The sequence below is a fragment of the Aptenodytes patagonicus genome, chromosome 1 (assembly GCF_965638725.1).
Source record: "Aptenodytes patagonicus chromosome 1, bAptPat1.pri.cur, whole genome shotgun sequence".
Taxonomy (NCBI): domain Eukaryota; kingdom Metazoa; phylum Chordata; class Aves; order Sphenisciformes; family Spheniscidae; genus Aptenodytes; species Aptenodytes patagonicus.
This window is the reverse complement of record NC_134949.1, coordinates 197,733,135-198,018,343: the sequence shown is the minus strand read 5'-3', so window position 1 is coordinate 198,018,343 and position 285,209 is coordinate 197,733,135. Positions and strand designations below refer to the sequence as shown.

The 285,209-nt window shown below is 42.2% G+C and overlaps 11 protein-coding genes across 27 annotated transcripts; 6 read left to right on the top strand and 5 right to left on the bottom strand.

Annotated features, from left to right (window-relative positions):
* Nucleotides 1–7,190: 7,190 nt before the first annotated feature.
* Nucleotides 7,191–29,586, bottom strand: MRPS31 (mitochondrial ribosomal protein S31). Its single transcript, XM_076364191.1, has 7 exons — nt 29,445–29,586; nt 26,884–27,165; nt 26,058–26,216; nt 20,169–20,315; nt 17,093–17,166; nt 12,700–12,843; nt 7,191–7,541 (listed from the first exon to the last, which is right to left on the bottom strand). Exons 1-7 carry the CDS (start codon nt 29,573–29,575, stop codon nt 7,330–7,332), a joined length of 1,149 nt encoding a protein of 382 aa, XP_076220306.1. The 5' UTR covers nt 29,576–29,586; the 3' UTR covers nt 7,191–7,329.
* A 6,969-nt stretch (nt 29,587–36,555) lies between these two features.
* Nucleotides 36,556–53,158, top strand: SLC25A15 (solute carrier family 25 member 15). Of its 6 annotated transcripts, none has more exons than XM_076364185.1 (9): nt 36,556–36,647; nt 37,309–37,423; nt 38,820–38,905; nt 39,212–39,338; nt 43,196–43,454; nt 48,042–48,179; nt 48,511–48,680; nt 49,700–49,858; nt 50,771–53,158. In XM_076364185.1, exons 4-9 carry the CDS (start codon nt 39,284–39,286, stop codon nt 50,893–50,895), a joined length of 906 nt encoding a protein of 301 aa, XP_076220300.1. In that variant the 5' UTR covers nt 36,556–36,647; nt 37,309–37,423; nt 38,820–38,905; nt 39,212–39,283; the 3' UTR covers nt 50,896–53,158. The 6 variants fall into 6 exon arrangements, with proteins under 6 accessions (XP_076220300.1, XP_076220304.1, XP_076220302.1 ...); XM_076364189.1 differs by lacking the exon at nt 36,556–36,647 and adding an exon at nt 36,673–36,740; XM_076364187.1 differs by lacking the exon at nt 36,556–36,647 and adding an exon at nt 36,709–36,766.
* A 3,147-nt stretch (nt 53,159–56,305) lies between these two features.
* LOC143174084 (phosphatidylinositol 3,4,5-trisphosphate 3-phosphatase TPTE2-like) lies at nt 56,306–76,519 on the bottom strand. Of its 5 annotated transcripts, none has more exons than XM_076364181.1 (19): nt 76,462–76,519; nt 75,573–75,662; nt 73,438–73,515; nt 71,064–71,111; nt 70,187–70,348; nt 69,632–69,751; nt 66,778–66,877; nt 65,878–65,941; nt 65,274–65,338; nt 64,634–64,694; nt 63,651–63,732; nt 63,480–63,568; nt 62,124–62,185; nt 61,090–61,170; nt 59,849–59,954; nt 59,100–59,197; nt 58,643–58,738; nt 58,081–58,151; nt 56,306–56,559 (listed from the first exon to the last, which is right to left on the bottom strand). In XM_076364181.1, the coding sequence occupies exons 2-19, from the start codon at nt 75,620–75,622 to the stop codon at nt 56,457–56,459; spliced, it is 1,536 nt and encodes a 511-aa protein (XP_076220296.1). In that variant the 5' UTR covers nt 75,623–75,662; nt 76,462–76,519; the 3' UTR covers nt 56,306–56,456. The 5 variants fall into 5 exon arrangements, with proteins under 5 accessions (XP_076220296.1, XP_076220295.1, XP_076220294.1 ...); XM_076364180.1 differs by lacking the exon at nt 76,462–76,519 and adding an exon at nt 76,313–76,363; XM_076364179.1 differs by lacking the exon at nt 76,462–76,519 and adding an exon at nt 75,926–76,139.
* A 10,424-nt stretch (nt 76,520–86,943) lies between these two features.
* LOC143174083 (fibrinogen-like protein 1) lies at nt 86,944–97,851 on the top strand. Of its 3 annotated transcripts, XM_076364178.1 has the most exons (9): nt 86,944–86,967; nt 87,259–87,316; nt 88,645–88,729; nt 90,074–90,284; nt 91,401–91,560; nt 93,766–93,863; nt 93,948–94,036; nt 95,451–95,641; nt 96,701–97,851. In XM_076364178.1, the coding sequence occupies exons 3-9, from the start codon at nt 88,655–88,657 to the stop codon at nt 96,888–96,890; spliced, it is 1,014 nt and encodes a 337-aa protein (XP_076220293.1). In that variant the 5' UTR covers nt 86,944–86,967; nt 87,259–87,316; nt 88,645–88,654; the 3' UTR covers nt 96,891–97,851. The 3 variants fall into 3 exon arrangements, with proteins under 3 accessions (XP_076220293.1, XP_076220291.1, XP_076220292.1); XM_076364176.1 differs by lacking the exon at nt 86,944–86,967 and having other exon boundaries at nt 87,209–87,316; XM_076364177.1 differs by lacking the exons at nt 86,944–86,967; nt 87,259–87,316 and adding an exon at nt 88,072–88,149.
* A 233-nt stretch (nt 97,852–98,084) lies between these two features.
* Nucleotides 98,085–122,237, bottom strand: THSD1 (thrombospondin type 1 domain containing 1). Its single transcript, XM_076364175.1, has 4 exons — nt 122,135–122,237; nt 115,772–116,734; nt 107,351–107,509; nt 98,085–103,112 (listed from the first exon to the last, which is right to left on the bottom strand). Exons 1-4 carry the CDS (start codon nt 122,190–122,192, stop codon nt 101,737–101,739), a joined length of 2,556 nt encoding a protein of 851 aa, XP_076220290.1. The 5' UTR covers nt 122,193–122,237; the 3' UTR covers nt 98,085–101,736.
* Nucleotides 122,238–138,405: 16,168 nt separating this feature from the next.
* Nucleotides 138,406–159,026, bottom strand: VPS36 (vacuolar protein sorting 36 homolog). The gene is made up of 14 exons (XM_076364173.1): nt 158,916–159,026; nt 157,597–157,665; nt 153,938–154,008; nt 152,505–152,619; nt 150,949–151,038; nt 149,465–149,551; nt 146,126–146,158; nt 145,938–146,015; nt 145,389–145,523; nt 144,378–144,443; nt 143,739–143,803; nt 143,214–143,298; nt 140,649–140,725; nt 138,406–140,565 (listed from the first exon to the last, which is right to left on the bottom strand). The coding sequence occupies exons 1-14, from the start codon at nt 159,009–159,011 to the stop codon at nt 140,472–140,474; spliced, it is 1,161 nt and encodes a 386-aa protein (XP_076220288.1). The 5' UTR covers nt 159,012–159,026; the 3' UTR covers nt 138,406–140,471.
* Nucleotides 159,027–159,365: 339 nt separating this feature from the next.
* On the top strand, nt 159,366–172,375 carry CKAP2 (cytoskeleton associated protein 2). Its single transcript, XM_076353201.1, has 9 exons — nt 159,366–159,455; nt 162,093–162,180; nt 164,236–164,311; nt 166,095–166,915; nt 167,944–168,130; nt 168,706–168,873; nt 169,426–169,498; nt 170,215–170,602; nt 171,481–172,375. Exons 1-9 carry the CDS (start codon nt 159,395–159,397, stop codon nt 171,716–171,718), a joined length of 2,100 nt encoding a protein of 699 aa, XP_076209316.1. The 5' UTR covers nt 159,366–159,394; the 3' UTR covers nt 171,719–172,375.
* Nucleotides 172,376–173,646: 1,271 nt separating this feature from the next.
* Nucleotides 173,647–187,430, top strand: NEK3 (NIMA related kinase 3). Of its 2 annotated transcripts, XM_076364170.1 has the most exons (16): nt 173,683–173,750; nt 174,911–175,139; nt 175,946–176,039; nt 176,256–176,353; nt 177,378–177,461; nt 178,120–178,187; nt 178,307–178,393; nt 179,464–179,518; nt 181,432–181,632; nt 181,987–182,056; nt 182,719–182,765; nt 183,670–183,769; nt 184,152–184,298; nt 185,365–185,499; nt 186,165–186,291; nt 187,271–187,430. In XM_076364170.1, exons 2-16 carry the CDS (start codon nt 175,023–175,025, stop codon nt 187,335–187,337), a joined length of 1,497 nt encoding a protein of 498 aa, XP_076220285.1. In that variant the 5' UTR covers nt 173,683–173,750; nt 174,911–175,022; the 3' UTR covers nt 187,338–187,430. The 2 variants fall into 2 exon arrangements, with proteins under 2 accessions (XP_076220286.1, XP_076220285.1); XM_076364171.1 differs by lacking the exon at nt 174,911–175,139 and having other exon boundaries at nt 173,647–173,750.
* Nucleotides 187,431–188,603: 1,173 nt separating this feature from the next.
* Nucleotides 188,604–217,209, top strand: NEK5 (NIMA related kinase 5). The gene is made up of 23 exons (XM_076364169.1): nt 188,604–188,638; nt 190,238–190,378; nt 192,180–192,276; nt 193,334–193,431; nt 195,393–195,476; nt 195,584–195,654; nt 197,980–198,066; nt 199,172–199,226; nt 200,742–200,942; nt 201,034–201,115; nt 202,756–202,889; nt 206,360–206,559; nt 207,812–207,878; nt 208,221–208,340; nt 209,595–209,678; nt 209,783–209,887; nt 211,163–211,243; nt 212,085–212,153; nt 212,959–213,082; nt 213,278–213,430; nt 214,499–214,636; nt 216,212–216,326; nt 216,739–217,209. The coding sequence occupies exons 2-23, from the start codon at nt 190,262–190,264 to the stop codon at nt 216,989–216,991; spliced, it is 2,535 nt and encodes an 844-aa protein (XP_076220284.1). The 5' UTR covers nt 188,604–188,638; nt 190,238–190,261; the 3' UTR covers nt 216,992–217,209.
* Nucleotides 217,210–218,504: 1,295 nt separating this feature from the next.
* Nucleotides 218,505–223,982, bottom strand: ALG11 (ALG11 alpha-1,2-mannosyltransferase). Its single transcript, XM_076364172.1, has 4 exons — nt 223,910–223,982; nt 222,611–222,844; nt 220,957–221,888; nt 218,505–218,826 (listed from the first exon to the last, which is right to left on the bottom strand). Exons 1-4 carry the CDS (start codon nt 223,945–223,947, stop codon nt 218,555–218,557), a joined length of 1,476 nt encoding a protein of 491 aa, XP_076220287.1. The 5' UTR covers nt 223,948–223,982; the 3' UTR covers nt 218,505–218,554.
* A 286-nt stretch (nt 223,983–224,268) lies between these two features.
* Nucleotides 224,269–270,601, top strand: ATP7B (ATPase copper transporting beta). Of its 5 annotated transcripts, XM_076364167.1 has the most exons (22): nt 224,269–224,541; nt 225,746–225,976; nt 245,205–246,432; nt 248,001–248,237; nt 249,395–249,558; nt 250,448–250,609; nt 252,095–252,171; nt 252,538–252,712; nt 253,292–253,525; nt 254,079–254,170; nt 254,307–254,434; nt 255,566–255,720; nt 255,932–256,066; nt 256,816–257,010; nt 258,552–258,734; nt 260,307–260,505; nt 261,850–261,996; nt 263,333–263,475; nt 265,633–265,836; nt 265,947–266,064; nt 266,845–266,947; nt 268,418–270,601. In XM_076364167.1, exons 2-22 carry the CDS (start codon nt 225,914–225,916, stop codon nt 268,680–268,682), a joined length of 4,407 nt encoding a protein of 1,468 aa, XP_076220282.1. In that variant the 5' UTR covers nt 224,269–224,541; nt 225,746–225,913; the 3' UTR covers nt 268,683–270,601. The 5 variants fall into 5 exon arrangements, with proteins under 5 accessions (XP_076220282.1, XP_076220279.1, XP_076220280.1 ...); XM_076364164.1 differs by lacking the exons at nt 224,269–224,541; nt 225,746–225,976 and adding an exon at nt 237,999–238,426; XM_076364168.1 differs by lacking the exons at nt 224,269–224,541; nt 225,746–225,976 and adding an exon at nt 243,165–243,211.
* The last annotated feature ends 14,608 nt before the right edge of the window (nt 270,602–285,209 follow it).

The window sequence follows — 285,209 nt, the reverse complement described above, 5'->3', positions numbered from 1 at the left end:
GTCTTTAAAAATTATTAGATAGGGAAAGGAGCCTGGCTTCATTTGTTAAGAATTTTCACACTTGCAAACGCCCCTCAAATTAGGGTCTTTTCCCTATGGAGGGGGAGAACACACGCTGAGCATCCTCCGCAGCAGCCCTCGCCGCAGGGAAGCTTGCCAGTCACTTTTAAAACAGAAGGCGCTTCCTAAGAAGCAGGAGACGTTTCAGGTCTGGGAGAGGAGGAAGTAGAAAATTAACAGCGGGTGGGACCACTGGCTTCTGCAGAGCGCTGGATGCCCCTCTCCTCCCTGCTGCATCCCGGCAGGACCCACAGCAGAGCAGGGCAGCCCACCTGCGTCAGCCCCACCAGCCGGGGGGGGGGCCTTGAGCGGCTTTAGTCAGCCTTCATCCCTCTCCGCCGCTCTGGTTAGTAAATCACGCAGCTTGCAATGACAGGGGAACCAATTTAACTGCAGCCCTGAATTCAGGCACCCAACCTTTCACGCGCCTGGCAGCTGCTTCTGATTTTGGAGCAATCGGAAACTTGAATTTACACTCTCACGATACCGGCACGATCCGGGTCTGAATATTGCCGCTCAGCATCACTGCCAATCTGATATAGCACTGCCACACTCAGGCCTGTATATCTTGTGACTGTCCTAAAACCACCCTTTTCAAAAAATTGCAATATTAAGTTCTTTCAGGAAAGAGGGGAAAAAAAACCCCAACTTCCTAATAATTTCATTAGAACAATGTTTCCCAGGGTTTTAAACTCAATGATCACAGGGTCTTTTTGAGCAAAACACAGCTGCTGATCACATTGAGAGCAACGCTGCTGAAATGTTCATTTTCAGCTTAAAATTGGGCTAAACTTGAAGTATTCCTTATATTTTATTTTCCCCCTTTTTCTGTTATAGCTTATGGGTTTATAAATCCAGCTTTATAAAACAATTTTGCATTTGCTGCTATGTTATGGCTATCATATCTAATATATATATAATGGAATAAACCCTGGTCTAAGAGACTGGGAGGTTTTTAGGAGCAGCTGTTGGTATGTGCCTCCAGTTCCATTTTTCCCCTCGGAAAGCACTAAACAAGCATCCCCTCACCAGGGAGGCTTAGGGTGAGTTCACAGTAAAGTCATCTTATATCCAAAATGGCAATTTGCTTGAGCAATCCCATTGATTTCAGGGGGTAATCGCTAACCTGAGGAACCAGCTCACAGCTTTGCCCTTAAATCCGGGCGGCTGTTTTGTTTGCACCTTTTCCCTTATCCAACATGGCTGCAGTGTACTGAGCATCAGGATTCATTCCATTTAAAAATCAGCTCTAAAGATAAGATTATCCCTTATCTTTGAAAATTGCCTGGCTTTGCAGAGCATCCCCTGTCCTGGGCAGCCCCGGAGCACATCCCAGCTGCTGGCCCGCACCAGTGGCAAGCACGCGGGCAGAGTCCGGCCCTTGAACAGGCAAAACCCCTTTGCCAGCAGAAAAATAAGAATAACTCTCCAGTGCAGCCGCCAGTCAAGTGGAGCCCAGCGGCTGCCGTGGCGTGGAGGGCAGGAAAACACGAGTACCTCCTCGGGAACCCCTTGACCCCAGAAAGTCCTCTCGGCTCTCCCCAGGGTGAGCTGGTACATAACGCACTGAGGGGAGAGGGAGTTTGCATCCCCATCTCTAGCTGATCTGCACAATGCAAACGCTGGGGAGCGGCTGGGATCCTCTCAGACAAATTTAGGTGGGCAAATGCTTGCCCATAAGGAAAATGGGGTGCTGCTTTTCCCTCCCGGCTGTGAGGCAGGCCTGGGAACGGGGCTGAGCACCGCACTGGTCTTGATCTCCCTCCCTGCCTCCCCACTTCCCCAGTGAAATCTGAAACATGGCTATTTCTGCCACTGCTGACAAATACCGTCACCTTTCGCTCCCTCCCCTCCCTCGCGGGTGACAGGGTGCAGTGCCCGGGACCATAAATGAATCATCACTCAGCAGCTCCCGCGGCTTTCGAGCATGGTAGTGGGAGCAGGGCCACCCACATCAGGCCAGCGCCGTGGGGTGAGGGGACCACAGCCCCAGCTGCAAGGGGAGGTGGGGAGGGGTCTGCATTGCAATTTGGCTTTTATTGGGAAAATGGGAATAAATACCAGGGGCTGCAAGGGAGAAGAGAGGGAAGCTGGCTCTGAAACATCCCTATGGCTGCTGGCCACGCTGCCTCTTTTCCTCGCCGTGGCCGCAGCAGCCGGGAGCTGGCAGCCCAGGGGAACCTCAACTGGCCCAGCAATGCCCAGGGCAGCGTAGTCCCAGGAGAGGCTGGGCAGAGCAGGGCCATGGAGAAGCCCAGCCTGGCTGGGGAAACTCCCTCCCGCACAGGGCCAGACCTGGGCTTGGGTTGGCATCTCCACCACCACTGCCCACTGCCAGCGCTTCAGAGAATCTTTTTCCATGGAGAAACTCCTCTGTTGCTGACATCCATCTGAATTCACCTCGACAGGCGTTAAAAAGTTTCTCTGACAGGCAGGGACTGCTATGCAAAAGAGCTAAAAGGTGAAGGGGAAGTCCCTTGGGTTGGACGCTATGTCCTGGTTTCTTTGCAGGGTCACAGCTCATTACTCAACGTTGCAAGACCACTTTTTGTATATGAAGAAACAAAGCAAGCTTTGGATATCGCATGCTAGCAGTTAAGCTTCTCCAACACATGACTTGACCCAATCACCCTCAGATCCTTCCTGCCACCCAGGCTGGCCCTTCTAGTTTTTCTTCAGGCTTCCAGCTTTTCTTTGAGTAAAATATAGAGCACTTTATTGCACAAGTGCAATATTGCATATTACGCATACGCAACTCGTCCCCAAGGGAGTAAGGGCACCTTGATATGAGCAAAGCGTTACCCTTTTTCGCCAGGAGCTCTGCTCCCATTCAGGGTGTCACTCGCACCCCTCCCTGGACGCCAGCGCTCGCCACGTCGCTCCTCCATGGGTGACGCATTCCAGAGCACAATCAAACCTATTGTGCAGCTCTAAAACAGTTTTTGCTTTAATCTGCCGGGGGGAACAGCACAAGGATTTTATATCTAATCCAATAAATCTACACTGACATCTTGTGGAGATCATGAGACCAGAATGCTGCAGCCACTCAGCAGGGTGGGATTTACACCCGTACTGTGTCCTGCTGGACACCATTGCAGCGGCAGCCGGACTTCCCAAAGCATCCGCAGGTGTGTCTGCGGTGAAAGCCAGGCCCTGCAATCTCAAAAGTCATAGTTCTCTGTTCACGAACATCGTTTTGCTAAGCGATCCTCACAAACCCAACTAAAATGAGACTATTTACTTTTAAATCCTCACTGAAAGCAATACCATGGCCCCTCCTGCATAAATGCTGCAACGCTTCAGGCTTCTCGTCAAAGCACAAGCTTCCGATGAGGAGCTATTTTAATGCTGGAATCTTATTATCTCTGTAAGCGCTGGAAGAAAATGGACCTGAGTAGCACTCTGAGACTCCTTTAATGTTCCTCTTCATCTGAAAATACATGGTTTAAGCAAAAAGTGCCTGCAGTTTGGGAACATGCGCAAGATTTTCCTCCCTATTCACCCCATTAATTTTAGCTCCTCTGCTGGGTCAGAAGGGTTAAATTAAGCCACTGCCATCTTTCTTTCAGTGCCTGGGTAAGTGTTCAAGGAGTACAACCCCCCTGTTAGGCACAGGCCACATCAATGCCACGGCATAATTGCTTGGTAGGGGTTAACACCAAGAGCTGAAATCCCAGCACAGATAATCTTGCAACCAAAACCATACAATCATTCCTCCAGCTTCTTCCCAATACCACACTGGGGAGCAAATGCTCACGCTTGCTCCATAGCAGGGGAAAAAGTGCTTCATCAAGTCTGATTTCTAGCAAACCATTCGTATCAAATAGGTTTGAGAAGACCAAGGGTGCCATCAGATGTCAGAGACAAGGTTTGGGCTGGCGTACAACCCAAGGGGCTGGCATTTACGCCTCAGTGAGACCCCCTGCATTAACTCAATACATTATTCAGCCCTTCATGGGGTTTTCACCCTACTCACTCTTATCCTTCCCTTTGGGCAAGGGACCATCCCCGAGAAGTTTGTTTTTTTTCCAGCCCAATTTCTGACCTGTCCAGGGGGACACACGGAGCTGGGTTCAAACTGGCTTGTGAGCAAGTGCTTTGGATTTAATTTAACTTCAATAATCAGTTCAACCATTGGCGGGGCAGGGCAAGATCGGCCCTTGGGAAGCAGAAATAAAGAAGTTACAGGGACAGAGCCAGGCAGGTAATAAATGTTATGCCTTGAACTTCTCCATTACACCTTTACAAACCATATGGGCCCCTTTCATTCCCCCTTTTCTTCCCTCGTTCTGCCAACACAGAGTTGCTGCCCTCTGCCAGGTCTTCTACCTGCGCCAGTGCCTCCGTCTCCTCTGAGATGGCCAGAGACCCTCTGGAACTGCTGCGGTAGCACCAGACGGGTAGAAAATGGAGACTACCCAGGTGTGATGGAAAGGGAGGGAAAAGGAGCTTGGACTTCTTCACGGTGTAGCAGCCAACCTGGGGAAGCCATGACCATCATTCACAGTGCTGTCAACAGCTACCAACAGCGAGTCTCTACACCTTTGCATGCAATTTTGCAGCAGCTCAGCCACCTCCACTCAACAAGACGTTCTCCTTTAGCTATGTACCCATTGTAGTCACCCCAGAGGAAAAACTGTCACCTAAAAATCACGCATGGACAACATTCCCCGCAATTACGGCTCCAGGTCAGTCTGCTCCATCTTCTCGCTCTTCTCAGGCCAACATCAACTGCCCCAGCCCCCCTCAAAGCCAGACAACTTTCCAATGCGGGTGTCATGGAGGTATAGCATTAGCAGCGCATTAACGAGACCTCAGCTTCATGCACAAAGAAGGAAATGTAAGACCATAGAACAAAACAAACGCTATTTTGCCTTGGACAGATCCCAATGCTGAGTCCATTAAGTTACACGTAAAACCACCTAACCAGTTACAAGAGGGGGAAAACCAACCATCATTAAGAAAAGCCTGAACAACTCCAGCATGGGAATCACCAGCTGCAGCACTGGCTCCGCTCTGAACAACAGCGGACAGCTTTTATCCTTTGGGCTGCAAAAGAAAAGGGGTGATTTTTATGCTTCTAAGTGACTAATCTGTAAGCAATGCTTTAAATTCCTGCAAGTCTACTCCTTTAGGACTACCAAGAAGTATACACCCCAAAAACCACACACCCGTAAAAGCCCTGCCACTTGGGCTCTCTTAATGCGCCTTGAGCAGTCCCAGTAAGCATCTGTACGTATGTGCAGCTAGGTCTGATTATTCAAATCCTGTGGCCTAGTATTAACTCTCAAATCTATATTTAAGCACCTAAGTAGGAATTACTACAGCTTTCCAAAGATCCTAAGCACCAAGAGCTCTTGTTAAGAGCTTGTCGAAGTACTGACCTCCTAATGAATCTGTTTAAACGGTAACATTCACCTCGCTCCCAGTGCTGTGAAATTCAGTACTTTCATACGCAGCTAATGCTCCCGAACCTCTTCCAGTAAGAGCCGAGCTTGTGAGTGTCCTGTCTCTCGTATCAAAACACAGGTTAGATGCAAATACACAGCTATTTCTAAAAGCCCACAGTGAATTCAAAGTCACTGTACCCTGTTTTAGAAAAGGCTTGAAATACAGCAGAACGCAGGCTGTGCATCATAGTTTGGTAGAAATCCGGGAAAGAATGGTATTTTTGAAGTAAAACATATCTGGGCATTGAACCAAAAAACAAAACTATCCTAGTACTAAATGAAGATACTTTGATATAATTCTCACTGTCTCCATTCCAAAACCAGGAAGCCTCTGAAAATTTCTGCAGAATTTGAACCTTGCTGTTCTTACAGCTAGAAAGTCAAAAAGCTGCTTTTCCCTTCCACAGGCCGAGTCTTGCCCTTTTGCTAGACAGGCAAACTCACATGCTGCAGATGAGCAGAACACAGCAACAATATTCCAAATCACAGAAAAAGGCCAGCTCTTTATTTTTTATTTGCTGTCTTGTAATTCTGACTTAAAAAATCAGTTTGCTTACGAAGCCAGTGTTTTACCTTCATTCCATAACTTCCTCCTTCCTGCTCGAGTTACAAGGAAATGTAAGATAGGAGCATGTTTATAGGGCCAATGGCTGCTAAAGCGGTTGGAGTTAACGCGAGAGAACAAGGAAGAACACAATACGTGAGGCTGGAAATGCTCTGGAAAGTTAAGCAGCAAGGCGTAATCCAGGATTCTGAATGACCGAGTAATTCTGGATGAAAATGTAACAAAAGATAACTGAAGTAAAATATATTGCAACTGCTTAATAGATACGAAGGACCATACACATTTAATTAGAATAAAGGATCACCTAGAAATACGAAGTTACTTCACCACCGTCAGAGGACTAGACAGAAAACAGCAGTGGCATCATGCGACAGCCATCTGTAAGCGACAGCTCTCCTTGCCAGCAACGTCAAGTCCCCTTTCTAGCCCTGCAGACGCAGGAGACAAGGCCTCAGCTCCAAACATTGTAGTAATCATAAAACTGCTTGCTCTAATGAAACAGAACTTTATGGATTACTTGACAACCAGTCCCACTTTTAAACAACAAATACTGGCGGGAAGTTGGTCAAAAGCTTCAGAATGGATATATGGATGGCAGGAGAGACTTCTCATATTATTTTATATAACTCACCAGTATTATGTTGTGCACACACCTCAGGAATACAATAGCCTTTCACTGAGCAGATGAACTAACAAGCATTCAACTCAAATGACTTAGTCATTAACCAAAAATTTTAAAACGAACTGATAATTAGTGAAAGGAGGATACAAAGGATTAATACCATCCAAATACCAGTGCATTTAATGAATTAGCAAAATTAACAGCTTTTCAAAATTAAGAGTTGTATCAGGAGTTTTTAAAAATGAAAGCATTGCAAGTTTTCCAGAACGGGAAAGACAATCAAACCTGTCAAGATACACACCAAGTGTGAAGGGTGTAGGAAGTGGAATTAGACCTAATATTTTGTATGGTCAAAAGATTAGTTTTAAATTTAAAAGACAACAATTTTCATAAACTAAATTTTAAATGCACATTCTACAAAAGCCGTACTTTTCAGTTCCTTCTTTTGTTGTCAAAAAATAACTACATATACGTAGACATACACACATGAAAGTATGACCTTTCAGTTTATTATTTAAAATACAACTTTCAGGTCACATGATTACTATGCACTGACAGTATTTCCATTATAAGAAATCATCAAATTTTGATGTAATGATTCTTCATTTCAAGGTTAAGCACTTTCCCAAGTCTCAAATCTCTTGAAGAAGTTCCTTCTTTTCCTCAAAATACTTCTGAAACCACTCAATATGTTCAATCTTCTGTTTAACACTGAGGTATGGGTTTTTTGAAAGCCCACAGATGACTAGTTCCATGAAGTGGCGAATAGGTCCTTGCTTGGGAAAGTCTTCGAGGTGTTTCTCCAGAAAGATATGTTCATGAAATTCAGCATCATCCTCCATCCCTAACAGAAGGGACAAAAAAATGACAAAGTTATTATCAGAATAGAACAGCAAATTTATCAAAGTAAAAAAGGATATAGTTTGCAAATAATCTCAAATTAGTAAAATTAATGGTTCTGTGCCTTTTAATTCTTTTGCACAGTTAAGCCAACCACACAGAAGTGGAAGAAACTGCAGAATTTTAAGACATTAATTTCTCCCTCCACACAAAAAATGTCAGCATATATCATACTCCTGTCTACCATATTACTCCCATTTTGTGCTCTCACTTATAAGAATATCTAATATTTAAATCAACTTTCTGGCTGGTAATCTTGCTGAAAGCTGATGCCAGGGCAGGAGTGGGGGGGAATAATTAAAAAAAATAAATCGATCTTCTTGCTAAAAACCTTTGTTTAATACATGAAAATTTTGATTCATCATGGGTACCACCTCTTAGATTGGGGACACTTTCTTAACAAATTCTTTAAGAAAACACTGATTGCCTAAATTCTGCAGAGGATTAAAGAATACAAGCTAGTCTTGAACAAATGAGGCAACCTCATAAACTATGTAATACTGAACAGCTAACACACACTTGCATGTTCATTCCAAGTCATGGTTTTAACATCCTATTGCTGCCAAATGGGCACAGAAAATTGTTTTTCTAATACTTTCTGAATCTGGGAGTGTATGCCGACGTAAAAATGTCGCGTATCTCACCAGCTGCTACTTTTAAGTTGTAACCAGCACAAAAGACTGTACATCTCTAATCAAGCACAGCTCAGATCCCATGGTAAATTTTTGTTCTCTGTCCTGGGGATTTCCTTTGCTGTTGTTCATACTATAATGCTAGCGTACACAAGACAAAGACTCAGACCATAAATTCCTACATACAGAAAAAAGAGTGCTTTCGCAGTTCCCAATTCTGAGATAAAACCCCCAAGGCAAATTGGGATTTGCAATTGAAAGATTTTTTCTTCCGTTAGGGATAGATGAAAATTTTTATTTGATCCGAATTTGCTATAGATTTGTAAATGACATTTGCACCTTTAAGTAAAAATCTATTACTAGAGAAAAATATTGCATAGGAACATTTCCAGGCGACAAAAATGGGAAGTCTACACCACAGACATAAGCGCACGTGTTTTTCTATACTAGCTAGGATATGATATATATTATTTGACAACGTTCAATCAGGAGGATTAAAATTGAGGTAATTAAGCCATGTCAGTCCTAGGCCTCCTCCTGTGTTAGTGCTTCTACAGTTTCAGAAGAAATAATGCACATCTCTGGGATGGAGAAGTCTCTCAGCTTGCATTCGTTAAGTTTGCGTTCTTTCTTTCCTGTTTTAAACTTTAGGTACTGCAATATCTGAAGGAGCTGGGAAATACCTCTGTTTTTCCCCACAGATTTTTCCCACAAATTTGTGAGTGTACCAATACCAGCTACATGCCACATTTATCTCCCTTGTCCTTGAAAAAGAAAGCATGCTTCCTTCTTCAGAAGCCCTCTTCTTTTTCCTTTACGTTACAAGGAAAAAAAGTCATGTCAGCTTCAGAAGGTATATTTCTGCTGTGCTTGGAAACCAATGTCCACTTACAGAAGCACAGAGATGATCCTTTCACCATGCCACCCACGCTGACTTTCCCCCACCGAGGGAAGGTGGACTCTCGCTGTACCTGGATGCTGCTGGTTGCTTTCACGAGCTAACATCCTTTCCAGATTTCCATACTTTTGCTGGTCACAAAAATCCAAGGGAACTAAACCAACGAAACCACTACTGAAAGACTCTGAATAATGCTGACAGTAAAATTTGGCCTTCTGGATGCTCTTATTTTGGGGATAGATACAGGGTATCAGGAGAGATTATGTCTAATTAATAATTTCACCAATTTTCATCTCTAACCCAAAAGAAATTAAACCATTTATAGTCTCACAAAAACGCAGGTCAGAAGGAAATATTACATCATGTATTTTGATCTCCCATTTGTCAGAGACACGATATATGGTTTGGGGATGAAGTGTTAAGTTCAAACATTTCAGTTAGACCACATATTTCAGTCCTCAAAAAAGTACAGTGTGCATCACAAAAAGAGACCACAATTGCCCAAAGCATCAGAGGCTGAGACCTCTGGTGGGAACTGATTAGATGAGATATGCTCACATGACTCCCCCCACCCCCAGCAAGCCATAACTCCTGCTGCATGGGAAGAACAAGCCTGTCCCTCAGCCTCTCTTGCACTGTCCTCAGAAACCTAATTTGAAAGAACATGCATGCTGGGATTCTGAAGTAGAGGATTTTCTTTATCAACCTCAAAGCAAGAAGTCACCCACTCTCAATATCCTATTTCCAATCCCCTGCGTACTACAAAACAGAAAGTCTGGGGAATTTCTCTAGCTAAAACACTAACCCTTCCAAGACATGACCAGCCTTGCCTTAAAGACAACATCTCAAATGCAGGTGTCCAACCTTACAGGGAGTGGTGCTGGCATGCTATAAAGATGACCAAGTATGCTGATCTAGTGAAAGATGTCCCTGCCCGTTGCAGGGGGTTTGGACTAGATGGCCTTTAAAGGTCCCTTTCCAACACAAACCATTCTATGATTCTAGGATTTTTAGAATGAGACAAATCATGCTCTTACAGTAGGTCCCTAGAATAGACCCAGAATTAGTAAAGCAAACCCCCAAAATGGCTGTGCAACACTTGCCACCTCTCTTGGCAAACTGATCCAATGCTTCTCTGCTGGGAACAGCATCTCAGCAAAACAGCCAGAACAGGACTTGGTGAACTTTTGCCTACAGAAGCCATCAGTGGCAACTGAGGCATTAATTTTCCAAGACTTCCATTAAGCCTATCACTTCTGCTGTAACAATCTCTGGCCCACTCAGAAGCATTTGCTCCTCAGAATGAGGTGCTAAAGCAAAGTAGCATCAATAATCTGCACTGTCTTTTTTAACGACTGCACTCCCTCCTCAGGATTTGAGTCATCAAGGCATAAATGCACAGAAATAATTTTAAAAAGGGGCAGAAATCAACGTTTTTCCCAACTTTTTGCCATGGCAAGTCATGGAGCAGAACTAAAGCTACTAGAAGCAGAAGAGGCAAGCAGAAACGAGGAGGAGCAAGAATGATGTTACGCAAGCTATACTAATGGTTTGCTAATCTGGTAAAAATTAATCAGAGGTCGGAGAGATGGAAAGAAAAAAAAGGTAGTTTTCTGCCTAACAGTGACTTCAACTGCATCAGATAAGGGAAAGGACATGCAGGCAGGAGCAGACAGCAGGGCAGCGGAGGGGCGGGGAAGACTGCTACTGGCCACTGCAGCAAGTCAGTATGTCTAGCCACATCTTCAGATGTTCGCACCAAGGCCAGAGAAGTTTTAAAAATCATGACCTTGCCCTGATGCCTCAAAGCACAGCGCCTTGGTAAAGCACTCTAACGAGATCACCGGAGATGCTCTGGAGCCAAGAAAAACAGTTATAAGCCATCTTCTTTCTTTTTTATCTTTCATTTAAAACTTTAAAGGCTTTCATAATGCTAAAAGTTGAATATACATGCTTCCTCAATAGAAAATTTAGTTACACTTATGTTTTTAAAGCCACATGCTTGTGGCATAAAAGAAAAATCACACATTTCTTGATACAGAACAAGCTGAGGTAGTGTCCTCCTATTGAGGGAGATGACTGTTACAAAACTGCAAAATTAACAGCAGGAAGGGGCATCTTTCTTTTGCAGAGCCACTGAAATTACAGTACATTGATATAACTGGAGCAAGGTTCTCAAGCTTTTAATTGTGCTTTGACATACCTGATCTGACTAACAGCCTGTGGCTGGCAGTTTGATAGGATGGAATTTACTGACTTGATATTTCAACCAGAGAGGTGACAGATTTTGGAACACTCCACTGGAATTTTCCACATGACTAGTCTTTGTGGACAAATCAATAAAGATTCTTGTTTAAGTATATGTAAAGACTCTTTGTCCATTTGCCACCCCATCCCAGACAGCACGGTTCCAGCCGCATTGCTACAACAGAAAAACCATTGGCCGCCAAAGACGCCTGGTCCACTTATGGCTCCAGACAGCAGGGTTCCAGCCACATTACAACAACAGAAAAACCATTGGCCACAGTGGTTTAAGCTTGCAAAAACATGACTAGAGTATACTCGGATTTCTACATGATGGAACAGATCAATTCTGGGAGCAGTGATTAAATTCTGTGAAGAAACTGCCAAAATAGGATGAGAATGAACATTAAGAAACAATGAACCACATTATGCAATTTGCAACTCAGTATAGGACAGATTTTCAAAGGCTCCCAGCTTCACATACTAACCTGTTTTGCTTTCAGTGACTGAATCATTCTAAAGTAGTTCTGTTTGATGTCTTTAAAGTCTTTTTTAAAAAAAAAAAAACACAGCCAAGCTCTCCCTGAAGTTATGAAGTCCCCTTTCCTAAAGTGTACACTTGCTTTGTGTAGCTGTTCTTCCCTTCCGTAACATTCACTCTCTCTCTGCTGGCTTAACTTCACACAGAGCTTTTTTTTTTTCTTTTAAATGGTAATAAAAGTAAATACCGTGAACAAAGATGTCTAGTTAAGATAGATGTCCAGAGTGAGTGAATATTGTGACTGTTTATTCTTATGAGATGGATAGAACAAAGGGGGCAAACAACTGTTTAACACTCGGCTGGCGCAGATATAGAACTAGCGGATAGCTGATTAGGATCCGGCTAGCCACTTGGTCTGAGAGCCACACCAAAGAACAGAATCAGCATTATAAAACACACACAGCAGTTTTAAAATTCCCCATCCTCTGCTAGAAGCATCTTTAAAGAAGTTGCATAGTAAAAGGTATTATGTAATAGATTTGAATGGCCTTTTGGTGTTGAAAGCATCAGGGCTGAGTGAGAAAGGGAGGGAGGGAGTTCTCCCCTTTTTGGCAGCAGCCAGTCCTCAGATCAGCTAAACCACCTGCAGGACTTCACCTGAAGAGTGCCAGAATGAGTTCATCTGAAGCATCTCTGATTTGGGACAGTTGGAAAGTTATATTTGTTTACTATCAAATGCATGACTCATAGCTGAAACACTATGTTAAAACAGTCAAAGGTCATAACATGCTCCAATTCTCAAAACAGATAAATACAGACAGATAATAAAAGTTAACAGTGCATGTACCAGCTTCATTGTCAATTGGGAACTCCCACAGTATTCCTTCTTTTGTCCACTGGATCATCTCCTCAAAACCGTTTCGGGGAGGTTGTGCAGTTATTGCTGCAATCTCCTTTGCAAATTCCAGATCCCAAATTGTTGGTGAAGATACTAAAAAAGAAATTTTGTAAAGATCTGTCAGCATGCCAAAGACTTCTCACAAGCTAAAACAAAGTCCTTTAACATTAACCTTTACAGAGACTATTACTTTCAGCTGTGGAAATTTTTTTACCTCAGATGCCAGCATCAGCTTTCTCAAATGACAATTCTCTGTTGAAATGAAAGTCCATTAAATTCTCAAATGTCTGGTGAAAATGTATTCTGAACTCCTAGGGGACAATTTATTTTTAAGCCTTTCACACAGAGCAGGAATTTAATTTTTCCACAATCTTTTTTTCCTTTTTGTCTTTCACAAATTGTACGTACGACAAACTCTGAACTTGACTGGTGCACTCTGCTAAAGGATCTTGCTTACTACAGGAGTTTTCAGGTACTTCACAAATACACTCTCCTTCAGGAAGACGACTCAATCTACAAATGACAGCAATTCCTTCCCCAACACTCGTAAGTGTCCCAGTTTTTGTCTCTCGGGCTTGAGAAATCCTGATTTCCTATTCTTCGCCCAAAGTCAAACAGTCCCTTTAGGGATGCATCTTTCCTGATGCATATAATTATTACTTTTTTTTTTTTTTTTTTTTTAAATCATAGTGTGCTCATATGGCAGCAGAGTTACACTTAAGGAGTTCCTGCCCCTCCACCCAGGAGAACTGGTCATAAGCCCAGACTGAACCGCATCGCTGAAGTGAAGGGAACAAGCTGTTACCACAGGACAGGGAGGAACCGCTGGGAGTGCCTTGGGCTGCTGTCTCATGAGCTGGCCTAAGTCGTGCTCCCTTTTGTTTTCTTGTCTCCCCCTGTTACCAATTCACCCTAAGCTCCTTGGAACAGGGATCTTGATGTGAATACAAATGTTACAGTCCATTTGAAGTGGATCATGGCCAATCAGCTATTATTTTACTACTCATAAGTGTAAGAGTTTGAAACTAAGATAGAATTTCATCTTTGGCTCAGTAGCTTACAACTCAACTGGATTTAAAAAAAAAACACCTCCCCCCTCCTTTAAGAAAAAACAAAATGAAAGGGCAAACGGTATTTTTACATACTGAAAAGTGTTTTCATTTTTTGTGTTAAATGAGCAGATACTTTTTCAAATTATTTCTTACTTAGCAGGGAAATTTCCAGTACTATATTCCCTAGCTGCCTACTTTGATTTGAGGGGCTGAAGGCATAAATAAAATACAGATAAAGGACACCATGAGAAACCATAGCAGAATGAAATTATTGTTCACATCTTAAAGAATACCTTCTAATAATGCATTACTAATAAATCTTCTAATAGAAAAGAGCAGAAACTCATTTTTTCAAGCTTGCAGTAAAGGTGATAAACATTATATTTTCACCCCTGTGAAACAGAAATACTGATATTTTATGTTAAGAGTTACTGATATTTTATGTTAACAGTTATGAATATTCTTTTCAGGATGCCAATTTACTTTCCAGTTAACATGCGGGTTTTCAAAATAAATATTCAATACATAACACAGAACTTGCTTTTCTGTCACGTATAAACAATATTTTAACTCATTATCTCCACTAATATGAGCCAAGAAAGTGAAAGCAAATGAATCAAGGTATCAAGTATCACACTGGTATTTCCTGAGATTAACGCAAAAAAATTTTTTGTCATCAGGCTTAGTCAGTAAGCCAAGTAATAAACTTCCTGGCTTAGAATATATTGTAGATTTCCTCAAGGCTACCTGGAATCAAACAAGGAAACACCACATAAAAAGCTGAAAGAAGCTTACTTCTTAATATCTAATTACAAATCCAATAAAGTCCACTTGCTCTCTTACACAATTAGTGCACATTCCAGTTTTGTGTTAAAAAAAAGCGTATCTAAACTTTTTATCTAGGGTGACTATTATGTGCCATTGCATCTGCATTGTGCTCATGCAAAAAAGAAAGGTTAAATTCTCACCATTTTACCTGAGTAAATTTCATTCAACTCAAACACCAGGTACTTGAACATCACATTTGTCAAGATAGCTAAAACAAATGCTGCATCATTCATTATGTTTTTATATGTAAAATGGACTGATTTTAAGGAAATTGGCAGTCTTAAAAAACAGCAAATTGAATTCCATTCTAATAAGCAACTTTCATAGACCACCACAGAGGTGGCTGCAATCAGAAAGCTCACAGCTGCTTTAAAATATGTAAATAGCACTATCTGACATTTTACTAAACAAATTCAGTAAACAAATTAATTTCTCCCTGCAGTTTCAAGTGTAAAAAAAAAAAAAGGAGAAAACTACTCAGCTAGAATCTGGCAAAAACTAACAGTCCTACTCTTGAAACGGAAACAAATATGTATCATTTTCTAAGATATCAGAGAGAAATACTATTTCTTCTGCAGCTGCTGGCTTTATATATAGTTCTAAGTCACTACACTGGAATAAAGTCTTTTTTCCAAAGGGCCTCAGAATAGCTTAGGAAAATCAGCGTATTAAAGATCAGTGCTAACAACGCAGTTTCATTGTTCAGAAAGAAAAGTGAGGGAGGGAGTTCTTTACGTGACTTGCCCATATTCACATGCTCTTAGCTTTAAAGCACACTGGGTTTCGGCTAAGTCTTCATGCATGAAAACTATCCCCCTTACGAGGCATTAAGGCTGTTTCTGCAGAGCTGTGCCATTCAGTGAATATGAAGGTGGGTCATACCTGTTTTGCTGTTTTTTTGGTTTTATCTTACGTGACTTTTGGCGTGTATGTTCAGTGGATTAAGGAATTGGCTGGATGGTCACATCCAGAGAGTAGTGGTCAACGGCTCGATGTCTGGGTGGAGATCAGTGACAAGTGGTGTCCCTCAGGGATCCGTGCTGGAACCAGCACTGTTTAGTATCTTCATCGCGACACAGACAGTGGGATCGAGTGCACCCTCAGCAAGTTTGCAGATGGCACCAAGCTGAGTGGTGCGGCTGACACACCTGAGGGACAGGATGCCATCCAGAGGGACCTGGACAAGCTGGAGAAGTGGGCCCATGTGAATGTCATAAGGTTCAACAAGGCCAAGTGCAAGGTCTTGCACCTGGCTCAGGGCAACCCCCGGTATCAATAAAGGCTGGGGGATGAAGGGATTGAGAGCAGCCCTGTAGAGAAGGACTTGGGGGTACTGGTGGATGAAAAATTAGACTCTGCTCTGGTGAGACCCCACCTGGAACACTGCATCCAGCTCTGGCATCCTCAGTACAAGAAAGACACAGACCTCTTGGAGCGGGTCCAGAGGACGGGCCACGAAAATGATCAGGGGGATCGAACACCTCTCCCATGAAGAAAGGCTGAGAGAGTTGGGGTTGTTCAGCCTGGAGAAGAGAAGACTCCGGGGAGACCTTACTGCAGCCTTTCAATACTTAAAGGGGGCTTATAAGAAAGATGGGGACAAACTTTTTAATAGGGCCTCTAGCGACAGGACAAGGGGGAACGGTTTTAAACTAGAAGAGGGTAGATTTAGACTAGATATAAGGAAGAAATGTTTTTACGCTGAGGGTGGTGAAACACTGGCACAGGTTGCCCAGAGAGGTGGTGGATGCCCCATCCCTGGAAACATTCAAGGTCAGGTTGGACGGGGCTCTGAGCAACCTGCTTTAGTTGAAGATGTCCCTGCTCACTGCAGGGGGGTTGGACTAGATGACCTTTAAAGGCCCCTTCCAACTCAAACCATTCTATAATTCCATACGTATATGAAGAGTAGGTAAAGCAAGGTGTCATTTGTCAGCCACTTACAGGATCTTTCAAGCTACGTATACAACACTAAACAAGAGAAGGTCACAAAGCAATTGAAAGCGTGGTCTTGGGTTTTTTCTACCCTGCTTATGCTTAGCCACCTGTAAAGCATGCTTGTTTCCCTGGGATCACAGCCTTGCATTTCTTTGCCATAAAATGAATGCAGCAAGTTTGCAACAACCAAATAAGCTACTGGAGCCAACATACCCGTTCTCCAGGCTGGATTTACACTCACAGAAGTAAGACTGGCCTTAGTGACAAAAAGCCAGTTTTACCCTTCAAGTTCAGTACCAGAACGTCCTGATTAGTACAGAAAACATTAATCTATTACACTGCATGGAAGTTTTGCTTACTAAAAATCAGTTACATTAAAGTATTCATTTTTTTATAGGTCTGAAAGCAGGAAGTTAACAGGTCATAAGTCTCCTTCACAACAGTGAATCTCTTGATATTCTAAAAATTCAGAACCCGGCTTCACTGGGTTCTGTAATGTTTTTCATTATTGAATTTCCACTAACCTGTTTTCAGTGCATTTTCTGTTTCTGTAGAAGCCTTAGTGAATATATTAAGCCTCCTTCCTACTTTGAGACTTCTATAAACAAAAAAGAAAAACGATATTTAGTATTTCGCAACAGTTCACAGCATTGCCAGATAACAAATTTAAAAGCACAGAGTATTCTCATGAACTAACATCTCTGGAGGAAAAAAAAATGAGAGTGACTCTCACTAAATCCTCAGGCTTTTAACCAGAGAAAGTGTTTGTGACTATTACTCATCTGTAACAGAGCTTCCCAAAACACTTCCATGTGAAAGAATGAGCATAAATCAAACATTATATTTGCAGTCACTTTTTATTGAAATATTTAGGAATCTGAACAAAGCTAAACAGTATCAAACCACAGTACTCAAGCAATTTTACGAAGTTGCAACTAAAAAGTGAATCTGGTGATTTGGGTTTTTTCCCTGTAAAAAATATTGCACAATTCAGGAAGAGAAAAGGCAACAGCTAAATCAAACAATTCCTGCTTTATGACATAAATAGCCTCTTTGGAAGATTGCACAGCCACCTTCTCTGCCATATGGCAAACACTCGAAGTATATCTGTATGATATATTTTAAATAGCATCACCCTGATGCTCTCTCTTTTGAATATAGAAATATTTCACTCTGACCATCTATTTTTAATCATATTTATCTTTAGCATAAGCCTACACTAAAAAAAAAAAAAAAATCCGAGAGTTCAACAAGTAATCAAAACAAATTTTCTTATAAATGGAAACAAAGGAAAACCAATGACTTTACTGTAGAACACACTAAACTTTAGAACAAATGATTCTTTTAATCATACAATCTTCCAAGTTTCCACTGAAATTCTAATAGTTCCTACATCATGTTATTACGTATTCACTGTTACCCTGGCAGTACTTGCCCTTCCTGACCTTAAAATTTCACCTCTCTGGATTTACCTGATGGCCATCTTACTCTGGATTTAGTTGATGGCCACAGCTACTTCTGCAAACCTGCTCTTGTCACATTTTACTGATGTAACTACCCTGGATCTATTTCAGCACAGAGCAATCTAATTACAGAGCCTTAAAAGAATGTTGATTTAGGATTGTATTTTCCTATCTGTGCGTAACTCCCAAAAACACTGGCCGAAGATACAAGCGTGACTTGGAAGAACATTTATTTTAAAATGACTAGTTCAAATTACTATAAAGCAACATCACTCATTTCATTGAAATCTACTAACTCGATTTGAACTCAGATATTCTTCCTAACCCATTCTTTTCATATTATCAATAGATAAGTACAGTTTCATCACACAAAGAGGGCGAGACAGCTTCTCAAGATATCATAAATTTAATGTTCTCATTAATTTTAGTGTTCTCAAACATAAGTGAAATTCACTTTACTTTGCACGATGTTAATAAATGAAAGTTTAGCAAAGATATAAAATAACATACACTGTACAAGCACATAATAGCTCGGGTTTTACTTCTAGATCCTATTATTTCTATTCTTTTGAATTTTGAAAAACTTTTAATCCAACACCTTAAATAAAGTATTTCTCATAGTCAGTCAAGAATCATAGCCTAATAACAAAATTACTTTCATGTGACTACCAACTCTCTCTGATAATTATCCCCAGATTAAAAATATCTATAGAGCTATTCAGCAACTGATAATGAAGTCAGTTCCATTGCTCCTCAAACTGGCAACTTATAGCTAAATGAAAATCCCAGGACAGAAATATCTAAGTCAGGAGGGCTTGGTCTAGAACCTTGTTCCACTTCTTCCTTTCAACTTCCATCACAAGAAGCCCCTCTTGCACTTTCAACAAGCTTTGCATCAGGAAAAGAAAACATTGCTCGCTGGCCTTATAACATTGAAGAGGCTCAAGAGATACTTCCCTAACACACCTTAACACAGTTTGGTAGTTCGAGAACAAGGAAGTTACTCAGAAACATTTCAGCAAGCAGGCTAAGTTCTTCTAATGACTGGCTATAGCCACTTCTTCGAGGTTTTTGCATGATCTACATGGCTCAATGCATATGTTACAATTTATTCCTTATGGGAAGTCACAACTCTCTGTTTAGGATATACTGAAACAGATGTCTTGGCCAAAAAGCGCAGAATATTGTACATCTACTCACCCATAAATTTGTGCTTTTTCTTTTCTTAGTTATCCAAATTCTGCCTTCAGCATTATCTATCTAAGCACAAATGAATTCCTCAACTTCCAGCCCCTAACCCCAAGAAAAGGGGATTAATTTGCAAATTAAATTAATGATTAGAGAAGTTAATCTTAGTAAAAACAGAACTGCTAGAGAAAGAATATGCTGACAGGAAGGCGATGATGAGCTGCCACGGGAAAACCAAAGACCGCAGGCAAGAAAGCATAGCTTACAGGAGTTAAAAAAAAAAAAAAATTAGAGCACTCCTTAGTTCATTAAGAAATAGACTGGCCACATAACCAGTAGCAAGATAAATTTAAGGAGTACCCTGAAATCATCATGTAAATTATAAAGTTCATTTCATAGACAATTATAACACCACAGACAGAGAAATCAATTATAGAATGACTTATCAGTTGCAACAAGGTGGTAAAAAAATAAAAAAAACTTTAAAATCTCTTTAAAACCGCAACAGAATGGATGAAACTTTTCTAAACATAGAACATCTATCAAAGTTTTCCATTAGATGAAAGTAAGCCTTCAAAGCCTCCATTTCCCCAAAAGTTAAGAAAGTGATATAAAATTGTATTATGCGTGAGAATAATTTAAACTAGTTAAAACAAACACAATTACATTTCAGCACCAGGTATTTTTAGTTATCTAAAATTTAATATTAAAAAGTGCACATTATTTGATTAGCTGGTTAACATTAAGTGATATGTTCTCACAGAAGTTTATTTCAATGCTAACAGAACTTTTTTTGAAAAATACTTCAGTAATTTCTTTAAGCTCTGAAGTATCATGGTAACATGAATATGTACAACTAAATCTAAAATATTATCCATCATAATTTTTTTTTTTTTTTTTTTTTTTTTTAACAACACACTCCTGTTGGAAGGGAACACAACAAAAATACCTTCTGGAGTCAAAAGACTGAGGTGACAATCTTTCAGGCTTGATTCTTTGACCATCCTCATCCAACTCCAAGGAAATGCGATTGGATATCCTCACACCTCTCTGAGCTGGGGACTGCCTTTTAATTGCCATTTCTGAAATAACGTTGCTGAAATTAAAAACGTGAATGTAAAAACTCAACAAATCGACAAAGTAAGGAAGTTTGTCACATATATTAACCAGAAACTCTACTCTCAATTGTTTTTATAAGCCTCTATAAGACAGAATTATACATTCCTCACAGAATACACCCATTAAGTCATCAAACATTCAAGTCTTACTTTTTAAACCATCTCAGTTGTTACATTCTATATAGATTAAATGACAAGTGCTATTTTAGCCTACTAAATCTACAGTGAATGCTTTCTTTGAAATTATCTAGTTTCCAACTAAAAGAAAAGTTTCATATATCTGCATACCAACATTCACAGAGTGGGCTAGGTATGTTTTGCTTAAGTAAATGAGGAATTTCTCTGGATGCAAGGAATACGCTGAAATAGGGAGGTAATAATCACCAGTTTTTTGGACAGGAAACACCACCACCCAGGGACAAAACTGTGCTGCTGCAGACCAAAAGGAAGCTTGCCTTCACACATCAGCTGACATGGGTCAATCATGCCACCCTAATAAGTAGGTCACCTTTCCTGATCCACTGCAATCTGTTGCATTGCATAATCATATTACAGCATTAACAGACCACATCTTCCTTCATAATTCTGTAATCAAAATCATACGTGAAGAACAAATGCTCTGATCTCCTCCGGCGCAGTTTGCAGCTCATTCTGAGCTCAAAGGAAAAAACACACCACCTTTCTGCCTCCGCCGATTAATCCCCTTAACCGGTAAGTCTATTGGTTGGTAAAGACCAAGCTGATAATTATTCCTCACAGCTATCCTCTCCTCCCAACCGCTTCCAGTAACACGCAGTCATCCAAAATTGCAGCGCTCAAGTTTTAAGAGAAAAACATGGTCTCAAAAAACCAAAAACAGGCCAAGTCAAAAATACTGCATATCCATTTTATGAAAATCTGAATAAAGTCCAAACTATGTTTCTGGTAGGTTAAGTCAAAAGAGATTTTATTAACAAGAAAGAAACACTTGTGGAAAATTGTAAAAGCTAATTGCCACAGCAACACAGCAGGATTTTCTCTTCGGTCTTAGAATGTGGTTGAGAATGGCAGAACAAGAATAGCGTAGCGCTTCAAGTACCTACTCTGAAAGAAAGGCATCTGAAAATAAGTTTTAAATCATTTCATTTTAATCTTAAAGAAAAAACAATCTCAGATTAGTTGCGTATCTCACACTAGAAATTACTCTATGAAGTGCCTAGTGGCATTAGTGAGCTGGAGTTGGGCCAGAGGCTTGACACACTTCTGAGAGTCACGGGGACATAATTCCTAAGGTCAGTCACACACGGCCCAGCCCGACTGCTTGGTTTGGCTGCGACCTACAAGGCTGGAGTGTTCCCATGCCACAGGGGGATCAGGCTTCCTCAGAGAAGCTCTTCTCACAGCCGACCTTGATTTATTTGTGGTTTTGCACAGTAGGTCTGGACAGACTATGCTACCAAGCTATCAGAACATGCAGTCAATGGTATCATATTCTCACTGTAAAGTCCTAATGTCACCCCATCGTTGGTATACGAACATTTCTGACAGCAACATTCATCACTCCATCATTAAAAGTGCCCCTGTATTAACTAAAAATAAAACTACAAAGATGTTTTTAATGTCTTTTGTAATGAAAAACATCAGATTACAAATTCATACGCCAACCCCAGTGTACCTACAGTGGTTAGATATTACATATTACCTCATGTCACAACATGAGGTTAAAAAAATAAGCTCCTAGATACTTCTGCCTTCCAGAGATGGGAAGAGGTAGAGCTTTTGTAACAAGCACAGATTCTCTCTCCTTCCTGATCACCAATCAATAATTGCAACACTAAAACCGGAGACCCAAGGAGCTTTGGCTATACTTCAGCCTAAGCTCTGAACTACTTTACTTCTTCTTCACCCAAAACAGGAGCTGAAATTTCAACTTGTAGTGCCACTGATTCTATTTTGGTATAGTGCTGTTGTAATTTCCATTGAGTGAAACTTCATCCCACACTGAGAAAAATAAATTCCTGTATCATTAATATTTTCCCCTCCTAGTGAACACGCTGTCCTCACGCTGTCTACAAAACAAGGTGATGAGACGACTGCATACAACAGTGACCTCTGGAGGCCATGCCACAATCCCGGAAAAAAAATTAGTACGAACCAAAAGATCCGGACAACGTACAATTTATTTTATATCCCCAAAAAATTGGGATAGTGCTACTGAGATTTATGGGGGTAAGTTGAGCATTATATGGCTCTACTGCTTGTGAAGGTATCTCATTTTTAAATAGTTTTAAATAACGGAGGAATATATTGGCTTTTAAAATGTGTCAGTGTATTGAATGCAAAACCTTTATGGAAAAAATGAAAAGTTAAACTGCCCATATTCTCTTGCTGTCAAATAAAAATCAACACAAAATAATCACGTATGAATAAAAGAAATCGCTTTCTAATATATTAAAAGCATTTTAGTGCCTTCTGCTGGACTTTTTAAAACCAACAGTTTTAACACTGATCAGAAAGCCGAAAGTACCAAATTCATCTCAGAGTCTAACTGTGAAAGGTTACTATTAGCCAAGTTTTCAGTCATGAAAATCAGCAGGAGCTGCTGGTCTTTCTAGAAAACTCATCCTTTGATAGAGTTTCAAACTGTTACCTAACTATTAAGGAAAAAAACGGAACTTTTACTGTTTAATACCTTCATCAATGACACAGACAGTGGGATCGAGTGCACCCTCAGCAAGTTTGCAGATGACACCAAGCTGAGTGGTGCGGTCAACACGCCAGAGGGACGGATGCCATCCAGAGGGACCTGGACAAGCTGGAGAAGTGGGCCCGTGTGAACCTCATGAGGTTTAACAAGGCCAAGTGCAAGGTCCTGCACCTGGGTCGGGGCAACCCCCAGTGTCAATACAGGCTGGGGGATGAAGGGATTGAGAGCAGCCCTGCTGAGAAGGACTTGGGGGTACTGGTGGATGAAAAGCTGGACATGAGCCGGCAACGTGCATTCGCAGCCCAGAAAGCCAACTGGCTTCATAAAAAGAAGCGTGGCCAGCAGGTCGAGGGAGGAGATTCTTCCTCCCCCTCTACTCTGCTCTGGTGAGACCCCACCTGGAGTACTGCATCCAGCTCTGGAGCCCTCAGCACATGAAAGACATGGACCTGTTGGAACGGGTCCAGAAAAGGGCCACAAAAATGATCAGGGGGATGGAACACCTCTTCTGTGAAGAAAGGCTGAGAGAGTTGGGGTTTAAGAAAGATAAGGACAAACTTTTTAGTAGGGCCTGTTGAGATAGGACAAGGGGGAATGGTTTTAAACTAAAAGAGGGTAGATTTAGACTAGACATAAGGAAGAAATTTTTCACAAGGAGGGTGGCGAAACACTGGAACAGGTTGCCCAGAGAGCTGGTAGATACCCCATCCCTGGAAACATTCAGGGTCAGGCTGGACGGGGCTCTGAGCAACGTGATCGAGTTGAAGATGTCCCTGCTCACTGCACCTTTAAAGATCCCTTCCAACTCAAACTATTTTATGATTCTATGATTCTTTTCAGCATATAATAAAACACATTAATATATATTCCCAAGTAGAAGCAAGCTAGTTCACAAAGCTGCCTCAGGGAGTAGAACTTGCCAACTCAAATCAGAGCAAGCCAGCTATGACACTCCTAGTCAACCAAAAAGGCTGGTTTTGGTTGAGCAAAACGCATTTTTCTAACCATAGTGATTCATCCACAAGCACGTTATAAAATATTGTAACAGCACATCTTAACCCACCAATCAACTATATAGAGGCACTATACAGTTGCAGGGACTTCAGCTTTTAAATTTCTGAAGAATTTAAACTCTCTTTCAACAGAAAAAAGCCTTTTTTGCTTAGACTACAACTTCCTTAGATGCCTTCCTTCTTCCACAGCAGCCACTGCTGGGTAAGTGCTTCAGGGAAAGTGCAATGGGTGGTAAGGAGAGTGAGCCCTTGTTGCCAGTAGGCAGACCAACCACATTTAGAGAAGAGTATGTATACCTTAAGGAACAGATGCAGGCCCGTATGAGGTTAGCCACTGCACGTATTAGCTCAGTCAGTATCAGTACAGTCCTCCAACATCTTACCAGGAACTGAAATAGGTTCCAATTACATTTAAGTTGGCCACCCACAACTGATGCCATCATTAAGACATTTGTGTGCTCTGCTCTTCTAAACACCCCAGTGACAGATATGGAACAACCTAAATGGTAATTAATAGTTTAATGAACATATTCTTTATATAAAATATTCCTTATTTATTCTCCTTATGTTAGTAAGTGTCTCTTAGGTTTTTGGTAATACTGCACACAAAAACAAAAAAAAAGTAGAAACACATCGATTTTACATAAAACAGCCAGACCTCTAACCTTTAAAGCTATTCATTTTGGCTCCAAAAGCCTATGGGGAGATAAGCTTCTGTCAAGTTCTCGAGGTCTCCTATATTCAGCTGAGAGGACATTATGAAAACAGAGCATACGCACAGCCTCTGGAGATGCTTGCGTGTACTACCTAAAACCATACTTCCTCCTCAAATAGCACAGACTTCACATGTTTGGAGAGAATTTCATTCTGCTCTCCACAACCACCATTAGCGCTCTTGGTAGAGAGAATCATGAATACAGGCTAAAAGGGAAACTTGCACAGTTTCTCTCTTTTCTCTTTACAACCTCTGAAGAACACGCATTTTGTTTAACAAAGTTATTTGCTGAGCATTGTGCTTCCCAATCTATTTGCAACCATCTAACTCGACTTATTTGCAAGCATCTGTCACATTCTTCCTTAGTTTCCACTCACGTAAAGGGCAGACATCAGCCACAAACATCACTAGTTTGTTGGCTACTCTGTTTGCAGCTCATTGATAAACATACCAAGCAGATCCTCTACTGATCCTTAGAGCAACCTACAAATAATAATTCATGGGTCAAACTTAAATCCTGGTTTGGGACAAGTTCATTTTCACAGAATAAATTAAAACTAAGATGATAAGCAGCTTGCAGTTCACACCACAAACAGCCATAAATAAAGGTTTCACTTCCTATTTTGCTGAAGATCCAATTTTCTGTTTAGTTGAGCATTTCACCTGGATTTAATGCCTTATTTTCTGAGTAGTTATCGGAGTACTAGCTGGAAAAAAGAGAACAAAAAAAAAAAAATCTGTCTTTAGCCATCATCCAAAAGAGCGGTATGCACAGCTGTTTCAGTTTCCAAACAAATGTTTCTCATCTATTTGAAAGCCACACTGGAAACAGAGTTAAGCCAAGAGATGAGTTTCTTGGGTTGACTGGAAAGTTTTGAAAGGAAGGGTGGGGCTATAAATAGAGCTGCTCTCATTCAGTTCTGCAGAGCTGTCATGAAAATTCACCAGTCCAGACAGAATGTCTGAAACGTTTACAAATCCATCCATTGTGTGAGAATTTCAGAAGCTTGGGAAAAAAAAACACAAACCCAAACCTGTTGTTTTGCTAGCCTGTCCAAGAAAGTAATGATCCTGGGCAGGAAAACAATTCCATTTCTGCAAAACCATTTTAGAACGAGATGGCAAAATTTAGGGAGTTTGGTAAAACCAGACCAATGATGTTCCCATTATTCATTAATTCCAAGCATGACTTGTCCAAATTTATCTTTTAGGGCCATCTTTCCAAGACAGAACCCAGTCACCTTCAAGATGACATTGCAAAATCAGAATTTCGAACATTACTGAGAGTAACATTCAATATACAAACCGTATATTAATAGTTCCCCCCTTTTTCTGTTTATCTGTGGTTTCTTCGTGTCGTCTTAGTTGTGCAATTAGTTCTGATTCTGTCTGTTTCTTGTTGAGTGGTAGGAAAGATGCAACTGCAGAAGCAGCCTCCACCAGTTCTGGACTTAAAGGCTTGCCTCTGTAAAAGACAACAGATACGGAAATATGAAAAAATAAAAGCCTTAATATATTTAAATTGTAATTTCTGTACTGTCATTTTATATCTTAATAACTCAGAAGTTACAGTTACACATTAACCCAAATGGGGGTGCCGGTGGCCAGAAGGAAGGCTAGGTTTGCCCTGTGTCGCACTAATTATCAGCTGTTAAATGACACTGACAAGCTGTTGTACTCAAGTGGCCAAAGACCACAGGCAGCACAGACCTGCAGGAGCATAAACACAACACGGTGGGGAGCTGTCCGCAAGTCTCAACAATCATGATGCCATTCTTAATTTTAGACTTGGCTGCTTTTTTTTTTCCTGTTTCCTCAGCTTTATTGTATTTTAATTAATATTCCCCCCCCCCTCATTAAAATAACTTCCCACAGGCAGCTGCTAGTGCTACCTTTCAAGAGTCACAGTGCAGAAAAAGGTAACATATTGTAGAAAGCACACAACATCATTTATCCAGATTCTCCCCTGTGATTTACTGCAGTCTACATCTACACTACATTCCCTTACAAGACTCTCTTCCGTACTTGGAAATGGCATTTGATGCTTTATTTTGTCCTAGATAATGAAAAAATTTTGAAAAAAAAAAAAAAAAAAGAAGAAAACAGGCTAAGAAAAGTTTGTTATACTTTACCGCTGGGTGTCTTCTGCAGTTTTCTGAAGTATGCTACCTTTACCGTCTGGGCCCTCCAGCTTGTTTGTGGCTTGCTTTTTGATCTCACGTGTTTTTAACTGTTGGAGTTTCTTCCTGTAGCTCACTTCTACCTTCATATTACCAATAATGTCTAACAACTTCTGCTTTGGTGTTTCTGCTGTACTCTTTGATGCCACTTCAGTGGTGCTGTCTTTGGAAGCGGTAGATTCATCTTTCTCAGTAGAAAGCACGCTGCTTGTGCTGAAGAGTTTCTGTATTTTGCTAGATGATATACAAAGTTTAAAAAAATAAATACATAAAAAGTCAGAAGTTTCAAATAGGGTCCAAGGCTGAATTTTGTAAGCCTGCAAAAAACCCCACATCAGTTACAACTGTCTAGGCCTAACTGAGTGCAAACTGAGTATGTTAAGTACATGTCAAACGTGCACCTTTTGTCTTTTGAGAAGGGCTAGGGCACTATTTAAAACCCTTGATTATATATGGTTTCTTCATCACAAAAATAATGTAAACAACTTTACTTCCTCCACAAATAAGTTGTGTTTAATCTAGGAACTTAAAAATTTTAAAGTATCCCTGCATTAGGTAGCAGACTGAGAGTTTGAATCTACTGGTACTTAAATTTGTTAGTACTATAGAAAACTCTGTAAACTCTTAAAATGAGGCGACAAAGAGATCACTCCTAGCCACCTGAAAAAAGATCGTACACACACATTTAGCTTCATATTGTTTTATACTTGTGGCACTACTATGGATCACATTCCCCTACCCTACGTCCTGCAATATAGCAGCCAAGCAGCCTTATGAGGAAATGGATCCTGCTGCAAGATAACCCAGTAACAAACAAAAAAGTTATTTTGGTTATTTTTCCATCTGGAACAGCTCCTCTACCTAGTTTACCACATCACTGCAAAGAAGCTAAAAATGGCACGGTGCAGGCGAGGATGTGAAGCCAGGGACAGCAGAGAGCTGCTTAGGATATTGCTGCAACACAGACACAAATGCATTCTCTGGAAAAACTATCATAAAATTCAAAGAACGGTTCTCTTTAACATTCTAAAATGGAATGTTTAAATCTTTAAATTCTCAACTACTTTTTTTGTTTAAAAACCACCTTCAAGTCACTAAAATAAAGAAAAAAACCTTACAATTAAATATTTATTTTGGTTCAAAATAAAATACTTCAACAGATCTGAAAGAATTTTGAAATACTTTCCCCCCCTCACACACACCTCTCTGGCTAAAAAAGAAAATTCTGCTAGTATCAGCAGGCACCACATTATTACTTAAGTCACTCTGCACTTAATAAATTGCCAGCATCAAATTGTCAGCATTAAACCCTAAATTTCGATGTTGAAAAGCAGCAGGAAAATTTAAGGGAAGCTTCAGAACCACATTACTGAGAAGATGGTAGGAGTCCTACTGTTTTACACAGAGCTGTTCTCCACAGATCTTTTTCAAACACGTTTTTCATTAATTCAGGCTGCATGCTCCTTAAAACTATATATCCATTCAGAGATCTTTGCTCACAGCGTCAGAAAAACACAGCAAGACTGCAAGCCTTAAACATTTAAAGCCAGTAGTACATTGCATCTTGCATTACTGTATTTCACCTACCATCACGTTTGTCTTCTGCTCAGAAGCCTAGCCTCAGAAAGCAAACACAGCTAACAAAAGAAACCAAGCTGCTTTATACATGAGACTATCACAGTATCGGTGCTTGTTCAAAAATATTGAGGAGCTTTGAAATAAAAAAATAAACGCACAACTGACTTTTCATTAAAAGCAGTTAAAATCTTCTAATAAATAAAAACGAACTTCCAAATACTACTTTTAGCCAGTGCTTTGGGCACGTACCTCTGCCAACAGGCAGCACCGCTCTGCTGATAACACACACGGTAAAAACATGCTCGGGTCACATATGTGTATCCTTCACGCCACTCAAAGATGAGGAGGACAGCAAGGAAAGCAACACGAGAAACACAACCCAAACCACTCCCCTCTACTTGATTTCACTTTCCCAATGACTTCTGCCCACTGGTGTCAACAGCACACAGCCCCAGCAAGACAGACGGACTCGGGCTTGGCCTGCTTGCTGCCCGAGCGGGTTTAAACCCCGAGGCACCCGGGAACAGCACAGCTGAAGCCAGGACGGCGGGCGGGCCGGCCGGCCGCAGCAGGGCACAGCGCGGCACCCCACCCGCCCGGTCCAGGCGCCACGGTCACGGGAGAAAGCCGCTAAACACGAGGTCCCCGTTTAACGCAAAGGCGAAGAGCTGCAACCTGCTCTCAGGGCACAGGGCCGCGGCGAGGCAACCCCGGCCCACGGCGGGGCGGGCCGGCCCCACCTGCGGCGAACGGGAGCAGCTTTCCCCGGGGACCTGGGAGCGGAGCAAACCCCGTCGCTCAAAAAGCCGCGGCCTGGGGCGGCGCTGCCGCGGAAACCGCCCGGCCCCCACGGCAAAGCTCGCTTCCCCCCCCCCCCCACCCCGCCGCCGGGCGCCCCCTCCCCCGGGTGAATGATTTACGGGAGGCGACGGTACCTGTGAGTCCTCCCCTCCAGCCGCGCTACCCCCGCTGCCTCCCGGCCGCTCGCTGGCCCGGCGAGGAGCCGTGCAGCGAGGCGACAGGAGCCCCCGACCGCGCCGCCCCACCCACGGACGCGGCTCCACATCGCGACCGCGGCGTTGCGACCCGCGGCGGTCCGTCCCTCTGCGCGGTCCCCCCGGCGCTGCCGGCCGGGAACAGGAGCTGCGCCGAGCGTTCCGCGCACCAGCCTTCCGCCCGCCTCACTCGGCTCCGGCTGGGAACAGGGTGCCTGGTCCTCTGCCAAAACCATCCCAATCATAGCCAGTTTCTTACAGATTTTCACTTTGGTGCCAGGAGTTGCAGGCACGTAAACCAAGTCTTGGGCTGGCTCTTGTGAAGCACTTAATGGTTGCAGAAGACCAGATACCCACAAGGGTTTCAGTTAGGGCCACAAAGCACTTACCTCTTAATGATTTTGTAGAGGAAACAAAAATATCTGTGTTTATTAAGTTCACGTGTCTAGTCAGATGGTTCTCATTATTTCCATCATTGCATACTCACTAAATTAGCTCTGCATTAAGGATGCCAATCCTGCCCCAGTGGGAGGATGGCTCAACCATGCCAGTTTCCTAAGCATTAAGTACATATTTCTTGATATCTAAGAAATAGATTTAATAGATTCCACAGATTTAAGTTCCAAAACAAGTCTTTCTTTTGACTTGTCAGAAGGACAGATGAGGACAAACGAAACAGGTAGCAGCGTCCAGAACTGTGCTGCCATGGTATCTGAAGACCAAAGTTACCCCTCCGAAGGACAGACTAACTTGTATTTCAGAGCATAAATTGTTTTAAGAAATTTTAAAGTAACTTCCTTTACAGCCAGCTAATTCAAGCGCCTCTCACCTTTCTCTAAAGCTTGTGGTACTGAAAACATTAAATATAAAACACCGGGCCTCGAGTTTCAGCCCATACGGTGCTTTTGGTGGGCAGCTGGTTCCACATCAGTGTTTTGGCACCCAGCTCCTGTTACTGCCTCACTTCTTGCCATTTTCAGAGGGACAGCAGGTGCCCAAGGTGTGTGGAGCCCCTCTCTGCGTCCGGCAAGGCTGCCGTGCTTTTTCGCTTGTGCTTTCCCTCCAGCTGGGTGGCAGACATCAACCATGGCTCAGAGGTATTGTGTAGGAAGCACAAGCCGGCAAAGGAAGGGAAAAAGGAGACAACCTTCTTTTTCTGGACAAAATCTGCCCACAGCTACAGAATAACTGGGCTTACAAATACCAAAGAGATGAAATCTGGTGGTTTTCCAGTCTCTGCTCCAGGATATGCCCATGATAGCTTTGGGGTGTCCAGCCTGGGGACAGACACATACAGTGGATCTGCCTTGAGGCCTTTAGCTGTTGCTGAGGAAAATGGCTTCCTGCTGTGAACACAAATACTAATGAGAACCCTGATCATAGAATCATTAAGGTTGGAAAAAACCTTTCAGATCATCAAGTCCAACCGTCAACCCAACACCACCATGCCCACTAAACCATGTCCCTAAGTGCCACATCTACTTTTAAATACCTCCAGGGATGGGGACTCAACCACTTCCCTGGGCAGCCTGGTCCAATGTTTAACCACTCTTCCAGTAAAGAAATTTTTCCTCACATCCAATCTAAACCTCCCCTGGCGCAACTTGAGGCCATTTCCTCTTGTCCTATCGCTTGTTTCTTGGGAGAAGAGACCAACACCCACCTCGCTACAACCTCCTTCCAGGTAGTTGTAGAGAGCGATGAGGTCTCCCCTCAGCCTCCTTTTCTCCAGGCTAAACAACCCCAGTTCCCTCAGCCGCTCCTCATAAGACTTGTTCTCCAGACCCCTCACCAGCCTCGTTGCCCTTCTCTGGACACGCTCCAGCACCTCAACGTCCTTCTTGTAGTGAGGGGCCCAAAACTGAACACAGTAGTCGAGGTGCGGCCTCACCAGTGCCGAGTACAGGGGCACGATCACTTCCCTACTCCTGCTGGCCACACTATTGCTGATACAGGCCAGGATGCCATTGGCCTTCTTGGCCGCCTGGGCACACTGCTGGATCATGTTCAGCCGGCTGTCAACCAGCACCCCCAGGTCCTTTTCCACTGGGCAGCTTTCCAGCCACTCTTCCCCAAGCCTGTAGCGCTGCATGGGGTTGTTGTGGCCGAAGTGCAGGACCCGGCACTTGGCCTTGTTGAATCTCATACAGCTGGCCTCAGCCCATCGATCCAGCCTGTCCAGGTCCCTCTGCAGAGCCTTCCTACCCTCGAGCAGATCAACACTCCCGCCCAACTTGGTGTCGTCTGCAAACTTACTGAGGGTGCACTCGATCCCCTCATCCAGATCATCGATAAAGATATTGAACAAGACCGGCCCCAGTACTGAGCCCTGGGGAACACCGCTCGTGACCGGCCGCCAACTGGATGTAACTCCATTCACCACAACTCTCTGGGCCCGGCCGTCCAGCCAGTTTTTGACCCAGCGCAGAGTACACCTGTCTAAGCCGTGAGCCGCCAGCTTCTCTAGGAGAATGCTGTGGGAGACAGTGTCAAAGGCCTTACTGAAGTCCAGGTAGACCACATCCACAGCCTTCCCCTCAACTGATCTAGCTGAGAAGGATCAGAGGAACTTCACATGTACCAGAAATGGAAGGAAAATAGTGGGTCTGGCTCAAATCAGTCTGAAACCAAACTGAAAACAAAAATCCAATGAACTGGGAACTGCTGCTGTTGGCCAGTTTCCTCAAACTCTGTCTGGCTTTTGGCAATACTTGCTTGTCCGTGTACTTTTTGTCCTCCAAGATTTTTTTTCCTATTGTACATGATAGCAATTTCCAAGTGATTTTTTTACCTTTGATATACAAATGCCTCATATTTCCCACACACAGATCTTTCAATCTAGGTAACTTCACTAACAAATTACTTTTACTCCTGAAAATCCACTCTTTTGCATCACAACCCTCTTTTCTTGTGAGCTGCTGCCTGGTAGTATCACATTGCCCTGGCTGAGGCAATGTACCAAGATAATTCCCAGAGTTTGGTTGATATTCAGCAACTAACTCTCCATAACTCCATTGCATGCCTGAACCATTAGTCATTAAAAAAATGGATGGAAGTCTTACAAAAATGCCCGAGAAAACATACCATTTTCAGCTCTGCGTGTTGGTCTTTTGGGTTGCTGTTTTTGCACGAGATTTTAAGGGCAAGTATTTGCAGTTGGCTAATAAACAGGCAGAAAAGGCTCATGGTGCACCGTAACTCCACAGCAACTGCTAGTTATCAAGAATATTAAGCAAACAAGAAAAATGATTTATTGTGCAGTCAAAGTATAGAAAACAGAACCTGGAAGTACAATTCTTACACTGCAAAGAAATATTCCTCCAAAGACCTATCTCTGCAGGTGGTTTACTCTGCTGTGAATCAGACCATATCAACACAATCCTTGAGCACAGCTGAACACCTCTGATGTTTTCACTCCTGTTGGAATTGGTAGTCACAGTAATGTTTGTGTCATCAAATCTGCTCCAAATTATTTTGGTGGTCTTCAGCTGCCTTTTCACACAGCAATGCATCCTGCGCTGCCCAGCTCCACTGCTTACCTGCACGTTCTCCATTGTTTTAGAGTCACAGCGAGCAAATACCAAGTGATAAAATGGTGGCTGCAGCTAGTCTCCTCTCTCCCTCAGTGATCCCTATAGTGAGAACATGAGCTTTTCCCCCCCCTCAGACTTGCACTATCCCTCATCGCTGTGCTTCCAGATAGATTTGTAGTAAGGTCTTCAATTTCCATGCTTACTAGGAAGATGCCATAGTCCAGGAAGTTCTGGAGTTCCCAAGGTGGTTGGACTGTCTACGCTGGTAATTAATTTGGTGCAACAGAAACGGACCAGCAGAGTGAAATGTCTAGTGCTGAGGCTCCTCATCTCTGTCTTGGGGAGTCTATTTTGATGTTTCACAACATCCTTGTGAAACGTGGTTCAAAGCTGTCCCCCAAACCTTCACTTCATTGGCTGCAACCTACTCTGGAAAGGCCAACACTGTCCTCTCGCTTGCAGTTGACAGTAGTACATCAGTACCCAAATCACTGTGACCTGTGTAAGGCCTTACATGCAGAAGCCATCTTTTCCTCCATGTACAACCCCCATGTGGTACTGTACTGCTTGACCCACCTCTCTAAACAGCTGGACAGCATCCACTGCAAGGTTTTGATGGTCTTGTTTCTGCAGCTCTGGCTGCTATTCTGGGATGATACTTGCGAAGAACTGATGTTCATCCTCCTGCACAATGAGGATTTCCCTGAGAATTAGGAAAGGCAAAATGACTTTCAGGGAGCAAATGGTTTGCCTGTGGTTGGCTGGAGATGGTGGGCTCAGGAGACAGGCTTGGACTGATGGTATCCTGCAGGATGGAAAGGAACACACATTGCAAGGAAACCCTTTCCTCTCCTGCATCAGACAAGTTTCCATGGCATCCCCCTCACAGCTTTTCAGCTCCCAGAAGTCACCCATCCCTCCAGTGCCGAAACACTCTGCTCAAGAGTGATTGTGCCCCTCTCGTCACACAGTGGGCCATCACGTCCAAAGCCAATCACCCATACCCCAAGCCAGACCCCCTCAGTCCCAGAAAACACTTCCATGTTCCTGCAAAGCACTTGCAAGCCAAGCTGCCTGCACACATGTTCCATTTCTGTCCTGCCTAAACCCTTTGAGTGGACGCTTGAAGTTAAGCTCCAGACAAATTGTCCATTGGGACCTCCATGCCAGCACAGTGCAGGGGCAAAAAGTATGGTTTGGCTTAGTAAACATGGGTGCAGGTAGCAGAAGTAGCCATGTGGTGGCAATACGCTCATTGTAGTGCTGCATTTCATGGCTATAAAATCTCCCAGGCAACTTTTCAAGTATTCTCACCATTTCCACCTTTTGTACAGGATCCAAACAAGAGCAGACCAGGCTTGGCGGTCTGCCCGAGGAACGTGGTTCTGAACAAGCATTCTGAAATACTCAAGGCCTGTTGTTTCAGCTGGCAAACGGCAACAGCAGGCAGCATGTGATTTAATGGCATATTAGTTGCAAGCTTCATTACATTATGGGTTAGATATTTTTCACCAATTGAATGTTCCAACAGCGCTGAAGTCCTGCTAAACAAGAAGTCAGCACACAGGTCAACTTTCTTTGTGACTGAACAGTAATTTCCAAGTATTTCAGATCATTTGAGATGCACAACTAACTCACCATCACTAACTGGTTACCACAGACTCAGCAATTATTTCTACATTAAAGCAATAAAGTAATTTACAATTTGATGTATTGTTTCTAAAACCATTTATAACCTAGCCTGCTCTTCCTTAACAATTGCCATATTTTGAAGAATAGCCCCAAACCATTTAAAAGGAATGTTTCAAGAAAATAACCACATAGAAAAATCAGCTGTATCTGAAGCCTACAATTAATTAAAAGTGACAGAAAAAAACGTACATTTAACTTTCTGGTATTTATAATGTGTTTTCCTTGGTTTGGGCTTTGAAAGTAGGAACGATCAGTTTTATTTTGGGGAAAACACCACGGATCTAAGCTCAACTATGTAGGTCTGCATGTCTCAATCCATGCAAACATGTGCAGCTCAGCAGGGATTGCAGGCGTACAGCACTTCCCAGAAACACTGCCTGGTCTGGCAGAGTATCTCGAGTATTACCGATCACTGATATACATTATAGATAATGCTAATTTACCTTTCCATAGGTTGTACAGTGTCCTACTGCTTTTACCTGGGCATTGCTTCTGAAGAGCCTTATTGCAAGTACGTCTATTGATTCCTAATCCAAAGAAGAAAAAAAAGAAAAAAAGGAGTTTTGCACAGTTTCAGCTGAGGAAAGTGTCATTAACCCTCAGCACGGTGGTTTAAGCCACCATATTCCACTTCATATTGCCGAAAAGTTAGAACCACAAAAGTGACGTCTCAGGAGAAGTCACTTGTTGATCTGCAGCAAATTGCTTACAGATTGCTTACAATTGCAATGTCTGTCCATGTCCAATTTGTAGCACATTAATGTGCTACAGGTCCCTGTCTTTTATGTGCAAGTAAAGGTAGAGTTTTTAGCAGACATCTGAACAGGAAGACCTCTTACTTTGTATCTCCACAATTATTTGACTATTCAACTAAAGAGGCAGAAGAAAATCCTTTTTATTTTAGTCAGTATCCAAGATGTCAGGTATAACTTTATACCTTTAGATGTAAGATTTTAGACTGCTGTATCTTTATTTTTTAAGTATAAAATAGCTCCAAACCTGCATGGCTTAGTCCTCTAACATGTATGTGAAACTTAATGGGGAATTTTGTATTTTAGGGAAGGGGGAGCAGTCATTTTTGTTTGACATAACCGTTATTCAGGCATGTAGTACAAAAAGATGGTCACAGGTAAATTTTCCTTCTCCTGCATTGCTCAAATGACATTGAAAAAATGTGTCAAATACTGCAAACTAGCAGGAGGCGAGAAAAAAAGCTCTAGTCAGGCTGTGGCTGCCGGATAAATACCTGTGTCGGGAGTTACAGCAGCTCTGCTGTGGTTCCCCCGTAGGCACACAGTGTTGTTATTTCAGCGTACTTAATTCCTAAATAAATCCTTCTTTAAAAACAAAAAACCACACACCCAACCAAAACAAAAAGATACTGTGGTCGTAATTCATAAATTCAGCTAACTCCTGCTCAGTAAGCTTATACACAGCCCACCAATCACAGGTTTTTTTGGGGAAAAAATGAGGATGATGTGCTATTCGACCCGAGCAGCAGCAGCCCGACTCTTGCCCTCACAGCCACCACCATCCACACCCACCCGCGGGCCCTGCCACGCAGCGAGCCCGAGCGCCGGGCAAGGGCCTCAGGGCCGCCTCGGCCAGGGGCTCCGCCACCCCCGCCCCGCCGGCGGTGTCACACGGCGCCCGCGGCCCCTGCCAGGCCGCAGGGTTCCGGAGGGGGCGCGGGGCGGTGGCGGTGCTGAGGCCGGTATTTGCGGGGACCCCAAAACGCTGTCGCCGACCCACCGCCCCGCAGCCATGCCGGCCGCTGGGCGTTTCCCTGCCCGCCCGGAACAGCCTCCCGCCCACCCACTACCTCCCCGGCCCGCGTCTTCCCCGCGGCCGCGGGGGGGCCGCGCCGCCTCCCTCGGCCGCGTATAAAGGGGTAGCGGCGGTAGGGCGGCGTGCTGTGGTGAGTGAGGGCGGGCGCGGGTCGGACCGGGCTGGGCCGGCCGTGGCTCGGCGGGATCCCCGGGCGGGAGCCGGTCTGGCGGGCGGGCCCGGGGTGCGCGGTGGCCTCGGGGCTCAGCGGTGCGCGGCGCCTCGAGAAGCTGCGGGCTGCGTGCAGCCGCCCGGGAGAGGCGTCGGGCCGGGGGTGGTGCGGGGTTAGGCGGCCTCCTGCCCCGGCAGGCCTCTGCCATCTCCCCGCGCCGCCCCGCCAAACGCAGGCCGGGGCTTTGCTGCTCAAAAGGGGTGGGCGTTTTGGGAACGCGGTTACCGCGATTGCAGCCTGAGTCTTCCTCTCCTAAGGAAAGCGGCCCTTTGGCTTTGCCCACCCTGGAGCTGGCGGTCTGGCCAGTAAAGAGTCCCTCTCTGCGCCAGCCATGAGCACGTGTGACAGCCTGCCGCGGTTAGCCCTGGAGTTGCTCGGCTCCTGCTGGGGTGCCGGCCTGCTGTGACCTTGGGAAGCCGAGTTATGGCTTGCCTTTGCAGGCTCTTGCAAGGAGCAGTGCTACCTTCTGGGTGTATTTACTTAGTGTTTGGAGAATGCATCAGCAGAGAATAACATCTGGGGCTGCAGGTGGAGGACTCTGTGGGACCTGTTACGCTAACTGATGCTTCTGTGTTTCCAGGTTTGAGGCTTGGATCCGCTTTGGAAGTAACAGAGTTGTTGTTGCATTGCTATATCTACAAGCAGTTTTTAATGTGCTACTGTTATTACAAATAGGAAAAAAAATAGGAGGGAAGGTAAGTACGTACATAATACCAGTGTAGTTTTTACTAAGTCTTAAATCTTCTGAAAGTGGCAATGTGCTCTTATGGATCGGGAAACTAAACTTCCTTGGCTCTTAAAATTCCATATTTTTATAGGCATCTCTGTTTTTCCTTCTGCTGCCAAGCTTTCAGTGGGTATCTGTAGGTGATTTGGCACGTGCTCCCTCTGGGGACTGGCACAAGTCGATAAGCAAGCAGTGTACGTTTTACTGAAGGCAGGCAATTGTTGCTCTCTAGTAATTCCCTTCATTCAGAGGCTGTCTCATTGATTTGTTGTTCGTTTCTTCCTCTAAATGAGAATCAAAACTGCGGAGTGCTGTGTGAATGCTAATGAGGTGTATAGGATAATGAAGTGTAACTTGGTCTTGGAGCCTCTGTTTTGAAATAACACCTAGCATACTATGCTGTCAGTAGTGAAACAGTTCAAATCTGTAACCACAATTCGGAAATAGCATGTATTAGTGTCATTTATTACAAGAGTAGTGACTATTTTCTTTAAACCTATTACGTTCAGATTCCTGCAACACATTTTAAACAGATTGGACACGTGAAGTTACTGAGTGACAGTATTTGGCCTACTGGCTTTTTTAAACTTCAGGAATAATAAATCTGTTTAGAGGCAGGCTTTCTTAACGCCTTGTTTGTATGCAAGTATCTGTGCTTGTAATGTAGAAGTTGTATAAAGGATGTGGTTCATACAGCGTGGGGTTTTTTTAATTATTCTTTCATTGTAGCCTGCTGGAAATTGTTTCCCATTCACATTACTCCAAAGTATATTTTGGGAGACAACGGGCTTCAAAAGAAGCATTACAGTAGGTAGAAGAGTGAAAACTGTTCTGTTTACTCGTGTAGTCTACTCGAAGATAAGCTTAACAGTCAATGAAGGGCTGATTCATGTGTGTATTTGTGTGTTTTTTAAGACTCATGCAACTTTTTTGACAGCACAGCCAGCCAAGCGTCTAGCTCAGCAACACGGTTCTGAAACAGTGGGAGATCTTTGGCTCAGTGATCTTACTCCGAATAAGCAAGCTTGTTTTAACTGCTTGCCCAGTGACATTATCTTGCTGCAAACTTAAGAACTAAATTCATTTGAATGTTGTATTTGAAAGTGTCACCTTTGTATTTCTGCTTTCCAGCTGCCTTCCTGAGAGATGAGGTGTAATCCTTATTTATAATATGCTGGTGCGTGGGGGACTTGCACTGGGAACATGACAACCAGACACAATTCTAGATGTTCATATGGATTCCTCTTCTACTCATGTCTTCTGAGAGCCACGTAGAAATACCTAATGTGCCTGTATCATCATGAATATAGTTTTCTTAGCTGCTGTTTGCCGTAAGGAGAGCAATTCTCTGTTTTGCTTTATAGGTGGGGAGCTGAGACAGGGGAGAAATATTCCTGGCAGCTAGCCTTAGACATGTGATGGAGACTATGCTTCTATAATCAATAGAAAGGTAATGCTCAACACTGTTTCCTGGAGGTACTCTTTGCTTTCATTTGAGAGATCCAGGGAGACTAGAAGCTGGAAAGCCCAGGTAATCTGAAGCTAGGCAGTGATACTCCAGAGGACTTGCCTAATGCAGTGAAACTAGTCAGTCAAAATACAAATATGCTACCTCTCGGTCCTGGGGACAAGCATTTTCTGTGTCTAAATGGTTTAGAACAAGCTAAATGGAAGAGTGGAAGTGAAAGCATTCATGTGATGCATTTGCCTGTCAGTTGTTGTAAATCGCATATGGTTCATCTTTCTCTTCCCTCAGGAGACAAGTATCTCTACACCTCCAGGAAACAGGAGACTTCACTCTGAAGTGACTGATAAACAAGTGTGAAGCATGAGGATCAACCCTGCTATTCAGGCTGCTATCGACCTCACAGCAGGAGCTGCAGGTAATGCTGGAGAGAACTTAATTGCACAAAACTTCTAAGGGACAGTTTTAATAGCTTTGACAAATGTAAAAGCAGTTTCCCGTTGCTATAAAAAGCCTCACCTTCTGTATTTTAAGAATATGGAGGTGAAGCAGCTGACCTCAGCCAGTGTTGTAACTGCATTGCTCCTCCCTGGTGAAACCCCTGCCAAACAGTGAAGGTGTAACCTTTATTTTAGACTAATAATTTTCCAGAAGGAGGTTTAAATTTCAGTGTTAGTTCTCATGCTTACATGAGTTTAAGAATCAGCCACAAGTAGAGTTTTGGAATGAATTCAAACAACGTGTGAGTGATTGAGGTGCTGCTTTTGTCACAGGAACCCTCTCTAATTGAAATGGGCAAGAGGCTATCTGAAGGGTTATTGGCTCAGACAACATCCCGGTGTGAATCTTTAAAAGCTGGGAAGCTCAGTAGTAGGACTGATGATGAATTCGCTTAACTAACTTCCACTTTGGTCTAGTCTGTGCTATAAAGTTTTGCTGGACCAGTTGTGACAGTCACAAATGTGGAAACAGTTGCATTGTCTCGCTGACATTACCATGTTGGTAATATCCGTGGCTGAGGGATGAATCGGTTTTTAAGTCTACCAGGGAGAAGGGGACTTTTTGAGATTTCTAAGCTGGCAATGTTTATACAGAAAAGGTGGAAGGAAAGATTTGTCTAATGTACTGTTATAACCAGTTTAAACAATTTTGGTTTTTTTCCCTGTACAATAGCTATTGCCGTCAGTCCTTTTATGACGGTGTTAATGCTCTGAATATGACAGTATTAATGGTGTTAAGTGCATTCAGGGGTAGTTATTTGAGGTCATGTGTCAGAGTGGAGTTAACCTTAGCGCCGTGAGAAAGCAAGGGGTGACAGATAATGTGAGTCCAATGTGGCCCCTTCGTAAAGCATTTCATCTGCCATCACATTTTGTCCAGTGAATACCTGCTTTGTTAGCCTTTGCAAAATATGTTATTGACTAGACAACACCCTCTTTCCCTGCAAGGGAAGAGAAGTGTTTCTGCTATTATTCCTTCATTGCCTTAGAAAAAATATGGTTCTCTTAGTCTGTTCGTTCTCCCTGGTTTTTGGGTCCTCAGTAAAGAACAGCTATTATATCTGCTCTATTTCCCAAAGTAGCAACTTAATATCTGTGCCACTCTTGATGTCTTTGCGGGTGTTCTCAGGTGCTTAAATGGGAGGTGTGATTGCTCTCCTTCCTGGTACTTCAGCTCAGGAATGCTGCTGTTAACATCCAGGGCAGTGGAGCACTCTGGCTTAGGAAGTTGACACACCAGGCTTCAACTCAGAAAGACATCTTGGCTACTACAAGAGCTGGAAACTAGTATTAGCTTAGAAATCCGTTGCTTGGTGATAGCCTGAATGTGGGCATGGAACAGTTAACAGGGCCATGCCCTTGAGGTTTGCCTGTTTTTTTGGCAGTAGAGCTTAGAGGATCTTGGAACTAATTATGCCACTTTCTCTGGTATAGTTCTCCTTCCTTCAGATAAGATGAAGGAATTCAGACCTTTTTCAACATGACTTCAGTAATCCTAAATCATTGTTCTTGTTCTTTTTCTTTGTTACTTCTGTTGTAATAAATAGTTTTACTGTTCCTCTAGTATTTATATTCCATATTCTTTCCACATACTTGCTTTCTATTGCCTGTGTTCATTGGTAGTGCTTGTTTCTGTGTTACATATGTCTCTGCACCCTTTAGAAAGTGTATTTAACTAGGCAAACAGCTAGTTCCTCCAGCAAATGCGTAACCTGGTTTTACCTTCCTCTCTAGATACAGTCTTGACTAGCTGATAAGTAGTGACATATTGGGGCAAGTAAATTCTGAACAAGAACAAATAAGTAATTTAGCTGCCTGTGGGTCATAGTCCTTTGCCTAGGATCTGAGCAACCTCTCATCACTTCTTTGATTACGTAGGACTCTCTTCCCCACTGTTCACATGTTATTATTAGGACCACATTTGTCTAAACGTTCAAGCAGGATTGACTTTTTTGTTTTTCTGGTTTGTTCTGGTTTTGTTGTTGTTTTTTAGACTCTACTGCTGGCTGGAAGAATTATTTTTTTCTTTAATATTTTAGATATTAACTGGGACTCTTGGTCTTTACCTTGAGGCTTACAAAGTTCATTGCTGTAGTTTACTGGGCTTCTTGTGCCACCTCCAGTGACAGTGTAGGGAGAGCCCTTTCTCTTTTTGGAACAGCCGTTCACAGTCAACTCCCAATTTTTCAGCTTTGCATTCCCAAGACCATTCCTGGTTTTCTTGGGCTTCTTCCAACAGCCATTGTTTTACTACATGTGGATGTTTTAGGTCTACCTTTACACAGGAACCTGGCATTTGTCTTGTAGATTAATATCTACCTGACTTGCCTGCAAGTAGCATTGGCTGAGCCTTTCTAGCTCTGGTTTTCATCTGAGGCTTACATGGATGTTACTGCTCTGAGCCAGCTACTTCTCTCCTTGGTTATCCCTCCTAGAGCAAGAAGCTCTTCATGTTTCCTTGCATGATTTGCTCTGAAGCTTTTAATGATCCATCTGGTTGAGAAGGAGGTCTTATGGGAGCTAGGACCTTGAGTTCCTCTTAAAAGACCTGCAAGTACCTCTTTGCAGAGGAGCAACAACAATGTAACACAAATGTGTTTCCAAGGAGTAAAATCGATTGAAAATCACCCTGGTTAAACAAACACTTGCTTACTCTCCTACTTACCACCTAAAAGAAAAATAGCGAATCTTAATTGGATTCACACATTTGTTTCTATTTCAGTTTCTTTACATTATCTATATTTACAGATAACTATTTCAGTTTCATAGCTGAAAAAACATCTTGTTAACTTGCTCTCTTTAAGGTATATGCATGTCAACTGTGCTTTGGTTAAGGATGAGCTTCCATTTTAGGATGGTTCTTCTCTCTTGCTAAAAAAGCAAAACTGTGAAGTTTATATAAAGTACACCTATCATATGCTTCCTGTTAGGTATTGGCTTCTAGTAGATTGCTGTCAGTGTACGCTGGTATTTCTTACTGAAAAAGTGTAATGTTAGCTCTTTCCGCAGACTACTGAATTGAGTTAGATCTTGTGGAGGAACACTGCACTGTGGGCAAAGTGGTTATTGATGACATTCATGGAGATAACTCACAAGTTTTCAGGGTATTGACCTTGCAGTTCAATTTGGAAAAGATAACACATTGAGAAACTTTGCCCTTTTGCCCTTTTTCAGCTTATCCTGGATGCTTTCTTCCAGTATGTGGGAATAAATGTAAATAAGAATCATCTGGAGTTTTGAAGTAAAGAGCTTGAGTCTTTTGTTATCAATTTATCATGCATCATCAGTTTTAGCACTCTCTCAGCAGTGTTTCTCTTGTCCTGGGGGAATCTTTGTCTCACTTGATTACAAATCTTTCAGTTTTTTGTTATTGCTGGAACATAAAATCAGATGGCTTCTGAACCACTACATTAATGAGCAAAGGAAAATGTTGCTTAACTCGTTAACACAAGTGACTTGATTGCAGAACAATACCTCTAATTCAGTACCCATTTATGCAAGTGAACTGATTCATTTAGATGCTTGCTTTTAGTAAGGTAATCTTTAACAAGAATCAAGCTATTACTGCTGTTATGCATGATTTTTTTTCTTCAGGTAACTAAATTCACCACTGACAATTGATGCCATTGTGCTAAAATCAGTGCAGTTGTCTTTTCCTGCGGAGAATTCATTCATCTTTGCTTTCTGTGTGATTTTCCTAATAGTGCTGTTTGTGTATAGGTGTTTCAGTTGTGATAACCTTTAACCACCCTCTTAACTTCCACTGCTTGCTTAGGTGGGACAGCATGCGTGGTGACTGGCCAGCCCTTTGACACCGCAAAGGTGAAGATGCAGACGTTCCCTGACATGTACAAAGGAATTGTTGACTGTTTTGTGAAAACCTATAAGCAAGTGGGGTTTCGAGGCTTCTACAAGGGAACCACACCAGCGCTTGTAGCCAATATCGCGGAGAACTCAGTTCTCTTCATGTGCTATGGATTTTGCCAACAAATTGTGAGAAGAATTGTTGGAGTAGACAGGAAAACAAAGCTCAGGTTAGTAATAGAAATCTGTTTCATCTTTTAAAATAGTCATGTGACTGCTACTTGCAAATACTGTATTGTCAGGGTGCAACTGATGTCCCAGGTCCTCCTCTGCCGGTATGCAGTGTAGTAAGTTTTGGAATATAGACCTTTGTGCTAGGATATGGTGTCTAACTACAACAGAGCCATCTACTTGTCACTGCAGCTGGCTGGTTTAGATAATCACAACTTAATTAGAATATTCAAGACCTGGAACATCTTACCAAAGGGAATGAGCATTGCAACATCTGAAAGTTGGTATTCCCTTGATCTCTAGGTTGTTCTGATTTTGCAGGGGAGGTAATGGTTCCTCTTACCGGGAGGCATACTTAGGGGAAAGGACACTTTTCTAGTATTGCCTTGCTTTTTAAATTTAAGTTTCAAAAGCTTGAATGTAACTGAGGGTCTAATTTTGTGCAGTGTGTGGTCTACAGTACTGGCAATAAGTGGTTGCCTCCTTAATGAGAAAGAAGAAAGTGTTAGTATTTACTCTGAGTCCTCTGCCAGGCTGCGTTCTTAGTTCAGAGGATTTCTTGAGCCTGGTGTGATCCAGTCAGTGACTTTGGATCTCTTTTGGAGCACTTGTCCAGTCTCCCTCAAATTCTTACAAGTTCCTTGCATCTGCAGTACACTTTGGCAGGGAGTTCTGCAGGTGATAATCATTAATTATGTAACTGGAAGGGGCAGTTGGTCCTTAGCCACTGCCTCTATGCCACTTGGGGTTTTGTAGATCTCTATCCAGTGCTCCATGCCCCTTTTCCCCACCTGAGTCTTTTCCTAGGTGGAAGGATCCCAGCCCTCCTAGTCAGTGAGCGCTTGGAAGCTGTTCCTTTAACTGTCCTTGTTGCCTTTCTCTGAAACTCTTGTAATTCTAATGCATCTGGGTTTGAGCTCATGAGACCAGAGTGGTGCAGAGTATTCAGGGTGTGAACAAGTTGTGGATTTATGCACCAGTGTAACGATCATAATCTCTTTCTAGCTAGGATGGCTTTTCTCCAGGTGTGTCACTTTAAAGCTTTCAGTGGTCCAGCTGTCTCAGTGTGCCTTACTGTTACGCATTTCTCAAGGTATGTCTTCTGTGCAGCACTGAGAGTAGCTGCACCTTCTCCATCCTTGTGCTGCCCCACAGTGTATAAAAGACTTCTCATACTGTCCTAACTCCATTCATTCAAAGAGTTATGCAAGGTTAACCACATTCAGCTTTTTATTAACAGCTTCATTTTGCCTCTGTCACATCTGTCTCCAAATGGAAGTAGCTGAGGAGGCCATGATTCTGCATTTGAGATCTCTGACATGACATGGGTAGCTACCGAAGTGCAAGACAAGTATCTAAAAGTGGCATTACGTGAGAGGTTCTCCTGTCACATGTTAAGATGTGCTGTATCTTAAGACTGAGGCCTGCTATGAGGGAATATGAAGTGATGAAGAAACTTACATTAATTGCTGTCTACTGGCATTCTCTTTCACTGTTTTCTGGCAGTTGAGACCTCTCAGCTGGGACAGAATTGTTTCCACCTTTTTTATTACTTTCTTAGATCAGGGATTTTCTGCTTGCTCAGCTTACAGATCCCTTATCTTTTTCTACCCACTAAAATGTAGGAGGTAGGCCTACCAACAGCATGCTTTGCTTCTTAACCATCTTTTGTGATCCTCCTGAGAGGTAGACCATGGACTTGCAGAAGTCCTAGGATCATCTCAAGTGACTGAGACAGTATGTTTAGGGTGTATGTAGGGGAGGTAGTGCAGGAAACTTTCAAACAGTATACATAGGTGTACTACTCCTCATCTTTGGAGTAGGATACAGAATGGAATGTAATTTGAATATGTAGCAATAGCAAGGGCCTCTGACTTCTTACCCTTCTCTCCTTGGTCAGGTACTGGTACTTTTCAGATCGAGGATGGCTGTTTAATTCATGGTTGATTGAAGAGCAAATAGTGTGACTGCATGACTGTACTAGGACAAAACACTAAAGGATTTAAGTTTACTTGAAAGTGGTGGGTTTTTTTTTTCCCTTGGTGCTGCTCTGTTGGTCTCTTCATCTGGATCATTGTGGGGGCATCTTACGAGGTGCATGTATGAGAGAATTGTATTGACATGGTCTGCAGTGGTGCCCTGAGTACATGTGGTCTGTCCAGGACGTGTCTACCCGTTCTTATTGTGGAAGAGTCGAGCAGCCTTTGTAATGTGCTGTAGAGGAGGGAAGAAACCCTGATGAGGTGGCTATCCTCCAGACATGACAAGTGAAGAACTGTAATTACCTTCATAGCCTCTGCTGTTTAAAAACTGTCATACTGTCTTAGCCTGAAGAAGAAAATGCATGAAGTCACAAACTGAGGTGAACCTTACCATTTTTCTTACCCATATCTAAGCAATTTCTTGTCACTTTTTCATTATTTTATAGTGTTTGAGATTTCTCAAAACCAGCTATAATAGTTTGGTTTTGCTTTAAGTTACCTTTTCAGTAATACTTTTAAATGGCTTGGCAATAAACTTGCCTAGCTTGCCTGTGTGTAGGTCAGTGTGTGAAGCCTTGCAAAACAGTTACAAGGACAGTTACAAAACACCACTTTTTTCGGTTAAAGGAATACACGTCACTGCATGAGTCAAAAAGAAAACAAATGGAGGGAGAAATGCTAAATTCCATTTATCTTTTAACAGCCATTTAGTCCAACCAAACTGACTTCATTCTGTGCTAAAGTCTGAACTGAGACAACCAAATGGAAAGAGAAGTGCTAAATTCAATTTGTCTTTAAGTGCTCATTTAGTCCAACCAAACTGATTTTGTTCTGTGCCAAAGTCTAAACTGAGAGAACTATTATCCTCGTTCACCTCAGTTTGACTTTCTCAGTACGTGACTAGTCATCTTCAGCAGGTTATTTTCTTTGAAAAACAAGATAAATGCCTTTTATAGAGGAAGCAGCAGTGTAAGAGGAGAGGATTCTTGCTCCTGTGCTGTGTGATCAAAACTCTCCGACCCAGAAAAAATACTGAATTAGGCATTTTGAGTTGAGAGGGAACTTGAATGGGATTCAAGGCTTATCACTTCTGCAGTGAGGTTCACTATATTAAAGACCAAACCCTAAACAGTGGGTGTAGTTGCATTTTTGTATGTAGAATTAAACATCAACAGGCAAAAGTAGAAAAGATCTGAATTATGGCTAAATCTAGTCCTTTATGTACATGTGTCAGAATTCTTTTAAAGTCTGATAGCATCTGGGTTTTTTTCTCCCCTGAAGGAGAAGGGATCCTGTGCATCCTTCAGTGCATAGCTTTAAGGCACCTCTTCCACATTTTGTTATCCTAATGTGTAACCTTATTGCCTTACTCTAGCTCATAGCTTAAGGACTGCAGGGCTCAGCCATATACTGTATTTTTAACTCTGCCTTGCTCTGTTTTGAGCTTTATTGGGTTGTATCTCAGATCCTGTTAAGCCAAGCTTTGTGTGCTGCAAGAGGGTTGTGCAATCAGTGTTGCCATTTATTTACTGCATATTATTCAGTTGCTGCTCTGCAGCCAGTTGCTGATTTCTTCCACTTTTGACAGTTCTTGTCACTGCCATACCTGAATATGTTACAAGTTTAGTTCCGTGATGCTTCTGTAAGGTGAAAAGTTATAGCTTTAATCTCTGATACTATAGGTGTATAAAACTGCTGGGCACAGGGCAAACATCTCCCTTGTATGGAAAGAATTTCTGTGCAGCAGTGAGGTCAATCTCTGCTGTGCTGACTTCCCAGGCTCTGAAAGAAGAGAGAAGCTCCACTTGTTCTGTGCTATTGTGCAGCTCCTGTCCAACACAGCAGTGTCTGTAGGAGCCCGTTTAAAGTGTATCATAAAGCAGTACGATCCTGGAGTACCAGCCTTTTGAGTCCTGGCAGTTTAGCAGCCCAGACTTTGCAATATGTGTAATACCACTGCAAAGTACGTCCCAGTTTTGGAATACTGTGAGTCAATGCAGATTACAGCGCTGTCCTGTTCAGTGGCGTGGTTTATGTTTGTGTGCGCTCTCTGATTCACATGGTTGTATTCCTGGCAGCACATCAATAGAAAGATTATAGTCATCCATTGTGCCTTGATTTCAGATTTCTAGCATCTTTCACTGAAAACCTGTATTAATACTGGTAAGGTGAATTTGAGAACACTGACATCTGTATGAGGTGATTATTGCTCCTATTCTCTTTGAGGAAGTAACTAGTACCCAAAAGTTGCCCAGTAAAACAAGTCTATGGCAATTTTTATAAAAGCCAAGAAGAGGAAGATTTGACAGTGTTTATTCTGCTGCAATAACTAAAGTATAGCAAGAAGGGTAAAGGTTGCAATATATCTTCTCAGCTGTCAAAAGGATGTATTTGAGTTGTATATGAAGATGGGATGAGCTAGGTTTTTCATCTCCCTAGTTCAAGTAACTGCCCTTTTCCTTTGAGACTCTTTCCCCCAAGACTGTCCATCAGTTTTTCTTGATGATATTTAGAGTACAGGTTCAGGAAGCTGTTTGCTGGTGCAGTGGCTCCACTGCACTGCAGGTCAGTGCCCAAATACCTTCTGCAGTTTCTCTCTTGCAGTGATCTGCAGAACGCTGCTGCGGGCTCCTTCGCCTCTGCCTTTGCCACCCTTGTCCTCTGCCCAACAGAGCTGGTGAAGTGCCGGCTGCAGGCCATGCATGAAATGCAGTTGTCAGGAAAGATAATCCAGGGACACAAGTAAGTATACACCCTGCCCAGTATCTCTGAAACCCTTCTGTATGTATTTATTATTTTTAATTCTCTATTGGCTCAGCGTCACATTTATAGTGCACTGTTGACCAGAGACAAGTTGTGGCTGGGAGGGTCGCAGCCTGGAGATCTTCCAGGCACTAGTAAAGCTGGGGGCCAGTGAAGGGCTCCTGGCAGAACCTTGTTCTAAGTCTTACGTGAGTCCTGTTGTCTACACAACGGATCTAACCCTTAATTGTAGCTGCAGTTGCTTATTGTTCTGTAACCTTCTTATTATCTGGCTATTAAGCATCACTAACTGGATCAACCTCTCTATCAGTACAGTTTGGTCAGTAGTGAAGGGTGTTATTCAAAAGGATGGTCCCCTTGGATTTTACCGTGGCCTGTCAAGCACTTTGCTGCGGGAAGTCCCAGGCTATTTCTTTTTCTTTGGAGGATATGAACTGAGCCGGACGTTCTTTGCCTCTGGGAGATCAAAAGATGAATTAGGTACGGTGCCCCTTTTTCCAGGTGAATTGTAGCGTGCTGTTGTGGGGGACATAAGGGAGGAAGATATACTAATAATGCATAGCAGTTGTAAAATATGTGTAAAATGAAGGAAACCGGACATACAGAATAGAGGTCTGCATTTTGTGTATATATAATAATGAATTATTGAAGTGACCACTTTCCAATGGAGCAGGATGTATTGTAGATGGTGAATAAACACAGTGAGCTAACAGTAATATTACAAAACTACTTAAATATCTGACTCCACAGTGTAATGCAACTCTGAACTATTTCATTTCAGCGGCCGTTTAGAGCAATTTTGATGTCTTTAGCTGTATTCTCTTGAACCGTATGTTCAAGTGTATGCTAAAATGTATGCTGACCATTAGTTGTCATCACAATGATAGTAAGAGAACACTGATATCGAAAATTAGACATAAAAAATGAGGAGATGCCAGAATAAAGATTGCTTGTCTCCTGTTGAAAGACTGCACAGTCATACTTTGTCTTGCTGTGAGGTAGGATTTCAACTGCATGCATTCTGGTCTTTGTTGCAAAATGTTTATAAACATCTGATCTGAAACACAACATGAGGTTGCATCATGAAAAATGACTGATCACAAAGTAAATTCACTGTATCAAATAAATCCCTACAGGTGATTAGTGACCCTATGTGATGTTACTCTAAACAATTTCGCAATTAGCATCGGAAGGTGATTATGAGTGTGAAAGCAGTGGAGTTAATTTAGTTAATACAGTCAAAACAGAATTGTGAGTTGTGCTTTTTTAGCGTGGCCAATAATCTAAGGGCCACTCCTTATAACCTTTGAGCTTCTGGTTAGACTTGCAACTTAGCAGTGGCTTAAAATTAACTTAAAGGTTTGTGGGGGAGCAGAAACTGCTCTTCTGTCTTAAGTAGGTTCTTCTGTGTTCTCTTTGACTTTTGTAGTTGAAATAATGTGATATTTGTGTTGGTGAATATTTTGTGGTGTGTGTAAAAGCTTATTTCTTAACTTTAGGTCCCATTCCTTTGCTACTAAGCGGAGGTTTTGGAGGCAGCTGTCTGTGGATTGCTGTGTATCCTGTGGACTGTGTCAAATCTAGAATTCAGGTTCTTTCAATGGCTGGAAAACAGACAGGCTTTATGGGAACATTTGTAACTGTTGTGAGAACTGAAGGTGAGTATACAGCACATCAACTGAATCTGTAGGGCTGCAGATTGAAATCTATACTCTCCAACACCAAAGATTGCTTAAGAAATCTAGTCCACTGATAATGTGTTAGAGACAGACAGTAACTGTTTCTAACAAACAAATATTGATGCTTCGTGTAGTCTGGAAAGCTTGGAATCAGAAATTGAGACCTACTGTATCTGCCATGCCTTTTGGTTCAGGAGACAATTCACTTAAAGCTAACAAATGCTCAGTATCCATTAAAAGCAGATAAAGGAATGAGCTCCATTACCCATGACCAAACTTATACATGAAAATTGAAGTACAGAATTCAGTACAGAATTTTTCTTCACTTCTAGAAGTTAATATATGGCTGACTGAGGGCTGTTTGATAAATCAGTCCTATCTAGCCTGGCAAATTTGGGGCATCTACCTCAGTGTCTCATCTCTGGAAAAGGCCTGCACCAGGCACTTCAGAAGATGGTGTAAGAATGTACATGGCAGCAGATAGGAATCCCAGCCCTGTTACTAGGGAAGATACTCATCAGAGCAGGAGTCTGTCTTGGGGCACAGCTCCAGCATAGCCTGCTGTTCTTTCTGTCCCCTTGCCAGCTGTGGTACAGCTGCTGTGAGCTGTATCCTCAGGTGACCAAGGTAGCCTTCTGAAGACCCTGTCATGCCTGAGATAAGCTTCTAACATAAGCACTTAAATGGCTAAACTCATGTTACAACTCTAGATGCTCCTTCTATATCAATATCCGGTAATACCGCTACACCAGTGAGTTCAGCTCTTTGTGTGTGCATGCCCCTCTAAACAGAAGCATTACTTCAGTATCCTTTGAAGGTAAAAGCACAGTGGTTGATGCAGCTAGATAGGCATTTTAATAAATTGCTAACTGGCTCTGATTTCATTTCCAGGTGTGCTTGCCTTGTATTCTGGACTAAAGCCAACTATGATCCGAGCATTCCTGGCCAATGGGGCACTGTTCCTTGCCTATGAGTACAGCCGCAAACTTATGATGAAACAAATAGATTCTTACTGATACTTTCTAGCAGATGGAGAACAAAAGGTTGTTTAAGGATCATTTATTTAAATGATCAAAAACCTGTAGATCACATCACGGTCTGAGCAGGGCCAAATCAGTGACCTAATTTTAGGAACTCAACTCCAGTTTAGGATTTGTAATCTTTTAAATTCAGGTGATTTTTATAGAGATGTGTACATGCTGCTTGAATTAGACCAGCAGAACTATCTCCATCTTGCAGATTCTGCACTAGGTACATTGCATGTAATAAATGTATTTTCCTGACCTGTAATGGTGCTAAAAAGAGTTATGTTGACCTGTTGGGTTTAATGTAACATGCAGCAGTAGGCTGTGATTTGTTTAAGGCAAAGCACTGTTTTAACATCTGTGCTGTGGTGGTTAACTTTCCCAGTTGTTGCTGGCAAGTGTCTGACTCAAAATAACCAGTCCTGTCTAATCTGTGAGTATGACTGACTTATACATATCCCTCAGGTAGACCGCTGTCCTTCTCCAGCTCCCTTCTGCTCACTTTCCAAGGTCATGGCAATTGGTGTCTGACTTGTGTACTCTGTCCCAGTGAACGGGCTTGTAAAAGTCAGAAGTGTTCACCCTCTCCTCATATGACTTAGAGCTGAGATATCTCTCTGCATTTGAGATAAAAACATATAGCTACTGGGTTTAAGGAGTCCATGCAGCATTTGTAACAAGTGGGTGGCAGCACTTTATTATTTTCTAAATCCTTCCAAGAAGCGCTGGAATATACTAAGCACCACTGAATGAAACACTTAATGTAAGGGAGACTGCTGGAAATAGCTGCTGGCTCAGAGCACAGAATTGTAACTTTGTGCAGGCTCCTGTTTGGGTCACCTTGCTATGAATGAGTCCATGTGTTTGAAGGACAGGAAGCTGAAGAGGAGCAGAAAGCCAGAACTGAGTTCTTAAAGACAGCTGACACCATGGTCTCTGTGGTGTAGCACGCACTTACTTGGGCTGGAGTCCTGCCACTTGCTGTGTCTCTTTAGCTGAGTGGAAAGAGCTCATATGACTGGATCGTTCATATCACCTTTGGGCATGCCTGCTTGGTCATGTTACTTGATTAAACATGCAGTTAGTCAGTATTTTCTAAAATGATGCAGTAACACCTATTTCTAGATGCCACTTTTATTCTTGAAGTAGGATGTTCTTTATGCCTTGTAAGAAGCAGCTACTGCCTATCCTGGGAGAAGGCAAAGCAGGTCTCGGAGCAACACAATTCATGACTCAGGCCTGGAGTTGTACAGAGGGATGTTGTCTGCATGCTGTGACAGCCCACCCTGGGAGGCACAGGCAAGTTGCCCTCTGGGGTTAGCAGAGCTCTTTTACCCACCAACATCATCAGAGCTACATAGTGATTGGCAGCTTGTCACAGCAGCCACAACTTGCAAGTGACTGACACCAGTCACAGCTGGAACAGCTCAGTTTTGCATGTTAGAGCTTCCATTTTGGACCCCAGAAATGGGAAAAAGCTTTAGGCATAGGTGAAAACATCTCAATACCTGCTGCCTCTTGTGGTGTAGCCAGCATGCACTTAAACTGGCTATTCCACTGCACTGTTACAGTCTCTTTCTTTGATGAAAGGTGGTTGCTGCAGTTCCACAAGCTCTTCTTGCTTCCCCCAGCCTTCACACACAGCAGGAATTGTTCCTCTTCCTTTTATACACCGATGAGAAAAAGCAGTTACAAGCAGGGCATGGCTGAAGAATCTTCAGTGTCTGTGGCACCAATTTGCCTTGATTGACCAGTACACTAGGGGCAGTAATACTGTGCATCATCAGTACTTTAAAAGGAATTTATGCCAAATGTTTAAATAATTCAGGTACAGGGGTGAGGCTTTAAGAGTTGTTAGACTTCCCCTTCTTTTCAAAGTTGTCTACCCAAGAGAAATAGTATATTTGTATGTGTTTCTAATAGTTATGAAAAGGTGAGGACTGACTCCACATCAGTGGAATACTTCAATCTATTTCTTAGATTTGTCTTTGCTTTCATTTTTTAAAGCTGATGGTTACAGTTTTTAATACAAAAATTGAAGCTTCAAGAGAAGCAGGATATTTAGAACTGAACCTACAGCAAGAAGCTGGTGGCTGAAATAGACATGCATTTTGAGAGTTTACCTTTTGAAGTTTATGTAAGCAGTAATTTTTCCATTCACAGCTGCTTAAGCTGTACAAATGTGTCAGTTGTTCAGCTCAGAACTTTTTATGTTGGTACAGAAATTCACAGGAATAAAGTTTGATTTGATTAACTGAGTTCCTGACTATTTTTTATGCAACAACACTTACCAAGCTTGTCTAGCTGAGGAGCAAAGAGAGGGTAAAGTTGGTGTCATCACCCCTCCAGAATTAAAGGAAAAGGCTTTTTGCAATTAACGAAATCTATAGAGCCCTCAAAACTGAAGGGGAAGTACTAGCTATAACAAGACACTGTGGAACAACTGCAGATTTACATAATCTCCTGTGGAAAATAAAGCCCATAGTTTAGTCCTTGGCCTGGTGCTTTGTTAGTACCAAAGTCAGTTCTAATACTAGGGTTCAACTCAAGTTCCAAGATTGTTGATTATCACAATACATGCTATAAGGGTAAGTTTCCTGCCAGAATAATGCCAGGAGTCTAGCATAGGTCACCTAAATTCCACGTGTGGAAGGGATGAGTGTCCACTACCCTGAAGCCAGAGAAGGTCACTGCTGCAGGGAGGTTAGGAACTATTGTTGCCGTCTTCTGAGCAGTGGTGCTTGGATCTCTGAGGAGAGATGCAGTATCTCCCTCATACAGCTATTTTGTTACTCGTTCCTGCTTATACAATAGTTTTTACTTAACTGCATGCTTCTGCTAGAAAACTCTGACTCTTGCTGTTACAGCCTTTGCTGCTGCTACATGAGGAGATTAGCTTACTTCATAAGCAGGAAGAAGGTTCACCTTCTTTGCCCTGCAAGCAATTAGAAAGGGCATCCTAGGACAGTGATATCCAATTGCCAGAGCTAAGCCAAGAGGAACTTTGTCATCAGCCACTTCTAGCTGCAATAAAATGCCATCCTATTCCAGCTCTTAGTACATTCAGTGCAGACATAGAGGCCTTAACTGCCTTCTTGCTCCATCGCCCTCTAGTGATACAGCTCTGGTCTCACTCCTGCATGAGTAGGTGTTTCTTCCTTTTCTCAAGCCAGAGATGCAGGGGTTGCATTAACTTTAAACTTAGTAAACTGCCCCTCAAGGTAACATGCAATAAACACATGCAGCCTCTGAAGCGACACTACAGTTCGGGGAACAGCATTGCAGAAGTTGAACATGAGCCAGCACACTCTTGCAGCAAAGGCTGGGCTGCAATAGCAGGCTCTGGAGCCAGCAAATCAGACAGTTCTGACTCTCTGCTCATACCTCTCACAGCTGTCAGAGCAGATCTGGAATACCACATCCAATTTTGTTTGTACAAGAAAGGCAGTGACATACTGGAGCAAGTCAAGCAGAAGGCAACGAGGATGGATGGTGGAGAGAACTGGGTTTGTTCACCCATAACAGAAAGCTGAAGAGAAGTCTTAGCGCTGTCTGCAGTTACTTTGTTCACAGGAGGGGAGAGAACCAGGCTCTTCTGAGACATACAGGGGCAGGGCAAGAGTCAACAGCCACAACTTGGAACATAAGAAATTCCAACTGGGAAAGAAAAGTAGTTAGAAGATTAAGTGAAATCCCTATCCTTGGATATCTATAGAACTGAAGTAGGTTGTGTGAGCCTGATCCTGTTTTGCACAGGAGCTTGGACTACATTACCTCCAGCTACTTCTACTCACAATATCTAAGTGACCCAGGCTCACACTATCCTGCACCTCGAACTGCAAACAATTGGTGGAACACTTTGTCATTGAAGACAGGTTTCAACCTCGACACTTGAAGTACAGTGCTGTAGTAGCAGCTTCCAACTCCATGGAAGTTTTGGACAGCCCAGCTCCTAAATACCAAGTAATTACACAGCAATAGCAAAACTTGAGTTCACACATGTACTTCATAGTATGCCACCACCCTAAGTAAGCACCTGGAAGGTATGAATTGTTCTGCCTACTCCATTAGCTTTCCATAGCTGATAACTAGCTATGTCACTTCCCTTCTGCTTTTGGTTCCTAACACTAAAAAGACTAAAGCAACAGAACCAAGAAGCTAACCTCAACACATTTCACATCAAGGAAGGCCTGAACAGTCTCCACAGAAGAGCTGTACTGCCAAGAACAGTTGGAAGCAGAATAAGCATTGTCTATGCATTACAGGTCTTAGTCTAGCTCAAGAGGGATCAGTGAGCATTTGCACAGATCAAACCCATCACATGCAGGTATGTCATGATTTAAACCCAGCCAGCAACTAAGCACCACACAGCTGCTCGCTCACTCCCGCCTTGGTGGGATGGGGGAGAGAATCACAAGAGTAAAAGTGAGAAGACTCAGGGGTTGAGGTAAGAACAGTTTAATAGGTAGAGCAAAGCAAAACAAGGAATTCATTCACTGCTTCCCATCAGCAGGCAGGTGTTCAGCCATCTCCAGGAAAGCAGGGCTCCATCACATAGAATGGTAACTTGGGAAGACAAACGCCATCACTCCGAACGTCCCCCCCTTCCTTCTTCTTCCCCCAGCTTTATATGTGAGCATGATGTCATATGGTATGGAATATCCCTTTGGTCAGTTGGGGTCAGCTGTCCCAGCTGTGTCCCCTCCTAACTTCTTGTGCACCCCCAGCCTGCTCACTGGTGGGGTGGTGTGAGGAGCAGAAAAGGCCTTGACACTGTGTAAGCACTGCTCAGCAGTAACGAAAACATCCCTGTGTTATCAACACTGTTTCCAGCACAAATCCAAAACATGGCCCCATACTAGCTACTGTGAAGAAAATTAACTCTATCCCAGCCAAAACCAGCACAAGGTATTAAGGCAAGCATGGCTAGCTGATCTCAGGCCATTGGCATGCTCATGAGCTGATGTGCCATCTCAGCCCTTTGTGGGGAGGTACAGTGGCAGAGAAGCACCTGTGCAGTCAGCTCCCAGGCCAGGTGTTGCTCAAAACCCTACATCATGGATTTCTGATGAACAGTGGTTTGATACCAAGACTTCTGCTCAAGAATATTAGTCTGCCTTTGCCAGATTACTATTCTTCCCTCCAAATTCTACTGACCTGTAGAAAACCCTGATGCTGAGGGAAGGTATGTCAGATTTTCCCAGCAGTCTCCTGCAGACTGCTGGTCTCCACCCACCATCAGGTTAACGCTCCTCCTTAAAGACAGACAATTGTCTTAGATTAATAAAGTAAGGATTACCTGTATGTAGAGACATTAAGCTCCAAAGGATCCAACAGCTCATTAACATGACAGTCAGCTGACACTAAGTAACTCTTCAGAGTATCATTGCTCTGCACAACAGAACTTCATGTAAGTTTATTTGAGAAGTGGTATCTACACAGAAATACATTAAGTACATCAAAATGAGACTGCTTCACTTTGTACTGAAGCAGCAAGACATTCTCCAGGAAAAGAGATTAATTTTACGTGTTTCCCTTCTTTCAGCTTTCCCTTATGGTTCAATAAAGTTCACCTCCACAGCAAATGTCTCAGTATAGACTTTCCACATTTTAGACTTGTGAGGGTTATCCAGCTCATTCCTGGGAAGGTAGAGTCTGAAAGACAAAATTCAGTAGCATATCTTACATCTCAAGACATGCTTTTCATTTCAGCCAGCCAAGAGAACTTCAAGCTCAGCCCTGGAATATTAAATAAAGCCCCAGATCTTGAATTCAGACAGCCAGCCATGCCTGCACAGGGCTTTAGATCTGAAGTAGTCTGAGAAACATACAGTCAACCTGATGGGTTTGTGGGTTGTTTATTTGTTTGTGGGTTTTTTTTTTCCCCTAGAGCCCTACCATGCAAGACTTAGAGTAAAATTAGTGTTACCTTCAGCTCAAGGCCTCCTGATGGGATGCAAGTGGCAGGAATTTAATAACTGACCTTCCTAATGGCAAGGATTTGATTCAGTACTCAGTCAAGCTCATCAGGCATGTTCTCCACTTTTAATGCTTACCAAATTCACATTTAGGTATCACTTAATAGCACTTGCACATCAGCTGTGGCTGAATTAAGAGGTACAGAGATAGGAGCACTGCCTTAGCAGCTGTTTCATTTCTGATCAGACCTAGTCCACCTGAGGTCTACCAGAATTCTCTGGGCAGAAAGGGAGATAGTCTCTAAGTTCTGTTTAAGAGAAGGTCTGGTGGGGCATCCTCCCTAGCCCTGGAGGAAACAGCACTTGGGTGAAACTTTTGAGTGGCACTGTTGCAGGGCTATCAGACAGCAGGCATACATTTCTCCTGGCACTGGTTTGGTCTAACTAGATGTCTGCACCTAGACTGCAAGGTGAATTGCTGGCTCAGCATATTAAGTTCAGAGTTATGAACATAGACTCATGCCTACCTCTCCACATGCTCTGATGGGATCAATTAAAAAAATTGTTTCCCTCCCTTTCCAGTCATGGAAAGAACAGTAATTATCTCATACATCAAGTTCACTGTTCCAAACTTGACAGGTTTAGACGCAGGTAGACAGAAGAGAAGGATCTCCTGTCTCTGCATTTCTACATCACTCCCCTAGCAAGACAGACAAGCCCAACTTTTGCTGTCTGGCATTCCACCAGGAATTCTAGTCTCAACAAGAACAAACCACCGTAATTCCTAACTTTAACAAAAGCATGAGAAGCAGTAAGTTAAAGAGCCTTTCTTTGGGATCCCAAGCATCAGTACCTCTAACTCTGGTCTTGATGTTTGCCTGCTAAGCTGCTGAATGAGTTCCAGCCTCTCAGTCAGCCATGCTACAGAGGGTGGCAGAGTTGCCTTAGGTTTGAATAGTTAGCATTACCCTTTTTGAATTTAAGTTCATTAACAACACTTAGAGTGCTGAGGAAAGAGTCCCAACAGATTAAGTTAGTTAAGATAAAGAGCTCACATCTGTTTAAAACACTTGGCACAGCACAAGCAAGCATGTGCCAACTGCCTGCCTGCAAGTTACAACTGAGAGTCAGAAACCAGTACCCACACAGAAGCTAAGATCAGCCAGCTATCTCAGCTTTCAGTACCATGTTTAGGAACTTTCAACTCTGTTCAGACACCAGAAGTTAGGATCTGAAGGCAGTCACTATGATCACTTACCTGTTATTTTCAATAAAGGAAGTGTTGAACCAGAAGAAGAATGGGCAGTCATCATAGCCTTTTGGGAGATCCTAAACACAAAAGACCTTGTTTAAGGCCTCCATTAGACAATAGGACTCATTTTTTGCAGAGCAAGAGCACCCACCTCAGTAGTTTGGTTTACAAAGCTACAGTACCAGAGTCAATACACTTGAAGAGCCCAGTATCACATCCAGATCACTATTTTCACTGAAGTTATTTCAGGACTAGGTCACTCAAACTTAATACAATGAAGTAAGAGACCCATGTTAGAAGCAGCAGGTACTCAACTAAGATGTCCTGGTTGTACTGTATGAACAGCCAGATGCCTCCCCCGCCTGCACAGGCTGATGTAGCAACACTTGCTGCATCGCTCACTGCAGAGGTGGAATAACAGCTGCTACAGTGGGGCCACCCTACATGGCAGGAGTCACTGGGGAGGAATGCAGATTCCGCCCCACGCAGCACAGCCAGCACCCAGCTGCTGTTTGTACTGCAGCCTCTCCTCATACTCAAGTAAGGGACTTCATGCTGTTATACTTACAGAATGCGACTCAAATCTGACTTTCACATCACCACTTACAACAGGGCTGTCTTCCAAGCCAATGACTACAGAGTCACTTTCAGAATCAAAGAAGAGCTGGATAACAGAATAAAGTATTACTTTTCATAAAAGTTACTGCAGAGAGACAAGAGACCAATTCATGACAATACCTAGCTACAAATACAGTAGTAGTGCTAGAATAATAGCCAACAATTTAAGCTACTCAGGTCAGAGCGAGCTGTTGCATTTAATTGACTTCTAGGGAAATCTTTCACTATCTTACCACTACTTTTCCTGTAATTTAGCAAAGCTTAGCTTTTTCATTGTCTCAGAATTCACAGCATCCATTTAAGTAGTTTTATGTCCAGCGTTCAAGTTTTACAGAAAGATGCTTTTGACTTATAAGTCAGCTTTCAGCTTCTGTGACTCAACTGACACGATTTCATAGTACTCTCACCTTGCAGTTTCCTTGACTGGCACATACACATTCTAGTACAACTTGCTTCCTCACTATTATCTGCACCTTCATATCAGTTCCATTGCCTTTCCCAACTCCTAGGAAGAAAGAGTTGCATTATACCATAGTACATACATTAGCTGGAAACACAAGTGGTCATGAAAACCAAGTGCAATCCTATGCAAGAGTGCTTTCTCTCCAGAATGCCTTGCTATAGACTTTAGAGAACTCAAATCCAAAAGGTAGCTCAAGATTCAGTGGTTGAAAGCTGTATTTTGAAGTAGCTGTGAGTCCTACTAGTGGAGCAGGAAGAGGCTGATGTAGAGTCTAGTTCCACAGACTGAAGAACAGCAGTTTGAAGTCCCCTTGAACAAGTAGTGCTGAACTTCCAGCCTTTTATCAAAATTACCAGTACATATGTACAGGTGTGTATATCAAGGTGAGAAACATTAGGGGATCTAGTTCCATGTGTAGAGTTAATCTCACTTGACAAGTGATTCCCCTCCCAAAACAGAGCAGGTTGTATGTGAGCCACCATTTGACCAGACACCCAGAAAATGACAGAACACATGGGGCAACTGCACTCCAAAATGCTCTTCACTGTATTTTTAACTGTGCCATTTGAATTCTCAAATCCCAGTAAGTCTACATTCTTATCATGGGCTTAGCAAGAGAGACAGTAGAGATCAGCTGCCTGTACTAGAAAACCATTACCAGATAGCGGAATGCCCAAATTCAAGAGTTCTTACCATGAATAGAGTGGATTTTGAGGTTTTTTATTTTGAGTTGTCTCTCTGGTGGGAGTTTCAAGTTATACTTGTTTTTCAGGATCTCATAATACCCAACATACCTACTCTGTAATGCAAAAAACCCAGACACATTATGCAGTTTCTGTACCCCACACAGACTAATTCTAGGCAGAAGTAGGATTAAACAGATCTCTACACCAAGTTCTTAGCTCTAAGTCCACAGCTAAGAAGAAAGTAGCCATTTGTTCTCCTTCCCCTCCCCATTTCAAACATTCCTCTAGACAAATTCAATATCTACATTTTTAAGCAGTATTTAAGCTTCATGTTCTAAGATGAATTATGTACTTTTGAGTTCAGCAAGAAGGTGTGGAGCTTTTATATTGTAGCTTTAAGGGACAGAATGTTTAATGTGCAAGACACTCATTTTACAGAAGCACATTCTGAAGGACAGCTGTACTTCCATTCTATTTTATACCAGCAACTAAAGTACCTCTGTGTCCTGGTTTTGGCAGGGACAGAGTTAATTTCCTTCCTAGAAGCTGGTACAACGACTGAGTTTAAACCACGACACTCTGTCACCAGCTTCATCTCACACTTCTGAATCTCACAGTACACAGTGAATCAAAGTGAGCAAAGCCTCCAACTGTGGTCTGAGGCAGTAACTTTAGTATTTCCTTGTGAATGCAGTCTCTAGAGGATGCATTCCTCCACCCAACCATATCAGTGCCATAGCCCTCCCCAGGCCAGGCCGCAGGCTTCAGTACATCCTTGATAAACAGCCCAGTTGTCTTACGTGGTCATGCTCCTGTGAGGGTGGGCAAACACTGCAACAGGTTACCCAGAGAGGTTGTGGAGTCTGCATCTGTGGAGATATTCTAGACTTGACTGGACACAGCCCTAGGCAACCTGCTCTAGGTCACCCTGCTTGAACAGTGGGGTTGGACTGAAAGCTCTCAATCTCAACAATTGTGTTATCTTCAATACCATAATTCAGATTTGATGGTAGTACACAGAGAAAGGCATAAGGAATGTGCTCAGACAAAGGGGAGGGGGGGGAAGATGCAGTGCAACCCTACCAGTTGCTAGTCTTCCAACCCTTAAAGAAAGAATACAGAAAGTTCAGGAGTTAAGCATTAGTAGGAACCTGCATCTCTGAAACACGGCAGGGGAGGTGGGGTAGCATAAGCACTCACAAGGCTAATGTTGGTTTGGCTATTGTTACTGGACCTGCTCAAGCTTACCTGGGATGGAGTTTCAACTCCTTGAAACTTGGTACTTGTGCTTCTATCAGTTCTTCTCTCCCCAAAGTAGTCCAAACTTTCCTACATAGGAAGATAATTTCAAGGGTTAAGATATTCATCCCCCCACCATTCCCCTTCCTGAGAAGTGGAGAGTAAACTAGAATTACACTAGTCAATTCCAATAAGGGAATGCAAGTGAAAATATGCAATAGTTGTTTTGGTACCTTCTAAAGGAGGCTTTTAACTAGAATAAGGAAGTACTAATTAGGAATTCAGATACATTAAGTCCGTCATCCATGAGTGCACTAATAAACCTCACTGAATGAGGAGAGCAATATGCTTTTCAAGCAATTGCTTTAGAACCATCTATATTTCTCAAGTGGTCTGTGGCAGACCAAACTGAACATTAGTTTGGATTGTCACAAACCAAACTCGGAAAAACAAGTGATTAAATGGTTACACACTCTGGCCAGACTACCCTGGCTCTTCTACAGCCCAGGTCTCCAGATTAATATACCAGACCTGGGATACTAAAGCAGCACGTGCATCTGTCCTGGCTGGGACTTGCTGATCTTTCTCCCTTTCCCCAGAAGGGCTTCTTGCTGTAATGCTGGCAGTCAAGACAAGACAATTCTTCATGCCTCACACTACTTGGAGGGAGGTTGGGGAAAAAATTGCACTTAAAAACAGTGACACTATCTTTAGTAGAGCATACTCAGAAGCCATCTACAATTTAAGGAAGTTGTTGCTCAAGATCCTAGGTCTATTATGCCTCCAAAGAGAAAAGTGCTTCAAAGTTGGTATCCTATTAAATTCTACTTTACCAGTTCTTCCTGATCAAGAATAGTCTTCATCAGAAAGGAATTTACATAGTAGCAAGATTTGCAAGAACTTTTTTGTAAAACAGGTTGTTCGCAGTATCCTTTTTCCACTATAGACTTTTTGCAGAGTATTAGTGTGTTTCACCAATTAAGTAAGTTCTAAAGGGGCATTTTGAATACTAGAAAAATCAAAAAATAAACACCAGTTTTTACCTTTGCACTCTCAAACTGGTCACTGTCAATGAGCCAGGTACAGACCATTGTTCCAGTCCTGCCTGTATTAGCAGTAAGAGACAGGTTGAACTACAGGAATTCAAAGGTATTTGGGATTATTTTTGTGAAGATGAAGTTATAATTTGAAATAGATAACAGGAGATAAGTGACACTAGAGTAGTCAAGTGCCTGTATTTCTGGGAAGAATGAGTTAAATACAAGATACTGCAGTTTGTTAGCTTGTTCCTTGAAAGGAGTTCCCACATTTCTTCATAGTATTCCTAGAGATACTTAGGAAGCTGGCCAGCATCTGCATACTCCATTTAGCAGAGGATAGATTCAAGTACACACTACTAGATTAGGTTAAAGCATTGGCAAGTGCCAGTCTATAAGCTTCAAGAGTTGCTCCTCTGCTCCAACTTTTTTCCCCCCAACCCCTACTAAGAAGGCATCAAGACTGCTAGCACAAAGACTCCAATATAGTCTCAGTTTTGAATTTAAAATCTCAAAGGTCAAGTCACCCCTCCCTACACTTGTTCAAGCTGGTTTTGGCCTGCAGGTAGTTTCAGTGTTCAGCTTTGCAAAACCTTTTAAGCTATGGTTCCAAGTGGGGGAAAAGCCTTCTTTATGTTAAGTAACCACCTGGTTTAAGCCAAGTATTCACAGTAGTAACAGCAGGTGGCTAAAGATGTGGCAGATGTTTGCAGGGAAATTTCGCTTATTTGCACAGCTATCTATGCACTTCAACAGCTCCCACATTACTACAGGTTGCAGATAGCACCCGCAGGTCAGCTCATGTGCGGTAGCTTTGACTAGCCTGTTCCCATAGACTACATTGTACTCTATCACATAATACCTTGTGTATCTTGATTTAAGATCCAGCAGTACCTACAACATTCCACTCCACCACCACAAGAAATTAAAAAGCTTGAGGTATATTACAGTGTAGGATATTTAGTGTGGGTGACTGGCTGCCAGGGAGCCAAAGCAGCAGCTTAACACTTTTGATAGTAGCAGTTTCAGTAGCTCCCTATCCCCAGCCTCTCCTGGGAGACTGCTGTCCCAGCAGTCAGGACAGCAGGAAGCTATTGAAGACCATTTTAAGAGATCAGATGCCAGCTTAGATTCAGATGCCAGCTTAGATTAAGAACCTATCGGGCTACCTAGAAATGGGGTTGCGTAATACTAAACACAGCACTACACTGTTGCTAGTCATCACCGTCTGCAGAATTTGTTTAAAGTTACACTTTAAACCCATCTTATTCTATGGTTTAAGGCCATACTTATATCAAAGAAGCCATAATAAGAATAACATGTAATCTGTGGCATACACAGATTACACATGAGAAGTCCTACCTTTGCCTCCTTTACAGTGAATTGCTATGATGTTCTTTTCATCTTGACTCATCCATTCACGGACACTGGCAGTGAATTTCAGCATGTCCCTAGATAAGAGGAAAATTAGTGGATCAAAGCAAATGCCCACATAGAACTATCATGTTGTATGTATTTCTTGACAAGACTTACTGTAGCGCTGGGACATTGTGGTCATCAATAAAGATCCTTTCCACCCTGTAGTGGAAGTACTTGGGGTCATAGCCTTTTTCACCTACAAGGAAAGATCTGGAGTTACACCAGGAAAGGGAATAGACTTGCAACAAAGAAAGTGGCTCGTGACACACAACCGCTGGTCTGAGCGTACACTAGCATTTAAAGTACAGTAGTAAAAATAGATCAAAGTGGAAAAACTATAAGGTAATTTGGCTAAAAGCATGCTTGCTTAGCTTCTAGTTTCACACATCTCACTTTTAAGTGAGAATTCATCTCCAGGCCCAGATGGCCATTCCTTTCCATAGGGGTTATTTAGGGATCTGAAAGTTATGTTCCAACGTACTGTCAGGGTCAAGCACAGCAACCACCACCTACAGAGTGGTAAGGAGCTGCTAACACCACACTCATCTGTGACCCCTCATCTACCCCTCTGCTGGCTAGAGGACAGTTTCAATTTTTCAGGACTTCAGTATCAATGCTTCTATATCACACCTTGTCTGCTTCCAGCTCTGATGCTCTACTATGAAAGCAGAAACCACAGAATAGTTGTTCCTGAAGTGTTTTTCATTGTTTTAGCCACCTCTAAACAGAAGAGCTTTTAACTATTCATTCACCTCATTCTTCTAAGCCTTCATTAGAAAAAATCCTCCAACATAACCCAAGTTATAGCCCAGGTTTAGTTTTCCATCTCTTTAGTAAGATTTTTGGAACACTGAAGCAATTGTTCAGCATGAGCAAGGAAGTCTAAACTGCAAGGCATCCAGTATCTCCTTTGCAAGCTTTGGTACAATATATTAGATGCTCAAAGTCAATAGCCACATTCAGGACAGAAGGTAGTCAGAGACAGCTGTGTACTTTTGACAGACTTTAAATTCTTGGAGATTAGTATTGCCATCATACCTTGAAAAGATTTTCTGTTTAGCAGCATTTCAATACACTCATCAGCTAAACATACTTACTGCAGAGATTGTAGACTTTATAGTGGTCTGCATGTTTGGTGTCCAAAAATCTTGCAACTTCCTAAAGCAATAACAAGATACCAATTCAGAGTAGTTAGTGCTCTACTCCTTATTTCCACTACCACCCCACATCCAAGTGGTGTCAGCAACTGCATTCATAGACAGCCCTTGGACAGCAGGCCTTTCCAGCCCAATAGTTCAGGTTCTTGTCTGGAATAAAAGTACTACCGCAATTATCTTCCCTGCCCTATATATTTATGTTTCCACAATATCAGGTGGCATAGCTCTAAAGGGCATTAATACAGACTTTTTAAACATCTTTATTTAGATGAGTATACAGTTCTCATCGCTCATACTATTACTAGCCTGGGACAGAACCGACTTGGTTCTCTGAAGCGTTCCCAAGGAACAGGAGCATCAGAGCACCAGTGTGTGCACACTACGAGATACACCCCACTAGGCTTAGCTAAGAGACTACAAACACAAGCAGTGCAGCACAGACCACCATTTAGTCATTCCAATCAGCCAAGACAGCAGGACTAGGACTGACTTGACAATCTAGTCCACATGTGACTTAGTGGGAACCTAGAAGTAAAACAGCATTCAGAAATACTGAACTTAGTAGATGAGAGATTTTTACCTCTATAGGGTTCCTATAGAAAGACTGCTTCCCAGAAGATGGAAATGACATTGCAATAATGCGATCTGTGGAAGAGACAGCAATCAGAACAGGGGAAATCCTCCCCACATGTAGCAACTACATGATGGAGAGCAAAATCATTATGAAACAGCTTATTTCTACCTTAATTATAAGAACCGCCTACCCATTTCTGAAAGGTTTTCTTCTGCATTTAATATAGCTAGAGCATGAGAATAATGCTTCCTGAAGCATCAGCTATCATTAAGTGTCAGTTTCCATAGAATCACAGGCAAAAATACTATGAGTTAGTCAATAGTTTCTCAGCTCTGGTTCCCTAGGCCTCATGAGAATTTCTATCATTACATACATGTGATGTATGTACAGCATGTACAACCTCTCTCCTAGAAGGCTAATCCCCAAGAACAGTGTCAGAATCAGGAATCCTTATTTCAAAATCCCACAGAAAAGGAGTAGGCCTAGTTTGACTTCATACTTAAGTTTCATTAGTCTAAAACACTGCCTGTATTTCACGTCAAGCACTTAACAGAATAACTAGTGTTAGCAGGATGTAACATGCTGCAAAGTGTCATTTGCATCTACAAACCAGTAACATAAGTGAGATCCAGATCAAAGCCATCTTTCATATAACGCCTTTTGTTTTCAGAGACCTGCCAAAAAAAAGTAGAGTTAGTCTTCCAAAGGAATGCCAAAGATCAACAAGTGTTGCCTATTACTAGGAAAAAACAGCCATCTAGACTCTGAAGTTAAGTCATGAGTAGCAGAGCCTCATTTTGGTATAGCAAACTTCACAGCATTAGCCAAGAATAACGTTTATTGTGTTAGTTTTTAGGTAGAAGCCCCATACAGAATTTTTACCCTGAAGTATCAAAGTTTATTCTAGTGGAAAGAACACTGCAGATTCTTTGCTGACTGCAGCATGAATCTGTCATTGCTATTGAAGTGTTTGGGGGCTGACAGAAGGAAGAAAGTTAAGGGCAGCATAACCAAGACTGCTTATTCCTGAGCACGAGGACATACTTGAAGCTTCAAGTACCACTTTAGTGCCCCTGATGAAAATAAGAGGCATTTACAATGGATAGGGCTTCAACAGCTAGGTTGTTTTGTCTTCACCTGGAATAAGCAGCAGAAGCATTAAAATTCCTATCTTCCTCCATGTGAGGGAAAACGGTCTATGTACCACACAAACTAGAAATTATCAATTGAAACACATGGTGGTGTTGCAATCCCTTTGATATGCTGGCCTTACAGGTCAAGTTGCTGCTTACTGAAGCAAAGTTAAGAATTATTAGCTATACTGAAGTTGGAGGCAAAGCTCCAGTACACTGTCAGGGACACTGAACAGACATGCTGCTTAGGCAACATTATCAGTTGCAGACCAATAGGCTGTGGGCAGTCTTACTACTCACCATTGATGGCTGCCTGGAGAAAGAGAGTGAGTTGTAAACCGTAATAGTAGCCTAGATATATTAAGAGGCCAACTTACCATTCTCCTGGTCACCACTTCAAGTTGCTTCTTTTGTGAAGCCAGGCGAAATATTCTTATTAAGATAACAATTCTCAGAACTCGGAGGAGAGTAACCATTCTAGGTAAGAGTCAGATTCACCATGAGAAGAAATGAACACAATTAAACTTAGATGCAAAGCTTAAAGCTATTTAAAAGCTGTTTCAGAGACAGTTTAAACCTTTGTTTCATATACTGAACTAGGACTTCTCAGGCTGATTTTGGAGAAAGAATATTATGCTTGAAGAATACCATGGTTTTATTGAGATTTTTTGGGAGTACATGTTCTGAGCAGCTAACAGAACTGGGAAACCCCCTACTTGCTCGAGCAGACTTTCACAGGCACCTCCGCCCAGCAAGCAACAAATTCCCTTAACACTACCTATGTTATTATCCCCAAATTCTTGTTCCTTGGAGCTTGTTCTCAAGTATACATCTAAGTTAAGTAGCCACCTGAAAAACAGTTGAAAAGAGAAGCTAGACAGGCTATATACATCATGCCTTGATTAAGAAACCTGAGAACAAATCAGTATAAACTGTGTTTAATCATTCAGCAACTTGAGCAGATGATTTGGTTTGAGGAACTTTGAACTGCTGTTGAACTTTGAAGCAGGCAAGATGCTTATGTGAGTGATTCTACAGAAACAACTGAACAGGAGCAGCTGCTTTCACATACCTTTAGGGACTAGGGCAAACTAATATTAATTCCTTAAGGAGGTATGTGAGCATATACTTTTAAGGAGCACATGCACATATTTCAGGTCCGGATACACTTAGGTAAGAATCTTGGTGAATACCTACAGTAAGGGGGACAAATATTATGGAAACATTATCCCTTCACCTCCAGTTGAAGACAATCTGCTCTCCACTGATGTGGAGCTTAAAGTCAGCAAGACAAGGTTGTCCTGGACACCCAGAGGAAAGCTTCGGTTTTCCCCCAGCTCCTTCCTAGTCCAGGATCACCCTGCTGTTTTCAAAACAGAGCTCCCTTGGAGCTAGCAGCCAAGGAGCTGAACCAACACTGGAGTGAAGACTCCACAGCCTGAACCACAACTGTGAGAAGCAGCTCTTCAAGATAAAAGCAGTTTGCATTCTGCCCTTTAGAAAGTTAGCCAGTCAAGCATTAGCTCCCAGACTGATACACAGCTCTTATTCCTCAATGTCCTTTTATAGGTCAGCCTTCAAGGAAACAGGTAACTCATCCCAATGCATACCCAGCTAGACCAGGTAAGAAATAGCGACCATACCCCTCTATCAGGGCATGTTACCTCTATGGACTGCCACCAAAATGTCACTTGTCACATATATGCTCTCATCCACATAAAAGCTGCTCAGATTTAATTATTCTGAGATGTATCAGGTGCTTTAAGACTGCTGTTTGCCTCTTTAGGAAGGTCTATGAAGAAAGAAAAGTTATAACCCCAGGTGGGCTACTGGGAATTAGTTGGATTGTGTGGACACTACTGAAGCATTAGGTGGGAAGACCGTCTCATCTCAGGAACAGAACTGAAGAGCACTTAACAAGAGAAGCCTTAGAGGGCCTCAAGAATTGCATGGGTGAAATAGTAGGCCCCAGCTGAGTATCTTCTGAGAGCATCAGTGTGAACTCCTTTTTATGTGACCCAAACACCCATTCTAAATCCCCAATCAACTTCAGCAAGTCAGAATACAAGGAACTTGCACACACCAATCTACAGCAGGATGGGTCAGCACAGGATCAGGCCTACTACAACATAGCCTAGTAAAGATAGCAGTGCAGATTACCCTGTCACAGTGCTACTTCTCCTACCTTTAACTGGATGCTGCCATAAGATGAAAGCTGCTTTAGAAAAACGTGGCCAGAGAGATGGGAAGTAATCATTAAACTCAGATTAATGTTTAAAAAGACCTAGAAGGAAATAGCCTTTTATAATTCTGAGGCTGCAAAAGCTATTCCTTTGCCAGTTCTACTTTTTAAAACCTGAATTTTGCTGGCATTTGAAGAGATGACTAGTACTTCCAGATGTTTGTGCAACTCTGGATTCTTCAATAACTAGACTTTGAGTTGGTTTCTTCTAGAAGAATGTTTCCCTCCTTCTGCCCAGTAGCCAGTTCAACTGTGGGTGATTTTTTTTTTTTTTTTTTAAGAGCTCAACTTCTTTCCCTGGCTGATGCAATCAAGTTTCAGTAATTCAAACCTAGTGCACATAAACTAATCTTAGAGTTGGAGTTCTGTCTCCATCAGGAATGGATTCCTCTCACAGGTTATCATCTGATCAAGCTACAGAAATCAGATGGAAATATGACTTGAATTAACTTATGCACATAAACAGCATGTTTTCCCTCCCCAGGGCATGGCTGGAAAATCCAACATATGTTACTATGGGGCTTTTGGGAAAGCAAGGTGGAGGAAACAAGACAGTGTGGCAACTCTTTCTATTTCAAGATCCATTAGATGGAAATCCTCCCTCAGCTGTCTGTTCCATTTGCTATTATATTCCAACTCTTCTTTCTGACCTTCTTCAGACTCGCCTCTCTATCAGGGCTGCTGCACACCTTCCTCCCAAAAATGCTTGAGTCTGAGCATTTGATGGCCTCACTATTCACTTTTAGTTACCCCAACTGATGTTTTTCAATCACCTCTGCCTTCAAAACAGGGACAGTCTACAGTATAACTGTAGACCAAAGTTAGGTGTCTCTATCCTCCATTAGTCTGTACCATGAAATACTATCACAGCCATATTTGTGATCTAGTAAGCTAGATGCACACATCCAGCTTAGAGATACCCAAGAAAATTCTTAGAAGACTATCAAGAAGAGAGAGCTCACATTTAACAGCTGCCATACCATTCTTACCTTGGTATTTGATCTGCTGCAGCAAGGTCTGAGAAGGAGTATGTCATGTTAATTAACAGAGTGCCCACCACTATGAATGCATCCAAAACATTCAGTTTGGACCGGAAATAGTTCCTGAAGCTGAAACAAAAAAGAGAGTTTTAGACAGATGCCCATATGGATAGTAGAGTTTGAAACACATCTTCAGGAAAAGAACCACCTATACAGAACTACTGCTAGAGACAAGCTCTCCTGAAGTAGTTCATAACACTAAGCACTGAAGACTCACTAAGAAAATAATCTTACACCTGGTCTACACACATAAGTCACAGCAAAGCTGATTCAGTTTCCAAGTGCCCACTTATACCAAAAGCAACTTACAGATTATTCTATAGAAGGATAACAGCCAATATACACAGCCAAGAAAAGATGCAGCCATTGTCTTGACCAGGTTTTCTGGTCATGACCAGAAAATTAGCCTACACGACATCCACATTCATAGTCCAAGCTTGAAGTATTGCTTCCTTGCTAGCCTGAGAGCTTGCCACACTGACTTAACTTTTGCCCATGTCTTACCCTTCAACAAACACCCTCAGGAGAACATCGATGAGAAAGAAGAGTGCTATTGCCAGGGAAACACCTTCAAGAATCTCTCTAACACCCTTTTTCTTCTCACTGATAGCCAGATCCACAATCACGACTATAATGTCCACAATGATAAGTACAACTCCAAATACTCTGCAAGAAGAAAGAGACAACTTGAGAGGTAGGAATGAGTTGCTGACATTTGACTGAAGAGCACAAGCCCAGATTTTTGTTTTAAGCTGTTCCAGCAAGAGTATCTCTTATATACAGATTGAGGCCTGCTTGCAGCTGAAGGATTCAAATTGCATTTTTAAAGAGATCTGCGCAGAGTACATCATCCATGTGGAACTGTACATTTACCTCTGACTCAGCTGTAGTTATTAACCCATAATTCCACAGCTACCTAGAAGTGGTGCAAACCCGAATGCTTTAAGGCACACGAGTGTCAGTGCTGTCTTTCAGCTTACCCACCTTCCCTCTGACTTGTGACTTAGTGTAGTCCCTTAAAAATAACTGTCTTTAATAGCTTACCTTGTTTCAGCACTTAGACTGCACACAACTGACCAGCTGGTTGTTCAAAGGCTGCCACAGCCTGAAGTAAGCCATTAAAAAGCTTTTATCCAAGTCAATGGCATTTACAGTTCTGATTTTCAGCTCTCCTTGGAGAATGTAATCATATCTGTTTAAGACTTCTTTCCCAATCAAAGTACTTTTCTCAAGTCACCCTTTCAGAGGGTTATAGGGGATTTTGTACTTTCCAGACAGAGCAGGCTGGAGTCACTGTTGTTCAAGGAACTCTCCAAGTTGTTACACCAGAAATAAGGACTATTTCTACCTTGCCCATATCAATACAAGCATGATCTTTTACCTGAATCCAAATGACATCACAAATGGGGAAATTTTTCTCCTAATTGCACTGCAAGAGAAGAGAATCGGCATCAAGACAAGTGACATCTTGCTACTGATATTGCCACAAGAGCACTGTTACATTCTTTTGTTCACATTCTTTTGGTTTTAGAATTCTGTATAGTACTGATTTCTTTAAGAGGAGATTATTCAGCTGCATTCATGAAGTATATAGGTTAAGACAGTACTTGAAAGCAATACTTCGACCACTTGTTAGAAGTAGTATTCATCAGTTACAGACCCTAGAAGTACAGCAGTATGTACTCATGTATAACACTATTCAGTGTCACAATTCCAGTGACACTAGAAGTCTGGCTTAATGCCCAGTTATAAGCTTTAAGAAGTGGGCTTATATAACTGCTATTGGTCAAGGGTAAGATTAAAGGATAAACATCTCTTAAGGTATCTTGTTCAAGATAAGCTTATTATATATCAGAGGATTTTGTTTTTCCCCAGGCCTGGAAAGAGCTGCACTTGTTAATAGCTCCACTACTGCTTCTGTGCTCTTGGAACAGAGGAAGACAAACCCCTCTTCTACCTTTAAAAGGAAATATTGGTTTGGCTTTCAGCTTGAAGACTCAAGTACCTTTTAAGAAAATGAGTTACTGAAGCAACTCTCACAATTGGAAGAACTTATCTCCAGCCCAAGCAGGGTTCCAGCTCCTGTTTTCAGTTACGAAAGATTCGTTGCCTCTTAGGTATGCTTTAAGCCTTCTGGTTTAAAGCTAGGCCTTTGTATAACTATCTTACTAGCTGAAAGTCTCTTTAGGCTAGACCAAGAACTAAGGTAGAAGCAATTATCTGGAAACCCCAAGTTCTGACAGTTTAAAAACCAGGTTGTCAGTCTGTTAAGTAATCTTGGGATTACTTAACTACTCTAAACACCAAGTCTTCTCTTAGACACTTAAAAGAAAACACCTTCTCCAAGTATATCACTAACAGTAGGACCTACCAAAAGTTCTGACATACTGACAAAAAGTACTGGTAGATTCCTTTTGTATTGTTCACATATCTACCCTATTTTTCCTGTTATATACAGTTACTACACTTCCCCTCCCCACCACCATTAGAGACACCACTGTTACAGGAAGTCTTTGACAGCTCAATAATGCATATTGCACCCCAGTGATCTTGTCTTAGCTACTTGTCTCCTCTAGTGTAACTTGAGCATTGCATTCCACCTAGTGCATATACTTAACACCTCAATAACTCCATTTAAGATAAGGCTGGGTATCTTTGAAGTGATGATGAAGATTCTTGCTGGGCTTACTGAATTAGCCCATACTTCTCATTATTAAGTTCAAACTTTAAACTAAGAAACAAGGTCTAGCCAGCAAACATCTGCATTCTTAAGCAGGAAGGAGATACTTAGGTTGTAGTACCCACTTTTCCCATGGAAGTCAAGGATGTAATAACAAGTCTTGTCTTGAAGGCAGCCTAGCATATAGGAGGTTCTCCTTGCATTTAGAATGTCTAATATCTAAGGAAGCACTACAATAATTACACTAACAGTTTGTTGGTCTATGTCTTTGCCTAGTCAATCCTACAATGCAAATGTAGTAGGTACACCAAGACTTCAACTTCCACAGTCTCAGGACAAATATCTTTATTAGGTGCACTAAAGACTGAAATATATACACACCATTCCAATTTGGCCTGCCAACGTCTTAAGTCAGTTGAAGAGAATGTGGCACATTTGCTCACATACTTAGCTTAAAGCCTTTGTGAAATGCATTTTTAAATGCCAACTTCTGTATTCTAGAAAGACCTGTCACATAGAAGAACTGAGATAACAGGCTTAACCTTACTGTTCTGGAGCTGCAGGAACAGAAAAACAAGTCTATTCACTTGTCACTGACTTGACTAAGTATGCTATAAGAGTTAGTAATCTGGTGACAAGAGCTAAGCACTGTTAGAAAATAACTACTTCAAGAACAGAGTTAATCACTAGCAAGTTCAGACAGTTTAGTCTTGACAAGGGCATGATGCCTATCATTTGCCTCAGATACTCAGTTCACCTCATTTTCTCACCAGCATTTGTTCTTCTGTGCGCTCCCAAACTCATTCCTTTAAGAAAATTTAATCAATGCAGTTTGGACTACACATTCTCCATAATATGGTGGATTTGTAGCTAGTTCTTGGGTTGGGCTTTCATCTCTAGACGCATAAAAAAGCTTCCTGAACTTACTTGTCTTTATTATGTACTAGAACAAATGTCAATATCAAGTGATTTGCTGGGCCTCTCTCTGCTTCAGCAAGCCATCTGCCTTCTTATTTTGGCTCAAAAGTTTCTACTTTTAGGGGTAAGCAACACATTTAATATATCATTAGCTTACTTGGAACAGCTGTCTGGTTCATTATCCTCATCACGACCATCATCAATCTTTACTGTGATCTCTTCTGCTGTTGGAGAGCTGGCAAAGCAATAACACAAGTCACATACTGATACAGATGTCAACTTTATACATTGCTACCCTTCGTTGTTCCAGAGAAGAGACTATTAACTGTCAGCTGAGCAGTAAGCAGCAGCCTGGGCCAGAGCACAGGCATAGTACCAGGGGAAGAAAGGCTTCTCATATGTTGGCACAGCAGAACCCCTTGGCTTGTACTGACCAAGTTCCCATTAGCAATCCATCTTTCAAAAGTTTCTCTCTTAGGGGAGGAAGGGAACAGATGTTTTCAGCAATAGGATAAAAGGCTTTGAAATAGGGCATCCAAGAGTCTGCTGAGGACTTAACAGTCTAGTCCAGACTCTGGAAGTGCTGGAAACATGCATATGCAAAGTTGCTTCAGAGAGTCCAAAAGATGCTAATGCTATTACAGTAAACTACTTGTTCAGAGAATGAATGTTTTCACCAGGAAAAGCCATAGCACAGAGATGTTTTTGTGCAGAGCAGGATACCAGACCGGAAACGGGAAGACCAGAGCAGCAGCAGCTGAGCTAGTGCTAGAACAGCATTTTTTGGGGGTAGTGGCTACTTGCCATAACTTCCTTAAAAGGGTCTCTTTAGACCAAGTTTTTGTTCAGCCACCTGAGAAGCTCTGAAGGCCACATGATGACTTCAGAGAAAACAAAGCGTAACATCCAAATCCAGGAGTTTCTAATTCAGTCTTCTGCACAGAAATACTGTGCTGCATAATAGTACAGCCACAGTGTTTGCTATAGCTCTGTCTCTGGCATCATTGCCTCAGAACAGCATGGAAACATCAATATTGAATATGTGTATGTTGCTTCTTGGGCAGGAAGAGCTATCTAGCATGTTTGAAGCATTAGTGTAACAACTCAGAGGATCCAGGTATTCTTCATCCTCCACAATGGACCCATATACCAGCACTGCTTCTGCAGCGTGGGCTAACCCCCTTTTAAGCAAAAAGTTTAATGATGCATTTCCTACAGTGTCAGCAACCAATACTGATGGTTCACCACCTGCACTCAGTATCAGGCTGAAGAAAGGAATGATTCCCTGCCCGCCCCCAACAATTTTGGTATTTAAAGCTACTTTTCCAGCTCCAGTATCTCCAGACACCAGCATCCTCACTTTGTTCCTAGAACTGAAGAAAAGCTCTAGTGATGTATGGCCATTTAGCTTTCCTTCCCAGCTGTTCTTATGGGATATTCACTTGGGAGTTTCCACTTAATGTACAGCTGAAATTCTTCACTCATTAAAGCAGGTTGCTGCTGCTACAGCAGTTTTGCTGCAGGTCACTTGCTTATACTTGAAAACACATGAAGTGCACCAAACACCACCTTCTTATCCTCTACTGTGATTAAAGTAAGAATAAGCAACAGTAGTGTTTTGGGTTAGAAAGCCAGTCTTTAACACAAAAAGAAAACAGAAGCCAAGTCTGATTACACTGTTTTCACTGTGCTCTGTTTTCACTGTGCTCTCACACAAAAATTCAGTTCTAGATAATGTTTTCCACAGAGGGAGTTTGTTTTGCTGAGCACTCTGCATCTACTTGTTGTCCAAGCTGGAACAAGCTCTCTGCCACAAGCTACTACATCTAGTCTTTGACTGCTGGGGTGGAAGGAAAGAAAGTGAGGATATACTAGAAGAACCTATTTCCTCCCCACACACTCTGAACTTCAGACTTGAAGTTTTTAAGGAGAGCGGAGCAAGAGCATCTTGCTCTACAAGAGAGCTTGACAGCGTTTCTGGAAGCTAGAAGAGAACAGGCTTTACTGCCATGAGCTTATTATACCAGGGCTGGGTGCTCTGTACTTCTTAGTTAGTTCTTAACTACTTGTAAGAAGTCAATCACAACAGCGTATTTCCCTTAAAGGTATCACTCCTCAAAGACAACAGCATTTTAAGGGGAGGAATACAAAGACTATATGCTGTATAAACTTCAAGCACTCCATCATTATTCTCTTTGTTATATTTAAAGCACTAAGAAACTCTAGACAGGGGACCACACACAGCATACTCCAATCCCAAACCCATACACTGATGCAGTTCATTTCACTCACCTGGATGCTTCTGTCAGCTCTGCCCCTTGTTCATACCTCACAGTTGTCATTTTGCCTGTTGTTGCTCTGCTGGTCTTAAGGGAAGCACATCTAGTTAAAGCGAGATCAGTACGAGAAACAGTGAATACCAGCATCCTACAGCAGCCTCACACTCATGTTACCAGCAGTTGACAAACCACAATCTTTATCTATAAGGCTAGTGGGAGTCAGTGCACTCAGTGGTGTGATGAAGGTTTTTTTGATGATACCTAATATGCCACAGTGACAGTAATTTTAAGACAGCATCTTTACCTCACGATGAAGCACCTTCCCCTGCTTCAAGCTATGAAACACACAAAAGCCCCAGCTGATACCTCTGGGAGGGGAGCAGCCTCAGACTGCTCCAGCAAGCACGGGCTGGAAGTCCCAGGGAGCGGGTCCAAGAGCTCCCGGCACACATCAGCTCCTCCGACGGGAGGCCCGCACTTCGTCCCCCTCCGTCTCTACTCCCTTAGACCTGCCTCGGGCACAGCCTCACAGTCCCGCGGAGGGAACCGGCTCCCACAGCGGCGGGTACGGCCCCGCCGGCAGCCTCCCCGCTCCCCCGGAGAGGGGCCGGCATCGGCAAGCCGCCAGCACCCCTTCCCGGCCAAGGCCCCGCAGGCCGAGCCCCGACCCGGCGGCCGCCGCACCGAACCCGCGGCCCCAGCCCACGGTGGCCCCAGCCCCCCGGGAGCTCTCTCTCCCCCCACCGCCCTCACCTCCGGCCGCCAGGCTCAAAGCCGAGCCCGGACACCCGCCCCCGGCGCTCCGCAGACTCAGCGGAAAGTTGCGTTAAACTTCCTGAGGGCTGTTCTCCCGACACCTCCCGCCTTCCCTCACCCCGCCCGGGCTGCAGAGCCCCACTCACCCGCCGAGGCGAGGCCGAGCCGCGGAGCGGGAACGCGCCTTAGCTCCCCGCCGGGCCGCGGCTAAATGGTCCGGCGGCGCCGCACGGATGCACCTGGGCCGGGGCCGGGCTGGGCGGGCCCGCCCGCTGCTATGGCGACGGCCCCGCCGCCGCTCCCGACACCGCCGGCCACCTCGCAGTCAGCAGCAGCGGGCGGTGGGCAGCGAGTGGGCAACGGGCCGGCGGCGGCCGCAGGCGCCTCTCGGGGCCCGCCGGGCGGCAGCCGGGCCAGGGCCTGCCCGTCCCCCCGGGGTCACGCCGTCCTGGGACCGCACAGGCCCGCAGGAGCGAGGAGGCCGGCAGCCAGCCCGCCCCAGCAGTGCCTGCCGCCTTCTCCCGAGCCTCGGCCATTCGGGTTTTGCAGACTTTGCTGCGGCGCTTTCATGCCTCTCAATACATTTCCCGTGGGATGGCGGCTTTTGGAGGCTGCGGTCGGGACAGGGTTGGTGCAGGTAGGCTGCAGGCTGCGGGCCAGTCAGGCCCCCACGGCCTGTGACAGCGACTGCCTCCATCCAGGGCAGAGACGCGTAGCGTTGAGCACTTATGTTTTTCACGTAACATCGAGCACTTATGTTTTTGCAGAATCGGAGCCTGCAGGGCAGAATACGGCGTGTTACCCTGTACTCTGCAGAGGCTTCATGCCTACCTCATCGCTTACCAACAGTCAAGTGACAAGCAGTCCCCCAGCATGAGCATCACACGGTAGAATAGTGCTGCTGCTGAGGCCAGGACTGCGCTGGAAAGGTTTTCTGCAGCGCGGTCGGCAGCAGAGGGAGCTCAAAGCGAGCTGTTGGGGGCTGTTCCCAGGGCTGCTGCAGCTTGGTCGAGGTAGATGCTGTTAACCGGTGGCTGGAGCCTTTCCGTACGCGTCTTGCCCAAAAAGAATGCTGAGGATAGGTAGCATTTCTGGGCAGCAGACTAAATAGAAAGTTTCCCTTTCAAGTCTGTCATACATGGGTAAGTAGCTAGTACAGACAGTGGCAGCAAGTAATGAGCTAAATATGTTTGGTATATTCAGATAATTATGTATTCAAGAAGCAGCTAAACATGGATGGAAACTAAGCTGGATGATGAGAAGAAATATTCGATTAATTTGCCTTTAGGTCTGAAAAAAAGTTTACATGTGCAGGTTGTTTAGTACAGGCTTGATCCTGTGGACCATGTGGGTATCCTGTGAGTTACTCTCAGCAGGAGCTTATGCCTGTGGAGCACCTTCATGGGGAGGACCGTATCGGAGAAGAGTGTAGAAATACAGAAGTCCGGTTTCCCCTGTGCTGGGCTCTGAAAGCACCGAGGTGTGAAGGCAGTTTGGGTATTGAAGTGGACTTTTCACAGAACAACCTGTAACAACCAGTTAAAGGAGGGGCTGGAGGCTGGAAAGCTTCCAGTTTGGCACTCAGACTGAATGCCAGGGCTGTAAATGAACCAGCTTGCTAGAGGTTGCAGATGCACTTAAAAAGGAAAAACAGTTCTTCCCATTTTTCATCAAATAGGTAGGCGCCGCACTGCCAGTGATAACACCGTAACTGTTCCTTTCAATGTTGCTAATCTTAGAGCATTGGTGATGCTGAAGAGATTTGCCAGCTCTCATGCGTCATCATGACTTTCCCGGTGGTTGATCTATTTACTTAAAATGCTAACTTCTGGAGTCAGATGACTAAAATAAAAACACCGCTTTTTTTTATTAATAAAATCAAATTTCTAGCTCTCAGCTGGTGGAGAAAAGCGTCGGAACAAGATCCAAGGTTCATAAAGCTAAAAATAAAAAGGAAGTATTGAAAATATTCTGGTTTTTAAATTCAAGACTTGTAAATAATTTTCATTATCTTTTGCTGGTTATCTCATGATACTGCCATTTAAAAACCCCTCCGAATCCAGTTCTGATCCCTTGACAATTATTCATCAGTGTAAAATAGCAGAATTGTCAACAAAATGCGGAAAAATTGAAATGTTCAGTAAATAATCCAGTTACGTACTGTGTAGAGAGCAGGATGAAGTATGCATATCTCAGAGGGGTGATGACATACTTTACATTCCAAAAATAACAGAGAGGGTGGTAAACAGAGTCTCTTAACTTGACAGATTTTAAAATCGGTAGGTATGGCTCATTTATATGTGATACTCTTAAGAGAGACAGCCAAGAAAAGTAATTTTATTTTTCTTAAGTTTTGGGATAGCAGAAATAGGGAGATAAGTGGGGAAAAAAACATTTCTCTGCCAATATTAAAAGCAGGTAGATCAGATGACCTGATGATGATAGATCTGTCAGCTTGGCTTTGCTCCCAGATGAAAAGAGAGCACAGTAGATAGAGGCTTCAACTAATAAAATATTAAAGAAGCTTAGTGATGATGATGATAATAATAGTAATAATAATATTTATTATTATTATTAATGCAAATCAACATGGGATTAGGGAAAATAATTCCTGTCAAACTAATTTATATTTCTAAAACAAGATTACAAGTTTTAGTGATAAAATAAAAGTATTTTGTTGCTTCTGTAAGCAACTGTCTGGCTAGAAAATCACATTTGATTAAAAAGGTAGAAGAATATAAACTCAATCTGGTTCACATTGGTGAAAACCCAGCACACAAGTCTTAAAATAACTAAAAGGAGAACCATCCTTAAGCGATTCCTTTCCAGAGAGGTTCTGCAGGGATTGGGTGTTGTCTTACGCTGTTTAATGTTGTGTTGTGTTGTTTTGTTTTAAACCATGCCCCAGATAAAATCCCGAGTGATGAAGTTTGCAGCTGACACAGAGGTTGGAAAAGTGGTCAGATAGAAGAACAGCTGCCTAGCACTGAGTAAATTGTAACATCTGGTAAGTGCAGATGAGTGAGCAACGTGCATTTCCATACAGCCACTGTCAATCTCAGAACAAAGGGCCTCAGGATGGTGCTTTTCAGCCCTTGGTACCTGAACGACCATGCAACATCTTTAAAAAAAATCTGTGGTCTACTTATAGTCCCACTGCCTGTCACTGAGAGGCACCTGCCACCTGCATGGGGTATGTGTGTACATGTCAAAAAGCTTGCAAGCATATCTGGACTAACTTCTCATGTGTTGCAAATCACAATCATTCTGACCACAGGGAGTAACACCATGGCAGGTCAGACTTGGAGCATCAGTGACTGTGTTATGAAAACAGGTAACTCTGAAAAATCCTGGGGTAGTGGTAGGAAGTAACCAACCACAGGTGATTGTGGCATGTGGCTCTGTGGCAGAAGGAATAACAAGATCCTTGGATCCATATACAGGAAAGATGTTGGGTTGGAAATATTGCTTGAGCTCTTTACTTGGCCCCTGTGTGCTCTCAGCTCTCTGGTCCTGATAACCACAACCCCAGAAGGAAGAGGGAAGAGCCATGACATGAGTAAAAGTCTGTGAAGTGCATCTCATCACACCTGGGTCAAGAAGCTCAAAGCTGTCCATCTTCTGGAAGAAAAGATAAGGAGTGACTTAATCACAGTCGGTCAGGGCTGGATCTGTAAAAAAGGTCTAGATGCCCTAAAAGGGGTGTAAGCAGACCTAAAGCTTCAAAATGTAGATCTAGAATCATAGAATCTTTTAGGTTGGAAAAAACCTTTCAGATCATCAAGTCCAACCATTAACCTAGCACTGCCAAGTCCACCACTAAACCATGTCCCTAGGTGCCACGTCTACATGTCTTTTAAATACGTCCAGGGATGGTGACTCCACCACTTCCCTGGGCAGCCTGTTCCAATGCTTGACAACCCTTTTGGTGAAGAAATTTTTCTTAATATCCAATCTAAACCTCCCCTGGCGCAACTTGAGGCCATTTCCTCTTGTCCTATCGCTTGTTTCTTGGGAGAAGAGACCGACACCCACCTCGCTACAACCTCCTCTCAGGGAGTTGTAGAGAGCGATGAGGTCTCCCCTCAGCCTCCTTTTCTCCAGGCTAAACAACCCCAGTTCCCTCACCAGCTCCTCATAAGACTTGTTCTCCAGACCCCTCACCAGCCTCGTTGCCCTTCTCTGGACACGCTCCAGCACCTTGACGTCCTTCTTGTAGTGAGGGGCCCAAAACTGAACACAGTAGTCGAGGTGCGGCCTCACCAGTGCCGAGTACAGGGGCACGATCGCTTCCCTACTCCTGCTGGCCACACTATTTCTGATACAGGCCAGGATGCCATTGGCCTTCTTGGCCGCCTGGGCACACTGCCGGCTCATGTTCAGCCGGCTGTCGACCAGCACCCCCAGGTCCTTTTCCGACAGGCAGCTTTCCAGCCACTCTTCCCCAAGCCTGTAGCGCTGCATGGGGTTGTTGTGAACCAAGCGCAGGACCCGGCACTTGGCCTTGTTGAATCTCATACAGTTGGCCTCAGCCCATCGATCCAGCCTGTCCAGGTCCCTCTGCAGAGCCTTCCTACCCTCGAGCAGATCAACACTCCCGCCCAACTTGGTGTCGTCTGCAAACTTACTGAGGGTGCACTCGATCCCCTCATCCAGATCGTTGATAAAGATATTAAACAGAACTGGCCCCAATCCTGAGCCCTGGGGAACACCACTTGTGACCGGCTGCCAACTGGATGTAACTCCATTCATCACAACTCTTTGGGCCCGGCCATCCAGCCAGTTTTTTACCCAGTGGAGTATGCCCATCCAAGCCATGAGCAGCCAGCTTCTCTAGCAGAATGCTGTGGGAAACAGTGTCAAAGGTTTAGTAAAGTCTAGGTAGACAACATCCGCAGCCTTTCCCTCATCCACTAAGCAGGTCACCTTGTCATGGAAGGAGATAAGGTTAGTCAAGCAGGACCTGCCTTTCATAAACCCATGCTGACTGGGCCTGATCACCTGGTTGTCCTGTACGTGCCGCGTGATGGCACTCAAGATGATCTACTCCATTCCTCAGCACCGAGGTCAGACTGACAGTCCTGTAGTTCCCCAGATCCTCCTTCCGGCCCTTCTTGTAGATGGGCATCACACTTGCTAGCCTCCAGTCCACTGGGACCTCCCCAGTTAGCCAGAACTGCTGATAAATGATGGAAAGTGGCTTGGTGAGCACTTCCACCAGCTCCTGCAGTACCCTTGGGTGGATCCCATCTGGCCCCATAGACTTGTGTGTGTCTAAGTAGTGTAGCAGGTCGCTAACCATTTCCCCTTGGATTATGGGGGCTTCATTCTGCTCCCCATCCCTGTCTTCCAGCTCAGGGCCTGGGTACCCAGAGAACAACTGGTCTTGCTATTGAAGACTGAGGCAAAGAAGGCATTAAGTACCTCAGCCTTTTCCTCATCCTTTGCCACTATGTTTCCCCCTGCATCCAATAAAGGATAGAGATTCTTCTTAGCCCTCCTTTTCTTGCTAATGTATTTATAGAAACTTTTTTTATTGTCTTTTACGGCAGTAGCCAGATTAAGTTCTAGTTGGGCTTAAGTCCTTCTGATTTTCTCCCTGCATAACCTCATGACATCCTTGTAGTCCTCCTGAGTTGCCTGCCCCTTCTTCCAAAGGTCATAATCTCTCTTTTTTTTCCTGAGTTGCAGCCAAAGCTCTCTGTTCAGCCAGGCTGGTCTTCCCCACCATCTCGTCTTTTGGTGCATGGGGACGGCCTGCTCCTGTGCCTTTAAGATTTCCTTCTTGCAGAATGTCCAGCCTTCCTGGACTCCTTTGCCCTTCAGGACTGTCTCCCAAAGGACTCTGTCAACCAGGCCCCTAAACAGGCCAAAGTCTGCCCGCCAGAAGTCCAAGTCTTGCTTCTCCAAGAATCAAAAACTCTATCATTTCGTGATCGCTATGCCCAAGACAGCCTCCAACCATCACATCACCCACAAGTCCTTCTCTGTTCACAAACAACAGGTCCAGCGGGACGCCTTCCCTAGCTGGCTCCCTCACCAGCTGTGTCAGGAAGTTATTTTCCACACACTCCAGGAACCTCCTAGACTGTTTCCTCTCCGCTGTATTGTATTTCCAGCAGACATCTGGTAAGTTCAAGTCCCCCACGAGAACAAGGGCTAGCGATTGTGAGACTTCTCCCAGCTGCTTATAGAGTATTTCGTCTGCCTCTTCATCCTGGTTGTGTGGTCTATAACAGACTCCCACCATGATATCTGCCTTGTTGGCCTTCCCCCTGATTCTTACCCATAAACACTCAACCCTATCGCCACCATCATTAAGCTCTAGACAACCAAAACACTCCCTAACGTACAGGGCTACCCCACCGCCTCTCCTTCCTTGCCTATCCCTTCTGAAGAGCTTATAGCCATCCATTGCAGCACTCCAGTTGAGCGAGTCATCCCACCATGTTTCCGTGATGGCAACTATATCATAGCTTTCCTGCTGCACAATGGCTTCCAGCTCCTCCTGTTTGTTGCCCATGCTGCATGCATTGGTATAGATGCACTTCAGTTGGGCTATTCATCCCTCCACCTTTTTGGGGGGAGAAGCCCGAATTCCTATGTGACTGTTCTCAGGCGTTTCCATGGTTTCTAACACATCCATAACCCTTGCGTCTTCACTGCCACATGGATCTCCATCCCCTACCTCCACTGAGATGGCAGTCTGAAGGACCTCGCTAGCACACTGTCCCTCAAACATTAGCGTGTCACCCCCAGGCTTATCTCCAGTGAGCCTGGTTTTATCCTTTTCCCCTTCAAATCTAGTTTAAAGCTCTTAAAGAAAGAAAGGTACTTGTTCAGCAGCTGCCTAACCCTAGAGGCAATTAAATTGATTGGGTACCTCTCTGCTGGGCTGCAGAGATCCCCCTGGAACCTGCAGTTCTGCTCCTGTGTGTGCCCTGGACTGTCCTGGCCACATATCTTTGCTACTTGCCCCTGCCTAGGGCGGATCAGGATCCCAAAACTAGGCAGAGGGGTACTGCAGTCTGTGGAGGCCCCTCAACAAGCCCAGTGAGACCACCTCCACCACACACTGCCATACACCACCCACAGCTCTTCTCACCTCTATGTACGCGTTCTGCATTAAACAACCCTGAATAAAATCACCCCAGGAGCAGAACTTGCTCTTGCCTTTCCTCCTTCCCCATGCCAGCTGAGTGCTCTACCCACTAGTGCTCTTCCCTTGGGATGTGCTTGTGCCATGGTGCCCAGCCTTGCCCAGGACAAGCTCCATGCAGCCCATCGCTCTGTGACTCTGCTGGCTTTCCCCCAGCACGTACGCCCGCAGCTGAAGCACCTACCAGGGTTTGGGTACCCAGGCAGGGGCAGGCACACAGCTTGTATGTACTTGGACCTAGCCTTAAGCAGGGAAGAAGACATTTGGCAGCAGAAGGCTCTTCCCCTTCGCAGAGTAAGGCATCGTGAGATTAAAAGGCTGCAGGATGAGACTTAACAGATTCAGACTCGGGACAAAAAACAATAATAATTAACAATGTGGGTGATTAGGCAGTGGAAGAGCATGCTAAGGTCTGTGGCTGGTTCTTCAGTGCTGAATATTTTACACCAAAATGTCTTTTTCTCAAAGAGATGCTCTAGTTCAAATGGGATTGAATTAGGTCAGGGGAGTTCTCTGACCTGAGGTAGGTAGAAGATCACGCAGATAATCCACATACTCCCTCTGGCCTTGTGACTAATTCCCTTTGGTACAGCTACTCCTGATGTGAGATCCGCTCGGACCTGTGCTTGCCCTCAGGAACTTATACACTAATTACATTTGTTGTGTCAACCCATTAGATACTCATAGGCTGCATGCAGACTCATTAGTTAGACTGAATTATGTCTTTGCTCTTTGAACGTTATCAAAACGTTCGGATCTAGCATGTTTCATGGTCTGCCACCATTACTCCTTTGTACACAGATTTCTGTGGTTACTCCTTGCTAACAAACCACAGACTTTTAATGCGCATATGCTGGTTTCGGTTATTTCGTAGATTGAAACTATGGTGGCTGATGTTATCCTGATCTTTTAAATTTATCTTACTTTTGATGAAACCCTTTATTGTTAGATTTAAAAAAAAAAAAAATTGTTTCAGATCTCATACATTAACTTTGTTTTATAAAACCTGGCAGCCCAGATTCCTACAGAAGATGTACAGAAGGCTCACGCGTCGAAAGCCTGCAGGCCTTTGGTACCTCCACACCTGCAGTGCCTGCAAAGAAGCCTGGTCCATGGTCTCTCCCAGTGAGCAGGATGTTCATGGAAGGTGGGAGGTGATAGAGAGGTATAAATATAATGGCAAATGCATAAAGCACCTGGATTCAGTGCAAATGAGCTGTTTTGCTTGGAGCTGGCTCTAGACTACTCTGAATTTTCCTAGGGCACAGCTAGGCAGTCAGACTTTTGCTGCGGAAACCTCAGGTCTCTGTACCTCCTTCAGAGTCTGAAGCAGTCTGCCTCATTTCTTCCCTTCCCCCTTTAAGAACAAACAAACAATGAGGAACTGGTCTTGGGAGAGTTTTGAGAGGCCACCGCTGTGTTCCAGCTGCAGTGATGTTCCACTGGGCTCTGGGGGAGTGAAGGTCCATTGGGTGTCATCTTCATGTCTTCATTCCGAGTTATTCTTTCTGGGGGAGCCCAGTGCCCCATGACTGCGGGAATATCAAGAGCTGCCCCAGAGCCACTCTCTTCATTCACATTTATCCACCAATTTGCATTCTTGCTGTGCTGGCTGTGCATTTAAGGTGTGAATAATAGGTTTTTATGACTGTTATTCAGCACCTACATACTTTTGCTGGAAGGAGGGTGGAGGAAAGCAGGGTGGGGAGGTTTTCAGTTAATGAAACTGTTATTATTTGCTGACAAGATCACTGAGTATCTTAAGAAGTGGGAATTTGATCTCCTTCCAAGTAACTAAATAGGAATTTGCACTGCAGAATATGTGTGAAGCATGTGTATTCCAGGAAAAAAAAAAGAAGAGCATTTACAGTCCCATTGCCTAGGGACTTTAACATCTGTGAGGAAACAACATCAGTGATCACACGGTGTCCACGTTCTTTACGACAGCTTGATTATTTTAGCTCCGGGCCAGTGGAGCAGTACATGAACACACCCTCCTGCTAGGCCCACCTTACGTGAACTCAACCTCATGGCAATCCCTCTCTTGTGCTTCAGATATTCCTGAACCTTCATCTAGCCTGGGAAAATAAGTTCATCGTGAAGCAGGTATGCAAGAAACACGTTCCAGCTGACTGGGTTTTTCACATGCAGACATTGGTGAGGCTAACACTGGTGGAGTCCTCAAGAGAGCATGAGAGTGGTCCAGGTGTCTTGGCTCTGAGAGGCATTTGGGGGGTCCCTGAAGGAGAGTTGGGCTTTGAGTCCTGCTCCTGCAAAGTTGCAGTCACATAACATACACGCCTGAGTCCCACCGGGACTGCAGTTCCACTGCCCCCTCCTACCCAGGGACCAGCCGGAGTTAGAGACGTGTGGCCCAATGCTTCCTGGACGTACGGCCCTGCAGGCAGCCGCGGGGGCTGACCATGCTGCCCACACCGTGACTCCAACGCTGCCACCACAGACCCAGGCCTGTCATCGATCCCACCCGGGATCCGGAGGTGCTCGGGGGTCAAGGAGGTTGTTGGCCATTAAGGCAAGGGCATAAATTGGTGCGCAGTGTCTCAAGCGCTGGCTGGCTGGCTCCAGTTAAGGAAGAGGCTGCTGTGGATGAAAGCCCCAGAGGATGGCATGCAGCCCCCCTGTGCTCGGGAGTGCCAGTACCCAAGCACCTTGCTGTCAGCTGCAGCCGCTGGCCAAAGGGGCGGAAGAAAGGGCCGAGTACCCACTAAGGAGGAGAGGAGACATTTCACTCATTTAATTTCACAGCTTCCAAAACCAGCCTAAAACTGGGGGTAGAGAACAAGTGAGAAGAAAAGCACTGTTTACATAATCCTTTGGCAGTGAAATGGGTCAGCGGTTCTTGCGGGAGAAGAGGAATGCAGTTTTTAAGAAATAAACAGCATCGCTGTACTTGGTAATAGCTGGACAGTCCTGCTTTCCTGGAGAGTAATACAGAAGCTTATGATGGGCTTATATACCTTGTCTTTTTGGCCCACGGTCTCTGCTCCGAACACAACTCTGTAAAATGCAACATTCCTGCTGTTTTCTTTAAACTAATCTGTAATTCCTTGGCCATAACACAAAGGGAGGCACCCATCTGTTTGGTTTTTTTTCTCTCTCTTCCACAAATGTCCTTGTTTGTGTTAACTAGCAAATCTAATCATCCAGCTCAGAGGAGAGTTACACAACTGCAAACCCCCTGAGATTTCAGTCTAATAGCAAATCTTGCTTAATACCCCCATGTTCCCTTCTTGCTTCAGATTTGCAGCTCCTTTGGCATTACAGCTGTGCTGTGCTTTTACATATAAACCAGATTAAACAGCAAAAGGAATGCTGAACAGAAAAGCTGTGTTATTTCCACCTTGCAGGACTTACTGAAATGAGCCTGGCTGTATTAAACGTGAGATAAAGCTCCCACAGGGAGCATTAATCTGAGTGATTCATATAAACACTTAAAGAAGTCAGTCTTGGTTGAGCTTCCTAGTCAAATAAGGTGGGTAATGGTGTGCAACCAGCAGAGCCCCTCTCCTTTGGAGAGCACCGCTGATAGAAACCTAACTGTTGTTTATCCTTACTGGGAAGCAGCAGGATGAGTATTGGGTAATAACAGATAACCCGGGGTTTGGGTCCTTTTTCAGGCAAGGAATTGCAAGTATCTTTTCTGTGGAACTGCCTAGTGCTGTGAAATGTTCTTCGTCTGCGCCCTTGATGTGGGCCATCTGGAGAGGAAAATCTCATCAACCTCTAGAAATGCAGCCAGGTTTATGATCACTTTCTTTTGCAGTTGACTTTTCAGGGAGATAATTTATCAGGAGGAGGTCTGAAGGAAAGGTGAGTTACAGGTATGTGCATTTAATACATGTTGATAAAGGCGTAGATGAAGTTGCTTTCTTTCCCTCTGGTCTGCACTGTCTGGTTTTCAGGAGCCATCGCTCAAACCCATCCTTCCTGTTAGCTTTTTGCCTCCACCCACATGCTACGGGGCCTGATTCTGACCTCAGCACCAGTGCTGCAGCCACCGGCATGGCTGCTGCGGGGTGGTGTGAGTGAACAGCACCAGCGGTCACAGGCTGGGGGGTCCCCTGCTGTAATACTGAACTCTCCTCTCTATGAGCTGAAAAAATGCCACGTGCTGGGGCACCCACCTGCACAACATCTTTTCTGGGTGACTTCCACAGGGCGCTTCTCTCGGCTTGCTTTGGGCCCTACCTGCCTGGCTTGGCAGGCGGCTGTCTCCCCTGTCACAGCAGCTTTGCCAGCTCTGGAAGCAGCCCTAGCATCAGCCGCTGCAGGGATGCTAATAGAGCCGTAGCTGAAAAAAAGCACGTCGCTGAGAGCGTAGAGCTGGGTAGCCAAGTTTCTGCAGCACTTCCAGATGTGAAGCGGGGGAGTTGGTTTTAGCCTATTTTACGGATTTTTTTAATTCTTTCTGATTTTTTTTTTTTTTAAAGCACCATGTAAACACACTGCGAACAATTTGTACTGTTCGCTCACGTTCAGCTGCATGTTCCCAGTGGTGGTTGCTTAGCATTTTTTCTAGCTGAGACTTTCCGACCGATGCCCCATCTGTGTGCTGGGGCAGGTCAGCAGCAGAGATCTCTTCCACCGAAATCTGAGCAAGAACTGTCCCATGCCCACTCTGTCCCATGTGTGACTTCTGCCCTTGGCCTCCAAGGTAATCCCGTCCTGACAGACCGCTCCATGGACCGAGGAGGGGCAATGCCTACGCTCACTCAACCAGGAGGCAAAATTCCTCTTAACTTTGGGGATTTTGGGCTGAATAAGGACTGTGTGATTTTGGCCAACGAGTTTGGCAAGGAGTGCTCCAAGGAGGCATTATTGCTGAGTAACTTCCCGTCTGCGTGGGCACTCGGGAGAAGGGTCAGAGGCTGCTGGAGACTCACACCGGGTATTTATTTCTCCAGGGAAGCAGGAGCTTGGACCCAAACCTTGGTCTGCCTGTCAGCATGCTGCACTGGTGCTTCAGCTTCTCTCTAACATGCATCTTAGGGACCAACATCACCGATTTTGTCCTGCCTGTAGTTTCAAGGAAACTCCTTAACAAATCCTGCAGCATTGTCTGGGGAATTAAATGTGATTGTGAGGGGGGATTAAGTTGTGAGAGGAATTAAAGAAACCTTCTGTGCAGCCTGTCAATGCTTCTTTTCAGGTGATAAGAAATGAGTGTGATGATGCCCTGGTTCCTGCTGCTCCTTCTCCTGGTCGGCTTCAGCTCACCTGCACCCAGGTTTTCGGTGCGTATCTCTTAGCCAGTGTCTGTACAACCTTCCAATGGTTTATCATTCCCAGTCATGTAGAGATAGGCGCTCCCCCACAAAAGGGACATGGGCCTGCAAGAGCAGAACAAAAAGGTGTCTGCTTGCAGCTAAAGGAAGGTCACTCTTGCTGTCTTGATAATACAGGGTTTTCATGGCATTAGAGGATGGGCAGCTCTCTGGATGGCTGGACTGACATTGCCAAGAATTAGAAACAACAACAAAAGCCCCTTAAAGAAAAAAAAAGTGATTTTATGGCCACTGAAGAAACACACTGCTCCATTCCCTCAGGGAAAACTGCCTTCATTTATTCATTGCGATTTAAAAAGCAGAAAGGGGAAGAGGTGGTAGGCATAGTCTGAGGCAATCTGTACTCTTCTGGTGAGCAAATTACTCTTGGGCCATCCCAAGGAGGTCCAGAGCTTGGCAAGGAGAGTTTGGCGAGCTCAGGGCTGTCTGCAGCAGGTCCCTGTGTGCCTCCAGCCTGGAAATCCTCTGTGGAGGAAAACCAACAGGCCTAGAAGAAGGAAGAGGCAGCTGGGAGGCCGTGTTTGAGCACGCTTGTCAGTCCGCTGTCCTGGGCAACTGCTTATTTTGCTTATGCCTAGAACTGGTCCTGACCTGGTATCACTCAAGCCAGCTTGCCCAGAGCAAAAATAGCAACTGATTCTTATTTCACGAGTTTGCTTGGTTGTCTTGAAAGAGATTTTGCTCTGTTTTGTTATGTTTTTAATGGAGTAACACCAGTCACAGACTAGGTTGTTGCTGAAAATGTTTATCCCAGTCAGTGTGGGCCAGATTCTGGTCTTGGTTATGGTAATGCAGCTCTGAAGTTACTCCACTGATCCTGGTAGGCTCACTGCTTTCTGCTGATTTGCACCAAATATCAGTTCTTTTATCTTCCAGTTTTACAAGAAGATGTTTCTAGAACCTCACTGGTTTGGCCTGGCTGCAGTGCAAGAGCCATTTTTTTCCCCCTCTCACTACCCTGAGCAGTTTCATAGTCTGCAAACACTCCCTTTGAGTTCACTAAATGGGAGTCAAGACGAATGATTTTTATCCAAAGTCATTTTCTGCGTACCTGATCATATTCTGGTCTGCTCTGAGCAGTGGCAAGATCATTGTAGAAAACCCTTTTCCACTGGGTTCAACTCAACAGCCCATGCTGTACACAATTCGTGTATCTTAGAGACCACCGTTGAATCATCCTGATCCACAGAGGCAGTGTGACATGTTAGGATCAAGAGGAGAGAGATACTCCTTCTCTCTCTGTTCTTACCACTGACTGAAGCGTGGGGTTTTTTTGTTTTATTTTCTCCACAGGAAAAAGATATCTGCCTCCTAGACAACAATAAATTAAGACAAAGGTTACAACAGCTTCAAGACTTGCTTTACTTATATGAACTGCAAATGAAGGACATCCTGGAGAACACTTACCATAGAACAAAAAGTAGGCTTTTCTCAGGCAACAGGAGTGTGCAGCATGAGACGCTTTTACCCACAACCAGTGGAAATTTGATAGTCTATGACCAAGGTACGGTTTGCAGTAGTGTATGTGGAAATTTCAGCTTGCCACAACGTTTATTTCTCCCTGCAGTGTCCCATGTGTCATATCTTATTTCTGCTAAAAGTTTTAGAATTTTTAAAGTGGATTGTGTTTTAAAATGCAGTCAGATACATGGGAAGGAAAAGGGCAGACTGGTGGCCCTGGTACCAGCAGACATTCCCTGGGGCTGGAGTCAGCTGGCCCAGCTTTAGGCAGCTACCGCCCAGGTACAAGGCAGACATCTGCAGCTGGGCTTCTCACCTGGGACTCTGGTGCAGAGAGGAACAGGCACCTCTCAGATGTTTTCCATCAGACCGGCTTTAGACATCTGCTTTAGGAAGAGATGGGTCTTGCTCTTGAAGAGTCCATTTTCCCCAAGTGACTTACAGGAGCCCAGAGTGCCCGGCTCAGCTGCCAGCATTGAAACCGGTTTGGAGGAGCCCAGCCTCCCTGTTCCTCGGCTCTTCATCACTTCTGTGGCACAGTAGCAGATGTGCATACTCTGTTCCTTGGTGTCGCTTTGAGAACACGGTCATAACTGGAATTGTGGCCTGTGGCCAAGATTTTCTCCTTCATGGGCATTACATTGAAAGTGTGAAGCACTGAGGTCCTGAAAGGCACTCTCCTGATACAGCCCTGGTAGAGCCAGTCACAGGAACTTAGCCTCTTATTTTAGAAATTTTGGGCCCCAATCCAATCTGAAGTACAGCTGAGGTTATCTTCCACATGGAAATTAGCTTCCCTGCAAATAATCTTGCTGACAGAGCCAGCCCTTGTCCTGCATCACTTCCGTGCTATAGCCCCAGCCTGAGCTGCAGCTGCCCCGTATCTCACCAGAGATTTGGGAATGACTGCCTCAGAGGGCATGGCTGTAAAGGCTCTCAAGCCTTGCTGCTCTACATCAGGCCCAGCAGTTTGCAAACCAGCATTACTAGTACATTACTGAACCATTTGCTTTGGCTTTGTGGGGCTTGCAGAGCTATACACCCGCTGCCTGAGCGTCCTTGTCCCATATAGCCTCTCAGCAATGTCTTTTCTTGGCTGCATATACCCCTTCGCTTTCTTCCCCCCCCCTGTTTAACAAATCAATATTGTGCTGCCTAGATTGCTCTGCAGTGTATAATCAGAAGAAGACCAAAAACGGCTACTACCGGATCAGGCCCAGGGCAGACCGAGAGCCTTTCCTGGCATACTGTGACATGTCTGACGGTGGGGGGTGGACTGTCATTCAGCGGCGGAGTAACGGCAAGGAGAATTTCAACAGGTGGGTGCACCATGGTTGCATCAACAGGGCTTGCAGTCAGGCCTCCAGCTCCCACCCCCCGTCCTGCTGCCTGGCAAAATGCAACATTTGAGAAGCCTATACTTTAGTGATGATAACTCTGTGCATTAGGACAATGTGGAGGTATATATTGGTAGCAGAGGACCATTTTCAAAATGGACCTGTAACACCTTTTCCATGGCTTCTCTGCATTTGAGTAAGTGAGAGTGTACATGTGTGCATATTTGTTTTATCATTACTGGAGACTGTCAAAGGCTCCAAATCGGCAGGTATCTGCTGCCAACACAAAGTCTGAGACCTGTTGAACATATTATCTGTTCTCTTATCATGAATTATGTTCAGAATGGTGTAACATTTATTTCCTTATTCAGATCATTCAAAAAGATGCCACTGGTCCAGATTGTCCTTTCTCTATGCAAAATCCCAGAGAGGTGACTTTCACCTGGAAATCTCCAGGAGGAGAGATACTCTGGTAGCACAGTAAAGAAGAAATGTCCCCATGCAGATTAATTCACTATCACAGCACACACAATTTCAGGGCATGTCTAGTGTCTCTTACAGTGAATGCAGTCCATTGCAAAGCTACCTCAACTGGCTCTGAGATGGCTTGCCCAGAGACTGGTAGCTATCTAGCCATGGTAGTTCAGCTCTCAGCATAGGTGAATGAAAAACATCCCGAAGAGGAGCATTGACTAGTATGTAGGTCAGGCAGAATTGATATCCCTAATAACAACATAAGAGAGGGAATAAACACGGGGTTAGTAAAACTGGAAATGATGATACACAGGAAGTATATGTGAGTATCAAGGATAGTACATAAATAACAGAGGAGATTTTAAGAGAATGAAATGATGAGAAGAAAGTAACAGCAGGAGATTTCTCTCAGAAAGATGAAGCCAGAGAATGCTGATGAAAAATAAATATATATCTTTGAAGCACAAGTTGCCACATCCAAACAGTAATCCTGTGAAAAAGCAGAGGTGAGAGTGGTCAATGAATCAAAAATAGATTTGAATGGAACTGGAGCACAAAGCAGAACCAGATATTTCCCTTTTAACTTCATCTGGAAGCTTTTGTCTGAAGCTTCTATTCCGTTTCTGATTCTTCACAATATCACATCATACATCCAAGATTGTAGCATATTTTAGACTGCAACATTAATTTCCAGCCAGGAGTGCATTTGAATTATGACTTTCTGAAGAACAATATCAGATGCATTGCTGAAGACCAATATGACAGCTGCTGCTTTCCCCTCCTATCTAACTGACAACCTCATTCTGCGAGCACTGCATCTGACAGTTTGAAGGTTTGATCTTAATATATGTGTGTGCACAGGTTTAGCAGGCAAAGAATCATAGAATCATAGAATCATAGAATAGTTTGGGTTGGAAGGGACCTCTAAAGGTCATCTAGTCCAACCCCCCTGCTGTGCGCAGGGACATCTTCAACTAGATCAGGTTGCTCAGAGCCCCGGCCAACCTCACCTTGAATGTTTCCAGGGATGGGGCAGCCACCACCTCTCTGGGCAACCTGTGCCAGTGCTTCACCACCCTCAGCGTAAAAAATTTCTTCCTTATATCTAGTCTACATCTACCCCCCTTTAGTTTAAAGCCATTCCCCCTTGTCCTGTCGCAACAGGCCCTGCTAAAAAGTTTGCCCCCATCTTTCTTATAAGCCCCCTTTAAGTACCGATAGGCTGCAATAAGGTCTCCCTGAAGCCTTCTCTTCTCCAGGCTGAACAACCCCAACTCTCTCAGCCTTTCTTCACAGGAGAGGTGTTCCATCCCCCTGATCATTTTTGTGGCCCGTCCTCTGGACCCGCTCCAAGAGGTCTGTGTCTTTCTTATGCTGAGGGCTCCAGAGCTGGGATGCAGTGTTCCAGGTGGGGTCTCACCAGAGCAGAGTAGAGGGGCAGAATCCCCTCCCTCGACCTGCTGGCCACGCTGCTTTTGATGCAGCCCAGGATACGACTGGCCTTCTGGGCTGAAATAAAATGAAAGAAGTAAGCTGTGAGTTGTATTTACTTCTAAGGCAGAGTGACAAATCTCAGCTCAGCTTGTGGTGAGTCAGATACTTTTAGAAAACAATGTCTAGAGATATAGCTGAAGTTTTACTTGTTACCATAGCTGTCTCACAAACTGTCTAATTCCCTCACATGCTGAAATTGATATTTGTATCTCACTGCAGGAAATGGGATGATTACAAGCTGGGATTTGGGAAATTCCAGGGCAAGAATGATGAATACTGGCTAGGCAACGACCACATCTATGACCTGCTTGCTAGAGGTGCCAGTATTTTCCCTCCACAAATTTCTTTCCAATTTGCATGAGATAGATAGTTCATTTAACAGGACGCCGCTTTGTGTTTAGGAGAGAGCTCATTAAAGATTGACCTGATGGACTGGCATGGGGAAAGACGTTATGCAGTCTATGAAAATTTCCAGCTTGCGAATGAGCAGGTAAGAAATGGAGAGCGGTGATTTGCTTGTTTTATCTGTGAGGGTGGGGCATCTGCATGTGCAGCATCAGACTTCAGTATCAGGGTTGTAATTACAGCTCTGCGAAACTTACCCGCTCTGGTTCCCTGGGATTCCTGGTTTGGCTGACCGACAAACGGCCCTGGGAGCAGGGACATAAGCCTGGGACTTCTTCCTCACAACCGCTGAGTGCCCAAGCCACTGGGTGACAGGATCACGTGTGCTCCCTTGCTAACTCTGCTGCTGCACGGAGGTCAGCTCTCTGCCGCAGGGCACAGGGGTTCCCACGTGTGTTTGCCTCCAGCCTCATGGTTAAAAGAGCCTTCCGTGAGGGAGGAGATAAGGGTTTGAACCTCTGCAAGGAAACTGAACCCTGTTCTCCCACTTCCTAGGAGAGTGTTTTAGGCTGTCACATAAAAGGCAATCACCAGAACAAACCCTTTCTACTTTGTTTTAAAAGAAAACAGTGAACTCTAATCAAAGCTTTGAAAGAGCAGTTCTAAGTTCCTACCTTGAAGAGAGGTACCTGTAGCACTGCACTTAGTGCTACAGGCACAGAAAGCCCAAAGACAGACAGATCCCTGTATTTTCATGTTTGCATCCTAGCTTTAGACAGTGTCCTGCTCAATGCAGGTGCTGTTCTTTGCAGGCTTGCCTTTCTGAACACCGTGCATAAGTATCACAAATACCCAACGACATGAGTTCCGTTGCATGGACCAGTCCTAGTGCCAACTCCATCACCACTCTAGAAATGTATGCATTACATTGTTTGCAATTAGAGTTTTCTTATGAAAAGTTGGAACAGCTTCATTTTAATACCTTACTGCTATTTTTCATAAATAAAAGTGGAATATAATGACAGGAAAAAGCCCACACCACAAAAGTAATCATCTACCTCACATCAAATGTCTCTTAGATCTGTTAGCTGTGCACAATGGAACTATTCCTCTAAGTATTCCTGCCAGGACAGGACCATTTAGCTAGAAATCAGATGGCTTCTAGTTCTTGGAGGAGCAAAATTCCTAAGGAGTTATTCTTGCTGAACAACTGATCAGTTTATGAAGGCAACTACTTGGCACAGTTTCCTGCCAAGTTGTTCTTGATGAGCTAGGAAGAGCCTTCCAGCTTGTTGTATAGTGTATCAAATGGTTATTGAACGACAATAAAGCCTGAAGCCCTGTGTAGCAGCAGCAGCAATTAGCAATCCCTTCTGGAAGTTTAAATACCATATTGATCTACACTAGGATCATTAAAGCATGGGGCCAAAAGTCACCCTTGACTTCAACAGCCGTGCCTTTGACAGTGAATACAATGGCCAGAGCAAATTTGATGTAAAAAATGGGAGGAAGGGCAGAAAGAGCTGATACCATGTTTCACGTTTCACATATTCTTGCAGGACAATTACAGGTTATGGTTTGGCACCTATTCTGGTAACGCAGGCGACGCTCTGTCTGGTGGGAGCAATTTTGAAGATCAGTGGTCAGCCTCTCACAGAGGGATGCAGTTCACCACATCTGACAAGGATCACGATCGATTCCTGGCAGGCAACTGTGCATTAGAGAACAAGGGTGGTTGGTGGTTTAACAGGTATGGAAAACAGCTGATTCCTCTCGGGTACATAGGGTGTGGGTGGCTGTACAGCCGAGGGGCCTTGCCTGCCTTACAGCAGCTGGAGGTTGCTGTGTGCATTTGCCACCCCGTACAGCCAAATCTAAGATGTTCACACCTACAGATCCTCAAAGGAAAGCAATGTGCTTCTTTCATTATGAAGCAAAGCAGGTAAGTTGCATTCATTTTAAGAAACTGGGCCACAGGTAAGTTGCATTCATTTTAAGCAAATGGGTCAGAATAAATGCACAGGGGGAAATGACCTGGAAGGAAAAGAGCCCAATTAAAATTCCTTAAAGTGCTTTGGGTTATATCCCAGGAAAGAAAACAATTGTAGCCACTGCAAGGTGAAGTGTGTACAAAGGACATTTCTCTGTTGTGGAGCATGTCTAGGGGGCGAGCTACCCCTTAAGAGTCCTGATGGTATGTTTGCCAGTTGGGCATACCCTACACATCAATGGAGAGGGACTCAGGTTCACCAGCGCTGGGAGCATGGACACAATGCGCTCAGTTTTTCTCTGCTTTAGTGCAGGATGAGCCTCTTCCTTGACCAGGCCCTCATCCCATACAAATTGAAATCAGTGGAGCTACAAAAATGTACATCAATAGTGGGATTTACCTTGATTAAAAGACATCTGCAATTTAGGTGTCAATACGTAGCTGCCTACACTTGAGCTAGAGCCTACCAAATGGCACTACACCCCTCTGTTTAGGCAACTGAATCATGTCCCTAGTTAATATGCTCGAAGGAGTCAACAGGTTGAATTACCTGACCAGCGTAGGTGTCTACTTCAGGATGACCCACATACTTCCCTGGGTTCCACTAAATGCATTAACCAGATCTCCATAGGCTATAGTAGGACTTGAGATAACCAGTTCAGTACAGACAGATCTATCCAGGTGTCTGAACCTGTCAATGAATCCCGCCCTGGTATTTCTAAATGTATGTTGTGTGAAAATTGTACTTCACTCTAATGATGCAATGTTTTCCCGTGCTAAACCTAATCTCCTTTTCTCCCTCTCCTACATCGTTACAAGGTGCCATGCCACAAACCTCAATGGACGATACTACAAAACAGGAAGGTACAATGGATCCCATGACAACGGCATCGTTTGGTCTACGTGGCATGGCATGTGGTACTCACTAAAATACTCAGCCATGAAAATCAGGGCTCCGTTCTTTGTTGACAGCGAGAGTGGAGACGGCGAGAACAGTCAGGGCAGCTGAAACCTGCTGCTTTGGAGAGAAAAGAAGTACACGCTGAAATGAATTGTGTAAGTTAATAGCCAGCCCTCTGCTGCTGCCAGTCGCCAAACCTGCACTGTGATAACTGGAGTTGCACCTGTTTCTACTAGCTGAAGCTAACGTCGCGAGTTGATTGAGCACAGCCAGCCAACAATTTAATGGAAAACATATGGATCTCAGTCATGGAATAACCAGTTTTCTTTTTCAGCAGTTTTCAGGACTTCATTGGAGAGTGTTTATGAAAACCTCTCTGGACCTCAAATGATCAAGCATGTCCTTCTACCTATCTGTACTCTTCAAGGGCTAAATCTTTCCCATCTTGATTTTAACCATCAGTGCCTCAGTTACGAGAACGTAAGAATAGAAACAAGAAGGTGATGGGGAATTGGACTTCATGTGGTGTGGTGTGCCTTTGTTAGTGCTTTGTTCTGGATCGGGAGAGTGTTTTTAAGCAACTCTCCCTATGGTCCCCAGTTGCCACACTTCAGCTGCAGAATGCTCCTGGAGTGTGTGAAATCAAACCAGTGGATGGACGTGCTCCAACTGCTAACGGGCATCCAGACTACGGCTACTTCAAAGTAACCCCCCACAACACGGACAGTGCGGACACCGAGTTTCAGTGCCAACAGCTTCCCGCTGCAGATCCACTTCTATAGCACACCACGACACAGTAATGCAGGCAAAGACAATGCTGCTGGCCAGACATAAGCCCCAGATTAAAATTAGGCAGATTTTACTAAATTTAAGATGAGCACAGATATTCTTAGGAGTTCATAAAATGCAGTCATGATTCATCTGTACGTTCTCGTGTAATTTACCAGATGACTTTGAGTTAGTGAAGGGGAATCAGAAAGTGGAAAGTGATTGAACCATAAGGCACACTGCTTTCATTGTCTCATCCGAGTGAAATGAAAGAGAAACACAAACGACTGAAAGAAATGGAATACTGAAAATTTATTTTCCACAAGTTGTGAATAACAAGAGTTAAAAACATACAGTAATATCAGCTTGATGCAAATCGTTTAACTACCATGTTGTAGAATGAGCCTATTTTTTTTCTGAATTACAATCATTTTTTAAACTGGTAGCTCTTTTCCATTTATTTGCTTTTAGATCCATACATATTGTAATTTGTATTTTATATCCATAAAGTGTGAAATAAAACCATCTGAGTAGGACTTAACACTTTGTATCTGGTTTTCAATAGTAGGAACTTGAACAGAAATATGGATGAAAATCTGGAGAAAGCTCATAATACGAGAATTTCATTCTTTTGGTGTTGGCTCTGGTGCTTCTGCACCTGCTGTCCTGGGTCGTTTAGAGCGTCCGCAAGGTAAGTTTAATTTCCACAGCTCAAGCTGTCGTGGAGACAATGCAGAGACATGCGAAGGTTCAGTGTAAAACTTGGTTTGGTTCCTCTGCTTTGTCAAGAGGTAAACCCTGTTCTCCCTTCTTCCTAGACATCCCAGCGATTGCAAACGTGACCACCAGAGCGCAATGGGCCAGCACTACAGGGAGCCGTGCTCCTGAAGCTGTGCCCTGGCAAGACTGCACCGCTGCCCTCTTCCCAAGCGCTGGCACATACCCACGTGGAATGAAACTTGCACCTACATCTCTGAAATAAGGTTGCCCTTGTGAAGAAAGGAGTGTGAACAACCAGCACTTACTATTTCCTTTCTGATCACTATTCTGTATTTTACAGTGGTAAAATCTTAGTGCAAGGTCGTAACTGCACGTTGGGAACATAAGGAATCACTGTGCACACGTAACTATGTGGCCGCTGATGCAGTGCTGAGGGCAGTAAGGACAACTTTTGTCTAGGCAGAAGACACAGAGAAATGTGAGTGAAATAAGGTGGTGTTAATGCCTTCTGGCAGAGGATGCTCAACCCCATTCTTCAGTATAGGGCTGGGGAAGCAGGGTAAAGATTACAGACTGGTGATACTCAACTCTGCATGCTGGGAATCAACCACAGCACTGAACACACAACACTAGCGGTTTGACAGTTCATTGAGCAGCCGATAACCCATCTGATAATGGAGTAATAAGCTGGAGAGAAAGTCAACAGGGCTTAGTCAGACAACTGCTACCCAGTCCAGTTTCCCAGTGAGTGAGCAGTGAGCGAGCAGTGAGCGATGTAAAAGTCCAGGGTACGGAGCCTGTTTCGCCCTGTGTCAATATGGAGAGGCAGGCATTACAGTTGGACTGCCTTCAGCCAGCTTCAATATGTTACAGTGCTTTTTTCTCTCTCCGAGAGAGAAAAAGGGGCCAAGATCTGACAAGCTGGGAGGGAAGGGGTCTGCCTTGCTGTCTTAGATGCAAGATGTACCCAAGTCCATCTAACGCATTACAGTAGCTGTTCTGAATGCAGCCCAACATTGAGACAAGGTTGCAGGCAGTAGCATCTGGCTTAGAGCAAGGCTCCCCCTCCTCTGCCCTCCTGCGGCACAGAGAACCCCCTTGGAGATGCAGGGGTCACACGGCTTTGTGCAGGACCCTGCAACTCCCACAGCAAACCCTAGGAAATGTTTCAGAACCCTCTTTATCTTAATAAACAGGGTAACATGCTGCTAGCTCAGTACTTACTTTACCTGAGGGCTACCGCCAAGCTCAAATCACTCCCACTGAAGGTTAGGGGAATGCTTGCCGAATGTTGCTGTGCTGTACATTTGCTCTCCTGTTTCTCCAGGGTCTCGGGTGCCGAGAGGCTCACCAAAGCTGTAAATAGATATTGTAGCACTGTAGCTCCAATGCTGACAGATCACTGCTTCAGGGCAAATGTGCTTCCCACGGCGGAGTTTACCTTACCACAGGGGTGGTAAGTAACCTGAGCAACAATCGCTTCAGAGGTCTGATTTCCAGCTCATTTAAGTCAATTTAAAGACTCGTTACATTTGATTAGCTTTGGATCACTCTTCAAGTGTGGACATGTTCTCAAATGCTTTAAACAGCATTTCAAGCTGACAGCTTATGGGAATGTGTAGCTGGTACGAACACCACGCTGGGCTGAAGGGCTGAACGCTGACAACACGGCGTGCTGGCGCAGCTCCTGGGAAAGAGGGAGCTCACATCACCCTCTGAGTCGGACCCGGCACTCCAGCAGCAGCTGCAAAATGTTACCCATCAAAAAGGCCATTCAAACGGCGGGGTTTGACTCTGGCAGCCAAATGCTGAGAGTCGTGCTCCTCCTAGGCTGCCACAGCAAGCCCTCCCACTGTGCGCCTGTCAAGTTAACCTGTGCATGCTTTGGACACTTCAGTGGGGTGCCATCAGTAGCTGGCTAACGCACAGTGATGCTGCTCTCCCTTGAAAATTGTTGTCGGTTTGGAGGAGGAAAAAAAAAGTGTGGGATTGGGAAATCTATCTTTCCACTCAGAAAGCCAGTTTTGAGAAGGATAGCAGCCTACTGCCAGAGAACTAAGCACATGCTCATTTTTCCTTCACACCCACAAGGCAGGTTAAAGGGCACGTGGGGTTTGACTCCTTATGGGAGAGTTGTTTTAAGACTGACAGTCCTCTGCCTGAACCTACCTTCTCCCACTCCATCCTCCAAGGGCAGCATCTCCTCTCAATAGCACTCCCCTGGTCTTTGCAAACTCCCTGAAGAGACGGTTATCCTAACAAATGGCAAGCAAAGTCTCTGAGTCCTTCTCACTGGCCCGAGCTCTGTTTCTGTTGTTAACTGGGGTTTCAACCCAGCTCTGAATACTTGCAGCAGCGTGTGATTGCCCATTTGTGATCTCTGGTTTTAAAGCATGACAAAAAACACAATGTAACTTTGTACTTCACCACGAGATTCTCCGGGAATCGCCAGATGTTGTCAAGCCATTTTACTACTTTTTGTCTGCAAAACAGGTATTCATCAAATAAATGTGTTGTTCGTTGTTTTTGTTCATAATTTATTTTGCACTTGCTGTAGTAGAATTATTGTCAATTTATTTACACAAAAAAAAGAAAATGTTTAATAAAGGCAAAGATGTTTATAGAAAAGATGGGTGATTCAACAGTTTTCTCACTGCCTTTTACAGGTACTTGAATGCTCCAGTAACGTTTCTGAGGGCTAAAATTTGATTGTCAATTTTCTTTGCCCTCCCAGTAGCATGCCCTTTTCTACTCATTTTGTAAATGCAAATATTTGTAAGTTACTGTGTTTTCTGGTATAAATTTTGGCAGAAAGAAAGTATCAAAGTCTTGAATGATGAAAAATGCCCCCTCAATTTTAAATTCACTCCAAGTGTTCAGCATCAATTGTTTGCACTTTGATGCAACCAGCTAAAAGAAACACCATCATATGACTTATTTGAGCAATTACAACGAATTAATACAGTTCAATAATGACTACCAAAAAAACGATGAAAACTGCTCACAACTTGAGATTTGTGTTTGCTAAATGGGAAATGACTCGCTAATTAAGACAGATGGTTGAGGATAGTGGACAATGGATGCTTTAGGACATCATAATCTACTAGTACACGGTCCACAAGGTGAGAAAGGCTAGATCAGTGGCATTCATTATGTGCGATGCACGAAACGTGACTGCTTTATGCCATAAAATCTATTGGCCATTCCTGCGTCACGCCTTCACTAACACATGCTTTCCCGGGGTATTTTGTGTGTATTGTACACACATACATACAGAAAATAATGATATGGAAGCACTTTCCAGTAATTAGAAAGGAATGTGTTCCCACAAGCCAGACTTGGGGCATTATTCCCTCCTGCTCCGTGCAGGGGTAACACGATTCCCGCTGCTCCTTCCACCAGAAGCCAACAGATCCTGCAGATCCTCTCCCGCGCATGCCCCTCCTGCAGGGCTGCAATGAGTCACTCAGATCACCAGCTTCTCAATGCTTAAAGTACTTGTTTCATCCTCTTCATTTGAGCCAAAATACCCAGGGAGGTCGATCATCTGCTGCTCTGCCTCCGTTAAGCCAAAAGTAGTATTATCATAAAAGGCAAACTCAGGGTCCAAGGGGAAGCTCTGGCACTTGTCCCTTCGGTACTGGGCAGGGCTTACACTTAGGGCTCTCTGGGAATTATCTTTGCCAGCCGAACCCGTTTCCTTCCGCCACGCGCCTCTGGAGTTAGGTGAAGGGCCCCTCTTACTTCGGCTGGGCTCAGGCTTATCAGCTGCCTTCTCCTGACTGGCTGGCTCGCGGTCAGTGATCAGGTCCAGCTTCTTCACCGGGGGACCTGCCCTGTGGTGGCACTTTGTGCCATGGCCCTGCGGTTCACAGCCCGGCACAGTGCTGTGGGGCTGATCCAGCTTTTCACAAGTTGGATTAGCATTTCTTGATTTTGGCCGCATCCTGTCCTCTAAACCCTGGTCCCACGTTCTGGTCCTGGAGTTGTAGAGAGGAGTCTGTCGGGGGGTAAGGGTGGACATGCTTCTCTCTCTGAAAGGCCTGGCCTTTTTAGTTTCATGGAAACTGGCTGTTCTTCTAAACTGCGAGTTTCTGTGACAGCCCCTCTCAGACAAGTCCCCTCTGTTATCCTGGTGCTTGAAATGAGCTCTTCTTATCAAGGTTTGGGTAGGGCTCATTGCAGGATTGGTCTGTGAGAACGGAAAATCCAGCCTAGGGTGAGAGCTTTCCCCTGGGAATTTGGGCTGACTTGCTGGCTGTTCCAGAAATGGAGATTTGATCCTAAATTTGTTTGCTGCTGCCTCTTCTTGGTTTTCCCCGCTCAGGGGAAGCATGGTGGTGGCACCAACGACCGTGTCCGTGAGGGGATTCTGAGAGACATGGTACACCTTGGTGGTCTCAGTCAGGCCTTTCTTCTTCATCTCTTTCAGCTGCTGCTGTGCGAGGCGGTAGCTGAAAATTGGAGGGATTATTTTTTGGGCATTTGGCTGAAAGTTCTCACTTCCAGAGGCATCACCTTCTTGGGCAAATTGGAGGCTTCGCCTGTAGGTCAGAGGAATGTTAACAGGGGCATCCCCTCCTTCTGCGAAGCTGTCCCGCTGCTTGTTGCCTTGGCAAATGTTCTCTTCATCAGAGTTTTTCCGGAAGCCAGGGGAGTGGATGGAGTTTCGGCGGACGGCGGTGCTGCACTTCTGAGCTCTGCAGAGCTTCCTCCAGAGGGTGATGAGAACGGTGGCAAAGATGATGAACAAGCATAGGGAGATACCTGTGATGGTGACTATATTATTTGCTTTCTGGTCCTCTCCTGGCTGGACAGAAGGTGGGGTGGGAGGCTTGATAGCTGTAACAAAGAGCACACACGTCTGTCAGAGTGGCACTGTCATCAGCATTTTGGCACTTTAGGATGGATACTTTCTACAAAGAAAAAATAACCAGTTAATACAGTACAGGAAGATGTCTGCCATTAAAATTTGTTCATTGTAGATGACTTGCTACTGATCACTTCAAACTGGCAGGAACAGATCTACTTACTTTAAACCAAGGCTGCCATGGACCTTTTAAATGTAATCATTACTTTTGCCTGTTCTGCCATTTCCATAAGGCACTCCTAAATACATGTAAAATGGGATAACAATATTTGCCCTCCTTTATGACGTACATTAAGATCCCCTGGTGAAAAGTGCCGTAAAAGGGGTAAAAATAACCCAACCCGGGCTAATACTTCAGGTATCACTTTAAAATTGTTTTTAGGATAGCTTAAGTGGGTGTGAGAATTGCAGTGAGTTTGAAGAGCAGAGAGGCAGCACTAGCAGGGGCAGTGTAACTTTTCTAAGCAGTCCTCTGAGGGTGCTTCTTCCACCACTGCCCGTCATCACAACCCCAGAGGACAAAACCTTCCCCTCCACAGCAGGCTCCTAACCGAGAAGGCGGCCATTGCTCTGGTGCCCCTGGCATTCTGGTATTGACACCCTTCTGTCGTAGACTGGAGATGGGCCTTCCAATGGGAAAGAATACCCTGCAAACCTGTAATGTGAACATCTCAGAGCTTTCCACAGCCTTATTTAAACCTCTCACCTGCACATTGCACGACATTACAGACAGCTGAACCAATGAGAGATTAATAATTCTTTTTTTGGACGAGGTCTCCAGCATTTCAGTGGCAGCCCTGAGCAGAATACAGCGTGGTTGATGGATGAATTAGTCCAGCAGCTAATTTTAGTATCAGGTAGCACTCACTTCCCAACTTCTTGTGGCCAAATATCAGCTTCATAAGGCCAGGAAAATGCTGTTGGAGGACAAGGCTGCTCAGTTGTGGTTGACAAGAGCTGACCATGAAGCTGTGAGCTCGAACTGAACCACTTAACAACCTTCTCCCAGTCTCTAGTTTTATCCAGAACCCAGAGCCTTCCATCGGGGTGATGGACAGTCTGCTGTAAAACTTGCCAGGTGCTCCTGCCTGCACCACAGTGACTCTCCAGCCATAGGAAATGCGTCTGCAGAATAACGAGAAGCAGACACCATGTACTTCCCATAATCCAGAAGAACACTCATCCAACAGTGAGCTGGTAGCACAGCTATTAGGCGTGCAGATTGTACAAATGCACTGATGAACACAGGCCAGAAGGTCTCAGGCTGCGACGATAACAAATGTGCAGGGTGCCGGGTGGGCAGGAGACCCATTTCTTTGCCTCAGGGCTACCTGACAGCCCCAACACCTTTGAAAAATCCTGCCATGGGATTAACCTTGAGCTTCATGTCACTCTGAGAGCTTGACATCAGCATAAAGAACAAGACCACTGCCTGCTGAATCTTTTTTGAAGGATCCCTAAAACTTGCATTCAGCCCAACGCCATCATGCCTGGAGCACAGAGCACTGCTGTTCTGGGGGCCTGAGCGGGAAGTGAATACGCTGACCCTGGGGGAGAAGGCAGAACCAGCATTTGCCCTGTTCAGTTCAACCACAGCAGAGCAATTCATTCATTGTTCATCCTTCTCTCAGTCTCACAGCTATTTTCTAAAGACTATTTTCTATCATCTGGAATGCACATTGTGCTGTATCATTTGGAGTAGAAAGCTAACAGCTAGCAAACAGTGAGGTTCGAAACTAGACTTAGCACTTAGGTTTGCTTCTCTCCACCTCACCTACCTCTGCCCCTAGACTCTGTGCTGGTTTCATTTATTCAGCCATTTGCTCCATCTGCTGGACTAATGACTGCAAACTTAGTTATGCTGAAAAAAAGCTTGCCTGCTTCAGAAAGGTGCGGACAGCTGCAGGGTGGGGAGGAATGACACTCCCAGCCCGAGATCAGACAGCAGATGAACACTGTAAGATCACAGTGTCAAGTCACTTCTTGAGCAACCTAAGATTCAATGACATGAAATCATGTAGGTGATTCTATAAAGGAAGCTGCCTGACGTGGGAGCAGGAGGATTAGAAACCATGTGCAAGAGAGAAGCGAGGTAGTTCCTCCAGACGATCTCATGGCAATGGGTGCAGATGCAGGCCTCCTGTGCACCTGGGTTTTCTATATATAAACCCTCTTTATTAACCCAGAGACCTCGCTGGAATTTGAGGATTGTCCGGACCTGCTGAGTGCTGTCAGACAGTAACTCCAACCAGACTGCCACGGCCATGGGCACCGCATATGCACAGGACAGCTCACCTCTTTGGAAACCATCATAAGCCTTATACAGCTGCACACCTGCATAGAAAGAGTGACACCTCCGAGAAGCACCACAGAGGCCTGTCACTTCTGTGTGTGTAGAGCAAGGTGCACACCCAAATCACGGGCCCAGCACATGCTTCGCATGCGCAGAGCCCCCTCCGGGGAGCTCTGTGCACCGGGACTGCTCTCTGAGCTCCAGAGGAGTGGGGTGAAACCAGCCGGTGGGGAGCGAAACGCTGTGCTTACGGAAATACCCCTCCAGCAGGTAACAGGAGGCACAGAATAGCACAGCTCAGCATCAGCTTTAGAAAAACACCAACTACCCCACGGCGTTTTGCTGGTGGCATCACTGCCCGCAGCAGTCTGACAGAGTTTGGCATAGAGAAGACAACAAGCCCTAAAGCAGGGCATTAGCTTTAAGCTGGGCCCCTAAACATCTGACTTGTTCCTCTCTGCTTACACTCACAGCTTTACGAAATAAGCAAACCCACAGGGCCAGCACTTCCCAGTCATTAAAAGCATCAGACGCCTTAACAACAAACTGTTAAAACATCCAAAGTGCTGCACTGACACGGACAAAATGCAATACCTGGCTTGACAGAATGTAATTTTTAATATCTTCCCTTCACCTGACCTTTTGTTGAATACCAACCCATTTTACAGTGCTCCACAATACATTTCAGTCCTGCCTGTATACTTCTGAGGCTTTCATTCAACAAACACCTTGAAGCTGGGTCAAGCCAACACCTCCATCATGAAGTAGTCCTGCCCTTTTCCTGCTCCGGCTACACATTCTCCCCCACTGCCGCCCTTCCTTTTTCAGTGGCACAAGCATTGCAATGGCCATGTGATAAGCAACTTCCCCGCATCCCCAAACTGTCCATTTTTTTAGCTGGCTCCATTCCAGTTCTCCACACTCCACTTCTGCCAGCACAAGGAAGCGCATGGAAGCAGCCAAAGCAAGGGGTAAGGCATTGCTCACTTTGTAATAGCTTAAAATATCTGTTAAATTACAGCCTGAGAGCCTAGGAGCCTGCACAGTCCCTGTGCACCTTCCCATCCCCATCCCTGCCACCTGTGGGACACAAAGGCATTGGAGCTTATAGACATCAGTTTCTGAGCAGATGTACCTCCAGAGCCTCTTGGCATCAGCACCCTCCTTTTCAGCAGGGAGTTCACAAGAAGCGAAGTTTTGCATGGACTGAGCACCATCACCCCGTTAAAAGGGGCCACTTCTCCTGCCCCTCACTGTGCCAGCCCCTCGGCTGCAAGCACCTGATTATGGTGCCGGCACAGCCTCATCCAGCCTCACCGGGGGCCACGCGGCTGCTGTAACCCTCTCGCCTGTCAGGAGGCTCAGGTCTCCTGTATCGGCGCCCACTTGCCACCCGCCAGCACCAGCCAGCCTGCCCTGTCACCAGCCAACAGCAGTGGCAGGCTGGAGCAGGGGGAGACCTGGCACTGCCACCTCAAAAAACTCCCAGAATGGGAACCCTACACCATGGGTCCCAGCTGGAACTAGTCCTGTTTTAATAGGTTTCCACTTTTTAACAGGTTTCCATTGCCTGGAGTCTTTGGTCTTCGGTACTAAACATGTCGTGCTGCCCCGAGATCTCTCCTCCAGCCCTTTCCCACCCCCTGGCCATGCTAGAGATTTTAAACCCCTTCCATGGCACTCACAGCATGCAGAAATCTTCTTGAGCCTTGGAGCCCTATCTCCAGCTGTCTGACAAATGCATGTAGGCTCCCGCCCTACTCCATCAACCGCAGGAATGTGACACCCTCCCAAAATCAATATGACTGAAAGAGAGATCGGATGCTTCCATTTTACAAAGCCCTTCTAATAACAGGCCCTTTGCTTTTGCCAGGGCAGACACACGACCACAGGGAAGAGGACAGCAAAGCTACGTACACAAACACTCCTCCAGCGAACACAAGGAAGTCTCCCTCGGTGATCCAGCGCAGCCTGGTTTTGCTGGCGAAGAGGTGAGGCACTCTCGGAAGCGCTCCCGGAGGCCGTCCCCGCAGGTGACGCTGCAGGGGCTCCAGGGCTGCCACGGGCTCCACGTTTCTGCAAATACACAAGCTCACAGCAATGAGGAACGCGTCTGCCTCCTTACCTTAAAAGACACAAGCACATGTCTTCTCTTATTTAAGAAAACCAGCAATAAATAACCAAACAATGCAACTGGCAACACCAAAGTGCAAGAAGCTTCCAGGGACCTGCTCCTGTTCCCATCAGAGTCTGATGCAACGCTCCCACTTCTTTTTTTCCCTTTTTTCACTCCAGTGCCAGCCAGTGACACAGTGGTCAGTTAACTGAGGCTGGCAGGACCTGCCTGGAACAACAGCAAATGGAAATTAATCCACAAATCTTTGGAACGGGTTCGTAATTTATCTATTAATCCAATTCCTGCCTGACAAATAGTGCTTTTAGAGCAGGATAACTCCATTGACTTAAGTGTAGTTACTCCTGATTTATATGATTGTGAAAGGAGGATAAGCCTACAAGGCCTAATGAAAGAGCAATATTGGTTTTTCTCTTTATTATCTTCTCAGCACACAAACGTGTTATTGAATCATTCATTTGACAAGCTTACAGGTCCCTATTGTTTTATTGCTTATGGTTAGGCAATTAACTCAAGATGAAATTTTGCAGGTTTATTTATTTATTTTAAGTGGAGGCAGGCTCAGATTCTAATGCTACCTCAAATATTATCATTTTTTAATATGTCATGAAATCCCTCTTTTGCTTAGACAACATCCTCATCCAGTGTTCAACACTCAAACTTTACAGCAGCGAGAGCCCAAAGAGAAAAAGGGACTGTTCCTGCTGTATCTGACAGCTGTGACATGGAAGCAGGACTGCAACTTTAAATTCCAAACCAATACACGAGTCCAGGTGCAACCTTTAAGGACAGATACCCTGGGGACCCTCCTATGGGTCAGTTGACTCAAGGACCTGGCTTTGAAATGTGCCAGAAAGAAAAACAACAGACCACTTACTCTCACCGCTCACAGATGAAGTGGAAAATCAGCTAAATCACAAAATGTAGGTTAGATTTGCTAAAGTTTGCTCTTTTAGATAATTTACGGTGCTGCTACTGCCAACACAGGTCACAATCTTTAATTTTCTTACACCATTGCTTTGCTGCTAGCATGCCACCGACCTCCTGATCAGTGAACAATTTATGATGTTAAAGGACTGGACAGTGCTGCGTGACTGGAAATGGCTTTATGATTTCATGTTATATTGGTTGCTGTATTGTTCATAGTGTGTTATTATTTTTAAAAGTCTCGAACAAAAATAAATACAGCTGTGTTTTAATAAACATGAAATTTTAACTGCTTTGGGCCCTGTCCTACACATTTTTGTGAGCATGCCAGTATGAATAATGTTACTGCGAGCAGCATAACAGAACCAGCGGGGCTGCTCTCCTGCATGCAGGTACTCACCTGTATTGCAGGATGAGGCCCGGAGGTTTTGAGCTTACATTTACAAGGCTGCAAAGCGTGTGTGGGCACATACTCACGTACATCTGCGTGCATGCATGTTCAAGTACGTCTGCCTTGCCTAATGCAGACTAGAGATGGGCATGGCGAGACACTCCAGTGATGCTGCGGTTTTAAGCCCACAGAACACCAAGTGACCTCCGCGGCTATTTGCCACTGACTCTAACACAATATCGCAATATCCATGATCCCAGGCTCTCTTTCACTTTGTGCTCTTTGTGCACCTCTCTGCTTTCACCCCTCTGTCTCTGGAGCTGGAGAGCTGCTACAACAGAGGAGAAGAGCCCAGGGGCAGGCTGAGCTTTCACACTCCTCCTCCAGTTTGCAGCCGTGCCAGTTCCCAGTAAAGTGCGAAATGGAGCAAGACTGGATGGTGTGTGGAGTTGGGAGGGAAGTGAGGCAGAGGATGCCAAGGAGGGGGGAACTGGGGAAGTTTGTTGGGGTAAAGCGTCCCTCAAAGGCACAGACCCTGGACAGTTGCAAAATCACATCAGCTAGAGAGCAGAGCTATTAGTGAGGGCAGCAAGAAAAATGTCCATAATCAATAGTCAGTCGAGGGCCCACTGATCCCTCTTCCAAAAGACTTCATGGTATCACAGTATTTGGGGATCTCACGACACTTTTCTTCATATCAGTATCATTAAAGACTCCAGCAGTGTCCCTCATCACTGGCAGAAGGAGGTAGGCTAGCTGCAGAAGCACCCATGTCCTCAAAAACTACTTTATATGAGCAGCTTGGTGAGTCCCTGCCATAATTTCCAGTGCGTGAGCTAGCTCATTTCTCTCTCTCCACGTTCCCTGCTCGTTTAAACTTCTGTTAATTACAGTCAGATATAGAGCCAGACCCAGAAAGGTTCTGGTTGCCTCCAGTGCTAACAGTGATGATAGTGGAGGGTGCTCAGCAGCCTCCGCATTGATGCCTGTGGGCTTCAACATACAAGAACATTTAGGATGACTAATTTTCTAACTTTGAGGTCAAACCTATGATGTGCCCATTGCTCCGCGGCACTTTTCACTGACTTCAGCTTCAGCTGAGGGCACAGATTTCCTTAGCAAAAACACTTGGCATCCATAGCTTTGGGGCTAAGAATATGCACCTTAAGCAGCAGGAGAGCAGGAAATGCTCCAGCTCCCATGAAAGACCGGAGATTTAAACTCCTGCAACTTGCTCTGCAACCTCCTGCAATTACCAGAACGTAAAAGAAAATGAAGCATAGTTTATTCTCCCCCAAGGAAATGAAATTATTAACCTCCATTTAAGATAAACAGATCCAAAGCGCCAGGGGAAAAAACAGAAGGTATGCACTGCAAACTAGCTCTAATAAGTGTGAATTTTTTCACATACAATTGAGAAATCAATTATCAACGTGAAGACATCTAACTGATGAGTTAGTTTGAAATAGCTGACAGTTGGCAGATCTGCCAACATGAAAGATAAATGCAATTAACTGTGTTAATTGTTGCTCTGCATGAATATCTCCCCTCAAATTTCTGTGTTTGTAAGACTTTGAGCATGTAGTGCTATCCAATGGTGCAGTCAGCGAGGGATGCTCAGCATCATCCTTCCAGCCTGACACACGTGATAGATAGTCCTAAGCACTTCAACAAGACCAGCGATATGCGACAAAATCACTAATTATTTCCAGGCTCATGTAAACGCCTACGCTAGCCTAGGGGATTGCAGGGTATTGTGGAAGTTGAGATCAGTTTTTAGGTCCTGAGATTGGCTGTACACACGTTACATATTGGTGTTTGGATAAGACCTGGGAAAACACCCTTCTCACCCGTTCCGTGTTTCTCCGTTTCCATGGAAATCAAGCCTGGGTGCACTGAAATGGTGGCATGCTCCAACAGGTTACTACTTCGGACAACGAAAGGAGGAGGATCCCTTCAAAGGAAGAAAACCTAGGCTCTGCCTGGGCAAATTACAGTCTTTTCCCCACAAACAGGCATCTTTAAGAACTGCAGAGGCACAGCCTAAAATTTTTTTTTCAGAAGCTAAGAGCTATCCCAGTGAGTCTGTAACACCCAATTTATTCCTAAAACGCTGGGGGTGTGGAGAGGAAGCATTCACTGACACAGGAGAAGTGGATGGGGCACAAACCAGCCCTGGCATACCTGGATCCCCTGCATCCACCCGTTTCCAAATAAATGCAAGCCAGGTACAGATTCAGACAATAGAGCTAATTGGTACCCAGATTTTCCTACAGATAGGCTGGTCTGATTCATACAGCCTTACTCAGAGAGCAAGAATTTGATGGAAGTTGTATATCCCTACCTGACCCCTAGATACTCCACTTACTCCTCTCCTCCCTTACTGACCACTTTTCCCTTCAGAAGGTCTTCCCCTACCTTCTTCTTTCCCTTTGCTGGCAACAGCTGCATTTCTTATGCCCTGCTGACCTCCCGATAGCTTTTTTTTGACAATTAGCAAAAGCCAGATGAACAAAATTCATCCCTGCTGTCGGCAACTGCAAGAGACTTCACCGGGAGTCACACCAAAGTTGAAACTGGTCTCCGGAGTATAACTAAGAACTGTAAAAGAAAGTTAATTAGCACCAGAAATATGAAGAAAATATGCCCATTTCTATGCTGTAGCATTACTGATTAATTTTATCAGTCTCATCCTGAATGTTTCAAGTGGGATACAGGCTAGGACACGGAACATCCTCCTAAGTAGTGCAGAAGTCTCACTGCTGGGGACGCTTAAATCCCAGATGAGCAAAGTACAGGATAAAATGTTGAAATGAATGAGCCTGCAATGCGTCTGTTGCTGGGTAAGATGATCTAACAGAGTTTCCTACCTCAGACATTCAAATAATCCTGTCAAACACAGGGGAAAAATTATCTGCATGACTCTCTCTAAGTCACCTGTGTGAAACAGTTAACACCCCACTGAGATGAATGAAGTGACTCACATCTCGCTGTTATTTTTTCACAGGTTCTCCAGCTGGAGTCTACAGAAAGCTGCATTAAGTGCTGGCTCACATTTAATAGATGTATTCCCCACCTTTAATAGATCTATTCATAGTCTTAGATAGCTCAAGCTTTTTTGCGACACTCATTCTGTAGCTGATGGCTTGGGCTGGAAGAGCTGCTGTCCTGGCCCACTCAGGGCCACCGGGAGCCTTCTCCTTCCTACTCCAGACACAAGCCAGATTCCTGTTCCACAGGCTGGACTAAACCTGTCTGGGATGAGGAGTAAAGAGCAGGATTGACAAAGGGTCAGGAATATAACTGATGCCCAATCTATGGAAAAAGGGTGTGGCAAAATAATCTTCTTTTATCTCATCCTCTGTGGTTTGGATGAAGATAATTTTAATGATTTAGGGGCTTTGATCTTTTACAAGACGGTATCTCTGCTTCATAATAATAGAGCATATGCTAAATGAAGTAAGAACTGGCTGAGTGACAGATTTGATATGCAATTGTCAACAGAAAACCATCACCGAGTGGGAATGCATTTGGAGAGATTCCAAAGGGATTAGTATAAGGCTCAGTGCTGTACAATGCTTGCCTAGTTGACATGAAAATAAATATAAAACCATTACTGAGAAAATATGTCACTCCTGTGATGACATAAGTAGATAGTGCAGTTGTATGGAGCAACATAGGTTACTTGCTAAGTTAGGATAACTCAAGCAAAGTAGATTGTAAATCAGGAAAATGTAAAACATAGGAAGAAGGAATACAAATTGTACCTGCAGGATGGTAGACTACATATTGAAAGGTCATACGCAAAAACACATCAAGAGGAGTTTACACGGTAAAAGTTATGGCAAAATTAGCTAATGCAATCGGTGGAAATTAAAGCAGAGGAGCAGTAAGTAGCTGCTCAAGGGGCATCGGTGAGGAGGACGTCAGAACACAGCACCCAAAGCTGGTAATCCTGTCATCAAATAAAAGCATTGTTTAAAAAAATGGAAATGGAGCCAAAAAGAGCCAGAAAATTAATCAAATCCTGAACAAAATACCTTCCAACTAAAGACTTAATCTTTCAGTTTATTAAAAAGAACACTGAGATTATCTGGAAGATCTGAGATGATCTGGATGTGCAAATGCCTTCATGGGGGAAGACAGGATAGCAAACAGCTGTCTCCTCTAGCAGAGAGCAGCAGAGTAAGAGCCAGTTACTAAAGGATGAAGCTGGATAAGCTTTAGTTATGAAACACACAGAGTTTCCCTTTTAAAAAAAAAAAATCAGAGCAGAGTATTGAGAAAAATTACCAGAAGGGTCTCTGTTTTGTGGTGCCTTCAGCAAAAGACTGGATAACTCTCCAGAGGATAAGTGGCAGTCAAATGCAAAGACTAGTTGTGGGACTCAACACCAGGGTAACTGGATGAAAAGTGATGGCCCATGCTGCACAGGAGCCCAGATTAGAGGATTTATCACCTCTCCTTGCCTTAAACTGAGTGAGTTCAGGAAGTCCAAAGCAGAAAATAAGTGACTTGTGGTGAGGCGCCTGTTGTGCAGCAGCCGCATGTTTTACATGAAGAGCTATCAGGGATCCCGGTCTATACACAGTGCCCTGCAGCAAGGTGAGAGACACTCCCAAGCCCAGGAGAGGGCTTTCCGAAACAGCCGGGAGGCAGACGGCCATCACAGGCAGCGCAGGTTCACTCTGCCTGTCGTGGCTTCAGGCTGATGCGCCCCTCCCAGAACACCCCGCTCCTTTCAAACACTGCCTGCGGGCTTTGAAGTCTCGCAGATACAGGCACGAAGTCAGATGTGCTGCAGTCTAATTAATTTCAGGTTGACATTTTATTTACGGCTACGCAGTGTGGTTTTGCTTTCATCGGCTTTGTAGATTTGACACATCTAACTTGCCAGCTACTGACTTAACTCTGTTCTTCACAGGCATAGCCTGATTCTTTCGACTGCAGTTGTAAGGATGGTGCTATCGGGGAACACAAGGAAACAAAGCAGATTGCAGGGAGTCATTGCTTAAGGTGGATGTCATCAATTAAAACATTCAAATATTGGGCACAGAAACATATCTATGTCATATCCTAGGTATTCATCTGTCAGGGTAATTATCTAGATGGCATCAGTGTAACATACCACCCAAGCACAGAGGAAGAATTAGAATTCTCTCTTCCTTTTTCCTTGAGAATTATCTCCATTACGAAAATAATATGCTTTCATTTTTAGATAGACTTTCTTATGCCAGAGGAAGAGAGAGAGTGCCAACAGAGAATGCAGATGGGAAGTTAAGATGAAGAGAAGAACTACGTACCAAGTTTGGCATATGGTGAAAATAGAGGTCATTTTTAGTACAGAGTGTTAATTAAAGAGCTAACAGTTTTAGAATTTATGAAATAGTACAAAGTAAGACCACATGACACTAGGAACCTAATTAAGGTAAGCTGTGTCTGGACTGTGTGCTATGGAGCATGTCCTACACTCCTGGTCTCCTGATGACCCCGCTCAGAGACCTGCCCGTGAAGCGCAATGACCCTTTTTTGGCTCGACTTCCTGCACTTCCTTTTCAGAGAGACCAGGGTGGAGAGGTGTAGAAAACGGTGTACATCTCAAACCTTTCAACCCAAATTCTTTGAAGTGTTTAAATGGGAAAGACTAATTCATTACATATGGACACAAGCCTGCTCCAAATGAGAACATTTATTTTTCCGTTCCAGGGTGTAGGCAACACAACCTAACCCAACAGAACCCCAATTCCCTCGTGCACATACAGCCCATCCCTCACTGTGGTTGCCTTCCACAAATGAGGGATGAGAAGGACATTTGTCTCGTCTGCTTCCTCTGCCACACTACTGTGATTTGTAGAATCTGCCAAACCACGGACTGCCACCTCTGAAGCTACATCTGCATAAGATGTATAGATATAAATAGAATGTATAGATATTCCTTAAACAGGGCTGAGGAACGGGCTCAAGCTCTGTCTTGTGATCATACTTAACTGTGATCACTCCTTAACCATGATCAGTCATACTCCTGGACATGGTCCTTCTGCCAACCAGGACTCTCCCAGACCATGCCTGGTCATGGCCCAAAGGACTATATGGACCACAGACTGTCCCTAGTTGGCAGTTTGTATGATTCTGACCTTTTCTGGGAGGAAAAGTTTAGCTATACGAATGTGACCCATGATCTGCCAGGTGGCCTCATGGGTCAGAAAATGCACCCTGGTCTGTTTTAAGCAGCAACAGAGACATGTCTTGAAAGGCTGCTTGAAAAACCTGCAAGCTGTCCAAGTGACATGACAGCGTCTTTTGCTATGGCCAAATCCTGATTTGTCTCACCAAAATTTGTGTATCTATCTAACAGGTAGGATTCTCAGCTCCAACAGCAAATGGGCTAGAGAAAAAGACACCCAGGTGAGGATTCAGCCCATGTATCTTCTATACCCATGAATCACCCTTGTGAGATGCCTGTCTCTCTCAACTAAAAAGCTAGACAACTACTTAATGTTGGACCCTCGGCTTTTAGACACTTAAATGCAGGTAAGACTAATCCTACCTTTAGTGTCTCCAATGGGCCAGATCTACTGCAGTAGCTTCTTACCTCACTGAGAAGGCCAAGTTTCAGTTTTACCCAGACTAGATAGATACATTATTCAGAATGCCCCAAACGGTTTTGGTTGGTAGTGTTAACTTCGTGCAGTTTTAAGCTTACCACAGTGGCATTTGCTACCAAATGTCCTTGTGTATGCACATAACAGTCTACTCCATCTTGTTCCCATCTGCATATGACATTACAACTATTTTGTCTGGTGCAGGAGACCCAAAAAGTAGCTATTCAATAGCTACTGGGAAGAGTGCCGATTTTGGCTAAAAGAGGAAAAACATCAATACAAACCCATATTCCTTTGGATCATCATACACTCCTTAACTCTTGTTGGGAAATGGCTTCGGTTTGAGAAATTAAAGAGATCAAAGCAGTATTTGTTCTTCCCCACATCAAACAAAGTACAGTTAAATTCTGTCCTGTTGTCTCCTGGGTGAAGGGTGTTTTCATACAGCCAAGTTGTTCTTTGACTAGGATGCTTGAGAGCCTCTTTATAGACAACAATTTTTCCGCTGATAGTAGTGCACGGTGGAGAGACTACGAAGACCTGAACCAAAGTTTTGCATGTTGCTTCTGGTGCCACAACCAGTCTGTATCCAAATTTGTGGAGGAGATCTATGGGTCCTATGGAGGCAATGACAGAATGTGTTTCTAATGATTTCAGTAACACAGTGATGTATGCTTCTTGACCAACAGGTGGGCAATCAAACTCTACCCACTGGGACCTAGAGAGCGGGATTCCTTTGCTTGTTCTGATGCCCAGAGTCTCATCAGAGCTTACTCTTCCAAATTCATAAAGGGTGCTGGTGAATATCACATCCAGTGAAACCACTGTCTCGTTCATGGCACACAACTGCTCATTTGTAAAAAGTCCAACCTGAAGGGAGCTCCCAACCACCTCTGAACTCTTGTTCAAATCAATGTGAAATACAGGCCATTCCACACGGAGGGTGGGCATGCTTCTGCTCCACTGGGCAGCACTGCTGTTACTGCTGGGAGAGACCATTCTGAACAAGAAGTCCCCAGCACTCTTGAAATGGAAACACTCAAACTCTACCATCCCCTGGGACTGATTTGCTGGAAGCTGTTTTCTTGCAATTATCTCGTTGGTGCTGGCATCCAGCAATAGGATGGACAGATGCTCTGCTGTCACATTACCACCACTATAGAACTGATATTCCACAGACACTGTGTCATTGCTGAAGGCTACATGACCTGGGTGCTCCAAAAGGAGATACTCCACTTCGCCGAGAACTGAAAGGAAAACAGTTTCACAATAGTATTAAGAACCAAAGAAACAACTGATTGTTTATCTACTTTATGGAAGAAAACAAAGATTTATAAAGTGGATATTTAAGAAGTGGTTCTCAAACTTTTTAAAGTGAATCAGTTCACAAAAAAACCCCAAAGGTCCTAGCTATAGCAATTAAAGCTCACCACCTCTCCTTTGTGCAGGCACGTGGTTTGGAGCAGCTCAAAGTCCACTGCAGTAACATGTTCAGGAAGGTTAAAAACAAGGTTTAAAAAACAAAAACCCACAAACCCACAACCCAAAAGATTTACAGAAAACTTTATTAGGATAGATTCTCAAACTTCTCAACTTCTTCCACTTACAGATTCTTAAAGTCCACTTCACGGTGGCCAGCTGTTGTTCTACTTACTTTAGCTATAATTTAGCAAAAAAAGGACAGTAGTTTCTTAATACAGAAACATGAAAAATGTCCCTCAAATTAAATAAAATAGGAAGTCTGCATGATGCTTTTTGAAGCCTCTTCTCTTGCTCTGTCTTATGAATCTTTCATTTTGCTCATTTGCATCACAGAGACACTTGAGTGAAAGAACTGAAAATAACAGTGATGGTGACTGCAGCACTTTTCTCGTCTCAGATGTGGTGCAACATGTCTAAATGACATCATTTCATTATAAATGGCGCAGTCTTTTCAAATGCACTTCTTGTATGACCATGTTTGTGCAAGTTGCCAAATTATCCTGAGACGTGCTGTAACTAGTGGGGATAGATGATATCTAAAACAATGGATTGGGAAGATCACATTTCCGTTCTCAGCTCAGCTAGCTTTTCTGCAGTGCTCGAAACTTAAGGATTTCAGACATAGAAAGGTTATCTGAAAAATGGGAACTGCATACATCTATTCCAGATACAGAATGTGCTGTGAGACATCTTTATTTAATTAATTGTCTGGGAAAAGGCTTCTGAGTCTTGGATGGAAGGTGCTACGGAAGTGTAAAACTTCAGTTAAAGCAATCTTTTCATAAGTAGTATCAACTAACAATACTTTGACTTGTTAAATCCGTTACACATGTCTTAAGATTGCCTCAAAGAAAGCTGTGCTGGAAAAACACTGCAACTGCCAAGGCAAGCACTCAGCAGTCAGGAGTAGCAGGACTCATCTCACAGAATATTAGACGCCTACCACTCTAAGCTTCAATTTGAGTTAGTCACCTTGGATTCACTTTCTTGTCAGCAGGGAAAATCTTCAGGAAGAAATACATCTGACCAGCCACAGACATTTACATCAGGGTGAGGTGCAGTGTGCACTAGAAGAGCCAGCTCTTCTCCACCAGCTATAACACATCCTTAAAATAACCAGCTCCAACCACATCCATAAAGTCCAAATGAAGGTGGCAGGCACAGCCTTACACATATAAATCATGCATATACTCTTACATATATGTACTATAACTCAGTCTTTAATTTGCATTTCCACAAGACGCTGCTTCATTTGGCAGATGGATGGTGCTCGTTACCAGAGGGCTCTTTTGTTCTCATTCTTCCATGGGTGGTCCCATGTATTATTGACTGCACACCATCCAAAATCCATCCTGATAATACAGAATTATTCATTTCCCCCATGGACTCTTCTATTGTGCTCTTATCATAGTATATTAGTGCATTAGAAATATTAATGAGTTTATCCTTCCAATATCCCCGAAAGATGAGAGGATGTCACTATTCTTGTTTAGTGTGTTAGGAACCAAGGCACAAAGGTGAAAACTGTCAAATATCAACTAATTGTGGATATTTAAGAAATGCAGGACCTGATTTTAAATACAATAGTCCTTCAGACATCCAAAGCAGGATCTCATTGATCCCAGCTGTGGTGAGCACATGGCACCCCAGCAAACCTGATCTCAACTCAGACACTCAGAGAGTAGGAAACAGACCCTGAATGCCTGTGAAAAATGGCTCTCTATGAATTACCCAGCAACACATTCTCCTTGCTCTTCATGTTTTGGTTCTGTCATCTGTGCCTGCCCATATTTTCCAGCCCTGTTCCTACCATCACCTACTGTCAATATCTCTTGGGTACTATCCTAACTCCATTACCATTACCATGGTTCTCCAAACTCCTGCCCTTGCCTCTTTGCCTTATAGCTCTTCTACCTTCTCCCATTCCTTGGGCCTGCAACTAACTCCAGCAAGTTCTCACATTTTTTGCTCACTGCTAGCATGACAGCAGAGAGCACAGGACAAGCAACTCTAGTGCCCAATATTACAAATGCGGGGGAGCTCTGCTGCCCTACGCTGGAGCACGGACAGTATTGTGCGGGGCTGGCAAGAGGAGCAAGCGGGAGTTGGGGCACACTCGACCCTTCAGAGAACTTCATCACTAACTCATCTGCAAGGACTTAGATCTGGACCAAGTCTGGGCAAATCTTCATAAGGACAGCAGAAAGCATGTCCCAGGCCACCGTGAGCACTCTAACAAACATGAAGTTCCCACAGCTGCGTTAGAGTTTCCCAGCAAAACGGTTGCGAGTTGCTGGGTTTTTGTTTCTTTGCATCATTTTGCCCATGTTCATTTCTCTACAAAGAAATTGGCTAGATTCAACTTAGCTGAAACATTTTAAGGGAAAAAGAAATCAGACCCTGGCAAAAACCCAGCATGAAACATTTCAACTCAAGCTTTAAAATTACAGCAAAAACATTCAAGTGGTAGTAATGAAAAGCATTGAAGTTTGTTACCTACAGCTCTACTGTCCTTACTCTCTTTTACGACTGTCTTGACTCTCTTGCACTATTTTTTATTTGGTATGGTTCAGACGAGAAGAATTAACATCATTGTGTATGTGTGTGGGAGGACTGGAGAGAGACCAGGGGACTGCCATGTAGCTCCCATCAACCCTAATGCAGATCACTTGGGAAGTGAGGACAGCGAACATTACTGGAGGGTGCTGTTACAGCATTGCACAACTCTGGCTGGTGCACCCCAACTCACAGCATCCTTTGCCCCATCTTTGGTTAATAACATAATAACTTTGCACTCTTGGACAGCCCACATCATAGCCGTTTTTCACGATGCTCCAAAAGGCACCAGTCAGAAGTAGCCAGCCTCCACTGCAAGCTCCTTCAGCTGCCCTCCAGCCTACTGTGTGCGCATGACTGTGTCACATGCCAAAACTTGGTCCCAGTTGTTTGGACAGCCAGTCAGGGGCAGCTTTCAATGCATTTGTATATTTTCGGTTGTCATTACAATGGTCTCCCATTGCATGTGGCCTGGCTGTGGCGCCAACAACTGTCAGAGGAGCCTTTGCAAGAACTCACGCTTAGAAAGATCAAAAGGAAAATACTTGTTTTCACTGAAGAGCAAGAAGAATTATGAGGGTGCTATTCTGATATTTATTTATTTTTAATTGTGTTTAAGCCAACTTGGGTTGTGCTGTTGGCTTGCCAGCCACCAGTAGCACAGAGCTAAAAAGAACAAACACATCAGAAAAACTGATAAGAAATTAGAATACTGTTTTGTTGTATGTTAGGGCTTTTTTTAGCATTACAGTAATTTTCCAGAGCATACTGGATCATTTAAAGAATAGTCTTGCTCTGAAACAGAGAAGTATGAGTGAAATAGTTATCTAAAAACTATGTACACATGTGATACTCAAAGATGTGTATATGCAGAACTGTTTGGAGGTAATTTTCTGAATTATGGACTACTCTTTAACTGGAAATAAGGCAAAAGATGATGCACTGAAGTTTGCAGCAGAGGTTTAGCTCTTCAACTGCACCTTGTAAGTACCTACTGTGCCACGCTCTATAAAGTTCAGGAACAATAGCTTTTACCTCTGAGTCAACTAGTCGTGAATGCCTACAGGACTGGCTCACCAAGAACCAGTGGATATTGCAGTCATTCACCTCACTTCTTGGGTTAAGTGAATTTAATACTTATCTTCACTGTGTTCCCCACTCAGTGCAGTGTTCCTAACTTGGCTATTTAACTTTGTCTTATTAAAAGAAGAAGTGGTACTAAAAGCCATAGACAAGTGTCTCCACTTCTACTGGAATTAAGTTCATCTAAAAGATGGCAATCCTAGGTTCTTTACACCTTCTAGTGATCCCTTGTTCTAGAGCAGAGATGGAGCAAGCACAGAGGCCTGAGTATCTGAGCATACTTAGCATTCAGTCATTACCTATAATCAGATTTTTCTCACTCATGCAAGGAGAGAAAACTGCATACATTTTTGGTCCCTTTCTCTCCTTTGTAAGGCAACTTCAGCTGTTTGGTGTGTGAACTACCTGCTACCACAGCTCATTCCATAAGCAGGGACTAACAAAGCTTTTTCCATTTTTTCCATGCTATAGACATTTCAGCAGTGCATGCATTAACCTTTAGCATGGTTTGACAATGTACTGCAGCTGTCAGACAACACCTTCTTTTAAATTAGGAATGTAATTTTCAAAAACATATGTGTTATTTAGGAATTAAGAGTCCCATTTTCAAAATTTCTAATTCACTGTGCAATAAGGAATTAATTCCCTTCGCAAATCTACCTCCTACTTAGTACAGTCTTGGAAAAGACGCATAGGATGCCCCTCAGCTTGTAGACATCTTATAGTTGTCTAACTTGAACTTAGATGTCTAACCTCCCTCCTTGGCAGCTGATGGTGAGAAGGAGGTGCTTTCTCATTCCACACATCTCAGATTGCAGATGGGTTGGAGCTGCTTTCAATATGTGCTGATTTGTGCGTGGGCTACTCAAACGAGACTGATTGCCTCTGACTAGCTGCCTAATTTTACATGACTAAAATTGAATGAGTATGAATACCATCCTTTGGCTTCTTATATGGTCAGAGGAAAGAACACCTCTGTTGTTCTCTAAGTGGCAGCTTAGGTCCATCAGACGGGGGCTCACTCAATCATAGGAGGTTGCCTGTACTGTAGATGCTTACATCTCAGCCAACCACCACAGGTTCCTTTTATAGTTAATGGAGAGAAACAGGTAGCTGTATGGCACAGTTCCGCCCATCCTGGTATGGATACCTAAAATAGGTCTATCTTTCATGATGTTCATTATATATTATGAAATATGATTCTTTCAAGAGAGCAGAGTTCCAGTTACTGCTTCTAACACAGCCAGTCCCTCAATGATGCCCATGGAAATCTGTTCCTTTATCTAGTTTATTTCTCTGAGCAAATTTACAGCAGAAAAGGTTCCTGCCACTCTGATCTAAAGGGGCAGTTTATGCAAGCTGCATTTGCCACCTAAATATTGCATAAGATCTAGACTACATTCTGTGCCTATCAGTGGTGGTTTCTGTGGCATCTGATTTCAACAGATCACCTGGAAACAGCACCATCCAAAACCATCTTGTGAATACACATCTCACAGTTTTCCCTTGATAGCTCTAATACTCACCATAGTCACAGAGCACTACTAACAACAGATTTGAAAAATCTTTCAACATCTGTTTCATTCTGACCAGTGAGATCCCAGGCCCTTTTACTCCTCATGTCCTTCTTCAGCTCTGAAGTGCAGGCACTTTTTTCCAAGAACACCTGGAAGTTAAAAAATTACAGCTGTGTTGACTTTGCTTCATAGAATACAAGAAGGAAGACATCCCACTAATAAGTAAAAAAAATACACTATTAATCAACACTTTTCTCCCATTTACTTAACAATTACTAATACTGTATCAATGGATCTGAATAAGCACAACTACAATTCACGGTACAATAAATTTTCCCTCCTGAAATGTCAGCTCCTGAGCCAGAACAACAAAGACAGGTCACAACAATTTACCTTTGCACTGCAGTAACTGCTGCTGTGCATTCTTATATTAAGATCAAGACTCATGATAGTGAAATAACAAGTATTTTACACAAAATGTAACTCTGACCTCAGCACATATCAATATTGGAGATTTATTGCTGCTACACAATTCATATCACTTACTGTCAACTGCTTTCAAGCATGAAGGAGACTCAGTAGAAAAAAAACATTTTGGTCCTCAAACTGCCCTGTTGTTCAGGTCTAGTAATATATTTAGTTATCTTACTAGATTTATAAAAGATCTATAACTGTCTTTTATGTCATTCAGACTGATTAGATGGAGAAGGTGCTAACTTCCAATTTTTTTTCCATCATTTTTTAAGTTTACATTCTTTGCAGCCTTGGTTAAGCCAACAAAAAACAGTTCCTTTTGGCAAGTTTCACAGTTTTATGTCCATGTGTTTTAAACTAGTCTTCATGAGTCTCATAACAATCACATAAAACAGGTTGAAAGCACAATGATAGCAGCAAAACCAACAGTTTGCTTCAGAAACAGAAGCAGGGGAGAATCTAAAAAGAGACGATCTAGCTCAAGGGAACCATTCTCAAAATACAAGAATTGCTCTTTTGTATTGCATAGGAGTGCCAGCAAGTCAGTCTTACTGTGCTCACCGTCATGCAAACATGCAAGAAAGTTCTTGTTCCATAAAGTTTACAATGTAATTTTATGAGCGAAATCTGGCACTGGAGCAGGCAGAAGTTAGGAGCAAACAAAACTGCGGAGCGTAAAGGTAAAACATAGGAGCCAGGTACAGCAAAGATCAGGTACGTCTTTAGGAATTACAAATGAGATATTTCAACAATTACATTGCTAGACTTGTTGAACTAAGAGACAGCAGACGTGTTACTTGAAAGCTTTTTAAACTGTTCTCTGTGCCAAGTGGCTAGAGAGAATAATTTCTAAGACTAACAGCATGGCTTTGCTCAGTAAAAGCCCATTACAATAATAGCTGTACATATCTGAAGGGAATAATCATCATCCGGCCCACAAACTTGACAAGGCTCCAGAAAGAATTAGATAGGGACAGTGATACCGCCACCACCCACAATTTCACTTGATATGCCGTAAATTACAGGAAGACAAACCTTATGCCTCAAGACAGGGGCGGGCTGCTAGCAGAGGGCGGTGGAGAGCCACCCTGCCTCCCGGGGCAGCCGCTCCGTAACTGCCCCCAGCTACCGGCAGCAGGCACGGCATTGCATCGGGGACATAATTCTTTTCATGTATCATTATCGATCATTAATCAGTTAATCGAAACAAAGAATCAAAGTGGGCCAAGGAAGAAAAAGCAGGTTTCATTTAAAAAAAAATAATTGCGATAGATGCCTTGGTCTCTAGCATAACTGCTCAAGGAAAACAGCAGAAGTTATGTGGCGTTGCTGTAAACTCTTCTGAAATAAAGAGGGGAAAAAATGCTTTGTGGGCCACAACCACGCTTGTGCTGGATGATTTAACAGGTCTTTTCCATTTCTAGCTTTCCTAGCTGTGTATTTTTCAAATGGCTTTTACAAATACTTCTTTCAGAGAGTCACACACTGATAGGTGAAATTCAAATAATCCTAATCTCGGTCTAATGAGCAACACACTGCAGAGAGGAAACGAAGCTATGGAAGGGAGAATAAATCCTCGGGAAGAAAGAAAAAAGCCTGCATGGGAGAACACTCTCAGTCAAGATAGTCACCTTGCATCTTCATTAGTGCGTGTCAGCCCGACCCAGGCAAAAGCAGCATGGTTCACGAGACAGGGCGCCAGCGGGAGGCACAGGAGACCCGACTTCTGTTCCTATTCCTGCCATCACCAGGCATACGATGTCAGCAAACTGCAGCATTAATCTGCTCCCCTCTTTCCCACCCCATCTCTCCTGTTCTGTTTTTATAGTACAGATTTTTCAGGACAGAGACTCTTTCTAGCCAAGCCCACGGATGGAGCCCAGCGCCAGGGCCCTTGGGCGTTTCGGTAACGCCGACCATTCGTCAGACCAAAACCTCCTTCCCTCTCACCCTTCCCTCTGTGTTATCTTGGCTCACTTGGGAAAAGACTCCAGCATGCAGCGCAGGCAACACCCAGGCTAGAACTGGAGTATTTGTAATGGTACCAAAACTAACTTCCAATTAGTGAGATCAGGTACCTCTGGAAGCCTAGCCCGGGGCTACGGCACCCTCCGCAAGCCTCTGCTGTCACTGAGCCCTCCCACCTCACATACAGCTACTTTAGGCTACCAGCTGCAATACAGCCCTACCTTTGAACAAAGCTCCGACTGAAGTGCCTCCATGAAGCCTCCCTGAGTTTTTGCACCTTTGCTAGCTCAATTCTAACAGCAACTTTGAATGCAAGAATTGCCGGCCCATTTCTGGTGTAGTATTGCCCCGCTCCTTCTCCTCTCTTTCCCCACAGGTTTGTTGCTCTCCTCTCCTTCAGTTTTCCCTCCTTTCGCCTCGCCTCAGTTTTGGACAGGCCTTACGCTGACCTCTAAGCTTGGTTCAGACTTCTCCCCTCTCCCCTCAGTTTTCCCTAAGCCAACTTCTTTCTCGATTTCTTCTCATTTTTAGGTCTTCTTCAAAAATCTCCAAATCTTTGCCTCCTGCCCACCAGTCTATTATTTTTGCGCTTTTCATACTCGCATAAAATTCTGCTTTTCAAGGCAGACAGTACATCTTAAATGGTTTCTACTCTATTCAGATCTTCTACCTCAAGTTCATTAATTTAATGAGATGAAAAATGATCGAACAGAGAAGGCTATCAGACCTTGAATAATTGGCTTTTTTAATTTATTACTCTCGTGGACAAGCATGGACTGAGGCTCTATTGTGTGAGACGCAGGAGAAGCACATAAAAAGATGCTTTCTTCTTCCAAGAGACGGTGTAATGGGCTGATTGGAATTGGAAGACTTCCTCTCCAAAGCGAATTGGAAATGACAAATGAGGAGGGGATAAGCCATAAAGGGCCTTGGAAATGAAGACCAAGAGGCTCATGTGTAACGCAAATGATACAGGAAAACTTCAAGTCCCTGCTCTGCAACAGATTTCCTGTGCGAACTTGGTCACATCACTTAGTTTTCCTGTGTCATAGCTCTCCACTGGAAGTAGTACCTCACTGTCTGGTACTGATATTATGAGAATAAATCCACCATGAGCTGTGAGTCTTACAGGCACTACCACCATGTCAGGAACCATGCAAGAACCAAAGATGCAATTTACAATTTTATTTACAATATTTTTTGTAAATAAGTAACAGAATAGATTATATATACACTATTAGAGTTACATATGTTCATCTATTCAAATAATGTCCCTATTTCTCTATGTCATTAAAATCAGAAAGTATTTTGTGATCATTTCGGTTTTACAAAAAAACCCAAACAAACCAACCCAAAACAACAACAAATTACAAGCCAGCTGGATTTATGACTCCCAGTACTTTTTGCAGCAGTATCAAAGGCCACGGAGCAGGCATGACATTTCACAAAGCAGCCACCCGTTCCGAGCACTGTCACCTGCTGTTTTAGCACAGCTAACCAGTTACCAGCTTCATCAGCTGCAACAGTATAGTATTCAGCAGCTACTCCCCCTCCATAAGGGAGATGAGAGGCAAATGAGCCCTGCAGTTATGAAAGGGCCATCAGGAATTAATCAGCTACTCCATGACCAAGCACTGAGTTTAATGAGAATACAAACTCACAGCACTCGAAACCTCTGCACTCTGGAGCCTCATTCACGCAAAGGGGAGTGCCACTGATGGATCCTGTATTTCAGCCCAGCCATGGGTACCCTCAGACCTCCTCCTCTTTGCAAATCCCCCCCAAGAGCTGAGCCCGCCCCTGCCCTAGGTCCATCCTCCTTCAGGAATCAGGAAGATGCCTGTCCTAGTGCATCTCTCCCCTGAACGCAGCCCTGCTCCCTCCTTATCCCCCAGGCCCCGCAGCTCCAGGTGAAGGTGGTCCCAGTCACGGCACAGGACCCCCCCACGACTCAGGGCACACGTGAGAGCGAGGCGGGAGAAGGGCTTGGGGAAGGAGTAAGTGTGTGGGGGGATCAGGTTGAGGACTGATCCTCTCAGAGCCAGCCTGCCTCCCCTCCGAGCGCTGCCCCGAGCAGTGACACGTACCCTAGCCACCCTGACAGACCCAGGGAACCGGCCAGGGTCTGGAGTAATGCTGTCAGAAAAATAGTTATCTATTGGAATTTAAAACAAGCAAAATGTTGCCAGAATGTAAAGGGGGGGGGGGGGGGGGAAATCCCAGATGAAAAACAGTTTCCTTAATAGCTGTCCATTAGTAAACATTTTTCAGTCGTATTTGCAACCCGAAATTTGCACAATTCTGGTTATGCATGAGAGGCTGACAGTAAAATAGGCTAGAGATGGAAAAGCCTGAAAGTCCCTAAATCCTCCCTACATTTCACTTGAGGGACACCAAGCAGCATGAACAGAAAAAAGAAATGTGTATCTGCAACATTTCCGCAAATTTAAGATATTTTATCTGTATGGCAGGAAAGAGATTAATTATTTTCAACTAGCATTCGCTTACTGCAATGTGGGATTAGGCAGCTATTGAAGTGTTACCACCTGCTGGGAATTTCAGAATTTCCCATATAATCCTCTCCCTTCGGCATTAAAGAGGGAGCACCTCAGGTGTGCATCACATTTTATCAAAATCTAATCTCTGCTGACCAGTCAGAGCGGTCAGGGTCAAAAATTTGCCACTTCTCGGAAGATACTGAGTTTAGCAGGAAAAGCATATATGTGTTGTCTGCCACAGCAGGAGGCTAGAGCTGACATCCTCAAAGGCATCTTTCATTCTTATTTACACATCAGACAATTTTACATTGTTATCAGATAATGGCTTTATTAAAATTATGCATCTAAATTCACTAGGCTGAAACTGACAGCACCAGATTCTTTGTGTGCAAGAAAAAAACCTGTAATTAGCTGGTAAAGCCTATTTTCATCAACATTTGGGGTCTTATCTCACAAAAACCTAGGATTTCTCAGCTCCTTTTGACATCAAGTCAGAAATTCAAGAGCTAGCTGGCCAGCAACATTCGTCCTTTGAAACCTAAGGGCTACAGTAGACTGAATATATGGATGAGATTTACTTTGGAAAATGTACAGTGAAAATAAGTTTATTAAGCATAAGGAGATTTGGGAAAGTGTCCAAGCAATAATAAATAATGAATGCAAAGAATGAAATACATTAGATCACCCCTTATGTCATAAGGGATGGAATGCAGTCATCCATTCTTTCCTTTCCCCTTTAGATTTTTAAATATATATATATATTGTTCACTGTTTCTGGAATTCCCCTTTTAGTGAAGTTTATCTTAAAGATCATGGTTTAGGGAATATATATTGCACAGCTGAAAGAATCAGAAATATGTTTGAGAAGCAGGTCTGAAATATCATGAAGTATCAGTATTAAAAAGAGAATTGGGAAGCTGTCTCCTATACACTGATTTTGTCGTATACTCACACGGTTTCGTCTAGCGACTGATATAAAGTAGAAATCACTACACTGAAAAACGCTGAAATTAATCCTACTTATCACAGACTCGGCGTGACAAGAACATTACAATTACCTTACGCGGCAGTGCTACCTGCACTTCGGGAGTGCTAAAACACCAGGGCTCCCAGGCGGGACGGTCCCTACCTCACGGGGAGAGGCGATCACAGGGAAAATGTAAGCAAAGGACAGATACAAAACCAGAACCCGAAGTCACACGGGTATTTTTTAAAACCTGAATCACCAAGTGTTACAGCAAACACAGCACGGTCCTGTTAGCACCCCTCGTAGGCGACCTACGGGCTGTCCCCAGCCTGTGCCGACTGGGGTCCGTGCCGCTAGACGCCACCCAGCCTGCTCCGAGCCTGAGGCTGCCCGGGGCGCCCCAGCGCAGTCCGGAGCTCTCCCACGGCTCAAGCCCCTCGTCACCCGCGGCGAGGCGAGGCGACCGTCGCCGCGGGGTAACCCACCCGCGCCCCGCGGACGGCGCCTCAGCGAGGCCCGGGATCCCCCGGCCCCCGCGCCCGCCCCGCCGCCAGGGGAAGCTCCGGCCGGGCCGCGGGGCAGGGGACGCGGTCCCCCCACCGCCCGGCCGCACTCACCTCCGCGCCGCTGCCCGCGGCTCTGCGCGGGCGGACCGGCCGCCGCACCGGCGCCGCCGGCGGGACGGGCGCGCAGAGACGGGGCTGAAGCGTGATCCTTCCCGCGGAGGAAACACCGCCGGGGCTGGCCCTCGGCGGCGGGCGGGCGCTCACTCACCTCCGGCGGCGGCAGCGCCCGGCCCGGCCCGGCCGGCGGCGGGGGGAGGGTTAAATGGCGGCGCGGCGCGGCGCGGCTGTCAGGGCGGCTGTCAGCGGGGCGCGGAGCGGTGGCGGGCGCCGTGCAAGGGGAGCCCGCGCCCCTGGCGGCGAGGCGCGGCGAGGCGAGGCGCTGCCCTGCCCTGCCCTGCCCCGCCGGGGCCGTGCCGCCCTCACACGCCCTCCCTCCCGCCCGCCGCCGGGGTGTGGCGGCCCCTGTGGGAGAGGGGCCTCCGGGAGGGACGCGGCCACGGCAGCCCGCCGAGGGAGGGAGGCGCCGGGATCCTTCGCCGTATGCGCCCTGGGCTCAGCTGCCGCGCTGGGCTGGCGGCCAGCCCCGGTGAGGGCCCTGCCGGACCCTGGCTTCCAACAGATCTCTTCACGGTGCGGTGCGGTTTGTATGGCCCAGGGTGAATGGTTGTAGTCTTCCCTTCGGTCGTGAAGAAGCTGGAGAGCCGTGATGCGAGTTGAGGTGACACTCGGGAGGCAGGCCAGGCTTTCAGACCTGCCCAAGACACCATTTCTCCACAGGTGCGTTGCTGTCTCCACCTCTTGCACCTCTCCGCAAGCTTCCTTTCTGGTCAGTAGAGAGTCCTCACCACAAAATCAGCCCCCTCCTGCTGGGCATTGGTAAAGGCATCCGTCCATGCACAAGCTTGCATGTCGGAGCCAGCCATCGGTGTTGGTCATTGTCTTGTGAAGAAAACAGCGGGCAGACCAGAGGCTGCTTTCCAGAGTTAACTTGCAGTGGTGAAGATGGGGCATCAAACGATCTCATCAGCGGGGAAGAGCAGCCCTGGCTCCTTAACGTGCCCATCTGCAGCCAAAGTTCGTGTGTGCATGGTATTTGTCATGCCCAGGATTTACGGATAATATTCAGGGACTATTGTGACAGGATAAAACTATCCTCTTGCAGAGAGACTTCTTTAAAAGTTTCCATCTGTTTTTATGCAACAGACTCATCCATTTATCTCAAACCATGGTTAAATTTATTTCCCTGTCATGGAATCTGTGGTTTAAATACAGACCAGTGGATGCGCACACGCCCACAAAGCTACGAAAGGATTTCAGGGAGCATTTAAATCGACTGATGTTACATGTAAAGAATCTTCCTGCTTTCCGTAATTCATCTGCGATAAGCGTGGGCACAACGTAAAGGCCCGAGAGGAAGTAATTGTCAACTTTTGGTGTCCAAAATTAAGAACAAACCAAAATGTTGCTCCTAGTTAACTTCCATCATCTATATGACCAAGAAAATACAACTTCCACACAACATGAGTATGCCTGCCCCACGTGAATGCTGAGCCCAAGCAGCTGATGAGGGTTGCTGCCCACCCTATCCCCCTGTCGTCCCCTGCCTTCCCCGCTTTCACTCGGCTCCGATCAACCTGCGCTAAAACCCTTTCCCATATGCTCGCTGGGGTCTGCGGTGGTTAACGCTTCACAGGCACACTGCCATCTGGAGTACCGTCAAAAGCCTTCAGGAAAGCAAGATAAACACCTGCTGAGGAACTCGGGCTGTATTCTGGACAGCAAAGAGTGAAGTATTTATGTATCATAAAGATTTTCCAGGCTGTTTTAAAACATTTTAATTTGAACCATCCAAATTCCTAATATTCTCCTGTTTTGTTTTAATAGAGATGTGTACAGTTTTTTTAACTCAGCTGTTTTTTTGGTGTCTGTAAGGTTTTGTTTGATGTTTTGGAGGAGAAGGGATACACGTGTGTGTGTGTGTGTGTGTCCGGTCTAATGAGGGAAGGTCACTGCGTTTCACCATCAGACACTTGCAGCTTCACGATCTGCTCCATGTCTCGTGGTGACATAGCTCAACCCTTCCTTTGAATGCCAAGGAGTTTCCTGTGCCCGGTCCTGGTCTGGGTGACTCATCTGGCAGCAAGGATTCGGCTCCAGGCAGTGCCACCGTGGAGGTGCTAAGGCACAGAGGTACACAGTCATGCCAGAAGCTCCTTTCACATTGATCACGTAAGGTACCAGCTGACACAAGTGGAGGTGTCGTGGCACTGGGTTTGGTTTGAATGAAACAGGTAATAAATCACATGTGGTAATAAAGAAAATAATACTGTAAGGAGATTACAGAGGATGGGGAAGTTCAGAGGAGAGGAAGTGTGCGGCGAATGGCACCCTGCTTCGAAACGTCTGCTGAAGTCCTGCGACTGAAACTCCGGTCTCACTTGCTGCCTACATTTAACATCTGAAAAATCTGTTATCGGTGAGTGTTTTGCCAGGCTTTTTTTCCTCTATGACCACAACTTCTTAAAAATTTCATCACTAAGAAAAAAATGTCATTCCTCCATTCTAATACAGAGGAGAAAGTAAAGAAATCCACACAGGAGGAAAGAGTCTGGAACATGTGGAAAGATGTTTTACTCATACCGCAATATTTTGCACTTATTATAGTGCCTTTGATCCAATGGCCTTAGAGTATTTTATGAGTTATGAGTGATCTTTAGTCTTTTTGTTTCCCACTCCTGATGAAAAAGGCTTTGTCTTCATTTTTCTGCCAGAGTAAACTGATTCACTGAGATTATGCTCAAATTGTAAAGCCAGAAACAAAACCACGACTGCAGCTCAGGTCACAGCACTCCCACTCCATGCTTTCTTTTAGACCCATCTCGCCTTTGTGTCAACATATCCAAAAGGGGACACAGTCCAAAAAATAGTGATTAAAAAACACAAGTCAGCCCCTATGATTACATGATAAAAGTTGTAAAGACCCCAGATAACAGGAGGATGGGCACAGGATAAATACACAGGCTACATTATTAAACCCTTTGAAGCACACTGGATTATGTTTGCACATAACACACCTGCTGTGATGCTACGGACTAAGATCTGTCTTTGTTAACATGCCATCCAAATTTCATCAGGAACATACTTTTCATTAAAATACTTCAGCAGAGCTGGTCTCTGAGGCATCTGGCTAGCGGTGGATGAAATGCTGGGTTCCTTGCCGTTAAAGTTGGTCTCCCTGAAGAATGAGAAACTAACAGAAGGGACAGGAGAAAGAGGGAGCAGACGAATACTCATTTAGCCCACAGCTGTAACGTTGAGAACAAAATTAATTTAGACACTGAAGGATACAAAGAAAGAGTGACCTTTAATTGCTGATCTGTAGTGCCAGCCACGGATGTGATAAACAATCACGGGGAGCGTGCAGACGGATCCCACCTGAGTGCAGACCCCAGCTAGCCGCTGTGCTGAGGTGGCTCGCATGACTGAAACGTTGAAGGCAGCCGTGAAAGGAAGGTCAGGCAGGGAACAGCATCCTGGCCTGTAAAAATGGGGTTACCTGTTTTCCAGCTGCTGGCAGCTGTGCAGAAGACACTTGCATGTGTAGTGATGGGCAGTGTCAGAGGCTGCAGGCAGCTGCCCCCTGCTTACCCAGGCCAGAGCAGCCACGTTGACTCCAGCCTCGAGCTGAAACTGATCTGCCTGATTTTACCCGAACCAAATTAAGGGTATTTATATGAAGGGCACCACCACCAGATTGGCTGTTGGTGGTTTTCAGTGGGCATAAGGTGGTGTGTTGGTTTGCGGCTCTCTTCCTCCCTGCCAGCACAGTTGGCTTGGGAAGAAAATGTCTTTTTTTTTTTTCCGTTGGCATAAAACCAAGATTGTGTAGTAGCACATATTGTCTACAGACCACCAGGTGTGAAAGCAGAATGGCTGGCTACCGAATTCCCTCTCTGCTCTGCGTAGGGGGGAGAGATGCAACATTGTGAGTGATTTCTATCTGTGCAAGATATGCTAAAAGTCTCCTCTTGCTGATATTAAAATGACCTCAAGTTTCCTAACGGGAGCAGTGATAATGTCCTGACTCAGAAAGAGAACGGTGCAAGCAAGAGAAATCTCTATTTGCCCTCATCCACACTGGCAAAGAAGAATTAATTGTGAAACCCCCAAAGTAGCGCTGGCTGGGATACAAGCTAGTCATCTGTTACGGATGAACGGGGTAAGGGCCAAAACAGTAATATAAATATTTGGTGGTTTACGGGGAAACTTCATAAAGCTGGAAACGGGGAGAAACTGAAACGTGTCCTTTAGGAAATGATACCTCTGCATTGTTCAAGAAAATTTTTCAAGTTATCAAAAAAAAAAAAAAGGTTGCACTGGCTGAAAAAACTACAGTCTTGACTGGAGAACTGACAAGAATACTAATAATTTAACTATAGAAGACATTTACATTAATAAAAGTAAGTAGAAAAAAGGTAAAGTTGTCAGGAATTGGTAGAAATCAGAAGCATAAAACTGGTAAAGAACTTAAAAGAAGATGTGACCTGCAGCCAGCAATGTCGAGTGATAAAGATTTTTCTGATTTTAATACATATTTGAAACAAAAGAATGGTAGCTCTTCTACTGATCTACTGCTATGTGAAAAATTTGACTTGTCAATTGGAATGCAAAAGAAACACAGATGTTCAATAAATATTTCTGTTCTGTTTTGGGGTGGAAAACAGATGATAGAGCCATATTCCAGGATGGTAACAAAATAGTTTCTGTTCCAATGCAAGCCTGAGAACGTAAAATAAGAGCAGCTCCAGTTAAACAACTTAATATTAGCAGCTCTGGATAAACTTGCATCCAACAATTTGTAATATTATTTTTCCAATCGGTTAGCCTGGAGATGCTGTGGAGGTTTCAGACCACTGGAATAATCCTCATGTGTGGGGTTTTATTGGTTTGGTTGGTTTGTAAAGTGAGAGCAGCCCCGGCTGATGCAGACCTGCCTGCCTTACCCCGATTCCAGACACAGGGGTGGAAAAGCTGATAATAAAAAGGGAGAGTACCATCACCAATGCCACTTGACAAAGGTTGGTGGAAAATGTATTTTAGATAAAGTTACAAGTGTGGTGAGTAAAGGTGGCAATGTCGTAATGTAATAATACTTTACATTTCCATAGAACATTTGGTTTGGTAGCCCCTGACATTTCTACCAAGAACACTTCCGCAAAATTAGCACAGCATGCATTAAAAGGATTAAATGTTGACTAATTGGTCTCAAAATGTCCTTTTAATGTGTTATCTTCATGCAGGACATATTTACCTAAAGATTTAAGCATGGATTAGGCTTTAGCAATTTAAAACTTTTATCAGAGACCTCAAAGAGGATGTAACATCATCACTGCTCAAGTTTTCAGGCAACACACAAATTGGGAGAATGGTAAGTCTAGACAGGTCACTAACACTGAGCAATCTCTGAGTAAGCTGGGCTTTAGCAAACAATATGTATTTTAATATAGCTCCCCTAAAATTACATATCTAGGAACAGAGACTGCAGGACATGCTTTATAGGATGCGCAGCTCCCTCCCGGCTACTCATTACTTTACAAGGATCTGGAGATCATACTGAGTTGTTAGCTAATCTTGAGCTCCCACTGTCACATCAGTTAGTTTGTGCTGCTGCCCACAGGTTTTGAGCAGAGAAAGATGTCACCTTACTTTTACAAGTCTTTTGCCACTCTCACCTGAAAGTATTATGACCAAGTGCAAGAAATATGACCTCGATCAAATTGCTATGAGGAAACACAAAACTTATAGGAAAATAGGGGAGAGAGTGGTTACCATTGATATCTTATCAAAATAAAGAGACGATCAAGTGAAATTCATCTGTCACTATGAGAAATAATCGCACAACCATCGCACGAAGGACAACCCCTGAGGAAGCAAATCTGCAGGAGAGCATCTGTAAGCTGCTGAGGAAGCTGCAGGGCAGGCTTAATCAGATGAAGCCCTGAGCCTTTCGATCTGTGCTGTTGGTTAATAACCCCACTGTGGTTCAGGCTCATAGTTTTTGTACTGTGCATAGGAAAAGTCTAGCTTTGGACACCCACCGGGAAACCAGGCTGCAGTGCACTTAGCCTAGTGCAGTTCTACAGGAGACCACCCTCAAACCCCACTTTCCCTCTTTCTTAAGATACCTGCGGGAATGAGAGTCCAGCAGAAGCCTTAAGTCACATTCGCATCTGAGCTATGTGGATGGGGAGTGAACTGAGCACAAACATAGGTTAAAGCACGTTTGATAGCGTGGGCATGCAGTCTATATGTGATGGCTGGGAGTATAAAAACCGGGGAAACAGATTACCTCCACAATTCGTACTTTTGCAATAGCTTTTCTTGGTCCAGTGCTGGTGTTCACAATTTAAGGTGTTTATTAGGTAACTATGGAAAACCTTGGGAAGGGCAGAAAATAGGACAATGTGGTGGGCGGAAGGACTCCAAATGATTTATCTGTTTAAGAAACAGTTACATTCCAGGACAGCTGGCATGAAGGGAACTCACCCTTAATAGAGGACTTATTAAATATAAGGTCCAGTGGCTAGAAGCCGAAGCTAAACAAACTCTGATTACGTACACTGAAAACATTTTTACAACAGGTAATAGTCATTCGAATAATTTGCCAAGAGCTGTGGTGGGATTTCCCAGAAGTTGCAATCTCTTGTTGTTCCTAAAAGAGGAGTTCTACTTCAAACACAAATTAGCTAAGGGAAGTCCTACAGCTTCTGTTACCCGAGAGGTCAAGCAAGATGGTCATAATAGTCTCTTCTGGCCTTGTAACCTATAAATAGAGTCCCAGTGGAAAAAAAAATTATCCTTATCTCAGGCTTTCCCAAAACACTGTGGAAAAAACAATAGGAATGCAGAAAGATCAGAAATAGTCACTTTGCAACAGTTGTGCCTAGTTTGGTATTTCTACTGAAGAGACCAAAACATTTTGTGATCTTATTCCAGAACGTCTTTTCAGCTCTTCCTTCTTGCTGTCAGAGCTCAGCCATACCCAATACACCCATTTTCAGAGCTGTTAACTGGTCAACATTTGATAATTGTAACAAAGGTTGGGTTTGAAGTTGGTGGGAGTTTTGCCATTCTCATTTAATGGGTGGATCAAACCAGAGTATCTTTGCAATTTAAGGACACACCTCAAATTCTCCATCCGATGTGAAGTGAAACTCAGGGGAATTATGCCACACACACACAACTGCCGAGTCTGGCTGAAAGAACAGACGTTTCTCGTATATCATGTCAAATACTGTTATATTTAGGCAATGTTTGAAAAGAACTCTACCTTCATGAAGTGAATCATTCAATAGCCACAGTACAAATGCCACACCAGCAACAGACACAAATTTATTCTTCGCAACTGTGCTGCCTTTATTGTTCTTTGCAAAAAGAGAGTACTTCACACAGCATGTATCCTCCTGCAAATTTTTTGGTTAAAAGAAAATAACAAGTCCTGTCTTTGAGTTTTTGGGAGTGTTCTGCATGTATGAAGCAAGGGACACAGGACCACCGATTTTTTTGACTGTAGACTTCAAAAATACAGTGAAACAGCATTTAGATTGTATCAGTCCCCTCCTTTACTTACTCCCTGAGATCATTTTGATGATAATTCATCATCAGCTAAGTGAAACCCTCCAAGCACATAAAATACTTTGAATTGAACAAAACAATGCAAAATGTCTAAATAGTCTGAGCCTTATGCTCAGAGCACGACTAGATTCACAAAAGTGCTGCGACTATCCCAGCAGTACCAGCCCCTTTTACCTTAAACTTGCTGATCATCGTTGCTGTGAGCATGGCAGAGCAGGGTTTCATGCGCTCTTTCATCAGTGGGAATTTGAAGTCACGGTATTCACAGTCCAGCGGGAAAGCAGGAGACTCAAGATCCTACCTGGTCTTTGGTCTGGAGCAGGGATATGAAGCAGGGTGGTTTCTGTCAGGTCTACCTCTCACGAGTGTGTGATAACTAGCAGGCTATGGGGTTTTCTGAAACAGGTTTCCTCACTCAGTCCTGAAGTTTTTTTGTTTTGGTGTTTTTTTAATATTTAAATAATACTTTAATTCTAAACCACAAAGAAAAATGACTCTCAAGCCTGCTGGCCAGGACAACTACCTGGGAGGTATGACACTTGAGCCTCTGCTCCAAAAAGTATTTAAGTATTTCCATAAAATAAAGATGAATGTTGCCAACAGACATGCCCAGGATATCCTCTCAGCATGAGTACTTGCAGCTCGTTCTTGGGAGAACAAAATGATAGTTGAAGTCTTCCCAGCAGAAGACGACCTGGAACTAGAGTGCCTTGCATTTCACATGAATGCCTGAAGCACTGAGAATTAGGATGAAATGGGAACTGCTAGAACAGGAGAAGCAACGTAATTGTCAGATTTGTGAATCTAGCTCAGAAAAAAAACATTGGAGACGGGGTTCCTCCCAAAGAAAACAATGATTTCGTATCAAATCCACCAGTAATTTTGAATCAGCCATTCCTGCCTTTTCAGTGAGTATTTTGAAAGAACTGGCCAGTTGCAAATGAGAGCCTCCCAGGCTTGAGGAAGCAGGAACTTCTACTGTCAGCAACAGGCTGCCGCTGTCTCCCACTACTGTCCTCATGAATTTGGTGACAATACTTCCACTAATTTTACAAGAAGTCAGGCCCTTTGGACAAACTGTAAAAGCCCTGTTAGAAGAACTGAGCATCGAAGAGTTTAGCTAATCAATAAGCAGCCAGTAGTGATTATTAAAGATACACTTCTGAAGACTTCCAAATACACATACATACATACATATCTTTCAGAGAAAAAAAATGTTTGCACTTCAGAAATATGGTTCAGATTAGATCCATGTTTCCATAGGCTGAACAGAATTTTCCTGAAAACAAAGGCAAAGGAGAAATGGAAAAGATGTAGATTCCTGAGCAGTGTTCTTCTCCAGTCAGAGGTATAAAAAGGACCGTGTTTTCAAATGAAAAACATAATCATCATTTAAGACCGCTCCATAAAAAAACAAGCACTTTTTGACCAGACCTCTGTTACAAACCTCTGTTCAAAGGACTGTGAAATTGGGCAGCCCTGCCAAAATGAGATAATGTTCATGTATCACGATACAAATATTCTTGGAAAAATCAAAACATGAAAGGTTCCTATAGGCACCTTCTGTATTAAACGAGGATGATCTCTGAGAATGGCAACTCCTGTATTTTCCTCTCCCCTATAATCCTGCTTCAGTACAGTCAATAGTTTTTGTACTGGTAGTACCAATGGAAACAGGACGGGGCAATGACAGTTTAGGACAGTGTGATGTACTACGTGGTATCACCACCCGTAAACATGTCGCTCCATTTGTTCGCCCAACAGCCGGCTCTCAGTGTGGTATCAGATATATGATTTCTGTTGTCTTTCAGCTGGGAAAACACATTCGAATGTGTCAAAAGCCTTTCCAACGCTAGCACAGGATATATGCTTGGCTCGGACTCAGACCGGTTCCCTCATGAAACTGGTGCTTGTGTAGATATCTATAGTTCTGCAATTCTGTCTGGGATGGGTCACAGGCTACTCGGCAACAGAACCAGGGCACTCTAATTACATTTAATTCTGCCTTTTAATTTTAAATCAAAACTATCTTGTACCCTTTCAGGTACAAAATGAGACAGCAAAAATATGAAGTGCTTTAAAAACCTGCCCCACAGAACCGCAAGATTTTGATGCTCAAAGATTTTAAAGCTGCCCAAAACTTTTAGGAGGAAAAAAAGACAGAACAGTCTATTTAAGAAAAATCTTTTAATTTTTATTACTTTTCTCATGTGTATGTTGAAATTCTAAACCAGCTATACAATTTACCCTATAGATTTCTTCCCTGTAGGAAAAAAAAAGTCAAGGAAAAATCTTGGGAAAGAAAAGCTTGAGAAGGTACCATCATTCTAGATAGGCTGTATTGTTATTGCTTAATTAAGATAACGAAACGCTCAGGGTTGGAGCAACAAAGGCTGGGAGTTTACACTTGGCATTTCCTTTCTGGTTTTGTTCTTTCTGCAGAAGACACGCCCCCCTGTGGGCAGAGGTTCAGGCCCATAAACCACTGGTGTCCCTTGACAGGTTTGGGTATTGGGCAAAAGAAACAGTTGTCACAAACCAGCTTTTTGCTTCCGAATTTCTCACTTTTCAGTCCCTCCTTAGATGCATGATGCTTAGCGTACCTCGCATAGATCTCTTCTGTGGGTTGTGGGGAGGATGAAGAAAAGCAGCAAGCCGTAAGGCTCCTGAAGAGATCATACTGGATGGTTAACACAATAAGAATAGTGTGGAACCGGTTCCTTCAGCTGTGTCAAATACATTAGTTTTAGCACCTTCATGAAACAGAGGAAAACTGCCCTAAAGAAAGCACTGCATAAAAGTTTGCTCGTGACAAGGATAAGAGGACACAATTCCCTGGATCTAAATGAGCATCCTACAAACCAAAAGCATCATCACTGTTGGGATCTCTGCGCTGAACTCCTTATTGGCAGGCTCTTAACCCTCGTCTAAGCTATGGCAACACTGAAATAGTTCTGAAAATATTTTCAGGCTCTTAAAAGACTTTTTCTCCTTTTTTGTAATGTTGATTTGGCCATTACAACCACAGTGCAGTTACCTATATGTTGTCCTTGCCCATACTTTGAATGAATTTTGTTATTTATTAAAACTGGTCACTTCAAAACGCCAAAAATTTAGGTGACGTGGATCGTAAACATCCACTTACCGTTATTACTATGACAACAGACCTTCAAGTAATGTAACAACTCCACTGGAGTTATGAAAACTGAGACTATCAAATTGCATTCAGTGTGAACACAGGGTGAGGAATACCAAACAATATACCTTGTGACTATTAAACACAGGGTGATAGTCTTCTCCCTCCCTTCAATATTGAAAGCATATTAGTTTTCGCATACGAGATATAAGCAAATGAACCGTCTCTCCAAAACAAATAATAGGCTTATTAAACAAACAAATGATCTTTCATTAGAAGTACAAGATACAAACCAAGCACATTAAAGCACAGAGTCTGGTAGAGTGACAGGAGGCTACTACACTCTGCTATGTAAAGACAGGGCAGAGAAAGGGCACCCGAACTGCAACATAATGAGACAGGAAGGAAGATGGCAAGGAAAAAGAAGGGAGGAAGTCTGTGCTAACAATGCTTCTATCTGAGATATTAGCATAAGACATGACAAAATAAACACCGTGTTTTCTAGATTCACATAACATATGTTAATCTCTCTTGCAGCAAGTTCTTTCTGTCTCAAAGTACAAGAACCCCAAGATCCTCTCTTAGAACACTGTCCATCACTTCAGGGAGAAGGGGTTATTCTACACTGGTTTGTTCCTTATACCTCAGTACACACCAAAGTCACTTCTCTTATCACTACGGATACATCTGTCTGCTTTGTTGCTCTAGACATAAACAAACTGAAATTGGAGTATGTAGTAACCTGTCTTCTGGATGCCGACCCTCATGGCAGACTACAGGGATATTCTCTCCACTTTCACTTGTGTGGAATCTTCATCTGACTTCTCTTGAAATGAGAAACTACAGAGCACATCAAATAAAACTTGAAACATGAGCTAGCCGGCTTGAGACAATTAACATGCTTCTGACTTAGTGATTCCTATTTCCTTGCAGTTCCACGTAAGAGGATTCAGCACTTGAAATACCTGAGAATGGTAAAGCATTGCAATGTTCATCACTGTTGCAGTTGACTAACAAAATAAAAATTTTAAAGTCTGTTGGAAGGGTTCTGCCCTCTGCTCTCTTGTTCAACTGCTACGTAACAAGTTGTACACAAACTACATTAGCTTTGTGTCAGAAATAAATTTGGGTAGAATCTCAAGCCTTCTACTGAATCATCTCTGCAAAGATGGCCCATCTTTTCAGCAAGAAGCAGCCTAGAGAAAGCAAAAGAAGATGTGCTGTATTACATGAGGACGACATGATAATGAAGGTATTAAACACAGCGATTATTACTTACCTTTCTTTGGCTAAGAGAACAGACATCCCCACCAGCTTAGCAAACTCGTCAGCTGTGAGAGAACCCTTTTCAGATACCTGTCAAAAAACAAACACAGATAAACAAACTATGGCATTAAAAGAACAATGAAGTTCTCTCAACTACCGAATCAGGTCTAGCCTTGCAAAGTGATAAATTGGTAGCAAATCCCTTGTGAAGACAACTAGTTTGTTTGCATTTAAAAAAAGTACAAATAATTATGAGTATTTCCCCTTAAAAATACCTCTTCTGTGTCCTGGGAAAATTGCCAAGTATAAAAAAGGAACGTAGAAAAGAGTTAAATCTGTAAAAAATCACATGGTACCCTTTCCTTCAGATTTTTTAAAAGATGCCTTGGGACAAGATGAGCACAAAAGTTAGAATAACTCAGACAGCAGTATACTGTCACAATCAGTATTTACGCAGCCCAACTATACTAAGTGATTCTGCAAACAGTGAAGCCTAAATGAGGAAATAAAAGACCTGTTCAGGGCAGGTCATCGATTTACAAATTTAAGTCATCTCAGATGGAAGTGGAGAATTTGAGTTTAATGGGATTTAAAATATCCCCACTGCCTATAGAAAAATCCCCAAACCTTAGTGGTCCACCCTATGTTATGGCATACTAGAGGGATCAGTAAAAGAGACCATCACGTTCAGTTGACACAAAAGATAGGTTTAGTCTTGGGACTCAAAACTTTGGCCCCATTGTCTCAACCACGCTAATACATGCTAAAATGAAACCTTCTCACACAGGTTAGACATGTGGATGCTTAAAATATTAGATATGAAGTCCAGACTTATTACTGCATTGAACTTCCCAGATAAACATGTTTTATTACCCTACAAATTAATAATTCTTCCATTTCTCCATTGCTTCAGATTCAAGCAAACTTGTAAATCCAGATGTAGTTGCCATTTCCTGCTTCCCACATAACTGGGTGGGGAGGAGTCTATTCTGTGTCATTTGCAGCAGTAGTCTTTTTACAGAAACTCAGATTAAATTAGTCCTAACTTGAGATTTTATGAAGCTAAGTGATCAAATCTGAGTAATGGAAGTCAGCTATACAATCTAATATGCATATGGGTGATTAATCATCTTTCCTTCCCAAACCACTACTCTCCTCAAGGGTGACTTTGGGTTCCTTTGACTTCCATGTCATTTCCTGTCTTCACCAGCCGTTCAAAACCACATCTCCCTCCTGTCTGAAACCCTGTGACTTCCTTTCACTTCTTCTCAGAAGTTTCATGTTACTGTACATTATACATTAAGCACAGGGTGCTTTTGGCCACAAGTCTAATCTCATCTTCCCTTTCCCTTATGGGCTAGCCTTCCTCATTCAAAGCCTCGCCCTTACATTTTTCTATGGAGTCAAAGTCTCGTATTATGAAAAGAAAAGAAAAAAGGCACTTCAGTAATAAATCCACCATCTGTTGCTTTTTGTAGTTGACCTCATTTGTTATCAAGAAAAGGTTTTTCCTTTCCTTTCAAAGAGATAAGCACTCTTACTGAAGGCAACAAATTAATTAGAAACCAAAAATAATCAGAAAAAACCTAAAATGGACTAGGTATTTTTCTGTAAATATAAGAAAACAAACTGAAAGGATTAACATACATTGAAAGACTGAAGCATTTAAGTTTTGATAATTTAGGATGGAATCTTTTAGATGGCTATATACGCTTCTCTTATCTAAAAATCTTTTTGATGAGAGAAAGCTATACGGTAAGAATCATGCAAAACGCACTGAAGAGTCCACCTCATGTATCAAGTGAAAAGGTGTCTGTGATAGCTCTACTTTTTCTTGACTGCCCAAGTCAAAGTCCTCTTTGACTTTGATGTTTAACTCTGGATACACTGAATCAGCCTTTACTCAACTTTATGAAAAACAAAAAAAAAATTACATCCCACTGAAAAAGACACAGGAAAATGAATCAAATAATGGGATAGCAGGACTTTAAAGAGTCCAGAGGTAGCAAGACCACAAAGGTTTACCACGCTGAGCAATTTATACTATTTTTTTTTCCTGATGAAGCTAGCTTAATTCTATATGCACTACTCTCCAACTGAGCGCTCTTCACGCCAGCAAACTCAGTACAAGATGTTACACATACAATGTTCTATTTCATGAAATAAACCCAAACCAAACAACTGCCTATATCAACATTTAAGAGCTACTTTCACTGCCTTCAAGCACGTTGTGTACAGTGTCTGAAGTCTGCTTCTGTTAAATTAAGTGCTTAATACATGCCATGAATTTCATTCTACAGTGCAAAATATTTGGAGGAAGGTTGAAGGTTAACGAAGTTTGAAAAGAGATGGAAAAGTGATTTATTCCTTAAGAAGAAAGCAATGACTAAGATTATTGCCTGCACAGCACTTTGAAGATGAAAAGTGCTATTTAAGTATTACTGTTAGAAGATTTGGAAGCTGAATATTTTGTATTTCAAAACCTCAAAAGGAAATCCTGTATGTCAAGTTTTTCTACCTAATGTGTTTAAATTTCCCCACCACGGTCAGAACACTGAAGGAAATGAAGTACACTTACTGTCTCTAAAGCAGAAGCTACCATTTCCTCTTCGTTATGAGACTGGAGTTCAATCACCATCACACCACTGTCAAATATCCGAAGCCTAAAATCAAAAGAGAGTCAAAGTAATTAAAAGCCCTGTGCACATCACCTACGGTCACATTTCTAATGCATCCACACCTATAACCACATTACAAAAGGGGAAAAAAAAAAAAAAGCTCTGTAAAATGAACTTAACATTAAAAGCATCTTCAAAATCTGAAGAGACTGAAAAGAGCAGGGCATATGTCTGGGCTTAGTTAAACACCTTCCCCAGTCTGAAAAAACCATATTGGAAGTGAAAAGTCTTCCTAGTAAAGTGAACCATGGTTAAAAATTCGTATTTTAATGTAGAGTGGATGTTGGTGCATACAGCAGCATCCTTTAAGCAAAGGATGACTTTGTTTAAAACAAATCTACTGCAGGTAAAATATTAAGTCATCCAAGCACCATGGTCTGACTTGTGAGTGCCATGTTTTATTAATACAACTGTAAAGCTCTTACCTTAGTGGTAATTTCAGTGACTCCAGCATCTTACAAGCATTTACTAAATCTTCTGGTGACAGCAACTATTAAAACAGTAAACCATACTTATTCACAGCTTGCATTGCAAGTATACAGCATAACACCAAGCCAAACAGTTTTAATAACTACAGCTATAAAATACAACAGGTTACACAATATTGTTAATTCTCTTCCTTTCTATTGTCCAGTTTATTTTCTTGGCTTCTGTGCTCCTTTCTGTTCCCTTACTATGTGTTCTATAATAATCCTTCTTGCCCTGTTTACAGAAAGAATTGATGTATTTTGGGGAAAAAAAAAAAAAAAAAAAAAAAAAAATTATCATTCTTTAGTATTCTCTGTCCTTTCAGTTTTCTTTCCAGGTAAGGATGGGTTTTCCCTTTTATATGCTATTATAAAAAGCGGCATACAGTATGACAACTTATAGAGGATACATAAACATTACATGGAAGAAGGAGAAAGGAAAAAGGTAAAACCCCTAATTTTAATAAAGGGCTGATCACTTCATGCTGTTAGACAGGTAGAGTGAGCAAGTGGTAGGGAACATTTTTACCCTTTTTCTTTTATTACCTTATCACTGAAGTACATTTTATAAAATACTTAATAAAACCAATTTCTCACCTCTAATCCTCGTGCGCGATTTACCAGACAGTACACTTCTGTAAGTGACATGATCCCTCCTCGCTCCTGTGTTAAGCACAAGACTGGTAAGAGAAATAGCATTGATCTAGTAAACACAGTATCTCAACTTGCATTTGACTGATTAAACAGGTAAAACAGAGGAGCTAAATGATGGGCCTTAATGAAAAAAACTACCCAGGCAATACCACGCATTTCTAGCATGAGAGGTAAGTTGTTATATTATATCTTTCTCCAATCATTTTAAAATGCAAAACACTGATACTACATCCAAAGACTGTGAATTACTTTGATTTTAAAGCAGAGAATAAATCACAGGAACAAGGAATTTCAATATATTAAATCTATCAATCAATTTACCATTTTTGTTTTTCAGACACACTCAGTTTTCCATTCTGATCATAGTAGGTAGCACATAGCTTTCACAAAAATACTGTAATATGTATGCGTTTACTTAGTAGACATATAGCCTTATAAGTTGCAACTTGAAATCTAACTTTTTGGTGAGGATCCTGAATTCTGTAATAGCGTCTGATAAATTAAAATATGAGATGTTACTGGGGGGGGTAATCCATGTAATAACTCTGCACTATATTTTCAAAATATGTAATTTTTAAGCAGTTTAAAAACTGACTACTTATATTTTCAAAGTCAGTGTTGTTTCACTCTTTCTTTAAAAAAGTAATATTCTGCAGCAAGGGATGAATACAGGGCTGTTCAAATAGAAGAAAGACTGCTAGCATGAGTTTCTAAATATCACTGATATTTCGCAAATTAGAAGTTGAGATGGCATTACTCCAAAGAAAAATTCTTACTTATATTTAAACTTTCTTATTCACAAAGAGGATATATATTCCTTCCATAAACATTGAATATGAGGCTGTGCTGCAAAACCTGAGGCTTTAAAAAGAGGCACAGTACTACAGCCAAAACACATTTACACCAAAATTCAGCAACACACGGAAAATGTTGGTGCAAAATTAGGTACTTTACCTCTAATGGTGTCTGCAGTATTCCAGCTAGTTGCTTCGCCAGTTGCATGTGGTAATGTGTACCAGATCCATAAGTTTCCCTAGTAACTGGATTAGCTATACCCATACTCAGTAGATAGGACTTGAACCTAATAGTCTAAACAAATAAATAAATAAATTTAGAAGTACATCAGCTAGTGAATGAGTCTGGTTTTTAAAAGTCTTTGATTTTATTACTATAAGACAGTTTTGGTGAATAAATCCGTTCAGTTTACTACCAATAAAGTCAATTACTAGCAAAGAGAAGGCAAGACTTAATACAATTTATTTTTGACCAGCAGAGGTCAAAAATACAAAAATTTACACAAAGGCAGTAAAATCTTTGCTTTTAAGAAAGGGTCAAAAGAAAAACTAACACTAAACAACTAAGTCACGTTTAGTTTATGTAGAATTCAAACACACAAAAAACCAACCATGAAGTATTCTTTATTAACATTACATGTATTAAATGGATAGCTTTTTGCTTTGCATAGGAACATTTCTGTTGACTTTAAAAACAAAATTCATTTACCTCATCCTCAGTGATGTCACCTTGTTTTTCTTTAATCTTATTAGCTATTGACTTGGATAACTCCACCATTTCCTTAGCCTATCGAGAAAGACACATAGATAAGTCAACTTTCAGCTCAACGGAGAAAAGCATACTTAAAACTGAGAAAACAAGCATAAGTCTACTTGGGTAAGTGACACATGCCATACCTTCTCCATTAGTTTGCTAAGATCCTCAAAAGCCTGAAATGAAAAGCAGACACTGCAGATCAGTATAATTACAACATTCAGCTTCATGGAGACAGTGAGCTATCTTTGTCCACCTATCCAAGCTATTCGTAAGAGCTGCTATCCCTTTAGATTAGTATGTTACAATGTGAGATATTATATATAATTGGTTGATGTATCTGTTTTATATGAGGTCTTAAAATTATACAAACCATAAACAACAAAGAATGAAGAAAAGAATCAATCACACGCTTTTCTAGTATGTGAACACTAGTTCAATATGATTTATGAAGTCCATATGAAAGGAAAGAACAATGAGATACTGAGGCCCAGAAAAGATTAAACTGTCCAAGTTTATTATGCTCTCCTAAAAGATGGGGGAAGGTTTCTTAGTGGTGATGGTAGGTTTTCTTCCAACAGTTAACCCTCACTCAAGGAGATCTGTTGTTACTGGCTAGCAGCAAGCCAGCTGTAAAGCTACAGAAGTACTCCTCCTGACAAGACAGACAACTTTACTTTAATCAGTAGATGTTACTAAGTTAGTAAGAAACAGTCATTTCAAATGAGCAAGGAAGAGGGTATATGCTTTCACATGTACGCTTAACTGAAGAGACAAAACCTCTGAAAATGTGTGGCAACATCTCTTCATTTAAGTATCGCATACATAGGAACAGTGGTGCTACCATAATAAACAAAAAACAGCTAAAAAGATGAAGGAAATAAGGTCCATGAGACAAATGATCAGATTTAAATAAATTAAGATAAAAACCAGATAAAAAGCATCCTCTGAAAACTCTAGTTGTTGGACCTAAAAACCAAAATACCTGCTAGAGCAAGGGAAAAAATTATTTGTACAAAACAATTTTTTTCTAGTCTAAGAAACCTTTTGTTTCCACAAAAAAAAAAAGTAATAAACTGGACATCCATCATAGGACCACAATTATATCAAGTCTATTAAGCTTAGTAAACTGCTACTGTCTCAAATACAACAATTCTACAACAACCCACAAAGGGCATTTTTAGGATTAAATAAAACATACTTTAAAAAAAGCTGAAGGTACACTGAAATTCAGAAGTTTTAATAATGATAACCAACTAGCATTAAAAAATTCATGTTAAAAAAAAAAAAGGAGTTAGCAACTATATTAATGCAACTATATTAAAAAGCAACTCTCATTTCTCCCATCCTCAGCAACACACATTCAGCCTTCTCACCCGCTTCTCTCAAATACATGATAACGTGCCCAGGTGGTCAACCTTTTCAAACAACCTTTTCTGAACAACTGGTGTGAGAAAAAATCCAGAACCTTTTCAGCTAAAGCTTGCCTGACAGCAGCACCCAACCCCTCCAGCCACAAGTAAAGAAGGTTGTTCAGTTACAGTATGTCAGACCAGAGATACATCTTGCCTACAGCTTCCAGCCATTGCTTCTATATGATCCTTCGCTTATTCTGACTAATCCCCCACTAGAAAGACACATTTTAGCGGAATTTGTGCAGGAAGACCCAATTGTTCCCATCTACATTTAGGCGCCTTACTTAGAAGCTTATTGGTCTGAGATTCAACACGCAAAGAAGAGAAAGAGATGCCTCCAGCAAGGGACAGGGTTTGCTCTTCATCTGAATCCCTCCTAATGGTGCCAGTGTTTCCCCACTGACTGGAGAAGTCTAGCCTCTTAACACTTGGTACCTAAGTTAAGTATCCAAAATTAAGTGGGACAAAGCTAGGTCCAAGGGGAGAAAAGAAACTATACCACCGTATAACAATAATCTACCACTATCAGAACAAAAGCTTCTCTTTGGAATATTTCTTCTTACTTCCTAATCTGCCAAATTCAATAATTTACAATAGATTTCCCAATCTCTAGTGTAAATCAAAGTCCTTCTACTGTTCTTGTATATGATATCAACAAAAAGTTTTCTAACAAGGCTTTTCTCAGCTTATTTCTAATCTCTATAACCTGCATGAAAACATCATTCATCAAAAGAACCCTTGATTTAGCTAAATAAACAGCATGCTGTGTCTAACTCCTCCTCTGCCTGACTCACCGAGGGCAGGCCTGGAAACAAAGGGGAATGTGCACACACCTAACAGGAACTTCCTCAGATAAACAAAAGGCTAAAGAACTGGATTCTTATCAGCAGTGAACAGCAGATGCAGGAAGCCTTTTGCTGGAAGCCAGGGCACCATTTTTTAAATTAAGTCATTTATAACATTCAAAGCTGGAGGAAGGCAGGATTTTACAAGTCATGGTTTTCCTCTGTTCATACAACACGTATAAATGGATTTTTTTTACTCTCTGACAAAGCTACTAAAGGAAAAAATAACCAGACAATACCTTTTGAACTATATACACACGCATGTAACCACAATACCTTTTGAACTACACACAGAACTTCATTCATTACGTTCCTCATAAACAGAAAGGAAAAAGTTTAATGCTACCAGTATCTGAAACAGCATGCGGCCTGCAAAGGTACTATAATTTTCTGTAATGTATCAGAGCAGTGAACGCCTTTTGTATTGTGGCACACAGAATCCCATAAAGTTTTGCCACAAGAACAAATCTGTTGCATGTAGTTTATGAGAACTTCTGTATTGATCTCTACTACCAAGACAGAACCAGACTATTTTGAGGATATTGCTCCCAGGTATATATGAAGAAATTAATTGCCTCTGTTCTCCATCAGTATTGGCATCCGGAATTCAACTATTGTGCTGTTTCTGGGAAAAAGGATGGTCTCCATCTAGCCCAGGTATTTCGCAGATACTTGTAACATCTTGCCAATGCCTGGACTGCAGAACATTTTACTGTAATTATAAGCCTAAATCTAACATTTAAAAACTCAATATTCATAAGATGAAAACCTAACTTCACCACAGTTATGTGCAGACACTTAGATCAGCGTATTCTTCTTCATATATATTAAATTTTCAATTGAAACCAAAATTAGCTGTAGAAAAAAGGAAGGAACCCCCCCCAAAACTTGTAAGAGTCTCTTTCTGCAGATGCCTTTGTGTTCTGCTTCCCCTGATGAAAAGTAACTGAACTCACATTTCTAATTCTACCAAAATTAATTTTATAAATACACACCATTAGTTTCAAAGAACAGTCTTCTTGAAAGGAACTGTTTAAATGAAGTACCTTTACATATATTGAAAAGCCAGTTAAACAAAGTAAAATTAACTGTAAACTATACACTCTTACTCAATTCAGACTTCTCAACAAAAACAATAGTCTCAGCTGCCCCTAAAAGAAAGTATGAATGAATGTAAATGGCTCAGACAGGTGGTTGACCTTGAAACTTCAGTAGTATTTACCTCGGAAATGTTTTTGTCAGTCTCTCTTCTTTTTTCCTCTAATTTCCTTTCGATCCCTACAATTCCTACAGCCCTTATTCTTCCTGCCTGCAAAAGAAAATAATGAAAGGAATCAAAATAGGAAATGCTAAGTTTTCTCATCTGCCTCACTGTGAAAAACCTTACATTAGAAGACAGGAAACGTTCCCGCAAAGAGCTGATATGCATACAATAGTTCATATGTTTCTTGAAAGTATTTTTTAAACCAGTGTAAAAAAATAAACGGTAAGTGTCAAGCATGTATGAATTTGCTGTAGTAGACAGATAATAAGATTATTATATTGAAGCTATTAATATGAAGATGCTTAATAGCCTGATCCAGACTGAGCATTCCAGCTCATCTCAATTAAAGCCTCCCAAGTCCATGTGAACATCAATACTAGAGCTGTGGAAATGCATGAGTGTATCTAAACATGAATACCTTGAGAAATCTAGCCTGAAGAAACATAGCCACAGAAACACAACGCTAAGTGCAGTCTAATTGACCTTGCTGAGGAGTATCGGAATGGAGATGATGGTGAACCTTTCATTTGCTGCTGAATGTGTTTTAGAAAGGCTGGTACCTAAGTGGCAGTGGTGCCAGCCCTCAATCTTTGACTGCAAAGCTTAGCACTGGTGTTAATGGTTTGCTATGACTTACGAGTAAGAACAGGAGGTAAGGCATTTTCATTACGTGATTCTTGACGCAGGGTACAGGCTTCCCCATTGCATTCCCAAATGCAACTATTTTTATAGGTACTACATTTACAAAGGAGGACATACATATGTGATTTGACGTTGAACAATCTTTAGTTTAGTGATTTGACGTTGAACAATCATCCTATTTCATTCATATAGTACTATATGTTCAATATATTCATGTATTCATATACAGAAACATCTACGTGTTTATCAGATTTGTAACCTCGAAGTATGCAGACAGATAAAGAAGGCAATCTAACATATGACAAAGAGATTCTCCATAACTGTCCATTTAGAATATACATTTAAATCAAACATATATAGGTTCCAGAGTTATATAAAAGTTACATGTTATATATCTGACTTCCAGCCACAAAAAATAAAACAGAAAAGAAATCACAATTAAGACCAAAAATCTTTCAGCTTCATTAGATCTCTCATGCTGAATAAAATTATATGCAAATATATATATAAAATATTTGCATTATGTGAGTGTGTGTCTGACTACATACAAAAAATGGAGCTCATTATCAACTATTCAAGTCTAAACACTCTCAAGGAAGAGAGGCCACAGTGTTCTAGATCAGGTGAAAACTGCAAAGGAGAAACTAATTTATGCCAGTGAAGAAATAGGCAAAGTAAAGCTGAATTCCCACATGTGCCCACGGTGTTGGTTAGAGAGGCATGCCAGATGCAGTATATGGGGGCAGCAAGAAGTGGAAACGAGATTACATACAGATTCTGCTCAGAAGCTCTGCACATACCTGTGGATCCTTGTTAACTTGAATGGTCTGACCAGTAGGCATGTTCTCCCATCTCCTTTGGGTGATTTCTTCCGATAATCGTCTATAGAACTGCAAACATTAGAGAGTGCAACAGATGTTTCATAAACTGTGCAGAGTACCTCTGGGTATTTTTAGCATCTTGGTGGTAGATGAAATAAACTTCACTGTAAGACAAAGCATGGTAACACCTACACATCCACAGTACAACATTCATTATCTGGAAATTCTTAATGTCCAATCTTCAAAAATACACACATTAGAGGAGGAGCCATGTAGTTAATAGTCAAACTCGCATAAGTACTTCTATTGTAAAATACTTTTTTCAGATATTCAAAATGTTCCAAAACATGCTAAAGTTAAAAATGTCGAGGTTTGCTCAAAGGCATGCTTTTAAAAGGAAGGAAAGTTGAACAATCTAATTGCTATTGATCTGTTAATTCAACAATATAAAGACATCCACACAGATCAATTACACTTATTTGTTTATTGCTAGTACCGGAAGGAGGCATTAGTTAATTAGCTAACAATAAGTGTATCCCACTGACCAAAATCCAGAAAGAAAACCTACTCCATTCTTATGGTTGTTCAGAGTTCACAGGAAAGCATTCTGAAGTCATAAAGAAAAGATCTGGAGTGTAATTGATATGCTAGGTAACCAGTTAGCATAGTAAGCTTGCTTTTCAGACACGAACATTAACATTAAAATAAATAAGGTCATGATTAGGCAAAACACATATACAATTATAACTAGGCATAAATCTACACTCGTCCTAAGCTGAAAACTGCTCACAAAGAAATGAAAGTGAGTCTGATCAAGCACATGCATTTATAAGACATTTATAACTAATTCAAATTGAAAATCTGATTTTCTGCAGTGAACAGGTACAGCTTTTTTCATTGTTCAGTTAAAGTTCTTAGTCTCATCAAGTGAGGATCTTATACTGTGAAATTTCTTTACAGAGTGCAATTTCTTTGTTTTTTAGGATAAGCCTTCTTTTAAAAATATATTACATTTTTTTAGAATGCTCAATGCCTTTGAGATTTGGTGTAGGTAAAAGAAATATTTATAAAACATAAAATGAAACAAAGCTCTGAAGCAACAAAAAGTGTTCAGCAATAAAATTTGAGAGATGATTAGGAATAAGTTGCTTGATTCCTGTTCAGTAGATGGTTAGCTACAAAGAAACATCTTTTAGTCTGTTAAACATTTAACAGATTTCAGAGACGTCATTTTGGAAAATCCTGTGTTCAATTTAAAAGATTAAAAAAGGAAGTATAAGATTATATTAAAACTACTAAAATAAGGACAAAGCCTAATAATGCCTCTTGACATTTTTGGAACTCTATTTGCATTATTTAAGCAAAGTAGAGAACCCTGAAGGCTTGTAGTGTTTGTCTTTGAAAGGGATGTATTGAAAAAGCTCCACCTCAAAAGTAAACATGGAAGGATCATGGAAAATTATCATTAACGCAGCAAGAGGAGAAAAGCATGTCCAAAGATCTGATATGCTGGGCTTGCATGGTACAAAACTTACCTCAATCTGCCCATGTTCTTTGAAAGAAAGTTTGATGTAGGAATATTTGCTGCTTTGGAATGGACCAGGCTCTTTGTTTGAAGAAGCAGGATGAAGATGAACTACTATTTTGGCACTAAGAAAAAGTTAAAGGAAAGAGAAGAGGCAGCTTTCTGTAATATCTAAAAAAATTATTTCTACAGTCAAAGTTAACCATTTAATCAAAACCTCTATTAACTTTACCTCACATAAGAGCTAAAGTACATCAAATAATGCTTTATGTTTGTGCATCAACATTTAAGTATTTTGACTCAATATTATAGTAGATATTGCATAAAAACTACTATAACCTCTAAAACAGCAACATCTCACAAATTTAAAATGTACCCACCATCAATTCTTAAGAAATAAACGTAACAAATTTTAACATTTCAAGCAATAATTTTTGAAAAATCTTTTAGTTAAGATAAAAAACTAATCATCGAGTAGTCGTTTGTTTTGGCTTTTGACTTGCAATAACTACTGCCAAAATACACTATCTTTTTCACAGGAAAACAAAAGGTCTCAATATTATGTTTAATCTATCCCACTTGTATATGTCACTTGCGAACACTGTATGTGAGTATGTCCAAAACCAACATTCAAAGGTAATGTGCATGGAAATAACAGTCTAAAATGACACCTACCACCAAAACAAACTTTGAGATAGCATTATTTTAGGAACATAACAGACTGCTATCACAGCATGACTACAGATCTGCCATTCCCATTTCATTTTACTGATACTTTTTTCATGGGTCTTTATTTATTTGACTTCTCCAGCAATAGTGAATTGCCTGATTTCTCCTGGATACCCCCAGCCTACTACCCTACCCATCTGACTGTAGGCTGCAAGCAGATGTCAACTACATATATATTTCTCCAGTTAATATTTTTTTCTCTGTTTCTTGTGAAACTTCTTTATACACATCCCATACCGAATTAGGTATTCAAGTGAGTGGAAGCACTTGAGTTCCTTCTCACCATCGCTAGCATTTCCATGCTCAAAATCAATCATATGGTCATGAAAAGCTATATAATACAGGATCTGGCAGAGTTTCTATCCCCAACCAGTTCTGTGGCACAAAAGACTAAAATTAGCTTTTAAATTTAGATCCAGCAAAATCACTGTTGTCATTTATGACTAACCAAATGAAAATGGCAAGCTAGAACACATACTTGTTTAGTGATTACAAGACAGTTATTTAACAAATCACATCAAACACTGCTTTGTCATGAGTCTCTTACACATTTGATCTCAAGTGAGGAAAGCAGGTCCTTGTGGCTGTCAGTCTGGAAACCTGGATTGCAAATGGAGCCTACCATGAATTAATATATAATCTTGGGTACCTCACATAACATGCATGGGCAAACTATCCATCGGACAAGGACAAGGACAAGGACTATCACCTTACCTTTTTCCTATCCCAGCTGCTTGCTCTTCAATAAAGACGATCTGAGACAGAGGTATAGCGATGCAGCACTCCTGGAACAATCAATGCAAACACAAGTGAAATTAAAGCCATATCCTGACTATTCATTCTCTAAAAGCAAGTGTTCTCTTTCTCCATTTCACAAACAGTACAGATTTCTACAGGTGTTGCCTGAGGCACCCCATATGAAATATGATAGTAACAATAGAAACAATCTATTAAACAGAAACGTAAGTAGAAAACTTAATATGAAGTTGAAACTGGGTTCTAGATAATAAAAAAAAGAAATCAAACTTAAGTGTCAATGTGTCGACTTTAGACACCTCAAGCTAGATTCACAGGACTTGGGAATTTAACAAGTCTTTAGTATCTAAGTTCAAAATTTAAACACTAAAATTTCCACACTACTGCAGCTTATCCCTGTAGGTGCAGAATGCTCATAGGTTCTTAACATTTTTGCATTGATGTTACTTTGGGAGCTAAAATGATATCCAAAAGCACCAGTCTTTTAAGTGTTGAACGTCTGAAAAACTAGACTATCCTCTGAGTGGAATAGGAATTTCTTCATCTATCCCACACCCAAGGACTTAATCCAGCAATTGATGCATCTCAACACACATTTATTGGACTGTGCTTTAGACAAAACAAAGCAGAGCAAGAAACAAGACTGTATCCATCTGTGGGAGACTAACCCACCCAGGCTAAACTCTTTCTACATGCATTTGAGACAGAAATTGCTCAAAGGAGCAATTCAAAGCATCTAATTAGGTGCCTGGTCTTGTTTTGGTGAGTGTCCTTTAGTGAACGTTGTCTTCCGCACAATAGCTTGGTGATCAACACAGTCACCCAGAATACAGGAAACACAGGTTACATTCCCTCTTTGAACCTCTCTTCCATCTGCCATGAGGGTGTGCCTAACACCAGGTTACAATGAACACTGTTACAGGGCCCTCTCAATCCCTACTACCAAAATTGTTCCTCTTTGCATGAAATGATTAAATACTCATTAAATTGGAGATTAGGGAAGTATACATGCAGGAACTCCGACTAATGAGTAGATCTCTCATTGGGAAAAAACATGGGTTGTACTTCCTGTTCTAAAAACTCTTAATACAAGCTGTTTAGATTCTTCTATGGCTTCAGATTCTACAGTCGTTATATAGAAGAGGTTACTGTTTGTAAAATGCCCACATAGCTCTGGACACTTTAAATACAGGCAGAATGATACTTCTGTGTAAAGAAACAAAAAAAAGTTTTTGAAAATGACAAAAGGATCCAACTATTTATAGTATGTACACTGTCAAAATGATTGATTCATTTAGTTCACAGTTAGAAAGTTATGAACTTATTGTAAGCACAAGGACTTAGAATCACCCCTTCCAGGTGAGAGAAGCAAGAGGAAGGGATATAAAAAGAGAGATGTGTTAAAAATGCTGTGAGTTTATTTGGATATTTTTTTTCTAATGTCTCATGCTCACATTATGCATGACTTTATGATTTAAAATGTTGTACAAATCTAGCTATGTAACAAACTTAAAAGAATTATGTATTTTTCTTCCTTTGGAAATCGCTGTATTTTCTATACTGTTCAACTGCAGATGGTATGTAACAACAGCAGCTATAAAACACAGCTGTCTGTTTTTGTAAAAAGGTTTGCTATGTTAACCTAATGACTAGTGCCCCATTTATTACTAAAGTTTGCTGACACAATAAAAGCAGACTCTCTACAAGTTTATTCTAGGTAAGCTAGCTAAAGTTTCTAAGGCTGATGTTATATCACAGCTGAGCTTACTCAACAACTCACCATGAAAATAAAAGGGCATTGTGCTCCTCATGTTTCAATCCTAAGAGCTTGAGAAAGAATCAGCTTCATTTACCGCACTAAAAAAGTTATTTGTGAACCATAGATTTAAAATTAAAAAACAAACCTGGCTCTGCTGAGACAGAATTGGTCTGTATTAGATCAGAACTGGGTAATTTTTGCCCATCTCCTGGCCATATGTTTCTGCCCCTTCTCTTAATCAAGCCTGGAGCTTGTCAGAATCTTTGCTGAGTTAAATTAATTTGTTAAAAGAAAACTATTTTTCTTATCTTCCAAGTTTCTTCTCTGCTGATTTAGCAAATTCAATGATCTTGATACAAGGAATCATGTAGCCTAGGAGCAGGGGAAGTCAGGGACAAGAGATGAATGTCATCCTTTTGTTGGGAAGGAGAGAATGGGGATATGGACAGTTGTTAGACTTGCTGAAGCCATAACACTTAATGTTACTCCAAGCAAGTAAAATGTCCAAGTGAGAAGATCAGAAGCAGTGCACGTTGCAGTACATGCCCACCTGTGTCAAGAAGAGATGCTGATGAAGAAGTAAGAGATGAATTACACAGATAGTTTAGCACAACTAAATTATCTCATGCTGACTATGCCAAAAAAAAAGTTAATTTATACAAAATAGTTCATGATCTGGCCAATCAACCCCTGACTTCTTTAACAGTTACCCCATCCTGGGGACTAGCTCTCAAAACATTTTGAAAAATTTGTACTAAAAATAGTTCTCAAGTTCCTGCAAACAATCCCTAAGGAAAAAATATATTGCTTTGCCAAATTAAGAACATCCTTTGTGACCTTACCTTTAGAAGTCTCTTAGTAGCTCCCTGCTTTGGAGCAAGGATGTGATATTTGGTAGGGAATGGCCTTTGGGTGTGAGAGGTGCTTCAGCTATCCTTGCGCAAAACCAGTCCAGCGGAATATAACAGGCCTTTGAAAAGTTGTCATCTGAACATGCTCTGTCTATACTTTGGCTTCCAGGGCTAAATTTCTAAATGACTGTGTCCAAAATGAGCATAATCCAACCTGGTTCTGAGGAGGACTTCTCCTTCAATTGCAGCTGCAAAGTGGTGCACGTTGTCACAGTCTATGCTTAGAGCTTTGTATGTGTTTGTAGTCTTTCTCACCCATTTCTAGCCTGCAATCTCAGGCTTGATGATACAAAGCGTTCAGCAGCAGTATTACACTGTAGTTCTGACACTGCCACTTAACCTCTGAGTTAATTCTCCATAGCAGTACAGACAAATGTTCTGGCTTATTGAAGGGATGGTTCAGCACAAGAACAGGCAGTCAGGAAGGTAAAACCCATATACAAAATAATACTGCCAACCAAACACATCCTATTATCACATCATGGTCTGGGACTATATGGTGGGAGCAGATGACAGGGAAACTTGGACTTGAAAACACAATGAGGCAGAAAAGGTCTCGCTAGACAAGGAGCATGGGAGAGGAGTTCACATTATGATTTGCCTGACACATTCAACTTCAGTCTCAAAACCAACAGGTTTTAGTGCATGATACCAGACTCTTTTCTCCTCTATTTTTGTGCCATAGAAAAGGAAAATTTATATGATTCATTCCCATCCCTCCTCATGTCTGCATGATCATTTTATTAAAGCAGAATTGGGTGAGAGAACATTCCTTGTACATAATTTTCTTTCCACTGTGAACAAAAAAATGGACTAAACTTTTAAGACAAAACACACACGAAGGAAAGAAAAATCTCTCTGTGTGCAGTCTTTTCACTGCAAACTACCTGTTGTTTATTATGGAATTTACAATTGAATGACATAAAAGAGACAAAAGTGGGACTTACATGATTCTTCTGATCCCTCCAGATTAGTCTGTGTGTGCTAAGCAGTAATACTCCACTATCAAATTTCACCTAAACAGGAAAAATAGAACAACAACAAATTTAACCAGTAAGTTGCATAAATACTCATCTTGGAAATATTACGCATTATCACAACATAGCAATCAGATTCATCTAGCCAATATTTTGAGAACACTCTCTTTTTTCAGAAAACACAATAAATGAAGTTTAAGAAACAATGGCGAAAATTAGTATAAAAGGATTAGATGGATATACACAAACTTCCTTTTTCAACTACATAAACTTTCCCCCAGGAAATCCTGAAGGATCCTCCCTCCATATGCTGTGCAAGATACACAAACATTCCTAAATATTGTATTTTAAACAGGGCTATTGGCTTTGGAACACTATTTGCTGACACAGTAAAGTAAAAAGTAAAAATTAAGAAAGTAAATATTATACAGAAAAGCAAAGTGACCTAATAAGAAGATGCTACACAGAGTCTGAAATCTTCTGGCCTGTCACATAGGAGTATTGCTTCTATCCATTTTACTGTCAAAAAGTTATTTATCAGACAGCAATCAGTGTGTGGAAAATCTGCTAGCAAACTGCTTCCTACTTGTAAAACTTGAGGCACGTTTTCACAGTTTTTTATGAGGGTATGCAACTACTGTGGTGTGGAAAAATGAAGAGATCAAGAGTTAGCCCAGCAGCGAAGTGAAGTGAGTAAGTGGGCAGGCTCAGATAAGAGCGGAGGGCAAGAGAGCATTCTTCACAACCAAAGCCAAGGAGCATTTTACAGCTACCAGGATGACTCAAGTGTGAATTGTATGGCGTGCCCTGTAGGTGACACCAAAGCCAGAGAGGACAGCTCGCTGTGCGGAGCAACACGGGGAAGTGCTTAGCCCCTAACACAGGAAGTGACAGCCCAAGCAGCGCACATCAAGTTTCACGACAGTGACACCAGCTACACACGCCCTATGGGGATGCCAACCCTCCCTCCCTGCGGCGCACACCGTCCACGGCCCTCCTCGGTGCCACAAAGCCTTGATCTCCTCCCTAACAACCTTCTTACAGAGCCAAACCCTGCCAGACCCTGGAGCAAAATGTAACCGTCCTCCCACGCCTCTGACCGATGCTCCTCCTGCAGCCCAGGCCCCTTCACACCCCTCGTCTCGCCCCCCCGCCAGCCAGGCCCCCTCGCCCGATACCACCCTCAGTCACGTTCCTCGCCGCCCCCTTAGCTGAGTTCCCCCGCTCCCCTGCCCCGGCCCCCGGGCCCCTCCGCGCCGCCGGGCCCCGCGCAGGGCCGCTCCCGTCACCTTCTCCTCCCCGTCGCAGAGGCGCACGCCGCGCTGCTGGACCACCAGCGTCTCCCCCAGCTCCAGCAGCCCGCTGGTCCACGCGAACCTGTCCATGGCGGGCGCGCAGCCCCTTCCCCTCCCTCGCTGCCGCCGGCAGACCAGGCCGCAGCCGCCGCTCCCCGCCCCCAGCCGCCGGGCGAGCAGGCCCCATCCCCGGCCGCGCCGCGGCCTCTAGCGGCGACCCGAGGAACGGCCGCCATCTTCCCACCGCCTCTCGCTCCAACGGCCGCCCCGCCCACCCAGCGGACACCCCGGCCCGCCCCCTGCCGGCCCGGCCGCCGCAGCGGGCGCAGCCGGCATCGCCCTCCCGCTCGCCATTGGCCAGTTCAAGTCCCGCGGCCGGCCCAATCAGGGAGGCGCTGTGCGGCGGGTGATTCAAACGGCGGCGGCGGCGCCGCGCGCCACCCCTCTCAACCGCCTTTAGATCGCGGGCAGCCATGGCGGCGCGTTCCCCTCCCCAGCTCCCGGCCAGCCGCAGGTCCGAGCCGGCGTACCGAGGTAAGGCTGCGGGGCGGGCACCGGGAGACAAAGCGCTGAGGGGCCGAACCGCCCTCCGCTCCCGGCCGCCGCGTAGGGAGGAGCCGGTGGGAGAGGGGAGCTGGTCGCTCTTCACGGGAAACGGGAGACGAGGGCAAGCGCCTCAGGTGGGGTCGGAGACCGGGCAGGTCTGGGCAGCAGCGCCCGCTGTCGTGGCCTTAGAGCTTCTGACCGGTGGGAGCGGGTCGATGAGACTTCACCTTCCCCTCGCAGGGCTGGGGCTGGGGCTGGTGCTCTCCCCCGCCCCCGGGCAGGGCTTCTGGAGTGAAAGCCTTTCTTCACGATAAAAGGCACGCCCTAACTTAAGAGCACCCTATTGAAACAAGCAGATGCTCCGATCTAGACCTGCACTCTTCTGTTTATGACTTTCTAACCGGTTTGGCTTCTGCAAGTTAAACGAACTGAATTGCTTTGATGGGGCTTTGCCGTTTGGAGTCGGCAAGACGCAAGTTTCTGAAGCAGAAGGTGCCTGGAAGGCTCTAGAATGCACGCTGAGCTCGCTGCTGTGCAGCATCTCTTGGCAGGTACACCTTTGGTGTACTACTGGTGTACACCTCTTCAGAAGCAGGTGATGTACACTGACTCTTGGGCTTCATTCAGCGTGGGCTTGGACAGCTGTGTTAAAAAAGCACTATATCCTAAGTGAAACGGAGTGTTGCCGCAAGCCTAAGTCTTAGTCCACTCTGCTGGCTGTGTGTTTCAGGCTTTGGTGTGTCAGTGCATGAGAAAGAACTTTCCTTTCTCAGCTCTCCTATACTAGGAGGAGGTTCTGAGGGTAATTACCCCATTCTGTGGGATGACAACTTTTTCCTATGGAGAGCGTGCAATCAAGTGCTTACTTCTCTTCAGGATTAACATTCAGGTTCTCAAAGGCACTAATGTTTTAGCAATTTCTACTGTCTGGACTTCAGTAATACAGAAATAACTCGGCGTTGAGAGAACATGTTGATGGACCTTGCAGAGATTTCTGAAGTGTGAATCAAGAGCAATGGGCAAGACAAAATATGAAAGATAAAGAACATGGGCAAACAGATTCAAAAGGGGACTCATGCCTGCCTAGGAGGTGCAGGAGTTGGGTTTTCTACGCAAGGTCATTGAAGACTTCCACTGCTGAATGAGCCTGTCTATGATGGAGGATGGCACAATGCCATGAGTTCCTGAATGCCATAAAGGAATTGTTGTTCCAGGTCAAAGATAATGCTTTAACTCCTTGCTCCATGTTGTGGTTTAACCTGGCAGGCAGCTAAATACCATACAGCCATTTGCTCACTCTCCCCCAGGGGGGACGGGGGAGACAATCGGAAAAAAGGTAAAACTCATGGCTTGAGATAAAGATAACTTAATAGGACAGAAAAGAAAGGGAAAATAATAATAATAATGATAAAAGAATATACAAAACAAGTGATGCACAATGCAATTGCTTACCACCCACTGACTGATGCCTAGCCAGTTCCTGAGCAGCTGCTACGCCCCCCTGGCCAACTCCTCCCAGTTTTTTGTTCAGCATGACATCATATGGTATGGACTACCCCTTTGGCCAGTTTGGGTCAGCTGTCCTGGCTGTGCTCCCTCCCAGCTTCTTATGCACCTCCTTGCTGGCAGAGCATGGGAAGCTGCAAAGTCCTTACTATAAACACTGCTCAGAACAACTAAAACATCAGTGTGTTATCACATTATTCTCATCCTAAATCCAAAACACAGCACTGTACCAGCTACTAGGAAGAAAATTAACTCTATCCCAGCTGAAACCAGGACACTCACATCCCACTGCACGTGAAACAGTTGTAAGACTTGGAGTCTTAACTGTCTAGACTGGCTGTGTGGATGCTTGAGCTTGCTTTGGGTGGCAGGACCATCTTATCCCAGCTGCTTCCAGCAAGCTGAGGTCACTAGCTCCCTATGGGGATAAGGAAAGGTCTCTGAAAAAGATCAACAATGTAGTCCTATTAGGGATGTAAGTCTCTGGTGTGCAGTCAACCAGTGAAAACATGGGAAACAATATCCTGTTCTGGAATGACTTTCTGTATTAAGACAGTGACAGCTGGCTTAAGATCTTTTCAGGATCATTTTGTGCTGTTATTAACACTCCCATTGGTCCAACACTTGTGCAGATGCCCAGGTGACAATGGAAGAGAAGCAAATGATTTTACAGATGGTCAGTTAGGTTCACGTGCATGGTGTTTTTCATGTGTGCTATACTTACCTCACTACTGTCAAAGTGAAAAGTGTGCTTGCTGAACCAACAGTAAGTATGTGAAATACTGGACAGGCATCCAGAAGCAAAAAGGAAGAGCCTGATTTCTTCAGATCACAAAATCGTGTTTCTTTTAGCTTAATGCAGCAAAACAGCCATCTTGTATAGCTGTGAAATTACATTCAACCACCCCTTGAATATAGCCTTTCTCAAGAAATGAAAGAATGTGTAAGACATCATAAGATGTAAATATTAAACCAAAGACTTTCTTAATCCACAGTGTCTATGTTTTATAATGTCTTGATGCTTTTCTAATTGCACTTCCTCTTTTCTAAGTGACAAAGTTTGTCTGGCATTACTATTTTAGCTGAAAATGTAATAAGTATTTTTCTAAAACCCACTAGAACAAAGACGACAAAAAGTTGAAGAATATCTGTCAAGAAAAAAGACCTTTTCTGGCGTGCCCATCCAAGAAAACGAGGCATCAATCAGGTAGTATTTCCACTATGGTTTAGGTTCCTTTAGAAAGGTCCATGGTTGGTGGGAAAGATGTAAATAGCAGTTCTTGCAGAGAACCTCAACCAAAAGGTGAGACCACGCAACAAGACTGGTGACCACACGGATTTCCTAAAGTCCTTTTATTGTCAGCAAATGCTAGAAGTTTTTGCTAAGCAAATGCATAATAGATGCAATTCATGAAGCATATTATCTGCTCCTCTAGAGGCTGAGACAGGACAGGATACCTTCATGGCAGAGCTTTTATTTCAGATGCCACTTTGCTGTTTGCCTCTATAACCTTCCTTCTGCAAATAACATTTTTTCCCCTCTCTCTACTCAGGCTATGCTGCATGTGTTCACAATCCACTTGATCTAGCTTCATTGTATTTTATAGTTACTAATTCACTGTTTTCTGCTAAAAGCAAATATACTGTAATAAAACCCAGCCTGTGTGATGGCCAACAAGTAGGCATAATGTTCGGTAAACAGAATATGGGCACCTATCACCAATTAGTAGTGTTTCTTTTTATTGACTTGTATTTAAATCTTCTTCCTGCTGTTGTCTAAAGTCTGGACATTTAGTATAAGACCTTCCAATAAGCAACAGAAGTTTCTCTAGGGAAGGCAGTGGGGTGAAGGAGTACAGAGGGTGCTAGCTCTAACATTAGTTCGTGGTGTAGCTTTGTCACATTTTAATGTTTTTGCAAATGGTAAATTTGTCCCTATCTAAATGGGAAGTCTTGCTTACCATTTTGTATACTTGAGGTGGCATGGTCCCATGTTCAACAGCACAGAATTACTTAGTAGTACAAATCTAACTGAACAATTACCTTTGAATATAAAATACACATAAATGACAAGGGTAAATATAATCTGTCAAAGATTTCCTCTGTGTAGCAGGAAAAGGCAAGTGCTTTCATGTTGTAGAGAGCTATCTCGTGTTAGAAAGTCAGTGCTAACTACTTTCATTGTAGCAATACTCTTAATTTAGCATTTGATCTACTTTACTTTTCCTTGCTTTCAGTTTCTTCTCTGGCTATGAAATTCCAGGGCTTTTCATAGTCTTCAGTTAACTCATTGTTTAGAGCCATCATGTATATGGGTATGACTAATGCTTTTATTTTGCGGATATTTCCCTTTTGTGAAGCTATCACTGTTCCACACTGACTTCTGATCAGTCCCCTTAACGTGTATTCTCTATCATAGATGACATGGAGGTGATAGCGTGATGCAGACTGCTTTCTCCAGTATTTCAAAGTCACTAATGTATCTTTATCCTCACTAATGTACCTTCATTTTCAACTCAGCTAGCTTCCAGAAGATCATCTGATGCAAAGATATCAGTTGCTAACTGGAATGTTAATTTTCAGTCACGTGCAATAGTGCCACATGTTTTATATGTGAATGCATCATGAAGCATTTGAGGAAGAATTTGCATTTGCAACTTTAAACTGAGATGTCTTTCTTCTGAGCTGTCAATACATTTTCATAGTTGCCAGGAGACAATGCCGGTCTTGGTGGTTTTATTACTTACTGGGTAGTCTGATGCCAGCTCTGGTGCCTGACTGCAGATTTTGGAACCTGTCAGTGTGGTCGGAACTATGTATCCTTGTTCAGACTCGCCTCAAATGGCCTGGCCTCTGATGATTGCAGTAGCTGAGCTTCAACTCCTTGTGCTGCTCCCGCTTCCCCCTCAGCTGCAGCATTTAGAAACTTGACCTTCTGTAGCAGACGCATCAGGCCAGACAGGTTGGTGTTCATCCTTAAACATGAGAATGACACCTGCAGTAAATAGGGTCTGTTCTCTTTTCTTCCCCTCTGTTAGCCAGTTCTTTATGGTGCAAGAAGGGATGTTTTGCAGCCTAGGCCCTGATCAGTGGTTCCTTAGCCATTTGTTTTTTCTGGAGGAAGAGTCCAAGCTGAACAGAAATGCTTCAGTGTGAATTCAGCCTGCAGACTGCCACCTGGATCATGTGAACTTACTCTAAAAATACATTCCTTTGTTATGTTGCAGGATGATTTAAGATGTCTTATTTTTTTTTTAAACAGTAGCAGAACTAGGAGAGCAACTAGCAATAAACTGCAAGAGAAAATACAGCTCTCAACATCTTCAAAGCCAGGAATGGTAAGTTTTTGACTGATAATTCAAATACCGATGGCATTCTGTTCCTGTGGCTACAACATTCCACTCCCTTAAACTGTATTTAAATTTATGACTCCAGAGCATGAGAAGTTTGCAGGTGCAGAGGTGCAGTTTGTTAAAACTTTATTCAGTGACTGCTTAATATATGCTTTTTAGAGAGCTGTCGCGTTACTGTATGTAATGGGTCTTATTGATATTCAGTTTGTACCTGACTGGAGAGGGGGTTAAAGAGGATACCGTTATTGCTGAAATAATGATTAAGATTTAACAACTTTTCTTGAGACTCTCAGAACTTTTGGGATATATTTTCAGTCTTCAGGGAATTTATTTAAAATCTGAGCAAGGTCTTCTGTCAGAGTAGAGAATTCTTCTATTGTACTCTTACTTGGAAAAAAACCAAATGAGTAACAAAACAACTGTTGAATGTGTGGTGATGCTGGCAAATCTAAGTAGATGCTAATACCTAATGAGAGTTCAAGGGAATGTTTTCCCTATATCATTTTGTGTCACTTTTCCAGAATTAAGATGCACATGGTTGTGCTGCTTAGAAGTAGCAAAATACAGATTCTTCTCCAGACCTGTTCTCAGGGAAAGGTGAGGGGGAAAAAAAAAATAGACACAAAACCTGTGTTCATATTAGATGGTTTTGAGTTTGAGTTCCAAAAGATTTGAGAGACCTGGGGTTATTTGAGGAGGAAAGCAAAAACCTTAAAACTTCAAAACTGAGTGTTGAGGGGAAAAATTCCAAAAGTGAGAACAAAGTTTTTTTAGAAACTTCCTGAAGGGAGTTATTTTGGTCTGTGTTAATGTCTCGTGTGATTTTGAAATTGAGTTAAACTACGTAGCTTTCTTAAACAGCAGCCCTTGTACTCAAGCTCTAGTTATTGGCTTGGTCAAATCTAACTTTTAAGCCTGAATGACAGATCAGGAAATGAGATGCAGTGTATTTTTCTCACAATTCAAGGGCATCTTCCTTGAAGGAGAAGAGTATCAGCTTCTGCAGACTTCCATGTGTTGTTCACATATTTTTTTTTTTCCTGCCTTTGGATCTTTCACTCTTCCATAAGCTGCTGCTTGGACAATGCCTAATTACTTGCTGTAGAGCATCTTTGGATGAAAAGACTAGGTCCCACTTCTCATGGCCTCTGGGCTAGGGTTATGCTGAGAACATATGGTTGAGAGTTTCAGGGAGTAGTAAGGCCATATAAAACTCACGTGTTTATTCTTAACTACAGCCTCCTACAGCTCATTAGTAAGAAATTCTCCCTCTTCTGGTAACATATCCTAATGCCCTAATTAAAGGCTTTACTCACTACCTTGTGTTAGTAGGCTATCCACACTAAGCGGAGGAATGATGCTGCCGTTAAGTAATGCGGTAGGCAAACTGAGATACTGCTTTTGACTCTATACAGCATAAAGCAAGATTCTACTCTATGGCTCTTAGAAGGTGATTTTGGCAGTTAAAAGCCAGCAGTTGCTTTAAGAGAGTTGTTTCTAGAAGAAGAGTGTAGCCCTCAGGTTAGGCCTTCTTACTTCCAAGGCAGAATTTAAATAATCGTTATGTCATTTTTTTAATGTGAATTCTGCAATAATAGTTGACAAATATTCTACTCAGTATATATAAACTACTACTTTAGTTACTTTTAAAGTGGCATTTACTGTTAACCACTTTAGTCCTGTAAATGAGCAAAAGCCTCTTTGGAAACAAGTAACATGCAGCATGAATGTACTTCTAACATCTCCATGGATATGCTTTTGACTTCAGGAAAATAAAGAGAATACTAATAAACAGTCATGGGACCAATCAAGCGGAACCTCAGAAGAAAATGTTATTTTAAACTCTTCCACAATCACACTGACAAATTCCATATCGGGCACAAACTATAATCCTGAAGATCATGCTTCCAAGGATGAAGTCACTGAAATAAAATCTCAGCATGTGTCACTTAGCAAGACCTTCTTGCAAATAAAAAGCATAAAAGAGAAGAAATTGATTGCAGAAAAACAAAGTTCAAGTGTCATCCTACCAAAGAAACCAGTGCTTGGTACTTATCGTGGCAAAGTTATCCAATCCAAGGTAAACTCCTTCCGAAAAGCACCAAAAAGTGAGGGGGAAAAGAGTTCTTTGCCAGGCAAGAAGCTTCCTCTTGCTACCAAACCAGCAGCAAGTTCTTTGTCCACGAGCAGCTGTAGTGTAGTTCTGAAGACTATCAAAGTCACAAACTACCCTAATTCTGTAAAACCAAATGGTGCCCTCCCATTCCAGAGCAAACCATCTGACAAAGCTGCTATTAACTCACAGTCCCGTCTGAAGAAACGGCAACTAACATCTGCCGTAGTGCCAAAGAAAGTAACAGTCCAAAAAATGATTGGTGGAAGGGGACCACAGCCACCAAAGGCTGCTTCTAACAATTCTGACCGCAGCGCACTAGGAGTGAAGAAATGTGCAGATTTTTGTGAAGATGCAAGACCAGAAGCTCCAGCAAAACCAATTTCTGTTGTTCCTGGCACAAAGTTGGGACAGGATTCTAAAACTAAAGGCAACAGAAAATCTGTTCTGCCAAAAGAGTCAGCAGAAGAGAGAAGGTAACCAAATTACTGTCGTAGCTTGATCTTGGGAGGTATTTAGACCTTCTTTCCAAGAGTATCTATTTTGATCTATTTCTTGCTGTAGATGCGCTGAAAAATAAGAGAACTGAGTGTTTGAACTTGATTCCCAAGGGCAGCAGACTAAAACTGTAGACTTAGTCTGAATCCTGATTTCTCAGTATTAATTGCAGCAGTTCTTCAGGCTTACAGCTTGTCCCCTGCTGTTATAAATAGAAAATTTATATTGCTCGAGCTCTCTGGTTTTTAGGCTAAGTGCTGTGACAGCCTTAAGCATGACAGATAATCCTGTAAGTGAATTGCACATGCATGCCACTGCTTTAAAAAAAAAATGACTGATGCAGGATGTATATAGAAGTGGGCATGTTTATGGACTGAAGGAGAGCGCTTGTCAATGATATTTTTCAGCTTGGTGAATGCAGCTTAGATGATGGGGTGAAGATTCATAATCTAAAAGTTATTTAGTATTTTTGGTAGAGCTCCTCGTAGAAAGTCACACTTACTAAAAACTGGTGGTCTAGGGGGATGGGGTTGAAATGAAATATATATGAAGACTGAATTACACTTATACATCAGTTTCAGATTTTAAAAGCTGTGTGATAGGGTTGTTCTGGGCGGCTCTCCATGCTTTGTGTCTTTAGAGATAGTTTCTAGTTTTCTGGTTTAAAGTGGGATTAGGGAAGAGAGGTGGCACAGATGAATAAATTGGAAGCATTTTTTACCTTCTCTTGAAAAAAAGGGCCTGTAACCTAAGTCTCTTGTTGCTGCTGGAAAGGGAGACATTAAAGTGTTCTGACCTGATAGATACCTAAAGCAGACAGTGATATGCATGGTTCTGAAATTTCCATGCAGGACTAAATGGCAGCTGTATTCCTTTTAGGATTAAAGGGAGAGGACCTGAGGACTATTTGGAAAGTACATCTTTGTATGACTTATCCTAGTTAGTGTCAGTCAATGTAAAAAAAACAAAACATCTGTCACTTCAGCTAATAATATTTTAAATGCAGAGCTCGCCTGGATGAATGGAGGGCGTCTAGAGGAAAAGTGATGAGGAGACCTCCTATATCTGTGCTTCTGGGACCCCAGTCTACAAGTGAAGAACAAGAATTCTCTTCTGGTGATTCTTTAGAGCATGTATTACATAGTGAGAAGGTCAACAAGACTCTTGAAGAATGTCTGCAGTTAACCGAACAGGTATTCAGTCCCTTGCCTACCAAGTTCTAATTGTATAGGTCCCTACAACACGCAAGTCCTATGGGTGTGCTGGACCTGTGAATCAGATTCAGGGGACTAATTGCTCCCCAAGTTAAGCAATATCATAGCTTTTTGCTGACACCTGAAGAAATTAGTTCTCACTTAAGCTTCACTAACTTACTGAACTACGCAATAAGATTAGGCAATAATGGTAACATAATAAAGTAGAAAAGCTATAATGTAATGAAAGAAGCTATGAAGTAATTAATCTAAAACAAGTTTGCATTTGCAGAAACTTGCCTGGACTTCTGAAAAAGCCTGCTTTAAGTAGTTCTGAAGATGTCTATGCACTCTACTATCCCTTCTACTTACAATACTGTATAAATAATTCTCATTCGGAAAAATAGGTGAATGACAGTTCTGCTTAAGTTCATAGTTCAGTCTTGGAAATACTTGACATCTTCAACTTTCATGGTTATTCTACAAAGAAAGAAAAAATACTTGCTTTCTAGTTCAAAAGAAGCTAAATACAGCACCTCAAAATGTTCGCTGTATTTTAATCTCTGCTCTTGTAGGGATGTCAAGGCGATGAAGTACGTGTCATGTTGGAAGATCTGACACAGAGCATTCCTGGGGCTAAAAAGCTTGCAAAATATTGGATCTGCTGCATGCGTCTTGAACAGATGGGGCCTCTTGAAAAGCTTATTGCTGTCTATGAGGAAGCCATTTTGGCAGGAGCAATGGTGAGCAGCTTGTCTTGAAGTTTGAGACTAACAAATACAAAGGCATGAAAGTATGGTATGTAAAATACAACTACTTCTGATTTTAATAAATCCTTTTATGGTAGAAGGAAAGCCATGTGACCTACTTGAACATAAAAAAAAAATTGAATTTGGTTTGCTCTGTAACCACTGTAGATACTGCTTTCAAGAAGAAAGGTTTAGGATCATCAAAATACCATATGATGTTCTGCCTAGAAGAAATTAAGGACTGAGACTTCTAGTATCACTAGAAACCCAAAGCAGAACTTAATTTTACATTTATTGATGGACTTAATTCCAGTGCTTTAATATCAGCAAGATTTCAGGGCATCAAATACAGCCTTAGTGCATCAGATACAGAAAATACAGGATTCACTTGTGTTCTGACTTACGTCTGAACAGCTTTAAATAAAGCGTTTGTAACATGAACATCATGTGGTCTGTACCACTTTCCCTGTAACTGTTATACCAAATAAGCTGAAATGATGATTAATTTTGGAATTGTTTTTCTAAAACAGTACAACTTTTTTCCAGCCTAAAGATGAACTGCGGCACACACTAATAGATACCATGAAAAATACTGAAAGCCTTTTAAAGTCTAAGGATGGTAAGTCTGAGTATTCTAGTCAAATGTCTGGCTTGACAGGCAACACAAGCTAACTGTTTAAACTATTTGTGCCTATGTTAAATTCTATTTCATGGAAACTTCTCTGTGATTGTTTTGTACTCAATTATCTTTGAAAAACAACCTTGACTAAACTAATCCTTTTCAATTGTGGGCATGTTAAAATGAGTAGCGGAGATGCTTTCATATTCAAACTCTATCAAAGCAATGTTGTCCAGCTATTTTAGCCTGATAATCAAAGAGTAAATAAAAACATCCTTGTGAACTAAAAATCGGTTGCCTCTGACACAAACTCCTTCACTAGCAGATGCATGGTCGTGTTATGGCATAGTGACAATTAAAGGTGGTAAATATTCCAATTTTGGAAGCAAAGTAGCCATATACAGTCTTGTTCAATATAGTGTAACCTGACAAGTATTTGGTCCCAGAAACTGACTGAAATACTTGTTCAGAGCTGCTGTGCTTGGGAAGGAAGAGAATGACTTTTCAGGATGTACTTGTCCTGAGTTTTCAGGTTGCAGGTTCTTGAAGGTGACTAAAATTATTAGTAACTTAAATTACTGTGCTCAGACTCAACACATACTTCACTTTCATTCTCATATGTAAAGCTTTAAGATTTCAGAGATCTCTCTAAAACATTAACTTCTCTTTAGTTGTAACTAATCACAGCTGTGCTTTCTTCAATATTTCAATTTTAGGGGGAACTGTGATAGAAGCTCATTTAAAAGAGGTAGTGGAAGTCAGCAAGGAACCAAATTCATCTGTAGAGCGAGTTCAGGAGGCCTTCAAGGATCTCAGCTCTGATGACCAAAAAGCAGAGAGTGATGACAAGAAGTCAGAGACTAGCAGCGAAGTGATCAAAAAAGCAGAAATGGATTTAGACTTGAAACCGAGAGAAGAAATCTTGCCAAAAAAGAATAAAAAGCACAAGACTAAAGAACGTACAAAAAAGAATGGAAAATGTGAAACAGAAGAGCAGAATGAGGATGGGGTAAAAGATATAGCCCAAGCAGTTAATTCTCCTGAGAAGAATGACACATCTTATTTAATGAGGTACAATCCATCTACCACACCATACTTGGAAAGGTAAGATTACTTCAGGTAACTATGGAAAGTTTGCAGTGTCTGGGGCAACGGTAATGTTTGTGTCCTGTTGAAACAGGTAGGCACTGCATTTGTGAACACCTAGTTAAAAGCTCTCAAGAGCTTAGTTTTTAGGATTGCTTCCTCTTCCTTCAGAAGGAAGTCTTTTTAAATAAATTCCTCTACTTACTCAAACTGTTTTGCTTTTTGAATGCCTCACTACAGAGTAATCAAACCTCTGTGGCAGAGACGTAAATTCCAGGTTTAGGATCCTCCCTGCCCCCAGCCCACATGTCAGTAGCAGTTCCACACTGAGCTAGGTAGAGAGAAAGTAGGTGTCTCCAGTCCTCCCCTTTTCAAATGTAGATGTGGTTGTATGTCATACAACACAGAAGAAGTGAACAAGATGTAACTGTCCTGTAAAGATTCTTAATTGTATCTTGTGGCAAAAATCTGGGTAGTAATCTCAGGGCAAAACAGATAATACTTAAATTCTTTTTGCCACAAGGTTTCTTCTAAGATAGCAGACCTAGGAAAGTTGTGCTCAGCTTTGGCAGCTGGTGAAGCTGGACTCCTGGCAGCTGTATGCTGTCCCTCATAGCAGGAAGAACAGTTTCCCCCTGATGGAATGGGAGGGAATCTTCCTTTGGAAACTCTTTTCAGGAGGTTCTCCAGATCAAAATATTTTGCCCAAGAAAAGAGTTATACATCTGGTTTTAACTGTATAAATGGGAAAGGGCTGTTTCCCATTTCCTTTGGCTATGGGAATGGGAGAGAGTTGAATAGGAATCACGACTTGCTGTTTCTGCTAGATGCTACGGAGGTAATCTGTATGATGGTGTGCCTATGTTTAGTGATTTTTTTTTTCCCCTTTTCCTAAGTGTGAAGATGCACCATGAGGGAAATGACTTCAGTGCTAAAGACCTGAAGATTGTAACCCCTTTGCGATATTCTCAACGCATTCGGGAGAAAATGTGGAAGCTGTCGGATACTGTTAAAGATCAAGATCTATGTGTCTCTTCATTTGAACAGCTGGGAGAACTGGAATCAAAAGCCACTGCATTTATCCCCAAACAGAACAATGCACTCAAAGAAACAAGTGCTGAAGTAGAAGAGTAAAAAGTAGCATTAATGCTACACAGGGGTTAAGGACTGGATCCTTTTTAAAGAGAGTTGGAGAGTGTTTGTTTTTAGCAGCTTTGAGAGAGGAGCTATCTAAAACTTGCATGGATGGCTTAAGATTAAATTTGACTGCCTGAGTCACTAAACTTTTGAGTTTATAAGTTTCTGCCTCTTCAAAATAGTGATAAATCTGGTCTGTTTTAGTACTTATAAAACATCAGTGTCTTCGTGTTAAATGTGATCCATTAAATATTGAATTAAGGACTAGTTTTAACAGTTTGATTGTAGTATGTTGCTAATATTGACTGTTTTCCTGTTGCAATTCCTATAAATTCTTTAGAATTGCACAACCTAACTTTTAGTTTAAGAAACAAAAATATCGTAGGCATTCCGATAGGGCAATGTCTGTTACAGCAACACTTAGTTTTGAAAACTGAAACCAGCTAGTAAGGTGTACACTAAGTTTAAACTGTTGTATCCATTTTTAGGGGGTATTTTCAACAAAACTAAGTTTAATCCCTTTAGTTACAGGGATTATTTATGATCAAGTAATCTCCCTTAGATGAGGTCTGATACACTAATTACTATGTGACTGTTCTAATGTTGGTTTGCATTAGTCTGTAATATGGTAGACTCATTAAACTAATAAACTGAGTTGTATTTGTTCTTTATTTATGGGCTTTAGGCTGGAAACTAATTGTAGAACATGGCTATAGGCCTGAGACTGGTATTCTGAAAATTATTTTAGCCTGTTCTTGGAGGCGAACTGTCAGAGCAGAACATCATGAAATTTTTCACATTCAGCAGAAGCTGAGTGTTTCCATATATTCAGTATGCAGAGCTTACATGAGCTGTAACTTAAACCTTAGCTGAGCATTCAGATTTCAGTGTTAAACAGACCTCTGTCCTTAAGGCTAGCTAGAATCTTCTGTTTGCAGAAGGGACATGCTTTTTGCATCTAACAAGAAACCAAACTTTAAGTGTACTGTTGCACTGGGTTTTCTTCAGAGAACCCTCCTGATCACTGATGAGCAAGTCCCAGCACCCACTTGTAGTACTACAAGGAACACAGGATTGAACGTGTCCCAGTCAGGACATGGTTTAGGCAGGCACCTCTTGTTCTCTGTTGTGGAGGGTTTAACTCTGCTGTGTCTCATGGTTCATGTGCTGACCACGGCATCTGTGTCGTGCCAGTTCTGCTCTGTCATGGGCAGTGACTGGAACTGCATGGAGTCAAGCTCAGGGCGATTTTTTTTTTTTTAACCTGGAAGTCTGAAGTGGAAATGCTTTTTCCAGCACAGAAAACAAAACGGTGGAAATAATTCTGCTAACAGAACTGCCCAAGACTTCTATGCCTTGCAAGCAGCTTTAGCTGGTTTTGTCTGTATCTTGAGGCATTTCCTTTTGTTGTAGAATATCCTGTAGTTAAAGTTTTACTTACACTGGTAATATTCCCATAGATAAAACCCAAGGTTCAAGTGCAACTCACGTGGCCTAAGTCTTCGCTTATTTCAGTCACTAGTGCTAAGCTCTGGCACAAATCAGTCTCTTGCTACAGCAGAGAAACCGATTGTGAAACTGTTAACGGGGATTCCTACCTTGCCTTTTGTGTGACATGGAGTCTAAAGAGACTCCTGAGGTGTTAACACGCCTCCTACTGAGGTGCTGGGCATGGGGGGGGGGTGGTGTTTAACGTTAATAAATACCGGGAATAAGCCCCATTTGCTTGTTCTGAGGAACAAAAGCGGAAAGCCTCCATGGAGGGCTGGGCCGCTACGACCGCACGCGGAGCTGCCACGGAGGCCGGGCGGGACCGGGGGCGCGGGCGGGGCGTCCGCCCCGCCCGCGCCCCCGGTCCCGCCCGGCCTCCGTGGCAGCGCCGTCCTCCTTCCCGACCCTCCGCCCCCAGCCCGGCGTGCGGAGGCTGGTGCTGCTGCCCGGCTCGGCTGTGGAGCAAGCGCCGGGCCTGCCCGAGGGCCTTTCCTCAGGCGCCGGGCGGAGGCCTCGGCGGTTTGCGCGGCCCTCGGAGGTGAGTACCGCCTCCGCGCCTCACGCGTTGAGGGTCCGGCGGGGCTTGAGGGGCTCGGGGCGGGCTTCGGCTTTCCCCTCCCCTCTTCACGGGAAACCGAGCCGTAGCTACCAGGTGTAACTGCTATTAATGTGAAGCACGCACCGAGTGTGCCCGTTCCCCTGAAAAACGCCATCTTTAGTCATTATTTAGGTGCTTTCAGTCAGTTAATCAATGTGTTTATTTTTCAGCCTCTGAATAAATCGGCATTTTAACCTTTCAGAAACAACGAAGCCCTGAGATGCCTTCTAAAAACAATTCATCAGCCCATTAAAAATACTGTGTGCACACAGGTGTATACATAAAGTGATGTTTGAATCGTGAATAACTAACTTAAAAGTACCAACATTTTGAAGAAAGCACATAGTCTGTAAATCCAGTGATAGGGTGCATGGGAATGGTTCAAAGCTGTGCCAGGGGAGGCTTAGACTTCACATTAGGAAGTATTTCTTTACCGAGTGGGTGGTCAAACATTGGAACAGGCTTCCTAGAGAGGTGGTCGATGCCCCAAGCCTGTCAGTGTTTACGAGGCATTTGGGCAATGCCATTAATACCGTGCTTTAACTTTTGGTCAGCCCTGAAGTGGTCAGGCAGTTGGACTGGATGGTCATTGTAGGTCCCTTCCAACTGGACTATTCTATTCTATTCTATTCTATTCTATTCTATTCTATTCTATTCTATTCTATTCTATTCTATTCTAAATCTGCCAGTCGTTGAGGTCTTTACACATGAACACTGGTAACTTTTTTCCAGTTTGATTCTGCTTATGCTGTTTTAGGTGAGAATTGTCACTGGATGCTTGAAGCTTATTGTTTATATTATTGTGCCTGTGAGTTTTGTTTAGTGTTATGAAACCACCTGCAGAAGTGCAGGTAACAAAAAGAAGATGCTAAGTTGTAGGGCTATAATTTACATTTTCAAAAAGCCTTAGCATTCAAAATAAAAAAAAATTGCGGAGATACACTGTATGATACTTTGAGTTGAACTTTCTGAAGGCCTCATTTTCAGCAAAATCAAAGTAACAGTGATTGGAATTGTATTTATGGTAATGCTGAACAGTTGTAGGTACCCATATCTATCACCCATTCTCATTATTTTGTGGGGATTTTTTTCTCATGCAGATTATATTAACAACAAATTTCAAAAAATGGATCAAGGTCATGACAGAGTTTAGAAGATCATCCTGTGAAAGAGAGTGTTTGAAGAGAAGTGTTGGACCTAGGCTTAAAAAGCATGGAAGAATACAAAGTGTTGAAAGTACTAGGACAGGGATCCTTTGGCAGAGCTCTTCTAGTTCATCATAGACTCAGTGATCAGAAGTATGCAATAAAGGAAATAAGACTTCCTATGGTAAGCGTGACACGTACATTACCTCACGCACCACTTAAACAAAATTTTAAAAAAATCAGAATTCTGGATACATTTTTGAAACGCTGAGAGTTTTGTGTATTAGACAGTTGCATAGTATGGCTACTATATAACTATGTCTGAGTCTATGTTGTTGATAGTAAGCAAAGTAGCAAAATCTGATCTGTTTCAGAAAGTGTGTGGTTACATTTTGGGAAGTATAGCACATAGGAGGACGCTCGGAATGAAACCCCTGTTCCCCTGATGCCTGGATGGCTGGATTCCTGTTGATTTCACTAGAACACAGATTTCATCTGCAATACCTAATGAGGAAATTAGCCTCATGTTATTGCTGGCAACCAGATATTCAGGCTACCTTCTCTGCACTTAGCTAACCAAAAAAATCACAAAATGGGAGACACTGGCTTTATTGAGGCTGAAACTCAGTTAATACCTGGGCACTTGGCTTTATACTGAGTTCATGCAGTGTAGACTGTCAGCTGTTCCAAAGTCAGTGTGTGCTGCTTTGTTACATACTTCTGCATTTTTAAAATAGAAAAAGTCATTAACTGAAGTAGGAAAATATCCTCTCAAATTAAAAAAAAACCAAATTCCCAAAACGCGAAGTCTTCAGCTAGTAATAAACCATAGATTAAAAATTGATGGGGTTTTCAAGTTTCTAAATGACTTCTTAAAATAACTGAAGAACAATTCTTAAAAATATTTTCCTTTTGGAAAGTGAGGTGCATTGTGTGTGTATATGAAAATCCGTTAGTGTGACATTTATATAAGTGTACTTACATTTTCAGTCTTCATCTGATGTAGAGAACTCTAGGAAGGAAGCAGTTCTTTTGGCTAAAATGAAACATCCAAATATTGTTGCCTATAAAGAATCATTTGAAGGTAAATATAAAAACTTAAAATATCTTTATTTGTTTAAAGTTGCATATACCTGAAGGATCAAGATCACTTTTTTTGTTGTTTATAATACGTTATAAACAAAAACCACGTTTATTGTAATATATAATACATAGCATGTAGTCGGAGCTTTATAGTAAAAATAATATACTTACCCTGCTAATGAAAATACTAATTATTCTTAAATTACCTAAAATTTAGCTGATGGACATCTGTATATAGTGATGGAATATTGTGATGATGGAGATCTGATGCAAAAGATTAAACGCCAAAGAGGAAAGTTCTTCCCTGAAGATACGGTAAGAAAAGACATTGTTTTGAACCAAGGACCTAGGAATCCTTTTTTGTGTAAACTGAAGCACCCTGCATCGCATAAAACAAATTATAGATATATGAACACCTTGAAGTATCTTAAATGAAACGAAGACACTTATAGATAGAATAGAAGCATTATTTCTTTGATAATTTCCAGCAGAACAGGATGAGAATTAGACTGAAAGGAATAAAAAAGATATTGCTGTCTGTATCTGAGAATTGTGCAGGCAGTGTGAAAAACAGAGTCAGGTTTGCATGCATAAATTTATGCAATTAAGTAAGAATTTAACACAAACTTCAGCCAGAATTTAAAGCACAGTAAGAGGTACTGCAAATGAAAAGTAAATAAAGCACTCTAGTAAGATAAATGAAACAAGCCAGGAGACTAAATGCTTGCATTTTATGTAGCAATTAAACGTTTAAACCATACAGCAGGCATTAACTCCTTTTGTCGCAGAGGCTATGAAATTACTTAGGAGAAGGTCCAACCTGCTTCCTGCCACAGTTAGAAGCATCATCTTAGTTAACATGAAAAGACCAGAATCCTCACCTAATCTAATATTTAGATTGGCCAAGCATCTCTAAGAACTTTATTTTGTGCTTCTAAAAAGAATGTGTTTCCTTTTAGAAACAGTATTTATCTTAGTGTGGGGTTTTTTGTTTTTGTTTTTAATTTGATAGTTTACTATGAAATTGTAATTGACATGCTTATAAAATGACTGTCAGATAAAGTGCCACGTTTTGACTCCCTAGCGTCATTATCGTTATGTATTATTAGGGTTTTCTAGACACAGGTAGCAAACGTTCCTTCTGCCATGTTAAAATATACTTTATCTTAAAGAATTCAGTCTTTCATGCTGACTGGAGGCCATTGTGCTAGAGTTACTTTTAACTCCCAGATATTCTGAACATGATTTTTTTTTTCTTTCTTCATGTTTTTTTATCTATTAGTGAAGTATTCATTATATACAGCATTGAGCCGTTATAACTCTTAGTTACTCTTTTCAGATCCTTCAATGGTTTGTGGAGATGTGCCTGGGTGTGAAGCACATTCATGATAAACGTGTGTTGCACAGGGATATCAAATCCAAGGTAAGAGTGAGTTTTGTTGCCATTAATGAACTCTCTTCTGCATGCAAAAGTTCAACTCCCTCTTTCATAATTTCCTGTTACTGCTACATGCTGTGTTTTTCATTTAGGCTTAAGAATATCAGGTAAATGCAATTGTTGAGTGTATGGAATGATGTAATATTGCGGGTGTAAACATTATCTAAGTATAGCTATACCCTTCATATCCACACTGCTGGTAGCACCAATTGCTTGTGAGAGACTGCATATAATTTAAAACAACAACAGGAGTATAAAACGTGTATGGAGTATGCAGTTTGTAAATATCTTGCCTCTCATTTTTTCTTTTTTACTCTTTCCTAGCAGAAAGACAGAAATCCAGAAGAAAGTGTGACCTTAGTAGTTTGAGTACAGCATAGAGATTAAGGCATTTCTAAGCTCTGATTCTTCCTCTGCTACTGATGCTGGGGCTTTAGGCCCATATAACCTTTCCATCTCCCTTTGAACACAACATAGTTCTTAACTTTTTTTTGATAGAAGTATTAGGAGAAGCAAGTAAAAGGAAATATAAAGATAAAATATCAGAAGTGATTGTCGCTGTGTTTTCTGTATATACAAACTACAGAAATGTTTCCTAGAAGAATATTTCAGTATGTAAATCTGTCCTTCTCTTGAAATGCAGAACGTCTTCCTCACTCAAAATGGAAAAGTCAAATTGGGAGATTTTGGATCTGCGCGCCTTCTTGCACAGTATGTGCATATCTCCACTGATCTCAGTGGTGTAAAGTTCTATTTTACCATTGATTAATAGTACAGATCTCTTAAATAATTACTTTTCATCTGGCGTTTCTTCTTTGTCATTTCAATAGTCCAGCGTCATATGCTTGCACATATGTGGGAACTCCTTATTACGTACCTCCAGAAATATGGGAAAGCATGCCATACAACAACAAAAGGTATTCATGTTTTCAGTGGTGACAAATAATGCCTGACTGATGTACGTCTTTTTATTGTTGTCTCAATCTGGCTTTGTGGCTTATCCGTATTTGGTTTGGAGAAGATATGAGCTGAGGAACATTTAGAAAGAGGTAATTACAGCTTTTTTAAGATGAAAAGGCCTAAATTCCTCTTTACTTAGGTAACTGAGTGTACAATATCTTTAGTCTTAAAAGTTTGAAAACTGGTGTGCAGACCTCTGTGCGTTTGGGAGAGTAAATATATACATACACACGTATGTATGTATGCACATACATATGTATGTGTTTGTGTCTTTTGGCTGGTCTTATTTTTTAAGCTCTTCTTGCCCGTCCTGATAATGTAGGGATAATGGCTACAGAACTGATGACTTGGATTTATAGAGCCCAGTTATTCTGGTCCTTATGCAAGAACTTCTGAGAGCATCTTGATAGCATGATGTTTACAGCTTCCTCCCAGACTCCCAAATGCTAAGTAATTTTATATCCCCTCCCCTAGAACTGTTCTGTGACCCTAGGTGTACCTGAACCAAGTGACTCATTTTTCACAGGAAGGAAGAAACCTTCTAGTGCTTAAGTTTTTTCTGCTCCTCTTGCAAGAAGGACATCAGTTGCTTCTTGTGCAGGTGGCAGTACTCACTTTGGGTGGAAGATGACGGTTTTTTTCTCAGTAGGAGAATTCTCATTGGCAAGGCCAGGATTCCAGCTCTCAGAATTAGGATCGTGTATCTGCCATCTGATGTTAAGGGACGTGGAATACAAAGGCTTTGAAGTATGGAGGGATAAATATTGTTGCAGCAAATTGCTTAGGAGACATTCTGGGAACAAAAAGCCAACTACAACTGTATGACAATCATCCTTTTTTAAAATAAGCAAGATCATTTCCACTGGAGAGGTTAAACATATAATTGTATTGTCTTTCATGGTTACTTACATTTATTTTTAGTTTATTCAATTCAGTTATGTACACATAATGAATTTTACTTTTTCTAGGCAGGATATTAAATTGTAATTTTTGGCTCAAAATTTCTCATCTTTCTCCATACCTACAGTGATATATGGTCTCTGGGATGTATTCTATATGAGCTGTGCACTCTTAGACATCCAGTAAGTATAGCTTTATTGCTATGAGAAAAGTTTTGGAATTCCTTAAAATTTAATTAGCAGTTAGCTGTAGTTTGATGGATTCACAGCCAATTATTTATTTGACTGATGTGTTTGCTGCTGCTTCTGAAAGAGGGAAGTATTGCTCCACCCTTCCCACCCCTCCTCCACTACATGCCTTCTGTTTTTTCAGCAGCTCTTGGACCTATTGGACCCTTCTGTCAAACACTCGATTTTCTAAATTGTTAGAAAAAAATTCTTTTTTTTTCTTTCTTGGTTCATTTTCCTCAATATCAGTGAGGTGATCTGGGCCTTATTAAGGAGTCCAGCAGCTGCCAGTCTGGTTCCAGATATCTGCAGGGACGTTGCAATGAGCATTGTGTTTTACAGGATCAAGATGATCACTAAAGATGGAGGCAAGGACACTCAAAATCTTTGCTAACGAGCATATACTGTATGCAAGTATAGCAAAATATAGTAAGTGATAAGCAGTGTTGTACCACATCAGTGATACACCTGTTTGCTTAATTTTCAAATCACTGTCCTATTGGGACAGCAGGAACCTTGATGGATGGTTCAGTCTCTCTTATTTCTGGGACACCGTCTTTTACAGTGTTGATGCTATGCTTCCTATGTGTTAACTTCCTCTGGCTTCTATATACAGACACATGGCTAACACAAGAGCCCTTATCAGGACATATTTGTTTTGCAAGAAAATGAGATCATCCTAATTTAAGGTCATTTTGTCTTAGCTTTTTATAAGCAGCAGTTTCATTTCATTGAGCTAATGCAGCTGTAACTGCTAGCAGCACAAGAGTTTAGAAGTTTATACTGTATGTGACTGAGTGATAAAGGAGTCCGTGCATAGGCGTGTGTTAGCCTACGTAGGTCTGTGGCAAGGCTTTGGCAGTGTCACATCTATTCCGGCAGTACTCAGAGCTGGGATACCAAGGGGTGGAGCATTCTTCCCTTTTTAGTGGCAGTGAAATGTTATGTGTCTGTTTTTAGGTGAAGGTCACGTATGTGCTTGCATAATCTATCAGAGGTGATATAAAAGGATGCCACACGCCGTGGATGCTTGGCACCCTGCAGCCAAGCCAGTGGCGTGTACCAAAAGAAAGCTGGTTTTGCATGGAGATCGTAGTTCTCAGCCATTTTAGCTCAGGCTGTTTCCATCCGCGGTTATAGCTGTCCCTGCTGACATTGCAGTCTCCGATGACTTGTACTTGGAAGCAGGAGTTCCTGACTGAAGATTGGTTAGCAGTTAGCTGAGAAAAGTAACAACTTCAGCCATTTCATGTAGATTTGCAAGAGGATATTTGTGCCTTGATAGGCTACTTTTGATGATTATTCTTTTTTTTTAGATCGAAGTCTGCATCTTTCCTGGCTTACAGTTTCACTCACTTACAGTTTGATTCTGATCTCAAGTATATGAAGTAAAGGACACTAAGATGATCCAAATTTTCTCAATGCTATATTCCTACAAAAAAAAAGTTTGAACAATCCTAAATTTATAGGATTAACTCCCACCTGGTTTCCAGTTGTACAGGTTATTGTTTGCAGTGTCCATTATGATCTGTTTTTAGTCAAACTTTGTATGCAAGCTGTGATGTTTTCATTCTCAGCAAATTATATTTCTGTCATTGTTAACATAATTAAATGCCTATGTAATAGCCCTACAAAATGTAAAGGAAAGTTACTGATGTGTTCACTCAGGGTCATTATTCTACACGTCTGAATTAGAGCCCTGAAACTGTCAAACTGGGAGCCAAATCAGTATGGTAATAGGGAGCCTACATAGATACATACCATGCGTTTTTATATAATAAATGTTAAAGTTGCTCTTAAATTATGTCAGCTGCTTTTTATCTTATGCTTAAACTCTCTGCTCTAATGTTCATTTATTTTTAATGCAGTTTCAAGCCAATAGTTGGAAACATCTCATCCTTAAGATATGCAAAGGGTCCTACAATCCACTACCATCTCACTATTCCTATGAACTTCATTACTTAACAAAACAGATGTTGAAGAAAAATCCCCAGAATCGTCCATCAGCCAGTACTATTCTTGCAAGAGGTTGCTTAACCAAACTTATAAAAAATCGCTTGCCTTCTGAGGTACGGTATATTCTTTGTCTCTAGATTTAAACAATAGTATCTACATTTTAGATACTAAATAAGTTTCTTTTGTAGTTTGTTAGCGTGTAACAATATGAAATGTAGTGTTGTGTAGGTCTTACTCTAAAAGCCATAAATACAGTTGTAGACTTCTCAGAAAACTGAGTCTTTAGAAGCATTTGTTTTGAAAATAAAAGTTGAATATTGACGTGATGCTGCTAAAATTAGATATTGTTAGCTGTTAGCTGTAACAGTGCTTTTGTATAGTAAGTCTATTTTTAACAAATAGCACATACAGTAATTTGGGAAAGTTTAAAATGGTACAGTACTTGCATCTCTTCATACACATTCCAGATGACAAATGAGCTTGAGCAGGTGTTAAAGGAAACCAAGAAACATGAAGGCAATGCAGCAACACCAAAGGGTAAGTCAGCAACATTTTTCTTGATGTAAGTGTTGCTTTCTTCCTTTCTAGGAAGAAAACTAACTCTATCCCAGCTGACACCAGGACAGTATGGAATGACAAAATGACTAGGAATTGTAAGATCTTAAATACAGCTATAAGACATTATTATATGTTCAAAGCTACTTTTAATTACTTCAAAATTTCATATTATTGAACTTGTATGGAAAAATGCTTGAAGGCCGTAAATTACATTCCAGCATGAGAAGTACGGTGCAGAGCTGCAATACATACATTGTAAGTCTTAAGACTTGTGCTAGAATTAAACCTTTCAATTTTAAAATAAGCAAAACTTTTAGCTGTTGCATATATTTTAAATATGACAGTGCTTTCTTTGCCAGAATATGGTGAAGCAAGTTATTTTCATTATTTAATTTTTAGAGAGAATGTTGGATTTTTTCTTCTGCATAAATTTAGCTACACCAAAATTTGTACACATTTGGAACTGAATAGTAGAGGGACTCCCTGTTGAGAATGAGCTACACTGACAGAAGTGTGAAGAAGCTTTCATGTAATTTTCATTGCTTGGTTCAGTGGCGTTGCTGTCATACCTCTGGAATACCACTTTACCACAACTGTTTGCTAAAGGTATTAACTCTTGAACCTGTTCCTTAATGTATCAGGTAATGTCATGGCTGGTGGAAGCTCAAATAATAAGAAAGAAAATAGGGTAAGTATTCAAATATAAATAAAATATTTGTATTTTAGTAATTTAGAATGTTCTGTATTATAGAAAAGTTCATATGGAAAATTATTGGTATGCTAAACCATAGATCAGCCTACTAGGTCAGCTGTCATCTGTGTTCAAATTGCACGGTTTTCCTGTGCATTTCCCACCACTGTAACTTTTTGATGCTTCCCACATTTAGTTTAGTTCCAAAGTAGATTTCCTTATAATCCTGTCAAAAAAACCCCAACCCCAACCCCCCCTCTCCTGTTTTTCTAAGTTTCGGGATACTGCAAAAATTGATGCATTTTCTTTGCTTTAGGGACATATTTTCAACAGGCTGCTGTGGAAACAGTCTAGCCTGGACATAATTCTCACTAGGTTTTAGGGCCCATGCTGAGATTTCAGGTGAGGAGAATTAAGTCACAGGTGGACAAGAAGTCACCTGTGGGTACATTATAGCACAGCCTGGCTCAGCCATATTGAGTATATTTTTCAAAACATGCTGCCAGTAGGGCTTATTTTTTTTCTTTTAATAGACCTGTAAATCTGAGCAGCTTAATATTTGGGTGCATCTTGTTTTCCCTGGGAATATGACTCATTTATCTTTATATTGCTACTGTTCTTAAATGTAAAAAAATAAAACCACAAATTGCATCAAGTAACTACATATGTGCTTAGCTTCAAAAACTGAGATTGTCCGTCAAAAAAGGGCATGCAGTGTGAAATGCAGTGCAATAATAGATACAGTGCAATTGCAATTGGCTTCATGGTGTCAGTGGTTTAGTTTTCAGATCTTTAGGCCAGCCACTTAATAGCAAAACTAAAATAATGCCATGTTAATATTACTGCTTTGTTTTTCTCGACAACAAGGATAATGTTTAATACAGTCTTTATGCTTTTAAAGCAACGTAAAGATGAAAGCAAGCATAGTCCCTTAGAAAGGAAAAATATTATGACGGATTTGAGTGAAAGCACAAAGCAAGAAAGGAAATCTGATGAAGAGGGTAAGTTTTACAGTTTTAAGGCTGATGCATTTCCTTCTATGTAGTGATATCTAAATGTCAATGATCCAGCCATTTAAACAGGTAGAGCATCCAAGTCTGCACCTATAGAAAACCATGCCACTGTCTGTTACTTCTGCAATTATATTGATCCTCACTGCTCATCTGAGATTGAAAAAAACAAATTAAAAAAAAAAATCTTGGCCAAAGTGTTGAAAACATTTGGTATAGAGTAAATATATGGGGAACTCTTACCAAGTTCAGTCTTGCACCCACAGAACCAAATGTCACTGTTAGTGAAGTGCTGTATGCTTAGAACTAGTTTGCATGGACAGAGAATCAAATTAGATGCTGGTTATCATCCCTTTTTTTGTTGCAATTACAGTAGAAACTTCTGACGTCCTCCCAGGAATTACTGATTTGCCACATCCCCACAGGAGGCAGTGGGAAAAGAAGATTTCCAACACTGTAGTGGATGTCCTGGAAAATGCATCCTTGCTTTCTTCCAGTTTTACATCTGAAGAGGCTAAAAGTAAGATTTAATTAAATGTGGTTTTAATTAAAGTAATATCAGTGGTTTTTTACAGATTTTTAAAAGCCAAAACTTTACAGGGCATATTTAAAATGATGTAAAAATAATTGTAAAATGTTGTATTAACAACACTCAAAAAGTCCGCTGTGCTGAAGAGAATTTCTTAGTGGTCTTGTGTGACAGGAGGATTGCAAAGACTGATGAAAGCCACATTAGCAACCCTAAAATTATAATCATCACTAAGAAATTATCCTACCAACACTCCTCTTGATACGCCGTTTGTGCGGGTAACACTGAGGAATTAATTTGATGCAGAATGCAGCTGCCTGTCTTTCAAGTACAGCATACTATTGGGAGCATGTAACATCCGTACCTCTACTTCTGTTGTCATTTAACATAGAGATAATGCCAATGACAAGAACTATTAATGATGTACCTCAGATGTGAGGCAGAGATTCTTCTTCCACATCCACAGCTGTTAATTAGAACACTCAACATGGGGTTTCTTCTGAAAAAAGTTTCAATTTTAAAATGCCCCACACTGTATGTGATTGTTATAATTGTTTCATGTGATTATGGATATGTATTCTAAGTAAATGTGAATAGATGCTATTGAAATAAATAATCAAGATATGAGTAGTCAGGAAATTCCCAAGTTGTGGTAGGAACATTACATGATAATTATATTCGGGGCAAGGGAAGAGGACAGAATAATGCATGTATTTAGGTGTTCTGCTATTAAAAGGCACAGAAATGGCCACAGGCTCCATTTTGTGAGATTTATAAAGCCACTAAATAAGCTTGCAGAGACTCTGACTCCTCACACCGCTCAGGCAGTTTCTGCTGGCTCCCTGCTAGCAGAAGGCTCCGCTGTGGCCTTCCATAATTTTCTTTCCTCTTAATGCTGATAGTGTCAACCTCAGCACGTTGAAAGGTCAGCAGTGCTACAGATGGGAAACATCTAGACTCTTTTCTTGCTGTATTTCTCTCTTGAATGTGATCTTTGTAATCCGCACTGCTAATGCAATTTTGTCTAAGTAGTATTTATTAATGATTTTATACCTAGGTGGCTGTGTTATAAACTACAGTGAAAAAAAGCCACGTAAGCAGTGGAACAAGGAAACTCCTCAGACCCTGATGAACATTCTCAGTAATGCAGATGTCAGCTTAGCATTTAAAACATACACAATTTATAAACCAGGTAAATTCCCAGTTTGTGGGCAAACATTTTTGCAAACAGGTTTATTAATATTTTTTTTTTTTTTTTACATACATAGCCACTATGTATAGAGCTTGTGCACTTGAGTTCATGTCACAACAGGCTGGTTTGGTTTTTTTAAAGTTTGCCAAATGAAATGTGGGATTACAAAAACCCAAGCTGAGAATTCATGAGTGATTGCACATCTCCACCACATCTCTTTATGAAGAGCTTTCGCTTGCAGCTCAATAGCTGCATAAGGTTGTGACATAAATGCAGCGACTGCAGAGCCATGCAGTCTCAGTCTCCATCCTGCTAAGTGGCCTGGTGTATGCGTTAGGGAGGTGCAATAAATGGGCTGTAGCCCCATCAGGTACATACACCTTTACTAAATCAGTAGCGCCCTGTTTTGAAGACAGGATGGTAAGATGGCATGGCAAAAAATAACTGTAGTCTATAGATGTGCACAGCCACAGTCATAAATACTTGGTCTGCACTTCAGTTGTGTTATTAGTTTATTTCCCCACTTAAAATAGGTAACAGCTTGTACTGGAATCTGCTAAGAACTGGAGACGAGTTAGAAAGTCTATATTGTATTTATAATCTTAATAATTTTATTTTTAAAATTAAAGGATTTTGGTGACATTTTCATTTTTATACTTTCAAAGCTTCTGAAAATGTATTTAGAGGTCCACTTTCCGATGAAACTGAAGCATCTGATGAAGTAGATGGTGAACATGAAGCTATTGTCATAGATTCTGAGGGACTTGAGTCTAGATCTGATGAAGATGACACGTATGTCCAAATGACATCCTTGTATTTTTGTTTTCTTTGGTTCCTTAAAGTGATTTTACCAAAAGACATTCCCCTGAAAAAAAAAAAAAATCAAAATTTTTCTCGACATCTAAATCCATCTCTCTCTTACATAATATTAAAATTTAGTAACATTTGGTATCTTATTTGATATCTGATATCTGATTTGATATCAGGTTTTCTTTGCTATATTTATAGTTGTTTATGGTGTTGAGATTAAACAGGTTGCTTGTTATCAGGAGATTGTTTTTGCTGATGACTTTGCAAAAATGAAAGCATGAGGTGAAATTAGATCCACAGTAAAGCGTAAAACCTTCTTACATGAAACGTCTTTGTACTCCGACCTTGAAATCAGATAACCAGCGGCAAATCCACTTGCCTAGTGGTATGTTTGCTGTATTTGTGTATTATTCTTCCTACTCTTTCATGCATAGGGCAGTAAAATCACTTTGGTACCTACTTATTGAGACAGATTTGTAGAAACTTTTTAACTTCAATGTTCTGTTTATGTTAGTGACCCACTTTTCCTGTTTTTGAAAGATCAGAGTGTGCATCAACACATTCTGAACAGAAATACTGTATTTTACAGATGTGTGTATGTTTTGGGGGGTTTTCTTGGAATCTTAGCTCAGTTTATGTCATTGTTTATTTTTGTGGCACTTGGAGATGAATTACTTAGGCATGTATTACTGCAGTTCAGCTGCAAACTGTTAATATCAACACATTTGCAGTAGCTTAATATATGCATTTGGTTTTGCTTTTGATAAAACTTACTTGGGTAAATTCAAAAGAGAATCCCTATTGGTTCCTTAATCACAGTGCTGCAGGAAATGTCTCTTGTGTTGATATTTTTAACATAATTTCTCCTAGTTGTAGGGTAATTTTAGGGAAAAAAAAGCAAACAAAGATTTATAAAGTTGTATTTCGCTTTGCAAAATAACATTTTGAAATCTGTTTTTAGGGACTTCGAGGAGGATGACCCAGACTGGGTGTCGGAACTGAAATTGGTATTGAAACACAGTGACTGAAATTTTGAATTTACCTACGATAACTGAAGTTAGGCTTGCCAATATTTATAATCCAAATCATTGTTAATAGTAGTTATTAATAAAATTATTTCAGTCAAAAAATTCTGAGTGTGCATGTTTTCTCTATCACAAAACTGAGGGTGAAAAATGCGTAACAAACTTTTTTTAGCTAGAACGCTTGCAAATAACTAAACAAGCCTAGATACTAAATGTATTTGGAGTTGGTAATAACTTTGTAGAAATGTTCAGTCAAAAGCATTAGTGCTAACAGCATTGTTCAAATTGCCCCCTTGTCATATTTCAAAGAGATGGTGTAACGCTATGAGAGTGTGTAAAGCTCTTCTTCCTGACTACATACTGAAATACTACATAGTAGGAATAGCTGATCTCGTCTGAAGGGCATATTATGGAAAACATTTAACTATGCTAAATATTTGAGGCTTTAGTTCATGCGAATATTAATGCTCTGAAAACTCTTGAGCCTGAGCTTTTGCCTTAATTACTTCCATGAAAAGGTGTTTATATATGGCATTGCATGTGTGGAAGGAAGCTAATTTATTCATAAATAAGGATGAATTTTCCAATTTAGGTAAGGAGACACTTCTGCTGCAGAAAGCATTATGGGCAATGTCATGTTTGGCCTCTGTGCTGGCTACTGGGTACTAAATAGTCATTTTACAAGAGAAGCATGGCAGGGGAGAGCAGAAATGCTCTCAGCAGGGTTAGAATCATAGAATCGTTTAGGTTGGAAAAGACCTCTAAGATCATCGAGTCCCACCGTTAACCTAACACTGCCAAGTCCACCACTAAACCATGTCCCTAAGCACCACATCTACATGTCTTTTAAACACCTCCAGGGATAGTGACTCAACCACTTCTCTGGGCAGCCTGGTCCAGTGCTTGGCAACCCTTTCGGTGCAGAAATTTTTCCTCATGTCCAATCTAAACCTCCCCTGGCGCAACTTGAGGCCATTTCCTCTCATCCTATCGCTTGTTACTCGGGAGAAGAGACCGACACCCACCTCACTACAACCTCCTCTCAGGCAGTTCTCTTGGGGAAGCTCTTCCGGACTGTGTCCATGTAATAAATAATATTAGAGAATAATAAATATGAAAAGCTTCAGGAAATCTGTAGATTTGGTACGAAGCCATTTCACAGCGCACCTCCCACGTTGCACATAGGCTGGTACTCGAGGCTCTGCCAAGGATTCAAGAACTTGAGGCAGTCGAGATTTTCTTTTGGGCCACCCTACTCCTGTTACTGACCACCCAAAGCAAAAGACGCTCGTCGTGGGAGGAAGGTGCGGTTTGCGTGAGGAAAACAAACCTCCTGCTGCTCCCCACGGGCCCTCGCCGTTCCTGGCCGCCGCTCCGGGCCTGGCTGCGGGCGCTGCCGTCTCACCGCTTCAAACGCCACACCTCCGCCGAGGGGACGCGGAGCCCGCGGGGGGCTCCTCCTCCTGGCCGCGGGGGCTCCGGAGGCGGCTGGGCGCACGCAGGTATCGCGTCCCCCGGCGGCGGGCCAGGCCGCGCCGGGTCCGGCCGAGCCGAGCCGAGCCGGGCCGGGCCGTAGGGGAGGGAGGTCCCGGCTAGGGCTGCTCGCCCGTCGCGCCCCGTCGCCGTGGCGACGGCACCACAGCCGGGGCGGGAAGGGCGGCGGAGAGCGATCCCCCAGCGCGGCGGGCACAGCGGCACCCCTGCCGGCTTCCCCTCCCCGTGCCACCTGAGGTGCCTCTCTCCAGGCCCCGAGCAGGAGCTTGTAAACCGCCACCCGTGACTTTCTGTAGGTCCTGCTGCGAGGAAGGCGGCGGCCACCTCCGGCGGGTGGTGGCAGTCGAGCCCTGGTGGCCCGAGGTCTGGCCCTGCCGCTCTCACCTCCCCAGCGCCCCGCTTCCATTAAGCTGCCCGCAGAGGCAAGGCCCTGGGGGTGAGGGGCCTGGGTGTACAGCAGGCCGAGGGCAGCCCGGTGGGTGAGAGGGCCGGGCTCTGGCAGGCAGCGCACCCCTGTCCCAGGGGCAGCTTGCCACACATGGGTGAGAGGCCCACCTGTCCCGAGTGGCTGCTTCTCACCAGTGACTATGAACAGGAGCTGGCTTTGGCCCAAATACCTAAATTACAAATGCTCAAAGGTCACCCTGCCTGCGCTGTCGAAGTGGTCCCCAGAAACTGCCAGTCATGGAGCCCGCACGGGCTCCCAAGGTAGCCTGTTACAGAGCTTGTCTGTCCCTCCTGACAGGGAAAGCCTGGTATCTTAGGAAATCTCCCTTGCTAAAACTCAGGCCAACTAATAAGAACAGTTTTATAGTGTTTGCTCATATTTAGCTGTGTAAGTTTGCTTATGGATACGTTGCAAGTACCCAGTGACATTACCGTTTCTGCCAGAGGTTTCCAGACGACTGCTAATGCCACAATGCACTTGGCTGTGGTGTCCTGCAAAATGCAGTGGCTTTTCTTTTTGCTGCCAACATTAGATCACATTAGTTTAAATCAACACGAAATAGATTATAATTTTATTTTTTCCATTAAAAGAACAAGTCTGCAGTATTGTTAACATCAGGAAATAATGAGTCAGACTTTCCAAAATCATATTATAATCTTACATAGTACTTTCTACTGCCTTCTCATGTTTTAACTTTAGGGTGTACTAGGACTAAGCTTCAAGCTTTTCTTTATGAGACACTCATAAACTTGCTGCTTATTGAAAGTTCAGATCCGCAATAATTTGGAGACTCCCAGGAGATGACATTTTGAGGAAGAATCATCAGCAGTAATAAAAGTGTGACAAAATGTGATAAAAATGACAGTCTTGAAAGGTAGTGTTGTATTGGTTTTGTAGTACAAACTCAGATGTTACAGCACTGACTATGTGCAATACTGATTTTGGGACTTCTTTATTTTAGACACTGCTTTAAGACGAAGACATCATGGATAAATATGAAATCATTAAAAAAATTGGAGAAGGATCTTTTGGCAAAATATTCTTGGCAAAAGGAAAAGTGGATAATGAGCAGTGTGTTATCAAAGAGATCAATGTAACTCAGGTAAAACAACAAACCTGGATGATAACGATAGTTATTTACCTGATTGTGTTAATTGCATTTAGCTAGGGTATGAACTTGTGTTATATTTTATCTCCTTTGTAGTTCTATCTCAATTATATAGGGTTAAACTTTCTGAAGACTGTACTCTTTGCTTATTTAGTGATTTTACAAGCATAGACAAAATATGTATTTTGGTATTAACCATGTTTACCTTTTACTGCATTTTTGTTCTTTTCAAAACTTCTGTCTACCTACAATGTGTGACACTACTGAATTCAAATTTTGTAATAGATGATTCAACTACAATGAAACTACTGCCACTGAAATAACAAATCACAATTTTGTGATACATTTCTCTAAACTTTTTCATTTCCTTTTTTTCCCACATCCGTATTTTCAGATGCGAGTAATTCACAGCAGAGTCGTTCCAATCCTCATTTGTGTTTACGGCAGTTTGTTTCATCTCACCTGATTGTAAATGTCCATTCTGTAGCTGTCAGCACCTGACCTGCTTGGCTAGACTCCCTTTCTAGGAGAACAAGAGAAATATGTATTTTTAGGATGCTGTTGATCGTGTGTGTTTTAGAATTCTGTTTTAGAATGAGCTGAATCGGGCCATAAAAGCACTCTCTTTCTGTTGACTGCAGAGGCAGGGTTAGGATGACTAGCTCAGGTATCAGAGCAATACCACTCCTATATCTAGTTCCGGAAAGACAGGCAATTAAACTCCCTGTGATTTCAATACAAGGGTTTCAATAGTCTGTTTCAATGAATGCCTACATGCTTTTGACAGGTCTTTTCCTGTTCTGGGCCACACTAGTGAATTTCTAATATATTAGAGACTTATAATAGAAGACTGAATTTTTATACATTGGTTCTAGAAAAAGCTGTATAACTTCCAGATTCAAACCCAGAAAAATTGATATGCTAGTAGTGACAGCTAAATAAAAAATAGTTTCTTTCTATGCTCATGACCAATAAAAAAATGCATTTCTAATCTTAGATTTTGATGTATACAAAATAGAAAAATTGAAGTTAATAAAATATTTTTGTGGATTCCACTCAAAAATCAGGAGCTGGATACAGAAAATTATTACTTTGAAGTCACAAGATCTTTTTTATATGGTAGAGTGAGTGTGTTTCATAAACGTTCTGATTTTTGAATCTTTGAGGACTACATTTCGAAATTATTTCTTAAGAATGAGGGTAAGAAACTTTTTATAAATACAAGAGGACATTTTGATGGATGGATATTCAGAAACATGAATTTTTAAGAAGTGATATTGATGAAAGTGTGATCACAATGAACCAAATAGAAGTTTTCCATTTAATGTAACAGGGCAAAGAGTTTGCCTGAAATGTTGCAAGAACTCATAACACCAGTAAAACAGAAGGACTTTTTTTCTTTTTACTTTATTCTTTTGAGATCATCCATTTTAAAAATACAGAATCACCTAGACCCTTATTCTTCGAATACTTAAGGGAAGTTTAACTTCAGAGTTTAACACTATTCATCAGCTGGCTTAGCAGTAGCATTTGTGTAAAAAGTTTAAAGGCATACACTTGTCTGTTTGTAAAATGTCATAATTTGGTTTGACTTTGGTAGCGTTCCAATATATTTCCAAGCATACACTGCAAATTGGTATTTTACATTATATACACATCATATTTTATAATATTTCTGCATCACCTTGGTAGATAGTCTTTTTGTATTTGTGGGAGTGGTTTGATAATGATGTAACTATTTTTGAAGAGAGTTAAATATATCGTTGCTAGCATATAGTTTCTTAATTCTTTGTAGATGCCTGTGAAAGAAAAAGAAGCCTCTCAGAAAGAAGTAATTCTTCTGGCCAAGATGAAGCATGCAAATATCGTAACTTTCTATGCTTCTTTGCAAGGTTTACTTTTAACATTTTTGTTTTATTTGTGATTATAGGAGTGGAAGGCAGCAAAACCTAGCTTGTTAATATTGCCCAACTTTAAGCCTGTCCCCAACCCCTTACTTACCAGTGGGGACAGATCCCAACTCCTAAAAATGAACACAGGGTATCAGATTCAGTCATCAGTTGCCCTCTTCATGTGTGTGTGGGGGACCTAAGGTATTGTGGCATGAATGCTAGATCCTGGGGTGTCTGCATTGCTTAAGTTGAACTTTAGTCTTGACGTTCAACAGGAGTCCAGATTTTTATGAGACTTTTCCAGGAGTTTCAATAGAAGAAGAGAGCTTTTGAGTATAGCAGGAAATAGGTCCTGTTGGGCTTTTGTCTTGAGCCATATTTTGAGGTATCACTCAAGGATACAGAATTCTTCAGGACCGAAAGAGATCGAAGGAAGTGTGTTCTCCATAAAAGCTAATTCCCTGTATTTATTTTTTCTGCTGACATCTGTCATAAGGAATGCCTTATGTAATGAATGCTATAGTTACAGCTTGTGTTCAAATTGTTTTCTGTGATCAGGACTGTAAATGTTTTAAGGGACACGTAAATCTGGTAGTCTTCTGGACCTCAGAGAGGTAAGAATAGGGTGAGTTTCCCTATTAAGTAGCCCATGCTGTTTATTTCTACTGTTGGACACTGTCTACTTTCAACCTTTTCCCTAACCCTAACTGTATACTTAGTTATTATTGGGGAACAATCCCAACTATGAAGTGTTCTGCTAAGCATTGCCTTTAAGAACATCTGTCTTCTTTCTATGAGTGTCGTCACTTGAGGGTTTTCTCATGTATTTAATATTTTGGTGAATCTCCACTTAAATATATTTTCATGTCTCAGTTTTGCATCAGGTTTCACTGGAAGTATCAATTTTTTCTAAGTTGCTCTTTGAAATGGAGGAGTAGATAGAGGATTAACTACTCCCTTTTAAAACAAGGACCATATAAAATAAAAGTAAAAGTAATTTATTGCTGTATTAACAAGTAATAAAGGAATAAAGGAAAAATTATACTTTTCCTTTCAGAAAAGAACAAGCTATATATTGTGATGGAATACTGTGATGGTGGAGATTTAATGAAGCGGATAAATATGCAGCATGGAGTGCTGTTTAACGAGGACCAGGTGAAAGAAGTTATCTTTAGAGGAAATGACATATTATGTAAAATGCGTGGTTTGAATTATCCAGTACAAGCTACTGTTTCTTTTCTGACCTGTTAACAATAATTGAACATTTTAAAGAAACTTTGGTAATTTTAATGGGAGTTTAGGGTTTGTTTTTTACACTGGTTTAAGATCTTAAATTAATTCATTAGCAGTGTTTTGATGCCATTTTTATCCCCCCTCCCTCCCATTGCTCCTTCCATTGTGGATGCACTTTTTCTTTGTACTAGTAGTATACCTACTAAGCCATAAAGACTTTCTTTTAAACGGTGTTTTAGAATTATGGAGGGATATATTATATACAAGTTCTTCATTTGTTTATGCTATTTGCATCATGGCATATCCTGCTTTATGCTGAAGTCAATGGTAAATCTCTCACTCATTTCATTTGGGTCAAGACTTCTCTGATGCCATTTAGATTGTTAAACCAGCACAGAGAAATATGCCCAGAATTCTGACTGCTTTTGGAGCATGTTCACATATATTTTAATTTGTAAATAGATGAGTATGATAGGTATTGCAACTCATAGAAACAGAATTTCCCACTATTCCTTACTTATTCCTTACTGTTATCTTTATGAAGGAAATTTTCTCTTACATATTGGACTTAGTGTACTGAACTCTGAGGTTATTTAATCATGCGTAGTCTTCCACTTTTGCAGGTACAATGAAAATTTACCTAGAAACTAGATAGATGCTATCCAACCTGTTAGTGGAAATACACTCTAAAGCGTAAAGGTGGAAAAAAAAAAGAAGTATTGTGACTTTTCTTCTTGCTTTAGTGGTAAAAGAGGAACTCCTTAGTGTGGAAGTCAGTTGGAAGTGAATTACTGGTTCAGTAATAATGAATTTTAAGATCCTATTGGGAGTCATACTAGCGGTAGAGAGAACACGAGAGAAAATAGAGAGGACAAAACCACAGATCATGAAAACACAAAAGAGAGAACCAACACACACAAACCCCTTGACAACGAGACAGAATAATACATATCCAAAGAAAGGCAAAGGAAGTAGAGACCAAAGAATGGATTATAGAAACTAAAGATACCTCTGCCAATCACGAAAGGAAAGCAAATTGCCCAATTTAACATAACATTGTTAAAATATCTTTATATTTTCGAATGTATGCCTAAGAAAGTCTCATTTGTGGTATCCGCCCTATTCAGGAAATCATCTGCTTAATGTGAAGCATTACTAAATAGAAGATTATTACTTGAATCAAAGTCTTTCATGACCATCAATTTTCCTAAATAGAGAAGCATATAAGCACATTGTACTTTTGTTTCTGAATTAAGTCCAAAGGCCCTTATTCAATAAAACAAGTATATTTGAAGTTAAATATATGTTTAAGGGCTGTACTGGATCAAGGATAAAGGATAAACCTGTGTGCTTACTTATTATGCAAGTTTCTTCATAGCTCCCTTCTTTCACCACATTTCAGTCCTTCATCCTTTGTTTCTGTTTTTTTCTGGACCACATTCATTAAGACTACAAATACTATAACTGCGTGGCATGACTTCCACCACTGAAGATTAAGAAGACACCTCCCAAATCTGTCTTAGTTGTTATTTGAACTCACTCATTTCTAAATAAAGGTCTAATATTCTTACTGTCCTTTGACGTGATTCTTCAGTCCTTGTTCAAGTACTCGTCCTGTTACAGTCAGTGAAAACTTGATGGGGATAAGGAAAGTGGAGCAGGTGTCTAGTTCCATTTAGTTTTGTGATAGCACTATAAAAGGAAAGGAAGAGTCTATGGCCTTAATTTTAAAAATATTATTTCTTACTATTTTATATTGTATATGCTCTACATATACTAGATTTTGTTGTTGTCTTTATTTTATATATTTCAGGAAGATGCCCCATTGGACATTAGAGTCACACAAATTTATAGATATCTGTTCTCTTTAACTTTCACTGCAGATTCTGAGTTGGTTTGTGCAGATCTCCTTGGGCTTGAAGCATATTCATGACATGAAGATTTTACACAGAGATGTAAAAGCACAGGTAGTAAAACTGGTACTGTAGAGGGGGTGATTTTGTCTTGTAAAAAATATGCCTAAGAAGCTCTACCATGTTTCATTTTCGCATACCAGTTTTGTTTTTATTTGCAGAACATTTTTCTTAGCAATAATGGAAAGGTAGCAAAGCTTGGGGACTTCGGCATAGCAAGGCAGTTGAACAGGTAAGCAACTTTTTTAGTTAGTCTGTGACCTACACCAAATAGGACTGTTTCTGAATGTTCAGAATGCAACTTGAATTTGCAAATTGTTTGTGGATTGTGCTTGTTCAAGAGGTCTGGGATACAAAGAGTCTGACACTACATTTTTTTCTGTTATCCTAGAACATGCCATCCTGCATGAAACCACAGATGTATCTAGCCTAGTAACTGGACTTCTGTTACGTGTAAGACATGGGGTGGGGAAGCCTCAATCTTTCCCTGTTCTCTGTGGAACTGACATAAAGAGATTCTGGAGGCACAGCTCCTGCTCTTGCAGCTGTTGATAATCACTTCTGGTGCCTCATAAAAAAAGAAAGTGAAGAGTGTTAAAAACTTAGGAAAGAGTATAAGAAAAGAGTTTGTACAGATTTTCTTGGTATGTCCTCCAAGACTGTGCCCATAATAATTTTTTAAAAAGGGCCAGAACCTACTCTCTGGGCCTGAGAGTAAATGTTATGGCATGGCTTGCATCCGCATGGCTAAACTCTGTTCTCCCAAAGAGGGTGGCCTTATCTTTACTGACTTTGGGGACAAGGTTGGCCTATCCTGCATAGTGGCCAGGTGTTGTCTAGGGGAGTGCTTTTTGGTGTGGCCAAAACATGCCAGGGGGCATGCCAACAACAGGACAATGCTTGAATTTGATCTCTTTTTGAGCTGATTGATTTTCTTTGACCATGGCAGGATATTGTGGCGAAGAAGTTCCACAATTTAATTAGGTATTGTGTGGAAAGGTAATTTCCTCTGTTGATCATTTTGCAGATTGTCCCTCTTATATCAGTCCTTCTCAGTTGCTTTGTACTACACCTGCTGCAACTCACTTGTTAAAACTTTTCTTATCCCTAATTAAGTCAGTGTAAGTTTAACCACATTTCTGTCTACACAGCAACAGTAAAGAGAACAGATAACTTTAACCAACATAGACAATTTGCTCATTCTCTTCGGGTGTACTTAACTGTGTACGTGTATCAGGTACCTTTATGCATTCTTCACATGGACATACAGCCCATGTAATTTCTGTCAAGGCCCCATCAGATTGGCTTTGGATTTAGGCCTACATAACCTTGCCAGTTCAGTGGTGCATCAGAGCTAGGAAGTCTTGCTGAGAGATGGAGTATATTGGATTAGCATGTTTGGATAGTATCTTGATCCAAGCCCGCTCACCTCCAGGGATATGCCGTGTCGCTGTTCTAGCTGCAGCCTCTGCCAGCTCTCGTGCCTTTGTGGTGTGTTCCTTTGTGAAGCATAGACCTACTGTCAGTGCCTCAACTCTCCACGTGTAAACTACTTATGCAGAAAGTGCCTACCTTCAGAAGTGTTCTGGGGATAATTGCTTTAAGGATTGTTCCTACACAGCAGAATAGTACATAGCAGATAGGAAGTAAACCTCAGAATTTGAATGTCCAAGTACAGACACTTTAAAGAGTATTTAATAGGCTTATACAACAAAATAATTGCAGCTTGATAGTACTTTTCTTCATGTAACAAGCGAATTAAGTTTCTCAGGCTCTCTTTTCTTCCTCCCCTGGGGTATACAAAGGCATTTTCATCTCCGTTCTCCAAACTGCAAGATAGTGTCCAATACTTTTACTTGCAGTTATGTGTCTGTGGCACCTCTGGCACTCAGACTTCATGTAATCTATAAAGAGTGTAACTTACAACTTTATTAACATCTAGTATAGAGTGAGAGGAATCACACTCTGTGACTACCTGTTTCTCTCCACTGACTTCCCTGTGACTGTTGATGACATCCACAGAGTAGATATCTAAAAGCAAGTGAAAAGAATCCAGCTGGTGCTACTTGGCTGCACCTTCACAAGTCAGCACCAAAGATGGAACTAGAATTCATTTACTCATCCTTTAGTTTCTGGACAGCACTTCCTCCTTCCACTGTTTCTGGCTTGCGTGACTGACTACCACCTCCCATATTCTCACTTCAATGACTATGTTGGAGACTTCTAATCTTTTGCAGTGTCTTCGACAGCTTTCAGAATTCTGTGTTAATGATAAACGTTCCTTGAAAATGTTGATTACAATGCTGATGAAAAGTGGGGAAAAGCGAATTCTTGTGCTTTCTGTTGAAGTGCAAACACTCTCCACTATTAAAATAGTCATTTTTACACAGAACTGGGAAATACTTTAGTTTTTCTTGGAGTGTTCTATTATTCAACTATTTGGAGAGCAGAAATAACGTCCCCCACAGGCTTTTCATCTGCGGCAGAGAAGCCTCTAGTTCAATTCCTTGTAAATTTTTTCATTGTGTAAACCTTTTTGTTCATTGTGTTTCATTAGCACTGTGGAGTTTGCCCATACCTGTGTAGGGACCCCCTATTATCTGTCACCTGAGATGTGTGAAAATCGACCATATAACAATAAAACGTAAGTCTCTGTCTTTCCTTCATATGCTTGTGCATGAGGGCATGCAGGCACGAAAGAACTTATTTTAGTAATATCATGGTTTAAATCAGTATTTCTGCAAGGCACCAGGAATTTCACGTGTCACCCTTTGTGAAGTTTTGTATTATTGCGTACAATAATTAGGTACATCAATCGTATACAACAGCTATGTTATACTACACTGTCAGTTGTATTTTGACTCACAGTGTCCAGAGTATAGCAATCATGAATTCGTTGTGATTCATCTACAGGCTTAACATAATTATATTTTTTGGTTTATAAAATTACTTACTTTAAACTTAAAGTTTAATCTCATTCTCTTTTAATGCTCCTTGTTAGTAGTGGCATGAAATGTAAAATAGATTTTTTTCCTTTGCTTTATCTGGTTCTCCAGCAAATACTAAATTTCTCTCTCTATTTCCAACATGTAATAGCCAATGCAAGTATGGGTCTTTTCAGTTGCAAGTTTATGAATTTTTGATACACTCATTTGTGATTTATAAAAATACACTAAAATGAAAGCTGCTAGGTTGGCAATTCTGGAACTTTGCAGTAGCCACCTGCAGGAAAGACAAATAGGTCTGAGAATTGTAAAGGTTCACTCAGGCTTAACACAAAATACCAGCTGAGAAGCACTGAAAAGTCAGGAGCTGAGTGGGCTAGACCCCCTTCTCTGTGTGTGGGATGTGATCAACACCAAATGTTCTGGAGCCCAGACTAGCATCTCAGCTCTAAGGTGCTATTCACACAAGTTTACTCCCTTATTGTCTCCTTAACTATCAAGTCAGCCGGAGATAGCTTTGCCCTTCATACTGCTAGGAATATTAAGCAGGCATTCTTTATGTCATGTGCCTTTTCCAAAGCTAATGATAGTACCTACTTAGGTATCATAGAAACATTGGTACCACAACTAAAAAGAAATTTCTAGTCATTCTTTTCAGTGCATCTTAAGAAAAATTAAAACTTGCACCAATTTTAATCTGATGGAATAATGTTAATAAATTTGAGAGCTGAGAAGAGGTACTGATTCCATGTATGAAAATATTATAGTCTTTTCCCTGAAACTTTAATTACTTTTTATTCACAGAGATATTTGGTCTCTTGGCTGTGTGCTTTATGAGCTATGTGCACTAAAGCATCCTGTAAGTACCGCAGAATCAGATCATTATCATATTATTACAAAAGATAGTGGACAGCTTGGAAAAACTGTAGTAATAATAGTATTCATAGTCATCTGCTAGAATTATTTTCAGCTTATTTATTGATATTAAAGAATAACTGCTAGTGTTTTAATTTTTCGTATTGTGTCTGTTTTGTGCATACTAAAATACAATGTATTACGTTGTATTTCTACAACATATATATATGTGTGTGTGTATACACACATTGAACATATATTTACTCTCTAATAAGTGCTAAACTTTTTCAAAAGGCAGATGAACAATGTAAAGAATTAAAGCCAAACTTCAAGGTTAGGCTTTAGGTATGTAATTTTACTCATTTCTATTTGAAAATACCAATCTATACTTACTGAAGAGTTTGAAACCCACATTTCCCCAGCAAGCAGTTTGAGTCCCCAGAAGCATTTTCCTAAAGGTTTCATTTTGTTTGAAGCACATTCATGTCAGAAGATAACTGAGATATAACATCTTCAGGAAGCTGTGTTGTCCTCAGCCTGATCTGAGCCTCAGATAATCCTCAGCCTGTGAGTATTATGTGGAGCAGGGAACACAGCAGAGACTAATCCCAGCAACAGGGAAAGGATCAGATTCCTGTGCCCAGCAGAAGTTGACCTTTTGCTGAGCTTGGATGCGGGAGAAGGTAAAGCAGCACTGATAGGGAGAGCACTTGTGCTGAGCTGAGAGCAAGGGGATACTGCTGAGGAAAATTCCAGATTTCACAAAGTGAGCAAACATTAATATTACTTCTTATGAATATTAGCTGTTTTATTCTGTATTGCTGCCCATTTTTTTAATTTGAAGGCAGGGACTAGATGCTGATGTAGACAGGAAATGCAAATGAAGGTAAGGCAAATTTTGGTTACAACACCTTCAAAATACTCAAGTAAATAAACCGGCAATTTTAGAAAGAAGTTGCTTTCAAAATTAATTTTGGCTGTCTAAGGCCCTTAAAACTATATTGATGCTGACCTGTTAAGAGATCTGCTGAACTGAGAGGGTTGAGTTATCTGAGTGGCATCAGTTGTTAAAAAAATCAGATAGTACCTTGGTTTCTGAGAGAACAGAGAATGCAGAGGCTGAGTTGTGTGGAGTGAGTTTTTGAAGGTGAACACTATGAAGATAGTATGTATGCAGGTTTCTGTTGAACAGCTTTTGGCAAAATAAATCATGTTTCATTCTGGAAAAATTGCTACTATATGACAGGAGAGTATGAATAAAACTCTTCCAGGTACAAAAGCTATCGGACCTGCTGAGTCGTGCAACTGAAACAAGGAGAACATAACCAGAAAATACAATCAGAGAGTGGTTATATTAATTTTCCACAGCAAACTAGGGATAGCGAGAAAGGATCTGTGAAGACATTGCAGAGCGCAGGGCTTCTGTCAGCAAGTACCTTTTTTCAAGTTGGGGTGTCTAGTCCATCATTTCCAACCAGCAGTACTTACTGTCCTCTTTTTACTCTTCTCATTGATTAAGTTTGAAGGCAATTGTTTGCACCAGCTGGTGCTGAAGATCTGCAGAGGACGTTTTCACCCAGTGTCTCCCAACTATTCATATGATCTGAGGATATTAATTTCCCAGTTGTTTAAAATATCTCCAAGAGATCGACCATCTATTAACTCTATTCTAAGGAAGCCCTTCTTGCAGAAGCTCGTTCTTCGGTATTTGCCCCCTGAGGTGAGTGCCTTTTACTGCTGCTTGCTGAGAGAAAAAATGTATATCAAAGTAGTATAAACAGTTCTATCAGATGATACCTTTTTGCTTATAGATAGCACAGGAAGAACTCAGTCACACTGTGATACATAGAAAAAGGCCTTCAGCATCACAGCCCACAGCCAAGCTGATACAAGGTAATGATAATAATATTCTTTAACTTTTAGTTCTACACTAACATTTGTTAGTTATGATATGCTTGATGGCTATAACTTTCTCCAGCAGTCTTTAAGGCACATTTGGACACAAGGATTTCACACAAAGTTGAAAATAAAAAGAGGAGAGAACTGCAACATCAGAAACATTCACTCCAGACAGTGCATTGTTGTTCTGTTGGGAAAAGACAACTTTAAAACCTGCTCATTAGCAACGTTCAGCTAGAAAAGCTGCCATAGAAAGGTGCTGAAATGTTAAGCTTAATTCTTTTAAGAACAGAATTCACAAAACTGAGAGGCTTTGGTCTAGATGCAGTTTAGGTCTGTCACATGACAAACGTCCTTCCTTCATTTTGCCAAACTATGTGCAAAAATGCCAAAATCTTGCAAAACTTGCTCCATGGTATTTTACAAAATAATAAAAATGTATATTACAAAATATTATAAATTAGATTAAATTGTGAGAGACAATGAACTGTATTTGGTTTAGTGCTCATTGATAGATCAGATTGTGTCTGATCACATTCCTAGAAAACATGGATGAGACTAAATGGTATCTCTCTATGAACTGCTGAACATCTGACATGTTTCTGGCAGCATAACCTTTTCCTAATTCTGTATTCTTCAGTTTATCATAATTATTCCTCAATTTATCTTCAGAGGTACTGAAGTAGTTTAAACACATTTGTGAAAATAAACCTATGTAGTTACTTAACTATGCTGTGGACTTCTTTTTTTGTTTTGTTTTGTTTTGTTTTTTCCCCAAAGTTCTTCAGTAATGTAGGAACACTTATTTTGTAAATAACAAATTTCAATGTGATTTATCTGCCCTCAGGTCTAATGCAATTTGGACAGAGGCACCTGATTACCTAAGTCACTTAGGCATTTTAAAAAATATCTATGGTCATATACTCCTAATTTTCATATATTTTTTTCTTCTAGACATGATACTCTAACAGTCATTACTCAGGAAAAATTTAGAACTCATTTGGAAACTACTTAATCCTAGCAAGGACACTACTTTTCATTTTTGCAGATAAGATCTTTGCAAAATACTGACTGACCAAACTGGAATGGTGTGTACTTTTATTCTCCTACCTGGGGAACTGATAAGCTAATTTTTTCCCTTTGCAGCCCTTCTTTCCAAATTTCACAAGTACTACAACATTCTCTAGTGATTTGTAGAATATCGAGGGCTAGGTTTAGAAAGGGAATGCCTAAGCAGGTAGACACCTAGCCTCCAATGAAATCTGAGTCTAAAAATCAGACGTCCTGTTTTCTGTTCTTGGTACAAGCATCAAATCAGCATTCTAGTTTATAGAGGTCTCCCTTTTATTTAGTGTGCTTCTTTGCAAAACTAATCAATGAGATCCCCTTTACATGAGTGTGTCAAATCATGTTTTCAAAAACATGCCATTCTAAGGATGAAAGGCAGAATGCCGAGGAAGTGGGAAGTATGGTGATGATGATGATGGTGATGATGATGAAAGGACGTAAGGAATGTTTGTTAGCCCAGATTGTCAGTGTTAGCTGTATGCACCCTACTATGGTTTGCAACTACATGATCATTAATCATATAGAGAGCACAGAAGGTAACCTTTTAATCTTTTATTCTTAAAAAGCACATAAACTTCAAAAAAGGAGAGTCCAGGACCAAGTTCCTCCAGAATCTGGAATGGTGGTGCCTGTCAAACAGGAATTATTTAAAAGAAATGAATGGAAACCTCCTTCAAGAGGGCAACAGCCTATTTTTCAGGTACTGTGCATCCACATTCTCGTAATATTTAATCATCTTCAGAAGGCAAATTCCTGCTCTTAGAAAAAAACCTTTAAAAGGCTCATTAAGATGTATTAAATTCAGCTTAATGCCTACACTAAGTCAGTGGAGACAGTTAAGCACTCCTGAAGTCTCAGAAGAGGTGTTTTAGAAAGCCCAGGTGGGAAACACTGAATTTTGGCTGCTTCAGTATGGTCCTTTGTAACAAAGGGAGTCAGGCACGCTTTGCATTTATATTTGCATAGAGGCAAATAAACTCTGTGTTTGCATTTTTGCTATAGAAGCAAATACACTGTTCCTCTTACCTCAACACTTCTGAGAGACCATTCATGGGCAAAACCACTGGCACCCACTGCCCTTGTCTCAAATACTTGTTGCAACAAACTGTGATCAAACTCTACAGCAGAACACCTCAGTTCTTCACAACCATTTGTGTCCCTCACTCATTTTCCACCTCCTTCTTTCCTCAGGCTGGATATCAGGTGTATGCTGCCTCCAGCCTCTTACTTGGCATCACTGCATACCTTTATGTTTATTTTCAAGAGCACGTAGTACTGCCTTGGGTGCTGGCGAACACAGAGCAAAGCACATTTAGGATCTGGGAGCTCCCAGCAGTAATTGCACAGTGCAGTTACAGTGGATTAACTGATGGTAGAGTCTTGTGGGGTTCCCAGAACTGCAGCCCTCAAGCAGTCACTTGCACTACCTATGGATAGTACTGGACTTATGCAGAATATAGGACTTAATTTTCCTCATAGTTACCTTTGTGCATATCCAATGCAAATCCAGAGATGCTGGTTAAGTTTTCTTGCACTGTGCACTGCTGTAATCAAAGGCAGAATTTTGTCCACAGTGTTTTGATCTACAAGACATGCTCTAATATTTACACGGGGAAAGTTCCCACATTTTTTCAGCACCCAAATGGAGCCATCAGTTTGCAGGGTTGCAGGGATACTTGCATAGTGTCATACTTTGAATGTGTTGCTTCAGGATTCACAGAATCAAGAATAGCTGAGGTTGGAAGGGACCTCTGGATGTCACCTTGTCCATGCCCCTGCTCAAGCAGGGTCATCTAGAGCCAGTTGCCCAGGACCATGTCCAGACGGCTTTTGAATATCTTCAAAGATGGAGATTCCACAACCTCTCTGGGCAACCTGTGCCAGTGCTCAGGCGTCTTCACAGTGAAACAGTGTTTCCTGATGTTCAGAGGGAACCTCCTGTGTTCCAGTTTGTTCCCATTGCCTCTTGTCCTGACGCTGGGCACACTGAAAAGAACCTGGCTCCGTCCTCTTTGCACCCTCCCTTCAGGTATCTATACATGGGTAAGATCCCATCTGAGCCTTCTCTAGGCTTAACAGTATGAGCTCTTTCAGCCTTTCCTCATATGAGAAGTGCTCCAGTCCCTCAGTCATCATTGCAGCCTTTTGCTGGACTCTCTCCAGTATGTCCATGTCTCTCTTGTACTGGGGAGCTCAGAACTGGACACAGCACTCCAGGTGTGGCCTCACCAGTGCTGAGCAGAGGGGAAGGATCACCTCGCTTGACCTGCTGGCAATACTTTGTCTAATGCAACCCAGGATATCATTCACCTTCTTTGCAGCAAGAGCCCATTGGTGGCTCATGGTCAAGTTGTTGTCCACCAGGACCCCCAGGTCCTTTTCTGCCAAGCTGCTTTCCAGCAGGGTGGCCTCCTGCGTGTACTGGTGCACAGTGCAGGACTTTGCACTTCCCCTTGTTGAACTCCATTGAAGTTCCTGTCAGCCCATTTCTCCAGCCTGTTGAGGTCCCTTTTGATGGCAGCACAACCCTCTGGTGTATCAGGCACTCCTCCCAGTTTTGTCATCATAGAAGCTTATCAAGTTGGTCAAGCATGACTTACCCTTGGTGAATCCATGCTGACTACTCCTGATGATTTTCTTGTCCTTCATGCACCTGGAAATGGTATCCAGGATTAGTTGTTCGATCACCTTGCTAGGCATTAAGGTGAGGCGCATTAAGGTGAGGCTGACCGCCTGTAGTTCCCTGGGTCCTCCTTCCTGCCCTTTTTGAAGATATGAGTGACATTTGCTTTCCTCCAGTCCTCGGGCACTTCTCCCGATCACCGCCGTGATCATTCAAAGATAATAGAGAATGGCTTTGCAATGACATCTACCAGCTCCCTGAGTATTCATGGGTGCATCTCATCAGGGCCCATGGACTTACGTTTGTCCAGTCTGCTTATGTATTCTCTAACCCGATTCTTTTCCACCAAGGGTATGTCTTCCTTGCTGCAAACTTTCCCCCTAGTCACAGGGGCCTGGGATTCCTGAAGACTGGTCATGCTAGTAAAGTCTGAGGTGAAGAAGGCATTCAGTACCTCAGCCTTTTCCATGGCCTGTGTCACCAGGGCACCTGCTTCACTGGTCACAGTTCTCAATCCTCTTACATTTATTTAGATGGCCTGATTTGTTCTCCCTATTGCTTGGAATTGCCATGCTTCTGGATACCATACTGTAAAACTTATCTCAGTAAGGGGCAAGATAAACACATTTTGAGGTTACCTCTAACTTGGGAGCATTATTGTCAGTGGAAAATTTTCTTCTTATATAGATATGAATTTATATTCTACTGTAATCTGGATTATACCATAGGTAGATGAGCCTATTTTCAGTGTTTCTAAGAAGGAAAACAGGGAAGAATAGTTAATGTATTTACCATCTAAGGAAGGGTTACTTAGATGCTTTTAATTTATGTAAGAAAATAAGCCAAACTGAGCATTTTTCTTATACACCATATAGTGGTTTTTAGTCTCCCACCATGGAAAAGTTTGTGAATATCTTATCATACTTCTTTCATATCATGCAGTGGCAGCTAGACGATCACCTTCTCTCCATTGTTCATATGAGAAATGGAAAAGACAGTCTTGTCACAAAGTAGAAATACAGGGATGTTTCATCACAGTAAGGACTTTGAGAAATGAAAGGCAAGCTCCCACAGGCACGTAATCAAAGACATGGTGACGTGAAGTAGCACAGTGCTCCCCTGAAAGCAGCAGTCAATGCGTATGCTGCCCAAAACTACATCCCAGATTCCCCTTGCTCTCACGTCAAAATGAGACTCTCCTGGAATTAATTCAGTGCTTTAGGCTTCAGAACAATGAAGTGACTCTAGGGCAATGACACTACAAAGTACAAAGCCCCATGCTGATGGACTCACACAACAATATGGGCTGCTGCTTAATGACAGGAGCTGATGGAACAGAGGAAAAGACAATGGTAAGATGACATATGCCCTGAGAAGTTAGGAAGCATCTGTGTTATATGTGAAAGGATTTGGAAAACTTAACACGAACTATACGGTAGACTATATTACCATTCAACTCAGACCGGGGAGAAGGACAGGAAGTTAATTCAAACTTGTACTGATAGAAATGAGAACAGGTAAATTAACATCCTTTATTATATTTTCAGCCACAGAGCTCCAGATTTAAGATGGCAGAAAGGCCAGAAAGTATTAGAGTACATGGCCATTATGGTCATTACTATGACAAGCTTGACAACTTGCAGAGGAAAGCTAATGCATATTATGACCTTTCTCACATCAGCCAAAGAGTTGAGGAATACTATAAACTAAAAGGACAAGTTGCACCTCCACCCCCACCACCCGACTGGTAAACCTTTCTCATTCTATTTATTGGTAGTGAACTGTCATGCATGTTTTGAGTTATCATCAGCCTTCCTGATTAGGTAACACTGGACATGGCTCATTCAGTGTAATTCCTTCTCTGCTTGGTCTTTGATAATTTTCTTATATAAGTTTATTGCACAACAACATAACATAACTCCTGTTCCTGTCTATCCAGAAGTTCCTTCTGAAGGTATTGTCCTGATGTTTGAAATTGCATTGTCAAAATGTTTCCCAAATCTCAGCATTTTATTGGGTGAGAAGTAAAACATGGGCTTTTTGTAGACTTTCTGATTATATCAAGGATAAACAGTGTCTTTCCTTCCCACCAGGATCAGAACAATATAAAGACCAAAACCAGTTCTCCACTTGAGGGAACAGAGTGGGAGGCAGGCTATGAAAATGTTTTTTTCCTGCAGAGCTTATATTTTGGTTTCAGATACAAAGACCCTTTCTCCAGCAGTTTGTTTATTTCAAAGCCTTTCTCTTACAAAGTAGAGGTACAACCTTTTTATTACTTTAGAGATTGGCTGTCCATTCCATGATTGGCCATTTTAGGCATGGATGAGCTTTGAAAACCTTGAGAAAGGAAGGTAAGGAATTTTTAATACTGCCTACTTTGGGATCCTTCCTTTAAGGTTGACTCAATCATTAATTTTTATTCAATGATGACAGTGTTTAGAATGTTTCAGTTAAGCATCATCAGTTTTAGAACACTTGTCTGAGCTGAGTTTCTAGTGCCTTACTTAAGGACAAAGTCAATTCAGTTTGGCTCCCTGAGGCACAAGTGGATTCTGAAGGTAGGAAATTAAATAGAAATCAAGGAGCTTACAACTGACTGGTTATTGTATAGCAAATAATGGTTACTGTATAGCAAAAAAAAAAAAAGAGGTAAATGTTTAAAACACACAAAACTACACAAATAATACAAAGTTAGGCTTATACTTTCACATTCCATTTATCAATTAAAAGGAGGAGAAGGACTTTGCTGCACTCTTCAGAAGGCTAATTTAACTGAAGTAATAGGAAGGGGAATGCCTGAATTGGATATATTTTCTTTCTGTTATTTTAGTGTTGTTCCATATTTATACATATTTTATCCATACTTATATATTCATGTAGTACAAAGAGAGCTCAATTTGTCATATGTGATAGAACTGATAGAGAATTATTTGTGCAGAAGATAGCTGGGTCTGTGAAATAAAATGTAGTACATGAACATCACTTTCTTCTCTCAGGCCTGCAGAATACCTTCAAAGGTGTTTTGAAGCCCAACAGTACAAGACTAAAGTGGAAAAACAACTGGTAAGTAAATACTGAATCATAGAATAAAATCTGTAACAGAAACTGAATGGAAATCCAAAAGATGAACTGATGTTTTTCTAATAGCAGACTGTAACACTGACAGGTAGAAAGTTCAGCTCTAGCGAGTTCATTGATCTGCTCCACAGTGCTTCATCTTGAGGCTTTATTGTCTAATACAATACTACAGCAATGTAAAATTCTACTATAACTTTCTCCTCCAAAAATATACACTTGCCTTACTGCACTCTTCAGTGGAACAGGGAAAGTGAATTGAGTGAGCACTGAAGGAAAGGATTCTAAATGAAAATTCCTTTGCTCTAGGATTTATTTGTATATCCATAGGGACTGCGACCATCCTCTGCTGACCCTTATTATGACCAAATGCAGCAGCAGAAAATAAAGGAAGAGCATCTCAAAAATCATCAGCAGGACATGTCTAGAAAGAATGAAATGAAAGAACAGGTAAATTAAATATCTTCCTTAGCTGCTTAAAGCTGTCTTCTTACACTCCTTGGCAATAGTATTCTTTACATAAGAATTGATTCTTTTCCATCTGACCACTAGGAAAATATAAGCTGTTTTCATCTGGTTCCATCTTACATAAACTGGTGAAGACTTGCACAAAAGCTGATGACAATAATAATTTCATAAACTGTGGCCTTGATTTTGATTTCACTTCTACTGAGATTAGAGGAGTTGCATCACTGAACAAACTAATGTTGGAAGACAATAGATCCTCACATTTACAAATCAGAGAAAATAGTCATACATGCATTATTCGTGTATGTATATTCATTGTTCATAAGTCATACTGTGGCATTTAGAATGTGATATAATAGTATGTGATGCATGCTATTTCCTTGGTAAGTTGTAACTTTTGGAGATTATTTTATACAGAAACAGTATACTTTTCTGGTTTTGCTTTTGGGTGACAGAGAAAACAAACTGATACTTCTTTCTTAAATGAACACATGTAAATACATTTAATCTTTCTATCTTTGATTTATAAAAAAAGTCAGAATAAATATGAATATATTAACTTCTACATAATGGTCAGACTTTGGAGTGAGAACATACTCATCATGTACACATTCTTCAGACACTGTTGCTGTTTAGTTCCACAAAGTCTGTACTAAATGCCAGAAAATGAAATTTTACAGATTCATCCATTTGTAACATGAGCAAATTGGGATAGACTCTCATATAAATAGTAACAGAGATGTCCTTAACACAAAAATTATCTTTTGACCAAATTTGAAGTTTTTGCTTCAAAGCATGGAAATGTTGAAGCTTCTCCAAGAAAAGATTACCAGGTTTTGTTTCATTTTGTGGAGCAGATTGCAATACAATAAATAATGCATAATTTTTTGTCCTCCTAATTTCCAGTCCTCTATTTTTGGGCTGCAACCTTAGAGTCATTACTCAGACAGTCCTTAGGTTATTCTTGGAATTAGCTGTTTTAGATACAATTCTACAGAAAATCTAGCATGAAACAGTCTGGAAAACTTCAAAAAGGTTAAAGTCTGGAAGAGTTATGACTCCAAAATGTCCTCTAATAGGAACTATCAAGCAATCTTTAAAATTGGCAGTAAAGGACACTGATCCCTTTTTCTCATATATACACAGTTTGATATCCATAGAATATTTTGTTTAGCTAGTGTTATTTCTGTATGTATTTCTAATACATATGTATTCTACCTTACTGTTCTTCGATAGGAGTACCTGAAACAATTGCAGAAAATTCGGGAAGAATACCGCAACGATATAAAAGAATTCAGATGTAGAGCAGGAATACTCCAGGTAACAAAGCTCAAACATACACACAGTCATATTTCCTTTTTCTTTTTTAAGCTAGTACACTTAATTAGAAATTGAAATGAATATTTTATAAAAATCTTCCCTAGGAGAATCAAAAAATACAAGATAAAACATATCTTGTGAGGCAAGGAAAAGCTGAGGACCAGTGTGAAACCAAGGGTACAGCTGGAACAGGAGAAGAATCACTTCAGGTATCGGTATCATCTCCTAGTCTAAACAGAAATTTTTATGCAAGTCCCGCATGGTCTTTGATTCACTCTCTGTGATGAATCTGAAAAACAGTAAAGCTTAAATCTCACCTGATGCTTGCACCACATGTGAAAGTCTCCTTAGGTTCCCTTCATGAATAGCCTGGAAAGTTTCTTTGGCTGATTCCTGACTTGTTTTGGTAATTCTTTTTCATCTGTAAATATTACGATGTACTTCTACTTAATTTCTTTTTGTGGTATGTTTCTTTTCCTTGCTTTCTGAGTGAAGAAGCCACTCACAGTGCAAATCTTCATGAGAACTCTGTGCAAAAGATATAGCAATTCATGAGAGTAGCACTGTGTGGGAAGTGAGAATCCAGTTTTATGTGGACTCCTTACTTAAACAAAAATTTGGGAGAAGCGGGAGGAAGAGGCAGGGCCAAAGCTTTCCAGCTACAGGACTCCTTCACTTCTTTCTCATCAAATACTACCAAAGTAGCTACTGGAATGGATTTTCAGAATTGTTCCCCTCTTACTTTGCAATATTGGCATTGTGAACATCAGAAGAGGTTTCCTGACCACATGGAGTTCTGCAGCAACACGTGCACTTTTCCTCAAATGAAATGATTGAAAGCCTCAATTTATGAAAATTAATCTCAGTGTGCAAATTCCCAGTCTGTTCTGAAGGGAAGACAGCCCTGATCTAGCTACTAGGATTCTTCAGTCAGGATTTGCCTCACGTGGCGTAGGACTTTCCTGCGCTGTTCAGTAGCAAGGGGCAGACTTCCACATAAACCAGTGACAGACATTGCTACCCTATTGCAGCTGGAACTTGGGCCAAACCTGCCAATATTAGTAGGATTCTCTTCAGTGATTTTCATGGATCCTGGATCTGGCTTTTACTAAAATGAATTCACACATCACTTGATGGAATAAAGTAGGTTATAGGCAACCAGAGCCACGATAGGACAGAAATTATATTCCCAGTGATTTAATGGGAAATGCATGATAATGAAAAAGAAACACTAGGTTTTGTCCCTGCTTGATGTCACCTTAGTTCATGGGCACTCCATCTACTGGAGAAACTGCATAGATATTTTAGAAAAGTAAAATCTGTGAATTGTTGTGGTTTCACCTGAGGTTGAGGATGTGCCCTAATTGCAGCAGATGGCTGAAGGAGCTGCATACAATTATTTACTGTGCTTTTATCTGACGTGTTCTAACATAGGACATAGGAATATAAAAAGGAGTAAGTTGGGTTTTTTTTCCTCCTTCCAGGACATGGAAGAACACTTTAAACAAGTCAGACTCCAGGATAGGCAAGATGAAAAAATCTTAGAAAATAAATATAACACAAAGGTATCCATCCTTATTGTTGTATTTTTTCCATTTTCTTCTTATATCTATACATTTCAAATGATTGTGTTACCATGGTAGCTCTGGAAATCAAGTTATTTGAGAGTCAATTAAGAGTGCTGGTCTACTGTTAAAAGTTTCTATGAGACGGTAGAATCACCAAGAAACGCGTGGCAGAGCTTTTCTGATTATTTGAGGGAGACTCCCTTTAGATATTCCCAGATAGTCATCAATCCCTGCCTACTCATCTTTATATCAAACTGCATTAGTAGTGTATGGAAACTCATGTTTACTCTAAGTTTAAGTGAAGTCAAGTCAGGCTGCTAATTTCTTAACATTCTGTGGTAAAACATTACCCTCTATAGTGCTTTTTAAATTGTAGAAGGGGATACGAATTGAATGGAAATGCACATAAGAGATCAGGAAAGTTTCTGGCCATGAGATCATTGTGAAGTGGCCTAGAAGTCTTTGTGAAATACTGCATGGAAGCGGTACAGCATTCAAATTTTAATACTGGTTGAGAATGAGCTGTAAGAATGAACTCTGTGTATTGCAAGGATTGAATTAAATGATTATCAAAGACACCTTGCCTTAAAATCAACAATATTCCAGCCTTATGTAGCGGATGCAATCATTTAAAAATATGCATAAACGATATTCAGAGCAGTCTATTTTTGTCCAATTTGTTCAGCTTTGATCTTGTTAAATTGAAGAAAAGTATTGTTAAATAGAAGTTATTTTCAATAGAAGAATAATTTTGAAGTTTGTAGTTCCATATAAACTGTGTACATTTAATTAAATGTTTTTATGTAATAAAATAATGAAATGTGTGAATTTTCTTTAGGGAGGAGTAAAGTTTGAAATTAATTTAGATGTATGTGTTCCTGAGGAAGACAGCATTCAAGAAGCAGAGGTATGTTGTCATTATATTCAAAGTGTTTACATTAGTAATCTGAAACCATGACAGTAGCTCCATGATCTAAGGTTTAATTGTTTCCATTACCATCATCCTCTATCTTTGTTACAATGAAACTTCCTATTGAGGATTTGTTGACGCATATATCTGACCTTCTTCAAGAGGATAATTGCTTAGAAGAAAACTGGATGATATCTGGGTCAATCTTTCACACAGTAAAAGATGAAGGAGTGCAGATAGTTAAATTTTGTAAATTGGGTTGAGGGGAAGAACTCATCTCAAAACTGAGTTAGTCTGCAAATGCCAAATTTGATTTGTAAATTGTTTTAGTACATTTCTGTTTCTTTTCACTAGTATTGTATCACAAAGCAAGAATAATATTGAGATGAACCAGCTGTTATTTAGAAAAAGTGGAAGTGAGACTACAGACATTATGTGATTTCATTTATTAAAATGACATTTCTAGCTGATCGACATGTAATAGCTACCTATTAAGATTTTTATTAGTATATTAGAATTTTTGTAACAGTGACAGCAAAAATATAATTTCTTTCTAGTATATATATTCTTAATTTATAAAACACTATTTTGTCATTCTGTTGTTTCACATCTCTGCAGAGTCCCATGCAGCCCTCTGATACACAAACCACAATGTGACTTTTGAGTTCTGCTGCTTCACTTTTTGTTACACAATTTGCCTGTGCATACATGAGAATGGCCGGCAAACACAGTAAAATGGGAAGTGATTAGTTATTGTCCCGTATTTGTTTTCTCTTTCCAGAGTAACCTCTTGTTTTTTCAGGTACTAGATAAACTCCATGAGACTTCAACTTTTGTGGATGGTGAGAATCTTAAGGAGAAATTGGTGGAAGTTTATGAAGATCATATGGACAAAGCTTTGGAAGAACTATCTGGATACCAAACAGGTATTTCTTGGGGAAATGCAACGCTGAGTATTAATCCTGAAAATTACTTCGGAGTTAGGTAAATTCAGTAACTCCAGACTATAGCAAGTTCATCTGATGAGCTCTCTCTTTATAATATCACATAATACTACAACCACACTGAAATCTACTTTAAAAAAATGAAATAACCTTGCCTCCTCTTTTTCTTCCCCTTAGAGTCCAATGATATTGATGATACCAAAGAAAACAGAAAACATTGGCAAGCTGGAGCCCCTCAGACACTACTGAATTTTTTAGCTGATGCTGATGTCACTTCTGTATGTCCTACTATGGCTGAAAATGAACTTGGTAAGAAGGTTTTGGTTTTTGGTGAGCGAAAACAGAGAGCTGCTAAAATTCAGCCAGACTACTTACAGACCTTTGCCAAAACAATTCCATACCAGAGTGTTCACATCATCTGGCAGGCTTTTAATTGCAGGACTTCATAATAAGTGAGGTTATTGTATGTGTTAAACCATAGAATGCAGTCATCATTTCCCCCTCTGTCTGATATTGCAATCATGTTGTCCTGCTCATATGTATTAAGAGGGCTGCATTTTATGAATCACTCTGTGGCCTGGGTAACAAGGGCTAACAATGCCAGTCTACGCAACTAATCAACACCACTTTCTTGGGCCTTGAGTTGATGAAACACAAGCACTGAGGCAGTCAGTTGCCGACGCCATCCCAGAGTGTGGTGGAGTTCTGGTTTCCCACTCCACACACTATTGTTGCTACACAGTCACAAGTGCCTCCTCACACAGGTGTGGCTGTGGTGACGCTCCTTTTCAGAAGAAGCTAATTGCTATGTTTCTTACAGTACCAGTGCGTATATTCCCAGGCAGCCATATATCTCCAGTGACTGGTTGCTGCAAATGAGGGGCTCTTCCAGCATTCCAGCATGCTCCCAACACCCTAGATACAGAAACAACCTGAAAAGTTTGCATAGATGGTGAAGACAGATCAGAATGTTGTTAATATGCCACTTCTTGTTCATTCTGCCTTAGATGAAAGAGCATAGGGCACAAGAGAAACAGGAGCTTCTTTGAAGCTTTTTCAGCCCCAAGAACCCAACAAGTTTGAGACCAAGGGCTGCTCAATGAAGCTGCACTTGTCTATTCCAGGCCTAATAAGCAGTTACCTGAGCTTTTACTTTATTAAAACTGGTGTTAAAAATTTTTAGTGACAAATAGCCCAAACTATTTTTTTATCTATGGTATCAATCAGACCAAATACTTACTAAAAACTCAGTATTCCACAAGGGAAAAAACCAAACAGGATTCCAGCATTACACAAAACGAAGAAATAAGTTTAAAGACTAGAAAGTCTGAATCTGACAAAAGACAGTGCCAAGCCACAGTCATGCTTTCATGACCTGAGAACCTTCCTGTTCTTCAGCTGACCATGCTATTCTGCCTGAAGACATCCCAGAAAGCAGGAAGCAGTGGAAACAAACACCACCAGGGACACTCCTGAACGTCTTTGCAAAAGCAGAGCTGTCTAATGACTCCTTCATCCGGCTTGAAGAGGAAATAGGTAGGATGTTTGTTACTGTAAATTCTACAAGTTTTTCTTCAGTGTGTTATTTCTTCTACCATTGGCAGAGGATCTGTGATGGGAACCGACATTTTGAAGCAGTTGGCAAACTAGAAAAACATGGGCAGCCTGTCCCAGCAGCCACTGCTCTCTGTCCTGTAGCAGTGAAAGGCCTCTTTCAGGACGTTGCTGTTTTCAATAGCAGGGAAAAGGGCAAGCCCTACTTACCAGCTATTACTTCATATATAATTCTTTCGTTTCTTGGGTAGACAGAGGTAAGCTACTACTGCCAGCAAGTTGGCAGATACCACAAACCTGGATCTAGCCCCTGCAATCATTGAAGAGCCCTGTAAAAAACATTTATACAAATACATGTATTTCTGTAGAACAGATGTAAATTGTAGTACATGGTGGCTTAAACTACAGTGGTGACTCACTTTGTTTCACAGCATGGTCCATGCTGATACAGCTGACACTGAAATTGATTCGAACTCACTTATACTGCAGCACACTTTCCTCAAGTAACAGACTGTTTTAAAAATGACATTTATTGCATCAAAGTTGTTAGCAAAAAAGTCAAGAGTATTTTCCATAGAAAGATGCAGTAAATGTAACCGGACATTGTGTTTTTATGCACAATTGGCAATCTACTGAAGGTATAATTGGATGACAGGACTTTTAAGCCAGCTAAATTGTACATGCCAAGTTTCAACATTTTTAATGGATCGCGAGAAATATTTTTCATTTGCAACTGTGCAGTCAGCACTCTCCTGCTAATTATGCCACACATACATGTTTTCTCATAGTGTAACATGCTCTTTTAAAACTGCCCCATCCTGAAGGCTAAACCAGCTACATTTGTACCACCTAAATTCCTCTCCTAAGACTAGCTTTATAGCTTACACGTTAAAAAAAGAAAAAAGAAAATTAAATTCAAACCACTTTTCACTAATGTCAGCAGTTCATAGGGCTGAAACAAGAATAAGGTCACACAGGTATTCTAACTGCTGCTGGTTTTATCAGTTACATTTATTAAAATACAGCACTCAATACCCAGTTCTGCCCCGCTACTCAAGCTGACATTGTGGAGCACAGCGTTACCCAAACTGACAGATTTCTTTTGGATCACATGCAGAATTTAGTCTTTATACTAAAACAACTCTTAGCATTGTTCTCCTACCTTCAGGTTAGGGTTGCCCTTCAGTCTTGAAAGCGAGCATTTTTTAGGGAACCATAGCTGCAATTTTCAGTCTTTCCCAAACAGTACTCCCTTAAGTTTTCCACTGAAAAAGCAGATCCCTGTATTGGGTACATAAACCTAACAACAGATGGCCTTTCTTACTTAACTTTTATAGTCCTTTGGTTATGGTCTACAAACACACTAGGTTCCACTGAGCGGAAGTTACAAACCGCTGACTAAAACACGTATGATCAAGAACAATAGAAGCATGGTATTTACATTGTTGTCATTTGAACAACAACAAAATTCAAGCATTTACTTATTTGCTATTACTTTACGTACACTTTTATAGTTAGCTAATATACAAATAAAGGACTGTTTCTCTTCCTTTCCAGAAGGGAGATTAACTACGTTGCTTCCAAAAGAAAACAATGAAGATGGTTCAGAAACATACTCTGCTGTTGCTGTTGATGAAGGCAGACTTGAGCCACGATCAGATGATGAAGACACGTAAGTCAAGCACATCAGAAGAAAAATCCATACGACAGAACAGTTTTCATGAAATGACAGGTTGCATTGCCTAAAGCTTTTCTTCTGTTCTTTTAAATTCATCAGTGAAGAAAACTTACTTGTTTTACAGTCTGCTAATTTAACTTTTAATTCTGTAATTTAGTATGTCACATGCCAACGCTGCCATTAAAAATGTTATGCAGAAGCATTAACATGGCTTTGCAACTCCTGTTCTCTTACCTTATAAATATGGGTAAACAATCTCATGGAGAAAGAAAAAACAGCTTACGTTATGTATGTAGCTTGTATATTCTTTATAAGTCATTTAAAAAAATCTCAAAGGCCTTGAAAGGAGAAAGGCTTGTAACAAAGATATATTTAATTAATATAATTATCTTGTTTTACTTTACAGAAATTTTGAAGATTCTGAAGATGAACTGAGACATGAGCTGGAGGAATCTCTGGAAAAAGTGGCAACTTCTCCAGCAGAGAGAACCATGGAGTCTCCCCTCCTTTCAATAAATAAAGGTCAAACAGATGAAGAAAAGATGAGTTTACCTCACAAGCTACTTGGAAAACCTGATGATGATTTAGAAAATAACCGTGGGTCATTTAGCATTGACACACATAACGAAAAAGGCAAGCAGGAAGCAAGAGCTACCTAGAACACCAGCACAGTTTTACTGTTTCAAAACTTCAACTTGCTCGAAACTTCAGCCACATCAGTAACAAAATTTAAGGATAGCTGACATTAAACGCCAAGTGAATCAACTCCTGTTCAACAGTGCTAAACACTCAGTTAAAATTAATAGAAGGTTGTTGCTATTTTGTTTAAAAGGAAAAAAATCAGGCTACTTTTCAGATGTCTAAATGTTGAAAAATCCTGATCCAGACTGAAATGCACTTTCATCTTTATTATTCTATACTACCTGGGACATCTCTGACAACACTTGCGTGAGCAAATTTCTGATTGCATACTCTCTTTAACCATTTCTGTATCATGTAAGAAAGTCTCCTAGTCAGTGTATTGTATTTCCTTAGCTCAATCAACTCGAAGCTCCTCCAGCTTTTCATAATCTCTGTGTACTGCCAGTACAGCTTTATAATCCATAGTTTCATTTACACAGTACTGACCCTACACAGTATCACCAGCTGCTCAGCGGTTTTATATAGTAGCAGTAAAAGGGTTCATTAGCACCATAAGAATTGTGCATTCCCCAATTCCTAATAAAACATGGAACAGCAGGTTCTTCCAACCTTATTTTTTCATATACAAAATTTCATATAATCCAGGTGAAGCTTAAGTAGAGGGAAAACCACATTCTAAAGTCTGATTTCAGTAGCTTTTTGCACTTCTCTTAGTTTGCTAAAATATAAAATACTGCTCTGTTGGCTCAAAAAGGACTGTATGTTTTTCCATTTTTGATACAAAAGCAGATGTCCAGTTTTTGAACATTTTGTTCACTGTGTTCTCAGTTTTATAATAAAGAGTAGTTTAGGTCTTTAACTTTCATGTTTGTTTAGCATTTAATTATGCCCTCTAATCTAGACCCTTCTATTCCCTAGGAACAGAAAACCTTTCAATAGAATAGGGTTGGAAAAATACCATTAAGTTGTCATACTGTGAAAGGGCATGAGGAAATAGCTAATATAAAGATCATAGACAAGTGAAATTACTACACTTACGAAAAAGCAAGCTCGCAAAACCACCATATGATTAACCTAAAGGAATCACTGTAGGTAATGAAATCTCCAGAACCACAATTAAAATCCCACAGAATAGATTTTTGCCACATAATAGGGGACAGCAAATTGAAAATGTGCTACAGATTCTGGAAAAAAAAATCTTCTGGGTACAAAAGCTATCAAACAAAAGTGTTGACTTTAAAAAGTGTGACTGTGGGTCAAGAGTCATGAAAGTAAAGTATTCAATAAATAAAAGAACTTCCAGATGTAGTTCTGTTACCAAGGAAACATGATGGTTCTGTGAATCCAGAGGGTTTTGCAGTGCACTGTACTGTCATGTAGTCAACACAAAAAATTTTCAGGAGCATTTCTTTCCCAGTAAAAAAAATCTCTGTTACATAAAGCAGATACCCTGACAAAAAGAAAAAAAAAAACCTCTATTGAATGGGACCAAGAGCTCATAGATTACATATATTTACAGGTGACACATAGTCAAATATAAAAAGTTAATTTTATTCATATACATTTTTATTATTATACATTTATTTAAATAATGGCTCCACAGATAACAAGAATGTCTCTTCAAAATGCTGGTCAGAAAACCTGTGCACGGACCGACGAGCGTTTTCTCTGATCTCTAACCTTTTTTCAGGGGACAGAGAGAGGATATAAGCCATCGTCTCAGCATAATTGTCCTCATTTTCCGCTAGGAAGCCTGTAGTATGTCCTTCATAGGGTACCACAATATCTAATTTGGGGCCTCCAGAATTGTGAGCCAGGATAACTGTGCCAGCTGCCATACATTCAACTACTCCTGTAAAAGATACAAAACATGCCGATATGAATGTGCACATCACGTACTTTGGCTTTCTATAAGGCACTAGAAAGTTAAAAACACAGTAAAAATCACCCAGAACTGTAAGTTACTATAGTCTGCCGTTCTAGATCAGTTTGAAAAATACAGAGTAAATAGTCCCATAAGAAAAACAAATTTAAGTTTTTCAGTCCTAATGATAATTTCTCTTAAACACATAAAATTGAAATTAGAAATCAGATATAATTAGTTAAGTTGCGGTTCTTGTAACATATTTGATTTACCTGAGACATATAATATCACCAGTATATATGGTGGAAAAAAAGCTAGATATTGGAACAAATGTAAAGATAAACACGGAAAGCAGCTCTGTGACAGAACACTGCATAATTCTGTTCTGCTCTGTGATAGAACACTGCAACGCTGGTTTTATGGTATGGTGGCAGCTGCAAAAAATAATTAAAAATTAGACGTAACTTCATTTTCTCATTCACAGTGAAGATTTTTAACTTTTAGAAAGATACTCTGAGAGAAAAGCTGACTATGCACATTTCAATCTGGTGATATTCAGAGGTTCAGTATTTTGCAGATTAGCAAATCTTTATAGCTTTTGACAATTCAGCAAGACAAACTAGTAAAAACTGTTATTGCTGCATCTGTATTTTTGATGGAAGAAATTTTAATGAAATGGGAATCTGATGGTAAGCTTTCCTCACCCAAAAGCAGTGGGATGGGAATAGCATAGAATGGGTACATCAACTTCAACTCTCCTCCATGGTTCCCAAACAGACCTCAGAAATCACTTTAATTGCTGATTCTTCTCAGTTCTGATTTGATTTTTTAAAAAGTTCCCCTAGCTCAAAAATTGTCAACTATAAATAATCCTCCAACATTTTGGAACATGTTTTTTACAGGTAAAAAGCCATTGGAGATGAAGGTGAAATCATGCTGAAATTCAAAATCACAGTGTGGTTGTATCACTTTTTAAAAATAATTTTTTATTTACTTAATTAAACTGTTTTATGGGGGAAAAAATAGAAGAAACCATTATTTTCATTTTGTGGCAGTTGCTTCTGGAAGACACTTCAGAGTAAATTTTTTTTATACCAAGTTCCTACAGACTATAAACTACTACTCCTGATACTTACAACTTGTATTCTAATAAAGTCTGATGACATTAACTGCGGTTTAGTCACATTATAGCCAAGTACGGCATCCATCTGCTTGGCTGCTAACTTACTCTGCTGCAGATTTATGGCAGATGGGCAATCTTCCATTCCCTTCCAAAGTCAGGACTCAACTAATTCCAATAAACGGAGCCAAATACCTTAATTCTGTACGATAGCACATTACAAACCAGGTCCCAGCTCCTCTTTGGCATTCTGCTCCACGCTATGGCGACAGATTTAAGGACTTAACTGCCTTAGCACAGGTGCCTAGTGCAATGAGATGACCGGGGGTACCTGGTGGCAGCCACATGGGGCTTACAAATAAGACACAGGATCTGCGGGAGACTCACACCTCTGAAACAGCAGCTAGAGCCCCATGACATATACTAGACATTTCAAACGGCAGTTGAGGCAGGTTGAACACGCTCAAAATCTCTACATGTGGATGTCTACATGTGAACTGTGTCTAAGCTCCCCCTGCAGTCAGTGGAGCCGACAGGGAACAATCTAAGGTGCTTAAACAGAAGTACCTGGTGCCTTTTGAGGCTCCGTTGGGTACGGAAGGCATCTGTGTAAGGCTGGCAAACCTAACACAGCACCTTAGGGTGACCCGTGACCTTGCAGAGCAACAGCTGGCGGTCAGGCAGAACATCTTGGGCAGCACAGATGAGACTAGCTGCCTGTATAGGTGATTAGAGGATGCCCGTAATTAATAGTCTACAATGTCTACAGCACTTCAGTTTACACTACAGTAGCACCTAGGGATTAGTCATCTGAATTGGTCCTGTAGGCTCTACCTCAGCTAGATCACCTCTAACAAGAATGGGAATTGGACACCTGCTTGGCATGCAGACCTCTACGCTTAGACACCTACACTGAGGAGCCTTAATCATGAACTGAAGCCCTCCCCAACTGTGTCCCCAGCTGGGACAAATGGCCGACACTGAGGAAAGATACTGACCGATCCCGAAGTGCTCATTCCACATCGTATGCAGGCCGATGGTGGCCTCAGCCAGGTGTCTCTTTAGCTCCTCAAAGGGAATGTTTATTCTGAACATCACATTGTTACTAACTCCCAGCTCTTCACAAAGATGTTTAAGGTTATTTACACGCTCTTCATCTTGCGGGTTACGACAGCCTCCAATTAAGATAAGCTTCAATGATGGCTGCTGCCCCAGTCTCTTCTCTTTCAGCAATTTAGCAAAGGCTCTGATTTGCAAAGGATGATCTTTTTCCGGCCTGAACTGGCTGACAGAAACAATGGAATATTCAGTGGTGCTCTTTTCCTCTTCCAGTGGAATATCCAGGAAGGTCTGAACATCGCACGGTGGATACACAACGCTAGTGCAAGCCCCAGCTCTCCAGAGGGAAAGGATGTGATTTAGTGTCCAAGAAGAATTAACCATAATCACATCACTGCAGGAACCAACCAATCCGTACATGAAAGCAAAGAAGTAGTAGTAGACAAGTTTAAATTTGCTGAAAAGAGGATTGTTTGTAATGAAGGCTGCATTGTTAAACCTGGTATCCTGATTCCTAACGACAGAAAGCATATCGCTGCTGATAGTGGGATAATGGACATAGCATCCAACGTGACAACCTCCTAAATATTTAAAGAGGGGAAGCGTGAAGGCATAACCCATTGAGTCAATATAAATATCAGGAACACACTTTAGAAGAGCTTCCCATCCGAGAAACGCTGATCCTAAACTTTGTCCCAGCAAAGTGAAGTGAGGGTAAAGAGAAGCTTCCACAAGGTAGCGTTTTTCTAGAAATACAAACTTCACAGGATGAATTAATTTAATATTGAATCTTCTGAAAGCACCTTCTACTATTTCTTCTCCAGTGACATCTCTATCACCAGTGTAAACAACACACGTTACATTTCTGTACCTGCAAGAAAAAGAATTTCATTCATTCTTCTCTTCAAATTTTGTAACACGAAACTAAAAATATTATCCATTCAAAATTACTCAAAAACTATGTGAGAACAAATGCCTGGCCTAACTCTGAAATTATTTTTAACTAAATTATACTTTTCCTTATACTTCCACAGGTTTTTCTGATCTGCAGAAAAACATATGGCTAAGGACTTGGGGAATACTTTTTTTGAGTAAATCACAAAAGCAGCTCAGTATTATTCTACATACTTAAGAACGCCTTGCCCTACATTAGGAGGTGTCTGTCTAGTGCATAGCATGAGTAAAATGCAGAAGACTCTGCAAGCCAGTGGACGTGCCAATGTTAAATCCACTTCAGATATTAACTTGTTTTGCCTCCTGCACCAAGAGGTGATACCAAGATTATCAGTTGTCTACTGACGAGTTATGCCTATACAAAGTTCCATACCCGTCCTGGAAAACTAGTGAGGGAGGAGGGGTTATCCCAAGGAGAGACAGAAGAAGTGAGAGATGCCACAGCAGGACAGATCAAAATCTGGGTAAAGGGATAAAGTGGAATAGTGCAACCAGGTGAAACTCAGACGTAAAAAAAAAATATGTAGGACCAGTAGATTAATGATAACTATTTAAGTATGTAAAACACCAAAATGTGCATAAATAATACCATAGGCAGCTGAGAATGAAATACGGTATTTGATAAACATATATGCTTACTTTTTCTGGAGCGTTCTTATGGCACACCACAAGACTCTCTCCCCTCCACCACCTGCATTGCAATATGGGTGAAAAAATGCAACCAGCAATGGCCGCTTCCCATCTTTTCCTGCTGAGGTCAACTGTTTTTTCCTTTGTTGTATCCAAAGCCGTATTCCCCACAGTAGCACCACCAAGCAAACACACAAAATTCCACTCAGAAATAACGCAGGGATTAACAATGACCACAGCAATCTGAAACAAGATGGAAATTTTAAAATATAAAATTGCTTTAAAGAAATACTATGTACAAAATTGAGAGAGAAGGGCTTACAGGTAGAGCTACAGGGAGTTCAACAATTTGTCGAGTTCTTCTAACCTCAGAAATCATCAGTATCTGTGTATCATTTCAACAATTATGGGAAAAAAAAAAATCACTGTTCTACAGTGTTTAGCCAAAGACATTTTTCCTACTGTTATCTCTCAATCATTTATTATTGTTTATTCATGCCATATATCTATATCTATGTCCATGTGCTATATACACTATAAAGGCTGCACGCCCTTGGCAATCGGCAAAACACAACTAGCGAAGCTGTAGGAGTTTTCTTCAGTCCAAGCTCCTGTTTGGCCTGCCTTAGTGTGAACTGCTTTGGGCCAGCCTGGAGTGCATGACCCAGAACCTGCATTTTCTATTCCCTGGAGATTTGAAGAGCTATGTCAATTGCCCAGAAAAGCTCTGAGCGGTTTCTCTGTTTAGAGAGACCTGTTTCCTCAGGTGTCTGAAGCACTCTCTGGCAGGGGCATTCCCTTTGCTCACCACCGCCTCCCTGCACAGCTCTCCTAACCCAGGAACGGGAGGCTTCTCACAAGAGTCTCTTCTTGGCCTACGGATCTTCACAGGCGCCAGAGCCTGGATTCTGATGTTGTGCTGCGCGTTATGATAAGCATCATTTACTCGACATTAAAGGGGCTGCCCACGGCGAGCCACGCGACACGACTGACACGTCAGGTAAGAAAACACTTTCATTTTCGGGGTGCAGAAGCGGAAAAGCACATTAACCCATCCGAGGCCGGCGGCAGAACGAGAAGGAGCCGGGCAGGGACCCGTCCCACCTCGCCCTGCCCAGCGGCCTCCCCTCCTCGGGGGGAACACGGGGGAGGGCAGGGGCGGGGCGGGTGCGTGACGCCCGGGGAGGCTCAGGGGAGGAATGGGGAAGCGCGGCCGCCACTTGGCAGGGGGCCACGGGGGCGCGGGGCCTCCTTCTCCCCTCCCTCTCCGCTGCCAGGACGCACCGCCCCCACACACGGCCCTCGTACCTGATCAGCCCACACAGACGCAACCCTCCCGCCACCATCTTGGACAACGCCACGACGCCTTTCCGCCGGAAGGGGTGGCTCCTGGCTGGGCGGGGGCGGGAGCAGCACAGGGCATTGGCTCCCTTTCATTGGTTCCCGCGGGAGATAGACGGAGGGGAGGGGAAAGGGTCGGGGCTAGGAGCGGCGCGGCCCTGCCGAGTGGGAGGGAGCGGCGAGTGGGGCGTGGCCGTGCCTGGGGGGGTGGGTGGGGCGGGCCGTTGCGCGGGATGGCAGCTCACCCTGAGGGGCGGGAGCGCCGCTGCTGTCGCTGTAGCCGTTGCCGCCGCCGCCGCCTCCTCCTCCTCCTCCTCCTCCTCCTCCTCCTCCTCCGTGGCGGCGGCGGGTCTCCTCAGAGGGCACTGCCTCCCGCCCGTCCCTCGGGGCAGAGCCCGGGCCCGGGGCACTGCGGCCCCTGCCGTGGGGGGTATACGGTGTGGTGTGTGAGGAGGCAGAGGCCTCCGTGGGACAGGGGGTTTCTTCTCCTGCATCCACCACATGCAAATTTTGCCTCTGTAAATACTGGCCCCTCTCTTTGGCCAGAAGAGGATGGTATTCGATGTCCCGTCTTCCAGCCCTGCCTTAATCTCCTGCTTGTAAGTGAATCCCTCTTTATAGAGAGGTACCTGTCTGCTCTCTGCGAATGTGTGCAAGTTAACTCTGTGAGGCTGAGGACAGGATGTCCAAAATACCCTGTGCCTGGTGCCGTCTCTAAAAGGATCCCCATGAACACGCTCACTGGGGACAATTTCCACTGGAGGATGTCCAGGCTGTCTCTGACTAATATACTTTGTCTCCTATTTTGTCTTGACTGGGGAGTATATGCACAGACCGGAGAATTAGTGTAGAGGTATGACTGAACAGTGCTGTTTTTTTAAAATGCTACTAATGATGTGTCAGTAAACAGCAAGACTTTGTATTTCTAAAATGGCTTCCCTTGGAACAATGTAAGAAACTCATCCTGCTCTCCCGGATGCTGGGAAGTGTTGAGTGAAACTACCAGACTGCAGGTGAGGAGGGGCTTAGGCAGAACAGGCCAAAACATTTCTGATCCACTGTCACATGGCTAGGTGCTTTTTTCCCCCGCCATTTAAAAATAATAAAACGCTTTATGTGGCAAATTTGATCCAGATAACTCAGTCTCCAGTCTCTTGCAGAGTTGAGGTTGTCCAAAAGTTGGGGGCATTTCAAGCCCTGTGTCTTTGAACAGGACCTTTCAAGAACCTGTAATCTTTCAGCCTCTTTGAGGTCAGCGTGATCTCTTTCATGTCATAGCTGCCTGTGTATTTTGAGGTCTTGAAGCTGTTAGGGATGTTTATGAAGGTCATCTGGTGTCTTCTTCATCAGAAGAGTGCTGGTTGGAAAATGCTGAATTGTTAGTTTATTTGGCCATTGCTATAGCCTGAAGCAGAGAGACAAAGTCTCTACTGTAGTGGGAGCGAGAAGATTTCAGCTTAAGTAATGGTTATTTGATTCTGACCTGCCTGGATTGAGTTTTTCCACTTACGAGGACTCACTGTGTGGGAATGGAACTGGAAATGTGTCAGGCCCTCAAAGTTAGAGTTTTATTGGTTATTTTACTGGTGTTTTTATTTAAATATCTTCATTGTCCTAAATACCACTGACTATAGGTTTTACCAGAGCGTCTCTGCCTTTATGTAAGCAGGTAAATTGGAAGAGTTCTGTTGGGAGGTCCAGCAAGCATGACCTAACATTTCATTTCTGAACCAACAGCTCTCATAAGTAGGGTGCCACAGGCATTGGTTTCTCTCCCTTAACCTTTTTCCTCTTCCCCGACAGAGCAGTTGCCTGAGAAGCATGTGGGATGTTTGCAGAAGAGACCTTTGCTGCATTCGCATCTCTCAACTCAAAACACCTCTCTTGTAATGTCAACATTTGAAGATAATTGCCTGGGTTCAGAGAAGAGGCACAGTTCTTCTAGGGAACAGAAAGTCCGGTCTATTTTAGATGATGAAATCTGTGTGTCTCCCCACTGGCTTGAAAAGGAGCTTATGGCCACTCCCTTGGAAGGTATGAATATTAGATTAAGTGTCTTGATGCAGCTGAAGGACCACAGGTTAGCCATGGCTTAATTAAGATGAGACTTAAGTAATGCTGAAGAGTTCCAGGAAGCAAGAAGAATAATTAATGAGGGAGACACCTACATACCTGGCTTTTGAGTTGCCTGGGCCATAAATGGCAGATGCAGTGTTTTGGGTTTAGATTCAGCTCTCTGTTCGGTAAATCATATAGCAAAAGTACTTGGAAAAGCCTTTGGCTTCATGTGGCTAGAAGAGTACAACTTGTTCTTTCCAGTCAAGGCTCATTGCAAGGTTAGCTCTACTGAAATCAGGATTTAACCCATGAAGCTTCCAGCCCAAGTCCTACACTTTCTTCAGGGTTTCAGTCCTAAGTGTCAGAAGTATGTTTTAGCTTGAACCCAGCAAAATACCTTGCTTTTCGTGAAACCACCTAATCAATTTCTTGGAAGTTCCCCAAACCTCCTATTGACGAATGTATATGTCTGTGCATTTGGCAGCTGGAAAAAAAAGACTGATTTGCACAGTCACAATGTAAACAGCTGCCTTGTGGCAGCATACTGTATTTGCAGTGAATGAACTTTCCAGCAGGGTGAGCCTCAGACTTGATTCAACTAGCTCTACAGCCAGACATGCTCTGTGTGCACAGCATAGCCAGTGTGAGACATAGGTCTGGCACTTCCCTGAAATACTGACATTTTTGCATGAATGCAGATTGACTGTCCAGTGTTAGTGTTACACAGCATATACAGTCACATAACCTTCCTGGTGACAGCAAACTGGGGGAGTTGGTTTTGGGAGAACAATTCATAGATACTGTTCTTGTCTTGCTTTCGCTCCCACAGCAAACAACAGATAGAGCAGAGGAATTGTTTTGGTAGGAGCAGCTTAAAAAAGCTTCGTGGCCCTTTCCTTACCATGTGCACTCATTTCTTGAGTGGAGTAAGCCAAGAAACATGATGTCCTTGCAGGCTGCATATGACCTATAGGTTGTAGCTCAGGCACATTGTAATAAAGCATCTGCATAAACAAATAGATATTCTGGATCTGGATAACTTTGCCAGATCCTTACCAATGCTAAACAGGGGAAAAGAAGAGTTCTTCACAAGACAACCAGACTAGATAAAAAATGATGTGAAGAAAAGCTGTAGAGTATCTGCTTGTACTCTGCCTGGTTTAGATGTGGGGGTTTTTTGTTGGTTTTTTTTTTCCCCAACTACATGAGTTGCTACAGACATAAACTGTCACATAAGTTCAAATGATAATTTTGAAACCTCTGCCAGTCCTGGCACAAATTACTCAGACCTGACTTTGCAGTCAGAAGATGTTTCATTTGAAGGCCCCTGTTTCTTCTGCAGTTCTTCCTATGTGTTTTGTAGTCACCTCAGACTATCTTCCTTTTCACGCAAGGCTATTTTTATTTTGGAAGCAGTGTTCACTTGCTTGTTGTAGGGAGAAATCTGCGTGATGGTGGGAGTATCAAATAGTTTTCTCAGTTCTAATACTTTATAATTCACAGAATCACAGAATGGTTGAGGTTGGCAGGGACCTCCGAAGGTCATCTGGTCCAACCACCCTGCTCAAGCAGGGCCACCTAGAGCAGTTACCCAGGACCGTGTCCAGATGACTTTTGAATATCTCCAAAGATGGAGACTCCACAACCTCTCTGGGCCACCAGTGCTCGGTCACCCTCACAGTAAAAAAGTGTTTCCTGGTGTTCAGAGGGAACCTTCTGTGTTTCTGTTTGTTCCCATTGCCTCTGGGCCTGTCACTGGGCACCACTGATAGAGCCTGGCTCTGTCCTATTTGCACCCTCCCTTCAGGTATTTATATACATTAATGAGATCCTCCCTGAGCCTTCTCCAGGTTGAACAGCCCCAGCTCTCTCAGCCTTTCCTCATAGGAGAGGTGCTCCAGTACCTTGATCATCTTAGTTGTGGGTTTTTTTTCTTAGTCCCTCTAGTGGTAATTAAAAAACAGATGTATTTATACTTTCAAAGTTCTTTTGTTAACTTTTCTTTAATCACAGGGCATTCAGCTTCTGATGTGAGCAATACGAAAACTGTGTTGCTGACAGCCTTACAGACTGCAAGGGATACCTTTAATGCACGAACGTCCAACACAGACTGAGTTGTCACCACTTAACAACTTCCCCGCCTTAAGCATATGTAGCAGATGATATTGTATGCATGCATTTAGGGTATTGGCAATAACTTCAGCAAGAGCAGCGCTGAGCTCTCTATGGTGTTCCCACTCCAGCAGTGAGAACGCTATTAAAAACCTTGTCTGTAGAAATTCCATGTGGCTGACATGCCAATGAAATTAAACGAGTCTTGTCATGAAGTCAGCTTTGTTTTCACCTTCCCAGAGATGTACGAAGTTTTTAATCTTTCCCTGCCTCTGTAAGCATTTTTGTTCTGTTTTAATTGCTTTTCTTAGTAAGGTCCTTACTCTGAAGGAAAATCCATGCAACAGGCCTTCTGAAGTGAGTGGTATTCAGAAAAAATAGCAGAGTCCACTCACAGTGTGTTCTCCGCAAGCCTGCAAGGCATTTGATCAGTTTTAAAGTATGTTTTTGTAACTCTCATTCTTGCCAAGTACTCCACATGTGAGTAACTTGGTAAGATAAAACCACTGGCAAGTAATAACACAAAGAAACTGGATTAATATTGTGTAAGGATATTCATACGACAGTCATGTGGTCTTTTATACTTTCCTGTACAGTTGGTTACTTTCTTTCAGAAACATGCATTGTGTAGCACTGAGTCTCTCATTCAGGACTGCTGTCTTAGCTACCAAAATGCCTGGGACTGTTTTTAGCAGAAGGAATCTTAGATCATTCATATACACAGTAAGTTTTTCCTTTTTGCGCGTCTTGTGATAGGCTGTTAAATGTTACAGTACATCTGTTCTTCATTGCATGGTAACAGGAGGCAGAAATAAAGTTGCACCAGTAGTGTGCTAAATATTTGCAAAGCAAAAAGCAAGTATTGGAAATAAATTGTGGCACTAATATATCTAGGGCAAAACACTATGGGTTGTTTTTACTGATGTGTTGTAATATTAAAGTTGCTAAATATAAGCAATTCTAGTAAAATTTTTAACTGTCATCTTTACTTTTGAGCTAGATGTTCTAGGGCATGGGTGCTCGCACCATGTATCTGTGAGCAAAAGCTGCCCTTTTTTTTGGCAGAAGCAATGAAGAATTAAGCAGCTTGGATCTACACAGAATTTTTGCAAGAGCTCCTATAAACCATGTTTTTTTGTATCACCAGGCAATTGAAACAGGTTGAACCCATAGCTTTTGATTAACAGAAGATTATTTTCACACAAATTGTCCCAGTTGGGCAAGAAGCATGTAGGAAAACAAATCAGTTCCACTGCTGGAGTTTAATCCTGTAGATTGTGCCAGTGTTTTAGCCTCCCATGGGCTCTTCTGTCAGTTCTCCTAAACAGTCATCAGCAGGAAAAATCAAAATGTCTGCCTTTTTTTAGGGTGGGTGAAGGAAATGTATTCAAGCAACTCAGAGCACAGGTAGAAATGAGATGGCAAATGATGTAGCCCTACTGATAACATCACCGAGCGTGCAAAATAGCATGTAGACTCACCTTAAGTCCCAGCTTTTTCAGCTGGAGGTTTGGGATTCTTGAGGGGCTGGGGACTATTTTTGAGTGTTTGTGATAGCAGACCCAAACCCTTCTTGCTTTTCTTTCTCCCTTATGCCGATACTAATGTTTCTGTGGCCATCTGCACCTAATCAGGACATGAAGGGGATCATGAAGGACCACCTCTTTCACAGTCGTACCTTAACATCTGTTTAAATCAACTATGAAACTGCTCAGGAAGCTGCAAAACTTCAGTGTGAAATTTTTACTGAGTTAGGCACCTCCATCATCAAACTTTAAAGGGTTCACGTATTGAAAAAGAAACAACCCTGCACTAACTTGTTCAAGGTGCATTTGTGCACATGTGTTTGTGCATGCTTCTCTTTGCCTGTTTCAGGAAGCAAGGGAGAGTGCTATTTGGATGAAAATCCAAATTGTTTCACATGAAGCCAGGACGAGGCAGGATTTGCATTCTGTGCTCACGTCTGGCTCCTTGGCAGATCAAGAAAGAGAAAGGAGCCAGAAACTGGCTGCGGAGCAGGACAGAAGGGAGTTAGAATTATTGGAGGAGACTGTTTGGCTAGTCCACTGTGCCTTGTCACCTCCTCTGACTTATTTCTGTTCTGGGGATGAAGAAAGCTTGAATGGTCGGTGATTTTCCCATGGGGTAGATTCAGTCAAAGATTCTCTTCTGAGGGGTGAACTAGGGATACTTAAAAGTAGTTCCCTGCCGCACTACCTTTTCTTTTAACAAGCAGAGGTACCAGGAGGGAATGATAAATGAACTGAGCCTGAATTTCCATGGATTAACATCTCTGCTTCCCAGGAATTGAGGGCAGTTAATAAATCTCGGAAGGTTGCTCAGCAACTCTCAGGATGGTTACCTTCTTTTATACTGAGCTGCAGAATGCATCATTTTTGACTAAATATGTCCTTGGAAGAAACATTCTTTGTTTGGAGAACAGACTGAGGTGAACTCTGGAAATGACAGGATTGCCGAGAGCTGAAAAAACCCTCCATTTCACTGTCAGAAAGCTTTTTTCTATTTTCCTTTTCTCACAACTGCAGGCTCCCAGGAACTCTTTCTTTAGGAGTCAAATGTCTCCAGTTTCCTCTGTGTTCTCATGCAATAAACAAACACTATTTTTACAGTGAGTTTGAGTCGTGATGAGCCAGTGTGTGTGCCACAGAAAACAACCTGAGAAAACCCGTCTGCATTTGAAAGCAGGATTTTAACTGCTATTTCAATCCAGGTGTTAAATAATTTCAGATAAAAATACTTGTAAACAGAAAGAGGTTTACTCTGTATTGCCATTTCCCTTAGATGTTTTTCAAAGCATCTGTTTGTATGGAAGAGATTGTGTAAAATTAGTAGCAGTTTCTCCTGTGTTGATACTTTGATCCCTGACTGTCGCTTTAGTTCTGACATTTTCACCTGAATTCTTCCCCACTTGTTGTACGCTGCCGGTGTTATTTGATGTAATAGGGAATTATTATCACGTATTCCAGCAGAAAAAAATAACAGCAAATATGTTTTCATCTTTATTTTTTATTTCTCCACTTAGTTTCTATAAGCCTCTGCAGTGAATTAGTATGGCTCTATCCAGGCAAGCTTCATGTAGTTTCATGGTCACTTGGAAGTATGTTTTGTCCACTGATAGAAACTGGCACCTCCCTGCCTGTGACTCTTGCCTGAGAGTTGACTGTAAGCTCATGCAAGATATTAGACCTGGACAGGGCAGTTCTGTAATAGTTCCTAGCCCTGAGGAGCAAATAATTAACAGGATTTTTGCAGAAAAGTAAGTTAGCTAAACAGCAGCTCACATACATTACAGTTTGGATCTCTGACAACTGGGAACAGCAAAGCCTCTACCCTGTAGTGTTCTCATCAGAGGTTTCCCTCCTCACTTCTTGCCTGCTGTAGCAGAGGGAGTCAGCCAGAGAGCTGGCAGATCTTCATCCATCTCCAAATCGGGAAGAAAAACCTGCCTAAAGGCAGTACTCCAGTTAGGGAGGCCCCTGCTGCTGCCCCTCCTGTCCCTTCAGTCCCACCATCAGTACGGTGATGCCGAGGTCAGTGGCATGTGAGCAGTGCCCTGGTTGGTTCGCTCACAGGAGGGCAGTTGCCTTGCCTTGGCAGCATGTGGCAGAGTCCAAAAGGGCAAGCAGTGGAGGACAGGTGAGAAGGGCCTTCGTGCCAGCCTGGCTGGGCTGTCTGAGCCCCTGTGGCCATAGGGTCACCTTAGAGATTACCCTCTCTGCAAGGGTGAGATCACAGAAAGGACCCTAACACTCTCATGCCTTTTTCTACCCAGTAACTGCAACCAGTCTCCCAGGTTGAGTAGGGAGGAGTAGGGAAAAAAGGAGTAAAAGAACCAAACATATGATGTAGAAAGTGGAAACCCTTCTTCCCAGGCTGAGTTTTGCCTGGAACACCAAGAAAGCAGATAGGACTTTGGTGAGGAGTGCTGCTTTCAAGCTTTCTTAGGGATTTGGGAATTGCTGGAAACTCCTCTCTTTCTGTATAGAGGTGGTTTCTGCCAGGATAAGATAGCCAGAAACAACTGTTAAGAGAAACTGAATTTGGGCTTGCCTTTACATATCTAGCCTGTCGTAACAAAAGCAGTATGTTTGTATTTTAGACATGGCATCTGTAACGCAAACACAAGATGCTGTTTTGTCTTTTTTTCTTGAAATGAAGGTGATTGTGGTGTATATAAATGAAATGGGATGAAACAACCTTTTATTCAGAGGCTGAGCAGTTTGACTTGGGATTAAACGCTGGCCATAGAACCAGAAATTCAGGCTTAAATCAGAGTTACATTTCCTTTATGTTATTTACACAGTGTCAGGTGTCTCATCAAAGTGAAATCTCTGTCTCTGGCTGTGAAACATGACCACAAGAATGATTTGAAACAAGTGCTGGCAAGGAGCTAATAGTAAATCTAAACGGTGTGGATGCTACAGTTGGGGACAGTTTAGAGAATATCTATTATATATGGAGGTCACTTAAGACATAGGCTTACATTCCTGATCTGTATAGGGGAAAATTTAATTGCAGATTTGGCAGGGTATCCTAGGGTCTGCTATTAGTTTGCCTGCTACAGGGTAAACAGCTGCTTACTTTGGAAAAAAAAAATCAGTCTTCCCATTTGCTTAAATCACAATTCAGAGCCTTACCACTTTATTTATTCAAAACAAGTGTAAAAGATATTTTTTAAACCCCACAACAAATACTGAGGAATTTACAAAATAAAACTGGAACTTGAGTCTTATTTCTAAATGTGGATAGCAAATGTGGGTGACAAAAGCTATGATCTTTAGCAATGACTGATATAGTTCACAAGTAATAGGTTTTTCTGTCTTCTCAAATTAGCCTTTAAAAATAGTTACTTTTGTAATATTACTCATTCTCAAGTTATATTTGAAATGTTGCAGTTAAGATAGATAAAATGTGGGTCCTTTTTCTCTGTATGGAATTCAAAAAAGCTTTTGCTCAAACTTCACAAGCTAAAACCAGCTCTGAGCAAGAGCAAATCATGGACATCAGAAAATTAAGTTGGAAACACAGAAGTGAAAATACTGGTTTCGTTGTGGCACTGCCTGACGAGTTCTGCCAGCCTTCTTCACCTGCTAGGGGAATGAATGTTACTGGAAATCTGGACACCAATTGATTCATGCAGATTGCAATTGTTCTTTGCACTTAAACCCTGACCCAAAAGGTGTGCCTTTTCCTGTGGTAATATGATTAGCCTGGTAGTTTCCAGGCACTTGAAAACAAATTCCTGCAGCGTAAATAAACAGATAACAGAAATTACCATAATGAAATCAACACTGCTAAAAGCAGACAAAGTACCAAGTCCACACAATTTGCAACCGTATTAGAAGCCGCAGAATGAAAAAAATTAGTATGCGTTTTGGGGCCCTGTTACAAAAGAGATACTCCGTTGCATTTTGCTGGTTTAGAGCAAACAAACCTTTTTTAAATATTTAGAGAAGGTTGAGTCTGATTCCTGAAAAACTGAAGCCAAAGTCTGAGCTGATTTGATTTGAAATGAGGCCATCAACTCTTAAGCAATTTTATTCATGGCAGGTAGGAATTTGATTCCTTGTATTTCAGAGTTATGTACGGTTTCCTTTTTTCTTATAGTGTAAGAAATAATATTACTTATGATCATGCTTCTTCCTCTGTTGAAAGAAATATGTATATCATTCATGCTATTGAAATGCTTGTGTATCTGATGGCTGCCAGTTTTCTTAGGACTGTAGCCAAAGAGCTATCTTTCTGATTTCATGGCTCAAAACTAGGAGCAAATGTAGGTAAAGAGGGAGTTTTGTTGCCTCTTCAAGGCTAAAAAGGTATGGCTTTTTTTTTATTTTCTGTAATAAGTATGTCGGTCAGTTTGGAGAAGTCAAGGACGTAGTTATGTACCATGAATCTGATCAAGCTTCCACTGAACTTTCAGCTGCAACTGATTGACTTCATGGGGGAAATGTGAGGTTTGTGTTGCTTAGCAGGGCTGAAAAATGACTGCTGAGCAAGCGCAGGGATTTGCTTGAAGAAAAAAATGCATACCTTTACTAACTACTTCTCTTTTGGCTTAAAGAGGACACCGACAGAGGAGAAATAGTTGTTTCACACAAGGGATGGGTGTTTCATGGGTTCCCCCCCAAACAGTGTTGTTAACAACTTGTTGATAACTCTGAGTTACCGGCACTGTTGTTTGTGATGTTACCAGGAGCTTTGCAATACTTTGCTTTTTTCCCTTTTTTTTTTCTTAAAGCTCCAGTTCCTGCAGTTGCATTATGTGTGTAAAAAACAAAGTCAATCTAACTCTGTTATGATGGGCAAAAAATTCAAAAATTTTAGCTGACTGCATCCTGAAGACAAATTAAAAGAACTCAAAATACTGTCAAATGTGAAATTGCTTGTGTTTTAGCCTCTTATCATTGTTTTTACGCCTCAGGATGGGTTGTATTTCAGTGGTTTAAAATGATGTCTGAGGAGGAGAGTAGGAAAATGATTAACATTCAAAGGCAGACTGGATTTCTAGAGTGATGTATTAGTACTAATACATCCCTCTTTGCACTGACGTGATGTGCGCGTATCTGAACTGGTTCCTCTTGTCTGTCTGTCAGATTAAGGCAATACAACCCCCTTACCTCCAGGCTCCCACTTTTTTTCCTTGAACCCAAGCTTCTCATCTTTCAAGGCATTGTTAAGACTATTTTAAGATGCTTTCTTTGGGCAAGGAGCCAGAGGGATTAGATGCAGACCAGATCATTCTATAAAGCCAGGGATGAATGCACCCAGGAAGCATAATTTACTTGAAGACAAATAGTTCTTGTGTGTTTATCATATTCTCCGATAGTAGCAGGTAATGTAAAGGAGAAAACTCACGTTTTATCAGCTCTTGAGTCTTTAAGTCAAACCGATTTCATTTTCTTGGGATGTTCTGCATTTTCTGACATGAAAATGCAAACGTCTCTGCCCGACACTAGCAGAAAGCAGCAAAGGCAGCAGGTGTATTTTCTCTTTGCCATCTAAACCTCACGCTGCCAAACCTGAGTGACTCTTCCTGGCGAAACTCCTAAGCTGTGCAAAATCTAGCCTTGAACCATGGCATGTTACTGTTATCAGATGAGACGGGCAACATTGCCTTTCTTATTTCAGCCTTCACTAAAATGCTAAAAAAGAGGAGTCGGTCAGAGTTCAGCAGCAGGCAATCACAGCGGTTAACTCCAGCTGCCTCGCTCCCCTGGCAGACATTGCCACCCTTGAGGTGCTGACATCGGATCCCTTGCTGAACCATAAGAGACTTGTAGAGTGGTTGGGATAAACCACAACAGGGCAGGACCTCTGAGCTTTCAGTCTGGTGTATTAAGGTAAATGGAAATTGTTTGGTTTTACAAGATGCTCAGCGGTTTCTGCTTTGTGAATGGTACCTCTTCTCCAAGAGCTGCTTGTAACTCAGCTGCACAGGTCTCACTTGCCATTGCCATATAGTTCTGCTTGAACCTGCAGCTAAACTACATATTTTAAATCAGCTAGACTGGTTGAAATATATCTTATGCCCCTTTCATCTGAGGAACTATAGCAAACTTTTTTTCCAGCCAAATAATTCTTTTTAACGTGGGTAAATATCTTGTAAACTGAGCGTGCTCAAAGCACAACCTTGTGTGTTTCTTCTCTACCTCCAAATCAGTATTCTGGACTTTGCCAAAGGCAAGGGACTATGGGGCACTAAGTAAGAACTTGTATCCACTGCTTCTAGAAACAAACAGATTTTTACCTTAGAGTTGCTCAGAAGTTGTGGGAAAAAAAGGATGAGTGAGGGGAATCGGAGAGAAGATACTTACCAAACATCTCTTCATTCTGTCAGCCTAAGTTGAGCTTTGCTGGTGAACCTGAAATGAAGAAAAAACAACCCAACTTGTTTTTACAGTATGTTTCATCATATGATAATTTAATGAATATTAATTGCTTGTAGAAACATGCTATGTAGGGTTTGGGATATATTTAATAGCAAAGATACTGTCTGAGATGAGTGGACCAAGTATATACTTTAGAGCTGGCCAGAAACTGGAATTTCTGTTCCCTGAGACATTCTAGAATTTGAAATTTCCGTCATTTGGAATTAGGATGCAGAGCTGAATTTCTGAATATCTTTGATTTGGGATTAGAGAATTTTTTTGTTTTAGAAAGACAACAGATTTTAAATATGTATGTATCTTTAGTATGTAGATGTAGTGTTAGTATTTAAAGACATTGTAATGAAAAGTTTTCACATAAGTCAAACTGTGTGATTTTCAATTGTTTGTTTCAATACCAGTTAAAATCAGTAATTCCTGAAAAGATTTCGCCTTTAACACAGTTTTCTTTTTCAGAAAAGTGTTCCATCTGAATTCAGGTGTGTTTTTAATTGGTTTCATTGATACAGAACAAACACAGGTGCTTTACTCTTTGTAGTAATACCCTTTAGAAGGGCCCTTTCTCAAAATGTTTTCAAAATAACCCTTTTTTAAAGTTTAATATTACCACCGATCTTGTATATTAAGACAATGATACAAAATAGTGCTACAACACTATTTTGAGTTTCGCTTCATTGGCAGAAGACCTTCTTTTTCCAAAGATGGTTCTTAACTCTGGAGTCAAGAACTGGATGGTGTGAGCAGAGTGGAGGATTCATCTTTGTGGGGAAGTTATGACAGGAAGACAAGCCAGGATGCTAATGTCCTGCATGGTGGCTTTCTGGACCACTGTCTTTGTGGTAAGGGTGTGAGGGATGTACCTCTGCTTTTGGAAGTAAAAAGAATCTGAATTTGTCCTGCCAGACAGGTGGAGTGTCATCTATTCCCTTGGGTTTTCATGACGTGACATAAATATGCTGAGATTTTGACGCTGTGTGCTAACCTCTGCATAGGAGTAATTTTGGTGACTTTTTCCAACAAGTCCAAGATATTCTGATTAAATGTAAAACAATTATTTTAAGGCTTGCCTGTGCAGTGAGGTCACTGCATAGCCAGGGAAGGTGTGAATTGATGACACATCAGCTATATTATATAAATTCCCTGCGTGGCCATTCTTTAGGTGTCCCTGTTCAGGGGTGTCTTCAGAAGTGGACCGCACTCCTGTGGGCTTAGGGAACTTGAGATCCCACTCACCAAGTTAGCACAGTGCTGTGAATTTGCTGCAGGCAGTCCCAGAAAAATATATCCAGGCTTGGCTCCAGACACTTCTAGTGATGGTACCTATCGTGGATGGCTGTCTAAATTAGATGTCCCTGTAGTTGCCCAGAGGATTTAAGGGGAACTGAGTTTGCCAAAGGGAATATCTTCTTTTTTTTTCTTTACTTTCTGGCACTAATTGCTGGTTTAAGTTTGTTTGTTTGTTTGTTTGTTAGTAAAGCTTGCTGATGGTAGAGAGGCACATTTAAAAAAGTATAAATATTGTACTCACTCTTTTTTTTTCCCTTCTTGAAACAAAGAATGAATGTTCTCGTGCCCTAAATGAGTGAAAGACCTTCGGTCTAGGAACCTTGTCTAGTGATATAATCATAGGCATGTTTTCAATGTTAGAAGGGACCACATTTAATCCAAGAAATCCCTGGTAATTTCATAGAAGAAGGAAATGGAATAGCATTGCCCTTTGTAGGAGCTGTGATTATGCACATGGCCACAAGGAGCTAATGCCTGGCTGGCTGAGTTAATTATGCACTGGCTTGCTGCACACAGGTCATGTTTGACTAGCTTGTGAAAGGCAGCCTTGGCTGAGCTTGCTGCAACGCCGTGTGCAAAGATTAGCAGTGCTGAACGCAGTTTGGTAAGCACAAGGAATGCCAATTGGTGGGAAGCATTTAAACTGGCAGGAAGAGTAGGTAGCCGAGTGCAGCGAGCAGCGTACACAGGGATCACAGGTTACATCTGGGATTTTGTGATGAATGCCTAATGAGCACGTTGATTAGACGGGCAGAACTCTTCAAGCCTTTGTAAATGTTGCTGAAAGAAGTGTGGCTGATAAGACACCAAATAACTGCTCTCGTAAAGCTTTCCTTTGGCACTGCAATATTTGAAGCCCGGAAAGATAATGGAGAGAAAATTGGACAATAAAATGAAAAGGGAACTGTCCTGCTTAGCTACTTTAAACAACAAAAACATAACCCTGGTGTCAATTTGTAAGCGGCAGGCAGCTCATGATGTGCCTGAACTACTGATTATTGGTGAAAAGTCCAACACAGGATCTCTGGTAAAAGCAAGCAGTAACTTGCAGAAAGAAGAGAAACTCTTGCAGAGTTACTCCATGGGAATGCCAGAAGTCAATACAGTTGAAAGACAGGTCAGTGAGCTGGTGTGTGTGTTGGGAGGGAAGAGGTGTTTCTGAACTGGAGAATTTAAAACAAAGCATGTTGGATGCGGGTTGTATATTAAAGGAGGTTAAACCTTATTTATCTAAATTGTGTCAATCCCCAGCATGTATGCCTGCCCCTTAACAAGCAGCACACAAATGCAAGGTCCTCTGGAGATCCTCTGAAAATAATTGTCGAAAGCAGATGTTAATGATGAGTTATGCTGTAGTAACTAATGAACATTTTTTCAGCTCCACCTCTAATAACATAGAGTGGCGATTCTTAGTAAGGAAACATATTGGTATTTCTCCTTTTAAACTGCAATTGCTTGAGTAGTTTGACAGCAGCTCATACCAGGTTGTTCTCTGGAATAACAGAAATTGCAGAAACATTAAAATGTCCTAATTGTAGGTAAGCAGTTTATTTATAACTACTAAGTGGATGGTAGCGAAAGTTCTTGATAATACATCTATGGCAACATTATTTATTTACTTTTTTATTCAGTGTTGTATATAACTATGGTATTTTTGGAGATTAACTGTTGTGGAGAAGAGGCTTAGAAAGATCAATGCTGATAAAAACATGATGAGGTTTATTATTTTAAAAAGAGTTTTTGCTATTTAAAAGGTATGTAAATTACAGTGATGTAGTTTGGATCAGTGAATATTGTGAATATTTAAGGAAAAGAAACTCTCAGAACACATTTTGTGTCCTTTGAAACTGCATATGCTTAGAATGGCTTAAATAATTAGTGTCAGACTGGAATGAAGTAACAGCCAGGACAGACCATATATACCTGAAGGCTTTTTCTGCCTCGAGTTACTTCTTATATTATAAATGTTTGCTAGAAAACAATCGTGACAGAAATGACTTTGTTCTTCCAAAGGATCTCTTTTCTGTATTCAGTTCACTGGGATATATGCGTTGCTTGTACTGGAGCCCTGAAGAACATCACAAAGTGTTTTGCTTTAATTCTAAATTAGAAACAATCTGTTTACAACAAGGCTTTCCCCTTTCCCACTAAAGCAAGTGTGGTTTACATAGCTCCCTTTAATTTAAAAGTAGCTGTTAAGGTCTCTAAGGTTTGTTAACTGCGGTGTATGTAGGTATCATTTCAGTAAGACTAGCTGCAACTGCCTAAATCTTTCCCCATCGCCTGTACTGTTGGAGAAACCTGTTGCCAGATGGGGAATAGCAGTCCCTTGGCAGAAGCATTAGGGCAACTTAGTACTTTGAAAACAAAAGCACCATAAAGGCTGCTTTAAAGCAATATTTTCATTGAATCTTGATTTACAGGTGGAGAGGATGGGTTTTCCCTCATTTAAGACTCAGGAACTGTTTAAAAAATAACAAGTTGTGTTACAAGTAGTTACTGAAAATAGTAGCTACTGACATTTGCTAATCTTCGCTAAGCTTGGGGGAAGAGGGAAGGAAGAACAACCAGTTAAGACCTAATACATTTAAACAATATGTGCTAACAAGATGGATGGACAAGTTGCACTGAAATTTGTTAAGGAGGATGAGGGTTGAATTTCTGCCCACTCAGAAGTGCTGCTGTTATGGGCATGAAATTGAAGACTCGGAACCTTTGATGTTCCTGAGGCTGCTCTGCCCTCATTTTGTTGTTCACTGGCTGCCTATAACAAACTGGAAAAGCATCTGAAGCATTTAATTAATAGTATGTGGCTTTTCAGTTGTGTGTTACTGCCTGCCTGAATCCAAAGCCATGAATCAGCGGGTTGTGAAAGAATGAAGCAGGAAAGGTAAAACAGCGACACAGATAAGATAATTCTTTGGCAGTTGTGTGCTTGAAGGTGAGAGGGCGATAGCTGGTTTCAACCTGTGGAGGTACAGGGATAAGAGCAGCCCAAAACCTCTGGAGATACTGGGCATGAGGTTCAGTGAGATCTGGCATTCATGCGTGAGCAGATGGGGAGGGGCAGAGGGGAAGGTGCTGAATGGGCTCGGCCCCGTTTCCTTGCCGGCTGACTGCCTGGCATCATCGAGGTGAGGAGTCCAGCGTTTGAATTTCAGGATGTGAAAATTAGCATCCCTGCAGGCCAGGTGAAAGAGGGCGGGAGGGCAGTGCCAACCCTGAGGGGAGAGCCTTGCTGGAGCGCCGGAGAGGAGCAGCGGCTGTGTGGGATCTCGGTGTGGGTGATGCTTGGGGAGCTGCGGGGTGCTCCTGGCATGGCTTCATGCTGCAGAGGCCAAGAGCTTTACACTGGCGTTTCAGTGGTGGCTGCACCTCTTGGGAAGGGGAGGTGGGGGTATGAGGGATGGCTTTCCCGGTGACAAGCCACCCCGTGAGGTGACCATGGAGCACAGGGGTGGAGGGAGCATGGGGACCCAGCCAGGGGCGGCTAGTGGCCGGGGCGCAAAGCTAAGGAGGGCACAAACCTTGTTGAATTTACAGCCATGGGGTCGCATACGTTGTCAGGATGCTGGTCACCATGTGCTGTATGGGAGGGTCTCACCCAGTGCTGTGGTTTCTTGTTCTTTGGGTTGTTTTTTCCCAGTTCAGTTGATTTTCTTACATTTATTCTGTATCCCCTTGCTGCTGTGTTAAACCCTTGGCCTTTGCACTTCTGAAGAAATAGCTCATTTTGGGGGACAGTGGAGCAGCCTGATGCCAGGCCTCTGAGGGCAGCCCTTGATGGAGCAGTTTTACCCCACCAGTCACACAGGCCATTGACAATGACCACCTTTCCCCCTGGAACAGACGCTGAGCTCTGGATGCTGTAATGCCAAGAGCTGCATGCCAAGCCAGAGCTCAAGACTTGGTGCTCCCAATCCAGCAGTGTCTCCCTGCCCTGCTCCACCTCCATGCTTTCCCAAAAAGTCAGTCCAGCCCCGGGGCATATTCCTTTTGGATGATTTCCTTCCTGCTGGCTGGAGGCAGTCAGGATGGGGAGCAGGAGCCTCTGCCTCTTCCTGCTGTTGCCAAGCCCTGCTTTGCCCCAGGGCAGGCATGAGTGCTCCAGCTCCTGTCTGGGGCAGCAAGGGTTGTTCTTAATGCCAGTGGGTTTGCTCTGAAATCCTCATAATGGGAGCTGGGCTTCAGATCCCGTGCTCATGCACATCAACAATTTCAGTTGCTACTCGTCTTGGGTCTGGTTCAGAGCTGTCTCCTGTAGACAAGATTGTTTTCCATCCAGCTCTGGTGCTTCCTTTAAAGCTTCCCAGCTACTGCTGCTTCTGTGTCAATGGGTGTCTTCTTAATTTTCTTCTTTTTTTTTTTTCTATATTGTTTAAATGAGCTTCATAACACTGCTTTCTGTAGGGATTCTTAGCTTTCAGACTAGAGCCTCATTCTGCTGTGCATTTTGAGTTGCAACTTTTATGTGCAGAACAAGGGAGGGAAATAATTGTAATAATTTCATGTTTTCATTATTTGCATATTTTTTACATAGTCACTGTAAAAATATGCGTGAGACTGGTAAAGAAAACAGAGTTGGTGTACACCTGCCCTTAAAAGTAAGCGCGTCTCCTTTGGTGTGAGAGACACAATAGTCAGTAACTGCGGCCGGTTCTTTCACACTCCTGTATGGATACGGAGTCAGATGCCTTTTCATTGTTTCATTGGGATTTCTGTCTAGGCAGAAGCAAGCAGGAGGGGCAACACCTGGGAATCCCAGCCACCTTTTCTGACATTTTTGGAGGTGACTGCTTCTCTGATCCTCTTGCAGATGGTGTCTCTGAATTACTACACAGCCTCATAGATGCCATTTTATGTGTGGGTGTTAGCCAGTATCAGGAAACCCTCTTCTGAGACCTAGCGTGTGCCTGGGGAAAACTACGGGCACATTTCTGCATGCCTCCTATTTGTGTCCTTACGTGAACCTGCTGTTTTCCTCTGATCTAGTGTAGAAACACCCCTTCTCGCAAATACACACATAGATGTATTTGTGCCCCTTCTTTTTTTTTGAAGCTGTTAAACAATACTAAAGGCTTTGTAAATACTGTGTTTGAACCTGTGCACATTTCTGGGTTTTGAGGGGAGATTCTTCAATGATTTGGCATTTGTGGGTTTTTTTCGTTGTTGGTTTTTTTTTTAAGGGAAATAAACCTTTTATTTTTTTTTATATCCACATACCCTCTATAATTTTTTCCTTGTCATTTAAAAATTCATGTGCAAGGATTTTTCTCCTACAGAGCATAAACATCTGGTTTAGTCAAATAACAAAGAAAATATTTTTGCCAATTCTTCTGAATGTTGGGATAGCTTTTTATCCAAAATATAAAGCGGGGGCCAAGTTTTTAGGTTTCTGTAGTTTACAGTGCATTGAAATAGTAGAATCAGTCCTTGCTTTTATGTTTTTCAAAAGACTGGAGGATAAGGAACACCCTTTAATCTTTTTACACGTTTAATTTGAATTGCTTTTATATCACTGGGTACCTAGGAAAACTGAGGTGGTTGGTAAGCATGGGGGTGGAGGGAATGCAGTGGAGGACATAAGGCCTGTGATGGTTTCTGGTTTTCATCTGCAAGTGGCTGCCAGAAACGCAGTAAAGGGGAGCAAGAGAACAGAGGATGTTTGTCTTGCCTGTCTCTCACGCTGTTTCGCCAAAGGATGCAGAAGGCAAATGCCTTTGTCGTATGAGCCAAAGTAAATGTACAGGGTGAGCTCTTGTAACTCGCACGTGGATTTTCGCTTTACCGGGCGTTTGTGATAAGAAGAGCTGGCCACTGCGAGCAAAGTGTCCTTGTGGGGCTGTGGACAGGAGATATGGAAGAGGAGACAAGGGACAATATTCAAATAATATTTCTTGAGGTAGGCATTACAATAAATGCAAGTTTGAGTTTCAGCAGCATTTGAAATGCGGTGGGTGAGAGACTGTTTTCGTTTGCAGACTGGCTTCTTTTCCATATATGAGGTAATATTATTATTTTAAAGGGTGGGAGAGCACAAACAGGAGGAAATAAGCATGCAGTCGTCTTTGTGTGTGCTTAAACAGGGAACCACCTCTGCAGGGAGGTCCGATTAACTGTTTGTATTTTGTTTTGAAAGAAGGGGCTGGCTGTGCATTTCCACATATGTTGGGGATTTCAGTAACTTCTGGGAAGGAAAGTGTAAGGAGAGGGGTACGTGCCCTGGGTGCTGCCAGGCCTGTGGGAGGGAGAGGTAAAAGGGGATGTCGGGGCTAAAATATTCCCGTGACTCTTCTTCCCTAGCATCCCTGGAGCATAGCCTTGAGGCCAAGCAGAGAGGGAGGGGTATGGGGGGGAGAGCTCGCGGTCGGGATAGCAAGAGTCTGCACTGTAATGCTGAAGAGTTGTTGCTTATTCATACTGTTCTAATAAATACAGTACGGAGAAGGCTGAAAGCAAATTTCTCACGTTAAATTTTTGCTGTTTTGGTTGTGACCCCAGACCTCATTATTCCCAAGCTATCTAAGCATGAAACAAAATCAAGTTAATGAATTTTGAATACTGCATCAAATGAACTGGATGCAGTCTAGTGTTAATAAGCGGCCTAAATGCTTCTCATCCATGCTGTGGTACCAAGGAGGGAGTTTTCTTCTCAGTGGTAGGAACAAGATTTGTGGTACTGAGCCTGATCCAATGACCCCCTTCCTGCAGTAATGCCCAGCAGTAGGTGCTTTATTGAACGGTGGAGAGTCCACGGCTTTGCAGGCAAGTGAATAGGTTCGTTGCAGTCGCTTGCATCTAGATATTTAGTAATTAAAGCTGCCTTAAGTCCCAGACATGAATTTTGATGTTCTTTCCATGAAACCTGACAATATGGGACTTGTCCCTCACCTTCTCAATCTTCCTTATTACTTGGCACCAGCAATTTCCTTTGATAACAGTCTGTGCTCCGATTACCTGTTCTGCAAGAAGCATTGCCTTTATCACTTTTTTTTTTTTAAATATTTCATTTTCAATTGAGTTGAGTGCACTAAACGGTAGAGTCCCAGTACTGTGGAACCCGTGATCTGGCTGACGGGTAGTCCACTTCTGGCCACTTCAATACTGGCCATTACATCCTAAAAAACGGTGTTGGATCAAACCAGTGAGTTCTTGCAGCTCAATATATGGTCTTTCTTAGGTGCCTCACAAAAAGGCAGATGAAACTAAACCATAGTGGAAGTATCTGCATATAGGTCTGTGTCTTTTAAAATCTTTGTCAAATACAGATTTTAACTTAAAGGTCGGTATATATGCAGACAGCCCAGGCCCTTGTACGCACGCATACAGACCTTCAGATATCATGCAACTGGTTCTCTCTGCGCCAGATGGTTTCAGGCTCTCGGGAAATTCTTGATTTTGTTTTCTGTGGATGTTTTGATTTGGTTTGCTTTGGTTTGAACTCCTGCTGAGCAATAGCAGGTTGGACAAACTGAGCCGGCTTCTGACATTTGTGGAGAGACATTCAGCACACTCTGCTGTGACCCTTTGTGCAGGTGACAGTGTGCTCTGAAGAGCAGGGTTCGGGCTGCATGGCAAAAGTGCCCTGTGGCTGCAGAGAGCTCAAGTTTTAAATGATTGGATTGGAAATATTGAGACAAGTTTGCTTTTATATCCCTAGTGAATATTTTTTAAATTGCTGCTCAAGAGAAGTGTCAGAGGCCTGATTCATCATTGTGGGCATAGCTAAATAGTAATATATTTAAAGTGTAAGTTAACATTGTGAAGCGTTTTGGCAGTATAGTCTGACTTGAGAGCACTTCTCATATGTGCTTGAGAGTACATGCAGAATATTGCTGGTTTTACAGTGCTAAAGATACACGCATTTTATTTTTACTTTTCCTCTTGCTCTTTAGGCTTTGTCCAACACTGATTCTCCTCCTGGCTGTGAGCTGGAGCCTACAATGAAACACAATTTTGCTTTTGACAACATGGGCTATGAGGAGAGCTTTGAAACTGCACCCTCTCCATCTTCCCAAGAACACACTGTGGCAGTCAATGTTGTGGGAATGACTTGCCAATCTTGTGTGCAGTCAATAGAAGGCCGAATTTCCAAGGTGAAGGGCATTGTGAGTATTAAAGTCTCCCTTGAACAGAACAACGCTGTAATAAAGTATCTGCAGTCAGAAATAAGTCCTGAACAGATTTGCCAGGAAATTCAGGATATGGGCTTTGATGCCAACATAGCAGAAGAGAGGTTGACAACAGCAACCGTAAATTTGTCGTGCTTGAGAGAAGCAGTAGTTAAGCTTCAGGTAGAAGGCATGACATGCCAGTCCTGCGTCACCAACATTGAAGGAAAGATTAGGAAACTGCATGGTGTGGCAAAAATCAAGGTGTCACTTGGTAACCAGGAAGCAATTATTGCTTACTATCCTTACATCATTCAGCCTGACGACCTCAAGAGCCATATCAGTAACTTGGGGTATGCATGCACCATTAAAAGTAAGTCAGCCCCTCTGAAGCTTGGTGTCCTCGATCTCAGGCGCCTGCAGAATGCAAACCCCAATGAGACACCAGCAAGTCTCGAGAGTGATGGGATGGATCCACCGGTCGCCAAGATGAGTGGCACAGCTACAGTGGCTGTACGGATAGAAGGCATGCACTGCAAATCCTGTGTCAGAAACATTGAAGGAAATATATCAGATCTTCCCGGCATACAAAGTATTAAAGTGTCTTTGGAGCATAAACGTGCTGTGGTACAGTATAGCCCAAATTTAATTACCCTGTCAGCTTTGCAGCAAGCTATTGAATCCCTTCCACCTGGAAACTTTAAAGTATGTCTCCTTAATGGTTCGGAAGTTGATAAGGGAGCATCTCCATCACCTGCTTTGCTGTGTGATCTCTTCAGAGAGCCGCTGCAAGACACGACATGCACAGCTGTTATTAGGATTGATGGCATGACCTGCAATTCCTGTGTACAGTCCATAGAAGGGACCATATCACAGAGACAAGGAGTGCAATGTATAGCAGTTTCTCTAGCTGACAGAACTGGGAGCATACATTATGATCCAGCTGTCACTAATGGAGAAGAGTTAAGAGCTGCCATAGAAGACATGGGGTTTGATGCTTCTGTGCTGACAGGTAACTGTTTTTTCTTCTGTGGGTAGTGTGCCAAGCTGGGCCATGCATTAAGACTCTCTTCTGGAGAGAAACTCTTAGAACATCACGTTGGCATTGTCTTTTCTAAGGGACTGGCCTGATCTGACCTCGCTTAGCAAGGGAGAGAGATTTCAGCTGTGAAGCACCTTATTTCAGCCCTTAATAACTGCACTAGTGGGTGGCAGAGTTGAGTTACATTATGAAGCCAAAGGGTTTGGAAGTTGGTACAAGGTCTTTCAAATAGCTGATCCCCTTACCCACTGAAGTAGGTTTCCTCCTATCTCTACAGGCTGCTGTAAGTAGACCTACCAAACCAAATGTTTTCATTTATGTTCCAAAATACTAAAACCCACAAACTTAATGAAATCTCTTTCATTTAAAACCAGTTTTTACCTAGCTAAAATCTCTTTTTAGTGTCTTAATCCTTTGACCTTTATTTCTTGAGTATTTTTACTAGCCCTACTTCACTAAGCCTTACTTTAAGCGAGGTAAGTGGCAAGATGCAGGTACTCTTTGGTGGGAGCAGGTGCTTTTACATGTCAGCTGCAGCACAGTTTGTACATTTTGTACATGTGCTCAATGTTTAAGAAGTGGCTATGGTGTACAATCTCTTCTCTAGCGAATTTCAAATGCGGCAATATTTATCTGCTTCAACTCAACAGATTTGCTTTAAGATACTGATGTAGTTTGCCTAGAATGAATTAGTTTGATCCCAATAGACCACATCCTATTAGCTTTTCTCATGGGTCCAATCCCCCTGAATCTATGGAACTACTATAGATGAGGAGGAGCCCGTATGTGGTGTTTAATTATGATTTGTTTGGTTTATAATTTGTTGGTGGGAGACCTCCCGATCCATCTGTGGAAAAGGAGGGGACCCCCTGTTTTTAACATGTTCAGAAGCAACTCTTGTTCCTTTACACAGACCTCTCCCCAAGGGAGGCAGTTTGTGAACGCAGCTGGAGCTGTTGGGTGTCTGTTCAGTATCTGGTAAAGAACAAAAATGATTGCAACAGGCCTGTATGTGTGGAGGTCTTCTGGGTGCTGCAAATCCTTCCACTACTCATTTTGCAGTACTTGCAGTGTAAATATTGTTCCATAAAGAGAAACCTGTTGAGAAACTTGTCCTTTTCCTTGTTTGAGATGAAGTGCTATGAGTCCTGCATAGATGACAACAAGGACAGAATGGATGTGAGGCTGGACTGTGTTCTCTGTGCTGGATAAGGACCCTCTAGATACCAATACATCTTTACTGAGTGGAGGTAGCTGTCAGGTCTAGGCATTGAAATTAGAGGGAATCATTTGCCATCTGAAAGTGGAAAACCAGTTCTGTAGAGTTATACGGTCATGCAAGTGATACTGGTGAGTGTGTATTGTTATACACATAGTAACAATCTACATTATTTCCATGAAGAGACCAAGATTACTATGTCACCTTTCAAACAACTAAGAGACTTTGCATGATTGATAAATGTGACCTGCTTGTAGTTTTACATCATCCGATCGCACTGTAGATAGTGTTTGTTCAGTTTATTGTGCATTTATTCAAGATACTGCCGCTGAAGAATGTAGGCACCAGCCTGACGCCAGTAATGCTGCTGTGCAACCTCGAGCTCCAGAGCCTTCTCGCCAAGGCTGTGCCTCGGATGCTCTTCCAGACAGTCCTCACCTTGATGGGCCAAACCAGCCCAGCGGAGCGACAGCTGAAAAGTGTTTTTTACAAATCACAGGCATGACCTGTGCGTCGTGTGTGTCTACCATTGAAAGAAATTTGCAGAAAGAAGATGGTAATGAATTTAAGATTCCTATAATGAGTCTATAAGGGACTATGGGTTGGAAAAGGTATTCTCTGTGGTTAATGGGAGAGGCTGTGGTGCAACATCTTGAGGTTAAATAGACTTAATACTCTTTCTTAGTGCTAATGTAACTACATCACTGTTTAACTATCCTACTGGACTGGTGGACAAACCCAGTGGACATACTTGTATTGTAACAGTAAATTGTTGTAATGTGATCAAAATTTCAAATAAGGCTCAAGACAAGAACAGAGAAATGGTTCTCATTTAGTTTTCAGGGCCTTCTTGTTTTACAGAGCAATCCATCTCTTCCAGAGCTGTTGAGAGCTCTGACACATTTGTGATATGAAACTTACCCTTCAAGGCACATTTGCACAAGCAGGTACAAACAAATGCGTGGCTCCAGTGCCTGGGTAATTATATTAGCTTAGGCACAGCAAAGCTTATCAGGTTAGAAGTCTGCAGACTGGAGCTGCCTTTCTTCTGGCCATATAGAAGATGAACAGATGATCTTCTGCATTGTCTGCTTTAATTTGTGTAGGCATGCCTTTGGGGGGTTTTGCTTACTGATTCCTGTGCCCCCAGCCTCCCAGTGATGGTCTCACTGCCTTGATTTAAAAATCCAAGAAACCATTAGCACTTCAGAACAATTTTTTTGCCTGTGATTTTTATGTTTTGCTTTTTAATTTTAAATGTAGATTTCTGTGGTTTTATTTATTTAAAAAAAGAAGAAAAAAAAAAACCCAAAGGGAAAAACAAGAAATGAAAAAGGCTTAGCATTGTGCTGTGGGGTTTGTTTAGGGCTTTCCAAACTTAGAGAGTCCAGGGTAGAGCTTGCAGCAATGAATGCAAAGATTGCTTCTGAACATTCTTTTTTGTCTCATTAGATCGTAGCAAAACTCACCTCCTTCCCTGTGTAACTCTTGAGGTTCCTGTCATTGCTAAAGAGAACTGCAGTGTGGCTGGATCTCAGTAAAAACTTTGCTGTTGTGACTAGGGAACAACACTAGAAGGAGGCAGAGAGAAATCATTAGGCTTATAACATCTCTAAGTTGTTACAGCCCTTATTGACAATCTCGTGTAATATTTTATTTTTCTTCCCCTCAAAGGAGCTACATTATCTAACATTTTTATTATTGCCACTGCAGGAATTGTTTCAGTGTTGGTAGCACTGATGGCAGGTAAAGCAGAGATAAAATACAAGCCAGAATTCATACAGCCTCTTGAAATAGCACAGCTGATCCAGAATTTGGGTTTTGAAGCTACCATCATAGAAGATCATGCAGAATCAGAAGGAAATGTGGAGCTTCTTGTAAGTCATGTGTATTTGAAATTGTATGTTGGTTTTGGAAAAGTCAGGTCTGGAAGAATCATTTTCTTGCAAATGCTTTTGTTTAAGGAGTTGCGGCTTCAGCAGGTTAGTTCTGGCTGGTGACACTATTTTTTCTTAATTGCTGAACAGACAAAGTCAACTTGTCTTAGAAGAACATATCCAAAGGCGCTGAAATAAAAGTGATGATAGTTGTATGTACAGAACAGACTTTTCTTAGCAAGGAGAAATGAACCAGAACTTTTCTGTGAAGGCACTTCAGTCAATAGTACAGACTCTGAGCAACTGAGAATGTATCATCAAATACGTATTGATAATGCCTGGGGCTTTGCATAGAGGTCTGAGAACTTTGGGTAAAATTAGTAAATTGTTTATATGAAGGACAGATTCTTCAAAAGTCTGGTTTTATTCTCTAACATATACCTACTAGAAGACAGAAACGACAGTCTGCAGTTGTGCTAATAGATCAGAAAGTGGGAACGTGCCTTATTGAAGCCACAGGAAAATTTAAGTAAGCAAGATGAAGTTACACATGCAGAATTTGACTTTGGCAATGTTAATATAGCTGCTGATATTAGCTATACTGTTACAGTTAATACAATGTACGACTGCTGCTATACAAATATATAGCTGTGACTGTAACTGCTGGTTGCAGAATTTTATAATAAAAGTGGATAATTATGTTCTCAGCTTTGTTTCATTTAAGACAGCTCCATAAAGTTTTCATGCTGAGGCCTTGGGTCAGTACCAGCAGAGCTTGAATAGTCATTAGTACCTTTGCGACATGGGGAGGCCTTGTCTCAAATTCATCCACAAATATTGGGTGAATGTGGGGGACTGCCAACTGTACCTAAATTTGTCTTTTCTTTAGATTACAGGGATGACTTGTGCTTCTTGTGTTCACAATATTGAATCCAAACTCCTGAGAACAAATGGGATATTCTACGCCTCAGTTGCACTTGCTACTTGCAAAGCTCACATCCAGTTTGATCCTGAAATTACTGGACCTCGAGATATTATAAAAATAATTGAGGTAGGCTTTAGAAATTTTTTATGTATGAACAGTTATAAAGTGAAGTTAAAAAGGAAATAAAGCAGCTGATATTTGAGAGGTTTCACTGACTTTTGCAGATGACATGGTAATTGCCATAGTTTTTATGCTCTTGTGGTGAACCTGCTGTGCTCCTTAGTAGTGCATAGTCTCCCAGGTTGTTACTGTAAAAACACACCCTAAAAACTACACAAAGAAGCCTTTTTTATCTATATCTGTTAAAAATGTCATATATTCATTCTTTGCAGTTCTGTGTGTAGAATCATGTGTCTCTGATTTCCAGTCATTTCAGTGAAGTGTTGATACTTCAGAAAAAAATACTACTTTCTCTTGCCAGTGAAAGACGCTGTAAAAGAAGTTTCACAACAGTTTTGGAACAGCTCATACCACAAATATTACACATCTCTGTATACACTGGCATTTATTCCCACATCAATTCAGAGAACTTTTTAAACTGAAAGAGCTTGTGATACAGCCACTAAAGGAAAAAATCCTGGCTTATCAGTAACGACACAGATCATAAAATCTGCCGTTATCATGGCCCAGGTATGGACAAAACTTTTTCCTTCTCTGCCCCGCCAGAAGGGAGGAGAACTTACTGTATGAAGCGCATGCAGTGAGTAGTCAGGAGGACAGCAGAGACTGTTTGCCTTTCGTGTTCTAGAGTATTTACTCAGAAAAAAGCTCCTAGACCGCAGAATTGATGTGGCAGCAGTGATTAACATGTTAACCAGTAGACTCTTCAGGCTGGTGGAGTAGTTCTGTAAAGTGCATCTTGCCACAGGAGCATCTCATGGTGCAGATACAAAGTTTAAAGGTATTGTGCTTGCAAGTGTGCTGTGGTTTTTTTGTGTTTTTTTGTGTGTGTGGATGGTTCTACTGCAGCAACTCACTGAAGCATCAGTCAAAACTGGCTTTTTGCATATATTTGTTTCTGGGATGCTTTGCCCTGCAGTTTGTTGTTCTGCAGGTTTAAACTGATTCTAGCCACTTTGATTTTCAACGTCAGGTGTATCTACTCAACTGTAGTGTTAAGGAGATGCTTGCAAGGTTGAGTAGCCCAGTGGCTTGTGCATTTTTACCTTCCTTTGTGGTATTTCCCATCTCTCATACTTATTCCAGTGGAGGTGAAAGGGCATAAATTTCCCTTGAGGAGGAGGGCAGCAGAACTCCAGCTGTCAGTGGGAGCTTCCTGTGCCTAAGAAACCTGGAACACTTACTGCATCTATACACTGTGTCCATGTATAGGTAACAGAAATCCTTTGCAGTCCACATTTTGAGTACTGTCTGAAATATCCTCTCATGTTGGCAGGATCTAAAAATAGATAAGAAGTTGGCATTTATTAAATATGGAACAGTGTCCTTTTCTGACATTTCTTCTAAAAGTAGTGTCATTTAAATATGTTATGAGTAATATGGTTAGTTTAATCAAAACTAACTCATCTTTCCTCCCCTTTCAATAAAAAGGAAATTGGCTTTCATGCTTCCGTGGCTAGAAGAGTTCCAGGTGCACATAACCTGGATCATAAAAAGGAAATACAGCAGTAAGTATTTCTCTTTCTCTCTCACTAATGAACGTGTATAGATCATCTCTTGTAACTCACCTCCCCCCCCCTTCCCAGTTAATTTAGCTTATCCTTGTGTAAAGCATATTTAATTTTATGATTTGCCATTTTGTTCAAGTATTTTTATTACTTGCATTAGTTTCAGTTTTTAACTGATAGAAGTCTATACAGTTAAACATGTAGGAGACACTGAAACTGTCTCTAAGTGTTGGATCTTTCCCAAATATCCCGAAGCTGTGTGTTAGTACAGTACTAATATCCCAAGCTCTGCACTGCGAGCACACTGTTTGGCCTGGGTACTGCGGGGTGTACAACAACCAGGGATTTACAGCTTCTACTTTTCAGGTGGAGGAAATCTTTCTTGTGCAGCCTACTGTTTGGTATCCCTGTCTTAATCCTAATGATTTATATGCTAATACCTGACGGTGAGCACCATGGGTCTATGGTGCTGGAACAGAATCTCATTCCTGGATTATCTATTTTAAATCTTCTCTTCTTTGTCCTGTGCACTTTTGTTCAGGTATGTCCACAGTACTTTCTAGGGGTTTGCTTTCTATTCATCTCCCATTTATGTAACCTGATGTGATAAAGACAGGAGACTGGAAAGGTTTAGTGGATTAGCCCTGCCCTCTTGTCTGTACCACCTATGCAGAATCAAGTGGCACTTTTCTGCAAATTATCCAGTCTGTGATGGCTCACAGCACTTACTCCTGCCAAAGCTGCATCAGGTATTTTTCCAAGTGGGGAAGGTAGTGTTAAAATGAAGAAATACCTGATCAGCTGCAAACTAATTGCATAGCTATAGGTAAATCCCTTCAACTTCTGTGCCTGTCTTTTACTTTGCATTGCTGAGGAAAAGGATGATATTTAGCTGGCAGAGTTGTTTTGAGAACAAGGAAGAGCAAGTGAGAGGATGGCAATGGAGTCAGCCTCCTGGTAGACCCCTCCACTGAAGTTGTATCAATATAAAATTTGCATGGGACAGCAATGCCTTCCCTTATCTACTACGTGTTTATAATTCTGCTAGAGGCAGTATTATGTACTCTCTGCTTTCACTGCTGTGATCTTAATATGAGTCTGTCCATGCTTACACCAACAGTTTCTTGGTGGATGGTATTTTTACGTACAAGCTTACAAATCACTGAAGCACAAAACGGCCAATATGGATGTGCTCATCGTACTGGCCACAACGATTGCTTATGTGTATTCGTGTGTGATCCTGATGGTAGCGATAATTGAAAAGGCAGAGAAAAGCCCTGTCACTTTCTTTGACACTCCTCCGATGCTGTTTGTGTTCATTGCCCTTGGGAGATGGCTGGAACACATAGCAAAGGTAACTCATCTTCACACTAATTATTTTGTATTTATGATGAGAGTAGAATAAAACTATTGAGAGGAATTTTGAGTCAGATGTTTCTGATGTAGCCTATATATATAAGGCCATTTAGAGTTCATTGTTTTAAAATTGGCAGATTAGTACTGCCTGTATTCAGGGAAACTTGGTGAAACAGATATCTACATACATTTTTCATGTCACTATTTTTCATCAGAGCTGTAGCTTGAAATTGAGATTTAAACCATAAGTTCTGGACATAAAAGAAAGTGTAGATTTTCAGCAATAAAGAAGGAACAGGTTGTAATATTATGAACTTTCCACCAACTATGTGTGATTTTTTTTTTTTAAATGTCAGCCACAAAAAATGCATGTAGATGTGGCGCTTAGGGACGTGGTTTAGTGGTGGACTTGGCAGTGTTAGGTTAATGGTTGGACTCGATGATCTTAAAGGTCTTTTCCAACCTAAATGATGCTATGATTTTATGATTCTAAGTTGACATCAGCATTCCTATATCTCAATATATCTTAAACATTTATCTCTGTTTCTTAGAGTAAGACCTCAGAAGCTCTTGCTAAACTTATATCTCTTCAAGCCACAGAAGCCACTGTGGTGACTCTTGGACCTGACCACTCTATTGTCAGGTATATATTTATGAACCAAAACCCCTTCAGCCTGCCTGGGTGCACAGACTAGGCTTGATGCAGTTACCGTGAAAGCATTATTATTCTGAAGCTGATGGTGTAAATAATCTGTCTGTTCTACTTGTGTCTTTTGCAGGGAGGAGCAGGTAGCTGTTGAACTGGTTCAAAGGGGTGATATTGTAAAGGTTGTTCCTGGTGGAAAGTTCCCGGTGGATGGAAAGGTCATTGAAGGCAGTTCTATGGCAGATGAGTCTCTCATCACTGGTAACTTCCCTTACGCTTACGCAAAGGAGTGAAATCTTCTAAAACAGTTTCTTACAAGAAAAGAGAGCAGACCCAACCCAAAGGCTGCTGTCTGAATAACCTCCCACCTTAATGGATGGTGGCCATGTGCCTGGCCTTTGTGAGCTTAAATCCAAATCCCTGCATCTGCATACACCTTAAAAAGCTGAAAAATTTCCACTCAGTTTGGTCACTTCTACTAATGTACTGATGGGATGGGTAGAGTCTAAACACTATTGTCATTATTCCAAAGGTCTAGTGAGAGTTTCCTCTGGAATGTATTTGCAGAGATGGTACCTTTTCAGAAATAACTTCTAAAGGGCGATGGGGAAATATTGCTGAGATGTTGGGGTGTGTATGCATGGGCACTGAACAGGGCTTCTGACAGGGATCTCCCAGTGGGCAAGAAGAGGGAAAGAAAGCCTCACGACTTGATGCTCATTAAGGGTCATGGGACTTTTTCACAGCTTCTGAAATTTTCATTTAATTTTATAAATACAATAAGGATTTACGGCATCGTGCAATTCTTATGAATAAAGGATATAAAAACTTCACATTGGTATTGGCTTACTTGTTTTAGTTATGTATTTACTTTCCTTGGGGAACACGGACACCCTTAGTTTAAGAGAACCAGTCATTAGCACTAACCCTAAAAATAGAGAAAATAAAGATTTTGTAGAGCTAGTATTCTTGGAGAGGCAGCGTGAGAACAGGAGCTTTGCCACAGAGACAACTTTTCTAGTCTTTGAAAACTGAGGGTGGTGGAAATAAAGACAGATTGCTCAAACTCCCATGGCTATGCAAAGTAGTAATCAGAGAAATTCTTAGTTCCTTTTACAATCAATTTGCTCCTGGCCCTTTTGAGGGATGGCATACTGGAGGGTTAGGACCAAGGAAACAGCATTTGCTTTGAAAATAAACCTAGAAAAAGGCTTATGGAAGTATGACAGCACTTATACATGCCTTCACTAGACAGAGATATACAATATGTGATTTCTTGTCATTATTGCTTAGCATGCTGATTTTGCCAGCATACAATGAGCTATGTGCTAATAAACTATGTTCAATATTATTAGGGGTATTGCCTCACTTATTCTTACCTTTTCTTTCTAGGGGAAGCTATGCCAGTCACTAAAAAGCCTGGAAGCACGGTGATTGCTGGTTCTATAAATGCACATGGCTCAGTTCTTGTTAATGCAACTCATGTTGGTAACGATACCACTCTGGCACAAATCGTGAAATTGGTGGAAGAAGCTCAAATGTCAAAGGTAAAAATAATAGAAAAGAAAAACTTATTCACAGATTTTGATTATATAAGAAAAAGATTCTATATTTTTATAAATTCACTTGTTCAACAAACTGTGTGTTTTTCAGACTTCAAGAAAGAATCAGATGAAGAATATTAGATATTTTCATGAACTCTTCATAGTTACGTGTTTTGATCATAAACATACAAAGACATGTTTTTCTTTTTTATAGGCACCCATCCAGCAACTGGCAGATAAGTTTAGTGGATATTTTGTTCCATTTATCATCATCATTTCAACAGTGACATTGATAGTATGGATCACAATTGGTTTTATAAATTTTGATGTTATTCAAAAATATTTTCCTGTAAGTAATTTCATTAAGAGCTGGATTTTGGTGTTAGGATATCTTCCAGTGTAATTAACATACCTTCTGTGTGTAGGGTTTGATGTTGCAACCTGGCAAATACTTTTGTACAACGTGGTGTTTTCTACACAGAGCAGATAATTACACTAATTAAAATCTATCTACAGGTATAAATATACCGTTGCATTTACCCCTTAGTTCTGCATGGGGTTCCTACAAACTGAAATTATTGGCAGTCTTTCTGGACTAAACATGATCTATAGCTGCATTGCAAGGAGCTGAGCCATTCCTAGATTGCCTGAAATTTTTTTGGACATCCTTGTTCCTCATGGCAGATAGTGGGTTTGGCTTTAGAAAGAAGATGAGCTTCTGTTATCTTTAGGATGTGTATTTGCTATGCTCATCAACTGTGGGGATCTGTATACCTAGAAATAGGGCTCTCCTTTGCTAAGCTATAAAGGAAGTACCAGCAAGCTATATTGTCATCCAGGAGCCTGAGAGCAGAGTCAAGCATATGTGTGCTTGAGCAGCAAAAAAGCCAGAAAATACTGCCATAAACAATTCATAACATTGACCTTTCTCTACCATTACAGTAACAATAATAGATTGCTCTCCTATACTGGAGGTTTCCAGGTAAATGTATTTTTTGAAATGCCTATGATTGATTGTACATCTATGTTATCTTCTATTGGCATTCATATACATCTCTCTCTTTTTTTTTCCCCCCCCTCTCTTCCCTCTTCTTGCAGAATCAGAACAAACACGTTTCAAAAGCTGAACTAATACTGAGGTTTGCGTTTCAAACCTCAATCACTGTGCTGAGCATTGCATGCCCCTGTTCTTTAGGCTTGGCTACCCCCACAGCTGTGATGGTGGGCACAGGAGTTGCTGCGCAGAATGGTATTCTCATCAAAGGTGGAAAACCCCTGGAAATGGCACACAAGGTTAATAGCTCATTCTGTACTTTTGTAGCTTACCCAGCTGTTGCTACGTGAAATATAATTTCCCAGGAAATCCTGCTGGTCCAGAGAAAGACTGCAGAATGTTGCTTGGTTTTTTTTCTGCTGGTTGCTGCTCATTAAGGTAAAGAAGACAGATCTGACCTTCTTTCTTCAAAGTGGTCACAGCAAAGTGTTGAGAGCCAACAGTTCCTGCAATCTTATGCCAGTGAGGCTGCTAATCTTCTGCATGACCTCAGAGGTTTCTGACTTTTGCACTCTCTTTACCTCTTCTGCGAAAGAGCCAAATAATCCTATGTTTTCCTTCTTTCCCTAGAGGGCTATTGTGAAATGGATATTGTTCATGATCAGTAGTTTAAAATGTAGGATGTAAGAGAAAAACAGAACGATTTGAAGTTCTTTTAGTGTATAGAAAAAAGTTGGAAGAAGACAGAAAAAGCCCTTCAAAGACAGAAAACTGATGAAAAGAGGAGGAGGAGATTGAAGGAGGAGGTTTGACATGTCCACAGCCAGTGAAAAGAATATGAGTTTAAACCATGCTATGGTAGACTGGATTAGACATAGGCAGAACATTTTAAGTGAAAAGGATGGTAAGAAGAAATTAATCAGACCGATAATTCTTGTTCTTAGTGGACATTATAAAGTGTAGACCAGAAGTTTTTCCAAGGTTCTGCAAAAAACCAAAAAATGACTGCTAATTAGTGTCAGGTCTTTTTACCTTTTGAATCTAAGTGAGGCTAGGGTCAGGGCTTGGAAAATTATGTGACCTGTTGGATTCTGCAAGCTTGGCGGGTTGGAATAGCTGGGAATGGAAATAGTGCCTACTTTGTTGAGTTTTTTGGTTCGTGTGTTTCTCTGTGTCGTGTTTATTTTCAGGATTAGAATTGACTTCAGCTTTGGGTTTCAGTGTATGTGGGGCTGTGTTTTTTGGTTCTTTTCCGATTCCTCAAGACCCATTGGGCTGGCTAACAAGTGATTGAGGAATTTGGTGAATAGCATGAGATTGGGTTTGGTTAGGTGGTTGTTTCTGGAACTTGTTGCAGCTTCTTGCACTCTTCCCACCTGCTCTTATCACCAAATAACTTCCCGCGTTCTCTTTCCTCAGTGCTATTGTTAATTGTTTAGAACAGCATTCATAAAAGCCCTCCTTGCATCATATACCTTGTGGTAAAAGTGATTAAGGTGCCATTCCGTGAATCCTGCATGTGAATACATACACGCACACACAAAGGACAGTACAAGTCCTGCAATGACTCTGTTGTCTGAGATCCTGATATAGATACAGGATGATGTTGTAGCTTCAGTGAAATCACTGTATGGGAATGAATAAGAAAGCATAAGGAGACCTACTGCACAGATAGTTTAAGGTACATACGGGAATCCCTACTCTTGTGGGTTTATTCCGTCTTGGTGTGGATATAGGCAACTGATTATTAAGGTCTTGCCTGTATTTATGTGCCTAAAGCATATGAGCATCCCTATGCTTGCGCAGGGCTTAGGCGGTAACTCTGGTTTATTTCTTGCAGATCAAGACTGTGATGTTTGATAAAACTGGGACCATCACCTGCGGAGCTCCTAAAGTCATGAGGGTGCTTTTGCTGGGAGACCCAGCTGTGCTCTCTCTGAAGAAGGTACTGGCGGTGGTTGGCACTGCAGAAGCCAGCAGCGAGCATCCTTTAGGAGTGGCAGTCACTAAATATTGCAAAGAGGTACTTAGCCTTCCTATTTCATCTAAGGCCTGGAGGGATCTGTGCAAATGCAGCAACGTTGTATAAAATGAGCAAGTCCCAGAGGGACAGGCCTGCCTGAGAAGTAACAGGCTGGAAAGCTGGCAGATTTTATGGTTGTGCATCTTAGTCTGGACAATACCAGAAGGCATATGCCAAGTTTGCTTGTCTGGTAATGCTGTGGAGTTCTCAAGCAAGACCTTACAAAGTTTTTCCTGAACTAGTGGGAAAATAAGGATTGTGGAATATGTGCAGGAGGAATACTTATGCTTGAAATAGCATTGTGAAGCAAATGTGTGTGGTGACATTTCATATGTTACCTGACTGTAGTCACTTCTATTAGTCACTTGCTTATCTGAATAGATTAGGCAAAAAGCTTTAAAACCTGAATATTAAACTGTGATATTTGTGAATTTCAGAAATGAATTAATAGATTACTCAAGTCTTTGCAAATTTTGCAAATCCTTAAAGGTCATTTATATATTGCATGTGTTCCTCAAATGTTTCAGGAAGAATGAAAGCACAACCAGTAACCAAAATAGGAAGCCTGGTTTAAATAAATAATTTCTTTCTGCTAAGACAAGTCATTAACTGATTTATGGAAAAATTCATTGGCAAGAATATATCAAACTTATTAGTGATAGATCTTTCAGTGGTAAAATTTGGAAGTTAACATATAAATTTAGAAGGAAAAAGAGAGTATGGGTAATGATTCAGTTGCCTCTCTTGTATTTTACATTTTCTGTTTTCAAATTTGTCTTAGTTCCCCGACACTTCTGTAGTCATCCCATGCACCAGTTATTACTGGATCATGACTTATATGAATTGCAGTGCTATGCTGTTTGCTAATATTCTTACCACCTGCCTTATTATCCCTGTGTTGTAAGAAGGTCACTGAAAGGTGCATGTAATTCCAACTTCCAGAGACAACCCAGAATAACTTGTTTATAAATGCATATTTTCTCCATTCTTTTTGTAACTCATAGGGTCCTAGTAATCCCTTTTCTCATCTTGAAGGTACTCACTGGCTTCTCTCTCTAACTCAACAGAAAGACCCAGTTTCCTTATCATCCAGCCAGATCACTCCAGGAATTAGATAGAGTTTTTCACTGTAACTTTTACATATGTATAAAAGACCTGATTCCCCACAGCCAGTTGTCCGTGCAGTTAATTAGAAGTTGCAACTTTTCAGAAGCTGTATGGCTTATTGTTACAGTAGTTCTCTTTAGTTCCTAGTCTTGGCTGAGGTCATGAACCACCAGTGTAACTGCTTCGTCCTTGAACTACCAGGAAAAGCTGTCCTTTATGGTTTGCTGCTGCTAGAGCTGAGACCTGGATGTGGTCTGTATGGCTGCCCCCTTCCAAAAGTCTAAACCACAGCACATCCAGAACATCCTTATTTTTAGTTCTGTGCTACTAATACTCCATGCTGCTTTTCTGTCAGTCAGTCATTGTCAAGAGGAGGAATGAGGCCTCTTTTTGGCAGGAGTTATCTAATATTTGTACCCCACATGGGCAGCACAGACTGATGATGAACTCTGGTTACGTCCGCAGGAGCTTGGCACTCAGAGCCTGGGATACTGCACCGACTTCCAGGCAGTCCCGGGCTGTGGCATCAGCTGCAAAGTCAGAGGTGTTGAGGCCATCCTGGGCATGGCCGAGGAGGGTCTCGATAAGCTGGACACTAACAGGAGCAGGAACAGCAGTGCTCCCATGGGAGATAACGCACTGATCACGTTCTCCAAATCACATGGTATGTCTGCCCCTGAAGTGACCGCCAGTCACAATGAGAGGGCTAATGAATCAACAGTGCTGACCACTGTAAAGCAATCCTATTGGACTAGGAACAACAGAAAGGTAGATTTATGGCAGAAGAAGGCAAAGAACACGAGGGCCAAAAATGTGCCTTAACAAAACTTGAAGCTCTCTCTTTCCCCTACTCTCAATCTCTCTGCAATTCAGAAACTTAAATAAGAATTTAGATGCTACAGTGATGGGTACTCGAAAAGTCTGTACAATACATAGGCAATAAGGCATAGGCAGCAATGTCCCTTTTGGATAGAAGAATGGTCCAGCAGAGAGCAAAGTTTGCCAATTCGCATTATCTTCCCATTTAGAGCAGTTACCTTTAACATATGTTATCTTACTGCTCCTTTTTATATCCTACCCTTTAGTTCCATATTAACTTGGACCTTTTGTTTTCTGTTCATATATCTCTCGAGGCACTTACTTTTAAAAATAAATCTATTCAGCAGATGCACAATAAAGCATGTTATATCTGCAAACCGAGTTTCAGTGCCTGATGTTTTTGATTAGGACAATACATTTGTTTTTGTTTCAGGCTCTGTGGAAGCCACTTTGCTGTTTTGTAGTGTAGGAGAGAAAGAAAAAGTATTTAAAGCCTTTCTTAAGAAGTTAATCAGTTCTCTTCAGAAGATTGTGGCTCTCCTGACCTTTTTGAGAAAGCTGTTAGAAAAATTAAATAAAATAAGAACTTTAATCATCAGAACTGTGCCATTTGTGAATGGTGTTAATGTAATATTTTCTCACCTGCTTCATACGGCTCTTGTGAAGTTGGATTGAATTCATAATGAGGTGCTCTACAGACTGTTTCATTGTTTGTTAGAACAAAACTACTTTTTTCTTACCAGAAATAGCCTTTATATTTGAAAGAAGTCATTAGTTGTGCAAACAAAGCAGCATGGCATTTATGAAATGTGCATACTGCACTTATCCAGAAAAACAATGCCAACTGGCAAAGGCGAATACAGGCAAATACTTCCATTAAATTCATGATGCAGTTCTGTTTATAGACGGGCAGAGACTGAGTCTTGAAGGAGAAAAGTTTTATGAGGCTGTCTTCAGGTAGTACCTATGCATTTGTGTTTGGCCATGACAGCAGCACTTCAACAAGACTAACACTGTTTGTGTCTTGGGTGTGACCATTGCCAGTCTGGAACACAAACAAAAAATTAGGAAAACCTCTTCAGAATATCCTTCTATAGCTAATGCAGCCTGACATTGTCATCCTCAAACATCTCTGGCTTGTGTTCACTATTTTTGAGTTGCTCATTTTTCTTTTTGTCTGTGCACAAAGGTCCATCAGCTTCTCATACATACTTGGTGTTGATTGGAAATCGTGAGTGGATGCGACGCAATGGCTTGCATATTGCAAATGACATAAATGATGCGATGACAGATCATGAAATGAAAGGACAGACTGCCATACTAGTGGCTATAGATGGTAACTGCTGTTCTTTGGAGTGACTTAATAAATATCAATTGATCCTACCATGGAATGGGTAAAAACAAACTCTGAAGCAATTGATCAGTGGCTTTGTGTCAAGAAACTACTAATCTTTTAGTGCAGAACTGCTTGTGAACTGCAAAGTATCAAGGTGTTCTTAAAAGAAGCTTTCACCTCAGAACAGTGTTTATAAGATTTTGTTGGGTAGTTTTTAATTTAAGTGTTAATTTCTGAACCTCCTGTTGTCTAGGCCTGTTGTTCAGAAAAGCAGTGCCGGTGCAGTGCCATGTCCCATCCTGACTTTACATCACTTAAATATCACACGCCAACCTAATGCATCACTGATTTCAAAACATTTCATGAATAAACATGATGATTCGTTAAATCATTCAAGTATAATAGATTAGACTAAATGAGTTTTGCCAGAGGGGTTCTGTTCTGTGCTACGCAGAAAGACATCCCAGACAATACCTTAATATGAAAAACTGCTATAACAGTGATAGATTGCCAGTGCATCTGTGATCTTGAAATGGGGCCTCTGATTCAATTACTGAATAAATATTCTTGGTGCTCGTCCACAGCAATTTTGAGAGGCATTTGCATGTCTCAGCCTGGGCTCCATCAGCAGTCCAGCAAAATCAAATGCTCTTGACATGGAAATAAGGGCTCTGATGTGCAGCTCGTGTTCCTATCACTGCTAGCGATAGCAAATAGAGATACAGGGGTGCAAAACCTACTTAAGTCCTTACTTTTGAAAGGTAACATGCAATGATAAACCAATGTGAGATTTTTGTAAGTCACGTGAAGGAAACGTGGATGCACCTTTGAGTCAATATGTTGGAAGGCAGGTGCAACACTTCTGTAAGAAAGTAATTAATTATAATAGAGATCCAACCCGGAAAGATTAGGGGACGTAAAACCAGATACTCTATATGCTTCCTCCTGGAGGAGTGGCTTCAGCATCTAACCTGGGCACAAATACCAGAACTTACTCTGGCCCACTGTCATATTTGTCCATACCATAAAACCTAGAAGTCAGGCATATTTAAAAAGCTACCCTCCTCTTCTCCCCTTCCTCCTGGTCCCTAAATTTCAAAGGTGTTTGTTGTTCGATCTGAAACAGGTAAATGAGAAAAGTGTGTGTGTGTGTGTGTGTAAGAAAGAGACCGTAGCTTAGAAAACTGTAGACAGTTGTTCAGGCTTATGAGTGTCAATGTTGCCCAGAATGTGTTATTTCACAAGCCACCATGGTGTGATGGAGGGCAAGTCCTGTTCTCTTGCTGCCATTTTGCCTCCCACAGCTCTCTCTAACAGAGGATGTTTCTTTGTGCAGGCATGTTGTGTGGAATGATTGCAATAGCAGACACTGTCAAGCAGGAGGCAGCCCTTGCTGTGCACACACTGAAAAACATGGGAATAGATGTGGTGCTGATAACGGGGGACAATAGAAAAACGGCGAAAGCCATTGCTACTCAGGTATCTGCTTCTTTGCGTTTCAAAAAAATACATGATGATGTTCTAAAACTCTGCTTACCCCAATGAATTTGGAGCAGGAGCTCAGAGTTTCCCTGGATACGTTAAATGAAGACTAACTTTTCTTGAATTGGACTGAAAATCAGGTCAGGTACAATGGCATAGAAAAGGCCAGTGACTGCATTAAGATCCCACTGAAGACAAGCAGTCAGTACTTCTCCAGAGGTACAGTGTTTCTTGCAGTAATTAGTCTGTTGCTGAACTGAAGCCTCCTGCTTCCCTTCACTGAAGGGCAGTCGTATTTGGTTAGTGACGAAGAAAAGTTCCTTTAAGGTCCAGTCCTGTTACCAAGAAGGGAAGTGGGGATCTTTAAGGGTAACATAGTAATAACAATAAGAATTACTGTTAAGAAGCATAGCAGTCTAAAAGAGGCTGGGTTTATATGAGATTTCCTTGATCTCAAACTATAAATGTTGCTCCAAAGGCAAAGCCAAATTCTCACTCTACCTTGCTACATTTCCACCCTCTTCATCTTCATTTCCCTTTTTCCCTTTGCATCGGTCTACTTCTAATCTACCATGTGCCACCTTGCTTTCCTAAGGTATCTGTCCTTGTTTTGGCTGGGATAGAGTTAATTTCCTTCCTAGTAGCTGGTACAGTGCTGTGTTTTGGATTTAGTATGAGAATAATGTGATAACACACTGATGTTTTAGTTGTTGCTAAGTAGTGCTCACACTAGTCAAGGACTTTTCAGCTTCTCATGCCCTGCCAGCGAGAAGCTGGGAGGGGGCACAGCCAGGACAGCTGGCCCAAACTGGCCAGAGGGATATTCCATACCATATGACATCATGCTCAATATATAAACTGGGGGGAGTTGGCCAGGGGGTGGTGACCGCTGCTCGGGGACTGGCTGGGCATCGGTCGTCGGGTGGTGAGCAATTGCATTGTGCATCACTTATTTTGTATATTCTTTTATCATTATTATTATTATTACTACTATTATTTTCCCTTCCTTTTCTGTCCTATTAAACTGTCTTTATCTCAACCCATGAATTTTACTTTCTTTTTTCCCTGATTCTCTCCCCCTTCCCACTGGGGCGGGGGGAGTGAGCGAACGGCTGTGTGGTGTTTAGCTGCCTGCCGGGTTAAACCACAACAGTATCCCACCACACAGCTAACTCAGCCAGCACTGTGGTATGCACGTTCTCATATGTTGTGAGGCCTGTTTTGTTTCTCAGTGTGATGCTTTAATCCTTCTCCTATTTTGATTCATGCTTTCGCTTTTGTGTTCAATTGTGGTAAAGCACATTCCCACCCCACCTTTCTTTGTTAAGAGAAGAAGTCTTTCAGAAACAAGCTTTGATTTATGGTTCCAGGCACTCAAGTGAAGTTTTCAAACAAGCTTAGTCTGTGCCAACCTACATTTTCATTGAATTTTTGGCACTTACTTCCTTTCCGATGGAAAAATGGTAAGCCAGTCCTAAAAACTTCTGAAAATGTTACTTTTTGAAAGATGAAAAGAGACCTTCTACCTGGTGTAGAGGAAAGCTGATCTCTGCCTGGTGAGGCAGCCAAACCAGGGGCATTATACCAGCCCTTTTTAGTACACCCACCTGTTTTTGAACTACAGCGCTAAAGCCATTGGTAGCAACTCCATATTAGTTGAGATGTGGATGGGTACAAGCGTTTAGCCAGCCATCTGCTTTATTTTCATAGTTTCCCTGAGACTTGCACGTACTTGGCGTTTCTGTGTTTCCCCTAGTGTAACTGCCTGATTATATGTGGTTCCTGTGTTGCATGTCACTGAAACTTTTATTGGTGCATCAAGCAGCGTGATTAGCTGAAAACTGGCTCTTTTAACCATCAAACCTTTATTGCCAGGGCAGCAGAACTTCAGAAGCCCTGCGGGGCATAACAATAAGGGCAGAGCATGGTTTGCCAGCGTCTCTGCGGTAAAGATGGAGGGGGCTGTAATCAGTCCCTTTCTTGTGCCAAAGGCATGTTGCTCTTCAGCTTTCTGTGTAGCTTGCAAGTGTTGCCTCCACCAGCATCAGTTTGGTTGATCTTCCTTTGTTTCCCCTTCAACCAGAACAGCAAATGGCTCTTCCTTTTAGCATGAAGCATATGACCAACTGAGTATGTTTCTTTCTTTGTATGTAGGTTGGGATCAAAAAAGTCTTTGCTGAGGTTCTTCCTTCTCACAAGGTTGCAAAGGTCCAGGAGCTCCAAAATGGGAGGAGGAAGGTTGCGATGGTTGGTGATGGAGTCAATGATTCCCCTGCACTAGCCAGGGCTGACGTTGGAATTGCAATTGGAACAGGCACCGATGTTGCCATTGAAGCAGCAGATGTTGTTCTTATCCGAGTGAGCACTACAGTTTTGACCTGTCCTCTTTTAACACTGACACTCCTCTTTTTGGTTTGGTATTCTGAAGACTGCATCTGGAAAACTTTCAATGCTTTTCTGTCTTGCAGAATGACTTACTGGATGTAGTTGCCAGTATTCACTTATCAAAGAGAACAGTTCGAAGAATACGAATGAATCTGATTCTTGCCTTAATTTATAATCTGCTTGGAATACCCATAGCAGCAGGTATGTGATTGCTAGAGCTCAGCTTGTCAAAGACAGCAGCACAGTTGACTCTGTGGTGCCTCTTGCAGGATTTCCTGCTCAAGGAACCAAAGAGAGGTTCCTAGACTATTTAAAACTTGGCAGAAGGAGGACAAAATAAATACTTTTTTTTTTTCTTGTTGTAGGAACAAATCTTTGTTCCCCAAATTTTAAACTCTTAGGAATAATTTCTTATATGATGAAATCAAAACCATGCTCTTATTTCACATAGCAGTACTTGGGGTTTAGTTTCTGTATATTTAAACCCACCTCTAGTCAGAGATACCATCCCACTTCTGGGTGCTCCCTCTTTTATTCACCCTGAATCACACATTTTCTCTCCTACTACTTGCATTCTCTCTGCTTCTGTCAGATATCTTCTTATGCTCCAAATTCTTCCTTAAAACTTACTTCAAGCATTCCTCTTTTTCTTTATGAGTAACTTCTCCCTCCTTTGCCTGGACTATTGCCTTGTCTTTCTGTTGCTTTTGCTGTGTTTCATATGTGCAGAATAGCTGGAAGGGACAAATAGTCTTACCTTGTGGCCACAGTCTTGTAGCTGAATTGGTGCAAAGGTCATCCCTTGCAATGGAAGGGGCATATTTAAAAATAAGTGAGTAAATATATATCAATCTAGTTTTGTTTATGGAGGTCTCAGCAATTCATGTTGTAGAACTGCTGATCTGTTCTATGATATGCAGGGACAGAAATGTCTGTATTGGGACAGGTGCTCTGGCTGATGTCCATATGTTTTTTTGCTAGGTGTGTTCATGCCTGTTGGCCTTGTGCTTCAACCTTGGATGGGATCAGCTGCAATGGCAGCTTCTTCTGTGTCTGTTGTGCTGTCTTCCCTGCAGCTGAAATGGCAAGTTGTCTTATACTAATCAATTGGGGAACCGTAGGCAGCACTGCTGCTGGGACTCAAGTGAGACGTTGCTTTGGGCTTTGTATACCTAAAAGTATCTGACAGTCCTTTAGGCTGGGGCTCTTCTGTCTAATCCTTGGCTCCAAAAGAGACAGATGTCACTATTATGAACACACCTGGACTAAGACAGCACTGAGCATTCTTTAACTAGCAGCTAAAAGTGTGACTGGATGCCACCTGGGCACCTGTGTGGGAGATCTAGTTCAATACCAAGTGAGGTAATGATCAGCACTGGTTTTGCTGTGAATATCAAGTGAACAAATCATTCAAAAGGTAGTTCTCAGTAATGTAGCAGTAGATGTCTTTTTAAAAGATTTGTACCCTTTTTTATTTTTTTGTCTGTTTAATTTAGCCAGAGAGAAACAGAGAAGCAGTGTATTTATTCTTTTGCACCTTGCTACAGAAAAAGTATCTTGCTCTATTTTTTTGGAAGCAAACCAATTTCTGAACTATAACAAGATTTTTCAAATTCTATTAATTTTTTTATGCTACATTTTTTTGGCGCAGTTACAGTGGACCTGTTTTTAACAGCATTGTGAGCAAACATCTTTCAAAAATAAGACTTTACAGTGTCTGAAATTAGTCCAAACCTTCAAATATTCCTACTGTAGCTGGGGTCTTCTGTATAGTATAGTATAGTACAGTACAGTAAAGTATAAACTAATATAGGAAATCTGTTGCTGCATCATGATTCTGATGCTGCAAATGCTCAATGAGACCACAGTCTAGAATAAAAACTACATACGTGCTCATGTCTGTTTTCAGAATCAGCCCTACCACTACAGGATTTTCATCCTAAAAACTTACTGTGTGTAGTTATCCAAAGGATGAGAAATTTCTATAAAGGGATTCCTTATTCTCCAATTCTTTTGATCTTGTGCTGATTACATTAAGTATCAGACACCATTGTGGTTATATATTGAGAACCCCCTAAAACATATTTGGCTTCAGACTTATGGGGGCTGTATTACAGTGTACTCTGTAGAACAATAGTCTTTCTTGAAGATCATCAGCTGAACAGAACTTCAAATTCCAAAGAACACAATAATACATATATGTGAAGAAGACCATGCATACTTGCCATTGCTGGGCTTTTTTTGACCTAGAACACATTGAATCAGAAAGTGATTTTTGGGTCATCAAGTCCATTCCCCTGCAATTGTCTACTATGAACCCTTTCATAATTCAGCAAACTCATAATTTTTCTTAAAGAACCTCACTTTGAGAGTCCCTCTCTTTTACTATTGAAATGTCTTAATGTCGTGTGACCAGTACTCTTAGCCATTATCATTGTGTCTGAAGTGCAGGTAACATTTAGGTTGTCAGAAGTTTCTGGTTTGTTCTAATGCCGAAGATGCTTCTACACATTGACCTCTTGGTACTAAACATCTTTTCTCTTTCTCTTCTTAGTTATAAGAAGCCAGACACAGAAAGTTACGAAGCACAAGCTCAAGGCCGCATGAAGCCACTTACTCCTTCCCAAATCAGTGTTCATATTGGAATGGATGATAGGAGGAGGGATTCATCCAGACCGGCTCCTTGGGATCAGATTAGCCAAGTGTCTCTCTCTTCCTTGACTTCAGACAAGCTGCCGAGACATAATGGTTTTGTTGAGGAGGAAGAGGACAAGTGGTCATTGCTCATGAATGGAGGAGATGAAGAACAGTACATCTGAAGCACTGCATTCTTAGTACAGGAGGAAACGTTCCTCCTCACCGGTGACGGGAGGGACTGACTTAATGTCGTCAAGAGCTTCAAGGTTGTAAGTGAAGTCATTTCTTCAGCTCAGAAAATTGCTACTCAGCTCAATGTTCAGTTGTATGGACTGTGGATTTTTTTCAGGTCACCAGTTATTTCTAGTCACAGAAAGAATCTGTGGCTCTACAATGAACTGGCTCCTTTGCACACAGCAATTAGTGAAATAATGTAAAATTGTAATTTTCAGAGTCTAAAAGAGTTTCTCTCTTCTAGACTGTTTGCTGGACACCAAATTTCATACTTTTCACTCTTTCTAACTTTATTCTTTCAAGAGCACATGAAGCAAAAGTATTTTCAGAGCTGCCAAATATTAATTTCTGTGTCCAAGTGAAAATAGCCACGGCATAAGGAGCTCTGTGATCAGAAGCTGTATTTTTACAGAGAATCCTAACTAGTCATGTCACTGTGAGAGCACTTTGTATTTAGGATTCATGTGCGTCTCCTTGGACCAAAAATGCTTTGGTGTTTCACTGACTATAACTCTCCGAAAGGTCTCTTTCAAAGATTTTCACTTGCTTTCAGGTATCGCATCCTTTTGATGCACATTTCCATTGCTAAAATTGTTCTGTTGTTCCCACTGCTCTCCTAGATTTTCTCTTTTGCTCCATATGAGCTCTTTTTTCCCCTTTCTTTGCACAAGATATCTTCTATGAGTTATTATTATGTTTACAGATATTGCTGTTTGGGACAAACTCCTTTAAGTCACCAGGAACGTTTCCGTTCCTGTTGAAGTTCACAAAGGCAGAGCAATTCCCGGTCCAAGTTAGCATATAATTTTCCTGTGGATACCTTGCAGGACCCCATAAAGCTCCTGACAATTGGTCAGTTGTATGTCTCTTCCCTCTGACAGAGTGAAGAATTTATGCCAGTGTGAGCAAAGGTGGTATTTAACCATGGTGTGACTGGTGTGACTCCAGCATGGCTGAATGGAGTGAGTTTATTGCATAAGTTAACCCCAGCTTGCTGGTTGCTTAAAATGAAGCCACAAGTTTAAATGGTAAAGGTGGAAAAATGGCCACAAAATATGGGGCTTCTATTTGCTATCATATAAATAACATTTTCTGATGACAGAAGGACTTGAACTAAGATGATTTGTAATAGCTTGAATTTTAATGTAAATTTGTATTCATGGTTTGAATTGGTTTTAATTTTCCTTTTTGCTCTAGTTTCATGAGAAATCAAGGTGCTGAACAACCCGTTTTTCACTTTAACATCTTTACCAAAGCTTGCAGTAACTTTATCACTGTGAATGTCAAATTCATCCCTGAACGCTTTTTAGTCAGGACAGTAGGAATCAATGGCTTTGGTGCACTGAATCTGGTCCTGGGGTGCTGCATTGCTCAACTGTAGGACTCTGAAGCAAGCAGACCGGAGTTTTATAGTCTAATCTAAAAAGTGAAAGAACAGGAATTACCATGCTAAGCAATGTGAAATAACCAGTTAATTTCACTGACTTAAATACAGATCTGTTTCCAACATGGGTTGAAATCCTCCTCCTCCTCCTAATATAAAAATGGAAAACAGGTCAGAGAGAAAAAGAACTGTGCTTAAAGCATTGAGCAGGTCTTCCTATTCTCTCTTCCTCTTAATATTATATTTGAGCTTTCCTTAGCAAACATCAACAGGACTGTCTTAAATATAATTACAAATCAGTTTTAAAACTGTAAAATCTCTTTACATTACTTTCATAGCACACACACTTTTCAAACATGCCATAGGTTCCTCTACATGTCCCTGTGGGGAAGATGGTCTACTGTTTCACTGTTTTATGTTTTCTTACCAGTGCTTACAGTAAAAATATTGTGGGTTTTTTTAAACAAACAAGCAAACAAATAACTTTGTGTCTTTGTTTTTCTTTTTTTGGAGGGGTACAGCAAAAAAAAAAAGAGCATAAGCAGTGATTGTTGGATTGCAGGATATGTATGCACAAGAGATTTTGTGACTGCTTTGTGATCTATTTCAGGCAGGATATATAGCAGAGAAAAAAGAGAGTTTTGTATTGTATGTTGAGGCAGGTGAGGTTGCAAGCATGTTGAAAGATGGAATTAGGATTCAAAATCATCTTGAGAAATTGGACAGAACTGACAAACTTTGCAAACAGGACAGAGGGAATTAAAGGTCAGCTTGGCAGAAAAAGGTCAGGTAGTTGGCGGGCATTCATTTTGTGACCCATTCTAACAACATAGTGATGCTGCAAAATCAACAGAAGCATTGAGATGTATAAAGACTGTATCATCCATATGACGTGAAATACCTCTTTCTGTTCAGCTCTGGAGAGGCATCAGCTGAAGTATCAGGTCTAGTTTCATATGTCATACTTGTTAGGAAAAAAACAGAGACAGTTCAGAGAAGAGCAATGAGATTTAACAGAAATCTAGAAAACATGAGAACATAAGTACACGAGAATGAGAAATATAAGAAGATCGTCGAAGGAGTTTGGTAGGTTTGCCTACAGAATACTCAAAGGAAATAAAAGTCTCCAAACACAAAGAGAACAATTTATTCCTTTCATCTTTTCAGTGTCTTTTATGTTCATGGTGGCTAGAACAAGAAATAATAGGCTTATTGAATCAAAGAAGATTTAGATTAGTCACTAGGGAGGAACCGTGTAACAGGGAAGATTATGGAGCACTGGAAGAGATCACCAAGGGGGGCTCTTCGGATGTGCATGGCAATCAGGCACATATCTGATGAAAATGCGTTAGCCAGAGGTGAATCCTGCCTTGGGGCAGGTGACTGCCCTGGACAGTCTCCTGATCTTCTCTCCAGCTGGCCTTTCTCTTATTTCTGTGAACATAATATGAACTGGAAATTTATTGGAGTAGAGGACCGATCACACTATCCTGCTCTCAAGAGGTGCCAAAGGACTGGAAGAAAGATCGGCTTTGACTTTATTTAATAACTTGAAATGAACTGGAAAATATGTTAAGGTTTCCTAACTATGTTTGCATAAAGTCTTAGACCGTAAACTGCTGTGAAACTTGCATAAATGCCTCTAAGGAAGTTAGAATAGCTACACATAGCCAAGAAAAAGAAATATAAGTGCTAGTCCTGACACTTGTGATCATGTGCTCTTGTTATAGCTGAGCTGACTGCAGGGGCGTACAAGATGGAGGACAGCATCTGCATTTCTGCATAATATAATTATAAGCTTTCCTTGCCTTCACTGGGACCATCTGCCTGCAGAGCCCCTGGCAGAGCGAGGTGCTGGCCTGTGACTGGTGCTCCTCTGTGCTATGAGCCAGGTCCAGTAAAAGGGCTGGAGGAAGGTGCCCGAGAGGACAGGCTCTTGGGGTAATCCTTAAGCTCGGTGCCCTGGCCACTTGCCAGTACACCACGCTTCTCCTCTTTCTCGGGACTGAGTATTTTGATGGATTAGACAGTGTGGAGGAGCTTTTCAAATCCCAGATTTGGTCTTAGGTGTCTACATTCTGCACGTTCTCCCAGCATGACTCAGTTACTGCTGACCTGACCCTAAATGTTGATGTACCTGATAATTTACATGGGACGTTTAGTTATTTTGCCCTGAGAAAAGTTTGTGAGTCTTTTCCTGTAACTTTTTTTTTTTTCTTTTATGAACACAAAAGACGTCTAATGAATCAGATCTTTTACTTTGGCTTTCATGTTATTTTTAGTGCAATAGCTCAGGAGCAGTGTTTCCCATGAAGTTTTTCAACTATTTTCCTTCTCATGCTATAGTTTTGCTGTAAAATTCAGGAAAGAAATTATTCCATTTCATTTCCTCCTCCCTTCCCCCTTTTTCAAGCAAATTAACAGTCTGATTTCTATCCAAGCTGATTACAACCTTTCTCTGACTAAATATTTTTCCAAGGATTGTATTTCCTCTAAAGGCACTTGTGTGTGAAGAAAACAAACGAGTAGGTGGTGAAATTGTACAATGGTGTACAGGGATGGGAAATCAGATAACACCAAAATGTCAGATTTGATTTCCTCTACTAAGACACCAAGAGCGTGTTGGTTTTCAGTGGGAAATCGTTTGAGAGTCACAACAAAAGAAGAAGTGGTGAAGGGCAAAGCATCCTGCTCACATGTGAGTCTGAGACAGGCACAAACGTGGGAGGAGGCAGATTAATTCCTCTCCTTGTCTTGAGTTAAAAGCACCCAGGCTTTGCAGGCAAGCATGGCCTGCCCACCCACAGGCTCTCCATGCAATGATCTGATTTTCACGATTTGTTAATCTTCATGCATAAAAGGACGATTTCTGAAGTTTCTCCTGGTGCTGCAGGTGAAGGGGAAGGGATGTCGCAGGAGGAGGTGTGTGTTTGTTTCCCCATTTGGGCATTCAGCCACCCCAGCTGGAGGTAAGTCCCCTGGGAGATTTGTGCTGGTCAGTGCTGGTCAGTGCTGGTCACTGCTGTGGTCCAGGGGCACCGGTGCGAGGTTCAGGTCGGGGGGCTGTGCTGCCTGGCAGCCAGCACCTCGCCTTGCGGGGGACCACGAGATGTCACTGCAGGTCCAGTCCAAGCCAGAGAATCCCCTTAATCTGTAAAGCATCTGAAAATCCAATACATTCAATGGTGGTTAGCAGCAAAGGAAAAAAATGCAAAGGGTGCAGTTTAAGTCAAATAATATAGTGTGCCTAAAATTTTGGGCTGACTTGACATTATATAGCCCAGGAACAGATTTCAGGCAAGTGTTTATTTGCATTGAGCTCTGAATTGCTACCTTATTTATATTATTTGACACTTAAGTAATTCCTGAGCTCCGCATATGCTGTCTGCTGAAATTATTGTTAGCTTTTTTTTTGCCTTTGACAAGTTGAGATTCGAGAAGAAAAGCAGCGCTTCAGGAGGGTGAAGCATGGTGCCTGCGCCCTCAGAACAAACCTGCACTTTGTGAAGTGAGTTTAAACTCCCTAGGCAGCTGAGGGTGCAAGACTGCTTGTTTGGTTGGTTTTTGTTTTAAGCAGACTCTTACCGTGGAGTAAGTCACCACGTAGACCCACCATAAGGCTCCAGGAATGCGTTTCTGTTCAGGAGAGTACCAAAGCACAAGTGTAAATCCTTTCGAAGTCAATGAAGATAAGGCACGTGCTCAACGCTCCTCTGAACTACAGCTGCACGTGTCTCATGATAGATATAAAAAAAAATTTAGGCATAAGTCTGAATATTTGAGGCCTCCACACACTTAGGGAGCTACCCAAAATTCAGATGACTTTCTTTAAAATAAATAAATAGTCTGGGTTTGAAAGAAGTTCACCAAACTGGTTTTCCTCCACTGTCATCTCATTTTAAGATGGACACGGTGCAGGACGCGTCTGTGTGGTTGGCAGGTGGCATGTCACTGCTGTGAAAAGCAGCAATGCCGCTGTCACAAAGCGCTGTAGCTCTGTATTATTATTTAAACCTCTGTAAACCTGCTTGCCTTCAGCGCCCAGCAGCGTGAGGATCTCCCAGGTGACACTTCCTGAAGAGGAAGAGGAGCAGTTCCCAGGCAATGCCAAAGATGCTGTTGGGGATACACAAGTTCAGTGGGATCACCCTACTTTGGTAGGGGATGGTTTGTGGCAGTTTTGCTTAAAGCAAATCGCTTTAAAATTGGCATTTATCTCTCCACTTCTATTATTTTTTTAGACATTTCTGTTGTTTGGGAACACCTGGCTGAGCGTCGGTGTCCCCTGAGCTCTTCACTTTCCTCCTACCCATGCACAAGGGTGATGCGTTAGGGCAAGGGCTGGAGGTGACACGCTGTCCTCCAGCCATGGGTGGCAGGAGGAGGGCACGGTCCCCTCTGGCCAGGCATGGAGGGGCTGCAAAGCAAACCTCGTACGCCCCAGCTGTCCTGCAGCTCTGCAGCTTTTTCCTTGCCTGGTGGGCAGCGCACGGCGCCGGAGGCATGGGCCAGATGCACAACACACGCATGGATTTAATCAGGCCCTTTGGGGGACCCAGCATAGTCCTGCTGAGGGGGTGTGAGCAGGAGCTGGTGCCAAGCCCACTGCTGGGGAAGGCTGGGGGGCCATCCCGCTGCGCCGGGGGCACCGGGCACCAGGGAGTTGGCTGTGGTCCTCTTGTGCGCGCTCATTTTCAGTTTTTAGAGCTGGCTTTGAAATTCCCTGCATGTCAGGGGGACAGTTCATGGGGCTGAAGCAGGGGACACAACTAAGGGTCTCGGCCAGGGAGGGCAGAGGACTTCTGAGTTGGCGGCGAAGGTCGGGTGTAGGTGCTTTAGTGCACGGGTGTGTGCCGGCTTTCCTGCCAGGCGGGGGGATTGCTTCATCATGTGCTCCTGGCGACAGACATGATAAGCTTTGTCTTTGTCCCTGGCGTGGAAATGTAACAGTCTCCTCTGCAGAGGGGTGCTGGATTTTAAATGGCTCAGACGCAGCGCGTCCCTGGAGCGAACCATGTTACCTCCCCATTGACTGGGATGCATCGGCACTGCCACACGTGTCCTGCTGTGCCTCCAGAGGTGCTTCTGCATGGGCAAAGCCCATGGACTATTTCCTGGCCTGCTAGCCCAGGGGCTGCAAAAATATTTGGTTGCTGTGAAAAGACAAGAGAAACCTTGGCTTTCCTACAGGACATGGCGTCAGACTATACAACATAAACCACTGTGGTCTGAGCCACTTGTAACGTGCACACAGGTTACAAGCAGGTTACATCCCAACAATGCTCACATCCACCGCATCCAGTTCACGCAGGCAGAACTAGCAAAATTCTATTCCCCAGGGCAAATCAGACCTGCGCAGGGGCTTGCTCCAAAGCCTGCCCGTGCTTTCCAGCGGCGCGGGGAAGGGCGTGCAGAGTCAGGCCCTGCTCCGAGAGACCCGCCTGCGTCCCTGCAGAAAGGGGCATCGCTTCCAAGGGTTAATGTTATTTTAAGATATCTCTGCATTGCAGTTGCAAATCTGAGCGGCTGGGAGCAACCTGCTGAACAGGAAAGAGCTCATTAAATATATACTGTCACTGATTTATAAGAGTGCGGAGACAATATAATTACTGTAATTATGTCAGATACTTGCTGCAGAGTTGCCATTTGTGTTGGGAATTTTATCCTCTCACTAAGGCAGGAGGATTAAAAAAAAACACATACACCTGCCAATATATTTGTGCCACAAGTAACTTAGAGGCTGTTGTTTGATCATTCTTTTACAGACCATGGAGCTCATTAAGTGTATAATCAATCATCCTGGGGATGAAAGGGAGGTAGGCAAGGCTTTTGGGTAGCATGCTGCTTGCTTCACGCTCATGGGGGAGGCAGATTTTGGCTGTAAAGGTGACTTGGCCAACGCTACTCTGGCCAAGGCCATGTTGCAGTGAGAAAGTTTATACCCGTAGCTCACAAGAAGCTGCTGAAAAGGAAGTTTTCCTGTTTTCAGCCACATCCACGAGGAAAGTGTTGGTTGCATCCTACACAAGGCTGAACTGAGGCACAGGTGAAGTGACCTGAGCGGTGTCTGACCCCAGCAGGGACCGGGACGTTTTGCGTTTCAGCCCTGCCTCTTCACCACCATCTTGCCTTGTTCTCCCAATTGCTTGGCTTGTTTGTAAAAAAACAAATAAAATAAAAATTGAATTTAAAAGAACTCACTTAGCTTCGTAAAAACAAATGAACAAAAACATAACTCACCAGCAGACAAGTTGTTAGTCTGTGATTCAGACATGTATGATTGTTTCCCCAACAACTTCTTCCCCCTCTCCATCCTCACCAGCTCTTCCATCATTTTCAACGTCTTGTATGAGTAAGTCAGAAAAGAGACACGTCAGAAAACCATTACCTGAAGAGTAATGAAATGAGCAGATTACAAGTTCTGCCAAGGCACGTGTATTATCTGTGCATCATGTTTACCCACCTGTGCTAATGCCAGCACTTCCTCCGAATGCTCTTCTTCTGCTTACTTCTTTATTAATTAAAACACGTTTAGAAATGGCAGGAGGTGTAATGAGAATGACTGCACCTATACCAGTATTAACACTCTCCCCATTTAATTTACTATGCTGTACACACGGACATCCGGTGCTGCGTTTTTGCAATGCATACGCTAGCTTCAGCACAAAAGCACTTTTAACACCCAAGAACCAAAAAAACAGAGACAGAAATGACAAACCACGGCAAATGATATATTCTCTTTATTCTGGTTAGTTGTTCAGACAGGCGCTGGGGCACAGGGCAAGCCGTGATACTCCGATCAATACCAGCTCTTGACACCATCGCTTGCATACAGGGCAGTACCAAAGCAATAACTAGAAAGTGCTAGCACATTGCCCGTGAGGGCTGCTTCACCTGCATCACCTGCTATCCCATTTTATCCTCTGTTATTTCGAGAGAACATTAGTCCTTTTTTTTTCTTTTCTTCTCTTCTCGGTTTTCTATTGATCCCAAGGTTGCTGTTTACAGAGTTCACTGCTTTGACGACCATGGCTTCTTCTCTGCTGAGGGTCTCCTATTGCCTCAGAAAGAAAATTATCTTTCCATTTACTTAATAAGGCCACTCTGAGCTTAAGTCATTGGCCTGGCAAGAGGATGCACACAGGTCAGTTAAATTTTTCACTTGTGACAATACTTTACTTCTCTGTTTTTCATCTCCCTCTACAAGTTTATCTGGTGCCCCGTGTGTAACATGTTTTGGGATTTGTGTGCAGAAATGCAACAGAGGCTGCACATGCACAGCAGCTCAAGGGCAGAGTCTGGAGAAACCGAGCCGAAGTCGCCAGGGTCTTACGCCACCTCTCCTGTTTTACTAACAGAGAGAAAAAGAGCCGAAGTCACCAGGGTCTTACGCCACCTCTCCTGTTTTACTAACAGAGAGAAAAAGCCCCCTTGCTGCCCCTGAAGGTGGCTTCCACCATCACAAGCGGGTGATGCGCAGTTTTAGCAGATCCCAGTGTCATCTTTATTTCTGCAGTCCCACGTGACGCACCGACTGGAGCAATGCTGACCCTGTTGGCCTGGGTCATCATGCACTGACTTCAGGTCCATCTCCCCTTTCTTCACCCTGCTAAGGTTGAAGTGGACTAGCGTTCCTTGTTTAGAAGAGCCGGACTCAGGTATATTATCCCCAGACATGTAATTGGGGCTGACGTATGCCTGGGTCTTTTCCACACGTGGTGATTTCTTTTTCTGCCTAGAAACTTGGGATGGTATTGGAAGACTTTGAGCATTTGCCCAGAATCTCTGGATATCCAAAGTAATTCTCAGCCGGCTGCCAGACGCTGCCATGTCCTTGGCAAATGGCCATGGCCCATCTGCAGGTCAACTTGATACGGTATGTGCGGTAAATCCCACACATGCTTACTGTGTCAAACCTTGTGCACATTTGCGAGGCACCTTTTAACATATTTCAGCCATGGAAATCTCAGACAGAGAGAGAGCTGCAGATGTGGAGCAGGGGAATGCGAAGGACTTTCCAACTGCCTGGTTTGAGTAATTCTAATTGTATCATTCTGGCTAATAGCAGCCCACCGTCAAGGGGCATGAAGACAACTAGTTTTTTTTTCTCAATAACTTAGTAGTGATTATAAGCATGCTTTTTATTGAGGTGATTATACATTTCCCTTTTCTGATCTTTACAGCTCTCCCTTGTTTGTCCACAGCAAGCTTGTCTGCCTTACCCTCTCCTGGACTCTGAAACACAGCAATTCCACCCAATTGATTTAAAAATAAAAGGTGTTTCTAATAGAAGCTGGATGATTTGGAAAAGAGGAGGATGGCTGAGCTTTCTTGAAATATGGAGGAGACAATGGCAAGATCTCTGTGTTGTTTATTTGCATATGAATGTGAAAGTTTAAGGGAAAAGGTTTTTCATGCCTAACAGAAGGTACATAAAATCATTTGGATCATAAAGACAAGGTGAGCATATTTCTATACAGCAAAAGCTCAAGAACTTGGCCTGCCAGATAGCAAACACCCATGTGCTGGATGAACCATACTCTTTGGCTGTTAATCCAAAATAGGACTGAAAACCTTTGGGAAAAAGGAACCGACAAGCTGCATGGTCTCATTTCAAATGCACTGTCTGCCAGAGATCCAATCACCAGCAGTGTGTCAGCATGGGGATTTTATGTACTACTCACCCTGCCGCCTGTTCCCCGATAGCTCTGTGTGAACAAGCAGTTCTCACAGCCTTGGCTGGGTGCTGCTCTTGGAGGTGGGCATAGGGTCGAAAACGCCGGACCCTCTCATTTATTTAACCCAAGACCAGTCACGACGGCACAACTTACAGTCCTGCAAGCCCCTGTGTCCCTATGTCTCATTTTCCATCTGGTGCTTTAAAGTTATTAGGCAGTCCCTCTTGCATGGGTTTCTTTCCATTTTGCCTTTCTCCCCATCATATTTTCCACACTAAGCAAGTTATTTCAGACTAAACAAACTATTTCTCATTCACTCTATTAATATTTTCAAGTTCTGGCTCAGGCTTTTCCACTGTACACCAGTCTTTAATTTTATATTAGTTTCTCTTTTAAAATACTAGTGCAGGATTTAAGTGACACCGTTTGCAGAAGGAATGGAGAGCTCAAGTGTGAGAAGTAACTGCAAAGGGCTGCAGAAAGATGTAGCCATCTGGTTTTGTGAAGAAAACGATACAGCTCTTAAAGTACTGGTAAAGCTTTTTCATTGCTTCATGCATGGACAGCTCCCATTTCCCTCTGACTTCATTAGCGTTTGGCTGAATCCCAGTTCCTTTTGAAAATTGCAGAAAAGCTATCCTTGTTAGCGTTATTCAGCCCCAACTGTATTTACCACAAAAGCAATTACCAGGGAGCTGGGAGATGGCTTTGCTACTCAAAAAGATTGGCTTGACTACAGGAAGAGCGAGGAACCAGCATTTCCCATGGCCTTGGAGGGCTGGGGAACGCGTTTCAGCCACAAAAGCCCATGTGGCCGACCTGTCTCTCTGTCCATGTCAGATGTGCTGTTCCCATCATCGCTGGTCCTGTGCCAAGGATCATGCGGCACCGTGTTGGGAACATGCATTTCCCAGAGCCAATCCTGTTGCCGTACAGGAATGCGCTGCTTGTCCCTGCCTCTAGAAGCTGAGAACTGGAAAGAGGTCATGAACATCAACCAACATTTACCAGTTTTTCTCCATGTCACTTCACTCCTAAGATAGTTTCAATGAGAAAGAGTAATGTGTTAAGGGCACATGGTGGTGGGAGCAAGAATCACAGAATGGTTGCGGTGGGAAGGGACCTCTGGAGGTCATCTGGTCCAACTCCCTGCTCAAGCAGGGCCACTTACAGCTGGTTGCCCAGGACCATGTCCAGACGGCTTTTAAATATCTTCAAAGATGGAGATTCCACAACCTCTCTGGGCAACCTGTGCCAGTGCTCGGTCACCCTCACAGTGAAAAAGCGTTTCCTGATGTTCAGAGGGAACCTCCTGTGTTCCAGTTTGTTCCCATTGCCTCTTGTCCTGACGCTGGGCACACTGAAAAGAACCTGGCTCCGTCCTCTTTGCACCCTCCCTTCAGGTATCTATACAGGGGTAAGATCCCATCTGAGCCTTCTCTAGGCTTAACAGTATGAGCTCTTTCAGCCTTTCCTCATATGAGAAGTGCTCCAGTCCCTCAGTCATCATTGCAGCCTTTTGCTGGACTCTCTCCAGTATGTCCATGTCTCTCTTGTACTGGGGAGCTCAGAACTGGACACAGCACTCCAGGTGTGGCCTCACCAGTGCTGAGCAGAGGGGAAGGATCACCTCCCTCGACCTGCTGGCAATACTTTGTCTAATGCAACCCAGGATATCATTCACCTTCTTTGCCACAAGGGCCCATTGGTGGTTCATGGTCAACTTGTTGTCCACCAGGACCCCCAGGTCCTTTTCTGCCAAGCTGCTTTCCAGCTGGACAGCCCCCAGCATGTACAGGTATCTGGGCTTGTTCCTCCCCAGGTGCAGGATTTTGCACTTCTCCTTGTTGAACCTCACGAAGTTCCCGTCAGCCCATTTTTCCAACCTGTTGAGGTCCCTTTTGATGGCAGCAGGGCCCTCTGGTCTATCAGCCACTCCTCCCGGTTTGGTGTCGTCAGCAAACTTGCCGAGGGTGCATTCTGCCCCATCGTCCAGATTGACCCTTTGCAGAGGCAATTCAGTGATATGGACTCAGTTGTCTCTGCTCTTTCCAGCACACTTGGAGGCCTCCCTCTTCTAGCAGAGACACCCAGTTCCTGAAGGCTTGGTGATCCTGGAGCTTAGCTGTGCTTCTCCCACCAAGAGGAGCATGCAGCCCCTTAGTCTTAATTTGAACTCCCAGGCATTACTTAATTTGAGATTTGCCTGAATCTGCTGGTTTGCCTTTAAATGGCGCAGTTCAGCCTGCGCTCTGCCACATCACCCGGTTGCATCTGTGTTTCAGTGCCCAGCTGCAGCGCAGAAGGGCTTGGGGTTTGCTCACCACCATGCAGAGGAGCATGAGGTGACACTGCCATGACAAGTGCTGCAGGTTTTCTTTAACACACACACACACACACACCCCCCAGCATAGTGAAGAAATGCTTTTACGGGCGACCACACAGTTTGCTTTAGAAAGTGTTTACACAGCTATTCCCTTTTTGAATGATCTGCTCCCCTGGTCTTTCCCACTGGCAGAACTCTGGGACAGCATCATCTCCAGATGGCATGGCCAGACCTGGAGGATGCCTGCCAGAGGCCTTCAGGGCATCCTCCCCAGGCAGATGGTGCATGTGTTGAAAACAGTAAGTATTCCTGAAATCCTTTAAAAGTCCTTTTCAAGAATGAAAATAATAATAAGAAAAAAATAGTGGTTTAAGGCCATGTCTAAACGCTGCTAAAATCTTTCTTTATCTGTGCCCATAGTTACTATTCTCATGTATTTGAGAAAACCCGTAAAACATAGTAAGATCCCAGTTCCACTATATTTTTAACTGTGTTATGGGGCAGCTATGTTGCAAGTGGACTGCTGGTGCGGCTTTATTGCTGATGCAGTATTTTGCCATCTGGACCTTCCCACACATTAAGTACTTGTAAGTACCCGCCTTCTCCCCCCACTTCAGGCAAAACATCTATGAGCTCTTTAACAACCGCAGAAGCTACCAGTATTAGTTAGGGTACATAACCAGCTTCCAGCCTGGCTCCCTGCAAGTGTTTTGGGGTAGGGAAGAGATCCCACCTCTGCAGCTCTTCCTTAACATGGAAAGACAGGTAGGCACGACTGGTTGGGCGTGCTTCTCACGTCCTGAAAGGTTTAACTGATAAAAGCAGTCAGGAACCATCCCTTTTGTCAAACTGGGTAAAAAAAAAAAGAAAAGGACAATGCTGATCTAATGTAGTAAAATGTAAACAGTCCAACATAATCCTTTAGATATGGCACCAGCAATTTACAGTTTAATAAGAGAGGTCCAGTTCTCAGCTCCTCGGAGGCTGTGGCTGATGTTTAAACACAGCAAGAGGGTTATTTTGTCTCTCACTGCTCTCTTCTTCTGGCTGGCTCTGGGGTATGAGAGAAAAATCATACCATGGATGATCTCTCCCTTTGATTGCAATTGCAGTACTGGACATTCAGATGCCATAATGACAAATACAGTGGAGTTGCTTAGTGAGATAAACTGGCCGGGTAGATTTTCATTACGAACATTAATTGATGAGTGAGGGGGACAGAATTACTGATGGCATCTAATACAAGAAACACTGGCACCAAAGAGGTTGTTTAGGACATATAATAATACAAACAATAATTTACTGATGCCAGGGTCTGGCTCTTCCATACGAACCCATAAAACTTTCCTGATATTGCTGAAAGCGGGAATGTTTTTGCTGAGGCAGTAATAAAAATAATAAAAGGGTTTACCTAAAGTCCTACCAAACTCTAATAAAGGCTTGTCTAGCAGTGGAGCGGTGAGAAATTGGGAGTGCTGCATACCCAGGCTGCCCGGGAAGCCCCCAGGGCAGCCACCCACAGGCTGCTGCTGCTGCTGAGACTTTCTTGTGTTTCTTGTGTTCGCTGTCCTTGCGTGGCCATGCCCTGTGCCAGCCCTGGCAGCGATGTGGCAAGGTTAGACAGAGCCCTTGGGAGCAGGGACATGGTACTGCACAGCAGCGGCGTGACATTGCATGGATGCTCCCTTCTTCACCTGCTTTGCGCTAGCTTTTCTTTTTGTGGGCATGTGGTGGAGCTGGTTGTGGTGTTTGATATCCCTCACAGTTACAGACTTTATCCTTTGGTGTGGGAGGATTTTCACAGTACAGTGACCTAAAAATCATGCAGGACCTCTCTGATGGATTTCCAGGTGCTAAAAGACTTGTCCCTTGGAAATGGCTGGTTGGCCGGCATTCAGTGCAAAACCCCGCAGCAGAACTTGGTTAAAGGGGAATTAAGGTTGCCTCTGGTATGTTAAGTTTCGGGTCGCATACTTCAAACCTCTGAAGACTTGGAAAGGGCTAGCGATTAAAACTAAATTTCTGGAAACCAGGAAATGTTGAGCATTTAAAACAGGGAATACTGTTCATGCCAACACAGCTAGTTTCTTTCGATGCCTCCTTAATTTTGCAGTAGTGGAAACTAGTAGCTTTGTCTGTGCCCCTCAGGACTTTACAGACCCTTTTCATTTCTGTCTCTACTCACCTCTTTTCCAGGCTGAGCTGTGCAGGACCCATCCCACATTTCCCACTTCCCGGGTTCCCATCACTGAATCCTTTCCGCTTTGGGAGATGGAGATACCAGACCCACACACACTGTTCAAAAGGTGACACACTATTGACTTCTACAGTGGCATACTTACATTTTCTGCTCTGCTCTGTTTCTTTCCAGTTAATTCCCAACATTTCTTTTGCTTCTTTGGTCCCCTTTGATCACCGTGTTAATGTTTGACTTGCTCTGTGTATTGTAGCCCACCGGTTGCACTCCTGGCCAGAGAAGTCAGTCCAGACCCCCAGGGCAGGGTAGGGGAGAGGGAGGAAGGACCGATATCCTTCCCCAGCAGTGCAGTGCAAGGAAGGAGTTGCACATGTGGAGCTAGCTGGTCTGAGCACTCCTGCTCTGCCCACCCATGACCCCCCACTCGCCCTTGCTGGGACTTTCCCACCCCTTCCCGGCCCCACCTTCCACCCCAAACCCTCTCCCTGTTCCGGTTGCCCCCGGTGTTCGCTACCCACTGCCCTTACCCTCCTCTTCCAGGGATCCATTCCAAAAAAAGCCAGAGACATCCAAAAATATCGCCAGCACCTCGTGCGCAGAACACCTTGACATTAAGCTCACACAGACCCATTGCTCCTGGAGTGTAATTACATGACTCTGCCTTTTATGTTCCCTGTTGCTAAATCACAGCAGACTGATTAAAAATGCATGTTAATGATCACTATGACTCTCAAATGGAAAACCAGCAACATATCCTGGAACTGATCCAACGGGGACCACAGATTATTTTCAAGAGAATAGTCTAAGCCCTTTCCAAACGCCACGGGGCACATTTCCCTATCAGTAAAACCTCCTTGACAGAAGTGAGCAGAACCATACTGCTGGCAGCCCTCTCTCCCAGGACAGCCAAGGATGAGATGGACCAACAGGCTATGGGTGTAGGTTCAAGTTCAGTGATCCCACCATGCCTTTTGGATCCATTGAATTATAGTGCAGTGAAAACGCAGTGCTTGTAACCCTGTGCACATCCATGTTTCCATCTTGGTGGTGCCAGCTGCTCTGTACAGACCATTTTAGAGACCTGAAATCTTCCTGTGCTGTCTTCCAACACCACTTTCCTAAAGTCCAGGGCTCACTATGCACTAGCCAAAACCAAATGTGGACAATTTGGAAAGCAAGGTTGGGTCCTGCAATTTTCACACACGCCCAGGCACACATGATTGTTTTAAGCATCGGTTGACCATTAAAAAACTGTTTGTTTTTTTTTTCCCCTCTGTATCTCATGAATCCCCTTGTCAAAGAAGCCCAAATTCAGGCCATGAAAAGCACCCAAGCACTGCAGGAGGAGGTGCTAGAAATTTCATCCAGCTTTTAGAGTCCTTAGAGTAAATCTTTGAGCAAAAAGCACTTTTTAAAGTGTATGTGGCCTCAGGCAGGTCTGAGTCTCATTGTGGGTGTGATTATACACCCAGAGACACCTGTTTGCACATACACATTTGCACACATGAATGCACATACATGCACATATATTTATAGATATTAAAAACCATCAGCATGTAATCATTACATTGAGGCACTTACTGTTTAATTTGGAAACGAGAATTTTTGGTGGAAGCTGCTGAAAAGCTTCTCCACAACAGCAAATGCCTCATGGATAATGGAGTCATCCCTTGCTCTCACTGCCTTGCTCTCCCAACAAGCCCTGATTTGACCAGAGATGAACCATAGTCTGAGTATCATCTTATAAATCAGTCCCCAGCCCCAGGAAAGCTGTTGGATGCGAGCATCCTTGCAATGGGTAGGCAGGAGCGAGGTGCCGCCCTCCAGCTCTGCCGCAGCCCCTTGGTCCCAGCTCCCGGCAGGGCCCAGCCCTGCCCTGCCAGTGTCCTG

What these genes read in the sequence shown, in the direction of transcription:
- MRPS31 (XM_076364191.1), bottom strand. Translation starts at nt 29,575, where the DNA reads ATGTGGAGCCGCGTCCGTGGGTGGGGCGGCGCGGTCGGGGGCTCCTGT. An exon ending in GGGGGAACTATTAATATACG is followed by an intron (nt 20,316 to 26,057) that starts GTTTGTATATTG and finishes TTTTAATTTCAG; the next exon opens with CAACGTTATTTCAGAAATGG. An exon ending in CCCAATTGACAATGAAGCTG is followed by an intron (nt 7,542 to 12,699) that starts GTACATGCACTG and finishes CCCTTCTGTTAG; the next exon opens with GGATGGAGGATGATGCTGAA.
- CKAP2 (XM_076353201.1), top strand. Translation starts at nt 159,395, where the DNA reads ATGGCGGCGCGTTCCCCTCCCCAGCTCCCGGCCAGCCGCAGGTCCGAG. An exon ending in GTCCGAGCCGGCGTACCGAG is followed by an intron (nt 159,456 to 162,092) that starts GTAAGGCTGCGG and finishes AAAACCCACTAG; the next exon opens with AACAAAGACGACAAAAAGTT. An exon ending in ACCACACCATACTTGGAAAG is followed by an intron (nt 170,603 to 171,480) that starts GTAAGATTACTT and finishes CCTTTTCCTAAG; the next exon opens with TGTGAAGATGCACCATGAGG.
- THSD1 (XM_076364175.1), bottom strand. Translation starts at nt 122,192, where the DNA reads ATGAAACAGATGTTGAAAGATTTTTCAAATCTGTTGTTAGTAGTGCTC. An exon ending in GATGATCCAAAGGAATATGG is followed by an intron (nt 107,510 to 115,771) that starts GTTTGTATTGAT and finishes GTGTATTTGCAG; the next exon opens with AAACGTGGAGCCCGTGGCAG. An exon ending in TTCGCTGGAGGAGTGTTTGT is followed by an intron (nt 103,113 to 107,350) that starts GTACGTAGCTTT and finishes TCTTTGTTACAG; the next exon opens with CTATCAAGCCTCCCACCCCA.
- SLC25A15 (XM_076364185.1), top strand. Translation starts at nt 39,284, where the DNA reads ATGAGGATCAACCCTGCTATTCAGGCTGCTATCGACCTCACAGCAGGA. An exon ending in CCTCACAGCAGGAGCTGCAG is followed by an intron (nt 39,339 to 43,195) that starts GTAATGCTGGAG and finishes CTGCTTGCTTAG; the next exon opens with GTGGGACAGCATGCGTGGTG. An exon ending in GAGATCAAAAGATGAATTAG is followed by an intron (nt 48,681 to 49,699) that starts GTACGGTGCCCC and finishes TCTTAACTTTAG; the next exon opens with GTCCCATTCCTTTGCTACTA.
- VPS36 (XM_076364173.1), bottom strand. Translation starts at nt 159,011, where the DNA reads ATGGACAGGTTCGCGTGGACCAGCGGGCTGCTGGAGCTGGGGGAGACG. An exon ending in TCTGCGACGGGGAGGAGAAG is followed by an intron (nt 157,666 to 158,915) that starts GTGACGGGAGCG and finishes TTTCCTGTTTAG; the next exon opens with GTGAAATTTGATAGTGGAGT. An exon ending in CTGACAAAAACATTTCCGAG is followed by an intron (nt 146,159 to 149,464) that starts GTAAATACTACT and finishes TTTTCATTTCAG; the next exon opens with GCTTTTGAGGATCTTAGCAA.
- NEK5 (XM_076364169.1), top strand. Translation starts at nt 190,262, where the DNA reads ATGGATAAATATGAAATCATTAAAAAAATTGGAGAAGGATCTTTTGGC. An exon ending in ACTATCTGGATACCAAACAG is followed by an intron (nt 213,083 to 213,277) that starts GTATTTCTTGGG and finishes TCTTCCCCTTAG; the next exon opens with AGTCCAATGATATTGATGAT. An exon ending in TAAGAAGGTTTTGGTTTTTG is followed by an intron (nt 213,431 to 214,498) that starts GTGAGCGAAAAC and finishes CCTGTTCTTCAG; the next exon opens with CTGACCATGCTATTCTGCCT.
- ALG11 (XM_076364172.1), bottom strand. Translation starts at nt 223,947, where the DNA reads ATGGTGGCGGGAGGGTTGCGTCTGTGTGGGCTGATCAG. An exon ending in CGTCTGTGTGGGCTGATCAG is followed by an intron (nt 222,845 to 223,909) that starts GTACGAGGGCCG and finishes ATCTTGTTTCAG; the next exon opens with ATTGCTGTGGTCATTGTTAA. An exon ending in GAATGAGCACTTCGGGATCG is followed by an intron (nt 218,827 to 220,956) that starts GTCAGTATCTTT and finishes TATCTTTTACAG; the next exon opens with GAGTAGTTGAATGTATGGCA.
- NEK3 (XM_076364170.1), top strand. Translation starts at nt 175,023, where the DNA reads ATGGAAGAATACAAAGTGTTGAAAGTACTAGGACAGGGATCCTTTGGC. An exon ending in CAATGCAGCAACACCAAAGG is followed by an intron (nt 182,057 to 182,718) that starts GTAAGTCAGCAA and finishes TTAATGTATCAG; the next exon opens with GTAATGTCATGGCTGGTGGA. An exon ending in AGATCTGATGAAGATGACAC is followed by an intron (nt 186,292 to 187,270) that starts GTATGTCCAAAT and finishes ATCTGTTTTTAG; the next exon opens with GGACTTCGAGGAGGATGACC.
- ATP7B (XM_076364164.1), top strand. Translation starts at nt 238,178, where the DNA reads ATGGAGAGAAAATTGGACAATAAAATGAAAAGGGAACTGTCCTGCTTA. An exon ending in CGAAAGCCATTGCTACTCAG is followed by an intron (nt 263,476 to 265,632) that starts GTATCTGCTTCT and finishes CTTTGTATGTAG; the next exon opens with GTTGGGATCAAAAAAGTCTT. An exon ending in CAGATGTTGTTCTTATCCGA is followed by an intron (nt 265,837 to 265,946) that starts GTGAGCACTACA and finishes TCTGTCTTGCAG; the next exon opens with AATGACTTACTGGATGTAGT.
- LOC143174084 (XM_076364179.1), bottom strand. Translation starts at nt 76,011, where the DNA reads ATGTGTGCCGGGAGCTCTTGGACCCGCTCCCTGGGACTTCCAGCCCGT. An exon ending in TCTATAGGAACCCTATAGAG is followed by an intron (nt 64,695 to 65,273) that starts GTAAAAATCTCT and finishes TTATTGCTTTAG; the next exon opens with GAAGTTGCAAGATTTTTGGA. An exon ending in GAGTTGAAACTCCATCCCAG is followed by an intron (nt 59,955 to 61,089) that starts GTAAGCTTGAGC and finishes TTTGCATTACAG; the next exon opens with AGTAGGTATGTTGGGTATTA.
- LOC143174083 (XM_076364178.1), top strand. Translation starts at nt 88,655, where the DNA reads ATGAGTGTGATGATGCCCTGGTTCCTGCTGCTCCTTCTCCTGGTCGGC. An exon ending in CACCTGCACCCAGGTTTTCG is followed by an intron (nt 88,730 to 90,073) that starts GTGCGTATCTCT and finishes TTTTCTCCACAG; the next exon opens with GAAAAAGATATCTGCCTCCT. An exon ending in TCCAGCTTGCGAATGAGCAG is followed by an intron (nt 94,037 to 95,450) that starts GTAAGAAATGGA and finishes ATATTCTTGCAG; the next exon opens with GACAATTACAGGTTATGGTT.